At 48.2% G+C, this 282464-nt stretch overlaps 9 protein-coding genes, 1 long non-coding RNA gene and 2 pseudogenes across 21 annotated transcripts; 7 read left to right on the top strand and 5 right to left on the bottom strand.

Moving 5' to 3' along the window:
* Positions 1 to 69802: 69802 nt before the first annotated feature.
* On the bottom strand, positions 69803 to 77609 carry MIS12 (MIS12 kinetochore complex component). 2 transcript variants are annotated; one of them, XM_020964750.2, is made up of 3 exons: positions 76250 to 76700; positions 75827 to 76078; positions 69803 to 75725 (listed from the first exon to the last, which is right to left on the bottom strand). In XM_020964750.2, the coding sequence occupies exons 1-3, from the start codon at positions 76448 to 76450 to the stop codon at positions 75051 to 75053; spliced, it is 1128 nt and encodes a 375-aa protein (XP_020820409.1). In that variant the 5' UTR covers positions 76451 to 76700; the 3' UTR covers positions 69803 to 75050. The 2 variants fall into 2 exon arrangements, with proteins under 2 accessions (XP_020820409.1, XP_020820411.1); XM_020964752.2 differs by lacking the exons at positions 75827 to 76078; positions 76250 to 76700 and adding an exon at positions 77481 to 77609.
* A 377-nt stretch (positions 77610 to 77986) lies between these two features.
* Positions 77987 to 85482, top strand: DERL2 (derlin 2). 2 transcript variants are annotated; one of them, XM_020964755.2, is made up of 7 exons: positions 78001 to 78135; positions 78280 to 78345; positions 79507 to 79580; positions 81336 to 81429; positions 81998 to 82193; positions 82382 to 82472; positions 84976 to 85482. In XM_020964755.2, exons 1-7 carry the CDS (start codon positions 78043 to 78045, stop codon positions 85079 to 85081), a joined length of 720 nt encoding a protein of 239 aa, XP_020820414.1. In that variant the 5' UTR covers positions 78001 to 78042; the 3' UTR covers positions 85082 to 85482. The 2 variants fall into 2 exon arrangements, with proteins under 2 accessions (XP_078003478.1, XP_020820414.1); XM_078147352.1 differs by lacking the exons at positions 79507 to 79580; positions 81336 to 81429; positions 81998 to 82193; positions 84976 to 85482 and having other exon boundaries at positions 77987 to 78135; positions 82382 to 82467.
* LOC144454789 (uncharacterized) lies at positions 85233 to 99940 on the top strand (annotated as a pseudogene). The gene is made up of 4 exons (XR_013483334.1): positions 85233 to 85943; positions 90356 to 90453; positions 98081 to 98198; positions 99194 to 99940. The product of XR_013483334.1 is annotated as an uncharacterized LOC144454789 (transcript).
* Positions 99941 to 105803: 5863 nt separating this feature from the next.
* Positions 105804 to 114855, top strand: DHX33 (DEAH-box helicase 33). Of its 3 annotated transcripts, none has more exons than XM_078147351.1 (12): positions 105804 to 106065; positions 108547 to 108707; positions 109020 to 109247; positions 109332 to 109502; positions 110043 to 110228; positions 110677 to 110788; positions 111940 to 112099; positions 112251 to 112339; positions 112432 to 112562; positions 112638 to 112865; positions 113309 to 113408; positions 113575 to 113661. In XM_078147351.1, the coding sequence occupies exons 1-12, from the start codon at positions 105858 to 105860 to the stop codon at positions 113604 to 113606; spliced, it is 1806 nt and encodes a 601-aa protein (XP_078003477.1). In that variant the 5' UTR covers positions 105804 to 105857; the 3' UTR covers positions 113607 to 113661. The 3 variants fall into 3 exon arrangements, with proteins under 3 accessions (XP_078003477.1, XP_020820361.1, XP_020820360.1); XM_020964702.2 differs by lacking the exon at positions 113309 to 113408 and adding an exon at positions 114323 to 114855 and having other exon boundaries at positions 105805 to 106065; positions 112662 to 112865; XM_020964701.2 differs by lacking the exon at positions 113309 to 113408 and adding an exon at positions 114323 to 114855 and having other exon boundaries at positions 105806 to 106065.
* On the bottom strand, positions 110765 to 119218 carry LOC144454790 (uncharacterized). The gene is made up of 2 exons (XR_013483335.1): positions 118391 to 119218; positions 110765 to 115290 (listed from the first exon to the last, which is right to left on the bottom strand). It is a non-coding gene; the product is annotated as an uncharacterized LOC144454790 (long non-coding RNA).
* A 105-nt stretch (positions 119219 to 119323) lies between these two features.
* On the top strand, positions 119324 to 125762 carry C1QBP (complement C1q binding protein). The gene is made up of 6 exons (XM_020964703.2): positions 119324 to 119644; positions 123002 to 123152; positions 123673 to 123763; positions 124257 to 124352; positions 124679 to 124801; positions 125428 to 125762. Exons 1-6 carry the CDS (start codon positions 119416 to 119418, stop codon positions 125575 to 125577), a joined length of 840 nt encoding a protein of 279 aa, XP_020820362.1. The 5' UTR covers positions 119324 to 119415; the 3' UTR covers positions 125578 to 125762.
* On the bottom strand, positions 125671 to 136556 carry RPAIN (RPA interacting protein). 5 transcript variants are annotated; one of them, XM_020964706.2, is made up of 7 exons: positions 136374 to 136556; positions 133039 to 133209; positions 132701 to 132761; positions 127136 to 127247; positions 126969 to 127032; positions 126548 to 126688; positions 125671 to 125907 (listed from the first exon to the last, which is right to left on the bottom strand). In XM_020964706.2, exons 1-7 carry the CDS (start codon positions 136455 to 136457, stop codon positions 125878 to 125880), a joined length of 663 nt encoding a protein of 220 aa, XP_020820365.1. In that variant the 5' UTR covers positions 136458 to 136556; the 3' UTR covers positions 125671 to 125877. The 5 variants fall into 5 exon arrangements, with proteins under 5 accessions (XP_020820365.1, XP_020820363.1, XP_020820364.1 ...); XM_020964704.2 differs by lacking the exon at positions 136374 to 136556 and adding an exon at positions 136099 to 136255; XM_020964705.2 differs by lacking the exon at positions 136374 to 136556 and adding an exon at positions 136135 to 136254.
* Positions 136557 to 136956: 400 nt separating this feature from the next.
* NUP88 (nucleoporin 88) lies at positions 136957 to 160461 on the top strand. The gene is given in 18 exon segments (XM_020964700.2): positions 136957 to 137386; positions 140239 to 140408; positions 140952 to 141077; positions 145073 to 145159; positions 150636 to 150812; positions 154763 to 154949; positions 155622 to 155775; positions 157761 to 157801; positions 157803 to 157860; positions 158023 to 158113; positions 158300 to 158401; positions 158523 to 158681; positions 159141 to 159266; positions 159466 to 159531; positions 159628 to 159708; positions 159803 to 159929; positions 160024 to 160142; positions 160263 to 160461. Coding segments are annotated over 18 exon segments (2265 nt in total). The 5' UTR covers positions 136957 to 137056; the 3' UTR covers positions 160327 to 160461.
* A 77-nt stretch (positions 160462 to 160538) lies between these two features.
* On the bottom strand, positions 160539 to 221699 carry RABEP1 (rabaptin, RAB GTPase binding effector protein 1). 3 transcript variants are annotated; one of them, XM_020964697.2, is made up of 18 exons: positions 221514 to 221696; positions 194268 to 194396; positions 187684 to 187887; positions 182348 to 182508; positions 180057 to 180176; positions 173424 to 173559; positions 171807 to 171985; positions 171153 to 171278; positions 170136 to 170603; positions 168836 to 168940; positions 166978 to 167094; positions 166595 to 166693; positions 164766 to 164906; positions 164382 to 164571; positions 164116 to 164171; positions 163738 to 163836; positions 162738 to 162854; positions 160539 to 161939 (listed from the first exon to the last, which is right to left on the bottom strand). In XM_020964697.2, the coding sequence occupies exons 1-18, from the start codon at positions 221554 to 221556 to the stop codon at positions 161838 to 161840; spliced, it is 2592 nt and encodes an 863-aa protein (XP_020820356.1). In that variant the 5' UTR covers positions 221557 to 221696; the 3' UTR covers positions 160539 to 161837. The 3 variants fall into 3 exon arrangements, with proteins under 3 accessions (XP_020820356.1, XP_020820357.1, XP_020820358.1); XM_020964698.2 differs by having other exon boundaries at positions 164382 to 164466; XM_020964699.1 differs by lacking the exons at positions 160539 to 161939; positions 162738 to 162854; positions 163738 to 163836; ... (1 more) ...; positions 164382 to 164571; positions 164766 to 164906 and adding an exon at positions 164913 to 165896 and having other exon boundaries at positions 221514 to 221699.
* Positions 221700 to 225289: 3590 nt separating this feature from the next.
* On the top strand, positions 225290 to 227091 carry LOC110193107 (carnitine O-palmitoyltransferase 2, mitochondrial pseudogene; annotated as a pseudogene).
* Positions 227092 to 244882: 17791 nt separating this feature from the next.
* LOC110193163 (uncharacterized) lies at positions 244883 to 258334 on the bottom strand. The gene is made up of 5 exons (XM_020964799.2): positions 257430 to 258334; positions 256487 to 256576; positions 254152 to 254278; positions 252733 to 252825; positions 244883 to 248807 (listed from the first exon to the last, which is right to left on the bottom strand). Exons 2-5 carry the CDS (start codon positions 256520 to 256522, stop codon positions 247000 to 247002), a joined length of 2064 nt encoding a protein of 687 aa, XP_020820458.1. The 5' UTR covers positions 256523 to 256576; positions 257430 to 258334; the 3' UTR covers positions 244883 to 246999.
* A 3758-nt stretch (positions 258335 to 262092) lies between these two features.
* LOC110193127 (uncharacterized) lies at positions 262093 to 279149 on the top strand. Its single transcript, XM_078147633.1, has 4 exons — positions 262093 to 263777; positions 268602 to 268730; positions 269253 to 269348; positions 276197 to 279149. Exons 1-4 carry the CDS (start codon positions 263681 to 263683, stop codon positions 278611 to 278613), a joined length of 2739 nt encoding a protein of 912 aa, XP_078003759.1. The 5' UTR covers positions 262093 to 263680; the 3' UTR covers positions 278614 to 279149.
* The last annotated feature ends 3315 nt before the right edge of the window (positions 279150 to 282464 follow it).

Here is a 282464-nt window from a genome sequence, read left to right as displayed (position 1 = left end):
AGGGCAGGACCTCCTCACCTCACACCTGGACTGTTGCAACAGCTGTTCAGGGGAGGGGGTCTGCCTGCTTCAAGCCTCTCCACACTCCAGTTCATCCTCCATTCAGCCACCAATGTGATTCTCCTAAGGCACAAGTTGGACCATGTCACTTTCTCCCCCTATTCAATAAACTCCAGTGGCTTCCCATTACTTCCAGGATCAAATATAAATACTCTGGCATTCAAAGCCCTTTATAACCACACACACACACACACCCCTTTTCGGTCTTCTTACATCTTACTGTCCAATACATTGGCCTCCTGACCATTCCTTAAACAGGACACTCCATCTCCCAGCTCCAGGCATTTTCACCAGCTATCCCCCATACCTGGAGCGTTCTTCCTCATCTCCACTTCTTAGCTTCCCTGGCTTCCTTCAAGTCCCAGCTAAAATCCCGCCTTCTCCTTTCCCCACCCCGCTTAGTTCTCGCACCCTCCTTCACTTGATGACTTCCAATTCACCTTGTCTAGAGCTTGTTCGCACAGAATTGTTTGCACGTATTAGATCATGAGCTTCTCAAGGGCAGGGACTATCTTCAACCTTTCTTTGTATCCCCACTGTTTAACACAATGTCTGGCAAATAGTAGGCACTTAATAAATGTTTATTGACTGACCAAACAACTAACTGGATGTTATACAAACTTGACCCAAGGAAAAGGTGAGAAAGCATCTCCTTCCCCTTCCATACAGAGGTGGAAGAAGAGGACGTGGAACGCTGTCTGTAATGTCAGACTTCTGTTGGATGTGTTGACTGGCTTGGCTGAACTGCTTTTTTCTCTTCTTTTTTATTCTTTATAAGGAATGGCTTTTGCAGTGGCAGGAGGGAGAGCTATTGGGGAAAGCAGGGGATGTAAAAACAAAAGGTATTCATAAAAAAATTCAAAGAGACCAGTGGATCAGGGTAGAGACACGAAATCTAAAACCTCCATTTCAAGAGAGAGCTCAGCTCCAAACTTCTCATTTCTCACCTGGCTGTACCACTCTGGGACATCCTCTTCTCCACCATGCCCTCCTTCATCAGTACCTTCCCTCCCTTTCCTTTTGTGTCTTCCCCTATTAGATTGCAAGCTCCTTGAGGGCATGGATTGTCTTCTTTTTGACTTTGTACCTCCAGCATGTAGCATGGTGCCTGGAACATAGGAGGCACTTAATAAATGTTTATTAATATTGGCTAAATTGGTGTTTAGTCCAAAGGAACATTCTTGGTGATGCTGAGTCAGGGAGAGGATGAAGGGAACTTTGGCCAGCAGCCCTGATTTTGGACCCCTCACCCCAGCCCTCTGAGAATTAAGGAGGGGAGAAAGAACTCTGGGATGTTTGGCAGCCCTGAAGGCCTGAAGATCAGTCATCCCAAAGAAACATGGTCTCTTTACTGGCCCTTCATATAAGCTGGGGTGTGACTCTGGGCCCTAGTCATTCAATAAGCAAACACATTAACTGTGCTCATTTGAGCTTCTCTGGTGAATTTTTTTTTTTTGGCTAGGCAATGGGGTTAAGTGACTTGCCCAGAGTCACACAGCTAGTAAGTGTTATGTGTCTGAGGCCAGATTTGAACTCAGGTCTTCCTGAATCCAGGGCCGGTGCTCTATTCTCTGGTGAATTTTTAGGCATTCAGGGAGTTTCTGGAAATTCTGTTTTATTTCTTCAGAAGGGTTCATGGCTGCTAGGATGATAAATTCTGAAGGGCTCTGGCTCTGAGGATAGCTCTGGTTCCCTACCAGCCAAGATGGGGATGACCAAGCACCCTCCCCATGAGCTGAGGCCAGAGGCTAATTGGGCTTATTCCCTCTATTTGCTATGAAGGAAAGCTGTGAAGGGAGGAGAGAGGAAGAGACCAATCATGCTCACTGACATTCACCCAGCCCCTTAGGAACACCAGGGCCTTGACAAAAAGGAATTCACCTGGTCCTCACAGCACACCTGGGAGGACGGTGCATCTATTTATAACACTTTACAGAGGGAGCAGTGAATGCTCAGAAAAGTCTACAGAATTTAGATCAGGAGAGAACCTTAGGAACAAACTTTATAGATGAGGAAACAGGCTCAAAGCAGCAGCTTGCTTGTGGTTGTGAACCTCAGTAGAGGAGGAGCCAGGACAGAACTCAGTCATCCTCAGTCCTGCTGCCAGGCTCTTTCCCCTATGTCCTACCCAAGAGATGGTGGCTCAGTGGAAAGAGCATGGCCCTAGAATCACTGAGGATCCAGAGCTGAAGGGGACCTACATGTAAGCAAATGCATTAACTGCATTTGTGCTCACATGAACTCCTTCCCCCTTGTGTACCTGATCCAGCACTTGGCACAGGGCTTAATAAATGCTCATTGACTTGACCTTGGAGTCCAAACTCCTCATTGTACAGATAAAGAAGCCAAGGCCCAGGTTGCTGTGACAGAGCTGATATCCACGCCTTAGCTCTGCTCTTTCCACTAGGAGTCAGGAGACCTGTATGCTAAGACCTCACAGGCTGGACTGAAGGTCACTGAATGAAGTCCCTTCTTCCTCTTTAATCCTCTTGTTCTGTGACTCTGGGCTCAGTCTGTCTCCAACACAGGAGGGAATCTTAAAACACTCTTTCCTTCCATTCTCAGATGCATCTATAATTGCCTCCATGGGGCGCACCCTCCAGAGTCTGGCTCAGAGTCTGTCCGCATCCTTTTCTCTGGTAGGAGTCTGGTCCCATATCCCTGTAAGCCTTCTCCCTCAGTGTTCCAGGATCTCTCTCCAACTCACCTAACATGAGGACGCTCCCAGCAGGAACCCCAACTTTGGCCAGGCTACCTCTTTCCCTGCCCTGCAGCTCTCTGATACATCCTCTACTCCACTTGCCCCCCAACTTCTCATTGGTGATACAACCCCTCCTGGGCTCATCCACCCTCCATTGCACTTGTATGGCCCTCAGTATGCAGATACTGGCAGGGCCATGACTCAGTCATGAGGCAACATCCCCAGAAGAACATAGCGGGAAGATGCATCTTTGTTTTGGAGGGAAGCTTGGATTTTGGAAGAACTGGTCCAGCCCCAACTTCTCCTAATCAGCTTTGGGCCCCGATTATTGTCCATGTTCAGTGTCTTCCCAAGCTTTCCATACTTACAGATGGGCCAGGTCTTGGAGCCATCTACTCAGAAGACCCTTTATCCAATGCCCCCACTTTACAGATGAATATACTCAGCATTAAATAATCTGCTTAAAGTCACAAAGGGTGGCAGAGCCAGGGATCACACCTTGCAAGATTTGGCTTTTTAAAGTCATCATCAGCCAATCAGCATCCCCCGCCCAAGCCTTCCGATCAAGGAACTGATGAGTTATTTCATTTTTTTTTCCAGTTACATGTAAGAACAATTTTTAACATTCATTTTTTTTTAAAGTTTTGAGTTCCAAATTCTATCCCTCCCTCCCCCCTCCCTGAAATGGCAAGCAATTTGATATTGATTTTACATGTGCAGTCAGGCAAAACATTTTTCCATATTAGTCATGTTGTAAAAAAAAATACAGACAACAAATGAAAGAAAAGTTTTAAAAGTCTGCTTTGATCTGCATTCAGACTTCATCAGTTCTTTCTCCAGAGGTAGAGAGCATTTTTCATTATGAGCCCTTTGAGATTGTCTCAGATCATTGTATTGCTAAGAATAGCTAAATCACAGTTGATCATCATGTGGTATTGTTACTGTGTACACTGTTCTCCTGGTTCTGGTCACTCAGCATCAGTTCAGGTAAGTCTTCCTGGGTTTTTCTAAAACCACCCTGCTCATCATTTTTTATAGCACAATAATATTCCATCACAATCATATACCATAACTTGTTCAGCCATTCCCCAACTGATAAGCATATCCTTAATTTCCAATTCTTTGCCACCAGAAAAGAGTTGCTATAAATATTTTTGTACACATAGGGCTTTTTCCTTTTTGTTTTTTATCTCTTTGGGATATAGACCTAGTAGTGATATTGCTGGGTCAAAGGGTCTGCATAGTTCTAAAGCTCTTTGAGCATAGGACCTGGTGAGTTATAATCAGTCCTGAGGAATAACTACGTTTGGGGCAATTTTTATCTCTGTCTGATGAGCAGAGTCTTTGTATTGAAGAAGGGATGCCAGGACAGCTGAGCTGTGGGGGACCTTCTGCCTTCTGGCTTCTTCGGCTCCCACTTCAGAGAAGAATCTCTTGGAAGGAGGGAGAATTCCTGAGCCAGGGAAGAAAGCAATGTGGTGTTCAGAGTCTGTTGTTCCAGGCCAGTTTTCCCACTGCGTCTCTGTTCCCTGTGCTGTATGTGCCTAGGTAGTTTTGTGTTTGGGCCATCTGGGACCAGTATGAGGTCCTGAGTGGAGAGAACACAGAGTGGGGTGGGGAGGAGGTGTCATGATGACACTCACAAGGTCAGGAACAGCAACATCCTTGACCACCACATGTCTGAGCCCTCTCCTTTTTCCAGTCCTGCCTGTGTCAGAGGACGTGGGATCTGGATAGATTCTTTCTCCTCCTCTTCTCTTCTGTCTCTCTGTGACTCCCTCCCCTTCATCTTCCTTATCTGTTTCCAGGCTTGGTGTGATTCCAAATGCTGGCTATTACAGAACATCTGAACTCTTCAACAGGAATGCTGCTGGTGTCCCAGAACTTCCTGACTTCCCAAAGGTTACACACACACACACACACACACACACACACACACACACACATGCTCACACATACCCATATACATGCACACAGACACAGACACATTCACAGACATACAGATACACACACGCACCCTTTACCTCCCCAGGCCAAGCCTGACCCAAGATCCAGTTCAAAGTTGGAAGGAAAGAAGCGGGTTAACTTCTCTGGTGTAGAGGCAGGAACTTTCTTTGAGATCCCTATTGAAACAGGAACTGGTCAGTCCATCTTGTGATGGTACTGGCATCTCTGCTGTTCTGGCACACTGCTCAGAAAACAAAGTCCCCATTGGCACTGAGCAGTGCCACACTTGGTGCACCAAGACCGTGCCCATGGGCATGGCAGAAACACGAGGAAATCCTCCCTGTTATATGAGGCCATGACAACTGTACTCATTAGCAAACAGACAGACAGTTCTGGGGCTGCTTGGGGGGAGGAAAGTAATTACACAGATTTGTGGAAGACAAAACATCTATTGATGAACGGAATGGTGGCACATGGAGAATGGCTTTGGACTTGGACAGAATGTGGAATCAGAACGACAGCCTGGACCAGTCGGGTGTAAATCATTGGTTATTAGCCTTTCCTCCTTCCTCCCTCCTGCCCTCCTGCCAGCCCAGGCCCTTAATTACTGCCAGCCAGCCCAGGACAGGAAGAAAAGAAACAACCAATATTTCTACATAAATAAGAAGAAATTGCATATCCAATACTTCTTAATGTGATTAACAACAGTTCCAAGGAAGACTCCTTCAAAGTAGCCATTAAGAAGAATATTAGCAGGCCATTGAAGATGAGATTTTCATCTCACCCACCTGGCTACAAATTCAGAAGGTACACCTTGTGGGGGAAGTAAAATTCTGCATTCAGATAATGAGCAAGTCACATCAATAAGAGCTGGCAATTACAGGTCCCACCAGGCCTGGGAACAAAGGCACCTCCTAGTGATGGCTGCCACCCCCTCCAAGCAGCTGGCAGCCAACCCATGACTCCTGGCCCGAAGCCTGAAGGGCAGAGAGTGACTTGCTCAGGGGCTCTGGGGAAGGGAGAGGAGGGGAGGAACTGCTGAGACACATGGAGGTGCCTTGGAGGCAGAGAACACTCTCAGACCCGACTCTGGATCAGTTACTCCCTACTGTACCAATGTGCTCAGAGACCTGTCTCTGGTGGCCAGAGGCTCAGTGCTCATGAGCTACTGCTCATGAAGTCCCCAGCATCTCGGCTCACACGTCCAAGTCACTTAGAGCTTTTCAATGCTGGTGCATGTGGATGTCATCCTTTTACAGGTGAGGAAACAGGCTCCAAGAGGAGAAATGACCTGCCACACAAATGATGTGTCCCAGCCAGAACCTTGACCCTGAGTTATGGCCCCATATCCAGATCTCTCTCTCTCTCCCCCTCTCTCTCTCTCCATCTCTCTCTCTGTCTCTCTAAATGCTTGTTGACTTGACAAGACTGATGTCTAACTACCAATGAAGACTGACTCCTAACTGGGGATGCAGACTGACCTGTGACCCTTAGCTACTGAATGGCCCCCAATCTGGACACAGACTAAATACCCTAAAGCTCTCTACAGAGTGACCCAGAGCCATGGCTCAATGATGTGAGACCCACAGGGAGGATGGTAGATGGTAACCAGTAGTCTTCCTGGAATGTAACCATGTCATATGAATCTGAGACCCTGGGACTTACCACGTGGGTCTAATCTGCATGTTCATGGGTTATTAAGCAAATGTAGGCTTAGTCAGAGACTGCATATTCATGAATGTATGAAGGAATGAGAAAGCACTTATTAGGCACTTATGGTATGCTAAGGACTACGGATACAAAGACTTTAACAAAGCTTGTACTGTCCTCAAGGAGCTTACCTTTTAATGGGAAAACAATAGCACTGATTGGGGAGTAAGAACCAGGGACATAAAAGTAGAAAAAAGGAGGAAGAAGGGCAGGGGAAGATGGGTCAGGCATCTGGAAAGATGGCCCAGGTGGGTGATGAGATGGCCCGGGTGGGCATCGAGATGGCAGGTGAAGTTAAAACATGGTTCTTTCCTGTGCCAGGTCCTATGTGGGAAAGAGAGATAAATGAGACATTGTCTTTGCCTGCAGCAGCTGTGGTGCTGCTGGGGAGAGTAGATATAACCAACCAGTGAAAGCTGGATCTGCAATGAACGGTAGGTATTGGGATGGTGAGGGGCAAAAGCCGTCAATGGCTTAGGGACAGAGAGGAGTGGCCAGAGAAAGCTTCCTGAGGAGGGGGCATCCGACTGGGGCCTCAAAGGGCAGGCAGGAACAGGAGAGGAGAGGCAGAGGAGCCTGCTTCTGCCTGGGATGAGTTCCTGGTTCCTGGGAAGGTGCTGAGGGTGCCTCTGGTCCTGGCAGACAAGGACCTCTTGCCTCTTGGTGTTCTGCTCCCTGTGAGGCCCATCTTTAACACAGGCTGCCCTTGGGAGAGGGAGGTGAGATTTCTGTACCCCTAGGTACTCAGCCTGGGCCTCCAACAGAGAGAGGAGGGGAGGCACATGCTGAGATCATGGCCCCAGTTTTAGCCCATCTCAAAGCACACCTACAGAGACAAGGCAGACCCCACCCCCACCCACAGGTGCCTGTATTTATGTGCAGGTCCCTATATAGACGGAGCACAGATGTCTCTAGTTCTCCTTGTCCTCAAAGGCCCTGGGGCTCCTGGGCTCTCTGAAGAACTGCTGGCTTTCCTCTTTCCAGGCTGGCCCTCTCTTCCAGGGTGCTGGGCTTTAGGGTTCAGGGTCTGAGCAGCACCCAGGGCTCCAAGAAAGGCCCTAGAAGGCCATTTCATTAAGGCAGTGCAGAATTGCTGGGGACTCTCTTGGGGAGGAAGTCTGTCCCACAGGACCAGGCCTTGGAAATGTTCCTTCTACCCCACACAGCCTGTGCCCTTGTGCCCCTCCAACATTTCTCATCCCTGGAGACCTTCCCTCCTCATACCAACCTCTATGCTTCTGACCCATCTAATGACTAGCTCTCACTCCTGAAGGTCAGGTTTGGGCAGCTCAGTCCCAGATTCCAATACCTTTTGCCCCCTGCAACTCAGCCAGATGGGTTCCAGGCAAGTTAACCCTAACCCCCTGGTTCCTCTCATGCCTCTCACACAGCTACAGTTAGGGCCAGTAGGCTATGTCCTCACCCACACCAGAAGAGCCTTTGGCTAAATTATTTGGAAGAATGCTTGAAGCTAAGAACTTAGCCCCATCTATAAAGGTCAACCCTTTGGCTGATTTACACACCAGCACCTCTGAAAATTACTCCCACCATTTCTGAGTGCAAAAGGAAGCATTTCTCTCTAGTCAGTTATGGGAATACCTGGAGCATGCTCTCCCTCAGTGATTTCCAGGCATTCTGTTTTTATTGCCCAATATTGTGTGGTGAGATAGAGCCCCCATGGCCACACAGACCCAGAGGAGTCCCTTCCCAGGCCTTGTGGATTTCCCCAGTCCTCCTCTCCCTGAGCTCTCTCGTCTGAAAGGAGGCATAAGGAGCAGGCACCTGCTCCCACTGCTGCTTGGCTCCCTTGGGGGGCCTTGGTGCTCAGAGTCCCCCCCCCCGGGGGCCCCAAAGCAGCAGCCTCAGGGCTTTCTCTCTTCTCCTCCTACCTGCCAAGACACCTAGGACATGGCAGTTCTTTTCAGGCCAAGTGCCCCTGGGATGTGTGTGACCCACAGACTGCTCCTGGTCTCTCACTGCAGGCTCTCACAATGGGAGCTCAAGAAGGGGAGTAAATCCCCCCATGTCTGGGGCCTCTAAGTGGCTGAGTAATGGCTCTATCAGTGATCATCTAGAGGGCTGAGGCTACAATGCACAAATCAGCAGCAGGGATGGCTGCCACCCCACTCTCCCCATCCATCTTTGTCAGCAGAGATGCCAGATTCCATTTATTAAGGGCTGGACAGGAACTCCCAGTGAGGCAGGATGGGAAACCTCTCCAGTACCTGGATTAGCCACTCTCCATGAAGTCCCTTTCCTCTTAGGACCAGGAGGCCTTTGTCTCCCTAAAAGGTAGGCATGTCTTTTAACACTTCCAGGAAAAGGGCAGGGTCATCTGTGTTCATTAAGTCATTCTTTTGACCTTGTGGGGACTGGTGATGGCCCCAGGAGCCAGGCTGCACAGTGAGCACCTTGAGGATGTCTCCCTCTGGGACAGAAGTACAGGCAAGCCTGGCTGGCTCCAGGTGGTCAAAGCTTGCAGCAGTCTGGGCTTCCTGCTCAGTGCACTGCAAGTGTTACCAATTAGGGAGTAATTGGTTAGCACAAGGCTAATGAGGCCGGGCTGATGGCCCTAATCCAGGAATAGCCACGGAGATTCCCAGAGCAGAAATGAACTCTCTTGATGACCAGGCAGACCAAGGCAGACTCAAGCCCAGACTCAAGCCCAGCCCCACCCCCACTCCCACCCCCACTCTCACCCTCACCCCTCACCCTCACCCTCACCCTGGCTGCCTTGTGTGGGGTACCTGCAGCACTGGGTGAAAGTGTGGAGGGTCCATCATAGACCATTTCACTGCTAGAACACAAGAAAGGGAACTGGAAACTCATCCTACTGACAAGCCTTTAGGACAGTGGTGAAGAGGACCCATGGATGCCTCTCATTAATCTCTTTGGAAGACTCATTCCATTACTGAAAAATCCATGTGCAGCCATTAAGATGGTAGAAGCAATTATTATATTAATAGGCCATGGTGAGCATACATGCCATAAATATTCATCCTCTCAGAGGTGCTGATGGGGAGAAATGCAGATTTTCCACCAAAATGCTGTCTCTCAATAACTGCCTGTTAGCTGGGCCCTTTGGGGAAGAAGCTGGTGAGGGGAAACAGCACTGGTCTTGGAAGCAAAAGGCCAGGTTTTAACCCTGCCCTGACCCAGTCGAATCTGTCCCAAGCCCCTGGGATGTGGCCTCAGTTATACAACTATTGATCCAAGGGAAGCTAGCATCCAGGCAGGACAGTGACATTGTCTTGTGGAAAGGAGTAAGTGTTTGCTTTGCTCAGCAGCTAGAGATGTCAATGACAGAGGCTTCGGAAGCAATCATGGGTCATCAAAGTACAGCTGGGATCAAGAAGAATTTTTTAATGTGAATTTGATAACTGTCTGGGTTAGTACATCCTTGGGCTCAAGTTATGGGATTTGGAGTATGATGTACATAGGAGAGAGGTACAGAGGAAGATGGCATTCACAGGAACAAAGGCCAACCAGTAGCCCCCTTGTGAATGAGAACTGACATTGCTTTTGGGACACAGAGCAGCCAGCCAGCCAATGAGAGGCCCTGTGTCACCTAAGCCATCATTGAACCTTCTTCCTCCTATTAGCAGGATCCACATCCTTGTCCCAAGCCCACATCTGACTTAGGGCTAGAAAGTCATGACTATCTTTTTTGGCAACCAGGACTCTTAGTCCTCCATGAAATAAAGTGCTTTGGAAATAGATTTGACTAGGTCAGAGTGCACAGGGACACATCCCCTTGTTACCAGCAGGATGGCTGCTCTTCAGCCTGAGAACTTTCACAGTCTGTAAGAGGCTTTCTTCTGGGGAGCTCATTCTGGAGGAGTAGAGCAAGAGGTGTCTGTGATGCTAAATTAGAGACAAACTCACCAACTGTCTACACTGTATTTCCTGGAATATGGCCTCTCTCACACAAAGAACCTTGGGTTGAGTTCAAAGTACTGTGGGTTCACATGCCTTATTACAAGGATTCAGAAGCGGTCATCAACCAGAAGCCCCTTCTCCAGTGAAGTTGTGAGCCCTAGATCAGCAGCTTCCTTACACTGTATAGAACCCAAGATCACTGATTACTGTGGGCAAGGCAGCCTCTCCAAAAAAAACCCAACAACCATGAATGCACAGCAGCATCAGGCCTGAACACAAGTCCTCATTAACCCCCTCCCTTTGGAGCAAAAGGTGTCTTAACTCCCCAGGGACTAAATGGGAAAATATTAACTGGGTTTTCTCATATAAAGTTTGTCAATAAGAAGCTCCCATGAGGTGGAAAGCTCAGTCAACCCCATGAGCAGGCTAAGGATTCTTATCATAATCTTAGATGGTGCAATCCTTCCTAGGGTGGCCTCATAGAGGGTAGGCTTTAGGAGGAGAGGCAGGAGCAGAAGGAAGCTGCTGAGTGAGAAACAGGGACTTGCAAGCAAGACAGATGACTACATTATTAAGGGTGGGAGATGCATGAGCCCCAGAAGAGTGACAGGCATCTGCCACAGTGGTATCTCTGGTGCTAGGTCAGGACTGCTGTGCTCCACAATAAGAAGCAAACACAAGCAAACAAAAGCCTGAAACACTGTTCTGAAAAGTAGGACAGGAGACAAAGAGATGTGGACTAGAGGAAAGGATTCTTGCAATGATTCCGGAAGGACAAACCTTTCAGGAGAGTTATTCTAGGGGCACTTACAGTGTAGTACCTGGGACAGCTCCTCTTAAACTGGGAATCTCTCGTGTTCAAAGTACCCTGTGTCCTCATCCCTTCTAAGCTATACCCCATGAGCCCTGTGGATATGCTTATGTTTATAACTCAGCCAGGTTCAACAAAACAAAGGCATCTAATAAAATAGCATTTTAAGAAAATGAGTAACAAAAAATTTCCCCCATAAATGTGGGGCACACTATCCTGCAAAGACAAAAATAATCACTAGGAAAAATAGGCGCCTAGGGAATATGCATGGAAGGGCACACATAGGTAACATGTGGCTTGTATGCAGAAATGAAGGGCACCCAGGAGCACATACCTGCAAGGCACCTTCATAAAGGGACAACTCTGTGGGGCCATCAATATTTTCTGGTCAGACTGCTCCCTGTTGGGCCCCATCTCCTGCCACCTAATCTTCCTTTCTAGGCATCATCTCTCTTCTCCTCCCTGCTGCCCTGTCTGCTGGTTTCTGACACCTAAGATGAGGTCCCATGAGAGGAGGAGTGAGCCTGATGCCTAGAAATTAGGAACACAACTTCAACTCTAACCCTCCTCCCTCCTTCGAGGTCTTATGGTCTCAAGAAATAGACTTTGGTCATTGGCCTTTTCATCCATTCTTTTCCCTTCTAGATAAAAGGAGTGGGATCTCTCATCTTGGTGGGGAGAGCAAGTGATACCCAAGGAGCAAAAGCAAAGAGTGACCTTTGAGACTCCTGCCCAGTGGAAGGACTTATCCCAGTGGTCATGCCTCATCTGGACATGAACTTGATGGGACCAATACTGTGGAGGAACTGAGCTATGTTTTGAGCCTGCCTCTCCAGAGACCAAGGTAGTATAGAGGAGAGAGTGGACTGAGGGTATCAGGGAAAATGTTTCCACTTTGTTCTTGCTATATCTTTTGGATAAATGTCCCTTAGTGGTTAAATGGAACTCAGATGCTAACAAAGGTCTCCTAAATATGGGGGTGAGCATAGCTGATGGGGACTCAAGCCAGTGGCAGCAGAGAAGATTCACCTCAATCCCTCAGAGTTAACCTGAGGGACCCTGAGGAGCAATGTAGCTCAGGTGGGGATAGTGAACACAGAACAATTCATGATATATGAATAGTATAATACATACTACATTGATCTAATTAATCAAGAAGCCTCCATGGCAAAATGGATAGAGAAATGCCATTGGTGCCAATAAGGTCTGGATTTATGCCTTAGCTCTGACACATGCTAACTGTGTGACCGTAGGCACTTAGCATCTCACTGTCCCTAGGCAACACTACAAACCTCTCAGGAGCCAAGTGTCACCTTTTACCATGTTCCCTGATGGACCAGCGAAGGATGGATACATCCCAATCCACTCAGGAAGAGGATATGGCAGATGTGTGTGTGTGTGGGGGGGGGGATTCTGGGAAGCCTGATCCCATTCACAATACAGGAGGGAGCCAGGAAATGGAAAGAACTTTGGTTTGGGGGCCCAGAGATCTGGGTTCTAGTCTCTTGCTAACAAGCTGTGTAACCCCTGGGTGTTTGCACATCAAAAAATAGATGGTTTCCTGGGAAAACATTCATTTCCAGCGTTCTTCATTTTTCTTGTGAAAGAAATCATTGGCAATTCCTATTTCACATAAAATCAATATTTGATTGAAAATAATGTTTGCTTTGAAATAATGAAATGTCCTCACAGAGCCCTAGAAATGTTCTGGCCTGAGGTAAGGAGAAGCTCATCTCCATGTTTCATTCCAGGGAAATGTTCCATAATAATGGAAAGCAATCATGTCACAGGTGGATGAGAACTGAGCATTGGTGTTTCCTGATGAGACAAAAGATAGAATTGATCGATTGGAGGCATCACACTTATGGCCTCTTAGGATATGCGCTGCCTCCATTGGCCTCAGAGCTCAATGAGACAATGCCGTTGTTTTTCCTGAGGAGTCAGTGATGGTAAAATAGCTTTCTACACTTTTCTCTTTCATGGAGGACTAATTTATGGAGACATGTTGTTTGTTATTTATTCCACATACCCTGAAGGAGACATTCAGCCCTTTCTCTCCTATTGTATCCTTCTGCACCAGACTGACCACAGTCTCCACATTGACATGGAAGGACCTTCAATGAGGAGACTTCTTGGAGCAATAGGGGTTTGAGAACTGACCAGCGTTCTGAGGTCTGTGTTGAGTGTGAGAATCATTTCCTCAATGCCCTGAGAACAATTTGGGCCATTGCAATCTCTGAGCCAAAAAAGGAGCCTGAGTTTTGCCATGAAGCTTTAAAAGATACAGCATGTAAGAGGGCAGGAAGGAATGGGGAGGCAGCACCCTACCCCCTCCCTAGCCTTAATGACCCAACCTGGTCACACCGGCAGCACAGAGCAATGAGGGATAGAATTCTGCTAACAGGGGGCACTAGAGACAGCCTGGGAGATCCCATTGACCCTTTCCAGTGTGAACATTGATGCCTCAGAAACGGGCAAATACATCAAATCAGGGCTTGACTTGGTGCTTTGGTGATTCTCTAGTTCTTTAAAAGTAATGGAGAACATCACACCTATCGGATTGGCCAACATGACAAAACAGGAAAATGATAAATGTTGGAGAAGATGTGAGAAAATTGGAACACTAATGCATTGTTGGTGGAGTTGTGAAATGACCCAACCATTTTGGAGAGCAATTTGGAACTATGCCCAAAGGGCTATAAAAAATGTGCATGCCCTTTGACTCAGTCATACCACATCTAGGACTATTCCAAAGAGATCATACAAAATGGGGAAAGGACCCACACATACAAAAATATTTATAGGAGCTCTTTTTGTGGTGGCAAAGAATTGGAAATTGAGGGGATATCCATCAACTGGGGAATGACTGAACAAGTTGTGATACATGAATGTAATGGAATACTATTGTGCTATAAGAAATGATGAGCAGGCTGACTTCAGAAAAACCTGGAAAGACTTATATGAACTAATGCAGAGTGAAATAAGCAGAACCAGGAGAACATTGTACACAATAACAGCCACATTGTGCGATGACTGACTTTGACAGACTTAGTTCTTCTCAGAAATGCAAGGATCTAAAATATCTCCAAAAGTCTAATGATGGAAAATGCTATCCACATCCAGAGAAAGAACTATGGAGTTGGAATGCAGATGGAAGCAGATTATTTGCTCTCCTTTTCTTTTGTTGTTTTGTTTCTCCTTTCTCATGGTTCCTCCTATTAGTTCTAATTCTTCTTTATAACATGACTAATGTGAAAATATGTTTAATATGGATGTAGAGCCTATATCAGATTGCACAACATCTTGGGGAAGGGGTAGTAGAGAGAGTAGGGCAGGGAAGGAAATTTAGAACTAAAAATCTTATGGAAGTGAATGTTGAAAACTATAAATTAATTATTTTTAAAAAGTGGTGAAGAAAATGTTAATGATGTAGATTGAGCTGAAACCTGTGTCTTTTTCTTTAGAGAACCATTTATTTACCAGCAGACAGAGAAGCTGAAGGGAGAGTGGACTCTCAGTGGAGAGGAAGAAACCCTTAGGGCAAAGTGGGGAAGAAAGCCGGTGTCCCTGTGGTGCTGCCCTTACACTCTGTGATCTGAGGACTCAGCTTCCTCCTCTGTAAGATGGGCTCCTACAGGTGGGTCCTTTTAACCCTCTGCTACTCTGCTGGGTTCTGTCCCACGCCATGTCCCACCTCCCCTGAGGCTGGAGTGGGGCTAAAGGCTTCCCACCTCTGATGTCAGAGGCAAGAAGTTGATGATTCATCAGGAAACTGGAAGATTCAGATATAGCCAATTCCAGAGAAGGCTTAGGGCTGGAGTCCCAGAAGAAAGGAGGGAGATAAGGCTTGTTTAGAACAAAAAAGCCTGTTTCTAAGAAAGGCTTGGCCCACAAAACCAGAATTTTTTGAATGACCACAGACTTTGTGATAATTTCTGACTGGTACCAATAAATAGCTAGATGGAGAAATGGACAATGTTGGACTTGAAGCCAAGAAGACTTGAGTCGAAATTCTGCCTGAGACACTTATTGGCTATGTGAGCCTAGACAAGTCATTTACCCTTTCTCTGTCTCAGTTTCCTCATCTGTAAAATGAGTCACATACCTACAAGGGTTGTGGTGAGGGCCAAAGAAGATAAAGTGAGTAAAGCCCTTTGCTCTGTGTGTGCCAGCTGGTTCAGGGCTGGCCTTCACTTGGAGACATCCCCTCACCACAGGAAGAAGTGGAGCACAGAAATGAAGGTGTTTGAATCAAACAGTTCTCCCTCATCAGCCATTTTCCTTTTTTTCTTTTCAGTGCTGAAGTCAGATTTCTTGGTGGAGAAGACAGAAGCAAACCCTCCTTTCCCTTCCTTATCCTCATCTTTCCTGCAGTACCATGTTGGCCTTAGAGCCAAAGAGCCTTGGTTCAAATTTCACATCTGATGCTCTTTGCCAGTGTGACCTTGAGTGAACTGATGAAGATTCCCTGGCCTCAGGGAAGGTCCATCTCTAAAATGAGGGGCTTGGCCTCTGAAACCCACTCTTCCACTTCTGGTTCTGTGAACTCTGACACTTCTTAGGGGACCACCCCAGCCTTCTGCCTCTATCCCCTGTTACCTTACCTGCCTTTCTTTCCATCTCTGTGAGATCTGAGCCAGTCGATGAGCACTTATGTATCCACAGGATTGTCTTTGACTACACCACACCTTCTTCCTCCTCTTCCTCCTTTTCTCCTTTTCTTCCTTCTCCCCCTTTTCTTTTTCCTCCCCCTTTTCCTCTTCCTGTCCCTTTCACCTCTACTCCTCTTCCTTCTCCCTCCCTTTTCCCCTTCCTCCTCTTCTTCTTCCCCCTCCATGGAATAGTTTCCTTCAAATCTTCAGAATTTCATACTTTAATTCTTGCCCTCCCTCCTAGGCTCACTTTCTGTGTAGTGTTTAGATGATGTGGAAACCTGTGAGAGGCCCAGAGAAGGTGGGATTTAACAGTGAGGAGAAATTTCCAGACCCCATTCCTCCCCAAACTCATCAGCATGCTGCCTGGTGCTTTGGGGTCCCCACCAACATGCCCCCAAATCCTGTTTTTAACTTCCCTCTTACACTGGGTAATTATTTATCTGTGGTAGTTTAACTAATGAGGATGTGGTCCGAGATTTCAAGTAGAATCACTTTGGTTGACCAGCAATAGGTTTGAGGGCTTCTGTGTTATTCCCTCCACACACCATGAGGCTGAAGCTTTCCTCATTTTGAGTGATCTGGTCTCACTGCCTGCGGGCTAGTTGAAGTCAGTAGATCCATGGGGCCACTCAGGACTCCAGAAGGTCTTTGAGGCCCCTAGCTTCTGCTCCTCTTCTGTTCCCTTGTTTCCTTCTTTCAAGAGATTCTCTCCCGTTTTCAGCTGGTGCCCCTGGATCAGAAGGCAGGGAGGCTCACCCAGCTGGGCTTGATCCCACACTGCCCCACACAGAGAGGTCTGCTCTTTTAAAGACCAGGTCAAGTTTATCCAGTCAAAGGAAGCCTGTTGGGGGGGACTTTGACCAGAAGTTGTCTGGTGACAGATAATAATAACTCATGCTTATGAAGAGCTTTGGGGAGGTACCACTACTCCCTGTGACAAGGGAGGGATGCTTGGCTAGGCATCATTAAGTACTTTATTAAAGTAAACAAGAGGAAGGAAAGATGATTCCAATCCATATTTGAACAAGAATTCCAATCTCTATGATGGCCCTGCTGAGTGACCATCCTGGATGGTTCTGCTGGAAGACCTCCAAGCAGGGGGAGCCCCCACCTCCCAAAGACTTCCCTTCCACCTTGAGACAGCTCTAATTATTGAGGCTGTCCCCGATGTCAAACCATGGACCCTTTGACATGTCTTCCTCTGGTTCCTAGTTCTGCCCTCTGGGACCAAGCGGAACAAAGCTGACCCCTCAATTCCTCACGGCCCTTCCAATGTCAGAAGACTGCTCCACTTCATCCTAGTCTCCTCTTCTGCAGCTCGATCTCCCCAGTTCCTTTGTCCAGTCCTCACATGACACACACCCACCATATTCTTCAGGTTATCAAAGCCCTTCTTAATATGGGGTTGAGTGAATGGACCACAGACGAACACAGCATTCTACATGTGGTCTGACTAGGGCACAGTACAGTGGCATTCTCACCTCTTTATTCCTACATGTGATGCTGCTTTTCTTCATGCAGCCAGGGATAGCACCAGCTGTGGGGGGCTGTCACATCATGCTGATGACTCGTGTTAAACTTTGGATCTGCTCCAGGTCTTTTGAGAACAACCTTGATCTAACCCTGAGCCTCTCTGAGCTTGAACTTGTGAAGCTAAATTTCTGAACCCAAGGAGAATACTTTAAATTGACCCTTACAGAATTCCATCCTGTTAGATTCAGCCCAATGCTCTAGCCTGTCATGATCCTTTGGGACTTTGTTATCTAGTGTGTCAGTCAACAAGAATTGATTAAGTACTTACTGTGTGCCAGGAACTGGGCTAAGTGCTGGAGATACAAAAAAAAAAAAGGCAAAAGTCATTCCTTACCCTCAAGAACCTCACAATGAAATGACACATGCAATAACATTCAATAAATCTATACAAATGGTATATGGAGACAGGATAAACTGGAGATAATCATAGAGGGAAGGCACCAGCATTAAGATCAGGGAAGGCTTCCTGGAGGAGGTGGAGTTTTAGCTGGGACTTGAAGGTAGCCAGGGAAGCCACTTGGTAGAAATGAGAAGGGAGAGCATTCCAGGTGTGTGGAGAGGGGAAGAGAGCTGGGGAAAATGCCTGGGGATGCCAAGAGATGGAGGGTCCTGTTTGATTGTCATTGGCTCAAGGAGTCCATGTTTGGGAGGAAGGTGTAAAAAGCCTGTAAAGGGAGAAGGAGTAGAGCATTTTGGATTTAGTCCTGAAAGTGACAAGAAGCCACTGGAATTTATTGAGTGGGGGGCAGGGGAGGTGAGCGGACCTGTGCTTTAGGCAGATTATTTTGGTGGCTGAATGGAGGATGAATTGGAGCGAGGAGAGACTTGGGATAGGCAGACCCCTCCCCCCCAGGGTGTTAGATACCCATCCCAGCTTTGTGGAATCTTCAGATTTTCTAAGCATGGCATCCATGACTTTATCTAAGTCATGTAGACACATGTTGAACAGGGCAGAGTCAAGCATGGGTCCCAGGGAAGTTCCCTTGGAAGCTTTCTAACAAGTTAATAATGGATCCATTATAATGACATTCTTTGAGTCTGGCCATCCTAACAGTTCTGAATGAGTCTCACTGCATCCTCCTCCAATCCACGCCTCTCCATCTTTTCCACAAGAATAGTATGAAACTTTATCAGTGCTTTGCTAAAATCTAGATGAGAATTGCGAGAAGTTGAGGGTATGTTGGCACCTGGAGGAGCCCAGCACTAAGATTTAGGTCGATTGCACAAGGCATTGTGCCCACAGGATCTGGGGTGCTGTGCCCCTCCCTGCCCTCTGCCCAGGGGTGAGCTGGGCTCAGGCCCATGAGGGGTCTGCCTCTGCTCCAAGGGATCAAGCTCTTTTTTCACACTCCTGGTAGCCCAGGACATGATTTCACTAATGCTAGAGCTTCCCTCCACAGAGGAACGTCCCCCTCAGTCTACCCTTCCAAGCTTGTCATGAGCCAAGATGAAGCTAATGTAAGCTCAGATGGCTTTGAGAGAGACCACATGGGCTCCTCTGCTCTGGTCAGAACCTCTGGAAGAATGTGGTCATTTCCGGGTACCATAGTTTAGGAAAACATTTGTAAGGGAGGAGATTTGCCTCAAACAATCAATCCAGCAACAGACAGGATTAGGTTTTTTAAATGTGTCAACAAGACTGTCAATATCCTGCATCCCTGGCATCAGATATAAATTCCTCTTTAATTTGGTCAAGAGGGGCTTACTAAACAAGCTAATGATGCCCTCAGGGGTTTCAAACAATGGAAGAAGTTTCATCTGTTTCTCAGTTTAGTAAGAGGCCAGCTGAGAAGAAGCAACCTCCAAGCTCAGGAGGACCTTGAGGAGGCAGACCTTTGGTTTTCTAACTGGGAGTGTGTGTGTGTGTGTGTGTGTGTGTGTGTGTGTGTGTGTGTGTGTGTGTGTGTGTGTACCCTCGTGCTTGCATGTGTAAGAGGGTGGGGGGGAGGGGAGACAGGAGATGGGAATGAGCCCGGAGGGACTATTACACTCCTTTCCTCATTGACCATGTCATCAGAGACGCTGGACCAGTAGAGGCCAGTGCCAAAAACAGGGGCTGAGGGAGTTACCCCAAGGATATTATGGATAGATGTGGCGTACAGACCACCCAAGGAGGGAGGCAGCTTTCTGTACAGCAGAGAAGTGCAGGCATAAGAGAGTAGAGCACAATGGACCTGTGTGTCCTGATGGAAAAGGGCACCCAGGCTTGGAGGGGGGGTGGGGAAAGAGAAGGATGCTCCTATTTCACCTTCATCAAGCCCTTTTCTAGAAGCTCACTGATGTCCCACTAACTTCCCTTGTTGGGAAGCTCACCAGTGGGTTCATAATCATGGAACCAGAACCTCCAGCCCCAGAACCCTGACGCACACTAACAAAACAGCACTCCGCCACTATGTGGTGTGCCCTTCTCTGGGGTCCTTTTAGAGTCTCCTATCTGTATAGAGCCTGGAGAAAAGTGTGTGCTTTTTCTCTTTTGTTTTAGAATGTAACTGGACAGCTTGTGTTGGGATGTGTTTCCCCTCTTGCTTGTTTGAATGCTTATGGGGTGATATCTGTTGTCACTGCCCCATGCATTCAAGATGACCCCTCCTCCATCCCGCCCGACTTCAGTTCACCCAGAGTACCTGCTAAAAATAGATAAATGCTCTTTTTTTTTCTTTCTTGACTTTTAAGCAGCGCTAGAATGCTTGTCTTACCGTGAAGTCTTTATGGACTGCATATGATACCATCAGACTTGCCTGCTGGCCTAGGAACTCTGAGTAATCAACCTCTTTGGGGTTTTTCTGAGTATGTGGCTTTTAAGTTAACCTCCTGGTGAGGAAGGGATTGAGAACTGCATTTGATTACCCCAGTGCGTTGGTAGTGATCTTTTGGGGTAATTTCAGGGACCCTGTGATTAAAGGGATGTAGAGGAAATTTATGTCTGGATTTCTGGTGGGATTGTTTTATGTGAAAAAGGGATCCCTGGAGACATATTGATTTGGTCTGTTTGGAAAATGTAAGCCAGATAATCTATTATTTGATAAACCCAAAAACCCCAGCTTCTGGGATAAGAACCCACTCTTTGAAAAAAACCTGCTGGGAAAACTGGAAAAGAGTATGGCAGAAACTAGGCATAGACCCAAATCTCACACCATATACCAAAATAAAGTCAAAATGGGTTCAGGACTTAGATATAAAGGCTGATACCATAAGTAAACTGGGAGAACAAGGAATAGTTTACCTATCAGATCTATGGAGAACAGAAGAATTCATGACCAAACAGGAGATAGAGAATATTATGAAAAGCAAAATGGATAATTTTGATTACATTAAATTGAAAAGCTTTTGCACAAACAAAGCCAATGCAACTAAGATTAGAAGGAAGGTAGAAAATTGGGAAAGAATTTTTACAACCAGTGTCTCTGATAAAGGCCTCATTTCTAAAATATATAGAGAATTAAGACAAATTTATAAGAAAGCAAGCCATTCCCCAATTGATAAATGGTCAAAGGATATGAACAGACAGTTCTCAGATGAAGAAATTAAAGCCATCTATAGTCATATGAAAAAATGCTCTAAATCGTTATTGATTAGAGAAATGCAAATCAAAACAACTCTGAGGTACCACATCACACCTATCAGATTGGCCAACATGACAAAACAGGAAAATGATAAATGTTGGAGAAGATGTGGGAAAATTGGAACACTAATACATTGTTGGTGGAGTTGTGAAATGATCCAACCATTTTGGAGAGCAATTTGGAACTATGCCCAAAGGGCTACAAAAATGTGCATACCCTTTGATCCAGCAATAGCACTTCTAGGGCTATATCCCAAAGAGATCAACAAATGGGAAAAGGACCCACATGTACAAAAATATTATAGCAGCTCTTTTTGTGGTCAAAGAATTGGAAATTGAGGATGCCCATCAATTGGGGAATGGCTGAGCGAGTTGTGGTATATGAATGTAATGGAATACTATTGTGCTATAAGAAATGATGAACAGGCTGACTTCAGAAAAACCTGGAAAGACTTATATGGTCTGATGCTGAGTGAAGTGAGCAGAACCAAGAGGACTTTATACACAATAACAGCCATGTTATGCAATGACTAAGATTGTTAAACTGAACCCTTCTCAGCATTTCGAGGATCTAAGACATCTCCAGAGGCCTTGGGATGGAAAATGCTGTCCACATCCAAAGGAAGAACTATGGAAGTCGAATCACTATCACTTATTTTTACCTTCTGTTGAGTTTTGTTTCATCTTTCTGATGGTTCCTCCTATTGGTTTTAATTTTTACTTACAACTTCACTAATGTGAAAATATGTTTAATGGGTATGTAAATGTAAAGCCTATATCAGATTGTGTGCCATCTTGGGGAGGGTGGGGGGAAGGAAGAGGGAGAAAAATTTTCAACTCAAAAGCACATGGAAGTGATTGTTGATAAATCAAAATAAATTAATTTTAAAAAATGTAAGCCAGAGAAGTTTGGTCCAGACCTTGAATAGGGTGGCCCTATGTGTTAATGGTTTTCATGAAGGAGTTTCCTGAATGAACTTGGCTTCTCATCTGAGGGTGAGGAGTTGACTTCCAGGTAACCTCATATATAATCCCTGTGGGAAAAGTCCCAGATTCTGGGAACTCTAAGGCACCAGGATTTCCCATTAAACCCTCTGAGGGGGGTAGTAGCAGCCCCTTTAGGGAACTGAATGTTCCAGTGTGTGTGAGAGGTACAAAAACCATCCCAGAAGGGGTTTCACAACATTGTTCAGTTGAAGATGATCTGTAGGAGGGTGAAAAAAGAGCCTTGAGTCCATGTCACACAGCCTGAAAAAGAGGAGGTGGGTGGGGGGACTGAGAGCTGTCTGTGAAAGAAAGATCAGACTCAGAACAAAGATCAATGGGTAGAAACTACACCGAGATAAATGTAGATTTCATTAGGTACTAAGGGGAGGCAGCTAGTTGGCTCAGTGCATAAATCCTGCAGTCGGGAAGACCTGAGTTCAAATCTGGCCTCACACACTTATTAGCCGTGTGACCTTGGGCAAGTCACTTCACCTGTTTGCCTTAATCCACTGGAGAAGGAAACAGCAAACCACTCCAGGATCTTTGACAAGGACATGAACACCATGATTAACAGGATCATGAAGAGTCAGGCACTACTGAATTGCAACAGGGTATTAAGGAAAATTTGTTACTAATTAGAACTATCCCAGAGTGGCCTGGGCTGCCTCAGGAGGTAGCAGGGTCCTGATCACTCTGCCCACTTGCCAGGTATGTGACAGATTCAGAGAAGCTCGTTCAGACACCGGTGATGAGATACGACATCTGAGGCAGCTTCCAGCTCTTGTGAAGAACCAAAGCCCCACCCTTGATTGGAGCCTGTGTTCTGGTTGAGAAGACAGATCCAGACACTCCAAGTGGCTGATAAAGGATTAAAGAGGTAGGCATCCACAAGCCCAAATTAACATTGCCTGGAAAATGTGAAACACCAAGAAGAAAACTGGGGGAAATGGCACATGGTGGCACAATGCCCAGAGTGCCAAACCTGGCAACAAGAAGACCTGAGTTCAAATCCTGCCTCAGATACCTCACAGCTGTGTGACCCTTGACAAGTCATTTAACTTCTATCAACCTCAATTCCTTCATTTGTAAAATGGGGATAATTATAGTATTTATCTCCTAGGGTTATTGTGATGATAAAATGAGATAATATTTGTAAAAATCTTAAGGGGCCACAGACACCAGCTATTATTATTATCATTAATAGTGATGATGTCAAAATTCGGTCAGTTCTTTGGTTATTTCCAAATGCCCAGGCACTGAGTACGATGTTAGAAAAATCAATGGATATTTGACTAAATGGTCCCATCTTCACCCAGACCAGATAGACATGACCCTAAACTCTGCAATCACCCTGGAGTCTCTCCAGGTGATGTGAGCTTTGTCTTGATAGGATGATGGCTTTTTGTGGAGACTTTTAATGGTTTGTTTCCAGCAGCTGCAGACAACCAAGTCTTTCATGGGGAGAGTGGGCCTCAGCCTCCCCTCCCCAGCATCATTCTGAGAAAGAAGACATGTCTCCTTATGGCAGACAGACATGCAATATTGAAATAGCTCCCCTAATCTTTATGCGATCGTCTTCCCTGTGATAGAAATATTGCCTCTTGTAGAGTATTTATCGTCTAGTTCTTTCCAAAGTATTGACTTTATGTAACAGTTAGATATATATCAAACCCTTTACAGACTTCATAAACTCCTCTGGTCAGTCCTCCGTTGTAAACACAATGAGATTTATCTTGCTGCAAAGCCCTTTTTCCTTGAAAATTTCTACTTCCAAAGATCAAAAGATAAGAAAGGCAGCATCTATCATCTTAGAAATATTATTCCATGTCTGCTGGGTATTAGTCAGAAACTAGCAGTGTTTAAAGGGCTGGGCTAGAATGAATGGCAGATTCTCCAGCTGCCAAGGCTGGAGTGGAGGAGACAGGCTTGTTTGTTGTTTTTAAGCCTCATCCTTTCTCAGAATCTCAACTTCTCCCTTCAAAGTGAATCATAAGAACTGCCTTCTGGGAGCCTGGAGCAGATCTCATTTTAATCCAAAGCAGAACAGTCTCAAGACTCAAATAAAAGGGTCTTTTGTGCCTCTAAGATCACCATTTACTATAATTTGGATTAGGAATTAGGGTGTGCCCAGTACATGTACTTTCCTCATGGAAATGCTGGTGAATGAAGGGGGTGACCAGAACTGGTCTGCCAGGGAGGAAGGTGGGGTGTGACTGATGCCAGTTAAACACTATCAGAAAGCTGGTCACTCTTCTCTCTCTTCCTCTTCAGAATGTCCCCATCAGAGACATTGGCCAGGTCACAGACAAGGTGAAGAAGTGTATATCATCTGAACAGGCAGTTCTCAGATGAAGAAATTAAAGCCATCTATAGTCATATGAGAAAATGCTCCAAATCACTATTGATCAGAGAAAAGTAAATCAAAACAACTCTGAGGAAAATTGGAACACTAATGCATTGTTGGTGGAGTTGTGAAATGACTCAACCACTTTGGAGAGCAATTTGGAACTATGCCCAAAGGGCTACAAAAATGTGCATACCCTCTGACCCAGCAATAGCACTTCTAGGGCTGTATCCCAAAGAGATCATACAAATGGGAAAAGGACCCACATGTACAAAAATATTTATAGCAGCTCTTTTTGTGCTGTCAAAGAATTGGAAATTGAAGGAATGTCCATCAATTGGGGAATGGCTGAACAAGTTGTGGTATATGAATGAAATGGAATACTATTGTGCTATAAGAAATGATGAGCAGGCAGACTTCAGAAAAACCTGGAAAGACTTGTATGGACTGATGCCGAGTGAAGTGAGAAGAACCAGGAGAACGCTGTACACAGTAACAGCCATGTTGTGCGATGACTAATTTTGATAGACTTAGCTCTTCTCAGCAATGCAAGGATCTAAGACATCTCCAAAAGTCTCATGATGGAAAATGCTGTCCACATCCAAAGAAAGAACTATGGAGTTTGAATGCAGATTGGAGCATTCTATTTGCTCTTTTTTTTCCTTCTGTTTTGTTTTGTTTCCTCTTTCTTGTGATTCCTTCTATTGGTTCTAATTCTTCCTTACAACATGACTAATGTGAGAATATGCTTAATAGGAATGTATATGTAGAGCCCATATCAGATTATGCACTGTCTTGGGGGAGGAGGGGGAGAAAAATTCAAAACTCAAAAGCTTATGGAAATGATTATTGATAAATCAAAATAAATTAATAATAAGAAGAAGAAATTAAAAAAAAGAAATGTATATCATTCTTAGTCTAAAAGGATAAGGTAGTATCTGTAGAGTCTGTAGAGGGAAGAAGGGGGAAGGCACTACCAGACTGAAGGATTCACACACAGAGCCTCCTGGAGCCCTCAGGTTCTGTGGCCAGAGCTGTCCAGCTATCTGAGGGCTTCTTGGGACCATTCTGCCTGAGAAGCTGCTTTCAGATTGGGCTACCTTACTCTCCATGTTCTGTAGCAGGGAGGACCTGCCCTGGACAAAGTGGTGGGGGGGCGAGGGGGGAGACAAGGGGAAGCTAGATGGCCTGGGAGCTCAGGTCACAGCTTCTGACACTCTTATTTCTGCTCACATTTTGCCAGGGTCAGGCCAGAGCCCCATCCGAGGACCCTGATATTCAGACTGCTGTGTTCTGGGGAGCTTATGAAACCTTAGCAAGTCATCACCAGGATAATGTCCTCCCATTCAGGGTGGATGGGGAGCCTCTGATGTCCTAATGCCTCATGAAGGACCCTCAGCTCCCTGTAGACCCTCCCCCACTTTCCATAAACTTCCTCTTCCCCTCAATGATCCCCTCTCACAGGGGTCTTGGGTTAGGGCAGTCTGTGGCCAGCCTGGGACTGGGGTTATAGGTTAGTTGAAGAGAAGCTAGGGCCCCCAGGGCCAGGGGATAAGGTGCATGGTCCTGAGGAGCAGTGGCCTCATCTGAAATCATGCCCCACATGGAGCAGACTGGGCCTGGAAAGCTCACTCATTTGCCTAAAGGCAGCTCTGACAGCCAGTGGTTTCCTCATCAGGAAAGGGAAGAGAGCCACACAGCTTGTTATGACACTACTCTTGAAACATCAGTGGTCACTAATTAGCAACCTGGTGGTCTAATAGGGCAAGTTGAAATGCCTAGGTTTGGAATAACTCTGCCATTGGGTATGTAGCTGTGAAACCTGTTACTGGGGAAGATGTCCCAGATAGAGAGAGAAGAGTCTTGCACATTGGGCTGGGAAGTGGCTGAGATCCCAGTCTCATGATAGGAAAGGTCCCTGCATACAGTAGATTAATAAATGCCTATTGGATTGAATTAGAGCCTTAGAATTATGCCAATATAATTTTCAATGATATCTAGTCAGTCAGTGGATAAACATTTATTAAGCACCTACTATGTGCCAGGCACTGTGCTAAGAAGTGAGGATACAAACAAAAGCAAAAGGCAGTCCTTGTGCTCACAGAGTTTGGGGGATGTCATGTTCAGGACTTATTGCCTCATAGTCCCAAATGCTGCCACTCCAGAGATCACCTCTCGACCAAGGACTCTCAGTCACTCCATCAATCACCTGATAGGTAGGAGTCATCTAACTCTGGAGGCACCTTGACCATATTTAGCTGCAAGTTCTCACACTAGGGGCTCTTCATGAGCCACTGAATCAACCATTCACATTGACACAGAGATATGCATTAAAGACCGCACTAGCAAGCACTGCCACTTACAGATCACATCAGTCCTACATACATGTCTCACACTCCACACACAAAATAAGCTTCCAACATTCAGTTTCCAAAATTTTCTAATTCTTTCACCTGCGGACCAGCCAGCTTCTTCCAAGAATACTAGGATCAGGGAACAATCATAAGTCTCCCTTGGGGTCATGGTTGGAGGATCCCTCACACCTGGAGAATCTGCAAGCCTCATCTCTGCCTGCAGCTATGCCCTCTCAATTCTCACAAACATTTGTGCTCCCTCCCAATGAGGGTTGTTGTGATGAAAGGGCTTTTAAAAGCTATTTGAAGTGCCAAATAAATGAGTTACTAATGTTATTACTTAATTGTACATTCCTTTTCTCAGGAAGTACAATACGAACATGCTAGCCATCTATCAGGAGCAAAAAAAAAAAGCGATCATGAGCCCTCAACTATCCTTATTTTATTGTTTATGCCTGTAAATTGATTGATTTTTCCTGTAAGTATTTAGATGCTATGACATAGCATTAGTTGTGCATAGATTGTGTTGATATCAATTCATTATATATGGGATATTAAGCATGTTGTAGTTCCCCTGTTTATCCCTTTGAATGAATTTTGCTTTTTATTATTGCTTTGTCTGAGATAACAATTGCTACTCTTTTTTTAGTTCACCTGCATTGTATCTTTTACTCCAGCCATTTATTTTTACTCTTTCTGGATCTTTTTTGTTCAAGAGCATTTCCATATTGTTTGCTTTTGATTTCTAATCCAGTCTGCAACTTTCCTCTATTTTATGGGTGAGTCCATCCCATTCATGTCTACAGTTATGATTGTTCATTGCATATTTCCCTCCATCCTATCCTCCTATATATTTTTTCTCTCTTTGCTTCCCTCACTTCACAAATAGAAGGTGGTGAGAAAGGAGTGTACTTTCTATATTTGATGCAATCTGCTTCTGTTCTACTGTTCTCTTTCCCTCACTAAGTCCTTGATTATAGGTAGGTACCCTTACCCTTTCTTTCTTTTGCACTCTGATTCCATAAAGTCAAGATTGCAGGTAGACCAATGGTTCTTAAATTATCTGTCCTTGACTTCTTGGCCAGCTAAATTTTTTTTGGATAGGAGATGCCTTCTATTTTCATCTACTTTTTCATTCTTTTGATCTGTTCTAGTATTTCTTATTTATTTCTGGTCCAATCTAACATTCAAGGAGGCTGTTACTTGAGTGAGGTTTTGTACTTCTTATGCTAAGCTGTTTCTCATCCTTCTTGCTCTCTCCTTCAAAACTTGCATTCCATTTGTACTATAATTTTTTAAAACTCTTACTTCAATTCTTCCAGGAATTCCAGTAGAGTTGGTAGCCAATTAGCAATTTTCTTTACTCTGCTTGTAGATGATGTAGATGTTCTGGTCTTCTGGGTTGCTGTCTTGGGCATCCCTGTATCCATAGCATTTTTCCAGCCTTACTTCCTTAACTGAGACTTTATGCACAGAATGGTGGGATATTCTTTAGCCCTGATCTTTGAGAATTTTAGGTAATAAATAATATCTTCCTTCCTTCCTTCCTTCCTTCCTTCCTTCCTTCCTTCCTTCCTTCCTTCCTTCCTTCCTTCCTTTCTCTCTCTCCTGCCCAGGTTTGAAATACCACAGTCATTCTTCTGCTTAATCCCACTGTTGATTAAGGCAAAAGCTTTGATTTGCTCTTTTTCCAATTTGGATCAGTTCACTCCTCCTTAGACATCCTGGTAACCCATAGTCACTCTCACTTTTAGGGATTCATCATAGTGGTGCCAAGCTTAGTGATGGCACCCAATCAGCTTTGGCCCTACTGTAGCTCAGAACTCCTGAGCTCAAGAGATCCATAGCCTCAGCCTCCCCCAGTAGCAGGGATTATTGATGTGTACCACTGCACTTGGTAGCATTCTTTCAAGGACCTCAGGAGAGGCTCTAGTCAGTGCACCATGCTGCTGTAGTCTGTATAGGGTCATCCGATCCAAAGCATACCCAGACTGTTGTTCTCCTTGTCTGACCTTTGCAAGCTCCTGAAATTTTGTTCAAGGTCACAGAGTACTGTAGATGTAGGCTCCAGGTGTCTGGGACTAGACACTAATCCAGGCTCTTATCTCCCTGCCCTGTATATAGCTGCCGTCTCCAGACGTCTTTTGTTTGCACCTGGTCCCCAAATTGGAAGGCTTCTCTTAGCCTTGGATTTTCTATTTAGGCCTCTTCTCTAGCGTTCACAGACATTCAGCTCTGTATGGACCTGGGCTTGCAAAAATGCATTTCCTGCAGTTTCTCCTTCCATCTATCACTCATTACTTAGCCTGATGCTCTTTTTTTCATCCTTGCTAGAAAAGTTGTGAGAGAGCTAGGCTGTACTGCTCCCATCCATTCCATCTTTTTTAAAATAATATTTATTTTCCCCCAATTACATGTAAAAACAACTTTTAATATTCACTGGGGTTTTCTAGAGTTTGAGTTATAATTTCTATAACTCCTTTCTTTCTTCCCCTCCCTCTTCCCTGAGATGGTAAGCAATCTGATATAGGCTATACATGTGCAATCATGTAAAACATTTCCAAATTAGTTATTTTGTGGGAGAAAACTCAAACAAAAAAGAAAGAAAATAAATATAGTAGGCTTTTGTCTGTATTCAGACAGTATCAGTTCTTTCTTTGGAAGTGGATAGCATTTTTCATTGTGAGTCCTTTGGGATTATCTTGAATCATTGTATTGCTGAAAATAGCTAAGTCATTCACAGTTGATCATCACGCAATATTGCTGTTACTGTGTATAGTGTTCTCCTGGTTCTGCTCACTTCATTTTGCACCAGTTTGTGTAAGTGTTTCCAGGTTTTTCTGAAGTTATCCTGCCCATCATTTCTTATAGCACAATAGTGCTATAAGAATACCACAATCATATACCACAACTTGTTCAGCCATTCTCCAATTGATGGGCATCCCTCCAATTTCCAATTCTTAGCCACCACAAAAAGAACTGCTATAAGTATTTCTGTACAAATATTTTGTACAATTTTTATCTTTTGGAATATAGACCTAGCAGTGATACTGTTGTATCAAAGGGTATGTACAATGTTAGAGCCCTTTGGGCATAGTTCCAAATCATTCTCTAAAATAGTTGCATCAGTTCACAATGCCACCAATAATGCATTAGTGTCCCAGTTTTCCCATATCCCCTCCCACAGTTATCATTTTCCTTTTCTGTCACATTAGCCAATTTTATAGTTGTGAGGTGGTATCTCAAAGTTGTTTTAATTTGCATTTCTATAATTGATAGTGATCATGACCCCATATGGGGTTGTGACCCACAGTTTAAGAAGTGCTGAAGGAGAAGAATAAAAAAACAAATTCTGGGTTTCTTGTTTCTCATTTCTCCCTGTCACGTTCATTAATGGGATGGCATAATTAAACCATGTATTCTCCAATCAAAGAAAGCCAAGTAGATACAATGGAAACATATTTGTAGTGGGGGGGGGGAGGCATCAATAACAAAGTTGGTAGTTTGTAAAATCATCCTACTGGGCCAAGGCTCAGGTATAGGAAGATGGTCTTCCCATGCTATAGTTATAAATGTAAATCTAAATCCATGGTATTAGGGACCACGTTGTAGTGGGCTTCTCCTGAAGTATCATTCAAAGAAATTGATTATTTAAATGTGATAGCAGGCTAAGCTGGCTAGGGCTAGGGAGTGGGTCCTCACTAGCAGGCTGATGCCTATAATAAATTGTTTTCCCACTTCTTTGTATCACTTTGGTCTTTCCCTAGTACATAAAAGTGGGGTAATCCTAATGAAAAGCTGAGGGACCTTAGCAAGAGGTCCTACTCTTTCTTAGACTCTGTCTGCTTCATATGGGCCAGGCTGTCATGGGATGCTTCTAGCTGTGTTCTTGAAAACCACTGGAAGACACAGGCTTTTAAGAAGTCTGTAATCGATGCTCAGCCATCCATGTAAGCCTAATAGAACAAACCAGAGTGATGTTAGGATTGTTACCATTTTCAAGTGCATGTTTCATGACATAAAAGTACTTTTTTTCCTGGTGTATTAATATTCAAAATAAAATCATAACTTTTGATTTAAAATGAAAAAAAAAAGAAGTTCTGAAGGGGTCATGAGTGGGAAAAGTTCGAGAAGCCCTGAGTTAGAGCATTTTTTTTATATGACTATAAATAGCTTTGATTTCTTTATTTGAAAACTGCCTGTTAATATCCTTTGACCACTTACCAATTGGAGAATGATGTGACTCAGTTCTCTACATATTTGTGAAACCACTTATTCTGTCTTGAGGAAATTCCCTGCCTTCAATAGCAAAACATGAGTTCTGTCCTATGTTGCCAGATATATGGAAGGACTACATTGAGCCACCCATGGTCTCTCACCCGGTTCCCTTGTACTCAATGGCAAAATCTAAGTGCCTTTTAAATATGGAGAGACATCAGCAGAGAATCGTCTCCAGAGGATGTTTCTTCAGCTCCTTCCAGTCCTGGGGTATGGTTGGTATGGCTTTGGCACCAGATCAGCTTGACTCGGTTGGCTGGTTGAAAGAGACAGAAGAAGAAGGCACATGGTACTAAAGTTGAAAAAGAGTAGAATAGAGAAGTGTGAAGTGACTGACTGTGAGATACTAGATCACCACTACTGGTCATGCCTTCTCTGGCCTCAGCCTGTGAACACTGAGGGTCCTCTCTCCCCCACTTCTCTCATGGAATTCTGGCAGCTTTCTCAGACATAGCCCTCTCCTTGTAGGAAAGCTCCTACCATGAGGCTTTGCCCTTCCACAATGCAAACACATGAACTGGGGAAATACTGTCCAGTGAATGTACTCAAGACAGTCACCAAAGATCCTTGCATGGTACTTTGAGTCCTATGCTATTATCTGGTCATGAGGGATTGGGATAACCCTCCCCTTCTACTGGGAAGGGAGATGGGAAATTTATTGGGAGCCACTCAACTTTAGGCTGACACCTCTGAAGTTCTGAAGTGTCCAGAGGAAGAAGAAGGAGCAAGATTCTAGTTACAACCTTCTGTTCCTATGAGGCTGAGAAGAGACATCATGGTTTGCTGAGGGACACAGGTATTGTGGCAGATTATGTATTTCCTTGATTTCTCAATACTTGCCATTTTAAAGAAGTTCTTGTGCTTTACACAAGTTTTTGTGGTACAAAATCCAAGTACAAGTGATCTGAAGGCTGTAAAGCACCTTGAATCCAAGAATCAAGGCAATGGAGAGATTGCCTGTGACCCTCAAGAAGTTATTACACAAATAAGCACTTTGTAGACCATCTACATCTCAAACCTCTTACTGCATGTTCATGGAAAGGAAGTAAGTCCATCCATGTGTCCGTAAGCTATGACATGGATGTTGCCCTATTTATTGAGTGCTTCTTAGAAGTGGATTTCCCCTCCTCCCCTACCCTCTTCTTGGCCCTTCTCTGTGTCTTTTCTGCCATTTTTAAGGGCTTGGCCACCCTGTCACAATACCGGCCTTTTCTCTATCCTTCCTCCATTCTGGGCAAGCCCTCCCACATCTCCATCTCACAATACATTATTATGCATCAATTCTGGGGTGGCCACCTCTTTGGGGGCTCTTAAACCATAGCTGAAATAGCATCCTGGCCAGGGTGACATCTCAATTGAGGATGTGGCTGATATCTGACTCTAGGGTGGAGCTACTGAGACTGGGAATGAATCCAACATCTATGTTTGGTGTGATATATGTGTAACAGGGTGTATGAGTATTCAAAGAGGACTAGCATCTCTGGTGTTAGGGCATGCCAAATACTTTTTAAGGATGTTCACACACCTTTGGTGTCCACCTTCACCCAACTCTCCTCTGTGGCTCTAACAAGCTGTAGCATACACAGCGGCCACACCCTGGTAAACCATTTTGGCAGATGGGCTAAACCAGGTTGAGGGTAACTCAGGGGTCTCAAACCTGCCAGTGAATTCGGGGGATGTCTAGACCAAGCATGTGAAGACCTCCCCCCTCAGAATGAGCAGACAAGAACAATTTGTTCCAATGATCATGAAGGTAGCAGAAGCAAGCACTGTGGAGCACTTAGAGCTTGGTCACACATCAAGGTCATCCACTGCATCCTGGTCCATCACCAGCCATCTTGACTTCTGTCTTGCCACTGGACTGTGTTGACTCTGGAAGAGAGAGTGAGGCCAATAACTCTGTGCAGCTCTACCTCACTAAAATCCAGTTCATCCATGATCAGGAAAGGCTTCTTGTAGAAAGGGAGACTTTCACTGGTATTTGAAGGAAGCCAAGAAAGCCTTAGGAGGTGAAGATGATGAGGGAAAGTAATCCCTCAGTTGTGGAGGACAGCCAGTAAAAATGTGTGGAGGTGTGTGTATGTATGTGTGTGTGCCCACTTGTATACATCTCCATCCTGCCTCCTCTTTGGGCTTGGCCTCTTGGTGGCTTCCTCTCATTTTGAGAGTGGATCAGTGTGGTTCCCTTTTTGTGAATTCATTCAACAATGTCATGTTATTTCCTGAATCCAGGACTCACTTCCATGCTCAGTGGCTGGTGATCACAGAGACTACAGTCCCTAGAAAATGGGAATTTCCAGAGAACCAAGGCTGGTGGAGACATGACTAAAGGCAGGGGAGGTCAGACTGGAGCACCTTGATTTGTGTCCAGGAAATGGCCTGGGGGATTGGGTTTTGCTCAGTCCTCTGATGTCATTAGCATAGAAAACTCCCAGGGTACAAATGCTTCCACTGATGCAAACTGGCAACTCTTCTGAAAAATCTTGTCATGGAGAGCTGTCTGAGGCACTGAGAAGTGACTTGTCTGTGGACACACAGCCAAAACATCACAGAGATTGGATTTGAACTCAGGTGTTTCTGGCTTTCTATGACAAAGATGTCATCCAGAATGTGTATGGTTAGAAAAAGCAGGCAGGGGCCATTAGACAAGAACATAATTCTCTCCAGGGACTCCCTCTGGATGTAAGGAGAGTGAGAAGGTGTTGCTATCTGCACCCTAGGAAGAGGGCTCCCCATGGGTGAAAAAGCCTGAAGGGGTGAGGGATAGAAGAAGCCTCTTGGAGCTGTGTGGGGTTGCTGGGATGACCATGGTTGGGCAAGGAAGTGTCCCAGCATCTTTTCATGGTAGTAACATTCAGGTGGGATGAAGGCCATTCATCCTCAACACCATACAAGCTGTCCAATGGACCTATGGCCTGGGGAAATTTTGAGGAGGGGAGGGCATGCCTAGATCCTAAAGCTCAGCAAGGTATAGCTAACATTTTTTGTCTCTACTTTAATTCTGGCCCAGTGAATGCAGAGCCTTCTGACAACAGCCTGGTACACCAACAATGACTGACACTTCACATGATGAGGCTTTAACAGGGATGCTGGGAAAGTTTTCTCTTAATAAGAGCTGACCTGCTCTGTTCTTTGTTCCAGGTTGCCACTGTGTTCAGGGTGACCAGCACCTGTACAGACCACTCTCCAGTGTCTTGTTACTTTCCTGCCCAAGCCCATCCCAGCCCTCTACCCAGGCAGTGTCCCAGCTCTGTCCCTAAGGCCCCACAGTTGGTGACAGTGACAGACACTGAGGTCATGAGTAGGCTGAGATTGGCAGTATAGTTGGAGTCAGGGGTTGTCTCTAGCCTTAGTTGGGGTGTCATGTGCCAGGACTAAGGCTCAGTCTATGGCTATGGTAGAGGGCAGTCTAATCCCAGGATGAGGGGGTTAAGGGTCTGAAGAGATAGTCTATCCCCAGCATGAGGGATAGCTTTGTGAGTGGGAAGACAAACTATGGTCAAGGCCCCAGGGTGGAGGGGGAGAGGGTCAGTACATAAGGGAAGAGGGGATATAGAACAGTCCTCAGAAGCTTTTTCTTCCTTCTTCAAGGCTTAGCTCGGGTACTGCTTTCTTTGTGAAGCCTCCACTAATCTTCCTGTCCCCACTCCTCAATTTCCCTTGTATAATACTTAACTGTTTCCATGTTCTGATTCTTCACCAGAATATAAACTCTCAGTGAGTCAAGATTGTCTCACTCATAACATACCATTCCAATAAGATCTGTTTAAGCCTAAAAGCATTATATCTGCTCATAGAGGTCTATATGGTTCCCTCTTATTCCATGCTTTATTTTAGATGAAAAGTTGTAAGTTCAGTCATTATAGGTTTGAGCCCCAAGTTGGGAAAATTCTTAACACTTAAGCAGATGTTGGGCTCTCTGCCCAATTTTACATTGATGTCTATCTCTAGTTAACCTCTGAACTCTTGGCAGCTGAGGGCAGATTCCGTTTGCTGGAAACGTTCAAGTGATAAGACAACAGTCTACGATTGTGTCTGCAAATGGAGAGGCCCTAGGAGGGCGAGTTGGGGAAAGAGCCAATCTTTTTCAAAATTTTCCCCAAATGGGGTCCTCCGCTCTGAGATGCCTCTGGAGCCAATGACCCTCCTCCATATCTCCCTTCTCTGCCATAGTTCAGTCCCAACTTCCCTCCTCAGGAGTGGCTGGAATGCTGCACTTGTTCCAACCTCCAGAATGGATGTGGTTCTACCCAGTTTGGTAATTTATAGAAGACCCCTAGGACAGGGCCAAATTTTCTCAGCCTCCTCAGTCACTCCAGTTTGAAGAACTGACTTTTCCACACTTGGTGTAAGTGAGATGAATTAATTAAGCATCTTATCATTTACTTTGGGGGGAGGGTTGGGTAAATCAATGTCCCACCCATACATACTCACTGTAGCACAATAGGCTCTTGCTAAACCCTAGTTACTAAGTGGAAACAGAAGTAAAAAGAACCTTGGCAGGAACGGATGCTAGCTAGGTCTTAGAGTTCATGATGGATGGAATCCATCCTAGAGCAATTAGGGTTACTTAGGCTTTAGTGCTCTAGACTTGGAGAGGGAAGGTTTCAAAGATCTAAGAGAAACATCCCATGGCTTAAGCTTAACAAAGGAAGTCAGTTCAGGAATGGATAGAACATGTTCAAGGGTGAGATTCTGAAGGGGAAAAATAGATGTCAATGAGGAATGATGATGATGATGATGATGATGATGATGATGATGATGATGGTGATGATGGTGGTGGGGATGATGATAATAATAGCACTGCACTAAATGCTTTACAATTATTATCACAACAACCCTGAGAGATAGGTCCTATTATGATCCCTATTTTACAGATGAGGAAACTGAGGCAGACAGAGGTAACAGATCATCCAGGTAGGAAATGTCCAAGGCTGGATTTGAATTCAGGTCTTCCTGACTCCAGGTCCAACACTGTATCCACTGCACCATCTAGCTGCCACAAGGAGAAGAGAAAGAACTCTCTAAAGAGACTGTGTAGTTGAAAAATGCCGTATCACAGTGGCAGAAAGACAGATCTACAAAGTTGGAAAGGACCTCAGGGGCCATATAGTCTCAACTATACCAGAAACAATAATTTCCTCTATGATTTCCCCTCCCCCCAACTCAGTTAAAAAACAAACAATTGCCTTAGGCCTAGCCAAAAAAATTGCAAGGGAGAAACATTAGAACCATTCCCAGTAGAGACCTTACTTCAAACTCAAATTAAGTCATTGGTAACCACGTTTTCAGTCTGCCCATTCACCCAGTTCTAAAGGTCATGTTCCTATTGCCTAGCCCACTTTTCTCCATCTTAGGGACACATCAATTGCTCTGTCTTCACAGTTTTCATCTGTTTTAGCAGTTTAGGGAGCTTGTAAAAAAAAAAAAAGGAAATAAGGTCAGTTTGGTGTGACTGCTCTTGATGAAGCCCAGCTGGCTCCTGGTGATCACTGTTCCCTTTTCAAGATATCTTCTGGCCTCTCTTTTGTGTGACAGAATCTGGCAAGGGATCTAAGTCAGACTCCTGATAGTTGGCAAACTCTGTTCTCTTCCTTACTTTGGACATCAGGGCAGTGTTTGCCTTTTTACAGTCTTGTGGAACCTCTCTTGTCTTCTACTACATTTTACAAACCACTCTCAGCAATCACATCTCCTCTGCCTCCATCCTTCTTTCAGCCTTCAAGAATGTATTTCATCTGGGTCATGTGACTTGAACTCATCCAGATCAGGTAGGAGCTCATAATTTTCTTAGGAAGTTAAGCAATGCTTTGTCTACAGAAAGAGGAGAGAAGCAGGAAAATGTTTGATATGAGTGGTAGGTAGGGTTCTACTTGAGACCCTCTCGTTGACATTGGCATATTAGTGTTATGTTATGGGTTTGTTGGGTTTTTGCCAATAATTGATCAAAGGCAGCTAAACTCATGGCATTTCATGAGAGAAGTTGAGAAACCCAAGATGGATAGATGAAGAAATAGAAAGAGATAGATAGATGGAGATAGATAATAGAGATAGATGATAGATGGAGATAGAGACAGATGGCAATAGATAGATTATAAATAGATGATGGAGATAGATGGAGATAGATGATAAAGGAGATAGATGGAGATAGATGATAAAGATGAAGGAAGAAGGGAAGGAGGAAGAGAGGGAGGGAGAGAGGACCAAAGTGTTTGGGGAAACTCCGTGACAAAGCCCAGCACAACAGTGGGGCATTTGTCCTAGTAAACAATTACCATGGCAGAGGAGGGTGGATCTTGCTTCCAGCAAGCATAGAGGGCAAGGGGAATCCTGAATGGCTGGACCAAGAATGCCTTATGTTTGTGTTTCTGCCAGGGATAAGCAGTAGCATTGGGTTCGCAAAGTGTCTCCTTTCTGGAGGAGGTGGAAGGCCTAGGGAATATGCTCTGCTCTCCAGCTTGTCAGTAATAATGAATGCTCCCTGGCATAAGGAGAAAACAGAAAAAAAGGGGGATGTGAGAGGCAGAGGGGAAGCTCAGTCTGGGAACAGGATTGGAGAATGGAGGGATGTGGGGCAGATAAGGAAGGGAAGAAAGACAGATGAGCATGGGGAGGTGGGGAGAGACATGAGACTCTTGCTGGGGTGACTGGGCAGAGGGCTCTGGACCAATTCAAGCTAAAGCAGCTTCTTCTGCTCCAGGGAAGGATAATGTGGCTCTGCTGCTGGACCCAGGTCAGAGATCAGACATGAAGGGCCAGAGGAAGAACAGCCCACCCCTGGGGGCTGTATCCCTAGTGCCTAGCTCAGTGCTTGCTGCAGAGTAGGTGCCTGATGAGTGTTTGCTCATGGCTTGGGTGGGGACATCTTACTAAGGACCAAGGAGACAGTTATTTGTTAGCCTGATACAATGAGATGCCCCTGCCATCTTCCTGGCACATGGTTTCAGGACATACCAGAGAGTTACCTGAGAATTATCAGATCTGATAACCACTCACCAATTCTGATGATTTCTATGTTGACAAGCAGCCCTGCCTGCAGGAGTCTGGAGAGAATTGTTGAAGACAATGATGACATCTTGGCCAAGAACCAGGAGACCTCAGGGGCACAGGTGGTGTTTTCTTCTCTGTGGCCAATATAAGGCAAGGACTTCAGAAGGCAAAGATGCCTTTTGGAAGTGAATGGCTGGCTGGGGAAATTTTATTTGAGAAAGGAATTTAATTTTCTGGACCACAACTTGAAATATAGGGATGATGGGCTCAAAGCCAGATTTGAAGTGCACTTAACAAGAGCCACTAAAATGTATTTGCCTGGAGTCTTGTAAATCTGATGATGAGGGCTTTAAAAGGAAAGGAGTGGAACAGAGAATGCTACTTGTACTGATCTGCCTACCCTGCACCATGAAGGGTGATGAATACAGTGGGGTACAAAGAGTTGAGAGGACCGTCTTCTCTCTAGCCCTGGACTCTGCTGTTCTTGAGAGGCAGCCTAGTTAGATACCTTTGATTTGAGGAGAAGCTAAACTACAAAACCTAGATTCTTTTTAGAGAAGCCAGAACTTCTGAAGTACTGGCAATGGAAAATGTGGCCTCTGCTTCCATTTCTGGGCAGGCCACTTCCTCTTTTGTGCCTCAGTTTCCTCATCTGTACAATCTGAGAGGCTCCAAGATCCAGATGTTCTGACTCTAGTTCTGTTTGAATCTGAAGTCAGATCTGCTTCCTCCTTGATTTAAATGGGGTCCAGGCCAGGACTTGTCCTGAGCATGTGGGAAATGCATCCTGTATCTCACCCCCACTCCCAGACTCATTGCTTCTAATCACAGCAAGAATGGATCAAGTCTGAGACTATCTGCAGGTCCTTTCGCTAAGCTCTCATCACTAGAAGTAAGATGAGCTTTTGCTCTTTCAGATCCAACATTTGGATGTTTAACATGAAAACCATTAATGGTGCCAAAGACAGAAACCTAGACTGAGCAAGAGACCAACAGAATAGGGGCAGATAGATGGCACAGTGAATAGAGCAATGGCCCTGAAGTCAGGAGGACCTGAGTTCAAATCTGGCCTCAGACCAAACACTTGACATTGGCTGTGTGACCCTGGGCAAGTCACTTCACCCTAACTGCCTAACCAAAAAGCAAAAACAGAAACAAGAGACCAACAGAATAGAATGACCAGACTGTTTGTGCCCCTCTCCACAGTGGGCACTGGCTGGCGTTGCCCAAGGAGCCCTGCACCAGCCAGACCTGGACTTGTGTTTGTGAAGGAATGTGTTATCTACTCCTAAACCATCCCATCTTCCTAGAACTGACATGTTCCAGGGGAGCACCCCCACCTTCAGACACTTCCAAGATGTCCCAGTGGTGAGCTGGCTCATGCCCATCTCTCGCCCTTTGCCTTATTACTACTACTCAGCCTCACTTTGAGCAGGGAGTCCTGGGTCTCTCCCTGTGTATGAAAGCTAAACTTTTCAAAAAAAAGTGGTTTATGTTCACCAACTTTGCTGCAGAAGCAGATTGGTCGGAGGAGTTATTTATTGCTATTTGCAATGAGAGACTATGTTTCTGATTCCTCCCAGCACATGTCTCCAGAGGAAATTAGATACAGCACCTCCTTTTAAGCTGGGCCAGGAAACAATGTTCTATAAATACTTAACAAGTTGTCTGGGGAGATTACAAATATTGGCTCGTCCTTCCCAATGTCATGCTGGTTATTGAAGGTGCCGCAAAGAGTCAGGCGACTTTATTTTCTTCCTGCTCCGAGATGCTTCAGCTGTTTCTAGGCCAAGGAAAGGGACCACCCCCACTTCTCTGGGGGAGGGTGCTGCCAGGGACAGGGACTCAGCAGAGCTGGGCTGTAGGGCTTGGGGGACAAGGGCTTTGGTCACCAAATTCTCACTGGACCTTAATTCTGTCCCACAGGCCGTGGCCTGGCTGGCTGTTCCATGATGGACTCGAATTCTCACTCAGACTCCACTCCAGCAGTGGGGACAGGGACACTGTGCCATCTGTCCTCTCAGTGAGGTCCCCTTGTGAAAGGGCAGGATAGCCTGGGCTATCAGTCAAGGACCAGGGTCCAGGGTCAGTCTGCAGCCTGGGAACAAATAGCATGGACAACACTGCTGTTCTCGGCTTCATCAGCACCACCCTCTAACCACTGAGCAGACTGGCTTCAGGTGATATTGATACAAGCAAATGCGAGGCTCAGAAATCTGTCCCAGGAGGGCTAGCCCCCCAGTGCTGGCAGCGAGACCTCCTTTCACTGGACCAGAGGGAGTTGTCCCCAAATGCCAAGGTCTGGCACCCAAAGAAGTGAGTCCACTGTCCTTCCTAAGGAATGAAGATCTTCACTGGTTGTTTCTGGGCTAAGTGAGTCCCAGGATTGGCTCTCAGGGCTGTTAGGGACCTTTTGGACTTGGCATGAGCATTCTAGATAAAACCTGTGGCTACCCCAGGGAGCTGAAAACCATGGCCAACCCTGCTGTTCAGGCAGGCTCAGGGTCCCCAGTGGGGAGGAAAACCAGGAGGGCTTAGAGAGGATGCCTGGCTAGGCTCACCCAAGAGCAGCCCTGAGGACATGACCAGAGGAACTCCCAGGAACTCTGTGACCTCTGAGAGGGAGGGGGCATTTCTGCCTTGTTCCTGCCAGTGGATCCAGCACAGGGCTGAGGACACAGGGGCCACACTGGAGACCACACCCCACTTCCTGAATTGTCTCACGTCCATTTCCCAGGGCAGTCTTCAACATTAAACTGCAACGTGAAGCGTTCAGGAGGACAAGCACCTCTGGTGTGAGGGCTGCCCATCCTCCACTTTTGGTGTCCACCTGGCACCCAACTCTCACCTGTGGTCCCAAGAAGCTGGAGCATAAGCAGCAGCCACAGCCCAGAAAACCATCTTGGCAGATGGGCTAAACCAGGCTGAGCAGAACCGAGGAGGCTCAAACTCTTCAATGAGTTATGGTGGTGTCCATCCCAAGCATGTGAAGACCTCCCCCAGCAGAATGAGTGGATGAGAACAACTTCTTCCAATGGCTGTGAAGGCAGCTGAAGCAGGTACTATGGCGTGCTCAGACCTTGGTCAGATATGAGAGGCACTAAGGTCACCCTGGGCCATCGACGGCCATCCTGGCTCTTGTCCTGACACTGGACTTGGATGACTCTGGAAGAGAGAGTGAGGCTGCCGACTTTGTGCACCTTGACCTCATTTAAATCCAGTTCACAAATGAATCAAGACATGACCTCATGATGTCATTGGTCCTCTTTGAAAATGAAGGACACAAACCAGCAAGGAGGTGGAATTACCATACAGAAGCTCTGGAGGCCAGAACACAGGGGAGACCCCTAAGGACAGCTCTATGGGTCTGAGGCTGGGAAGGTGTGGGACAGGGAGCTTACCTGAATTTGGGGGTTGAGGTGGGTGTCTGGGGCAGGCTGAGGCCCAGAGAAGGGGTGCAAAGACCCTGAGAAACCCAACTCATAAAGTCAATGGATGCTGTGGCCTCTATGGCACCGTCTCAGGGGCCTGGGCTGAACTGGCATGGGTGAGGGTGTGGCTCCCTGTGGGGCACTTGTACTCAGCCTGGCGGGTTTGGGCTCTGTGCTCATCAATCACTCTCCTTAGCAGCTCTCGGCTGTACTGCCCAAGTCACCTGAATCATCCATTGCTCACCACCCTCCTCCTAATGTGTCAGGTTATTTTTAGCTGTAATTAGAATCCTTACATACAATGTCACCGAATCCATTTTTGCTAACTGATGTGCAAGCAGGTTTTTATTAAATCGACTATAAAACCTCCTTAATTCGGGGTGTTTGGAGTGTTCAAGGAGACAGCAGCGCTAATCCCGACACCCACTGACAGCTCGTCAATGAAGAGAGCAGAAGCAGCACAAGCTCTGTCCATCCCTCACCTTCCGCCAGCACTAAATTACAGCATTAATAGGCTTTTAGACGAGGCTGACACATGGTTACTGTGGAAAAGACAATTAAGTGTAGAAACCCACTTTTCTCACCACATTTAATTTCAACTGGATGCTTTGAGACTCCATCAATCTCCTCCTGACTTCTCTCGCCCTTTCCCCGCAGATATTAGTTATTAACAGAAGCACCCAGCAGGTTTCTGGTCTAGTGATCTCCCATCTCCAGCCCCCCCACCCAGGTCCTTCTTTTGGACACACTCTGCTTCCTTGCTCTCACCTTCAAAGTCCCCCGGGGTGCAGGTGGGGGGAATGTTGGAGCCAAGAGGGACGTAGGGATCACATCCTCCCACCCCTCACACTTGGCAGGTATGGCACCTGAGGCCTAGCGTCCTTGACTCCCCAGCTAGGGCCCCCTCTCCTCCTCCCCCAGGCTGGCACAGGATTCTGGGGTCCTGGTCACTGCAGCCAGGGTGAGCCTGGGCTTCCCTCCAGTGGCCAGCTCTGACCCAAAACCTCTGTTTCCTCATGCAGCCAGCCAGTGAACCCCTTTGTCCAAAAGAAGGTTTTCTGCATCACCCCCCCACACTTCTCCCACTAAGGCCAGAGCAAACAGAATACGGTCCAGCCCCAGCAAGGGTGTCTTATATTCCCTGGGACTTTCTGTTTCAAAGCTGTGACCTCACAGGCCATTCATCTCTTTTTCTGTGCTCACCAGGTCTGAAAGGTTGGTCTTGACAGTGATATCTGTGAGGTTCCCATCTACTGCACCCAGAGCTTATTGACTCCATGAAAACACCAAATGCAGCTCACCCCTATCTCCACAAATGTGGGTGACAATCCCCCAAGAGCCCATGTGAGTACTCAGGGTAATGAATCCATTCATGAGGGATTGGACGGCTTTCTTTCATGCCACAAAAGTGCAGATGACAAAAAGGAGCCCAGAAACAAATGCAGAAAACACATAAAGGCCTAATGAGAGCCTAAAACAATCACAGAGCTCTCCTCCCTCTCTGGTGGGTAGCACTTACCCCCTCTCCCGTTTTTCTACAAAGGCTTTTCTATAAACATACAGACATATGCACACACATGCACATGTAGGCACATACAGATAGCCACACATGCACACACATGCAAGCACACACAAGCACATGCACACGCATGTACATGTGGGCACATACAGAACCCACACATACATGTGTAGGCACATGCAGAACCCCCACGTGCAAGCACACACAGGCACATACACATGTGCGCACATGTAGGTACATACAGAACCCACATATGCAAGCACAGACACATGCACACGCACATACACATGTTCAAGCACACAAAGACATGTGCACACACATGAATGTGTGGACACATACAGAACCCACACATGCAAACACACACGGGCACATGTACACATGTGCACTGTAGGCACATATAGAACTCACACATACAAGCACACACAGGCACATGCACACATGTGTACATGTGGCCACATACAGAACCCACACATGCAAGCATAGACACGTGCATGTGCATGTACGCATGTGCAAGCACTCCGATGCACATGCACACATATGCATGTATGGGCACATAAGAACCCACGTGTGCAAGCACAGACACATGCACACACATGTACACATGTGCAAATGCACAAAGGCACGTGCACATAATGCACTGTAGGCACATACAGACACCCACATGGGCAAGCACAGACACACGCACACACGTACCCATGTACGCATGTGCACACACAGACACACACTCAGTATCACTGTGTGCTTTCCCCCAGGATGAAACACATCCACCTGGGGCTGCTAGATATGCATTGTCTTTCCATGTGAGGCCCTTTCCCAGCCCCAGGGCTTCCCCTCCACAGAAGAGAGGAGCTGCTGGGCAGTAACTGAGACTGAAGGATGAGCCCCCAGAGAGGATGGGGTGAAGGGCGCATGTCGAGGGGCTGCCCTCGGTATGCAGAAGGGTCACTTTTCATCAGAGACTGAGGAAAGGAGAAGGTAGAGTGGGATGGTGTCCAGGTGACATGAGAGGACGGGTAATGGCCTGGGTACCAGCCTCCCCCACACACCCACACCCACTTTACAAGGATGAGATGGGCAAGGTCTGGCTGGGCAGCTGCTGTCCTGAAGAAGATGAGGCTCTGGCATCCAAACAAGGCAGTGGCCTCTTGGGCTGCATCAAGACAAGGGCTGAGCTCCCAGGAACAGGGGGCAATGTCCCACTGTCCTCGTCCCACTTCCAACCACAATGGAGTATCACACTCAGTTCTGAAAACTGTCATTCAAGGGCAGAGGGTGACCGGACTAAGGACCTGGAGAAGAGAAGGCCAGGGGAGTCTGGGCTTCTGCATCCAGCTATCTGAAGGGCCGTCAAAGAACTGGGAGGGAGCGGGGAAGGTGCCGAGAAGCCAATTTGCACTGGATGGCAGCAGCCCTCTGGCTGCTCCAGCCTGGGGAACAGGAGTGAGTAGCGAATCAGGGGTCATTGCAAGAACAACAAAAGCCACCCAGGACAGCAGAGGGGGAAGCCCAGCTTCATTTTGTGTCTCTGTAGACCCGGCACACAGAGGGCCTGGCATGAAACTCATGCTCATCGAACGCAGCTGGGTTGAATTCATTCAAGGAGAAATTGTGCAGGTTTGCAGAGAATGCGTTTAGTGGATGCTTGTGCCAGTAGCCAATGATTCAGCTTTGACCCGTGGCAGAGGAGAGGCACGGTGCTGTGCCCTCACAGATGTGGGCACTCACTCCAGTGGTTCTGATTGCAGCCCAGCCATGTCTTCCCACCCCATAAGTCCTTGAAGGAGGCCCACTCAGCATGCAAAGACCCTTTCTCTCCCAGGCCCGCCCTCTCCCCTCCCTCCAGCTCTGCGTCCTACCTTCCAATCAAATATCTCTCTGATGATGTCCTTCACTACATGCCCACCCACATACATCTTCCCTTTGGCCTGACTTCAGTCTTCAGTCTTCAGTCTTCAGTCAGGACGCACCATGGTAAGAGCTGTGAGGCAGCACAGGTGGGTTGTGAGCCCTGGGTTCAAGTGCTGCCGACGACACTTCCTGGCTGTGTGGCCATGGGTAGGCAAGTCCTTTCATCTACCTGAGCCTCAGTGCTTGCCTCTGACAGCACCTACCTCCCGAGCTTGGGATGAAGCTCAAACAATGTATGTAAAATGCTTTGTGTGCTCTGATGCTACGAGGACACCAGTTGTTATCGTTAAAGGTGCTGCCCGATTTGCCAAGTGCAATCCAGCCGGTCTTCTCTCTCCTGTTCGATTCTGGGCCCAGCCCCTTGGACACCCACAGTGTCTGTCCCAGATCCACACTGGCAGGCCAGCTCTAAGGGCTGTCCCTCCAGTGACAGGTCAAAGTCTGGCCTTCCTCATCCACTTGGTATTTCCTGTGTGAATGGTCGTACCAGACTCTTTGGAGTGGTTATGGTCCAGCACTTAGCGCAGCGCCTGGCACACAGTAGGCACTTAACAAATGTTTATTGAATTGCATTGAACTGAATTATGGCTCTCACTTAGAAGGCTTTACAGCATTCTGGGGTGTGATGGGATCAGCGCCATGTCATCCAAAACATCTGCTCCACCCCTGGGAGGAGCAGACCCAAGCGGATGCCCCCTCTCCAGGACCAACCTTCAGGCACAGGACCACAGCTCTCAAGTCCGAGTCACTTCTTCCCCAAGCCAGTCATCCACACGCTGCTTCCTCTCTTCTGGCCACTCCAGCTGATCAGAGTCTTTCCAAAGCTGTAGCCACAGCGTAGCACAGCAGGACTGGCTTCTCACTGCTCCTGGACTTTTGTCTCCTACAGAGCCTGGGGGCCAACGAGGTCCTAAGGAAGGCTTTTTCAGATGAGCTGTGGTGTGGGCGTGCCATGCCCCTTTAATTGGATGGGCATCATGGAGTTTGCCAAGAATTTTTCCAGTGTTGGTGTATAAACTGCAATTTTGTAGAGGTGGGGAGAGCAAATGCTTGTCTTGAGCATTGTAATGTGAGATGAGCCATGAGCCATGAAGGGGGGGTTCCTTGTTGTCTTTGGACACTCACCATCAGTCCCCCTCTGCCAATGCCCCCAATGCAGAGAGCCCACAGCCCTCATCCTTCTGCTGCCCCCTTCCCCCCTTCCTTCCTATTGACTTTGGCCTCCATTTGGGGTGCTAAGGTCATGAGAGCAGCGATTCATTCCTACCGCTCGCCTGTCCGCTCCTCGGCCAATGGACAAAGCTCTCACGTTTATAGCACCAAGGGGTAGGTTAGGATTTGAGGTCAGCCCAACCAATGTGAGCTTTTGACTTTGTCCGCTCCCTGTCTGGCCAGGGTGGATGTCCTGACTGCAGCTGGCTGATGGAGAGGGGGACATTACATTATTATTTGTTACTCAGCCTCTGTCCTCAAAAACAGGGAATTGGGGAGAACAAAGCAACCTTTGGGAGAACAGAGACGAAGGAATGAGGAGGAGGAAGAAGAAGAAAGTCTGAACAACGATCAGAGGAGAGGGCACATTGGGCACAAGGAGCGCAGAGGGCAGAGGGCGGGAGAATGGACCCAGGAAGGTCAGAGGGAGAAGGGAGAGGTGGGAGCAGCTCCTGTGGCCTTGAGAAGGGGACATCAGGAGAAGGACAAGAGGGAGATGAGAGGGAAGAGTCACCACAACAGATGGAACATTGGGCCTGAAGTCAGGAAGACTTGAGTTCAGATCTGGCCTCTGACACTAAACAGGTGTGTGACCCTGGGCAAATCTCTTTGCTCCTCTGTGCCTCTGTTTCCTCATCTGTAAACTTGGAGATAATCATAGTACCTGCCTCGCAGGGGTGTTGCGAGGGTCAGATGAGATGTAGAGTGCCTGGCATACACTAGGTGCTGTATAAATGCTTGATTCCTTGCTTCCATGGTGCCCTCCTGGGGCAGCCCTGGAGGACTGGGCTCCTTCCCCTACCCATCCTTCTCATCCATGCCTGGCCTCCCCTGGTTTTCCCTGGCTCCTTTCCTAAGGAGGAGAGGGGTCGAGTTGGGCTAGGCTGGGAGATGCCCAGGCTGCCCAGAGATGGCAGGACCCTCACCATCCTCTTCCTCTCAGCCTGTGAAATGCCACCCTCTCTGAACAAGGCTACATTAAAATACAGCAGAAGATGCACAGGCAGAAGAAACTTGCCATTAAAACATAAACATTGTTGCTGAGAAGGGGAGCTGGTATGAAGCTCCCAGCCTCTCTGCCTTCCATGGGCTCCGGATCCAATTTGGCGGGACGCCTCGGTGGAATTGCCCCGTTAATTGATCACGGTGTGCCTGTCTGTTATTTAAACTTTCCATAAAACTCAGATTCATGGGAGGTGTAATCCTCCCAGGCAGAATGAATATTCCCATTGCTCATGTCAGGTACAGAAAGGAAATGTTCTCACGGGCTCCCGTATTCAATCCTCAAGCTCAAAGTTAATCATGAAAAATGCAGTGATTCTGTAATTACTAAGAGGTCATATTTCTCTGCCTGCCCTATTTTTCACCCCAAATCTCTGCCCTTGTCTGAAACCACAAAGAATCAGGTGTGCATTGGGGGGTGGGGCTGAAGGAAGGGCATCTCTCCAGCTCTGAGGGAGGCTGGAACCCAAGGGCCTTGGAGTCCATGTCCCTGAGAGCTGGTTGAGAACCAGGGGGTGTTTAGCCTGGATAAGAGAAGATTCTAGAGGGATATGAGAGCTAACTTGAGTTTCTGAGGGACTCTCCCATGCAGGGGGGATTCAGTCTCTTCTGTTTGGCCCCAGAGAAGCTGCAAAGGCTCAGGCTCAGGCTCAATGCTGCCCTAGCTTCTGGAGGGAGAGAGCTCCCTGCTGCAGGAGGCCTTCTGCTAGAGGCTAGATGACCCCCTGCTGGGCACACTACCCCCAACCCCAATTCCAATGCTGGCTCAATGCTGGGGCCCTCTGTCCAGCCCTCCCAGGCAGGGGCCTTCGGGGGGGGGGGCAGGTTGTCTAAGAGACCCAGGGTGCCTGACTGCATCCGGCCTCCAGCATTCAGACTTCTTTAGAACTCAGTTTCTTCATCCTCAAAATGAAGGATTGAATGAGGTGGTCTCCAAAGGCTCCTTCTGTCCCGAGACCCATATTCCTGCCACCCTCTTACCAGACTGGCCCTTGAAGGCTGAGAGGGGCCTGTGCTTCCCAACAGCCCGCTGGGAGGAGAGAGTGCCAGCGGAAGCCAGGAGGCCGAGGACCCAAGGAGATTGGCATCACCCTGAGGAAGGGGCTCAGAGGCCCTTCCGACTCTAGAGCCGTGATCACATGACATTGCTGGGAGGCTAGACCCAATGATACAACAACAAAGATAACTCAGGGACACTGGATAGGGCACGGCACCTGGAATCTGGAAGACACGGATTCAAATCCTACCTCAGACATTTACTAGCGTGTGACCCTGGGCAAGTCACTTCACTCTGTCTGCCTCAGTCTCCTCATATGTAAAATGGAGGTAATAATAGCATCTACCTCACAAGGTCATTGTAGAGATCAAATTAAATTATTGCTCATTACCAGCTTGTTTAGGGCATTCTAAGGTTTGCACAGCGCTTCACAGATATGGCCCCATGAGACCCCGATAACAGTGACTAAGGTCTGAATGGTGGAGGAAGAAAATAGGAGCTTTCACCCCCCAAAAAACCTCTGGGGGGTCGCCTTGTCCCAGCCTCTCACCAGGACTGGGTATTTCCGGGCTTCCCTTTAAATGCTTGAAAATCTTACTCAGTCACCTTCTTTTATGAATTAATGGTCCTCATCTGCAGCCTCTCGCTCAGCAGTACCCCTGGATTCTTTGTGTCACGGCAGTGCTGGTCTCTGCATTGGGAGACCTCCTAGCTGTGTGATGGACTCAGTTTCCTCATCTAGCAAATGGGTATGCTAATCTCTGTAGCACCTACCTCCCAGGATTGTTGGGAAGAAATCACTTTTTCACTGAGGTATAAGTGTGGCCTCTGTTCAGAGGTCTGGAGGAGACCAGGCATGGGTAGGGAGTTTATCAACTCATCAGGTAGCCAGAGCAGACAGAGACTATAGCAGCCTCCCAATCTCGGCTGTGAGCTCAGGGGGAAGACAGGATATGCCACAGACATGAGATAGAGGGAAGCTGGAGGTCTCCTCTCCTGCATCCCTCAGGGACATCCAGGTTCAGCCAGCTGAAGGGACCATAGTCTCAAAGGCAGTTTATTCCAGACTCTCCCTCTCTGTATTCATTATTGGAGGATGATCCCACGGTCACGGTGCCAACATCTCTCCTCCCCTCTCCCCATGATGTTCACTCCATTCACCTTTATGATTCAATGCAGATCCAGTCCCCAAGTGGTTTTCTTTCCTTCCTCAATGAGTCCACTATGAGAATCCCAGGCCTCCTCGCCCCACAAGCCCTGGCCTCGTGCTCAGAGACTCCCTAGCTCCCAGGCCATCTACCACTTTAGCTCATGACCTCCTTCAGCCACTCTCCAAGATGACCACATTCAAGGTCTCACCATGTTTAGTTCTACCTCCATGATCCAGAATTCTAAAATTCTGCTGACTGCAATCTCTTCCTTCACCTCTCCCCATGCTTCAATCCTCATAAGCTCATTCTTCATCCTCACCAGTCCCCCCTCAATCCCTCTCCTCCTAGGGCATCACTCCTGCTCCAGCCTCCCTCTTCTTCCTCACTTGGAAACCTTCACCCCATAGTTAACCATCCTGACTCTACCCATCTTCCTCTCCTGAACTCCATGCCCCTTGGTCGTAATGCCACCCATGCCTGGCCAGACCACATTTCTGGGTGCCCATTACCAGTTTCCTCCTCTACGCCAACAGATGCCAACAAATATCACTGGAAGAACTTATGCAACTCAACTTGATGGAATTTACTATAAATCTACGTTCTGAGCAGGCCCTCACTGCTGACCAGCAAGCCTCTTATTCCTTCTTGATCGACTTTCCATCTTTCTCCTCCCAGGTGCTGTTCCAAGCCTTCTCCCCTCTCCTCCAGTCTCCCACACCACCCTTCCCTTCTCCCCTCCCTCTCAGCAGAGGACGTCCCCTCCTCCTTTACCAAGAATGTGGAGATCACTCTTCTCCCTTTCTCTACATCTCAAAACCTCTTGACACCACCTCCCATTCTCTGGTCTCTGATGAAGAGATGCCCTTCTCCTTGCCAAGGAAAACTCTCCTGGCTCTCCAATCCATCTCCTTCCATCTACTCAAGGAGCATGATCATTCATCATTCTCTCCTCTCAATCTTTAATCTCCTCTTATCTGAAGGATTTTTCATTGACATCTACAAACATGTCAAATTCTCCCCTCTCACTAGGCCCTGTCGTCTTTCCAAGCTACCATCCCACCTCTCTTTTCCCTTCCTCAAACCCCTAGAAAAATCTGTCTGCCATCATTGCCATCCCCTCACTTATTCCTCAACTCTCTGCAGTCCAGCTTCTGGCCTCATGACTCCACTGAAGCTGTTCTCTTCAAAGTTGCCAAATCCAGTGGTGTTTTTTTCACTCCTCATTCTCCTAGATAATTCTTCTGCTTTTGGCACTGCTGACCACTCTCTCCTCCCGGATACCCTCCTCTCTCCTGGTTCTCCTCCTACCTGTCTGACCGCTCCTTCTCCTGGATCTTCATCCATATTAGGCCCTCTAACTGACCCTCTCTTCTTTTCTGTCTCCACAGTCTTAATAATAATAAGCAATAGTGATAATAATGATAATTCCATAATTATATGGAATTTTAATGTTTGAAAAATGCTCATTTGATCACTTGGTGACCTTATCAATTCCTGTGGGGTCTGTTAGCAGATCCATGCAAACCTGCTCTCTAGACATTTCCAGTTCTCCTCAGAACTTTGGCCCTGTGTCAATGAACACTCTGGTGCATATCTTCAGCCATCTTTTCGGTTTCCTCTTTAAAGCCTTCACAGCCTGGCTCCAGCTTAGCTTTCCAGACTTGTCACTCATTATTCCTTCCTCCTTGTCTGTTGTCTTGTTCACTCTACAATTCTGCCAAACTGGTCCTCATACGTGCCTTTGCACAGACTGTCCCCTGCCTGGAATGTGCACTCTTCATGACTATCAACAAGCATTTATTGAGCACCTTGTGATACAGTGCCAGGCACTGTATCAAGCACGGGGGATCCAAAGGGAGGTAAAAGTATAGTCCCTGGGGCAGCTAGGTGGTACAGTGGATAGAGCACTGGCCTTGGATTCTGGAGGACCTGAGTTCAAATCCAGCCTCAGATACATAACACTCACTAGCTGTGTGACCCTGGGCAAGTCACTTAACTCCATTGCCTAGACAAAAACAAACCAAAAAAAAAGTATAGTCCCTGCTCTCAGGGATCTCCCAGGCAACTCACCTCGACCTCTTGGAATCCCTCCTTGTCTTCAAAGCTCAGGCGAAATACCTCCTTTTACAGGAAGCCTTTCCTGATGCCCTGCCCAGCTGTCAGTGCCCCCATCCCCCCATTATCTTGGATTTATTTTGTACGTGTGCATCCTCGCATCCCTAGCACCAAGAACAGCACCTAGCACACAGTAGGTGCTGCATAAATGCTTGATGAATGATGAACTAATTGATCCTTAACTCTTTCTTCTACCCAACTCCCCAAATCCAATTAGTTGGTCCTACCGCTACAGCACCCCTGACATCTGTCTCCTATCCTCTTTGTTTACACGTGCTTTACCTGGGTTCAGACCCTTGTCCTCTCTTGCTTTGACTATTGCAATAATCTCTGACATGGTCTTCCTGACTCCTGCTCCTCTCCTCTATCCCCTCCAATCCCTCCTTCACACAGGTGACAAATTAATATTCCCCAAACACAAATCTTATGTCACTAGTCAGTTCAAGAATCTTCAGTGTCTCCCTAACATACAAACCCTGCAAGTTCAATTTAAACATCAAAAATAGGGACACAAATGCGCTGTTAGTGGAGTTGTGAACTGGTCTAACCATTCTGGAGAGCAATTTGGAATGATGCCCTTTGACCCTGCAATACCACCGCTATGAAAAGAACCTAAATGTAAAAAAAAAATGTTTACAGCAGCTCTTTTTTTTGGGGGGAGGGCAAAGAATTGGATATTGAAGGGATGCCCATCAATTGGGGAAGGGCTAAACAAGTTGTGGTATATGATTGTGATGGAATACTGTTGTGCTATAAGAAATGACAAAGAAGATGCTTTCAGAAACACCTGGAAATATTTACATGAATTGATGCAAAGTAAAATGAGCAGAACCAGAACACTATTCACAGTAACAGCGATATTGTACAATGACCAACTGTGAATGACTTAGCTAGTCTAATCACAACAACCATCCAAGACAATTCCAAAGGAACTATGATGAAACATGCTCTCTACCTCCAGAGAGAAAACCAATGAATTTTGAGTGCAGTTTGAAGCAGACTTTTTTCACTTTATTTTCCTTGCTTTTTTTCAATACGGCTAACATGGAAATGTGTTTTACAGGATTGCACACGTATAACATGATACCATGTTGCTTACATTCTCAGTGGGTGAGGGAGGGGTTGGGGGAGGGACAGAATTTGGAGCTCATTTTTTAAAAAATAGATGTTAAAAATAAATAATTAATTTTAAAAAAAGAAAGAAAGAAAGCCCTTTACAACCCTAACCCTGACCCAGTCTGGCTCTCGCTACCTTTCCAATCCTCTTTATACAGTCTCTGTTGCAATCACATTGGCTTGCTTGCCCTTCCCCATATTTGACATCTCTTTTGTCTAAGTGGTTCCTAGGCCTCCAATGCCCTTCCTCCTCCCCCTTCAAAGATCAGCATCTCTTCCAGGAAGCCTTTGCTGACCCTGCAGTGGTTACCATCACTCCTTCTCGATGACACTCTGTCTTACACAATAGGCTACAGGCGCCTTTAGTTTCTACCTGGGAAAGGCAGTTTTCTCAGCGTTGGGAATCACAAGGGGCTTTCTCTGCCTGAAGAGCCACACAGTGACTGGCACATGGTAGACCTTCAATCAAATAAACACTTGTGGACTGATCTAAGCAGATACTGACTTTTAAGGGCTCCATCCCAGGGAGTTATCTGGCATGTTAAGTTTGTAGAGTTTAAATGATTTGCCTAGGGCCACAGAAGGTAAACAGCAAGCTCAGGTGCAGGTTGGGAACTGAGGTATCACTGACTCTAAACCCCTGCATTCAATCAGTTATGCCAGGCTGCCTTGCCTGTAGTAGGAGCTTAATAAATAGATGTCGAAATGTACCACACTGCATTTTAGCTGAATCGAATGGAACTGGATCACCGGTCTGGGCTGGGCTCAATGCCAGCACCCTCTGGTGGCCCTCTGAGCTCTGAAGCCTGTGATTCTGTGCACTGGATTGATGTGAGGGCAGGGACAGCTCCATTGGCCCAGCCCCTGGAACATGAGGCACTTCATATTAAAGCCCCAAGCTCATGGCTCCTCCATCTCAGAGCTAGGGGAGCACCAGCCTCTGTAGGACCCATCTCCCAGGTGCTGGGGGGCTGGGTGGACAGAATGCTGTGAGGTCAGTCCAGGAGGGGTGGGAAGCTCTCTGCAACCAAATTCCAATGATGATTGCGAGGGAGGAAGGGGCTAATGTGGCTATGGAAGGTTGGCAGGCTGGTGGAGCGGAGGCACTGTGCACAATGCCACTTAGAAGCGTAGCTTCCCAAAGGCCCCAGGGGAGAGACCACCACCTACTGCAGCAAAGTGTTAATACCTTGTTAACACTCACCATCTGTTACTTTGGCTGTGCCACCTCAATGTCCATGATGACATCCTGAGGTCGGGAAATCAGCTGGTCAGCAGCTTACAAAAATACAAATCAAGCTGGGCTCAGGGACTCTCAGTGGCCAAGACCCCTGCACAACAGTGGGCAGCTCGTCCTGGCAGACAGACTGATTCAAGTGGCTGCCATGAGGATCTTGCTTCCTGCAAGGGGAATCCTGAGGACATGCTACGTTTGTGCTTCTGCTGGTGACAAGGAGCAGCCATGGGTGTCCAGTGTGCCTCCCTCCTGGAGAAGAAGGGAAGGAAAAAGCAGTCCCTGATCTCAAGGGGTTCACAGCCTCACGGGAGACACAACCTCAACACCACCATGTACAAACAAGAGGCAGATGTGTGGGAGGTCGTCAGCACAGGGAAGGGGCTGGCAGTGCTTAAGGTGAAGAAACCAGAGACCTAGGGACACAGACAGTGCTTCCAGACTGAAATCAAGGGCTCCACAGGCAAAAGGGCATCTGGGAGATGTGGAGGATGAAATATCGGCAGGGGCTTAAGGCCAGGGATGAAGTGCATGTAAGTGTGCTAAGTGCACCTGCCTGGAGTCGTGTAAATCACATAAAGAAGATTGAACTAAAAGGGGGAGGAGGCAAGGGACTGAGAAGACTTCTTCCATTGCTCAGCAGCTGAGCCAGATGCCTTGGAGATTATCAAGGACAAGACTGGGAGAACAGAGAGATAGGAAGTCACGGTCCAACCCTCTGCTGCCCATCCACAAAGTGTCCACGGTGGGTCAGGAGAGCTAGAGATAAGGTGGGATGGGTTCCATGGCTGGGCAGTGGCTCTGGAAGGGTGAGCCCTGTACAAACAAATCATTAGAGTGAGGGCTGCCAGCACCTAGGAAGTGTGGGATCTATGTTTGAGTCACAGATGCTGCTCAGCCGGCACATGGCCTCTGAGGACCTGGGCCCAGCCCTCTTCAAGGGAGATGAGGAAGAATGTTGCCTTTGTAGGGACTGGGAGGAGGGCAGTGACCTGACACATGCCTCTTCCCTCACCCATCTTCAGGAGGGTTTGGGCTAGAATCCCATCTATCTACCTTCCCCCAACTACTTAGAGTACAGAGATTCATAATAAAGACACTTTCCTGGATCACTTGCAAGGGGAGGGTAACCCTTAGCTTATACTTACCTGTGTAACCTCCCTCCCACCAAGTAATGGTTACACAAAAGACTCCCAAACCATGGCAGAGAATCAGGACACAGTCAGCCGAGGGAGAGAGGCGCCATGGTGGGTACCGTTGGACTTGGAGTCAGAAAGAAAGACACAATTTTAAGTCCTGTCTTGGCAAATCATGCAATCACTCTCAGCCTCAGTTTCCTCCTCTGTAAAAAGGGAGTAGCACTTCACAGGGTCATTGTGCAGACCAAAGGAAATGAACACAGTACAGCAAGCTATGTGCCTTAAAAGTGATATATAAATGCTCGTGACGATGAGTCTTTATCCGGCAACAAACAAGTGGAGAAGTCAGAGATGAGAAGAGACTCAAGATAGTGGGCTCTTGATCTGGTTGCAAAATAAGGCCTCAGTTCAAAGCAGGAGAGAAAGTGATCTCACCAAGGAGATGTCTGTGCTGTGAGCATCACAGTTGGGAGCTGCAGCGGTCAAGGGACATGCTCGGGGCACACACATACACACACACACACATACAAGCACACATGCACACACACGTGAGCACACACACTACAAGACCAAGCCAGGATTCCTTTTTTTTCCTGTTCTATTAATTTATTTATTTTTAGTTTTCAACATTCACTTCCACAAGATTTTGAGTTCCAATTTTTCTCCCCATCTTGTTCCTACCCCCACCCCAAGATGGCATGCATTCTGAATACCCTTTCCCCCTAATCTGCCCTCTCTTCTGTCTCCCCCACCCCTTTTCTTATCCCCTTCCCCTTCTATTTTCTTGTAGGGCAAGTTAGACTTCGATACCCCACTGCCTGCATATCTTATTTCCCAGTTGCACGTGAAAACAATTTTTTAACATTTGTTTTTAAAATTTGGGGTTCCAAATTTTCTCCCTTCCTCCCTCCCCACCCACCCTCACAGAGAAGGCAAACAACTCAATATAGGTCATACACATGTAGTCATGAAAAACACTTCCATAGTAGTCATGTTGTGAAAAACTAACTATATTTCCCTTCATCCTATCCTGCCCCCCATTTATTCTATTCTCTCTTTTGACCCTATCCCTCCTTAGAAATGTTTGCTTCTGGCAGAGCCAAGATGGCAGAGTTAAAGCAGTGACTTGCTTGAGCTCTCCCCCAAACCCCTCCAAATACCTGTAAAAAATGGTTCTAAACAAATTCTAGAGCAGCAGAACCCACAAAAAGAGTGAAACAAATTTCCCAGTCCAAGACAACCTGAATGGGTGATTGGAAAGGTCTATTGCGTGAGGCTGGGAAAGGAACTCAATTCAGCATGGGTGTGCAGGCTTCTGCGAACCCGGAGCAGGCCTCAGAGGACTGAATCACAGGCAGCTGTGGCAGTTTCCAGACTTCTCAACCCATGAACTCCAAAGACAACTTAGAAGGTCAGTAGGAAAAGTCTGTGTCTGCAGTGAGAGAGAAACGCAGGGTCCCAGCCCCAGTCCCCGAGCACGGCTCTGGGGCTGATCAGAGGGAGATTGCAGGGATCTCTTTGCTGGGGCATGATTCTCTTACTTTGACCATGCTTAGATCTGGGTCACAGTTCTGGGTGGCGGTTTGGGGGCAAGGAGGAGCGCTGACATGGTGGAGCTTGTAGTGGGTGTGAAGAAGGAATCCTCCTCACAGTTTCAAGACAGAAAAGAGTCCTTGTGGTCACTCATAGACCAGAGCACAGTCCAGGAAAGGAGTAAACACCTCACCCTTAATCATAGCACCTTGGAAGAACTGAAAATTTACAGGTCCCTAGAAGCATTTCTGAAAACAGATGCACAAAACCCCTGAAGCTTGGGACAGTATATTCTCCATACTGGAAGCAGACCCCCATCTTAACAAAGAGTTTATAACTCAAGTAATTGGCTGGAATCATGAGCAAGCAGCGCAAAAAGAGTCAGACCATGGAATCTTACTTTGGTGACAAAGAAGATCAAAACATACAACCAGAAGAAGACAAGAAAGCAAGTAAGAGAAGTGGAGGAAAAACTGAGAGTGATGCAAGAAAATCATGACAAACAAGTCAACAGCTTGCTAAAGGAGACCCCCAAAAAACTACTGAAGAAAATAACATCTTAAAAAATAGCCTAACCCAAATGGCAAAAGAAGTCCAAAAAGCCAATGAGGAGAAGAATGCCTTAAAAAACAAAATTGGCCAAATGGAAAAGGAATTCCAAAAGCTTACTGAAGAAAATACTTCCTTAAAAAAATTAGAAATGTTTGCTTCTGATTGCTCCCTCCCCTAATCTGCCCTCCCCTCTATCATCCCCCTGCTCTCTTATCCCATTCCTCCCTATTTTCATGTAGGGTAAGATAGACTTCCATACCCAATTGAGTGTGTATGTTATTCCCTCCTTAAGCCAAATCTGCTGAGAATAAGATTCAATCATTCCCTCTCACATTCCCCCATTTCCCCTCCACTGTAAAAGCCTTTTCTGTTTTATGTGAGATAATTTACCCCATTCTACCTCTCCCTTTCTCCTTCTCCCAGTATAATTCTCTCTCACCCCTTAATTTTTTTCTCCAGATATCACCCCTTCATCTTCAACTCCCCCTGTACCATCCATCCATCCATCCATCCATCCATCCATCCATCCATCCATCCATTCATCCATCCAACCATCTATCTATCTATCTATCTATCTATCTATCTATCTATCTATCTATCTATCTATCTATCTATCTATCTATCCATCTATCTATCTATCTATCTATCTATCTATCCATCTAACTATCTATACATATAATTTTTCCCTCCAACTACCCTAATACTGACAAAGGTCTCATGAGTTACAAATATCATCTTTCTACGCAGGAATGTAAACAGTTCAACCTTAATAAGTCCCTTATGATTCTCTTTCCTGTTTATCTCTTCATGCTTCTCTTGAGTTTTGTATTTGAAAGTCAAATTTTCTATTCATCTCTGGTCTTTTCATCAAGAATGCTTGAAAGTCCTCTATTTCAATGAATATACATTTTCCCCCTGAAGGATTATACTCAGTTTTGCTAGGTAGATGATTCTTAGCTATGTAATACTATCTCCTTTGACCTCCAGAATATCATATTCCAAGCCCTCCAATCCTTTAATGTAGAAGCTATTAAATCCTGTGTTATCCTAATTGTGTTTCCACAATACTTGAATTGTTTCTTTCTGGCTACTTGCAATATTTTCTCCATGACCTGGGAACTCTGGAATTTGCCTACAATACTGCTAGCTTTCCTTTGGGGATCTCTTTCAGGAGATGATCGGTGGAGTCTTTCAATTTCTATTTTGCCCTCTGGTTCTAAAATGTCAGGGCAGTTTTCCTTTATAATTTCTTGAAAGATGATGTCTAAGCTCTTTATTTGATCATGGCTTTCAGATAGTCCAATAATTTTTAAATTATCTCTTCTGGATCTATTTTCTGGGTCAGTTGTTTTTCCAATGAGATATTTCACATTGTCTTCTCTTTTTTCATTCTTTTGGTTTTGTTTTACAATGTCTTGATTTCTCATATACTCACTAGCTTCCCATTACTCCATTCTAAATTTTAGGGAAGTATTTTTTTCAGTGAGCTTTTGGGCTTCCTTTTCCATTTGGCCAATTCTGCTTTTTAAGGCATTCTTCTTCTCGTTGCCTTTTTGGATCTCTTTTGCCATTTGGGTTAGGCTATTTTTTAAGGTATTATTTTCTTCAGTATTTTTTGGGTGTCCTTTAGCAAGCTGTTGACTTGTTTTTCATGATTTTCTTGCATCACTCTCATTTCTCTTCCCAGTTTTTCCTCTACTTCTCTTCCTTGCTTCTCAAAATCCCTTTTGAGCTCTTCCATGGCCTGGGACCAATATATATTTTTCATACTCAAATTTCATATTTTTCTTGGAGGCTTTGGATGTAGGAGCTTTGACTTCGTTGTCTCCTGGTTGTATGTTTTGATCTTCTTAGTCACCAAAGAAAAATTCTATGGTCTGACTTTTTTCACACAGTTTGCACATGATCCCAGCCAATTACTTGAGTCATAAATTCTTTAAGGTAGGGGTCTGCTTCCAGCGTGGAGAATGTACTGTCCCAGCCTTCAGGGGTTTTGCATAGCTGTTTTCAGAGATACTTCTAGGGACCTGTAAAATTTCAGTTCTTCCAAGGTGCTATGATTAAGGATGAGGTGTTTACTCCTTTCCTGGCCTGTGCTCTGGCCTATGAGTGACCACAGGTGCTCTTTTCTGCCTTGGAACTCCACTGCTACTACAAGCTCCACCATACCAGTGCTCCTCCTCACCCCAGGACCACCACCCAGAACTGCGACCCAGATCCAGGGCTTTGCCAGGACTGGGGCTGGGACCAAGCCCCTCCCTCACCCTGGTCTGACAGATTTTCCTACTGACCTTCTAAGCTATCTTCGGCATTTGTGGGTTAAGAAGTCTGGAAACCACCACAGCTGCCTGTGATTCAGTCCTGTGAGGCCTGCTGCAGGTTCGCTGAGGCCTGTTTTGCCCACACACCCACACTGAACTGCATTCCTCTCCCAGCCCAGTGCAACAGATCTTTCTGATCAACCATCCAGGTTGTCTTGGGCTGGAACTATGTTTCACTCTTTTTGTGAGTTCTGCTGCTTTAGAATTTAAGAGCCATTTTTTACAGGTATTTGGAGGGGTTTGGGGGAGAGCTCAAGCAAGTCACTGCTTTTACTCTGCCATCTTGGTTCTTCCTTCCCAAGCCAGGATTCCAAAGGGTCAACAGACAGGCATTCCAGGCTGAATGACCATGCCTCCCAGGCCTTCCTTCAGTAAGCATCAGGGGCATCGGTCCCTGCCCTCTCTACCCTCGCTGGGCTGCTCTCTGCCAGGCACCTCTCCCTCCCTACTTTCCAGACCAGAGGCTCATAGCCTCACTCATACTTGGCTGTGAAAGGCTGTGGGTGACCTATAGCTCCCCAGAAGAGCTTCAGGAGGCCAGGAATGAGCCAAAGGAATGAGAGTCTAATAGTGGAATCCTGAGAAGAGTGTTCCACAGGAACCCCCTGCACCCCACTCCCATATGGGTGGTCACATATGGACTATTGTTTTATTCTATTGTAGAGTACACACAACCAGGTCTAGTTCAGCTCTTCTGGTACACGTGGGTCGTTTTAGAAGGCTGGATTGGTATCGTGAGGCCTGGAGGCCTTCATAAAGCTTGGGAGCAGGCACCATGTCAGGAACAGACAGGGAGTCTGTCTTGTGGGACTCAGGTAGGGGAAGCTGGTGAGGTAAGCCCATACGTTGGAGGCCAGGAGGCCGAGCACCGGTATCTGACCAGCCTGGAGGCTGCTCTAGGTCATGGGATAAAGGCCTGGATGGTAAGCTCATCAAATCTGCAGATGGACAAAACTGTGAGAGGTAGCTAAAATGCGTGCACACACACACACACACACACACACACATGTGCACACATGTACACACATGCACATGCATGCACCCACATTTTGGTCATGGGAAGATTGCCCACCCAGTGCTGGCTGAGGAGTGGGGAGCAGAGGCTCTCCTTGGGGTCTGAGGATTGGACCCAGAGCCTCTTGTCTAGGATGAGAATGATGGGGACGGAGAATGGAGGGAGATGGCTGAGGATGGAAGTACTCTGAAGGGAGCACCGGGCCACCTGGGAAAGAGTCTAGAGATGGGGCTCCCTCAGCTCCCGGCTCTGGGATCTTGGGGATATTATTTTTCTCAGATTCATCAGCCACACCTGAACATGGATCCCCTCACAAACATCCCTCCCAAGTGGTCGCTCGCCCCATGGATGTACTAGAGACATCCAGGGAAGGACTCTGAGGATCCCTGTGAGACACTCCCTAGCTTACCAGGGCCCTTCATAAACGGTGATGCCCAGATCTGCACACAAGACCCCAGGGGAGATCTGACCAGGACCATCCCCTCCCTGTGCCTGGACACTTGTTCATCTCTCTTACTGCAGCCCAAGATCATGTTAGCATTCTTGGTGCTACATCATATTGCCGACACCCATGGAGCTCCCCAAGACCACGACCTGCCTCCCTCTGTAAAGACCTTTTCCATCATCATACATTCCAAAGAGGCTGGCTTTCCTCTCAGTCTTCTGGAGGTGGGGTCGGGGCTCAAAAAGCTCTTCCTTTCCTCACTCTCACAGGTTCTTCCCTGTTGTCGAAGGAGGGGACGGAGAGAGACATGATGGGAGGTGGGCAGTGGGGCTCCTTTGGCTCTGGGGGCTCCTTCCTTCCTCTCCCTCTTCTTCCTTTGGGCTTTATTGCCTTGAGACTATCCAAAAATAATTGAGAAAGACCATCTTAGACTATGAATGGGTCCCTGATCAAGGAGGGGGCATTAATTAATCCTAACCCTAATTACAAAGGGCAACACAGTGACCACAAGCCCAAGATGAGTCCTGAGAGTGACTCCAAATTCCACCGAGAAAAGCCAGGCCAAAGTTGGCCTTGTCCAGGGCAGGGGTAGAACTCCCATTGGTCAGACTTCATCTAGAGTGCTGTGGTCAATTACAGGTGCCATGTTAGGAAAGACCCCACTGACTAGAGACCATCCATAGGAGGGTGACCATAATGGGGATGCGCCGATGACCGCGACAGATGGGGATCAGCTGAAGGGGGTTGGGCATTTAGCCTGTTGAAGAGAAGACTCAGGGAGGGCATGCACATTGTCTTCAAGTGTCTGACGGGCTAAGCCCTGGAAGGGGGGCTCCCCTGCATCTGCCTGGCCCCAGTGGAAGGAGCGAGTTGAGGCTGGAAGTCTCCTGGTGAGATGCAGAAAGCTACCTGCAAGTGGCTTGGGCCGCTTTGGGAGCTGGCGGCTCCCTCCCTTGGGGGACTCAGACGGAGGCTGAGACCCCTTGTTGGAGAGAGGAGTCTGTATCGGGGGATGACTGTTCCAGAGATATCCAAGGTCCCCTCCAGCTTGGAGATTCTGTGCTTTCTGTGCAGCCCCAGCACAGGGGTCCTCCAACCAGTAGGGAGAGAGCACCCCCATCTGGGGACCAGACGCAATGGCAGCTGCTTCTTGCCAGCCAGTTTTGTAGGCGAGGGACAAAAAGATGAAGATTTCTCCAAGGAACTTGGTAATGGGGAAGAGAAAAGTCTGCTCACAAGGTTCGGGGCAGGAAGCGGGGGTAGGGGACAAGAAGGAGGCCTCAGATGCACGACTTGTTTAGAAGGAGGGTCATCGACACAAAGCTCTTGCGTGGGGTATCTTGGAAGCATGTGCACTCATCCCAGGCTAGGCACTCACAGTACCCGGGGCACCTGGTCCCTGGTACATGCACAGGGCCACAGAATGTGGAAATGTGGCTAGCCTTCCTTGCTGGGACCTTCTGGTCAGTACTTGAGAGCGTCCTGGTGTTGGAGGATGGTGATGCTGGTTCCAAGACCCCCATCAGACCATGGGATGGTCGCCTGGGAAGACGGGTTTTGTGGCAGAGACAGACATAGAGGGGCAGGTAGTGAAGCTTCCTGGAGTCACCATCAGGAAGCAGGCTGGATGCCTGGGCATGCAGCACTGTCTCTGCCCCTGCTGTCCTCTGCTCCTCCGCTGGAGGAAGAGGAGGAGGAGGGAGAGGAGGGAAAAGGAAGGCAAAGAAGAGAGGAGGATAATGGAGGCTTGCAAAATGCTAATTTCTCACAAAACTGCTATGAGGGAGATGGTACCAGGAGCATTGGCCTCATTTCACAGAGGAGGAAGCTGCAGCCCTGTGAGGTCTCTCATGTCCCCAGTGCCTGAATGAGGGCCAGGGCTTTGCCCAGCCGGCACCTATCTCCAGCCCTTCCCTGGTACTGGTGGTGAGGCCTCCCAAATGACATTCAGCAGGGCCTTCTTCTCTGGTCATTCTCCACCATCTGGTCATCCACGGCCTCACTGCGGACTACAGTTCTTTAACATGATGACAGAACCCCAGGCTCTGAGAGGCCTCAAGGCATTTGCATTCTACTGGGGAATAATACAAGAAATGCATAACTAGGGCAGCTAGGTGGCACAGTGGATAGAGCACCTGCCCCGAAGTCAGGAGGACCTGAGTTCAAATCTGGCCTCAGACCAAATACTTGACACTTACTAGCTGTGTGATCCTAGGCAAGTCACTTAACCCCAATTGCCTAAAAAAAGAAATGCATAACTGGGAGAGAATGAGAGCTAAAAGAAAGAGCCACCTATGGAAGGAAACAGAGGAGAAAGGTTCAGAGAGGGTGAAGGAGAGTCAGGGCAGAGCCTGGTCCCTGCCCTCCCCTCTGCCTCTTCCTCTCCCCACCCCCAGCCCAGGGAAAGTTGGTGCTTTTTACCTCCTGGAGAAGGCCATCCAATGCAAAGAAGTGGGAATGTTAGGGTTAACAAGTAAGATGAGGGGGCTACATCTGGGGGTCCCATGACTGGTGGAGTGGTGGCTGCCTGGGGCTTTGAGGCAGCTTCCTCCAGAACACCGCACCCACTTTGTACAAGACCAGGCTGACTTTTCCTCACTAGCAACCTTGGCCATGGAACCCAAGCCCCAAAATGAGGGAGGGAAGAGGAGGATGGGCTCTCAGACACCACTTCTTGTGCACTCAGCAAGCCCTTACTTCACCTTGTAGCTCCTGAGCCTCAGTAGCTGTATGTCCTCATTAGTCATTAGGGTAAAGAAAATTTAAAAAGGATTAATTACCTGTCACACCAGTAATGAGCCTTTCTGAGCTTAAATGGTCTTCAGAAGACAGGTCTGCCCTCAAAACCTTCTAGTTCGGTAAAACCTGCCAAGGATTGAGCTCTGCTGGTCTGGGTCAGCTCCCTGCCATGATGAGGTGTGGTTCCAAAGTACTTTGGTGGAGGGTCCCCCGAGTGGAAGGGGACATTCCTGCTGCACAGTTGTGGCCAAGCCTCCCTGTGAGTGGAATAGTCGGGATTCAAATGAGGTCTTTCAACTTTCAACTTTCAATCCAGCACCCCACTGGCCAACCTACTGCTAATGTGAGTGCTCAGAAGATATTGGCCTGATAACCTGTAGAGGGAAAGCAATGGATGAAAAATTGTCCAAACTGTGCTGTGCAGACAGATGGCCAGTCTATTGAGACAACACATGAGGACAGGCCAGCAGCAGGGCACGAGAGCAGTCTAGCTTAAATTTAGGAAACAGCCCTGACTTCCAAGGATTCCAACCCATACACACAGAAAATTATGTTCTCTTGGCAATGTTGCCTGGCTATAGAAGCATTCAAGTTGCCAGCAACCCAATAGACAGGCACAAGGAGGTAGCCCTCTATTCAACCAATGAGCCATGTACAAGAAATGTGTGATCAGAAAACAAGGTGGGACCATCACATCCCAGGAGCAAAGGACAACAGATGGATGACCTTCCCCACTCTGTGGGTAGAGATTCTCTGGAGAATCTGAGGAAGAAACCAGAGCCAAGATATAGATGGGTGATGGTCTACACTGATGGAGGGAATACCAAATCCACTCTAGGGAAGGGCCAAGGCATGGACACAGACCAGAGCTTTCCTAACATCCTTGTGGAGACTTCAATCCTCAGATGGATCTGTGACAGCAACACATCCATGCCTTTGTGACTTTTCTGAGAACATGGTGTCTTAGAAGATAAAGGAGTCAATACATCTTACGAAAATCCAACAAAACTGTCCAAACAAAGGGAGAATACTGGCAAAGGCTCTATGCACTCAGGGCAAAGGTGGGTACAGGGAAAACCAGGGTGGAAATAGGAATGAAAGGTTATAAAAAGATAAAATATAAGTAACAAAATACAAAACACCAGGTCCCTTGAGAAGCCTCAAACTTTCCCACCCAGATGACATTGGACATGACGAAGACCCAGTGGCATCCCAAACCCTGAACCGGACTCTAAGCCAACGGGACACAAACGACAAGCTGCAGAGGAGTGCTTCCTGGGCCGAGGTGCGGGGGCACCTGCACTGGAGAAAAGAGAAAGAGAAGATGGCAGGAGACATCATCCAGCTCTAGCCCGATACATTCAAACAAGCAATGGTGAGAACTGGGCAAAGGAAAGGACACCGACTTCAAATCACAGACTCGGAGCTGGTGGTGAAATCAGGGGCGTCTTGTCCATTGAGCACCTGAGCAAGAATCCCTTCTCCGGCATGGCCCATAAGTGGCTGCCTACCCTCTGTTTGACAGCCTCCAGGGAAGGAGAAGCCCACCATCGCACTTTGGAAGCTTTTCCTGACCCAGAGCCTCCAGCTCCACCAGGGAGCCACGAGGGGGCGCCCGAGTGCAGAGAGCGCTGGGCCTGGAGTCGGGAAGACCCGAGTACAAATCCAGCCTCCGAGACTACTAATCAGCTGAGGGGCACCGGGCATGGCCCTTCACCTTTGCCTGACTCAGTTTCTTCAACCATAAAATGAAGACCAAAAGCAGCCACTGCCTTCTAGGGCTGTTGTGAGGACACAATGAGGCCACATTTGTGAAAAGCGCTCAGTGCACTGAAGGCGTTTAGCAAATGTTCCCTCCTCTCCTTCCTTTCTGCAGAGTTCATCCACTGCTCCCAGCTCTGCCCTCTGGGACCAAACAGCAGGTCCAACCTTCTCCCACAAGGCAATTCTTCAAACGCAGCCACTGTTTTCCCACTCTTCGCTGGGGATGGCTCCTCTGCCTTCTCTGAGCCAGTCTTCGGAGGTCGTGGATTCAAGGCCCTTCCCTCTCCTGGGCGACCTCCTCTGGACACTCCAGCTCGTCAGCACCCTTCTTCCACAGAACAACCAGGCTACCACCACTTCCTAGACAAGTTTAAAGGAAATACAGCAACAGAGAAGCACAGACACCTGGTGAGCTCAAAGAGTTCCAAAGTCACCCAGCCACGAAGCCCTGGCCTCCTTGCCCAGGCAGAGGCCCCGACAGAAGCCAGCTCATTGGAGGAGCTGTCTCACTCTGCTCTCAGACTCTTTGAGAGTGGCAATGACAGAGCAGAAATGGCGAGAGTTGGGAAAGAAGAATGAGGATTACTGAGGAAGAGAGGACACAACAGACCCCAAGCTGTGCTCATGCCCATGCACTAGGACAGGCAGCTGGGCTGCACGTGCATAGCCTTGAGAGTGCTGGTCAGCACTCTGTGCCCTTGCTGGGGGTCCACCAAGTGCCCGATTCTGAGAAATCAGCGTGGAACCCAGCCTAGGAGAAGCCGTGAGGCAGGACAGGCAGTAATGGTCAGTCAATAAACATTTATTGAGCACCTACTGAATGACAGGCCCAGTGTTACAAAAAGAGCCAAAAGACAGTCCCTGCCTCCCAGGAGCTCACAACCTAATGTGGAGACAAGAAGCAAATAACCGTGTATGAGCAAGCTACATACAGGATAAATAGGAAATAAAAAAGAGAGCGAAGGCACAGAATTCAGAGGGCTTGCTGGGGAAGGTTTCCTGTAGAAGATGGATGGAATTGTAGTTGGGAATTGAAAGAGGCCAGGGAGGTCTTGTATGAGGAACAGCCAGGAGGACATCAAAGAGCATGTGGGAGAAGTCAGGTGTGAGAAGACTCAAAAGGGAGGAGAGGGCTTTGAATGCCAAGCACAGGACTGTGTACTTGCCCCCAGAGGCAGTAGGGAGCTGCTGGAGTTTACTGATGGGGGAGGAGGGAGGAAATGACTGCATCTGTGCTTGGGGGCTGAATGGAGAACAGACTGGAACCCTAGGGCAGGCAGACCCCCCAGCAGCTGTAGCCACGGCTGGGCCTGTGGTGAGGAGGGCTAGGGTCGGGGCTGAGGTAGGGGAATTCCAGCCCTAGCCCTAATTCCGAGGAGAGAAGGTTGCAGAGAGATGTTGCCAAGGTGGGATCAACAGGCCTTGGCAGTAGTGTGGGTATGGAGAGTGACAAGTGGACCTGAGAATCATTAGCACAGATGGCCACTGGAGCTAGGAGCTGATGAGCTCCTCTGGAGGGAGAAGCCACTGAAGGGGGCCTGTTGTCCAGACATGCAGGGGGAAGTGCAGGCCACGGACCTGGGCATCGGTGAACAGTCCTTGTAGCTGACGTGGAGGTCGGCAGCGAGCTCGATTGCAACTGGGGAATCCCAAAGTGCCCCCGACACTTAGCACCGTTTTGTTGGTGGTGGTGCTGTTGGTTCATTTCAGTTGTGTCTGACTCCATGACCCATCTAGGGTTTTCTTCGCAGAGATACTGGAGCGGTTTACCATCTCCAGCTCAGTTGACAGATGAGGAAACTGAGGCAAACAGGGTGAAGTGACTTGCCCAGGGTCACCCAGCTAGTAAGTGTCTGAGACCAGATTTGAACTCGGGAACATAGATGATTCTTCCTAACTCTAGGCCCAGCGCTCTGTGCACGAAGGCGCCCCCTACTGCACTATTACCTGGTAGTTAGGAATATTTATGAAGGTGGGAGTTGGTATAAAATAGTGCACGCCCCAAAAGTCAGTTAGTCTTTATCAAGCACCTACTATGTGGCATATTCTCCCACTCATCCCCAGTCCAGGAGAAAATGGCCACACGTTTAGAGAACTCATGTGGCAAAGGAGCCATGGGAGGCCCTTCTCTGCCCTTCTGGAGGTACTCAGACAGTTTCCAGGAGGTGTAACTAAGCTTCCATACAGGGCTCTTTGCTGTGGCTGGAAGCTACCTTGCCTCAGTCTACCTAGTTTGTTATCGATGCAGATATTGGGTTTCTGCTAGGACTAGGGTGTCGATGGGATATCTCAAATTCTACAACCCACAAGATTCCCCAAGTCCTTCTCTGGTCATGTGGGAAGAGAAGGAGACCAAGGCTGAGGCTGAGCCCAGGGCTCTCCTCCTCCTCCTGCCCCAAATAAGTGATTCCTTCTCTTTTTTTTGGGGGGGGGTAGGGGTTAGGCAATAGGGTTAAGTGACTAAGTGATTCCTTCTCAAGAGAGATTTCATCTGCATTTGTTCAGTTAATTCAGTCTGGGACCCTTGTTGTCTTAGGAACTCTCCAACCAAGGACTGCTCTCCATATAATGGTCAAGGCTAGAAATGTCCACACTCGGGGTCCCCAATTTATGCCCTGGGTCTAGAAAATGAAACAGAAAAAAGGAAGAAAGCAGCCAGGGCTGTGAGGTCCAGACCTGCAGGGCCCCATGGCCATGTGCTTTGTCTAGGAGTCTGCGAGCTCAGGCTAGCTCCCAGTAGCAGAGGTGAGACCATAGCATGCTGTGCTCTACCCTCATAAGATCTGACATGGAGCACCATGTTCAGTTTAAGGTCATTGATCAGCAGGAGAAGGTCCAGAAGAGGAAAACCAGGAGAGGAAAAAGTTGTTTTATGTTCCTGGGGTGGGAGTGGGGGAAGAAGAAATACACACACACACACAGAGTATGCCATGAGTAAGAGAACTGACCTATGTCACTTTGCCCTCTAGAGCTTAGAGAAGACTGGGCATTGTGTCAAGGCTCTACAAGAGCTCTTTCAGCCTTGGCTTGAAGACCCACTGGGATGGGAGCTCACTTCTTAAATCTCACCAACACGGTTGGAAATTCCCAGCCTCCACAGATCCTGTTCAGCTCTGTACCTTCCCCAGCCTGCATAGAAATAGCCCCAAACAGTAAACTAAAGAAGAGAGGGGTTAGGGATGATCTTAGGGTGTCTCAGTGTGAGAGGCTCCACAACATCTGGGATGGTGTCCTCAGCCTTTGTTCAATGACACTAGTCCTGTAACAGGAGTCCCCCTCCCCCAAATGTAGTCCAACTCTAAGTTAATAAGGAATTTAGCTGTAAAGAAATGCCTCCTTTGCATACAGACCCTTGCTCCTTGATGTGACACCACATCAGGACACTAGAGTCCATCATTCCCTTGCCCAGAACCAGAAGGGAGAGATCAGCAGGGACCACAGCGCCTGGGACCCAGCAGAACAAAGCTGGTCCCTCCACCAGCCTGACCACCCTCCTCTGGACGCTCTCTGCTTGATCATTTTATTATTGTATTTCTGATGTGCCTTTCAGAACCACAGCTCAGAAGATGTGTGACCAGGCAGAGGACAGGGGCACAGGCACCTCCCTCCTCCTGGATCCAGCACTCTCTCTCCAAAGGCGCATCAGTGTTCTCAGCTGCTACATCACAAGGCTGACTGTAATGGGACCTGTAGTCCACGAACACCCTCTATCTTGTTCAGACAAACAGATGTCTGGCCATGCCAAATCCTATGAAGTTGATTTTTAAAATCCAAATGTACGATTTCCCACATATCTCTATGAATTTCATCTTTTCTGATTCCTCACATTGTGCAAACCCATCCTTTCCTGAGTAGTGACTGTTCATCCCTGCTCCAACCACAACCTGCCCGCTGCAGATCCCTCTTCTGACCTTAGGATGTCAAGCCAACAAAGAGGACCTAACCCTCACCCTAAGTATGTAACCTGTTTTCCTGGAGCCCTGGCACAGTCCAGGGGATGTGGTGAAGCTTCCCCTTCACTGAGATGCTCATGTAGGTTTGGTGGCCATAGAGCACAGGCATGAACACTAAGAAGACCCCATCTCTCAGAAACCAGGTAGAATTCCAAGTTTTCTGGCCCCACACACTGGGAAGTGGCCCAGGAGGAAAACCAATGACTCAAATCTTGTCTAGTATTCTGTCTAAATGATAGAAAACTGGCTGTAGACAGGCGCTTGTACCTAACTGACCTGTCCTCAGAAGCTGCATGTTCAGAGCCTGGGGATGAGCACTATGCAGAGGGAAAAAGGTAAACGGTAATTTTAGGAAGGTCCTCCCTGTGTCCTTCTGAAAGAGAGTGTCCCATACGATTCCACAGGAAACAGCAATGAACCATCCCAGGAAGCCCAGTGCTTCCCTCCACCAAGAGCACCGACCACCATCTGCCACAGGCATGGTTGTTACCACACACGTCTGAATGGGACAAGAGGGAGGGAAAGTCAGGAAGTGAGCTCTGGCCTGAAAAAGCAGGTGAGGGTGTGGACCGACTTAGCTTCGTCAAGAGTGGTCAAATGCACTCTGCCATGTCTGCTCCTTGGCACTTTCTTTGTGCACCAAGCCTCAAATGCTCTCCACCTCAGCCTCTAAGAATCCCTGGCTTCCTTCCAGACTTGGTTCAAGCACCACCTTCAACAGGAGGCCTTTGCCTGGCTCCCTGATCTCTGGGGCCTTCCCCTCCAAGGTCACCCTTTTACTCTGTATGTACCTTGAACATGTTGATTTATGTACATCTTTTCTCCTTAATTAGAATGTAAGTGCCTCCTTTTAAAACAATTTTATTTTTAGATCTATATTTTCTCCCTCCTGCTCCCTCACCACCACTGAGAAAAACAAAACTCTTGTTACAGTGTTTGACAAATTTCCCACATTGTTCATGTCTACAAAAAGTCTCAATCTGCATTCCTTCAGTGTTCTGTCCAGAGGTGGGATGTTTCATATTGAGTCCTTTGGAAATGGGGCTGGTCATTGTGTTGATTGGATTCCAAGTTGGTTATCTGTCTTTACAATGCTGCTGTTGTATAAATTGGTCTCCTGGTTCTCCTCACTTCACTCAGCATCAGTTCATATAAGTCTTCCCAGGTTTTTCTAAAACCACCCTGCTCGTCATTTCTTACAATAGTACTCCATCACAGTCATATACCATAGTTTGCTCAGCCAAATCCCAAAGAATTTCCAATTCTTTGCCACCACAAAAAGAGCTGCTATAAATATCCTTATACATAGAAGTCCTTTTCTTTGATCTTTTGGGGGACAGACCTAGTAGCAGTAATGCACCTCTAAAGAACTTTAGGAGTGTAGTTCCAAATCATTTTCCAGAATGGCTGGACCAGTCCATGGCTCTGCCAGTGGCGCACTCGTGTCTTGTTTCCCACAGACTGTCCACCATGTCATTTTTCCTTTTTGTCCATTTTGCCAATATAACGGGCATGAAGTAGAACCTCACACTTGTTTAATTTGCATTTCTCTAATTACTGCTAATTTAAGAACATTTTTTAATATGGCTATTGATAGCTTGGATTGTTTCTGAAAACTGCCTTTGACCTTTTATCAATTAGCAAGTGATTCTTATTCTTACAAATTTCAATCTTTTTTCTACATATCTTAGAAATGAGATCTTTCCTGTTGCCAGTATTTTCCCATTTACCTGCTTCTCTTCTAATTTTAGCAGTATTGGCTTTGGATGGGCAAAAACTGATTCTATCCTACGACTCTCTCTACATCTTATGTGGTGGTGAACTCTTCCCCCCCCAATAGACCCGACAGGTAATTTTTCCTGTGCCCCTCCAATTTGTCTGTAATGTCATCTTCTGTCCAAGTCATGAACCATTTGTGGCCTATTTTGGGTTACACTGTGATTTGTTCTACCAGACAGCTTTCCGGTTTTCCATCAAGTAGGGAATTCATGCCCCAGCAGCTGAGATCTTTGAGTTTATCAGACACTATGCTACTAAAATTGCTGTTGGTGGGTGCCTAATGTGTGCCACTGACTGATCCACTTCTTCCCCAGTCCCAAATTGCTTTGACGATTCCAGCTTTACAGTACAGTGGCAGCCCCCTTCCTTCTTTCCTTCCCATTCTTTTTCATCATCTCCCTTGACAAGAATTTCATTATTTTTATGTGGTAGTTTAATTGGTATAGCACTGAACAAGCCAATTTATGCAGTATGTCATTTTTACTCTATTGGCTCAGCCTACCACAGTTATTTCTCCAATAGTTTTGGCATCTTTATTAGACTAGTTTTTGTCATTGTGTTCATTTAGTTCCTGTGCATGTCTTAGCAGGTAGACTCGGGTATTTTATTCACACAACTCTAGGAAATAGATGCTATTATTATCCCCATTTTAGAGATAAGGAGACTGAGGAAAACAGGTTAAATGTCTTACCCAGGGTCAAACTGCTACTAAGTGTCTGAGGCTGGATTGGAACTCAGTTCTTCCCAATTCCAAGCAGGCACTCTACTCACTGAACCCCCTAACTGCCTCTAGTAGCAAACATGCACATGGAGCACTCCCCATGTTACCTCATTTGATCCTGTGAGGTAGGGCTATGATCATCCCCATTTTATGGATGAGGAAAACTGAGAATGCTCGTTAATCTAAAGGCTCTGTGCAGCAAGGCCAGAAGAGAGGGAGTGAGAAGAGGAAACAGAAACACCAATTCATTTATTAAACACCTGTGTTGACAGCACTGGACCTGATCCTGGAGACAGAGCAGCACCTTGCCCATTCCCCCTAGCCAGCACTCAAACTTAAGGGTTAGGAGTCTCCAGCGCAGGGCTGACTCCCCTCTTCTAGACCTGCTGCTGCTGAGCCCCTGGAGGCGAGTCTCCCATTGACAAGCAGTGAGCCAGGCTCAATGAGGTTTTAGAAAAAGGATTTACAGTCTGTGAAGAGAATGGGCACCATAACATATCCCCAGAGGGGCATACATGAAGTCAACTCAGTGGTGAAAGGGTGCTTTCTCTCTCCAGCACGCTCCATTCCCCCTGGTCCTACAAGCACCCTCCTGAAGACACAGGGCTAAGCCACCCCTTTCCCTATCCTGCTTCTACTGAATGAAGCACTGTCTCCACAATACTTAGAAGCCAAAACTTCTCTGCTGCATCAGGGCCTTTGGTTTGCCATTAACTGCCCAAATTTTGTGCCTTTGTGTATAGTCGCTAGCACCCATGAGCTTTACTATTGCTCCTTTCTTGGATCTTGTTTCCTGTCAATTCTGGGTGTTTCAGGAGCTAGTCTTCCCTTTCTGTGAGTAGGACATTCACAGCAGTCTTCTTTCTGATGACCACCCCAACCCCCTCATCCTTCCTAATTTAAAGTCTTTCTCATTAAATGTGCAAAACGTGAGAGCTATCCCAACACACCAGCAAACCCGTTTTTAAGTTGGTGTACTCTGTCTCTAGCCAGGAATCTGTCATTCAGAAATCCAAATCCCATTCTAAGACATCATCTCCTTAGCTAGCTGTTCACTTCTTCAATTAATTATTGGACAACAGTGACGCCACAACCAACATTTCATAATCATTGGCAACACTCTGGAGGCTCCTCCTGGAAATGTTAGCAATCACCAGAAATAGGCAGCTGTGATGCTTTTGTGTCTTGGGAGATTCCATTATGTCCTGGGTACTTATCTCAAGAGGACAACAGGGCTCTCTAGTCCTGTTAGCAGGTCAGCCAGAGGCTGCACCTGTGTCCTTCAGCAGAGAATGACCACCCACCACTCTCCTTCCTCTGCTATTTACCAAACGAGCTCCTATCTGATGGCTCTAGGAGCCATGCAGGATAAGCAGCTGCCTTCTCCTCAGAACCTCTAGCCCCTCCAGTCCTTCTCCTTCTCTTTCTTTTCTTGGTACCTCTTGTCCATTCTCCATCATCCTGGCAAGGGTGAAATCCTCCTCCTCCTGTACCTCAGAGCCCTTTCTCTCCCCTGGAAGCCTACATCTCGTCTCTATTCTCTCTCTTCTCCCCAACAAGCCGGAGTGTGGACAGGCATCCTTTGAGGCCCTTGCCTTCTCCAGGAGGGAGATCAGCTTATACTTGGAACACGGGTAATTCAGTCTGAGCTACGGCAGAACTGCCAACACCAAAGAGCTTCCCCTAATGCCCAGCCTTGTTTCTCAAACCCTCCTGGCCCCGAGCACGTCAGCAAAACCCCTCCCCCCCAATTCCTTTGCTTTGTCTCAACTCCTTCTATGACTCCAGCTGTCTCTTCTTACTTACCTCACCAAAGAACTCCCTCAATTTCTCCTCCTCAAACTCCACCTCTAGCGGCTTCACTAGTGATTCACTAATGTTCCCCATTACTTCCCTACAGTCACGCTGGTCTTCTCCCTCCATGGCCACCCATTTCCCAGCCTTTGCCTCATCAATGGAAGGCGCTCTCCTCATCTCTGCCAAGGCCTATGAGACTTAGCTCAAACACTGCTTTCCCAGCTCTGAGATGCTCCCACCAAAATCCTCTTGCACATATTGTGTGTGTGTGTGTGTGTGTGTGTGTGTGTGTGTGTGTGTGTGTCTTCATGCTTCAAGGCCCTAAGTGTATGTCATGGAACACAGCCAGCTTGAAACACTCCAAGGGGGCTGTTCTGTGGTAACCTCAATCAATGTTTCCCCCAGTGCCTCACCTAGAGCCAGTTATGAAGCCAGTTTGGTTCTCAGATGCACGAAATCTTGCCTTTCCCTTCCCTTCTCTTCCCTTTCCAGCAAATACCTTATAGGGTTATAAACAGCTCATAGGACTTGCAGGCAGATGAGACCTTCTGCCTCACAAACAGGCGGGGGCTCCACAGCACTTCTTTTATCAGCGCACATTTTAAAAGGGGGGGTTTTAGTATTTATTTCCCAAAGGTTTGATGATTTCACTCCATTTGGCATGCTTTGTTAGGATTGCTTATTATAAGCATCCCTAGCTCAATGGTAATATTTCCACTTCAACGTTACAGAAAATGTCACGCATCTTACAAGTCCCATTCACCGCAACCCCTTGAACAACAAACTATTTAGAAATGAACAAAAATCAGGACAATGTGTCATGAGACCTTCCACCCTCCTTCCCATTGCTCAGCCCTCACTTACAAATCGTGCATCTCATTTGTTTGTTTCTCTGCCCTTTGCTTCTGTAGTCTTCTTCAGCCTAACTAGCAGGATTGCTATCTCTTGACTTGTTTTGTGGTATGGTCTAAGCGAAGTACTTATTTACTTAAAAAGCATAATGCTAAATGGGAAAGAAAAAAAAAGCCAGTGGGTAAGCACAGACAGAAGTGTCTTCTTAAGGCAGAGACACTGGTTATTCACACAAACCCAAGATGTCTACCGCCAGACAAGGTCAACAATCCAGTCCAATCTAGTGCTTTAGGTCAGACCAAAGAGCCCTCCCTTTGAGTAAATGGGACTTTGGTCAATTTTTTTTTTTAAAACTAAACTGACCCGCAAATCCAGGGTAGCTGACCTGGGCCTCAGCACAGTTCTGGTTCAGAAGGAGTGATTACTGACCAGTCTAGGTATCTGATACAAAGCAGGGCTGTCCTCAGACTGGACCTTCTTTCCCTTCTCTGGCCCCAAAGATCAAAGTGTGAGTTTGCCCTAGAGGCCAGTGAGAACCAGCACTTTCAGAAGCTCCCATGCACGCACACAGCGCTGACTTGTTTGCTTCTTGCTGACCAGCCGCCTGGGAACCCTTCCAATAGTCTGGCCTCTTCCACTGGTAAAGATCCATTTCAGGCAGGTTTCATAGCAAAAAAACAAAAACAACCAGATGCAGTTTTTGCAAATGTCTGTACCTGTATAAAAGAAGGCTCTCCTTCCCATGTGCTCAGTGGTCCTGACTTGTAGAATGATACTCTGCCTGAAAGGGGGACACATCCCCACTGTGATATCACTGGGGGGTGGGCGTGTCCAACACGGGCCTGGTGCCCTGGTCTTCTGGAGGAACCACTTCTCGCAGGCAGAGCCAAAGCCCCCATGTCCCCCTCCCCCCTTCCCTGCCCGATCCGTTCCTTCTCAAGCTGCTACTGTGTCGTCAGCTTCTTGCTTTTCTGCGTCACATCCTGTGTGATGCTGCGCAGACGGCCCGAGTGCTGGATCAGGAAGGCCATCATCTCCCCGAGGCCGAGGGGCCCGTGAGCATCTCCGAGCCCATCAAACCAGTGCAGAGTCTTTTTCAGCCGGGCCTGTGTCACTTTCTGGACCTCGAGCTCCGCCAGAAGAGCGTGCTTGGCCCCGAGTTCCGCTTTGTACCGAAGCCGCAGCTGCTCTACTTCCTGCTGGAGAAGGTGGAAGTCCTCTCGGCCCTGAGGGTATTTCTCATGACTCCTGTCTTCGGGGAGGAGGATATTCGGGGGGATGTTCAGCACCAGCTGTAGCAGCACCTGCTCCATCTTGACAAAGAGGCGGTTAAAGCGCTCCCTCATGAAGCGGAGGAAGGTCTCGGTACTGCCGCGGATCTGAACGGCGCTCAGGGTGCTGCCAGGAAGGCTGCTGGCCTTCTTCAAGATGACCTTTTCCACGGCCACCATCACCTCGAACAAGTAGTCCTGGAAGGCGATGTAGATCCTGAGCATGCACGTCTGGGGCGTGAACCCAAAAAACTGGGTCTCATACAGCAGCGGGTTGATGGACATCTCGGCTAGAGCAGAGGCCTTCCCCCCAGGAGGTGCTGACCATCGACCAACGGATCTACTGACCTAGGGAAAAGACAAACAAAGAGACATGGGCACAAAACGGCATCACACAGAGGAGAGCAGACTGGAGCCAAAGCCTAATTCTGAGACTGCATATGTGGTACCTGGAGGCACCTCAGGCCGGGTGGCCACCACGAACCCTTACTGGTGCATGTGGTGTCCGGGTGGGACAGGGGCACCCCGGGCAGGGTCTGAAGAGTCTCAAAGCACCTTTGTCCAGGACCAGAGCTCTTTATGTTGCACGTTCTCCACCAGCCTTGCCTCAGCTTCCCGTCCCTTACATCACCCATCTCCATCGGCTGTGGAGTCAGGGCTCCTTGGCCCCCGATGCCCTCAGCCAAAATGCCCCAGCGGGTCTGAGAACAAAGGTCAGGTGCCCTTCAGTGGCACTCCAGGGGTCCATGGAATTGACTCGAAAGAAACCCTGGGCATCACTGCCTGAGCAAGCGAGGCCCCGACAAGCGCAGGTCTGCTGACCCCCCCGCCCCAAGGGAAGGGTCAGCCATTCACCCGGCCCTCAGACCTACTGGATGCTGCTGCTGATTCCCCTCATGATCCGCCTTAGCTGGGAGGGTTTCAGGAGACTTTGCCAAAGACCCTGTCAAAGTCTGGCTCAGCAGCATCCCCGATCTATCTGTGCAGAAAAAGTCCTGAGACTGGCCTGGGAATGAACAGCCACGGAAGAGAGGAGAGAAAGGAAGGGGAAGGGGCCGCTCAGCTGTGGCCATTCTGGTTTTTTTCTTTAATTTATTTCTTTGGTGATGCAATCTGGGTTAAGTGACTTGCCCAGGATCACATAGCTAGTAAATGTGAAGTGTCTGAGGCCAGATTTGGACTCAGGTCCTCCTGACTCCTAGGCTGGAGCTCTATCCACTGCACCACCTAGTTTCCCCCAGGCCATTCTGTTTTTACATGACACACCGCATCATGACTGTATCATTCTTTGGGGCCTCTCAAGCCCCCAAGGCTCCTCAACCACTCCCCCATCACCCACCCACCTACAGTGAGCCGGAGGCTCCAAAAGACCCCCCCAGCCCCCCCTCCCCAAGGTGATGGGTGGCTTCAATAGAAGCCCTCAACCTTCCCCCCAAACCATAGTGAGCCTGGGGCTCCAAAAGTTCCCCCCAGTCCCCCTACCCCCCCGCCCAAGGTGATGGGGGCTCCAACAGGACCCCCCCAGCCCCTCAACCTTCCCCCCCCCATCACCCACCCCTACACAGTGAGTTCGGATATCAAAACCTCCCAGCCCAAGGTGAAGTGTAGGCTCCAACAGATGCCCTCAAACTCCTCCTATCGCCCACCCATGCACACTAAGCCCAGGGGTCCAAAAGACCCCCTCCCCGCCCAAGGTAATGGGGGCTCCAACAGACCCCCCCATCGCCCACCCACAGTGACCAGAGCCCCCCCCCGGCCGCCCGTCTGGAGTGGGAGAAGGGGGTCCTTCTAAAAACCAAGCCCGCCCACCCCCTACTGCCTCCCCCTCCCCTCCGTTCCGAGCCAGTCCAGCCCCCTTCCACGGCAGCAACGCTGGATCTGGCCTCAGTTTCCTCAGCTGTCACTGGGAGGTGGAGGGGAAAGAGAAGTGACTGCCTCAGGGGAGGCATAGCAGCTGACTCCAAGTCCCAGGGGGCTGTGCGCGCCGCCTGGTGCATCCTGGGAACGCAGCCCGGGCGCCCCAGCCCCTACCCGGGCCCCCCAGCCCCCGCTACCCCGGTCCCTCTGCTGCCCCGGGACGGCGCCTGCACCCTCCGAACATACTATGACAGCTCGAGCGCAGCCACGCCGACTCAGCTGCCGTCCACATCCGGATCCGCTCTGAACGGGGAGCCCGCGAGTTCGCGCCCGCAGCCACCTTCAAACTTCAGGCAACTATTACCCCTGCGCGTTCTGCCCCGCCCCTGTATCCGCCCCCTCGAGATTGGCGTCCAATGAACGAGAGCCATTCCTGACGGATGTTTGGTTTCGCTAATGAGAGCCAGGCGGGAGGAGAACGATCTGCTGGTTGGCTGAGGTTGTGTTCCAGTTGGGCCATGCTGATTGGTGACTCCCGGGGGTCGAGGCGGGACGGCGAGCAGGGACGGGCATTGATTGGCCCATCCTTGAGGCACTCGGCCTGGACCGCAGGCGCTCGGGGGGTGGCATTCTGGGGTTGGGAGGGACGTGCTGCTCGTCGGAGACTTCCCATTGGCGGCGTTCGTGGGCCCGCAGCCCGGAAAGAGGCTCACCGTGTCCCTCCCCCCGGCGGCGGAAGCGGAAGCAGCAGCGGCGGCGGCGGCGGCGGCAGCGCCGCGGGCGCGCGGGGCGGGGCGGGGCGGGGAAGATGGCGTACCAGAGCCTGAGGCTGGAGTACCTGCAGATCCCGCCCGTGAGCCGCGCATACACCACGGCTTGCGTGCTCACCACGGCCGCCGTGGTGAGGGGGAGGCCTGGCGGAGGGCGGGGCGGGGCCGGGGCCTGGAAGGGGAGGCCGGGCGGGGGCCGCTGCGGGGCCTGACTCCGGAGGCGGCAGAGGGTTGGGGGGAGCGTGCCTGACCGGCTGTCTCTTCTTCCCCTCTAGCAATTGGAGCTGATCACGCCCTTCCAGCTCTACTTCAACCCAGAGCTCATCTTCCGGCACTTCCAGGTGAGCGAGGGAGGGAGCACGGTTGCCATGGTTTCGTTCTGGCTGACCTGCACTTGTTAGGCGCCTGCTGTGGGCTCCTACACTTATTAAGCGCCCGCTGCCCCGGATCTCCTTCCTCTCCCGTCCCAGGCAGCCCCTGCCTCTGAATGCGTCCTCCCCGGGCCCGCGTCCTAGCCCTGTATGTGGAGCTGCCCTTTCCTCTGGGTGGGTGTTAAAGGGAAAAAAGCCTTTTGGATTCAGTCTGGGTCAGCCCTCGGAGGGCCAAAGGTATACTTTGTTACTTTCCGTGTTGTGTTGTGTTACATTGTATCACATTGCGGTCCATCCGGAGGGGTCAGAGATCCCCATCTGATGCATAGGTCGGGCCGACTAGGTACAAAGGGATCCTCCAGGTTAGCGTCTAGATCTGGGCTCTTAACTTTTTACCCTCCTCAAAAGCATGTTTCTGCAGGTGCAAAGTAAAATACATGGGGCACCACCGAAAGAATGTTAAAATGCAGTTATCAAACTACAAGTTTTTAGGTTGCCAGTATTGTTGAAATGTCCTCAATGAAAAAAAATGCTCTCTGTATAAAATGCTGCAGATCACAGAACAGGTAGGCTCCCTCAGAGGCCCTGGATGTGAGATCTTAGCAGCTGCAAAGTCTCCAAATGAACAGCTGAACCAAGTTTGTGTGACTTTCTCGAAACCAAGAGTCTGTGGCATGTTGATGAGTTTTCCTCCCTCCCTGCTGCCCACCTGCCGAGCAAGTGTGGTCTGTAGGGGGCAGGCTGAGTGTTTAATTTCTACTTGTGGCGATCATTTTTCCCTTTATGGTTCGAAGGATCAGGTAAATTGTGAAAATGTTTCCCTGCTTTTTCACAGTTACACTCAAGGGGCAGCTAGGTGGCGACCAGCCCTGAAGCAGGAGGACCTGAATTCAAATTCGGCCTCAGACACATAATACTTCTTAGCTGTGTGACTCTGGGCAAGTCACTTAACCCCAATTGCCTCACTAAAAACAAACAAACACACACACACAGTTACCCTTAGAAAAGGCAAGTAGACATGATCTGAAATACAGTTGAAAAGTCCCAACTGTAGAGTTTCCCCTCTGGCTCGTTACTGAAACACTTCTGATAGTTGTATCTGAGTTAATTCAGCTTTTTTTCATTTTACAGATATGGAGATTAATCACCAATTTCTTGTTCTTTGGACCAGTTGGATTCAATTTTTTGTTTAATATGATTTTCTTGTATCCTTTGTCAAATACATGACTGCCAAGGACTGTCAGAAATCCCACATTTTGGCCGTTATTTTGCTGTTTTAACTTTTGCTTATGGCACTGTGTCAGTAAACATTGATTAAGCATCTACTGTGTGCCAGGCACTGTGCTAAGCACTGGGGATACAAAAAGAAGCTCAAACAAATATGTACAAACAAGCCATAGAAGGATAAAGAGAAAATAATTATCAGAGGGAAGGCTCTGGAATTCAGGGCTTGGGGAAGAATTCCTGTAAAAGACAAAGGAAGCCAGGAAGGACAGTAGTGGGGGGGGGGACCTCCACAGAGAAGGCCCAGGGCTGAGAGATGGAGACTCTTGGTTGTGGGCTGGACCTGGAGGCTGGGGGGCAGGGGGTGGAATAAGGTGTCAGAAGCCTGGAAAGGGAGAAGGAGCCAGGTAGGAAGAGCTTTGAATGCCAAACAACGTTTTGAATTTGCGCCTAGAGGCAGTAGGGAGCCAGTGGAGTTTGTGGAGTAGGGGTGATAGGAATGGGGGATGGGCTGGGGGAGGCAACTAGGGGCAGACCCCCATCAGTGATCAGCGTGCGAGGTGATGAGGGCCTGCAGGGTGGGGCCTTATCTGAGAGATGTTGTAGGCGGCCTATTGAGGCATGGGTTAAGATACTGGAGGCCTGAGTTCAGATCTGAAAAATGCTCACTGTCTCTGTGACTGTGGGCAAGTCACCCTCTCAGCCTTGGATTTCTCATCTGTAAAATGGAGAGAATAGCTGTGTCTTTCTCCAGGGTGCTGTGAGGGTCAAGTGAGGTAGTATTTGTAAGAAGCATTTGGTCCAGTGCCTGGGATACAGTGGGTGCTCAATAGATGCTTGTTCTCTTGCCCCCCCATTACGTCACAGGGTGACTATGATGTGTGTAAAGTGCTTTTAGCCAAACAAGCAGGATGGGTAAAGAGAGACTGGGGGCTGGAGACACAAAATGACCTTGTCTTTTGAGAAGAATTAGTGACTGTCATGAAGAGCTGTAGGCTGGAACTCAGCTCAAAGCAGAGTGTCTCGTTCTTGACTTGATGGCAAATCCTTCAGAAGAAGGGCCAATTCTGCTCTGTGTCTGATTGTCAGCAGCAAGGATGGACATGAAGAGACGCCCCCCCATCCCACACCCTGTCTTGGAGGAGGTGATGGAGAGGGGTTGGGGGGATCATAGAGCTAGGTCTCGGGGAGGGCAGCCTCTGCTCCCCCAGCCCAGGGAAGCTCCAGAACCGTACCTCAGGAGGAACCAAGCAGGGAGGAGACATTGGCCTATCTACCCCTTGGGCTGGAAGGTCAGCAGGAGGCATAGAGAAAGCCAGGCCGGAGCAGACAACGAGGAGTGAAAACAAGGCAGGCCTGGAGAAGCAGCAGGAAGGCCTGAGGGCTTGGTTTTCTTCAGTGGGCTCGGGTCACAGCTGTGTTCCGGGAGTGGGTGAGGGGCTGGAAAAGCTCCTTAGGCTTTTCCTACCAGAGGAGGTGACCTTGGGGTTAGATAGGACAGGACAGTGGCTGCCCGGCCTAGGCAAGGCAAGACGCCAGGAATCCCTAGGCCAGCCTGTGCCAGGGGCCGGGGATCAAGACCAGGACAGAACGGAGCCACCCTCCCTGCTTGGGTCCTGTGCTCCCGGGCACATCCAAGGACCTAGGAAAGGAGCTGTGTGCCTGAGTGATGGGATGTGTGCCTCGTGGCTGTGTGTGCTGTTGGGCCATTTTCTTTTTCCTGACTCCACCTTCAGATACCGCTACTGCCGAATGCTTGAAGAAGGCTCTTTCCGAGGCCGGACAGCAGACTTTGTATTCATGTTCCTTTTTGGGGGACTCTTAATGACTGTATCCTTCAGCAGCTGGATGGCCCCTGAGAAGTTGTAAAGACCCTCCTCTCTGCAGCCAGTGCCGGCCGCTGCAGGCTTCTCACCCCGTTAGGCCTCCCTGCGATTTCTGGGACCCCCTGCTTAGGTGGCGTAAGTGGGCCTCTCCTCTGGCCCGTTGCTATGAATCCCCCTCATGGTTACTCATGTTAATGATTCAAGTTATTAATCTAGGCTCCTTTAGCTCTGAGTGATTATAAAGCGCCCGTGGGTCTGCCCAGAGGACCAGCCAGTGGGGCGAAAGTACCAGACCAGTGTGGAAAGAAGTGCACTTGGGGATCTGTGCATCACAGGGGAGAGAAGGTCCCCTCGAGATGCCCTCCCTCCCATTGGGGACTGGAATCTGGCGCTGTGGCCTTGAAAACGGGAGTGCAAGGGGAGGGAGGACTCAACCAGACCCTCATTGCGCCCCAGGATGACCCCAGGGCTCCCCAGAGTGGTGGCTGTGCCCCGGATTCTCCCTGCCCACCTCCTTTCCCTCTAGACCATGGGCGACGTCTTTGCTGGTTTTCCTTGACCCCTGCCGCCAGCTTTTTGGTCTGTTCGTGAGCTTAGTTTTCTTGGGGCAGGCCTTCACTATCATGCTTGTCTATGTGTGGAGCCGAAGGAATCCGTACGTCCGCATGAACTTCTTTGGCCTTCTCAACTTCCAGGCCCCCTTTCTGCCCTGGGTCCTCATGGGGTTTTCCTTGTTACTGGGCAACTCCATCATTGTGGACCTCCTGGGTAAGGGATCCCTGTTGCTCTCTCCTCTTCCTGTCCTCTTCTAGAGGCGTTTAGTCCACCGCGCCTGCCTACCACAGGGCCGCAGTGCAGAGCTTTCCTTTGTGGTCTGCTAGTGGCCTGCCCATGGGGGCAGCCCAGGCCCCATCTTTTCTCTTCACTCCCATTCTTTGTCTTATGGTTGTTTCTAGGAATTGCAGTTGGACATATATATTTTTTCTTGGAAGATGTATTTCCCAATCAGCCAGGGGGAGCGAGAATTCTGAAAACACCTACTATTTTGTGAGTATTCTCTCATTCTGAATTGTGGGGGTTTCATGGACAGTGTCACATGAATCATCCCCATTTAGACAACATCAGATGACCAGAGAAGGGGGCTGTTCGTGACAGAGTATGTGGGGATGTGACATCCTGATGTCCCAAGCTCTGTTGGTTTGGTACAGGAGCCAAGGCCTCCCTCCAAGACACCCTGGCTAGGAGAAGTCATTGGACTTCTTATTTTCGAGAGGGAGGCTTCTTACTGGGATTTCCCTGAGCTCCACAGAGACTGAAGTGAATGTCATTGATGGTGGTGAGAAGCGGGGATGGGCCCTGGGGAAAGCCCCTGAGGTTTCCTGACCGGTCCTGACAGGGAGGGGCCCAGACCCTGACATTGGGAGATGAGAAACGGGAGGAAGGAAAACCAGGAACCATCCAGTGGGGGAGGGGGGAACGACGCCTGATTGTGGTGGACTCTAAATCATCTCTCAGGGATGTCATAAGCTGCCACTGTGTTCTGGGGACCGAAGTGATCTCTGCTCACAAGGAGTGTGCACTCTAAAGAGAGTCTGTTTGTAAATGTAACCCTCCTCAATATAAAGTAAAAAAATTAAAATGAAGGCAAAGCAGTTTGGGACAGAAGTGCACAGGCAGCAGCGGAAATCAGGGAAGGGTCTGTGAAGACTGTCCTTAGGCTTGTGGGACTTGCAGGTGGGTGGCGGAGCATTGGGTGTGAGGAGCTATGTCCCAGACCTGGAGAGGTGGGTCGGGCCTGTGAAAGCCAGACAGAGGAGTTTTCATTTTATCTAGATGCCTCAAATGAGATAATACTTGTGAAAGTGCTCACACAGTGCCTGGCCCATAGTAGGCACCCTCTCTTTCCCTTAGACCTCGAGTGTTGGGAGGGCCTGGAGTAGGGAGACTGAGGCAGGGACACCAGTTAGGAAGGAGGCTGTGGCCTTCATCTAGGTGAGAAATCGTGAGGCCCTGAATTAGGATGTTTGATGTGTGAGCGAGGAGATGAGGGTGACACTGAGCACCGTTGTAAATTGGGGTGTCCCCCCCCACAGTGTATGCCTTCGTCCATTATGTTCAAAAGGTCAGAGAGAAGGGGAGAGGCTCGGCAGAACCAGAGAAGGGTCAGAAGGGAAGCTTGAGGCTGGAACAGGCCAGGGAGCTGAGCTTGGCTTCCTGGGGAAATGCCATCTGTGGAGAGTGACCCCCGAGAGCCATGTGGTTACGCCAGGGTTGGTGGAGGTCGGGGCAGAGCTGTCACTGAGGGTGCTCAGCAGTGGCCCAGAAGGAGGCTTTGGTGCACATGCCCTCTGATGTTTTCACCAGTGGCTTGGGATGGCCTAGATCTGAAGATAAAGCTGGGAGGAAGACAGCCAATGAGTGGCACGAGAGAGAAGGTCCAAGGTGTTTTGACGGGCTAGAACTTAAAATCACATCTAACAAAATGAAATTTAATTAGGGAGAAACGTAGTCTTAAATGTGATTTCCAAAAACATCTGTATAACTCCCAAGTATAAGGTGGGGGGAGGGGGAAGGTCAGAGAGTGTGTGGCTAACCAAAAGCTTTTTTGGAAAAGTCCCAATGGTTTTAGAGGCTGTGGCTCCTGAGTCAGCCGTGGAATTGTGGCATTAGCCGTCTTAACATATTGGCATAATATAGGTAATTATACCCATGTGTGTGACAGAGACGTGGGCATAGTTTCCAGGAGGATGGAGGTGATGGTCCACATAGCTGACCTCGGCCTTCCTCAGGCCTCAGTCAGTCCTGCGTGACCAGTTTAGGAAGGATGTTGCTGAACTAGCCAGTGTCCAAGGTGGCTGGCCAGAATGGGGAAAGGCTCAGGTTTATGCCAGGCGCCGAGGATAAAAAGGACAAGTCTCTGCCCCGGGGGAGTGATAACGTGTACATCTGGGTACCACTGCGTGTGCCCATGAAAATGTTTGAGGAGTTGAGTGCACATTTAGGTACTTGAAAGCGTTCTTCTTACTGACCTTGGAGGGCAGAGCCAGGGGCAGTGGTCAAGGTTGGATGTCAAGAAAATCTTGCATACAGTGAGGTCTGCCCCAGAGTGGGCTGGGTCTCCCCTCCTCAGTGGGCAAGTGTGTGGTGCAGGGGGTCATTTGGGGCCGCGGTGGCTGGTCGGACAGAAACCCCACAGTTCTGTCCACAGGGACATCAGGGCCTAAAGTCTGCTCAAAGCTGTCCAGGTGTGATAATTAGCTTTGCTGGATTTTGGAGGGGTTGGGGTGAGGAATGTTGTCTGGTGGGTCTGTTTGATGCATTTGTATAGGTTAAGTACTTGTTTTATCTGTACATTCAAAGGAAAAAAGAGTTGGCCTTAGCTTTGAAAAGAACGTTTGCTTGATTAGGATCCAAGGTAAAAATGCCACTTAGTGCCAAGCAGTTCCTATAGCTTTGTGCCAGTCCAGCCCCTCAGAACTGCCCCTCAGGTTCCCCAAGACTAAAGGGTTCAAGTGCTGGGGGATAGATTATTTCTGTCATTTGTTTTTAGGAAGGCAATTTTTGATACACCAGATGACGATCCTAATTACAACCCCTTACCTGAAGAGCGACCAGGAGGCTTCGCGTGGGGCGAAGGCCAGCGCCTCGGAGGCTAGGAGGGCAGTGCCCAGTGCGAAATCCACTGGGAAGGAAGGACTCCAAGGAGATCTCCTCTGGGACGCTTTTACTCTTTGGTTCCAAAGTGTGGACACACTTGCCAGCTTTCCAGTTTTTAAATCCAGAAGCACTTTATGCAATGGTACATCCATGGTAAATCCCAGAGACCTCTCCAGCAGCCTGCCCGTGTTTCTTCACTTGACCATTACTTACACTGGTACTGAAGGTGCAACCTCCTGGAGCCAGAAACACGGAAGAGACGCTTGCTGCCAGCTCTGTACCGAGGATATGCTCACCTGTGAGAGAAAGTGTAAAGCAGAACTCTCTCCCCCTCCCTTCTTTGGTACATGGACGGCTCAGAGAGGACAAAATAAAACTCAGTTCATTCTCTCTCACTGGACTGAAGCCTTTGTGTGTGGTCTTTTAAAGTGGATTGTGTGTTCTGTTGTGGACCGTCCAGAACACACAGCCGGCCAGCCTGGGGGCTGCTGCCCAGTGGAGAGCGCGGGCTTAGTTGTGGGGGGAGGACAGGGGGCCGGTGTGAGGCTTCAGGACAGGCCACCATGGAAACCTGATGGTGTGTCCCTGCCTCCCCTGACACTGCCCTGGCCGGGGTCACCAGGCATCACTCACTGGCCTTTTCTTGCCCCTCAGCCTTCTTGACGGCGCTGGCTAGCCTCTGCTCTCCTCCTGGACGCTCTCTTCTCCCTGGGTGTTGGTGCCTCTGGCCTCTCCTGGTTCTCCTCCCTGCCTGCTCCTTCTTTGTCTCCTTTGTGGGATCTGCATTCATCCACGGTCTACGTCCTATGTATGAGTGCGCTTCTAAGGACTCCCTTCTCTTCTCATTCAGTTCTTTTCTTGGTAAGTTCACCTCTCGGAAGACTGTCCCATCTCGGTACCCCCTTCATCTCACTCCTGAGCCGTTTTGCATTTCCCTCTGGATGTCTAAAATGGGGCTCCTTCACTTTCCTCCAGATCTCACCCTGCCTCCATGTCGTCACCTCCACCAGGAGGCTGCATCTCCCATTCACCCCCAGCCCCAACTGGTGCAGACCCCGGTCCATCTTGCCTGGTCAGGCTCCAGGCTGATTACATAGTAAACTGGTCAAACACCTTTGTCCCTGCGCGTTTTGGAACCCCTTGCCCTGAAAGGCCTTTCTTCCATTTGGGGGCAGGCCCAGGCTGGGCATGCTTCTGGCTCTTCCTCTCCCCACCATGCCGATCCCCTCCTCCACTTCAGCTCCCGTTACAGCGTAAGCCAGAGGGCAGGGAGCCCAGGAGAGGCTCTGAGCAATGCTTGTCACCTTCCTGGGTTCCTGAACCACGCCCCCCCCCCCCCCCGCCCCAAGAGACATTCCTGAATTACTTTACAGCTCTTTTCTTTTCCCTTGTCTTGGCACATGTTGCCCTGAGGAGAGGGCAGGCTCCTCCCAGGCAGGGACCTTGTTTGCCCTGTAGCCCCCCTGGCACAGAGCCAGGCACTCAGGCTGCTGTGGTTGTTGATGTGAAAGTGGGACTTTGGCTTGTCACCCTTTTTATCCTTTTCAAGAAAGCCTAGGAGAGAATTAATTATGGTTACCTACACAAGGAACAATAAATGACATTTTTCTAAATACCTGGAAAATAAACTGACCCAAGACGCCCCAGAGGGATCAAGGGTCGCCCATCTTGAACCAGTAGGCTTCATTCCTCACTGTTCTGGGATACCGACCTTGTGGGGTCAGCGATCAGTTATCAGTCAGCCTGAATTGTTTCTGTGGGCCGCAGATGCCTTACACGCTCTGCTTATTAGTTAGAAATTGGACAGAGGCTTGAAATGTGTGGATTTGACGCGAAGTTGTCGGAATATTAACTCCCCCTTTCTGAGCTGGACTGGATTGGGACCTGGGAGTGTGTCCTTGGAGGAGTGGAGTTGTTGGGAGAGGGTGAGCTAAGGGCCAGTCTCTCAGAGCATTCCTTCTGCAGAAAGCCACTTCTCCAGGTGCACTGGCGGAGTTGCTTCTGAGACTCGGATCTTCACCCCTCTAGCTACACAAAGTCAAGGGGGTTTCCAGGCTTTATTGAAATGATGCCTTCCTTACTGCCCTGATGGATGGATGAAATCCGTGCTGAATACGCTGGTTGTTGAGGAACGCTATCCCTGTTGTTCAGCCTATATGGGTGGGGTGTGGTTTCTCGTTCCCCTGCCGACCTCAGGATAGGCCTCAATTTGTCCAGGGCCCAGAACCGACCATGGAACTCCTCGCTGGGGCCGACCAGAGGCGCCATAATGGTCCTGACCCCCCCTTTCAGGATTCGAAGGTTCAGTCTAGGCCGACTTGCTGACTTTGTGCTTCACTGGCTACATCTTCCCCATCTGATGCTGGTGAAGCTGATTTTTAAAATCCAAATTGAGGAGTTCATGTTTTGTCCATATTAAATAGCATTTTGCAAGATTTTGTCCAAAGGCTTTCCCTCCACAGCCTTGTGGGTTTGCTCAGTGTGCCATCTCTGCCCATCTGAGTCACTGATTCATTCATTCAGAACAGGCCCCTGGGCGGATCCCAGTGGCTCTCGCCTAGAGACTGTAGCTGGAGGCTGACATTGGCCCTTGGTGAATCTACTTGTTTGTGAAAGTAGCTGCCAAGTTCTGTGTCATCCGTGAGGGCAGGAAGTCAAGGAGGAGCCACGCATCGGCTCCGAAACTGGCCTTTTAAGAGAGAAATGGAGAGCCTTGCCAGCCGGTAATGTGAATTCAGCCCAGCCCATTCACAAAGTGGGTCTTCAGTACCCATTCTTAGGTGCTGCGGCCAGTGCTGGTTCTGACTGAGCTCAACAACCTTGCTCCTCTGCTTTCTCTGCTGTCCCCTGCCCTTAAAAAAAGCCTTTGTTCTTAACTTGCAGTGAGAGACCCAGCTTGTTCTGGCCTCAAACCTGAGGAGCGGCCAGGGCCCAAATGCCAGACCCCCGATTTACTCCCTGGGTGACCTTGGGCAAGGCAGCTCAGCTCACTTCTCCTACGATGGGGATCCCGCATCCTTGGGTCCTTGGGGTGCTGTGGCTTTTGGGTACGGCAGGGGCGTTTCCTCACTGAGACCCCCCCCAGCCTCAGACAGATAGCTTGGACTTCTCTGTTGGAATCCGCACACTTACGTTCTCACCTCAGGAGCCATGGGGTCTTAACTTTGCTTTCCCTGAATTGTCAGGGGACCTAGTGAGCTCAAGCCCTTTGTGATGTAGTCCCCTAGAGAACTGTCTCCCCCACCCTCCCTGCTTTGGTTTGTGGAATTCCACAAAAGGGCCCATCATCTTTATCGATTTCAGCCAGTAGGGTACACCTTTCCGTTGCCAGGCCCTCTCTCTTCACTTGGTCTCCTGTAGCAGTCTCCTAATGGGGGGTGGATCTTCCTGCCTCCTTCCAGTCTCTCCCTTTCCCATTTCAGCCTCTCCACAACTGCCAGTGGCTTTTCTAAAGCATGGGACTGACCACCCTTTCCCCTGAATCTCCAAAGGCTGCGTCCCTTCTCCTGCAGGAGCTCCCACCTGCTTTTCCAGGCAGCCCGTGGCACCATCCCTCATATACACATCCCGGGCACAGGCCTGCAGGATCCCCCAGGTCCTACTTGGGTGATTTTCTAGAGACCTTGTGTTTGGCTTGTAGGAGACAGAGAATGTAAGCTTCTTGAGGACAGGGATTCATCTGCATTCTGCCTCTGTATGCCCGAGGCTCAGCACATGCCATGTACTTGATAAATATTTGAATTGAATTGAAAAAATCACCCCAGGCCCATTTGCTCAGAAGCTCTGAATCCTAAAACGCAGCATCCCCTCTCCCTTCTCCCTTCAGGAGGGCATTTTCGTGAGGTGTCCTGCTTCATGGCCATCATTACATCTGTGACCCACCTCAGGGGTTCCTTACTTTAGCAAGTGTTTAATCCCCGGCCTCCTTAGCAGGATTTGTCTTTGCCATGGGCCCCCGAAAACGGACACTGACGGGATTCTGGTCCCTTTGCATTGTGAGTAGCCACAGTCTAAGACGGCAGTGAGCAACCAGGCTGCCCTGGGATGCTCCAGCCTTGTGCCCCAACCTTTCCCTGGGCAGGTCTTCTCTCCTGGCAGGGTTCTGTCGTCGCACCAGCTTCAGCATGCCCCAGCTGGGCTTTGGGTTGTTTCAGAAGGACGTTCTCTCAGAGTCACCCTGGGCAGGCTTGTCTTTCTGACAAGCTCTGTCTCTGCCCTTTTATGCTTCCACATCTTCAGGTCTTCATTCTTTTTGGAAAGGGAGCTCTCAGCAAGGAGGCTGAGGTGAAGCAGCAGGCTGTTGACCTCATGCATCCATAATGTTCTCAGGCAGAATGCCGCCCCACCCTCTCTGCCTTGTCTCTGCCACATGCCACAGAAATAACCATCTCTTTGGATCTCTCTGGTTTGCCCAAACACACCGCCCTTCCCCTTGCTCTCCAAGGTGTGAAACGTTCTCCAGCGCCCCTTCACATGGATGATGGCTTCACTTATGTCCCTGTGTTGAGCATGCCACTGTTGGTTCAGAATCCTTTGGAAACTCCTTGTTGCCCAGCAGATGAAAAGCGTGTCCCAGAATGCTTGGCTCAGAATTGGTCTACACATCTAGTTGCCACAGAGCAGCATTTCCCAGGCTGGTGTCTGTCTGACAGGTGACCAGTATTTAGACTTTGTTTAAAGACTTGCAGCCTACTACCAGGAAGGGAAGGAAGAAGGAATTTTACAATTATTTTCTCATGGTAATTCACAGGAAGGAAGGAAGATAGGAAGGAAGGGAGGGAGGGAGGAAGGAGGTAGAAAGGAAAGGAAGGAATTTTACAGATTATGTCATGGTAATTCACAGGAAAGAAGGGAGAGAGGAAGGCAGGAATTTTACAAATTATGGTAATTCACAGGAAGGGAGGAATTTTATGGTAAAGGAAGGAATTTACAGTTATTATCTCCTGATAACTCAGAGGTAGTCTAAACAAAACTGAAATTCACTTCCAAATATACCTTCTGCATCCCCTACTTCGTTTAATAAAGATTAAGCAAAAAAACAGTCCAGCTAAAGCAGCGGGCGCGCTGATCGAGTGTGTAGCATTTCCCACTCTTGCCCCCATTCTTCAGACCAGTGAGGGAGGCAGGAGTGGCCGGGCTTGCTGGGCAGACTCAGTTCTGAACAGTATGTCTCTACTCTTGGGTCACCTGCTTCTGCTTACTTGATGCTGCTTCATGGATTCCTAGAAGTCTTCCCAGGTTTCTCTGAGTCCCTCCTGTGTTGTTTCTTGCAGCATAATGCTATCCCATAGCCTTTACGTTCCACTGTTTGGTTACTGATCCCCAGGGGATGGGGACCTGCTCTGTTTCCAGCTCTTTGCTCCCACAAAAGGTATGGTAATAAATGTTTTGGGGTTTTTTTTGGGGGGGAACTTCTTTTTTCTGTCTGTGGTCATTTGGGGTTTGTGCCTAGCAGTGGGATCTCTGTGTCACTTCATGGGCCCTTTAGTCACTCCCACAAGAGACAGGCCAATTCCTGTCCCTCCCAGGACTGAGGATTCCCTTGTGTTGTCTTTGCGCATTTGCAGGGGGGAGGTGAAAACCGAACTGGTTTTCATTTTGCCATTCTTCTGTTAGTGATGTGAAGCGTTCCTTCATGTGGCTGTCAGGAGTTTGTAATTTTTACTTTGAAATTGTTGGTAACTTTTAACCACTGATTTTTTGGAGAAACTCTCGTGAGCTTGTATTTGGGTGGTGCTTCTCCAGATTGGTGAGAAGACCTTTATCAAAGGTGTCCGACACAAAGATCCTTCTCAGTCCCCTCCGCTCTCTCCAGCTTGCTTGGTTGACTCAGTCCTTGCCAGGTTCGGTTTTATGTAACAGAATTGGTTCGTCTCTTCTGCCCTCCCCATCCCATGTTCGGTTTAGAGCCCTGTCCTCTAATTGTGATAATCATGATAATTGTGAAAGGCAGCTTCCTCCACCGGCTACCGTTTTTAAAGAGACGCCGCCTTAGACGCGTGGACCTTGGCTTGGTTTGGGTGTGTAAGATCCTGTCCGAGCGGTGTTTGCTTTTGTCAGAGCGCTTTCCCAGCAATGCATTTTCCAGGTCTTGCTGATACATAGCACCTCTCCAGCCTCCCCTTTTTTCCACTCACACGGTCCTGTCCTCATAGCTCCTCTGTCCAGTATTTAAGACCCCTCACAATCTGACTGCAGCCTGTCTTTCCAGGGTGTCTGTGCCTGGTTATTTCCAGCCTGGCGGACCCACCTCCAACTCCCTGGCCCCGCCCATTTCATCTGCCCCTCCCCTTCTTACCTTTGCCTTGGCTTCTGTGCAAGACTCCCTCCCCTGCCAGGAGCCATTTCTACTTCCTCTGGCCCCTGGCATGGATTTGTATTTAGTTGGAACACAGTTTGTGCTAACTTACTTGTGAGCATGTAGCTCCCCTCTCCTGCTTCTCACGCCAACAGAATGTAAGCTTGTGGAGCAGGGAACTGGTGGTTTCATTTTGTATTTGGCCTATCACAGTGCTCAATAAATGCTTGTCTAAATCCTGAATTGAATCATGAGTTGTAGACAACTCATATCCTCTGTGTGCCAGACACTTTGTTGTTTCATGACTCCCCACCCACCAGGTGCCAGAGAATGTGATGTCCCATGGCTGGCATCTTCTGTGTACTCTACAGTGGGGTGCCCTTTCTGGGGCGCTCATCTTTTGGGTGCCCCGGAACATGGGCCTCCATGACATCCATCCCTTACATGCCTACATGGTGGTGCCTCCAGACTCCCATTCTTCAGAGGTCACAGATGGCAGTGTTCCATGTTTCCCATCGTCTCTGTGCCCCAGACTGTGGTCTCCATGACTCTCATTGTCAGTGTGCCCCTGACTATGGTCCTCCCCAATACCCACAGACCAGTCCTCCAAGACTCCTTATCTTCTGTGTGCCCCAGAGTGGGGTGCCGCATGACTCCCATTGCAATGTGTTCCAGACTCATGGAAATAAAACATGGCACAAAGAATGTTCCTATTTAAAATATTCAGGTTGTCTGGGGTCATTCAAGGAACTTCTCTATTTCCCACAGAGTTTCTTGCCCAGTCTTTTACCTTTTAATTCTTGTCCCAGCTCGTTGTCCAAGATCTGTAAAATGAACTAGTTCTTTTAATATTTGATAATCGTATCTCAATGTAATTGATCCGATGTATTTTATTTTATGCACTTAAAAATGATTCCGAGAAGAGGTCCATAGGCATCCCCTGCCTGAGGGGTCCATGAAACCAAAAAGAGGAGGCACCCCTCGTGCATAGGCTGTCTAGTTCACTGTGCTTGTGCATCTAGACAACAGGCATTCTTCGCCCCCTTGGTTTTCCTGTGGGGGCAAGGAGGAGGCCCAGCAGGTGCATCTGGGCCCCTGCTCTGCACGGGGTCTCCTTCCTGACAGTGGGAAGTGCCTTCGGTGGCCATTGGGCTCCGCACTTTCTACCCTTCTGTCTATTTGTAATGAAGGTCACGAGAAAGTTTTCTTCCTCTCTTTCAAGAAGACCAACAGAAGAGAGACAGTGAGTGGCCTTGGGAGGATCTTGTTCCCAGTTCACTGTGTTTCTGTAATACAGGTTCTCCAGAATCCTAAATCAGTGGGTCATGTGACATTAGATGTAGGAGGCTGTGGAACACAGCTCGTGAAAGTCCTTCATGTGTCCTGTGTGTGTGTGCGCGTTGATGATTCTCGCAAACATTTTATACCCATGGGAGATTTAGACATTTAGGGTTAGTCTTTTTTTTTTTTTTAATATTCTCTCACTTGCTTTTAATTTGGGGGGAAGCAGTAACATTTAATGTTGGTCTTGGCACATAAGCTGCAATTAATTTTCTGGTGGTCTTTTTGCAAAGACTTAACTAGAGCACTCTGGTATGAGAGGACCAAATGTCCCCTGAAATGAAGACTCTCGTGGCCTTTGGGTCGACAACCCCTATCAGATTCCAGTGCCATAGAACATGCCCAGGAATGCTTCTGCCCAGACCCCGTTAGCCTCTCCTGACCAGGGAAACGTGTGAGCCCTGGTGACCATTCTCTTTCCAGAACGCAGCCAGCCTTAAGGTAAAGTGTTCAATAGGAGGGCCACGCCTCCAGTCCCAAAACATAGGGTATTGGCCATGAGAAGGGGCATCCTAGAAGCCCGAGAGCCTGGGCTAAGGGCATTCTTAATCATTGTCTTATTGGAGTGCTCAAAGAGTAGTCTTCATGGCTGTGCTGGTGAGAGGGAGGGGGACAGTCAGTGGGGCACCAGGCCAGCCCTTCCCAGCCTCCAGACCCAGCCTGTCGAGCACACCCTGCTTTGGTGGACTGCTCTCCACTGAGTTGGGCCCTGGGGTGTGTGTGGTTCCTTCTCTCTGGAAGGGCATGGAAGCCCTCCATGCCTGGAACACTCTCTCTTCTTCATCTCCACTCCGCTTCCCTCAAGTCCCAGCTAAAACCCCACCTTCGTGGCCCCTCTCAGCACTGGTGCTTTCTTCCAGTCTGTCCTGTCAGTGGTTTGGGTGTTGTCTCTGCCATCAGATCGAGGCTCCTTGGGGACAGGGGCTGTTTCTTTGTTCCCCTGGCACATCACAGGCTCTTGACAAATGCTGGTTGGTGGACCGCTGCCTCGGGCCCCCTGGTTTTGGACTGTTGTCTCAGCTGAGCAGAGCTTGATGAGAGCGGTGGCTTTGGAACAGGACATCTGAGCACCCCTCTCCCCAACTCGGCCCCGTCCTCCCACCACCATGCTCCACTCCTAGCTCTCTCTGTCCACAAGACCCAGCACTTAACCTTCTTTCTCTCACATGGTTCAGTTCTCAGGGTCAGAAGGGTGAGCCCAACTGGGCTCCCTGATCACACTTCCTGGATCCTCTTCACTGGAGGTGGATCCCCTGGGCTTCCTATGGGATTGCCGGTGACCGGGCCATGGCAGCAGTGAAGGGACAGAGGTCCTAATGCCCTTACAGAAGTGCTCAGTGTGGGGGAGGAGGGCACACACCACCCCTCACCTGATCTGGCTGGCCTTAGGACCAGAATTTCAGTTTGGTGTGCCATCACAGAATTTCAGCAGCCCCTTATCCAGCCCATGCCTGAAAGGAGTCCTCACTGTCTCATGGTGGGTGGTTGGCCAGCTTCTGCCTGAAGAATCCCAGTGAGGGGGAAACCCCCACCCCCGAAGCAAGGATTTCACTTTAGGGAAGTTTTCCCTACGCTTGGCATGAACTGATGCTCTTGATTCTGCCTTCTGGGGCCAAAAGCATGAATCTAGTATCTCTGCCATACGATTGCCCATCAGGTGCTTGAGGACAGCTACTGTGACCCAGGAGCACAGTCCTCCTGTGACACAGACTGCAGGCCATGACCCTCCCAGCTGTCCTGCTCTGGACACTACAGAACTGACTGAGGTCTGATGAGGGCCAAGTAGGGTGGGCGCCTCACCTGCCTATTCCTGGAAGCCCTGCCCCAGCTGATGCAACCCAAGATCCTATTGGCTTTCTTGGCAGCCACATCATGTGGAGCTTCTAGTCCCCGATCCCCCCCATCCAATTGCTTTCTCATCCCCACTGAACATCATCGTAGTACACTCAGCCTGATGGTCTTGCCTAGGAAGATATTTTTAGATTCTGACTCTTTCATCCAGTGCATTAGCTCCCCCTCCCAGCTTCCTCCTTCTGGTTTTGTGTATAGCAGGAGATGTCAAGATGGATAAGATTCCATGCCCCTCCGGCTTTGCGCCCTCATTGGTCACTAGACCAGGATGTGCCAGCTAAGCTAACTTGCCTCTGCCAGGAGCTACATAGAACCAAAGCCCACTCTGTGCCAGAGGACCCTGGTAGGGGGCCTTCCAGGACCCATGGCCATACCACAAGGAGGTGTTGGAGGAAGGGGCTAAGTGGAAGATTGGTAAAAATCACAACAGTGACAGACATAACCCCTTGCCTGGTATTTTTATCCCTGATGGACAGATGAGAAACCAAGTGGGATTTGGTCCTGGGTCCAGCATTCTCTCCTCTATTCTGTACTCTCTCTCCCAGGGCACCCCAGAGACCAGAACAGCTCTTAACTGGGATAGAAGCCCAGGAGGCATGGTATCATTTGGATTCTTTTTCTATCTGCCACCAGAGTGAAGGCAGGGCTACAGAAATGTTCCCTGGGGCAGCTAGGTGGCACAACAGATAGAGCACTGGCCCTGGACTCAGGAGGACCTGAGTTCAAATGCGGCCTCAGATACTTGACATTTGCTAGCTGTGTGACCCCGGACAAGTCACTTAACCCCATTGCCTAGTCAAAAAAAAGAAGGAAAAAAAAGAAGTGTTCCCTGGAGAACCTCAGCCAGGTTCTGGCATTTTGGAGTCACCAGCCCAACTACCATCTGTGCAACCTTGAGGGAGTCTCTGACCCTCTCTGGGCCTGTTTGTTTATCTGCAAAATTCCACTGATGCTCCTTGCGACCCTGCCAGCTTGGAATCCCGTAAGAAATTGCTGCTGCCTGGTCTTCCTCCCTCCCTCTCAAGTTACACACAGTTGGCAATTCTCTAGGGGAACCATGTCCCCTTGGGGGAACACAGACCTGAAGGGTGAGCCCCCAGAATCCCATGGGAAAGCCCTTCTCTTCCCTACCTTGCATCCCAACCCCCGCCCCCCCCACATACCTCTTGGTTCCTCATCTTTCACTGTTTCCTTTGGTTTCTGTCCGTCTGGGACAAATTCCCCAGTTTGGGACACAAGGCTCCTGCTAATGCAGCCACAGGTGTCAGCTCATCCCAACAGCTTCCTGGCCCCCTTCCACCACCCTCAGCTGGGGCCTCACAGACTTTAGCCTGTTCCATGAGCTCTCCGCGTATGTGCAGCCTCCTTTAGGATCTGTCTGTGGACACCAGTGCAGTCCAGGAGGCTTGCCTCTTCCTCCTCCCTACGTGGCCATATTCTTATTTATTTATTTATTTTGAGTTATCAACAATCACTTCCGTAAGCTTTTGAGTTTTAAATTTTTCTCTCTCCCTCCCTCCCCAAGATGGCACACAATCTAATATAGGCTCTACATATACATACCCATTAAACATATTTTCACATTAGTCATGTTGTAAGGAAAAATTAGAACCAATAGGAGGAACCACAAGAAAGAGGAAACAAAACAAAACAGAAGGGAAAAAAAAGTAGATAGTCTGCTTCGACCTGCATTCAAACTCCATAGTTCTTTCTTTGGATGTGGATAGCATTTTCCATCATAAGGACTTTGGAGATGTCTTAGATCCTTGTATCGCTGAAGAGTTAAGCCCATCAAAGTTAGTCATCACACAACATGGCTGTTAACTGTGTACAGCGTTCTCCTGGTTCTTCTCACTTCACTCAGCATCAGTCCATACAAGTCTTTCCAGGTTTTTCTGAAGTCTGCCTGCTCATCATTTCTTATAGCACAATAGTATTCCATTACATTCATACACCACAACTTGTTCAGCCATTCCCCAACTGATGGGCATCCCCATAATTTCCAATTCCTGGCCACCACAAAAAGAGCTGCTATAAATATTTCTGTACATGTGGGTCCTTTCCCCATTTTTATGATTTCTTTGAGATACAGCACTAGAAGTGCTATTACTGAGTCAAAGGGTATGCACATTCCAAAGTGCTCTCCAAAATGGTTGGATCACTTCACAACTCCATCAACAATGCGTTAGTGTTCCAATTTTCCCACATCTTCTCCAACATTTACCATTTTCCTGTTTTGTCATGTTGGCCAATCTAACAGGTGTGATGTCTCACCTCTCAGTAGCGATTTAGAGCATTTTTTCATATGACTACAGATGGCTTTAATTTCTTCATCTGAAAACTGCCTGTTCATATCCTTTGACCATTTATCAATTGGGGAATGACTTGTATTCTTATAAATTTGACTAAGTTCTCTATATATTTTAGAAATGAGGATGTGGCCATATTTTCCTTGTGCTACCATCCATCCTTCTCAGGTTAATTCTCTAGCAAGCATGAAATTCCAAAGTTGGGGTTCCAAAGGAGATTGGGGCTCTTTCCAGCTGTGCCAGCCTCCCAAGTGGTCAGCCTGGCTCCCCACCCTTCTGCAGATCCAAGCCTAGCTATAGAGGATCTATGCTGAGTTCTCACCTCTGCCTGTTACGTATCTCTCTGTTTATCTTCTGAAACACATTTTGGTGTATGTGCTGCCAGAAATTCAGTCTTCCTCTCCACCCCAGACCCTACCCTTGTATTTGTGGGCATGCACACACCTAGTAATGTCCCCATAAAAACTGCCTGACATCCCATGATCAGGACCTTCAATGCCACCTCAGCTGCACACAGGCAGGCATGGTCACACCCTTAGAGCTAGCCATCACTTGTAAGTGTTCTATCTTCATGACCCAAAGCTTGGACATCTCCCACTCTGTTCATCCTCTCATCCTTCTATCTCTCCCTCTGCCTCATTCTTCTGCGCCCTGGCCAGATCCTTCCCTGTTCTCCCAGTTCATTACTTCTGCCTGCCTCACTTCCTCTCTTCACAACCTTGGCCTTCCATTAGATGCCATCTTTGGTGACTTGGCCCTCTGGGATCCACTAGAAAAAGGCACACCACTGCACTGGCTGAATCCACTACCACTTCATGCTGCCTGTTCTGGGCCTTGTGGCTGGGGGGCAAAGCCTTAATTCTCCCTTGACCAATATTGCCAACTCCCACCTTCTCAACAAACCACAGGTCAGTGGCTGGGCTTCTGTGGACAGCCACACCTCTCTACACAGTCACTGTTCTGTCCTGATTCCTGTCTCTGAGGAAGAGACGACCTTTGTCTCAACCCAGGCCAAGGACTCACCTGGTCAACTCCTGGAAATGATCTGCAACATTCTCTGTCTTCTCTTCTTCATTGTCCACTCCCTCATAAACCCTTAAGGCTCAAACCCCATTCCTTGGCTGGAAATGGTCTCTGTGGTTCCCAGTGACGTTTTAGCAGCTGAATCTGATGGCCTTTTTCTGATGACCTTTCTGCAGCTTCTCCTATTGCTATGGGAATGAACAGCCCATTCAGAATATGGTGTTTGAGAACCACGGCTTAGAACTCGAACAATGACAGGCACTAGCCAGGGATGGAATGCACCCAACAAAACAGGTAAGAATGTTTGTCTTGCATCATTCAGATCTAATCAAAAGGGACAGGAGCTGAAAAGATGGGAAAGGAAAAACCTGAGCAAAGACCCACCCATTGAGGTCCTGTAGAGAGTGGGAACAGTGCCAGAAAAGGAACTGTTGAAATAGTCAGAATTTCACAGGTCTCCAAAAGCCCTTTATACACAAATACCCAAAGTTTAGGCCCTAACACAACGGAGTGAATTTGACCTCGTAGGCATGTATCGCAGAGTTGGAATATGACTAACCAGATAATTAAAAGTGATGGCAAAAAGCCTGTGGTGGCAGGGGAAAAGACATTCTCATTGTATTTTTAAAAGGTTTACTCAAGTGAAGGAAGCCAGGAATCAGAGAGGGGAGGCCTGGTGGAGACCATTTGGGTGAAGATCAATCATAGTAGAAATGGAAGCAATTTTGCCCCACAAACCACTTGGACAGAAAGAGGAAATAGATAAACAGTTCTGTAAATATCATAATCCGGGCACAGAGGCAGGAGAGGGGAGTGATGGAGTACTTCAATTATCCAGTAAATAAATATTAAGCACCTACTGTGTGCCAGGCACTGTGCTAAGCACCAGGGATACAAAAAGAGGCACTGTTCTCAAGGATCACACCATCTAATGGGGGAGAAAACAAGCAAATGAAAATGTACAAACAAGCCACATACCAGATAAATAGGAAATAATGAAGAGAGGGAAGGCACCGAATTCAGAGGGGTTGGAGACTTGCTGTTGGAGATGGGATTTTAGCTGCGGCTTAAAGGAAGTCAGGGAAGTCAGCAGTCAGACAGAAGGAGGGAGAGTGTTCCAGGACGGGGACGGCCAGAGACAATGCCCAGAGCTGAGAGGTAGAACAGACAGGAGGCCAGGGTCACTGGATGTTGGGGAGTCAGACGTAAGAAAACTGGAGAGGGGGCAGGGCTAGGAGGGTTAGGAAGGGCTCCAAAAGCAAAACAGCATTTGCTATTTGCTTCTGCAGGCCATAGGGAGCCATTGGTGTTTACTGAGCTCCAGCCAATGTGCCAGGGCTCGCTCTCTCTCTGCCAAAAGCCGAGCATCCAATAACTGACGTGGCATAAGGATAACTTCATCCCCTAAGAGGTGAAGAAGCAGACGCTGGCAGCAGAAACACTTTACAGGGTCTGCACCCTGCTGCCCCTTTGTGGATAACGATGGCGTTCTCCCTGATGAAATTAGAAGGGCCACTGGCCATTGCTGGACAAATATTCCTCTCTCGTTGGCCTTTTAAAGCCAATGCTTCCAGCCCAAGAGAGGATTTGAGTCAGGCAGCATCCTCTTTTTTTTTTTTTCCCTGGAGTGTGACTCCTGCTCCTCTCCCAAAGGACAACAGTGGGGGAACAGCTTTGTCTTCTCCCTGCTGACCATTAGCCGCTGCATCTTACAGAGGATTTGCTCACCCAGTATCTGCAGTGAGCATAGAGACATGGCAAGTAGGAAACCAAACCGCACCTGCCATGTATGGACTGAAGAGAGAAAGAGCCTAGGCATGATCCCAGCCAAAGGAGCCATTCAGCAGACATGCTGGCCCCAGGAGGGGAGAGGAGGCAGCAGGTCACCACCTTGTGATAACATGAAGTGAGCTGCACTGGCCCCAGGTGTTCTCCACATGTGTGCCTCAGTCCATATATATCTGACTTTTGTGCCCACTCTTCCCACTGATACTGTAGTTCTTACTATGTCATTTTAGTAAATGCCTTTGTTTGGAGCTAATGGTCTCCACTGGCTGACTATTCTAAGTAAGCTCATGGGTTGGGGCTCGTGAGTTTTAGTTTGAGAAGTCTGGATGCTTGGTGTGCCTTTGAATCTGAGCAGTCACCCCATCCTCACCCCACTCTCCAACCTGCAACCTTGTGAGGGCCAGTCTGAGGAGGTTGCCTCTGAGGGAGGTGCCGTTCACTGAAAGGCCCAAAAGAAGCCCATCTGAACACCCAAAAGTGTCATGGCTGCTTTGCCTCACCAGACATCACAGCTATCCATGGTATCCTCTTTGGATGCATCTGAAGAGTTGCCAAAATTAGCCAAGCAGACAGGAACAGTTCATGCCTCCCACAAAGGGAGGCCGGAGGAGTCAGACAGAGGCATGGGGGGAGGGGCAGGAGACCACTTCCCCTGCACTCTGTACTCACCATCAGAGGCCCTTAGGGCCCATGATCTCAAAGCACACACAGAACGAGGCCCAACCAAACATGTTGCAGGGAGGAGGCTGAAGGTCAAGCTAGAAGGATGTCCACTCCCCAGGGCTGCCCTGGCCAGACCTGCTATGAGCCTCCAGGTGGCCACTGAGCTCCATCTGCCCATTCTAAGAAAGAGGAAGCCAAGGAAAAGGTCAAAGCGCAGGTGGGTTTACCCAGAGCTGCAGCTGGCATAGCCGTGGGTTCAATAGTGGATCCAGTCAAACTGGCAGAAATCATGGGCTTTATGAAATGGCTCCTAGGCGGCGGCCTGTCATCATGTTTCTTCTACTTGGAAGTTTATTCCTTAACCATACAAAAGAAACGAGTTTTATTTTTTGATCTGGACCTTTATAAGTTTTACAGTAATTGTCAATTAACCAGTCAATCAACAAGCATTTAGTAAGTACTTACTGTGTACCATGCATTGTGCTAAGTTAGAGACATAATACAAAAAAGGAAGATGACTCCTGCCCTCAGGGAGTTTACAGTCTAGCCAGGGGAGAAGCCAATCAGAGGAGTCCCAGCATGGGAGGTTTGGGAGTTCATAGTTCCTGCAATCCTCCAGGCAGGTGGGAGTGATGTATGAAGCGAAGGGCTAGAGATGGACCTGGTCCTCAGGTCACCAGGGAAGACAGGCTTGAGAGAAGACTTCAGGGAGAAGTGGGGGACATCAGCCATGTCCAGAGGCACAGAGGGTCAAGAACAGAGGCCAGATCCAAAATGGAGAGGGAGCTGGGGAAGAAGCCAAGGCAGTTGCCGGTTTAGGACCATGATCCGGCAGGCTCCGTGCGGGCGGGGAGGAATGCTGGGCATGGCGAGAGGAGCCCCCTGAGACTCCAGCTGGAGGCGGGAGTGGAGAATGGTCCCCCCCATCTGGATGGGAGCTTCTCAGGGGCAAGTTTGCCTTCCTCTTTGTATGACAGAGATGACTAGCTTGTGCGTCACGGCCACCACGAGCACCTTCCAGATAGCATCTCAGCTGATCCTCAGGAAAACCCTGGGAGGTAGGAGATGCAATGATCCCCTTTTACAGGTGAGAAGACCAAGGGGCAGCGAGGTGGCACAGTGGATAGAGCACCGGCCCTGGATTCCAGAGGACCTGAGTTCAAATGCAGCCTCAGACACATAACACTTACTAGCTGTGTGATCCTGGGCAAGTCACTTAACCCTATTGCCTAACCCCTCCCCCCCAAAAAAAATACAGGTGAGAAGAGCAAGGCAAATAAAGGCTAAGTTTCACAACCACTGAGTGTCTGAGGTAAGATTTGAACTCAGGTCTTCTAGGCCCAGCACTCTTTCTACCATGATTCCTCCTGTTTGCTGATTGATTGGTTAACTGGCTTGGTCCTAGGCAAGGTCCTGGACACAGTGGCCAAAGCGATTTTCCTAAGGTGAAGATCTGATGCTGTTATTCATTCCCTTTCTTAAAAAAAAAAAAAAAAAGAAAGAAAGAAAGAAAAAAGAAAAAAACCCAAAGTTCTAGTGACAACTTCTGGGATTAAATCTGACCTCCACTGTTTGGTATTTGAAGGTGGGAGCTGGGTGGTGCAGTAGCTAGAGCCCCAGGCTGTGAGTCAGGAAGACCGGGTTCTAATCTGGCCTTACTCATTCACTAGCTATGTGACCCCGGGCAAGTCACTTGGCAAGGGTCGGAGCTAGGTGGCTCACTGGATGATAGAGTGCTGGGCCTGAAGTCAGGAAGACCCGAGTTCAAATCCAACATCAGACACTTACTGGTTGTGACCCTGGACAAGCCTGGCCCTGTTTGCAAGCAGCTAGGTGTCTCACTGGATGGAGTGCTGGACCTGGAGTCGGGAAGACTCATCTTCCCAAGTTCCAATCTGGCCTCAGACACTTCCTAGCTGTGTGATCCTGGGCAAGTCACTTCACCCTGTTTGCCTCAGTTTCTTCATCTGTAAATTGAGCTGGAGAAGGCAATGGCCAACCGCTGCAGTGCCTCTGCCAAGAAAACCCCAGGTAGGGTCACAGAGAATCCGACACAATTGAATCATGATTGTAAGGTGTTTAGCACAGGGCCTGGCACATAGTGAGCACCACATAAACACACATCACCTCCCTTCCGGCTCTCCAGGCTCCATCTCCCACCTTCTGCTCTGGCACTGGCTCCCCAGCCACCTTCTCCAGGCCTCCCCAGCAGGTGACCTGCCCTCTACTTTGCCTTGACCTCCGCTGGACCTCCTTGGGTGCTCGGAGCACACTCCACAGTGACTGTCCCACTGCCCTCCCACGGCTCTGTGGGGGTCTTTTTAGTGCTCTGGCTCTTGCCCCGATTATGGGCATGTGGTCAGTCTGGTCAGTTAGTGTTTAAAAATGACACTCAGTAAGACAGCACAGTAAGAAAACTTGGTTCAAACTGTGCTCTCCAAAGGCCATGACAGTGCATCCTCCTGGCACCTACGGAACCCTGGGGAGTGGCGGCTCAGGAGGCCAAGCGGTCATCTCAGCTCCCAGGTGATGGAATTCCTTCCCGTCAGCTCAGACAAGCTTCTTCGCTGGGCTCCCAGTGGAGAAGTGAGCCCTTACCCAGTATGCCCTTGGCTCCCCCGGGCAGATGTGACCATTAGCGGACAGGACAGGGGCTCTCTGGCCCCCCACCTTCCTCCAACCTCCGGCCACACAGAGGACCCTTCACACTTAGTCTGAATCGGACTGATTGACATTTGTTTTCCCCTCCTTAAGGTATCGGCGTTTCATGACTCAGTGGGCCTGACTTACACAACCAACACCCTACGCTTCCATACTGTAGCCCTCATTAGATCAGAAGCTCCTTGAGGGAGGGCAGCTTGTGTTCCCCGCATGTGGCCTGGTGGCTGGCACCTCACCAGCGATGAATAAGGGCTCGTGGATTAAGGGGCCGGTTCTGGTCCTAGGTTGGCCTCCGAGGCCTTGGGGAAGGTCACTCGAGGGCAGTGGGTCCCACTGGCAGTCCCCAAGCTGTGCCTGGGTAACTATGTGCCTGTGCACAGGGGTGCAGGCTGATCTCTGCCTGGACGCTCCCTGTGCCCACAGAACTTCTGAATCCTCCCTGCCGCCGTGGGGGCACACCCTGGGAGCTGGGGTGATGGAGGCTCCGGCTCCAGGTCCATCCAGCCACGGCTCTGGAAGTCTTTCTTCACCTCCCCCATCCTCCCCCAAAACAGGTTGAACCTACCCATCCAAGGACTCCCTGTGGGCGCTGGGGAAGAACACAAACAGCTGACCATCCCTCCCAGCTCCTGACAGCTGAACTCTGTCCCGTCTCCCCAGACATGCAGGGCTGCCTGACTCCCTGGTACATCTCCACCCAAGGACAATTACAAGCTCTCTGGGTGAATGCCAGGCCGCCGTGGCCCAAACTCACTTCTTTGCCCACACCTCACCCAGCCCCAGAAGGTGAGGGCGGGGTGGGAATGCCCTCATCGCCATCCCCCCTCCTCCCTCCCTCAGTGACCTCTCCTCCTTGGAGGTTCATGGAGCTCATGCTGATGGCTCGTGGTTACTGCCCTCCTTCCCTCCTCAGTGAATTCAGTGCTGGGCTCACAGTCTTTCTCTCCACCTGGGGGCCCTCCCTGAAGCACTTCCTGTGAGCTCCCGCTCCAGCCCGCTCAGCCACCCCCAGACCTCAGCCACCCCCAGACCGTCATACCCTCTGTCTTGACTTTACCCACAGAGGCATCATGAGATTGCTTTATCTGATCACAATCTTTCCCTTCTCCCTCTGCCTTACAACCCCAAACCCTGTCCTTTGTCCTCACTGTGACCAGCAATCCCTCAATAGCATTTACATAGCACCTACTATTGGGTCGACACAGTTCTGGGGGATTCGTGATGAAACATGTCAGTGTGGACCGAGACATTTTCTCTTTTGTGGCCATGGCTGGTGTGCTTGACTATACTTGTCTCTAATGGTTTTTGGTTTTCTTGTTCCGTGGGGTGGTGGGGAGGGAGGGAAGAGAAAATTCAGACCTGAAAATAAAACATCCTGTGGTAACCCTGGTTCCTTCCCAGCTTTCCCTGCTTCTTACACCCCTCATGTACCCCCCCATCAGTGACACCGGCAGCTTCTCTGCCTGGAAGTATCTCCCTCCCTCAAGTCCCAGCTAAAATCTCTTTTTCAGGAAGCTGGCTATTCCGTGGTTTCAGTGATCATCTCTAGGAAGGGGGTTCTGAACTCTGTTTACCCAGCCCTGACCTCTGTCTTGACCTCCAGCTGCCTGTCAGTTGTCTACCTGAAAACTCGGTGTGCCCAAACCCTGGCTGCCCCAACTTCCATATCACCAAGGTTTCATTTTGGACTCTTCAGTCTCGCACCTCCCCCATATTCCTCTCCGCTTACATAGTTGAGACCTTGGTTCAGACCCTCACCATCTCGTGCCTGGAATAGCTGCTGGGGAAGGGGGGGAGTCTTCCTGCCTCAGGTCTGCCCCCCCCAACCCATCCTCCATTCAGCCACCAAAGTGAGCTTCTTAAAGGTCTGTCCAACCAAGTCACCTCCCCACCTGCTCCCCATCACCTCCAGGATCAAATCCAGAGCCCTCTGCTTGACAGTCAAAGCCTTTCCTACCCTAACTCCTCCTCCTAGCCCGCTCCCCACATGTGTCTTACAATCCCTCCATGCTCCCCTTCCCCAGACCTTCTGAAATTACCTCCAACCAATCCTGTATATAGCAGTTATCTGCATGTTTTCTCTCCCATTGGGCTGAGCCCTCCTTGACAGCAGAGGCTTTTTTTTTTCCTGTGGGGGGGATGGGGAGGAGCCGCAGCTAGGTGGTGCAGTGGATAGGGGACGGGGCCTGGAGTCAGGAGGACCCAAGTTCAAACCTAACCTCAGACACTTATAGCTAGGTGACCCTGGGCAAGTCACTTTACCTGTTTGCCTCGGTTTCCTCATCTATAAATTGGGAGCATAATAGCATCTACCTCCCTGGGCTGTAAAGAGCCTGGCACACAATAGGTGCTTAATGTTTGCGGAAGTTTTATCTCTCTCACATAAAAGAATGAAGACCAGGGTCTGGCAGGCTGGAGAACCCAAGACCCCCAGGGTAGAGCCTTGGGGGGGGCACTTGAGTCCCAGAGGGGATGCACGTGGTCCTGGGGGCGGGGCTACCCACTCTGGAATGGTCCTATGCTATGGCACCTTAAGCCGCCGTGCTCCCCCAACGGCTCCGCATTCGGCCCCTCGCGCCCTACCCACCCGTGACCGACCACGACGCATGGTCTCTTTGGCTATAGCCAGATTTGAGAGGTGGGGCTGGCCGCTGTGACTGCCGGAACTACAAACCCCAGGAACCCTCGCGCCCCTCCTTCCGCGCGCAGCTGGCGCACCTTGAATTCGCTGCCCGGTTGTGTGGCCCTCCCCCCCCGCCCCGCCTCTCCGGGCCCTCGTGCACAGGCGCGTTAGCCCTTCGTGCGCAGGCGCGCTAGGTCCCCGCGTGCTGCTGCCCCGCGATGCCGGAGGATCGCGGCCCTCCTCCGGCCAAGCGCTTCCGGGCCGGGCCCGGGATCCCCGGGAGCCGCGGCGCTATGCTGCCCGGGGGCCACCGGCCGCCACTGGGAGCCGAGGCCTTGGAGCATCAGCGCCGGAGTCTGCCCATCTTCACGGCGCGCGGGCCGCTCCTGGCCCGCCTGCGGAGCATCGAGTGCGCCGTGCTCATTGGTGAGGCCGCGGGGCAAGAGGAGCGCCCCCTACTGGCGGGAGGGTGAAGAGCGGCATACACTGGGGCCGGGGAAGCAAGCAGGCGGAGGGAAGGGGAGGTGCGCATGCGCGAGTGTAGAGTCTGGGCGTTGTTGCTTGAGGCAGGGAGTTTCCGGTGCGCATGCTCACTTAGATCTCTGAAGCCTGAATGGGCCTTCTGTGCCTTCGAATGCCAATCTGAGTATTTTGTATTATTTCTTGGAGGCCATAGGGAACCACTGGAGTTTATTGAGTCTGTGTGTGTGGAGGGGGGTGGGGGAAATACCTTTGGTGGTTAAATAGAGGATGGACTGGAGGGGAGAGAAACTTGAGGCAGAAGGGACCCCCCCCCCCAGCAGCTACTGCTGTAGTCTAGGCTTGAGGAGAGCAGGGTCTGCACCAGAGTCGGGGCAGGGCCCAGGCAGAGAAAGGCTGATGGTACAGAGGTGAAACTGAACAGAGATTTTCTTGTGAAATCACAAGAAATGTTGCCTAGGTGAAATAGACAGATGCAGCAGCCTTGGCACCAGATTGGATCTGGGGGGTGAGAGAGTGAGGAGTCCAGGATGATTGCCGGGTTGTGAGCCTAAGGTCCTGGGAGGAAAGAAAATGAGTTCTGCTTGGGACATCCAGCTGGAGATGTGGGGCTGGCAGTGTAGAGGAGAGAAATCTGGGTTCGATATAGAGGTTTGGGAGTCGTCAGCATAGAGGTGGTAGTTAAACCTGTGGGAGCTGATGAGCGAATCTGTACAATTAATAGCGTTTGTATGGTTTTCAAAGCAATTTACATGCGTCTTCTTATTTAATCCTCACTAAAACCCTGGGAAATAGGTGTTGTGACTACAGATGAGGAAACTGAGACCACACAAGGTTGTGTGATCAGGGTTACCAGGACCAAGGGCCTTACTCTAGGCCCAGAATTCCATCTACTGGGCCTCCAAGCTGCCTCAGAGTATAGAGAAAAGAGGGTCCAGCCGAGAACCCTGGGGAATACTCACTGTTAGAGGGTGTGCTATAGAGGATGAGCCAGCAAAAGAGATGCCATCCACAAAACCCCAGAGAGATGAGAGCGTCCAGTAGAGGGTGGTCAGCTGTGGCTGAGGCAGCAGATAGGACGAGAAAGATGAAGCCTGAGGAAAAGCCGGTGAAGAGGCTCTTACTGACTTTGAGTGGCAGCCAGATTGCAAAGGACTCACCAGTGAGTGAGAGAAGGGGAAGGGGAGACAAGTTTAGATTGCTTTTTCTAGGGGTTTGGCTGAGAAAAGGAAGGAAGAAGGGGATATAGGAGGGGTTGATAGCCGGGTCTAGTGGGGTTGTTTTAAGGCTGGTAGACACTTGGGCTCATTTGTAGTCAGCAGAGAAGGAGTCCATTGCCAAGAATAGATTGAAAACTAGGGGGATGATGTGTATGGTTTCAGGGGCTACAGGCCAGGGTGTGAGGACCTTCTTTATTAGGGAATGGAACAAAGTCGGCAGAAATGTTGGCTCCATGGTAGGGGAGGCTCAGACCAGTGTGAGGAGAGTGATGGGATGGGCAAGTGAGTCATTCTGGTGTGATGGAAAGAGGGGCATGGGAGGATCTTCAGAGGCTTCGCCTTGGGCATTCATCCCTTTTACCTCTCTCCTGTGAGGGTTGAAGGAAACTAGGGATGCTGAGAGGCTGAGGGAAGGAGATGGGACAAGTTGGCCAGCGTGGCTGACTGCAGTCTGAGTTTTTGGTCAGTCATGTCCGACTTCTCGAGACCTCATTTGGGCCTTTCTTGGGAAAGATACTGCAGTGCTTTGCCATTTCTTTCTCTAGCTCATTTTACAGATGAGGCTACTGAGGCAAACAGGGTTAAGTGACTTGCCCAGGGTCGCACAGCTAATAAGTATCTGAGGCTGGATTTGAACTCAAGAAGATGAGTCTTCCTAACTCCAGGCCTGGCGCTCTATCCACTGCGCCACCTAGCTACCCAGCATGAGTAGAAGCAAGTAAAGTATAAGATGTCTGGAAAGGTAGAAAGAGAGCAGGCCACGGAGGGATTTAAAAGCCAACAGAGGAGCTTGTGTTTGACCCTGGAGGTCCTAGGGGACCACTAGAGTTTGTCCACTGGCTTCAGCTGAAGTGCTTAGGGAAGCTCGTTTCTTCCCTGGTACATTTGAGATACAAGTGCACTCTTTCAAAACTCAGTCATCTCCATGTGTAAGATGTGTATTCAGTGTCCAGAAGACCCTTGGGTTTCAGTGTTTCCTCCGAAGGTCACTGTGCTTCTTTGTGGCTTCAGAGACCCTTGGATCATACCTCTGCAGCCCCTGAGCTGGAGGACCAATGCCCTGGCCAGCGCTTGGCCGAATCCGGCCTGGTCTTGGCTTTCTGTGGGGCACCTCACCCTAACTCTGGTGTCCCCAGATTCTGGGAACGGGCAGGGGTCAGTGAAACTCTTCATGAAAGGCATTCTCTGTCCTGTTCTCATTACCCAGGGGAGACCGGCTCAGGGAAGACAACACAGATTCCGCAGTATGTTTACGAGGCAGGCCTGGGCCGCCCAGGTGTCATCGCCGTGACGCAGCCTCGCCGAGTTGCTGCCATCTCCCTGGCTGCCAGAGTCTCGGATGAAAAGAGATCGGAACTGGGCAAGCTGGTGGGTAGTTAGCCTGGAGCAGCATCCTGAAATAGGTTTCTCTTTTTCAGATGGTTCTGGACTCTAGCTAGGTCATGGTGCTCTGACCACCTTTCTGGCTAAATGACTGAGGAAGTATGGTTTTCAGGGCTGGAAGCTTTGAAGTTATAGATGAACTGGACCAGCCCTTCCTGTTACAGACGAGGAAACTGAGGCCTGCACTAATCCCCCCTCCGCCCCCCCAATCAGCACAGCAGAGCTGGAAGTCAGAATCCATGGCTTCCCCAGAGACAGTCCTGCCTGTTCTTGGCTCAGCCTCCCTCCATCTTGCAGGTGGGCTACACTGTCCGCTTTGATGACGTCACTTCTGAGGACACCAGAATCCTGTTTCTCACGGATGGGATGCTGCTCCGGGAAGCCATGTCTGATGCTCTGCTGCGAAAGTATAGCTTTGTCATTTTGGATGAGGCTCACGAGCGAACCATCCACACGGATGTGCTCTTGGGTGTGGTGAAAGCCGCCCAGCGCCGGCGAAAGGAGCTGAGGAAGCCTCCGCTCAGAGTGAGTCTGGCGGTGGCTGGGTGGGGCCCTGCCCCCCCGGCCGCGCTCCCTCCCTCCCTGCCCTGAGCTGGGCTGTCTCCCTAGGTCCTCGTCATGTCGGCCACCATGGACGTGGACCTCTTTTCCCGGTACTTCAACGGCGCCCCCGTCCTCTATGTGGAGGGTCGGCAGCACCCCATTCAGGTTTACTACACCAAACAGCCACAGAGTGATTACCTCCACGCCGCACTGGTGTCCATCTTCCAGATTCACCAGGTGCGCTTCCCTGGGGAGCAGAGGAGGCCACTGGGAGCCCAGCAAGGCTGGATCTTGGCTGTGGGACCCTGAGGGGATGGGCGAGGACAGTGAATGTGAGTTCAGGATGTGCAACCTTCGGTGACCTGGCAGAGAAAGACACCCCTGCCTGACCTGGTGGAATGTTCTCTCCTCCGGGGATGGAGCGCCTATGAAAACTTTGTACACCCCCGTGCTCCATCCTCACACCTTAACCCTAAATGCCCAAATTTCTCTGGGAGATTCACAACAGTGGCAGGGGGCCATGGGCGTGGGCCCAGTCAGGTGCAGGTGGCCCAGCTCTCACCCTGCTGATGATCCAGGGGGAGCAGGAACTCTGTGCTCCCTCCCCCACCCCCTGCCCTGGGGCTGTCCCAGGAAGCCTTCCCCAGCACCCCTGACCCTGTGGTTATCAGGCTGTCAGGTGATTCTCCTCTCCTAGACTGGAAGCTTCTTGAGGGCAGGGCTGTGCTCTGATCAGGGTGCTCCAGGTGCCTAATCAGAGGCTCTGCCCCCATGCAGGAAGCGCCTTCTTCTCAGGACATCCTGGTGTTCCTCACGGGGCAGGAGGAGATCGAGGCCCTTTGCAAGGCCTGCCGAGACATTGCCCGGCACCTGCCTGAGGGCTGCCCACCGCTGCTGGTGCTGCCACTATACGCCTCCCTTCCCAGCTCCCAGCAGCTCAGGGTCTTCCGAGGGGCCCCCAAGGTCAGTCCAGCAGAAAGCATCTGCTCTCCCTCCCCAGTAGGCACTGTGTGTGCCTCAGTGTTAGTTCCCGTGACCGGAAGCCAGACCCTGAAGTGTGTCCTGACTGCTTCTGTTGAAAGGCGCCAAGGGGAAGCTAGAGGCTTGCCTTAGTTTGTCCTATCCAGGGACCCCAGAATCAGGGGAGTCATCAGAGGGGTCATGAGGCCTGACAGTTCAGTCGCTTCTCTCCTCCCCCTTGACTTTCTACGGCTGTTTCACCAAGCAATCCTGGCCCCAGAATGGCGGCTATAACTCAGAGAAGGTGCCCGGAGAGCCCCCCCCCCGCTTGCCACCCACCTGCCTTAGTGCCTTAGATCTGTTCAGGGAAAGACCAGGCCAGTGCACACGAATGTCTACATATGTTCTGGCCATCACTTATGGGGCTTTGGGACTCTTCTTCACCATCCAGGGTTCTCGCAAAGTGATCATTTCAACCAACATTGCAGAAACCTCCATTACCATCACGGGCATAAAGCATGTGATTGACACAGGCATGGTCAAGGCCAAGAGGTTTAATCCTGGTGAGCGTCTGGCAAGGTGGGAGGTGGGGTTGGGTGGGGAACCGCAGGTCTCACTTTTCCTAAGCAAGGAAAGATGGAGGACAAGAGACACAGACACAAATGTGCACACACACGCGTGCATATATAGACCACACACGTACATACACACAGACACATACATACTTGCACACCCACACGCATACACAGACGCACACACACACACGCACATGCGTGCACATGGGGGAGAGACACCCACCAAGAAGAGAGATAGAGCATGGGGAAGACGTGGGATCTCCCCAGGGAAAGCTTGGGGTGTCATCATGGTTGTCCAGACCGTGTGGGTGTCTGGAGACCGTTTGTGTGGTGAACGAGAGAAGTGTTTGCCAGGCTTGTTCCCCTGCCTGTGCCTTTGGCTCTGCGGCCTGGACCCCTGCAGCTTCCCTGGGGTCAGCAGCCCGGGGCTTCTCACTGCCCTTTCCACTCTGGTCCCCAAACTTGGCTTGTGCTCAGGCCCTCTGGCTCCCAGAATCTCAGACTTGGGAGGCTGGAAGGGGCCTCTCCTGAGGCGGCCCCCTGGACTTGGGGACACTCTCTGGACATTTGCCCCAAGGACCCCTCGTTTCCACTTTCTTCCCTCGCTGCCAAGCAGGGCAAGGGAAACCCTGATTGCTCTGTGGACTAGCCCCTCAGAGCCTTAAGGACGCCTCTCTCTTTCCCCAGCATGCACACTCCTATGCTTGCGTACACCCTCTCTTCCCCAGTCTTCCCCTTATCTTTTTTTTTTTTTGTGAGGCAGTTGGGGTTAAGTGACTTGCCCAGGGTCACACAGCTGGTGAGTGTTATGTGTCTGAGGCTGGATTTGAACTCAGGTCCTCCTGACTCCAGGGCTGGTGCTCTATCCACTGCGCCACCTAGCTGCCCCTCCTCCAGTCTTCTCCAGGCTAGCTCCTTCAGACACGGGTTCAGGTCCCTTCCTCAGCCTCGTGGTCCTCCTCCAGCTTTTCCCCCGTAGCTTCCCAGCGTCCTTCCTCACCACGGTGTGGTCAGAGGAGAACAGCATGGTGGGGCCGGCGCCTCCCTGGCTCCCCCTCAGGGGCTCAAGGCCCACCCGGGGCCAGCCAGAGCCAGACTCCATTTGGGGATTTTGACCACACTGGTTTCATTCTTCCCAGAGAGTGGCCTTGAGGTGTTGGCTGTCCAGCGGGTGTCAAAGACCCAGGCATGGCAACGGACGGGGCGGGCTGGCCGCGAGGACAGTGGAGCTTGTTACCGCCTTTACACGGAGGATGAGTTTGAGAAATTCGATAAGATGACCATCCCAGAGATCCAGAGGTGTGAAGGGTCCCCCACCCCTTCCATGGGCCTTTTTCTTGGCTTGGGATGGGATTTCTGGCCTCCTGCTCTTGGTGCCCCTTTCCTGTGCATTGATTGAGTCAGAGAGAGGTCACTGACAGACCCCTTGCCCGGCCTGGGCTCTTCCTAGGTGTAACCTGGCCAGTGTCATCCTACAACTCTTGGCCTTGCGTGTGCCGAATGTCCTCACTTTTGATTTCATGTCTAAGCCATCCCCAGGTGAGTGGGGGCCCCTTGTGGGAGGGCCGTGGGCCAGAGAGGGGCCGTTCTGGGGAGACCTTGGGCTCCTCTCTGGGCTCTGTACCCCACAGATCATCTCCAGGCAGCCCTGGAGCAGCTGGAGTTGCTGGGGGCCCTCCAGCGGAAGAAGGATGAGCCACTGGCACTGACCCCGACTGGAAGGAAGATGGCAGCCTTCCCCTTGGAGCCCAAGTTTGCCAAAGTAAATCCACGCCATTACCGTCAATCTTCTTTCCTGAGCCCCTGGCCCCATGGGGGCCCGCAACCCGGCTTTCAGCGGCTCCCTGTTTTTCCTTTACAGACCATCCTTCTCTCCCCCAAATTCCACTGCACGGAAGAGATACTGACCATTGTTTCCCTGCTGTCTGTGGACAGCGTCCTGTACAACCCTCCCTCCCGGCGGGATGAGGTGCAGTGCGTCAGAAAGAAGTTTGTCTCCAGCGAGGGGGACCACCTGACCCTGCTCAACGTGTACCGAGCCTTCAGAAACGTTGGCGGGAACAAGGTAGGCAGAGACCCCTGCACCCTCGGCGGCGGCGTGGCCTCCAGAAACACCAACGCCTGTGTCGGGGAGGCTTCAGCCAGACGCTGACCACATGGTGCCCCACACCATGCAGCCCAGGTCCAATCCTTACGCCTTTGTCCTTTTCCAGCCCGATTCCCCGGGTCAACTTTGTGACTGAAAACAAACCAGCCACTGTGCCATGGCAGGGTATACAGTGCTCTGCCCTGGTAGTCCCCCACCTCTCTGCCATGAAGGAGGAGGAGGGTTGTGTTTCATTCTCTTTTTACATCGGTCACAGCTTGAGCCCCCCCCCACATGCACGTACACACACACACACACACACACACACACACACACACACACACACACACACACACACACACACACACACACACACACACACACCCCCACCCTCTCTCACACTCACTCTCTCACATTCCCAGGCCAGCCTCTGTGCTAAGGCCGGTCACTGTGATGAGACAATAGTGCACGCTGTTTGCAGAACTGGAGCCCTGGCGTCGGTCCTGGCCTCCTTGGGCCCAGGTAAGGACATGATACTGCGTTCTTATGGTCCTTGCCAGGGGAAGGGTTCTGAGGTGGGGACCGCCTCAGAGTATCCAGAGAGCCAGAGCAGGCTGCCGTCGGCCCCACCTCGAGTGGAATCTGCTTCTGGGAAGCTAAGGGCTGTGCGCCTTTCTCTCATCCCTAGGAATGGTGCAGAGAGAATTTTGTCAACAGTAAGAACATGATGCTGGTGGCGGAAGTCCGAGCCCAGCTCCGGGACATCTGTATCAAGGTAAAGTGGGGCCTTTCTTGAGCATGTGAGGCTGCAGCTGTCGAGTGCACCGGTGGCCCCGGGCCCCGCCCTCTGGTGGCTGGGCGAGCGCAGCTGCCCTCCTCCCCGCACCAGGAACTCCGTCAGGGTGGACGCCAGGCGTTCCCGAGCCCCGCCGCGGAGTGGTCGTTTGTTTGGTTCATTTTGTACCCATTGACCAGAACCTTCCTCCAAGGTCGGTCCCATGTTCCTTCTCTGCCCGTTTGCTCCTAGGGCCAGAGGGACTTGGTGTAGTTTGACTGTCGTGGTCTTGAGGGGATCAGGGTAAGCCGTGAGCTGGCAACTCCTTGGGCACCCCCAGCCAGGCCATCCCTCTTGTTTGGGGGCAGCTGTGGCACTCCTCCTGAGGCCATGGCAAACCCCGTGTCCCGCTTCATCGGGCCAGACCTCCTGGGGGGGGGGCGTGTCTCCTGTTAACAGCACGATGGGCCGCTCACTCCCTGGGATCGTGCCCTGCTCTCTAACAGATCATTTGGATGAGAGATGCTGGCCTGAGGAGGAAGCGGCCCTAAGCTTCCCCTCTGTGCACCAGCCAGTGGGAGCCCAGGCTTCTGGCCAGAACCTCGGCCTGTCAGGGACAATTGCAGGAGCGAGTCCTCTTTCCCCTTGTCTTTCTGGACAGATGTCGCTGCCAATCGAGTCTTCACGGGCAGACACGGGGAACATTCGCCGATGCCTGGCACACGGCCTTTTCATGACCACGGCCGAGCTTCAGCCCGACGGGACCTACGTCACTGTGGACACCCGCCAGCCAGTGTCCATCCACCCGTCCTCTGTCCTGTTCCACTGCAAACCAGCCTGTGTCACCTACAACGAGCTGCTGTCCACCAACAGGTGTTACATGAGGGACCTCTGCGTGGTAGATCCGGACTGGCTCTATGATGCGGCCCCTGACTACTTCCGCAGGAAGATGCGGGCTGCCCAGAGCTGAGCCTGGTAGCTGGGCCGACGGTCGGCTAGCAGCTTAGACCGGGGGGTGGACAGGGCAGGTCAGAGCTCAGTGCCTGGCACGTGCTGGCTTTGGAAGCTGCAGCCGAGGTTTGAGCCGTGCTCATTGCTGGCTGGTGGGCAGGAATCTGCCATGGTTGGCTCAGGTTTTTATCCATATGCAGTTTTTCAATGAAAAATGCAATAAATTTACTTTTGTAAAATTTTTAGGAAGGAGATGCTGCCGGCTGTGTACAGGTGTGGGGAGAGGAGGGGAGGAGAGAGAGGCCTTGGGGGCCGCTCCCTGCCAGGAGCCGTGGAGCTTGACAGAACTCTTGTGATCTGGCTCTGCCCTTTTCCAGTGACTGCAGCTGCTGGTGCTGGTGGTCACTGCGATGACGGTGATAGCTGGCAAAGTGTCTAGCCACCTTCTCTCATTTGAGCCTTCCAACAACTCTGGGTGCAAACCTGGCAGAGGGTGCTTCATGCCGAGTGTCCTGGGCAGGGAGCAGAAGGGCTGGGTGGTAGGGGCGGGGTGGCTCATGCTCCTAGGTCTAAGGTCATCTGTGTAATAATCATCTTTGTTAGCCATAGCGGGGTGGCAGCTTGGAAAGTGTTGCACTGTGAGTGACGAAGTGCTGAGTCTGGAACCTGCCTCGGCCCCTGTAAAAGTCACATCAACTCTGTTAGCCTCAGTGTCCACACCATAAAAATGGGCATGATAACTGCATCTAGCCCAGGGCTCTTTGCCCAGCAGGTCTCTGAATACACAGAGCATTGCTTGAGCGTGTCTGCCCTGTGCTAAGCCCTGGGAGTACAAATGCAGGTCAAGACAACCCCTGCCTTTGAGGGACTTCCATTCTAATGGGGAAGACAGCACATGAATGTAAACTGAAAAGGGGGAAGAGGAGAGGAGGTCTGTGTGCTCCTGGGCCAACTCAGGGCTACAGTGAAGATGGTGGTTGTAATCACTTCCTCACATGGAGGGTCCCAGAAGCCTAACTGAATCCTCATACCAGGGGCTTCTCTGCCCTGCCTCAGCCACAGGTAGACGTCATCCCTGGGAGCTTACCTCACCCACAAATGTGCCACCTCCCCTGTCAGACCATAATCTGCTGGCTGGTTTCCTCTGTCACCCGTGACCTCCAGAATGTTAGCCCTCTCAGGCCCCTCTGTGTCTTCTGCTCAGCGTGACCCCTTGGTGACCCCAGTCCATCTCTTCTCGAATCCCTGGCTCCATCATTATATTCCTGACTATGCCCAGCCAAGCCTTAGCCTTACTCCCGACATAGGTCACCTTTGCTCGTCCACTTGCGCTGCTGAATGACAATGGAGAAAATTATGCAGCTGTTCTGTCACTACACATTTGTGGCCACTTCGTGCGGGCCCTCGCTGCTTCCAGGCAATCCTTTTACCCCTCTCTAATTAGCTCACCACCCCACTCCAGTGAGGTTCCTCAAACCTCCCCTGGCTCCCTCTCCTGTCCCCCTCTCAGCTGAAGCCATTCACCATGAGCTCCCCTTTCTCCCCTATTCCTCATTTTCCCATCACCTCCTGTGTCTCAGGATGAAGCATCCTCACTCCCTACCAAAGCCAAAATCTGCACAAGTGATCCCCTTCCATGGTGTCCCAGCAGATCGCCCTCTCTGTCAGCCACACTTTCACTTACCTTCCATCTCTCCCTCCGCTGGCTCCTCCCCCGTGCTAATCAAACCCTCTCAGATCCTTCCATCCCTTTAACTATCTTCCTATGTCTCTTCTGCCTTTTGTGGCTAAACTCTTAGAAAAAAGCATCTACAAAAATGCCTTTCTTTTCTTCAGCCTTCAGGCCTTATCATTCCACCCAAACTGCTGTCTCCAGAGTTACTGCTGACCTCCTAATCGCCAAATCTAATGGCCTCTTCTGGCCCCCGCTATCTTCTGGATTCTCTAGGCTATCTAGCACTGCCCTGTCCTGGTTCTGCCTGTCTGACCACACCTCCTCAGGCCCCTTTGGTTATTCGTGTCACAGTCTGCTGCTTCTTGGGCATCCCTCAGGGCTCTGTCCTGGGCCCTTGCTTCCTCTCCCTCTCTATGCTACCTCACTGGGTGACCTCAGGAGCACCCAGTGAATGACTGTCTTTGTGCTGATGTTTCTTCATCTCCCAGTCCTGCCCCAGCCTCTGTGCTGACCTCCAATCTCACATCTCCAGCTGCCTCCTGGATATCTTGAAGCAGACATCCCGCACACGTCTTCATCTCAGCATGTCCAAAAGTGAGCTCATCTTCCACCACCCCCCCTTTTTTTTAAGGCAATTGGGGTTAAGTGACTTGCCCAGGGTCATACAGCTAGTAAGTCTCGTGTTCGGTCTCAGGTCCTCCTGACTTCAGGGCTGGTGTTGTATCCACTGTGCTGCCTAGCTGCCCTTCTCCCCACTTTCTAACTTCCCTATTATTTCTGAGGGTCTAACATGGAACTACAATCTGGGTGTCACACTCAGCTCTTCACTCTCTCTTGCAACATGTAAATCAGTGTTCGGGTAGGTAACTTCCACCTTGATAACATCTCTAGGATATGCCCCCCTCCCCAACACTGGTTCTACCCTGGTGCAGGTCCTCATCACCTCATACCTGGACTGTCGAAGAAGCCAGTTGCGGGGGGGGGGTGTCTTTGGGCTTCAAATGTCTCCCTACTCCGGTCCATCCTCCCCTCAGCCATTAAAGTGGTTTTCTGAAAGCTAAGTGCAAGTTTGACTGTGTTCTCACCACCCCCCCACACACACATTCACACCTCTCCCCCTTCAATAGTCTCCAGGGGCTCCCTAGCACTTCTAGGATTGAACTCAAAATCCTTTTTGGTGTTCACTCCTACCTTTCCAGTCTCCTTATACCTTATTCCCCAATTCTTTTGGATCCAGAGACCCCAGCTTCCTGGATGTTACATAAACAAAACCTCCATTTCTCAGGCATTTTCTTTGGCTGCTCCCCACCCCCATGCCTGGAATGCTCTTCCTCCTCTGCTCTGTCTCCTGCCTTCCTTCAAGTCCCAGCTAGAATCCATTTTTCTATACGAAGCCTTTCTGGGCTAAATGCCTTTCCTCTGTTGATTATCTTCAAATCATCACAAGTATGTATTATATGGTGTGTGTTGGTGTATGTGAAAATCAGGGTAGCTAAGTGGCACAGTGGATAGAGGTATCTGGCGTCAGATGCTAGCTATGTGACCCTGGACAAGTTACTTAACCCTGTTTGCCTCAGTTTGCTCATCTGTAAGATGAGCTGGAGAAGGAAATGGCAGACCTCTCCAGTATCTTTGCCAAGAAAATCTCAAACGGAGTAACAGAGTCAGCCACAACTGAACAACAAATGTATATGTGTGTGTGTGTGTGTATACGTATCCAACTCCCCATGTATTTATCTTTATATTTCTTACTTGTACAGAGTTATTTTTATACGATGAGCTCCTTAGGAGCTTCTTGTTCAGTCGTGTCCCGACTCTTCCATAGACAGAATTTCTCCTCTCACCCCACTCCTCGGCAATCGGGGTTAAGTGACTTGCCCAGGGTCACACAGCTACTAAGTATCAAATGTCTGAGGCACATTTGAACTCAAGTTCCCCTGACTCCAGGGCCAGTGCTCTATCCACTGCGCCACCTAGCTGCAGCATTTCTTTTTAAAATTCAATTTTGTTTTCACTTTCAAATTCTCTCCCTCCCACGTCCCTTCTCTTGCCCATTGAGAAAGCAAACAGAAAAAAAGCAAACAGGAAAAAAAAGTTACTAACGCGTAATGTCAAGCAAACCAAAGTCTTCGCTGGCTACATCTAAAAACATTGTGTCCATTTACACGGAGCCCAGCATCAGTGTCTCTGGTGGAGATACTCCTGGTTTCCTCCTGAGGTCTATGGAATTGTGACAGGCTCGATGGTGAGAATTTTCAGGGTCCTTGCTAGCTACTCAGCCCAGAGAAAGCAGGTACACCGCCGTTCATTTGACCAGAGTGGGACACGTCAGATCCGTGGAGGATGGACGTGTAAGTTTCACAGTTGACGAGATGACACTAATCTTTATCTGATCTCTCCTCCCGAGGTACATGATTCCAAGCAGGCTGGATACAATATAACCTCTGCCCGAGGTAGTTTGGATACAAAGTAACCTAGGCTACGCGCGCAGGCCCCTCCCTTTCTCCCGGCGCAGAAGACGCCGTCTGGGCACATAGGATACAAAGTAACCTTAGCCTGAAGCACAGACAATTCGGTCACGTGCAGGTTGGATACAATGTAACCTGGGCGCTCGCGGTCAGCTGCAGAGCACAGGATGAGGAGGGCTGGGGAGGAAACTGGCCTGAAATGGAGCCCGGCCTCCTTCAGGGGAGGGTCGGAGGGTCGGAGAAAAGAGCAGTGAAAAGAGTGAAGTTAAATAGGGCAGCAGAAAACGGGCGGGGAAAGGGCACCCTGCGCGTGCGTGGTACTGGGGCGGCTGTGCCCGGGGAATACTCTGCCTGAAGCCACTCTTGGGGAATTCCGGGTAATCCTCGCTCTAGAGCAGGAAGTGACTTCAGCGGTGGCGTCCAATCATCTCCAATCAGCCAATCATCGCGTCCTTGAACACCTTCACTGGGGCAGGCGCAGAAGGGACGCTGTCACTGCCTCCCGGCAAGGGGCGCTGTGCCGCTCCGATGTGGCGCAGAACTTCCGGGGCGGGGTGACCTTGTGCCCTTCCGGCCTGGGCACTTCCCGGCGTGTTCTGCGCTCTCAGCTGTCCTTCCGGTCGCCGTGGTTGCTTCCAGACCCCTCCGCGTGTCTCGGTCATGGCCCCGCTGCTGCTTCCCCTGCTGCTGCGCCCCGTGGCCCGGGCCCTGCGCCCCGCCGCCCTCCCGACGCTCCGCCCCGCCGTGGCCACCGCCACCCGCGCCTTCGGAAGCCTCCTGGGAGGAGGAATCGCCAGCGGGTCGGGACCCGCGCGTCCCCGCCTCCTACAGCCGCCTCGGAGCGCGCCCGGCCTGTGCTCGTGCACATGCGGGGGGCTCCACACCGAGGGTGAGTGCGCGCGGTTGGGACCCGGGGAGGGGTTCCCACGCCGACCTCGCGGGGTGCGCACGTGGCCCCGCACCCCTCAAAGGCGGTCAGGTCGCGTCTGGGGCGCTGATTATGCAGACTGGGAGGGGCTGGGTTTGAAACTGGGGCTCCTCCTCCCCTTGACGGAGAGACCGGTGCGCGGCGCTGACCGTGAGAGTCGTGGTCGTGGGTACGGAGGGAGCAAGCCCCACGTGGCTCTGACCCTAACCCCCAGACCTGTTCTCAGGAGGAACTCTTGCTGTGGGGGTCCCCGCAGCTTCCTCGCCTTCCCACTGCCCGGCCATCCTGGCTCTGTCTCTCGCCCCCTCCCCCGTCTCCTCCCTCTCCTCTGGACTTCACTAATTCTGTGGTTTCTTACTAATCACACCAGACTGTCTGATCTAAAGCAAATCAATGACCATTAGAGCCAGGACTATCCATAGTGCACTGGGGCATCTGGCACTAGCGCTTTCCTCAGCGAGCAGCCTTTGGAATTGGCGCCCCGAGAGTCTACCCACGTGATGGTAGCTCCCATAGACTCTGGACACTGCTACTGCCTTGAACCTCTTTCTTAAATTAACTTGAAGAGAAATGTTGAGGAAAAACCCCTTCATTGGTGGAGAGTGGGTTGGTGACCACATTTCCCTAGTGAATACTAGGATCCTATACATTGTTAAGTTCTTATTTGTTTTTGTTTTTATTGTTACATCGTTAAGTTGTTTAGTCAATGACCAGATAATATTTCTGTGGAGAGGCAGCAGAAGCTGATAGAATCAGAGATTCTAATTGATTAATGTGAGATTTTGGCATCGGTAGTTGATGGGTAGTCAGAGAGGGAAGGGGAAAGGAAGAAACATTTATTACATGCCTACTATGTGCCAGGCATTGTGCACTTTACAAATATCTCATTATTGAGCCCCTCCACAACCTTGGGAGGTAAGGGGCTATTCCCCATATTACAGTTAGGGAAACTATACAGGCAGCGGGCAGTGAAGGGACTTACCCAGGGTCACCTAGCAAGTAAGTGTCTGAGGCTGGATTTGAAGACAGGTCTTCCTGGCTCCAGGCCCAATGGGCTATGGGGTAAGAAGTCCTCCTGGGGCAGCTGCCAGGAGGCACTGGGGCTGAAGCCCCACCGTCCCACTTCCTGGGACCTCAGTTGGCAGTAAATGACAACATGCAGCAACATATGCATCTTTACCAGAGACTTGGGGGGGGGTGGAGGGGTTGTGTCTCTTTTTTCTTTAAAGAACTTGTTTTTTTTCTTTTTGGTGAGACAATCCCGGGTTAAGTGACTTGCCCAGAGTCACACAGCTAGTAAGTGTCAAGGGTCTGAGGCTGGATTTGAACTCAGGTCCTCCTGACTTCAAGGCTGGAGCTCTATCCACTGGCCCACCTAGCACCCCTTTAAAGAACTTGAAGTGACTTAGATGTTTGGGTGGGGGGTGGGAAGGGCCAGAGTTAGCCACCCTGACCCCTGTCACGACTCTGTCCTCCCTCCCACGGTGGCCTTTTCTCCTGCCACCACCCCTCCGCCTGCCCCCCACTTATGGCTGCTGTGGTCTGTATCTTGGGCCACAACAGTCAGGCACAGGAAGGCTTAAGTTAGTACATTCCTTTCTAGTCTTCTCTTGTCCTGGCTGAACCTACCTGGTGCCTCTAACTAGCTGCTCACCTTAGGAAGGGCCTTGGTGAGCTGAAGTGTCTTGCGGAGGGCAGTCATGGCAGTGAAGGACACACACTGATGGCTGAAGGAATTGGGGTCCTTTAACTGGAAGAAATGGGCAGGGCCAGGAGCAGCCATGTGAGGAAGTGACAAAGGAGGAGTGCCTTAAAGTGGGCAGTCTTAAAGCAGAAGCTGGATCAGTGACCTTCCTCTCTTGCCACCTTCTAGGACATGTAATACCCTTCCCCCCTCACCCTGGGCGGGGCTGGGGGAGCTGCAGGGTGAAGGATGAGGGAACTAGCAGCACCATTGCAGGTTGGCATCTCATCCTTAACCTAGCAGAGGTGAAATGACTCGTCCACAGTAATTAGGTCTTGTCTCCCTGGACCTTGCCTCTTATTGAGACACTGGGACATCTGACCCAAAATTGCTCAAGAAAACAAATAGGCCAGGTTCTTCTTAGATGTGCCTGTTCAGGTAGTGTGCGCAGCTATCCAGTAGTGGATAAATCCTTAACACAAACTACTCAGGAAAGATGGACAAATTCACTGTGAACGTTGGAAAGTGGTCTAGCAGATGCCTAGGGTAGACTGCCGTCTCAGAGCAGATTTTACCACATTGTTGACATGAAAAATGCCACCTGTGAGCCAAATCAGAGGGGGGTGAATGGAAGGTTACGTATTTCACCACTGTGGAGATAGAGGATAACTTGGCAATCTCACATAGAAAAAAATGTAAATGATTTCCCCAGTACAGGTAGCAAGATTCAGAAGAAAAGAGAGATTCAGAACAATATCATTACACTTGACATTTCCAGTAAAAAACTTCCATTTTCCCCCACACTGATTCTGTCATTTGGCGCCCATTAAACCCGGCATCCAGAGAAGCAAATCATTTTCACCTGCAACATGAATTGCCAGACTATTAGCTTGTGACTCCCCCTCTTAGCCTGCACTGGACTCCAGATTTTGGTCCATTTCCCTTCCACCCCTGCTTTGGGGTCCATCCTGAGGTCTGCTGTGCTCTGCAGGCTCAGGCTATCTCGGCGGCTCAGCGCCTTCTGGATTTGCACCTAGCTTCCAATGCCTCCCCCTCAAGGGGCTGATTCCCGAGTCTTCCTGCCCACCATCGCTATATGATAAATGCCCTATGTTTGTGTCAGTCTGGTTCCCTCATTTGATCGAGTCCAGGGACTGTTACATTTTCATCTTGGCACTAAATGGGCATTTAGTCAGGAGGAAACAGGCCCTGCCCTTGGGGAGCTTCCTTCTTCTTGGGAAGGGACCGTGCCGGGACTCAGGAGCTGGGCTCAGTCAGGAAGGACTCCTGCAGAGGCACTGAGGGCACCTGTTCCTTGTCTGTCATTTATTCCTGGCTAGCCTTGACTCCAGATTCATGTTCACAGCTGTTGGGGAGAGGGAACTGAGGCCCTGCCCATACCTCCCACCCCCTGTGTTAGAGAGGTAGATGGGGGAGGCAGCCAGGAGGTATGTGGCCATACTGGCATCATGATGGTCTCAGGCCTCCCCACCCAACTCAACCTTGAAGTCCATGAGAAAAGTGAGAGTTTTAGTCGAGGCTGGCCGTGCCAAGGGTCTCTGCATCTGTCTTTAACACGAACCCATGATAAGAGTTTAAACGATGGCATTCCCGTATCTCCATTTTTATTTCAGGGGACAAGGCCTTTGCCAAATTCCTGACAGATGAAATTAAAGAGGAGAGGAAAATCCAGAAACACAAATCCCTCCCCAAGATGTCTGGGGATTGGGAACTGGGTGTGCAAGGGACAGAAGCCAAGTTAGTCCGGAGATTAGCTGGCGAGAGGTGAGTCTGGCCTGGACTGGGAGGGACTGTTGGTATGCCCCGGGCACTCACTGCTGGTCCTATGACCACAGACTGAGAGCTGGAAAAGGGGACCTTAGCGGACATCAGATGGTAGGTAGAACTTGTGTGTCATCACTAAATCCCACACTCCTGAGTCACTGGAACAGCCCTATACAATGGTCCTTTCAGGTGGGTGTTTGAGGGGAGTTGGGGAGAAAGGTGTCCAAAGAGGGACCACCCCTAAAACATGCTGTCCCTCCTGATGGTGGTAGGGAAAGGGCCAAGCTTGAGAAACTAGCCATGGAAGGATGATGGTGGCGGGGGGGGGGGGAATAGGCCCCTGAAACGCAGCAGCGCTGCTTTGGGCTTCTACTTCCATCCCTTACAAAAACCATGTTGTTGGGTCACGGGACACGAACTCCCTTGGCCTGGAGAGGCTGCTGGTGTGCCCTGTGGGGAAGGGGCGGAGGAGGGGATCGCAACAGATACGGGACCCACTTGATTTCTTTTTCTGCTTCAGGATTACAGTCACATTCAATATTAACAACAGTATCCCACCGACATTTGATGACGAACCACCAGAGGGACAGAAAGCCCATGAACAGCAAGAGGTGAGCTCAGCCTGGGGCTTCAGCGCCCCCTTCCAAGAGTACATTTGGGCACTGAGCACATGAGGGTATGGGAGCCTTTCACACCCCAGCTTGTCAGGGTCCACCAGGTTAATTCAGTTGTGGTGGATACTGTGTGCAGATCCTCCTGAAACAGATCAATGCAGGGTAATTGAGGCAAGAGAGGGCCCCATTCCAGCATGAGCCACATTCCCAGGGTCCACAGTGTGGGCAGGAGATGGAGCACTAAGTCTGAGAAACCGCGACAGCCAAGAAGGGAATGTGTAAGAAAGGGGGTCATGTTGGCAAGCAGATTGGAATGCCATTTTGGAAGGTACCAGGTGTCAGAGGACAGGGTCATATTTGGTCCTGGAAGTAATTGGCAGGTGCTGAAGAGAAGCCATTGACAGGGAGTGACCCTATCAGGCCTTGGTGGGGAGGGAGCTGGGCCCTGGGCCAATAGAACCCTGGCTAACTGACTTCTCCTCGGGTCCAGCCTGAACTTACATCAACCCCAAACTTCGTGGTGGAGGTTGTGAAGGACGATACCAAGAAGGCCCTTGTGTTGGACTGCCACTATCCAGAGGACGAGGTAGAACCGGGGGTGGGGGGGATGGTTTCCCGTGGGGCAGGGCCTGCTCCCTCCATCTCCTTGTGGCCTCTGTGGGGAGGGGCAAGGCAAGGTTGGGTGGGAAATGCTGAGGTCAGTCCCTGAGTCACTTGGCTAGGGTAAACCAGCAGCAAGGTGGTGGTCCTGGCAGTGTCACCCCCGTTTCATAGTTGGGAAGGTGAGGCTCAGAGAGACCAATTAATTGGCTTCTCAAGCCTAGGCCTCATGACTCCAAACAAGGAACTCTTTCCACAGCCCCAGGCCCTTGGCTAGCACCCAGCCCCCATTCTTTTCTGAAAACTTTTTAGGTTGGACAGGAGGAAGAGGATGAGAGTGACATTTTCTCCATCCGGGAAGTTAGCTTTCAGCCCACCAGCGAATCTGACTGGAAGGATACAAACTACACACTCAACACGGATTCCCTGGACTGGGTAGGTACGGGGGATCTTAGCCAGAGTGGGGTGCTTTGGCCATGTCCCCTCCCCCACTCACTAAGAGCTTAGACAAGTGCCCCACTGTCACAGCCTTCCTGTTCTGGGGACTTGTATTCTAGGGCCTAGAATGTCCTTCTGTTAGCTCTGAGCCCCCAGGCAGAGAGAACGGTGGCCGAGCACCTCTGAGGATGCCTAAAGCCCCACTGTAGTAGCAAAGGCCTAGGGTTAGAGCGCTAGGAACAAGAACCTTAAAGGGAGGTCTCGTGGGCCCAGAGGGCCAGCTTTCCCCTCTGCAGGCCTGGTGGCCCTCATCAGGAGGCTTCACCTCTTCCTGGCTTGTCTCCCCCTATCCTCCCTGAAAACAGGACTTGGTCTCTGCACTTCAAGTTTGAGACACCTCCGTGCCTAGTTTGGGGTTTGCCTCTGAGTTCCTTATTCTTTTATCTGGTGACGTAGGGGGGGAACCAGCTGAAGGTAAGAATGACCTGGACAAAAATCAAGGGTCAGTGTCTGCAGGGTTGGGCTCTACCTCCTTGGAGGTGTGGCCAGGCACTTTGCCCAGCCTATACAGAAGAACCCAGTTGGCCCAGAGGAGCAGGCCACCAAGACCTGTCTTGTTCCAGGCCCTGTATGACCACTTGATGGACTTCCTGGCTGACCGAGGGGTGGACAACACATTTGCAGATGAACTGATCGAGCTCAGCACAGCCTTAGAACACCAGGAGTACATCAGCTTTCTGGAAGATCTGAAAGGGTTTGTCAAGTGTCAGTAGGGGAGGCCTGACGCTGCGAGACCCTGCCCTTCAAAGAGAAGTTATGTAGAAGCTATCATGAAGAAAGCGCGGTAGAATGCTGTCAGACGTAGATCATGTTCCCTAACCCTTTTATTTCCTTGCTCCATGTGCATTTTTGTACACCACCACAGAATGATGAGAAATAAAACACTTGGGCCCCTCCAGCGTCCAATGTCAGTCCTGGCTCCCCTCAGTCCCCTCCCCATACCCAGGAATAAATAGAATTATCCATAGAAACATGACCCCTCGCTCCACGAGGAGGACATCCTCCAGAGGCCATCAGAGAAGAACCATCCAAGTGTCGCACACCTGTACACAGAAGAGAACAATCTGTAACTATGGAGGGCCACAGCAGGACCAGGTGGGGGGCGGTGGCAGGGAGACACCAGGAAGGGGGCAGGGGGGGGATGCTAACCCTGTGTGGCCGGCAGGCTCACTGCCTTGTCCTGAGCAGCCTTTCTGACTAGGGCTTCTCCTCTCAGGCCTCTAATAATGAGGAGGGGCAGCTCACTACTTCACCAGGCAGCCCAGCACACCAGCGCCTGTCCTCACCAGGAGTCTTTAAGCATGTAGGCTGACCCTTTTGAGGTCAGGTGGTCAAAGGGATCCTTATGTGTGGGTTGGCCTGAAGGCCTCTGACATGGTGATGCTCCCCACCCCTCCCATACACAGGCTGTTCTCTTAGATACTGACTCACTCTAAGCTGGCGGTCCACTGACAACTCTAGCTCTTCTCCCAGGAACTGCCCTGGCCTTGTCTCCCTTCTTAGTTACATGTGCAGATTTTATGGTTTCCCTTTCTGCCTGCTAAAAGGCAATCAGCTTCCTGGCATCTGATGATGAAGGATTCAGGGTCAAAGGGCAATGCAGTACATCAGACAGAAGCAGCCCCACCGAGCCTCCCTCAGGAGCCAGAAGGCTCCAGTGCGCTGAATGTGCGCTAAGCCTACCACACAGCTCAGGAGAAGACTGGCATTTTCTTCTGTTCCGCTGGTGACAGAAAACTCAGGCCTGTGGGCACAGAACTCACTGTGTCTGTTCACACTTTCCTCTAAGAGGGCCCGGAAGATCTGTTCTGTCAGCTCTGGAGCCTGAGGGGGAACATGGTGAAGGAAAGTAATACCCCCACCCCCACCCCCGTGGTTCTCCTGGAGGCCCCTCCCTCTGAGTGGACGGCCCCTTTTAGGACCACAGCCCTGCTCCAGACACCTGTGCTCTTCCCCTTCCTATTTGTCTTCCTGCTTTAGAACACAATCCTAGAAGGCAGGGGCTCTTCAGTGCTCCACACACAGTCAGCACTTAATGCGCGCTGCCTCACTATAAACAGGCAATTGTACAATGTCTAAGGGACAGCAAGAGGGGACAACTCACCTGAGACGAGAGACGGAGGCCACACTGACACAGGACTGTGCCTCTTACCACAGTCAGGTTGTACCTAAAAGCAGACCCATTCTCAGAAGCCAGCTAGAAAAACCACCTTTGGTTTGAAATCTCAATGGCCCCAACTCAAAGCTGCCCCCAAAGACTGAAGCTCTTACCTTGAACACACTGGACAGATGAGCCCATCTGTCTGCAGCCCCTCCAACAGCGCCCAGAGGCACCTGTCGTCAAACCACAAACTCCTTTCATATTCCTCAATGAAGGCTTGTTCTGGAAGGGAAAGGAAAGCTATGTCACTCAGGGCAAAACCAACATTCTCTTCCCCTGGCACAGAAAAATGGCAATGAGGAAACCTCCAAGTGTCCAGGGACAGGAGGAACACAACTGGGAAACCTCATCCCACAGCCAGGCTGCGTGTGCTACAGAAAAAAGCAATTAGACGCAATGCTGGTAGGGCTGTGGAAAATCAGACACGTTCAGTCATCGTGCAAAGATAATCTGGCAGCATGGAGGACTCTATAAAAAGAAGCGCCCTCTTGGACCCAGTAACCCCATGGTTGGGAAATGCCTGGAGAGTCCTCTAAAGCTCAGTCATATTTCCATAGCAACATTATATGGGACTGCAAAACAAACTAAATGCCCCCAGTAAGCGGGGGTGGGGGGCGGGGGGCCGTGTTAGATTAAAATATGCTACGTTCACATAACAGACTACTGTAATGTAATTAAGACCTACAAGTAATCTGGAAAAAATGTTTAAAAGGGGAGAAGGCAAAACCAGAAGAATAAAATAGATACAAAACAAAGGCCATTTAAAAGGAAAAGTAAGTTATGAGAGGACAAAGAATCCTGACAGAGACTTGAGAGGGAGGGACTGAGACGAGATTTTGTAGACTGAAATTTAAAAACACATTCAATGAGCTGTATTAATGGTCAATATTAAATCTATTTTCTTTTAAGTTCTCTGACAGGCAGGCACTGAAGCCACCTAGTTCTTAGTGTGGGACCCCAGCTCTACTCCTAGGTCATAAAGAGCATGGTAATGAAGTGTTCCTATAATATTTTACTGGTTGGAAAAGCCAAAGGCAGTATTTTCCCTGACCAGCCTTACCAAAAATCTCGCTTTTCTGTATCTGGATTCTTAAGGGAATGGCTATTTCCATGGTAAAGAGCAGTGATCAAGCACTTACCATATACCAGGCCCTGTGCTAAGCCACAGGAATATAAAAACAAAACAAAGTCCTCAAGGAACTGGCCTCATAGATGACAAAAGGGCAGCAAATATCTTCCCTGGATGGAAAAAAAGTTTTTTAAAAACCTCTCCGTAAATCTCAGTTTTTATAATGATTTTGTGTCCCTGTGGGCATCAATTCAGACACAGCTTGTCTGGTCACTGACTGGCAACGAAAGCAAACTGAAAGATGAAAAAGGCTCCTGACCCAACGAGCAGGGCCTGGGTCAGATGAGGCCAGGAACCTTGGCTGGCAAACACTCGCTTTCCTTGCCAGACAGAGAGTCTCGCGCACTCGTGATTTGTGGTATTCCAGAACAGATGAACAGTTAGAAACAGTCCGACTTCACAAAAGAGCCCCATGAGGTTGGGGTGAGACCCAACAAAATCATCTCGTCCTGTGGGCATTTGGGGACCAAACAGGGAGCATGACAACTAGAGACATGAAGTGGAACACTGTTGGCTGTTTCTAGGACAGTTCTATCAGTGAGGAAATCAGGAGGTAGCAACAGCAGGTGAACAGATAAAGTTTGGGACAATGCCTGACTCTAACCCAAAGGATAAAAGAGCAATCCATCCCGAGGCAGCCATTTACGATTTACATGGTTTCTCAAAGGAGGGAAGATTCTAAAGGAATGAATATGACCATGGCCCATCCCGAGAGACAAGCCAAGCCAAGCAGCAGCACAGCACGCAGAGGTCTGTTTGGCATCTCAACCATACCGGCTACCTTGGGGAGGGAAAAGTCATGGCAAGCTTCTTCCGGTTCTATATTTCAGACTAGAGGGACCATTTGCATTGGTGGAAGGGATTGTTTCCTGTACCAATGACATAAGCTTCAGTCAAAAATAAATGACCATAATATTGCCAAAGATGACCAAGCCAACATCAGCACCCCTAGGCCCAAGTACTTGTTCTCACCTCTATCCAGACTTTAGAGGCTTCATGTACAGAGGCATCTCAGGTATGTTTGATGAAAACGAGAAAGGAGCCCTCAGCCCTTCAGAGGTGATTGTCCCCAGAAGTGAGAGTAACTGCCAGTCCAGACCCAAGTGTGATCCATGATTCCACAGAAATGCCAGATGCGGTGGAGCAATCTCAGCTGTAAGGAACGATTTCCAACAAGGTTCCAGCCCAGAAATGGCAAGATCATGCTCCCGTGCTCCCATGAATCCAAAAGATGAAACCACGGAACAGCGACAGAAGCAGGGGAGACATCAGAGAGGGAAGTGAGTGCTCCCCCGGTGCGTGTGCCCACTGTCACAATGTCCTGTCCAAATACAGAGATATCCCTTTGCAGACCATCATGGTGAGCAAACTGAACTCAAGCTACCAACAATGTACATGCTTCCAAAGACCGGGATGAAGCTAGCATGCCACACAGGAAACACCACATGCCCAAATAAGGTTGTGCCACTGAACCAGCCACTGTCTGGTGAGCCCAGTGATACTTAAATGACAGATGGCTACAGCTAGTGACCTAGCCCAGAACTGAGCAGGAGAATGGGCTAGATTGCTTCTGGCAAACTAAACAGAATAGAAACTCACTGAAAACCCTTATTGGGATATGGTGCTAGATGAGGGGCAAGCATTTAATTCCTAGGCTCCCAATCCCTCCCCCCTGCCCCTGCAAAAAAAAAAAATCTCTTGTACCACACAGTCAAACCACGTCCAGAAAAGGGTGCCTTCCAACATCCTGATCACTGATCCTCTGGAAGGAATCTTGCCTGGCTGCTGCATTCATCAGAATTCTGAGGCTTTCCAGTTTGGTTGTTCTGGTTCTGCTCACTTCACTTGGCATCACGTCACAGAGATCTCTGGGGGTTTCTCTGACGCCATCGCCTTCATCACTTTTTGCAGCCTGTTAAGGCTCCGTTCAGTTCACCTACAGGAATCTATTCAGCCATTTGCCACTATGATCACCCCCTTAGCTCCCAGTCTGGTGCCACCACAAAAAGAGCTGCCATACACATTGTACATGTGGATCCTTTTCTTCTTGCTTCTATATCTTTGTGGTATAGGATGGTTCCATAGGGGGTGCCCAGCTGAGTGACTTCTGGCTGTAGTTCTCAGCGTCTCCAGGATGGCTAGGCCAGGCCACAGCTCCATCAACACTTCATGAACAAATTCTTCCAGCCTCTGCCATTCTCCTTGAGTGATCTGGAGCATTTCTTCATATGGCTCTTTTGAAGTTTGAATTTCTTCTCTCAAGAATGGCTTGTTCCTACCCTTTGACAATTTATCAGTTAGGGACTATGAGGAGTGCCACCTTGTGAAGCAGCAGAGGGTTAGCAAGGCCAACCCGTGGGTGCTCAAGGACGAAAATGCGGGACGAGAAAAGAAAGAAAACAGAAAGGAAAAGATGGAGAAAGCCCTGCTTCCCCCACCCAGGGCTGCTAGACCCTACCTAATCTTGTCTGCCTAGATGCTCCTGCAGAGGAGACAGGAGGGGCACCCAAGAGAACAAAGGCAGGAAAACATCTTGGGGTCTCAGAGCAGATTCTTGTGGGGGGATCTGCACAAGTGTGAAGGTGAGCTTTGAGATGCCTGGACACAAGGTATCTGGAAGAGAGGAAGATGCCGGAGCATGGAAAAGGTGCCAATGGTGTCACCTAGAGTCAACTAACCCAAGGCACTGGTCAGGAGGCTTCAGCAAGTGCCAGACCACAATGGACAACGTCTGCGACTCACAATGACTTCCCTGGGCTTGTTCAATGGCTCTTCTCCCAAGGTGCTCCCACCCACACGTCAAGATCATTCAAGACTCTTTGGAAGAGGAAACAATGGAAATACCCGTTCATCCCCCCACCCAATAATAAGGCACAAAAATGAGGAGGTGGACTCTCCTCAAAGGTGCTCGTCACCATCTGGCTCAAGGAGGGATGGCTTCCCAGGGGGCAAGGGACACTTGTTTGCTGATGACACTGGGGGTGTTGCATGAAGCCCAAGGCATTACAGAGCCTCCTGGAAGACATCTGGCATCACTTGAAGGAGTTCAGATTTTCCATCCACACAAGGAACACCAAATGGATGAAGAATACCATGTGGGAGCCACATGGGTGTGTGTGTGTGAGTGTGTGTGTAGATATTCAACCTGCATTTGAATGGACATCCTACTGTTAACCCATCATATGTATTTCTGGGACCCAGAACAAGGGGACCACAAGCTGGGCAGGGCTAAAAAGGAGGCAGAGAGCAGACTAGACCACACTGAGACACTGCCAACCTCCTTTATGGACCACAGCTTTTCCTATAGCAAAGACCCATGCAAATATTTTACTGCTGCTGCTGTCCCCAGGCCGAGAATGAAAGATGAGCATCATAGAGAGGGGCAAAGGGCACAATCAAGCTGTAATAGCACAAGGAACTCTGAAGGACAGGACCACAAGAGCTTATGGGGCCGTGGGAGGACAGGATGGCCAGTACTCCTGGCGCCCAGGCCTCTGTGTGGGAAGGCATGGAGGAATAACACAGCAGGGGCACACACAGATGGCTTAGGGAGAGGCCCCAGACCCACGCTTTGAGACCCTAAAACCCTGCCATGAGAGCAACAGAGCCCCCCAGTGGCCCTGAGCCAGCCTGGACAGAAAATACATACTCGGTACCAGGCACTCAGAGTATAAATACACCGAGGGTAACAGTCCTTCCTCCTCTCAAAGTGGGAGCCACATGGGTGTGTGTGTGAGTGTGTGTGTATGTACTGATCCGTACCACTCCCCCCACACACACACTCATGGACATAGTACAGGGAGATTCAGATGAATACAAGACAGTTATAAAGAGAGGGAGAGAGCCAGGGAGGGGCACGTAGTCAGCCTGAGGGCTGTGGAGGGGAGTCTAGAACACATTCACACCAGCAAAAGTAGCAATCCATGTGTATAAAGACCTAAGGCTTGCGAAACACTGGGTGTGTGCATTCTTATCAACACTGACATAGGACACCATTGGATCCTCACCAGACTTCAACTCCCCTTTTATGGACTAGGACACCGAAGGGACTTGCCCACAGTTCCCCAGCTACCATGTGTGGGGCAGGATTAGAACTCAAGCCTCCCTGGCTCTAGGTCCAGTGGTCTGGCCCACCTCATCATGTGGGAGAGTGGCAGAAAGTCTGCTCTGCTCTCAGATGCCATGGTTACATGGAAGACACCCTGGCCCACGCTTTTTCTTTCAAAGCTCTCTCAGGTCAGCACCATCTGGAGCACACTGGTATGGAGTGGCTTCTCGCCCCAGGCCCAGTCTCCTCACCTGTAGTCCACGCTTACCGCTCTCCCACAGGCCAGCCCTGGAACAGATCCTCGGGCATTCCCCCAAGCTCAGAGAGGGGAGGGATCTGCCCAAGACTGGCCAGCCACGTCTGCCCTAGGATGCAGGCCTCCTGATGCCTAGGCTAGTGAACACTGAGACAAGGGGGAGGTGCCAGCACATGGGGCAGGTTTGTGGCCAAATTGCCGCAAGGGAGCTGGAGCATCCAAGGCCCACATTCCAGAATCACCTTGACTCATCAGCTCCTGCTGGATGTCCTCCAGGACAGCAAGTTCCTCAGGGTCCTCCACCTACAAGGGAGAGGAAGCATGTGGGTTTGTATTCTTCTCCTCCAAAGGATCCCAAGCTGTGGCCCAGCGTAGCCATGACCCCTCGAGGGAGCGGGCAGGAGGGACCTCAGGACCGCCCTTTCATAGCGCCCTGGTGCACCAGCCTTTTCCCCACTAATGCTAAAGAAATAAGGGGCTCCCAGACCTCCTGGTCTCTGTCCCAAGAGTTGTCCAAATACTGAAAAGGATGGAGGATAGTCCCTCGTACCCCTCACTCACCACCTGTGGGCAGACAGACCTGTGCAAAAGTCCTGCTGCACCTCTGGGCCAAGCTCTCGTGGGTGGACTGCAAGGTCAGCCACTCTGCCTCCATCACCTCCTGGGCCATGAGGCCTCGGGGAGCTACTCCCACTCGGCGATACTTGTCCAGGAGCCGGGCCCTGCTGTTTTTCATTCTCTGAAAGCATCCCTGGGAGGAGAAAGATAAGTGAGTGCAAAATACAAAAATATGAGCAACACAAAGTAGAGGCCAGACAAATGATGCCCCAGGCCCTTCCCTGCACGAGAACCCCTGAGAGCTTAGGACCAAGCTGCAGGGTAATTGTGGGGAAAGGGGGTGGGGGGAGAATGGCCTGACTTTAGGGTGGAGAAGAAGCAAGCCTCACTTACATGAGAGGACGCACAGGGCCTCCATCCAACATTTCTGTCCTTCATGAAATAATATTTCTTTTTTTTAATTATTAATTTATTTTGATTTATCAACAATCACTTCCATAAGCTTTTGAGTTTTAATTTATTCTCCCCCTCTCTCACCATCTCCCTGATATAGGCTCTACATATACATTCCTATTAAACATATTTTCACATTAGTAATGTTGTAAGGAAGAACTAGAACCAACAGGAGGAATCACCAGAAAGAGGAAACAACAAAACAGAAGAAAAAAAAATAGCAAATAGTACGCTTTGATCTGCATTCAAACTCCATAGTTCTTTCTTTGGATGTGGACAGCATTTTCCATCATGAGACTTTTGGAGATGTCTTAGATCCTTGCATTGCTGAGAACTAAGTCTATCAACATTAGTCACTGCACAATGTGGCTGTTACTGTGTACAACGTTCTCCTGGTTCTGCTCACTTCACTCAGCATCAGTCCATACAGGTCTTTCCAGGTTTTTTTGAGGTCTGCCTGCTCATCATTTCTTATAGCACAATAGTATTGCATTATATTCATATACCACAACTTGTTCAGCCATTCCCCAATTGATGGGCATCCCTTCCACTTCCAATTCTTTCCCACCACAAAAAGAGCTGCTATAAATATTTTTGTACATGTGGGTCCTTTTCCCATTTGTTTGATCTCTTTGGGATATAGCCCTAGAAGTGCTATTGCTGGGTCAAAGGGTATGCACATTTTTATAGCCCTTTGGGCATAGTTCCAAATTCCTCTTCAGAGTGGTTGGATCATTTCACAACTCCACCAACAATGCGTTAGTGTTCCAATTTTCCCACATCTTCTCTGACATTCATCATATTCCTCTTCTGTCATGTTGGCCAATCTGAGAGGTGTGATGTGGTACCTCAGAGTTGTTTTGATTTGCATTTCTCTAATCAATAGTGAATGAGAGCATTTTTTCATACAACAATAGATGGCTTTAATTTCTTCATCTGACAACTTCCTGTTCATATCCTTTGACTATTTATCAATTGGAGAATGACTTGTATTCTTATAAATTTGACTTAATTCTCTATATAAATGAGGCCCTTATGAGAGATACTAGTTGCAAAAATTCTTTCCCAATTTTCTACTTTCCTTCTAATCATGGTTGCATTGGCTTTTGTTTGTGAAAAAAAACTTTCCAATTTAATGTAATCAAGTCATCCATTTTGCTTTTCGTAAATGTTCTCTATCTCCTGTTTGGTCATGAATTCTTCTGTTCTCCATAGATCTAATAGGTAAACTATTCCTTGTCCTCCCAGTTTACTTATGGTATCAGCCTTTATATCTAACTCATGAACCCATTTTGGCTTTATTTTGGTATACGGTGTGAGATTTAGATCTATGCCTAGTTGCTGTCATACTCTTTTCCAGTTTTCCCAGCAGTTTTTGTCAAAGAGTGGGTCTTATCCCAGAAGCTGGGGTCTTTGATTTTATCAAATAGTAGATTACTATAATCACTGACTACTATGTCTTGCATACTTAACCCATTCCACCCATCCACCACTCTATTTCTTAGCCAGTACCAAGCAGTTTTGATGATTGCTGCTTTGTAATACAATTTATAATACAATGGCTAGGCCGCCTTCCCCTCAACTTCTTTTCATTAGTTCTATTCTGGACCTTTTGTTATTCCAGATGAATCCTGTTATTATTTTTTCTAACGTTATCAAATAATTTTTTGGTAGTTTGATTGGTATGGCACTGAATAAGTAAATTAGCTTAGGTAGAATTGTCATTTTTATTATATTAGCTCAGCCTACCCAAGAGCAACTGATGTTTTTCCAATTATTTAGATATGACTTTATTTGTGTGAAAAGTGTTTTGTAATTGTATTCATATAGTTCCTGGGTTTGTTTCCATAGGTAGACTCCTAAATATTTCATAATGTCTACAGTAATTTTAAATGGAATTTCTCTTGCTATCTTTTGCTGTTAGGCTTCATTGGTAATATATAGAAATGTCGATGATTTATGTGGGTTTATTTTACAGCCTGCAACTTTGCTAAAGTTGTTTATTATTTCAAGTAGTTTTTTACTTGATTCTCTAGGATTCCCTAAATATATCTCATATCATCTGCAAAGAGTGATAGTTTTGTTTATTCTTTGCCTATGAAATAACATTTCTAAGAGTGAGTGAGGCACAGGAAAAAAAAAATGGAGCCAGAGACAGAAAATGGCTAGGAGGAGCAGCTCAAACCAGGGACTTTAAAAGTGTAATCTCATGGAGTTTACAGAGAGAATAAAGATAGAATCTTTAGAAAATTAGGAAATAAAATTCAGAATAGATTTAGATTAGAAGGGAAGAGAAATGATGACAAGGAAGCAAAGGAAAACTAGAAATGAGGTTTTTTGCTTAAGAGGGCAGAGAAAGAGACTGCCCCAAGAGAGTGGATAAGTAGAAAACTAAACTCATTTAGTTAACAATTTAATTACATCCAAAGAAATAAGGCAAAGGGCAGGCAAAAAAGCAACAGGGAAGGGGGATAAGCTCTGAGCACAGACAAGCATCCAAGTCGGACAACCAAAACTAACGGTCGATGTCAACAACCCTGAAAGGGGGGGGAAAAGGAATGCAAACGAAATACATGAAGAGAAGGGCTACTGCCTGGGTAGTCTAGTCTACCACCTACCCACTACCCACGGTTAGTCTGGAAGAGGAGCCAAGCTTGGGCCTCACAAGTATTCCGGGCCAGTTCGAATAGCAGCGTTCCCAACTATTTTCCCAAAGGCTTAGACCCGAGGGCAGCGCCACCAACAATGCACACATGCATCAGGCGGCGAGAGGCGGTGCCCAGGAGAGTGGGCAGGATGGGGCGGGGCCTAGAGGCTAGGCCAAGGTAGGGTCGGCGGCAGGAGGAGGGGCGCCCGCGGGGCATGACGGGAGGGGCGATGCTCCCCGAACTAGACCGCGCTCACCTGCCGGTACGTCTCCTTCCAGGTCGGGCCCCCAGGGCGCTTGTGAAGTGCGCGTCGTCCCTGCCCCGCCGCTGCCTCCTCCATAACATCCGAGAGAGGCCCGGCTCCCGTGCGAGGCCGCTACTTCCGCCCCCACCGCACTGCATACTGGGTCACGGACTGCGCATGCGCGAGTGCTTCCGGCGCATCTTGGGAACGGTAGTCCGCAACCTTCTGGCTCTCTTAGGCCCTTCTCCTTCGGATTCCCGTCGGGAGAGCCACTGAGGCCCGGCAACATCGAGAGGACCCGATGAAAAAGATCTGGGGGCCTTTTAGCAGGCTTTGCCCACCCTGGCTTCAGTTTGCCTATGGGTATAAAGGATCTTTTGGACCTAGAAGTGGAGCGGCCTCAATAAAGTGACAACCCTGATCCTGAAGGGGCCAGCCCCAGGCACCACGCCGTCTATCGTGACGCCAACAGGTCAGAGTTCACAGCCCCAGCGGCAGATTCAGCCCGTGACCACCGCCCTTGGCAACCTCGGGTTCGGATTGGGCAGAATAATGGAGGTCACTGATTGGTCGGAGAGGAAGGGGCGCCGATTGGACAGGCACGCGAACGGGTGTTCATGGGCTGGAGCGGAGGCTGACGGCCATTGATTGGACAGCAGAGGGGGACGGCACCCAGGCGAGCGGCGCGGGGAAAGATGGCGGCGGCCGAGGAGGCCGGCGGCGACGGCGAGCAGTGGCGATTGTGGCTGCCCCAACACGTTGTGTTCGTGCGGCTACGCGAGGGCCTCCGGGCCCTCAGCTCTCCTGCGCCGGGCACCGAGCACCCCAGCCCGCCCACCCTCACCCGGAACCTTCTTTTTGGGCTCGGCGCCGAGCTCTTCCTGTGGGACGGGACGGCCGGCGCTTTCTTGGCAGTGCGCCTGCGCGGCCCAGGCTCCGCCCCTGGCGACGGGAGCGGGGGTGGTGCGAGCGAAAGCGACTGTGGAGGTGGCGGCGGCGAGGGCCCCACCCTAAGTCGCTATCAGGTAACGGCGGTGCCGGACTGCGCCTGCGCGGGGGCACGGCGGGCTGGGCTAGTTACTAGGCGATAGTGGGAACGGGGCTGTTACTAGGGCTGGAGAGCGGGGGTTCGGGGAGTGCCTGATGAATGAAAAGCCTTTATTGGAGCCATTCTTTTTAAGTGTTGTTCAATCGAGTTCGACTCACCTCTCCCCATTTGGAGTTTTCTTGGCAAAGATATTCGAGCGGTTTGCCATTGCCTTCTCCGGCTCATTTTACAGATGAGGAAACTGAGGCAAAGAGAGTGAATTAAGTGATTTGCCCAGGGTCCCCGTGTCTGAAGTCTGATTTGAACTCAGGTCTTCCTACCTCCGGGCCCAGTGTTCTATACACTGCACCATTCTTTAATATACAGGCAAATAAAAGTTGATGTCCAGGAAACCACCCTGAGGGCCCCTGGTCTGGACCAGCGCTTATCTAGTGCCTCTTGTGTACCAGACCTGACCCAGCCCCAAGACCAAGGTCAAGTGGTGAGGGTTGGGGGCTGTTTCCTGGCCTTGAAGGCGTCTTAGAGTACGTTGACATGCTCCATCCAGGGACAAGGGTCGAGTGGATGAGATGGTGGTTCAGGGTTCCCGAGCTGGGGTGATGGGGAGGGGCATGAAGTGAAACATTCCTGAGGCATCTTGAAATCGCGATTGGGCTTCTGGGTGGAAGTTCCTCTAGTGCTTAGCTTATAAATGCTTTTTGAGTGACTGACTTTTGGTTCTAGTCTCTGGCTAGAGTAATGGAATGAAGACCCTTCATTAAGGTCCCTGCCAGCTCTAAAGCTGTGACCCTCTGTTTCTTCAGGTCCGTTGGAGTTGTAGAAAGTTCCTTGAACTTTGAAGAGGTTAACGGAGGGGCAGGTCCATTAATCGGGCAGGATTTAGACCCAGATCTTCTGGACTCCAGCCACTCTTCTTTACTATGTCATTGCCTTTAAACATTTCATTAGCTCCACACCTATCAGATTGGCTAAGATGACTTAAAAGGAAAATGCAATTGCTGGAAGAGATGTGAAAATATAGGGACACTAATGCACTGTTGGTGGAGTTGTGTGGTGATCCAGCCATTCTAGTGAACAGTTGGGACCTACCTCTGAAGGGCTTATAAAACTGTGCATACCCTTTGACCCAGCAATACTGCTGCTAGGTATTGCTGTATCTAAAGAGATCAAAGAAAAGGACAAAGGTCCATAGGTACAAAAATATTTATAGCAGCTCTTTTTTGTGGTGCTGAAAGAATTGGAAACTGGCGGGGGTGGCTGAATAAGTTGGGGTATACGATTGTGATGGAATACTCTTGTGTTGTAAGAAATAACAAAATGGGGTAGTTTTAGAAAACCTGGAAGAAAGACTTATATGAACTGATGCAGAGTGAGGTGAGCAGAACCAGAGCATTGTACGCAGTAAAAGCAATGTTGTATGATTCTTAATACAATGATCCAAAAAAATTCCGAAAGACTCAGGATGAAATATACTATCTGCTTTGTGAAGGGGCTCCCTGAGCTTGCTTTCTTGAGTTGCCCTGTTTTCCAGAGATGAAATTCCCCTAAACTAACAGCAGTGAGTTATGAGCTACTGAACTCTATAAAATTTTCGATGATCTTGAAAGCTGAGTCAGTTATAAGCCTGGTTCTGGCCAGTGTAGCCCAGAGTGATAACCTGTTTGTGTAGCTGGGACCCTTTCAGATAAGCGGAACGTTCTCCCTCCATCCCCCTCCCCTACTGCTCCCTTCCTCCTCCCACACCATTCCTATTTGGGAGGGGATTGTCCTCCAGTCTTCTCATGAGACCTTCCCTTTTTGTTGTACCTATATTTGTTCCAGGCTCTGTCTATAGGGCGGGGTTCTTGGCATAAGAAGTTCACATATGTGTGTCCTGTCTCTTGTAATATATCAAGTTACTATCCTGTTTTGTGGAGTTGTCAGAAAGAACTGATGGAATCTGAATGTAGATTGAAGCATCATTTTTTTACTTTATTTTTCTTGCTTTTTTGCAACATGGCAAATATGGAAATGTTTTGCATGATTTCACATGTATAATTGATGTCACATTTCTTGCCTTCACAATGGAAGGGAGGGGAGAGAATTTGGAACTCAGGTGTTTTTTTTAAGTGAATGCTAAAAATAAATAAAATGTAAAAAAAAAACCCTAAAAACCATTGCCAGAGGGTGTTTGATTTAAAGCATTGGAGGCCACCTTCTGTCCCCCACTCTATCAGAGATCGTGAGGCACAGAGGAGGTGAAGAGTTTTGGCCACAGGGTCACAAGGTGGAATCGACTCTAGTCCTTCCTGAGGCTCATCTTTGCACGGTCATAATGGCCATAGTGTTTGTTTTGTGGATTTTCTTCCTAAATCATATTTCTTTCCCTCACTTAGATGAATCAAAATCCGATGCAAATGCCCAGTTAATTATAGACTTGACTCCTGTGTCTAATTGAAGAGAAGCCTTCTTGCCTGCTGGCCTGCCACAGGAAGCTTGCTCTCTTCCCGCCATGACCAGGAGTTGAGGAGAAGATGAGAGAAGGCAGGTGGGGGCTGCAAGGGAAGAGGGAGAGCACAGAGAACAGAGAACCCTGGCCTGGCTGGGCCTGCAGGAGGGGATTTGCCATTGGTGTCCTGCATGGGCAAGAGGCACTAACTTCATTGCCTTCTGTTGACTGATAAATGGGAGAAAGGGACGTCCTTTGCAAATGGTTAAAACCAGAGATTTTATTATGTTAGCTTCACAGCATTCCAGTTATCTAGGGCAGTATTGTGTGGACTTTTTCCCCTTTCCAAATAACTAACATTTTTCCTGTCAACATTAAATCCAACTTTCTTTAATTTCCAGAGATTGCTTTGTATAAATCCTCCCCTGTTTGAAGTCTACCAAGTCCTATTGAGCCCGACTCACCATCATGTGGCACTTATTGGCACCAGGGGACTCACTGTCTTAGAGCTTCCGAAACGATGGGGGAAGAATTCTGAATTTGAAGGCGGGAAATCAACAGTGAACTGTAGGTAAGTTGGATCTGCCTCAGGCCTTGGTCTGGGTGTGTGCATACATGTGTGGTGAGGCAGGGGCTATTTTGTTTATTGTGGGAAAAGTTCTTGCTTGTGTTTTTGACAGAATTGGTGATTTAATCACAGCAAATATCTTGTCTTTGGAGACCCATCAAAAGCAGAATTATCTGGCCCGTTACTTTAGGGTTTGATTTTCCCCCTTAACAGTGGTGAACAGATTGAGGTCATTTGCCCCAGAAAAGGAATCTGTACCCAAAAAGTTGACAAACCCTGGGCTCATTGTAGAATTAAGAGGTTGAAAGGCAGCTAGATGGTGCAGTGGATAGAGCACTGGCCCTGAAGTCAGGAGGACCTGAATTCAAATCTGGCCTCAGACCAGATACTTGACACTCACTAGCTGTGTGACCCTGGGCAAGTCACTTAACCCCAATTGCCTAAAAAAAAAAAAGTTAAGAAGTTGTAGTGATCCAGTGTTTGGAATCCAAGTCTGTTAAGAGCACCAAGAAAAAATGAAAGTCATTGATGCTTCCTGTCTTGTAGCACGACTCCTATTGCCGAGAGGTTCTTCAACAGCTCCCCCTCCCTGATCCTGAAGCACGCTGCCTGGTACCCAAGTGAAGTGCTAGACCCCCATGTAGTAATGCTGACATCAGACAACGTGATACGGTAGGGATCGGTCCTGCCGAAAGATGCTGCTGTTGGGCTCTCCTCAGGACCCAGCTATAGAGGGAAGGGAGGGGAAGGGATCAGTGGAAAGGGGGCATGATAAAATCCATTGTCTGAGCCCTCCCAGGAAACTGGGAGATGAGAAGGGGGTTGGTTGTGTCCATTTAGTTTCCGCCAGTCCTTCCCTCTCACCAAACCATGAAATGATATACCTTGTTGTTGCCTTTGGACACAAGATAAGGCCGACCAATTCCTCTCTTTGCCTCTCCAAGGCTTACATATGAGCTGTCCTTCCCCTAACCCTCACCCTCACCCTACTTTGTTTCTGGGTTTCACTGGTAGTGAGAGAGTCAACATTGTGAAGTTGGATTCCTCCTTCAGTGTGAGCCCTCATAGAACTGGCTGAATGGTCAGACTTGAAGGACATGCATGGTCTCATGTTCCTCTGGAAGGAGATTGGAAGTTGTTGAATATGTGGAGCAGTGCCTGGGATCCAGCCCTGGATGGTCCATCCAAAGCTGGGAGGGTGAACCCTTCAGAGACTGGGTGGTGGGCCAGGATCTCACCTGTAGAGTAGCTAGAACTGGGCTTACAGATGGCCTTAAAATTGTCCCTGCCCTGCAGAAGTAGAAGAGCATAAGCTACTTGTGAATTTTGGGCCATGGAATTCAAAATTTTTTCCAGCCTGGTAAAATCTTCAGGAGCTCATGTTTGACTAGCAGATCCTTTGCGAGCCAGCATCATCTGCAGGCCACAAGGAGGCTTGGAGAAAGGCTTTGTGGGAGTTGAAGGTCATTGGCATCTCCAGGTCTTTGTTAGAGGAATTAATGTGTAGCCAAACTTTATTTCTATCAACTTTCCTTGTATTTACGTTCACCCAAAGTTTTAACTTGTTTTCCAGTGTGAGAGAGCTCTCTTCCTACCTTGGAATCATCTGCAAGTCATAAAAGCATTCTATCCATCCCTTTACCCAAATCATTGGTAAAAATGTTAAGATAACACAGCACTGAGCATAGAGCCCTGGAGCGCTCCACTGGAGACTTCCTTCCAAATTGACGTTGTGCTGTTATTTCTTTGGAGACTGCACTCTCCGTAGTAGTCAGTGATCTCTTAGTCACCAAATCCAATGGGCTTTTCTCAGTCCTCATTCTCCTTGACCTCTCTGTAGCCTTGGATGCTGTCATTGGCCACTCTTTCTCCTCCTGGATATTCTCTTCTCTAGGTCTTCAGGACACTCTCTCCTGTTCTCATCCTCCTTCTCTGTCTCCTTTACTGGATCTTCTTCCACATCATGCCTTTCAGCCCTCTTCTCCTTCTATCCTACCTCACTAGATGATCTCACCAGCTCCCATAGATTTAATCGCCGTATTTATGCTGATGATTTTCAAGTCGTGTTTTCTGCCCCAGACTCTCTGCTGACCTCCAATCACATTTCCATCTGCCTCTCAGACATATCAAACTGGATATCCAGTAGACATCTTTACCTCAACATGTCCAAAATGGAACTCATCCACATTCCCCCATAAATCTTCTCCCCTCCTGCTTTCCAGGGAACTCCCCATCCTTACAGCCCTCCAGGCTTACAACCCTAGGAATCATCCTGTATTCCTTTCTCTCACCTTCTCCCTCTCATATCCAATATGGTGCCAAGGCCTGTCGATTTCACCTCTGCAGCATCTCTGGTCCATTTTACTTCTTCACCATCTCTGGTCAATTTCACCCCCCCCCCCCTTTGCAGCATCTCTTGTCCATTTCACTTCTGCAGCATCTCTTAAGCACCTCTGGTCCATTTCAACTCCACCCCCACCTCCCCTGCACCTTGGGGTGTCAGCCTCCCTTTACTCTATTGACTACCTATCTCCTCCAGGATCAAATACAGAATCCTCTGTTTGGTTTTCAGAGGCCTTCGTAACCTGGCCCTTTCCTCTCTTTCCAATCTTCTTATACTTTACTCCTTAACACACACTCTTTGATCTGGTGGCACTGGCCTTCTGGCTCTTTTTCCTACATTACACTCCATCTCTCTCATTGGCTTTCCCCATGCCTGGAATTGTTCCTTATCTCTGCTACCTGGATTCCTTAAAGTCTTGGCTACAATCCCACTTTCTACAAACAGACATAGATAGAAAGGGACAGTCAGCTTAGGTCCAGAAGTATCTTAAACTTGGCATGCCCCAAAGGGAACTCAGCTTTCCCCCACATCCTCCCTCCTCCCTGCCTTCCCTGTTACTGTTGAGGGCCCTGCTCTGCTCCCACTCCTCCAGGCTCACAACTGTCATGTCATCCTCAAGCTTCCTTCCCTATCTGTTGTCAGACTTTGTTATTTCTTCCTTTGTGCTATCGACATTTTCTTCACTCAAACTGCCACCTTCTGAGGTCAGTCCTTTATCACCTCGAGCATTGTAGGAACCGTCTAATGATTCTCCCTCCCTCCAGTCTCTCCTCTCTTCTCTCCATCCTCTATTCATTTGCCAAAATGATTTTCCTTAGGGCTAGAGTCATTATGATCTTATCATCTCCCACACTTCACTAGAGATGGAGGGGTGGGAGTCTAAGGAAGGCCATGATCACCCATGGACGTGAGAAACCATGATTAAGCTTGGGAGGGTTGAAATACGCAGGACCAGGGCAGCACAAGGACTCAAGGATGATGAGAACTTCAGCATAAAGAACAGACTGGACCTTGAGTGTTCAGTGGTGATTGAGCTTGGCTTAGGAGGAGGGATCCTCCCCTGCTTTGCCAAGGTGGATGATTACGGGCAAGGAACGTTGTATGCCCTAAACTGTATGCCTTTTCTTTCTTTTTATTCTTTGTTACAAAGTTTGATGGGGGAGGGGAAAATATATTTGGAACTGAAGGTAGTGAAAAAAAATAGAAGATATCAATAGAATTTTTGTAAAATTAAGTTTTACTGTGAAAGTTTTTAAAGTTTTTTTTATTTTATTAATTTATTTTGATTTATCAACAATCACTTCCATATGCTTTTGAGTTGAAAATTTTTCTCTCCCCCTTCCTCCCCCCACCCTCCCCAAGACGGCACACAATCTGATATAGGCTTTACATTTACATTCCTATTAAACATATTTTCACATTAGTGAAGTTATAAGTAAAAATTAAAACCAATAGGAGGAACCATCAGAAAGATGAAACAAAATTCAACCAGAGGTAAAAATAAGTGATAGCAATTCGACTTCCATAGTTCTTTCTTTGGATGTGGACAGCATTTTCCATCCCGAGGCCTCTGGAGATGTTTTAGATCCTTGTAATGCTGAGAAAGGTTCAGTTTAACAATATTAGTCATCACATAACGTGGCTGTTGTTGTGTACAGAGTCCTCTTGGTTCTGCTCACTTCACTCAGCATCAGACCATATAAGTCTTTCCAGGTTTTTCTGAAGTCAGCCTGTTCATCATTTCTTATAGCACAATAGTATTCCATTACATTCATATACCACAACTTGTTCAGCCATTCCCCAATTGATGGGCATCCTCTCCATTTCCAATTCTTTGCCACCACAAAAAGAGCTGCTCTGAATATTTTTGTACATGTGGGTCCTTTTCCCATTTGTTTGATCTCTTTGGGATACAAGGAGGCTGATTTTGAACAGTGGGAGAGGTAAGGATTTCAAATTTTTTTAAACAGCTTGGGCAGGCCTGAGCCTGTTTTTAGGGGGTAGAGGAGACCATAGGAAAGGAGGTGAAATGGATGGAGAGAAGGGACCTTTAGGAGCCAGTCCTTTGGGGATCGTGTTGTTTGTCCAAAATCCAGGTCCTCAAAGTGTGGCGAGTGGCCCTGCCAGTGAAGGGCACAGAAGGGAAGCTCCTCCCCCCTCCTCCTCCCAGTCTTTCCAGCCCTTCCTGCACTAGACCAGCCCCAAGGGTTGGTACTAGGACCAGGGCTGGACAGAAGACTAGGGAGGAGGCGAGAGTGGAGGATGTTGGGAGATGGTGAGTGCGGAGGATCTCATGTTATCATGTCACATGCTTGTGTTCCAGGATCTATTGTCTTCGGGAGCCCCAGATCCCAGTGAAGGTGATCCCCCTTTCTGATGCCGAGGAGGAAAGTTTGATCCTCAACAAAGGGTGAGTCTGAGGGCTGGGGCAGGGTGTCTATTAGGGCACCATCCATGAATGCCACATCATGAGGCCTCTGGGGCAGGGCCAAGGAAAGGAGCTAATCGGCTGCCCGCCCAGGCTGATCCTTATCTTGTGGCCCCACAGGTATGACATCTGACTGGAGTGTGGCAGGCTCATATCACGCTTCCCCCCCAACACACACACTGGACAGCTAGTGATCTGGGGCTGTCTAGAGCAGGGGTGAGGAGCCTGCGGCCTCTAGGTCCTCAAGTGTGGCCCTCTGACTGAACCCCAACTTCACTGAACAAATCCCCCTCATAAAAGGGTTTGTTCTGTCAAACGTGGACTCTCCGTGGGTTTCCTACGCCTAGTCTGGGGGCTCAGGGTCAAGCGACAAATACTTGAGGAGTTACTGACTGAGCTTCCCTGGCTGCAGGGAGAGCTGGGCAGCCCTTCTGAGCTTGTGGGGCATTGGAATGCTTTAGGGGCCTCCCACACCATCCTTTAAGAGACCATCTCTGAGTCGCTGTGGCCAGGCTGGTGGCGATGGTCTCTGCACAGAGATGTCTGTCGCTGGCCCCATCCTGGGAGCTTTCCCAGCGTGGCTGGCCTGCACAGCCTAATCTTGGCTGACCACTGTCCGGTCTGAGTGGACGTTTGTGGTTGGAATTTTCAAGCAGGGTGTGAGATCAAATGAGATAATGCTTGTGAAAAGAACACTCAGCACGTGGTGCCTGGCACATCCCTTCCCCCTTCTTCGAGACTCTGAGAGCGGCACCTTAGAGTCTGTCTCAGCTCTGCCCCCATTTTACAGAGGAGGAAGCTGAGGCCTAGGTTCTCTGACTCCCCCTCTCCCTCCCTCTCCATTTGCCTGCCTGGCTCCCTTTTTCTTGAATCCGTGCAGACCCCAGCCTCTCACTTAGGATTGGGGGACCTTGATGGATCCCGGAGTGGTGGAAGCAGACCAGTGCTTTTGGCTTTGTTTGGCTAAGGTTCGTCTGCAGTTGTCTGGCATTGGCAGGTTTTTCTTTGATCAGTTTTCGTTTTGATGTGGATGGTTATAACACTTAGATAAAAAACGCCAGCCTCAAGACGTCTGCCCTTGAAAAGTGAGGCGGGATCCTAGCACGGCGGGGGAAGACGGGGGAAGTGTGGCAAGAGCAGCTGACTCCTTGCTCCACACCTTCTTGGGAACTGCTCGACCTGTGTTAGGTATTTGGGGATGTCTTTATATATCTCATTAAGTGATTGTAATACAGTGACTGTCCTGAGGCCACATCTAGGTCCTTGAGTGCAGAACAAACCCTTTTATTAAGGGGCTTTGTTCTGTGACATTTGGAGTCAGTCAGAGGGCCACACCTGAGGACCTAGAGGGCCACATGTGGCTTCGGGGCTACAGATTCCTCATGCCTGACTGTGGCTCTGAGCAGCAGAATCATGTCAGCAGCCCCTCCTCAGCCCTCTGCCATCTGGCTTCCGTCCTCAGGACACTGCTTCATGATTTCTTGGCTGTTTTCCAACGTTTTGTCAGCCTTCACAGTCTGACTCATACTGTTCTGTCTCTGCATGGCCAGCTCCTGTGAACTTCACTCAGCCTTCCCCCTTGCCCTTTCTGTGACATTTGGCTGTGGCCCGTGCCCTCCTGGCGTGATTTTCCTTAAGCACAGCCCGGCTGTGTCACTGCAGCACTCAGTTGTGGCTCTGCCTAGTGCCTAGCACATGGCTGAATGACAGCAAGTTCATGCTGTCTTCAGGATAAAATATAAATTCGTGTTGGACTTCGTTTTGTTCATCCATTGTTGCCTTTCTTGCCCACTGTCGTCCAGCTGAACTGGCCTTGTCTCTGTTCTTTCATGCTTCTCCCACATCTTTGTCTTTGCATTGGTTGTCCCCCGTGCCTGGCTCTCCTTCCCTAATATGGGAAGGTCTTTCTCCTGGCTGCTTGCAGAATTGGTTTGTCATTGGAGATATTTAATCTAACGACTGTTTTCGAGTTTGCCGTCTGCATGAAAGGTTTTAGTCTGAAGTTGAGGCGTAGGTTTTTCCCTTTGTGGTGCATTTTCTGTATTCAGTGTCACTGGTTTATCTGTTCTTCAGGAAGTTGTCTCATCCTCCGGGTCAGGCCATGGCTTTGGCTTGTGTAGAGATCTCTTCCAAATTTTGTTTTGTTTTGTTTTGGTTTTTTGTTTGTTTTTAGGCAGTGGGGTTAAGTGACTTGCCCAGGGTCACACAGCTAGTGTTATGTGTGAGGCCGGATTTGAACTCAGGTCCTCCTGAATCCAGGGCCGGTGCTCTATCCACTGCGCCACCTCGCTGCACCTGAGATCTCTTCCAAATTTGTTTTCAGAATCTCTTAGTCTCTCATTTCTTTCTTTCTTTATTTTTTTTTAGTTTTAGTTTTCAACATTCACTTCCATAAGATTTTGAGTTATGAATTTTCTCCCCCTCTTTCTCCCCCCTCCCCAAGATGGCGTGCAATCTGATATAGCCTCTACTTATTTGTTCGCATTAAGCATATTTTCATATTAGTCATGATGTGAAGAAGAATTAGAACTAATGGGAGGAACCACAAGAAAGAAGAAACAAAACAGTGAAAGAAAAGGAGAGCAAATAGTCTGCTTCCATCTGCATTCAGAGTCCATGGTTCTTTCTCTGGGTGTGGACAGCAGTTTCTATTGTGAATCTTTTGGAGTTGAGAAGAGCTGAGTCTGTCAAAGTTAGTCATTGCGCTATGTGGCTCTTGCTATGTGCAGTGTTCTCCTGGTTCTGCTCATTTCACGCAGCATCAGTTCATGTAAGTCTTTCCAGGTTTCCCTGAAGTCTGCCTGCTCATCTCTTTTTTTTTTTAAACATGTATTGATTTCCTTGTTCTTAGTTTTCAACATTCACTTCCACAAGATTTGGAGTTCCACATTTTCTCCCCATCTCGCCCTTCCTCCCACCCAAAAATGGTGAGCATTCTGAATACCCCTTCCCCTAATCTGCCCTCCCTTCTATCTCTCCCCTCCCTATTTTCCTGTAGGGCAGGATAGATTTCTATACCCCATTGCCTGTATATCTTATTTTCTAGTTGCATGTAAAAACAGTTTTTAACATTTGTTTTTTAAAACTTTGGGTTCCAAATTTTCTCCCTTCCTCCCTCCCACCCACCGTCATTGAAAAGGCAAGCAACTCAATATGGGTTATACATGTGTAGTCATGTAAAACATTTGCATAGTAGTCATGTTGTGAAAAACCAGCTCTATTTCCTTTTATCCTATCCCGCCCCCCCCCGTTTGTTCCATTCTCTCTTTTGACCCTGACCCTCCTCAGAAGTGTTTGCTTCTGATTACTCTCTCCCCTCTCCTACTGCCCTCCCTTCTATCATTCTCTCACTCTCTTATCCCCTTCCCCACTATTTTTCTGTAGGGTAAGATGGATTTCCATACCCAATTGGGTGTGTATGTTATTCCCTCCTTAAGCCAGATCTGATGAGAATAAGATTCATTCATTCCATCTTACTTTCCCCTATTTCCCCTCCACTGTAAAAGCTTTTTCTTGCCTGTGTTATGTGAAAAAAATTTACCCCATTCTACCTCTCCCTTTCTCCTTCTCCTGGTATAATCCTCTCACCTCTTAATTTTATTTTTTAGATATCACCCCTTCATCTTCAACTCACCGTGTGCCCTCTATCTATCTATATGTATGTATAATTTTTTTCCTTCCAACTACCCTAATACTGACAAAGATGTTATGAGTTAACAAATACTATCTTTCCATGTAGGACTGTAAACAGTTCAACTTTAATAAGTCCCTTATGATTTCTCTTTTCTGTTTACCTTTTCATGAAAGTCAAATTTTCTATTCAGCTCTGGTCTTTTCATCAAGAATGCTTGAAAGTCCTCTACTTCACTGAATTTCCATTTTTTTCCTCTGAAGGATTATACTCAGTTTTGCGGGGTAGGTGATTCTTGGTTGTAGTTGTATCTCCTTTGACCTCCGGAATATCATATTCCAAGCCCTCTAGTCCTTTAATGTAGAAGCTGCTAAATCTTGTGTTATCCTGATTGTGTCTCCACAATACTTGAATTGTTTCTTTCTGGCTGCTTGCAATATTTTTTCCTTGACCTGGGATTTCTGGAATTTAGCTACAGTATTCCTAGGAGTTTTCCTTTGGGGATCTCTTTCAGGAGGTGGTCGGTGGATTCTTTCAATTTCTATTTTACCCTCTGGTTCTAGAATATCAGGGCAGTTTTTCTTGTACGATGATGTCTAGGCTCTTTTTTTGATCGTGGCTTTCAGATAGCCTAATAATTTTTAAATTATCCCTTCTGGATCTATTTTCCAGGTCTTTTGTTTTTCTAGTGAGATATTTTGCATTGCCTTCTGGTTTTTCATTCTTTTGGTTTTGTTTTACAATGTCTTGATTCCTCATGAAGTCACAGGGTTCTGTGTTTCTCATGTCATTTCCTCTGCCCTGTAGTCATTGTTAAAATTGTAATTGGTGTGTTCACTCTGAGGGTTGGGCTTTGGCTTCATCCTTCCTTCTCTGTTCTTGCAGCTTGTACTCTGGGTTTCTATTGAATTTTCTTCCTCTAGAAATGTGTTGTGTTTCAGACTTTTTTTCCCTTATGTTTAATCAATCAACATTTCATAAATGCCTATTGTGTGCTGTGCACAAGACAGTCTCTGCCCCCAATGTGCTTCCAGTACAGTGGGAGAGATAGTAGACAAACAGATATATACTGATGGATAACTAGGAGATGATTAACAGAGAAAAGGCATTGGAATTAAGGAGGGCTGCAGTAGGCTTCCTGCAGGCGGGAAGACTTTCACTTAAAGGTCAGAGTGGAGCCAGGCCTGAGGGATAGCGGGAGAGGATGCCCAGAGTTTTGTGGCTCCCCTCCTCCTTTTGGGGGTGGGTCCCTCCTTGAGTGTTTTGTTGGTGGCTCCAGCGGGGTTCCAGTCCCCTTTCCTTTAGGTCCCTCACCCCGGCGCTTTCCCTTCTCTAGCAGAGCTGAAATGTTATCAAGGAGTGTGTGGCCACTCTCTCATTGGACTGTTCCAATAGCCTTAGAACTGATTTCCTTCTGCTTTCTTCACCCTCCAGGTCACTCCCCTCCTCAGTAAACCCCAGTGGCTCCCTGCTGCCCTTCATGAGTTGACCCCAACCTTTCCTTCCCCCCATTGTCGAGTCTGGCCAAACTGGCTTTTAGCTAGCTATTCTGCGTTGCTCACCTCTGCCTTTACACAGAGCTTCTCTCCATGGTCTCCACCCCAGAAAAAAAGAGCCCACCCTTATTTTGTTTGTGCCCTGCCTTCTGCTTAGATTGTCTGCTCCCCAAGGGCAGGGGCCATTCCATCTTTGTGCCCGGTACCTAGCAAGCACCGCGTCTGGCAGTCTTTTGAGTCCAACGGCACCAGCCATAGGGACTCATCGGCCGACTGGTGTCAGGCGTGACTCCTCTGAGACACACTCTCTCTTATTTGGTCTGCTTTGTAGGAGGGCGTACACGGCATCCCTTGGAGAGACGGCCGTCGCGTTTGATTTTGGGCCTCTGACAACAGTGCCCAAAAACATCTTTGGGCAGCGAAGCCAAGAAGAGGTGCTGGCCTACCCCCTGTACATCCTGTATGAGAATGGGGAGACCTTCCTTACGTATGTGAGTCTGATGCAAAGGTGAGCCATGCTGGCCTCCCACATGGGACATAGGGGGCCTGGTTAACCAGTGACCCTTATCTGAAAAGATGGAGGTGAGGTAGTCACAAGGTCCAGGTGAGCCTTTGCCCTGGGGCTCCCTCGAGGAGGGGCACAGATTTCAGGAATGAGGAGCCATGTGGGGTTTATGGCTTAGGAAAGACATTGAAATTCTGGAGAGCACCCAGAGGAGGCAGCCAGGATGGGGAGGGGCTGGATGGGTGTGAGAAACTGGACGACAGAGGTTAAGGGACCAGTCGTCCAGGGTTTGAAGCCCTGCCCAGCCACAGAACGTCTAGACAGGAGCAGGGGGGACATCAGGAGCCCTTCCACACCAAAGAGCTGGCCCAGAGTGGAAGGAAAGAGCTGCCTGGGCTGCAGGCTGGGTGTCTGCTCGCCCAGTATCTTGGCACTCCAATCCCACTACCCCGAGGCTGCTCCCACCTCCCAAATTCTGGAGGCCTCTGTGGCTGCCTGTTCTCACAGAGGTAAACTCCAAGCGTGGAGGGGCAGGCGTGCCTGGCGGAGGACATGCGGCTCTGTGGGTACTGGGGAGCCAGTGAGGGCTCTGGAGCGCTCAGTCCTCAACTCTGGCGGGGCAGTGCTCATAGAAAACAGCGTAAAAGTCAAAGACATGGGTGTTGATACACTAAAGTTATGGGAAACAGGGAGTTAAGTTCCCATGACTGCTGGAAATACACTTTTCTGCTCCAATTCTTTGTGTCCTACATGAATTCTGACATCATGCACTTTCCCTTACACAGTAACCATGCAATAACTATTCATCTGGTGCTGGGGAGGGGCGGGGCGTCAGAAGAACCCAGGTAGAAGGGGGAAGGGGCACCTGGCATCTCTAGTCTCCCACCTCTGGGTGATGCAGCGGGGGCACCCCCTACTCAGCTGCAAACTTCATGGCTTTTCCTCCTTTATCTCCCCCATCTCCCATTGGAGAGGCACCTCGAGCCCTTCCTGGGGCGGGTTCACAAACACTTCTACCACTACTTTCCTCCTTTTGTGGATCGTTTCCCTACTGTGCATGTGGCCGCCAGCTGAGAGTGACAATGAGGTCACAAGTAAAATGACAAGTGCAGGAAGGTACGCACATTGAAGATTGATTCATTGGATGAAAAGGGAATCCTAGTCCCGCCAGCCCCACCCGGAAGATCCCAGTCCAGTCCTTCCGGGTTGTGGACACGGCTCCTCTGGACGGAATGTGTGCTCTTTGAGGGCAGGGTTTTGGCCCCCTGCCTGGCACGCATAGGTATTTGTTCAGGCCTTGCTCATTGGTTGACTGAGAGGGAAGGTCCTGGGAGCAGGGAAGTAGATGGTGAACTTCTTGGTGGAAAGGAGACGTTGTAACGGAGGAAAAAGCTGCTGGATGGTGGCCTCAGCAAACTGTGCACTCTCAATGTGACGGCTGTAAGAAATGACAATTCACTGTTGGTGGAGTTGTGAACTGATCCGACCCCTTCTGGAGAACAGCTTGGAACCATGCCCATGTGCATACCCTTTGACGCAGCAATACCCCTGCTAGGTCTGTATCCCAAAGAGATCAAAGGAAAAGGATCCACAGGTACAGAAATATTTACAGCCACTCTTTTTGTAGTGGCCAAGAATTGGAAATTGAGGGGATGCCCATCAGTTGAGGAATGGCTGAACAAGTGGTATGTGAATGTAATGGAATACTATTGTGCTATAAGAAATGATGAGCAGGCAGACCTCAGAAAAACCTGGAAAGACTTGTATGGTCTGATGCAGGGTGAAGTGAGCAGAACCAGGGGAATGTTGTACACAGTAACAGCCACGTTGTGCGATGATCACCTAGGAATGACTTGGCTCATCTCAGCAATGCAATGATCTAAGACAATCCCAGAGGAGTCATGATGAAGGTGACATTCACCTCCAAAGAAAGAACTGACATTGACTGAAGACAGACTGAAGCAGGCTGCTTTTCACTTTCTCTCTTCCATTTTTTTCTTTTATTAGAGTCTTCTTGTACAGAATGACAAACAGAAATGTTTTACATAATTGCACCTGTATAACCTATATTTTATTGCTTATCCTCTCAGGGCAGGGGAGGGATAGAATTTGGAACTCAAAACTTTAAGTAAAAATGTGAAAAAAAAATGGGAGAAAAAAATAGAAATAGCCAATTAAGATAATGGGGGGGGGGCGCGTTATAGAAGGGAATTCTGAGTAATGTAATGGCCGGTTTTGTCCTCGGAGAAGAGAGGATGAGAGGTGTGCTAACCTCGACCCTAAAGATGCACACAATCCGGTCACTTACGGCCGCTAGGGGGCATCACACCACACAGTGCTAGGCCTACAGACAGGAAGCTATTTTTATGGTTTTTCAGTAGTTGAATTCTCTGGAACCCATTTTGGGGTTTTCTTGGTAGAGATCCTGGAGTGTTTTGCCATTTCCTTCTCCAGGGTTCTCCTTTTACAGAGGAAACGGAGGCAAACAGGGTGAAGTGACTTCCCTAGGCTCACAGAGCTAGGAAGTGCCTAAGGCCAGATTTGAACTCAGATCCTCATGACGCCAGGACCTATGCTGTATCCACTGCACCACCGAGCTGCCCAGGAAGAGCCAGGCTCGAATCCCGCATCAGACACTAGCTGTGTGACTCTGGGCAGGTCACTTCAGTGATGCCTGCCTCAGTTTCCTCATTTATGGCGACAACGACTACCTCCTAAGGCGGTTGTGAGGATCAGATGAGATTATATCGGTAAAGTGCTTAGCACAACGCTTTCCGTGTAGTCAGTGCTTAACAAATGCACCTTATTGTATTTAAAAAGATTGGGGTGTACACGTTTCCGGGGAGGATGAGCCCCTTTGGGGTGAGGGCTGTTCATCCACGGCTGGTGTGGCTCCGAGAAGCTGTAGCATACGCTGCGGCCACACCCCCGTAAACCATCTCAGCAGCCGGGCCCAACCAGGCTGACGCTAACCGAGGGGCCTCCGAGCCGGGAGTGAAGACTTCCCCATCTGGGAGGGGCGGATCCCAGGGCTGCGAAGGCGGCTGAAGCACACGCTGTGGAGCTTAGAGCTGGGTCCGACATGGAACACACCACGGTCACCCGGGGCATCCTGGGCTGTTGACGGGCAGTCTGACTCGTCCTGCCTCTGCACTTTGATGACTCTGGGAGAGAGCAAGGGCGACACCTCCCTGCGGTTCAGGACGTGATCCCGCGATGTCACTGGCCATCTTCAAAAACGAAGGACAGACAACAATTAACTAGTATTTTGTTAAAGGCTCATTTGCTCTGTTGGCTGGTTTGGGGTTCAGCGTTTTTTCCTTTATTACAAGGGACGACTCATGGGGTAGAATAAAGGAAAGACATCCAGGAAGGGCTGGGATCCCCAACAGAAACACTCAGAGTGAATTAGAGACCATGAGATTTCTGAGGAGACCGGAAGGGAGAAGTGGTGCCTGAGGCCCAGTGCCCCCAGCTTCAGGGGCGAGGATGACCCCCCTAGGGTCCAGTGGCAAGCCTCCAGTGTCCTCATTTATAAGGGAGGGTGCATTGGATGGTGGCTGACTCAGTTCAGACCTTTATGAAGCACCTACTGTGTGTGCCAGGCGCCGTGCCCTGGTGCATTCACCAAGGAGGGCTTTCTTGGACACAGGCACGGTAAGGGCCGGGGTCGGTCAGGCCATCACAAACTTGGGAGATGGCATCCAGATAGAATGGAAGAACAGAGAAATCAGGCTTGAAAGGCAGGTGGGCACTAGGTTGCAAAAGGTCTTACGGGTTGTTTTTGCCCTGGAGAAGATGGGGAGTCCCTGGTTTGCATTAGAGCAGGGCCCTGAGGCCTGACTCAGTTTCCTCATGGTGAACCCAAGGCCCCTGAAATTCTTTCCAGCGGGGGAGGCAGTCCCCACAGTCCAGCCTTGACCACCCATGGGTCCACTTTTTTGTTTTCCCAGTGTTGGAACCCTGGGAAAGCTCTTGGGGCCCCTGCCCATGCACCCGGCTGCGGAGGACAACTATGGCTATGACGCCTGTGCCATCCTCTGCCTGCCCTGCGTGCCCAACATCCTCGTCATTGCCACCGAGTCAGGGATGCTATACCACTGTGTGGTGCTGGAAGGGGAGGAGGAGGATGAGCAGCACGTAAGCACCCCCACATGGGTGCCCTCGGGGCGGGCGGTGGTGAGCACGGGAGGGAAGATGTGTTTCCACAGCACCTACTATGTGCAGGCATGGCAGCCAGGGCACCTCTGTGCTCTGGCTGGGCCAGATGACGTTTGTAGGGTCATAGAGGGGCTGGTGGCATGGCCAGAGTGGATCCAGAGAAGGCCCAAGGACCCAAGACTGCACTCTGGGAGTCGGCACCCTGCCTTTCACCAGCGTTTAAAGTGGTGGTCCTCTGGACCAGAGGTGGGGAACCTGCGGCCGAGGCCACTCGTGCCCTTCTGGGTCCTTGGGTGCAGCCCTTTGAGTCCAAGTTCTACAGAACAAATCCTTTTCGAAAGTTTGGATCCAGTGGAAGGGCCACATTTGAGGACCTAGAGGGCTACATGTGGCCTCAAAGCCCCAGGTTCCCCACCCTGCTCCGGACCCTAAGAGACGGAGCAGGATGAGGCAGTGATGAGGGAACTGGGGTCACAGCTTAGAGCCACGAGAGGGTTTCAGACCCAGGGAGTCTGCAAGGACGGGAAGGTCACGGGCAGGGGAGGGGGAGACCTGCCAACAGCTTGGGCCCCCAAGCATTCCCATGCTGTGGGTCCTCCTCCAGGGAGGCCACATGGCCCCGTAACTCAAGGCCTGCACGCCTTTCTGCAGTCAGAGAAGTCGTGGGATTCCCGGGCCGACCTCATCCCTTCTCTCTACGTGTTCGAGTGTGTGGAGCTGGAGCTCGCTCTCAGACTGGCCTCTGGAGAAGAGGACGATGACCCCTTCGAGTCGGATTTCTCTTGTCCCATTAAGCTGCACCAAGGTGAGGAAGGGGCTGCCTTCCTCTGGGATTGTCCTGGGAGATGCTAGGAGGTGGGGCAGGGCGCTCCTCCACTTCCTCCTTCTCACTTGGCTTATCCTCCCCCCCGCAACCCCCCACCCCACCCCCACACACACAGGGGAGGAGGGAGGGAAGCCGAGTTAGAGTTCTCCAAGGGCTTTAAATGCCAGATTGAGAGTTTTGTACTGGATGCTGGAGGCAACAGGAGACCACTTACTGAATAGGGATGGGGGAAAGGACAGGATCAGACTCATACTTCAGGAAAATCACTTTGGCAACTGAATGGAGGATGGGCTGGAGTCGGGGGAGAGGTTTGAGGCAGACCCTTCAGTGGCTACTACAGTGGTCCTGGCATGTGGTGAGGAGGGCCTGCACCATGGTGGGTGGGGGCGGGGCAGAGGAGAGGAGGTGAAATGGATGAGAGATGAGGAAGAGCTGAAATTGACAGGCCTAGGCACCATATTGGCGGGGGGGGGGGGGGGGCGGAGATCTCCAGGACGGCTCCCAGCTTAGGAGCCCAAGGGTCTGGGAGGAGGGCACTGCCCTCTATAGTAATAGGGAAGGTGGTGGGGGAGGGGAGGGTTTCAGGGGGAAGGTCCTATTTTGGAGTTACTGAGTTTCAGATGTCTGCTGGACATCCTGTCTCAGATGTCTGAAAGGTGGTCGGAAGTGTGAGATTGGAGGACAGCAGAGAGGCTGGGGCAGATTTGAGAACCATCAGCACAGAGATGGTCACCAAGTGAAGGCATCTAGAGGGAGAAGAGCAGGGGGCCCAGGACAGAGCCTGAGGGACACCCATGGTTGGAGGGTGTGGGCTGGAGGAGGAGCGGTCAGAGAGCCGAGGGAATAGAAACAGGTGTTTCTGCAATTCCTGTGCCAGGCACTTGACAGATAGCTCTCTGCCAAGAAAGTGCTAAGACTAAGAGTGGCCGTTATCATCAGGTGTAGCTGAGAGGCAAAGAAGGGTGTGGATCCCTGGAGGAGTCTTAGTGGGTGCAGTGAGGGGGTAGTGTGGAGCCGCAAAATGTAGGCGACTTCTCCAGGAGTTTGAGACAAATAGGATGGCAGCTTGCAGGTATGAGTAAGGGATTTGTAAGGATGGGGAGATGTGGGTGTGTTTATGAGGCAGTAAAAAGGGAGAAATTGGAGGCAGAAACTGGGAGGACAGGAGTGTGGAATGATGCTAGTTTTGTTGTTTTGGAGGGGGGGGCCCTAGGCAGTGGGGTTAACTGACTTGCCCAGGGTCACACAATTAGTAAGTGTCAGGTGTCTGAGGCCAGATTTGAACTTGGGTCCTCCCGACTCCAGGGCTGGTGCTCTATCCACTGTGCCACCTAGCTGCCCCGGAATGATGCCTGTTTTGAGATGAGAAGAGCCCACTTTTGTGGATTGGGGGAAGGGATATGGTATGTGTGGGCAGTGCTGGAGGGAGCTGGTCTGGGGGACGCAGGAGCATCGCCTCAAAGAAATTGGGCAATACGTGTGTCATTGATCTGGCCTACGTGGTCATGTGGTTTCTTGAGCTCTGTTCAGCAGCTCACAGTGAGGAGTGACCCAGGGCTAGGTTTGGCCACATGTGGGAACACCATGCAGCTAGGACAGGTTAGAGGGGAGTGAAAGCAGAGCAGAGGCTGGGGGGGCTGGGGGCACCCCCAGGGTTTTCTCTTAATCCTCCATCTCTAATTGCATTTCTGATTCTGTGTCCAGCCCAGTGAGGATTTGAGAGTAGAATGACAGGAGATTTTCATTGAAATCAGGGATTGGTTTGGAGTGAGCTGAGGAGGACAGGAAAAGGATTAACCTGGCACGAATCCTTGTGAAGGGGACAGGGAGAGAAGGTGCCCCTGATCTGGCCAGGGCAGAGTTGGGAAGGGGTGAATGAGAAGGCTGAGCATGGCCCCTGTGGGCACGGTGACCTTAGCCTTTGGGCTTTCCGCCTCAGGGCGTCCTTCAACTCTCCACTGCAGATCCCAAATGTCCCTCCCGATATCATTGCACCCACGAGGCTGGGTGTCCATAGTGTGGGGCTGACTTGGATCCACAAACTTCACAGATTTCTTGGGTCGGGTGAGTTCCGTCATTGAAACCCCTCCAGGGGTGTTTGTGTATTATGGGGTGGGGTCAGCATGGTCCACGGAGTGCCCTGTCTTGTGGAGGAGACATGGGGACGCGGCTGGCCATGGTGAGTCCTTGAGGACAGGTCCGTGGATGTTGCTTTTCTCTTGGTAGATGAGGAAGATAAAGACAGCTTGCAAGAACTCGCTGCTGAACAGAAGTGCTTCGTAGAGCACATCCTCTGTACGAAGCCCCTGCCCTGCAGGTAAGGACGGACCGGCTTCCCTGATTTCCTGGCCTCCTTCTGGGGGAAGGCACCTCGTACTCGGGCTAGGGTCACCTGATGGACAGGGTGGTCTGGCTGTGCATTAGGTAACCTGCGCGCCCCCCACCCCCACCCCGTGAGCCTGAGCCCTTTTGTCTGTAATGCAATCGAGAGCTGTTTCCCCAGGCGGCCGGCTCCCATCCGAGGGTTCTGGATCGTGTCTGATGTTTTGGGGCCCACGATGGTGTGTGTCACCAACACTTACGAGTGCCTCACCAGGCCTCTGCTGTAAGTATTTCCCTGGGGCTGCTCGCTGGGGGGAGGGAGGCTCCGTTCTGTGCCGTCCACACCAACCAGCATCTCTGTTCTTGTTCTCGTCTGCTTGTATTTGTGGTGTGAACCGTGGCAGAAGTACAGTCCACCCCACATCTCCTCCTCTGCTGTGTGCCCGTGAGGACGTCGGCGTGGCACAGTCTCCCCTGCGCATCCTGGCAGAAACCCAGGACTCCTTTGAGAAACACATCCGGAGCACCCTGCAACGCAGCACGGCCAATCCTGTGTTTCTGAAGTATGGCGGGAGGCGGGTCATGGCTGACCACGGGTGTCCATGCTGACGTGAGGCCAGCGGAGCTTAGGGGTTCCCCAGCAGCAGTTCTCAGGCGTGCGGAGTGCCCCTGGTGGTGCCACAGTGGATAAGGAATTGGATGGACCCTGGAGTCAGGAAGACCCAAGTTCAGATCCAGCCTCAGATCAGCCTGTTCCTCATCTGTGAATGGGGCTAGTAATAGCTCCCACCTGCCAAGGCTGTTTGAGCATCAGATGAGATTCTGCCTGTAAAGCACTTAACAGCACCATACCTAGCTCATAGTAGGTGCTTAATAAATGTTTCTTCTTAGAAAATGGGCATCAGTGTTTGTCCCTAATTGAGTAGAAGTAAGCCTCAAATGAGATCGTGTTTGTAAGGCAGACTGTTGGGGGTGGGGAGGCGTGCCTAAGGCTGGCCCTCTCTCCCTCCGTTTCCCCCAAGGTCCTCTGACAAGGACGTAGCACCCCCCCCTGAAGAATGCCTCCAGCTGCTCAGCCGGGCCACACAGGTGTTCCGAGACGAGTACATCCTGAAGCAGGACCTGGCCAGAGAGGAGATCCAGCGGAGGTGAGGCTTGGCCATGCAGTGAGCCCGTGGCCAAGCCCATGTGACCTTTTTGTGATTTTTGTTTGTTTATTTTGGCTGGGCAGTGGGGTTAAGTGACTCGCTCAGGGTCACACAGCTAGTAAGTGTCAAGTGTCTGAGGCCAGATTTGAACTGGGTCCTCCTACGCACCTAGCTGCCCCCCTTTCTTTTGTTCTTAAAGGGTGAAGTTGTTATGTGGCCAGAAGAAGAAGCAGCTTGAAGACCTTGACTACTGCCGAGAGGAGAGGTGAGTCCTGGGGGAGCCGAGGGGGGCCCAGCACCCGAGGTGGGGGGGGGCCGGTGGCGTGTGCCCAGCATGGCGCTCTCCCCCATCTCTCCTCAGGAAGAGCCTCCGGGAGATGGCCGAGCGCTTGGCGGACAAGTACGAGGAGGCCAAGGAGCGCCAGGAAGATCTCATGAACAGGTGCGGGGGCAGTGCCAGGCTTGGGGGAGGGGGAGGGCTGGCGGCCAGGGAAGCCCTCAGCCCAAGGCAAGCTGCCACTTCTTTCCTGGGGAAGGATGAAGCAGCTGCTGCGCCGCTTCCACTCCCAGCTGCCCGTCCTCTCTGACAGCGAGCGGGAGATGAAGAAGGAGCTGCAGCAGATCCCAGACCAGCTGCGGCACCTGGGCAATGCCATCAAGCAGGTGAGGCACGGGCGAGGGGGGGTGGTGGGCTGGACAGGGTGGCGGGGCCCAGACAGTGTGTGCATGGCCTTTCTATCTGCCCCCCTGTGCCCAGGTCACTATGAAGAAGGACTACCAGCAGAGAAAGATGGAGAGGGGGACAAGTCCTCAGAAGCCCACCATTACTCTCAGCGCCTACCAGCGCAAGTGCATCCGGACCGTTCTGAAGGAAGAGTGAGTGAAGCAGCCCCCCTCCCCTAACCCCTCTCCCCCTCCCCTCCTCCCCCATCCTGGGGCATCCCCCCCCCCTTGTGGGGGAGCAGGGAGAGAAAGCCTCGTGGTCTGGCTTTTTAGGGGTGAGCACATCCGGGAGATGGTGAAGCAAATTAACGACATCCGGAATCACGTGAACTTCTGACCCTGACCTCCAAGGCCAAAGCGAACAGCAAATAACACCCGACTGGGGAGGACCTCTGGGAGTGAGCCTTTGTCTGGTTTCTGCCCACTCGATTTTATAAAGGACAAATACCAAATAAACACTTTTTATAAGGAAGGAATGGCTGGGCAGGGGTTGGCTTCTGGGCTGGCAGGGGCGCGCTTCCTGCACAGACACAGTGACCCACACAGTCCCACTGGGCAGCAGCTTGTTTTTAATGTGAACACGCTTAAGGACACACCTTCAGTACAGTTAACAATGGTTACAGTTGATTGATAGCCACAGTCGCACAAGACACCAACAGCGTGCTTTTCTTTCTGTCTGGGGAGCAGGATGAGGGGTTAAGAAAGCTAGGCGTCAGAGCACAGGCCTGGCCCCCAATGCGGGGGGGAGGTGGCCAGAGCTAGGCTGCCCTGGGGAAGGGGATGCACCTGCCACGCCCAAGGAAAGGGAGCAGCTTTCTCTGGGGTGCCTTCTAGCTCATGGCCAGCTCACAAGGAGAGGGAGCTAGGAGGCCTTCAGGAGGTGGGGGATTTTACTCTTCAAAATACTTTAAATAAAGCCAGTTCCAAAGAGGGAGGGGCTGGCAGAAGATCCCATGTGTTTCAACAGTCAGAAAGGAGTTGTATTCGCCAGGCCTGCTGCACATGGCAGCTCCTGTGGGACTCCGAGGGAAGCAGGGCACAATGCTGGAGATCATGGCCCTTGCTGGCATGATAAGCTTGTGCAGGGGCCCCTCCTCCCACCAATTAATGCAGGTGATTCCATAAAGCTACCAAAAAGAAAGCCTTCCAGCAATTATTAACGGCTGGCTGTTTTCCCCAGCCAGTCACCAAATAGCAGGAAGAGGACTCCGATGGAGGCCACAAGTCTTCCAAATAGAGTCCTACCAAGGGGGGCACTTGCCAATGACTGCCGTGGGCAGTTTGTGGAAAAGGGCTTCCTGGTCATGTGTTTGTGCTTTTCTCAAATCCACTTGGGGTTTCCATTTCCACACTCACCTAAGCAGTTTCGCTTAAGGAGGTTTTGGTGGAGTCTTAGCCCTCTCAGCAAGACAAAACAGCATAAACTGGGTTTGGAAATACAGTCACTACCCAATGACCTGCTCATAAATTCATATTTTAATATAAAATATTCATACAGCAGACCTACCCTGTCTCCTAGCTGAATACTGTCATGGACTAGCCCTATTCCAACAGAAAACACAGGGTGCTGTTTATTCTCCCACCTTCTTGTGAACATCATTAGGAATTCCAGAAGCCACTGGGCCACTTGGGGGGAAATGTTCCGTAAGTCTCCGTGAGCCAGGGCCTCCTGAAAGGAGGCTGGAGGCCCTGTGAAGACGTCCTCTCCTGCCCAGCTGGCCCAACAAAGTCTTTCCTCCTTCCCTGTTCTCTTCAGCTTCTTCCGTTAAGAGTTAAATAATAATTAACGTTGCTATAAAGATGAGTTAAAAACCCCAACTGCAGTCTGAGAGTCCCAGGGTCGGGCTGTCATGTCTCTGGAAGCTGGTTAATGTCCGTCAGTTTTGTGTCGTTCAGAATGGCCCGGATTCTCTCCAAGGAGTCTGCCTGCCGGATCCGCTCTAGCTGGACCTGCCAGGAGACCAGTGGGGATGTCTGTCAGTGGTGGAGGGCAGGGAGTTACTTCTAAGTACTGGCCACACTCAACAGCATTCACTAAGGGATGTGTGTATCCCAGGGAGACATGTCTATTCCCTGCCCTCAGGGGAGCCAAAGTGTGCACATACATACGAAGACATGATACACACAGAACGAATAAGGGGGTTGGGGGGTGAGGGAGCAGAAAGAGCTGGGTCTAGAACAGAGGACTGACCCAGGCCAGTCTGCACTTGAGGACAATCACTTGGGCTGGCAGACCTCTCCCCGCAGGGGTATGGCCCTAGCTCCCATATGAGGTGGTGAGGCCTGTGCTAGGGAAGTGGAGAGAAATGGAAGTACCCACTTCTTGCTCTCTGCTCACCCCACTCTGCTAACCTCCTGGGCTCCGTTATGATCGCTAATCTCTCTGCCCTCATTGTTACGTGACCTGTGTCTACCTGGCATGTTGCATCCACGGTACAGTGAACCCCAACCCACTCTCCTCTCCCCATACCCTGCCAAATCTTGCATATTTCACATCAACCTCCTGAAGTTTAGGCCCTCCTCCCCCCTTGCCTAGGGGTAGGCTCATGTCTCTCCAGGCCCACTCCCACACCAGGCCACTTCCAGCTTCGTCTTTCCTTCCCTCCCCCCCAAGCTGAACCCCCAAGCCCTTCCCAGGAGAACAGCAGGACCTCTGCCCCCACCCCCTCAATCCCTGGCACATAGCAAATGCTCAGAACAGGTCTGGGGCCTGCACACAGGTAGGTACTTGCTCAATAAATGCCTTACCTGCAGCGTCTGGGACAGTTTGACAAAGTCTCTCTGCACCTGTTCGCTGACGTCCAGTTCTGTCTGCAGACGCTGAGCTTTGTTCCTCTCCTCAAACATCAGCTGCTCCACATTTGTCTGGAAAAGATGTGGAGTCAGATGGGGCTCTTGGCCAAGGGCCTGGGACTCCTGCGTCCCTGGGGGAACACAGCTAACTGAGGAGGGCTGGAGGAAGCAGATGTGGCCACAGGATGAGAAGGTCACACAGGAAAACCCATCAGCGGTGGTGAAGCTGGCTTCCAGCCTTGGCTGTCTTCAAGCCTTATGCCCTCATCTGTAAAATGGGCCTGCTATGTGGCCATGGAGATGGTGGGGCCTGCCTGGATCTCCCAACCACAGAAGGGAGCAGTGCAGAGAAAGCCGGGCAGGGAGTCAGTAAGACCCAGGTTCAAGTCCTGTCTCTGATCCAGATTGGTTGTGGGACCCTGGACAAGCCTCACCACCCCCACTGCTCCCGGGCAGCTCTGAACCCCAACGTGGCACACCCACACTGGAGGAGCACGTTTCCCCCTTGTGAATTTCCCTAACAAGGCACATCAGCTCTGGGTCTGCCCTAGCCCTGTTCCTATAATCACCCACGCAATAATTAGGCTGAGAGCCATTGGGCAGTTTAGGATTTACAAAGCAAGTTGTCTCATTTGATGATGATGAGCTGATGAGGAAGGTAGAACAGTTTTAAGGAAGAAAAACAGCATGATTAACAGACCTGCCCATGACCTATGGCCAAAGGTAGGCGGGGAGGTCGGGCCAAGCTTTCCAAGGCCACCGGGTGGTGCAACCATCAGCCCATCTCAGAGAGGAGGAAACTGAGCAGGCAGCAGGTGAGAGCCATTTCTGCACTGTCTGCTGCCCTAAAGCCATCCTCTAGTGACCGAGACTATGGCTGGATTCATGTCTGAAGCACCAATTAACTAATTAAAAAGATGAATTAAGGGGATCCCCCAAATGTCCCCCTGGCCACCTTGGCCACAGTCTCTCTCTTCAGCTGCTCCCCCAAGTTCATCTCCGTCTCCCGAAGGCTTGCAAGCTGCTCCGTTCTCTCTCTTAAGGTGGACTCCAGCTGTGGGGTGGGGCAAAGGAAGAGGCATCAGGAAGAATGTGCTAGACCCCCCCAGGGCAGCCACAGAGGTGGGGAACCAAGGGGATCCACCCCCCTCATCCCTGGAAAGGGTCATGAAGAGAAACCAAAGATTGGCAACAAAGAGGTGGTCCTTGAGGCTTGGAAGAAGGGCCAGCCGGCCACAGGCACTCCCCACAAGCTGCAAACTCCTTGTGGGGGCCTTAGTTCTAAGTGGATCATTGGGAGAGCTCCACCCCCACACCCCAACGAAGCACCCACCTGCTCCTTGTCTGCCTTGGTCCTCTCCAACTCCACTTTCAGGCTAGAGATGGAAGCTGGAAGGGGAATTAAGCTCACATGTATGTGCTTGTGGGTTAATAACAGGGGCAAGTGGACTCCTCCAGAAAAATCTCCCCTAACGTCCAAGGGTACCCCTAAATGCGCCTCCTGGCCCAGGCCTGCCCACCAGGCTGACCACAATCCCAGGCTCTTCCCTCCGCCCCACCCCACCCCACCCCCAAGCTCTTCCCTCCTCCCCCCTTTACCGATTTCCTCCTTGCAGGTCTCGATCTCCAGCTGCAGAGTCTCCTCCAGGTTTTCCTTTAAACATTGCTCAGCTTGTATTTGTTCCTTTAAAAAGAGGATTTCTGCCTTCAGTTTCTCCTCCACGTGGTCGGCGGCTGTCCTCACACTGACCATGTTCTCCCGGTACTTCAGCACCAGCTCCCTCAGGTCCTGCATTCACAGTCAGTCCATAGTCAGTCCCCAGGGAGGTCCTAAGCACTTACTATGTGCCCGGCACCAAGCTCTGGGGATTCTGCCAGGCATGCAGGAACTTGGCGCCCGGCCCCTGGGCAGCGCTGCCACCGGGATCTCAGGCAGGACTCCCCAGCATCCACCCCTCCGCTGCCTGTGGCCTTCCCAGTTACCTCTGCCGACTCTGGGAGGACAAAATCCTCGGCCTGCTGTAAGGCCAGGTGGAGGCCATGCTTCCCCTGCAGACTTTCATTCTCCTTCTGCAGCCTGGCCAGCTCCTCAGACACCTGCTCCCGTGACTGCATGAGCACGCCCTCAAACAGAAAGAAGGCTCCTTGGGGGGGGGGTGGGAGCCACTCACTCTGGCCCACAAAGGCAAAGATCGGACAGCACATCCCCCCACGCCTAGCCACAGACATGTGGCTGGGCACCCTCCGTCATGGAGGGGTGTGGATGCCCCGGGGCCCAGCCCTCTCACCCTTTCCTTTCCTAGCTGAGAGAAGGGGTCGGGGGTGGGGGCAGGAAAGCAGCCTTCACCTATCAAAAAGCCGACCTCAAACATGCCTAGTCAGACGGGGCACCCCTAGGAAAGGGGACCCTCAGTCTGTGAAAAGGTCTGCCCTGGTGGGGTGAAAGCAGCTTTCCTCCCAAACCTCTCTGGCATCCCACAAGCTCTTTTCCCTCCTCCCTGAATAGTTTCTCCTTTCCCTCCTCCCTGAATAGTTTCTCCTTTCCCATTCAGAATTTAATTCTCCAGGTTTTCGAAGCCCCTTCCCTCTTCTCAGCTGCTGGATCCAGCTGAACCCTCTGCAATCTGCTCTGCCTGCAGAGATCTGTCTGTCCCCTCGGACACCATGTCCACTCAGCCTAGCCTAGGTGGACACCGTTCACTCCTCTTTGTGTCTCCCGGGGTCCTCCTCTTTCCCATCTGCAGCGGTACCTTCCTTAAGGCCTCCCTGCCTTCCTGCCTCCATCTAGGGCTCTGAGCCTGGGGCTTTATTCCCTCAGTGTCTCTTATGTATCTCACCAGGTGCCCACCCTTCTTCTCACTGTGGGGCCTTGCCATTCACCAAAAGGAAAGTGGAGAGGGAGTGAACAGTGGCTGACCAAGAAGGGGGAGGTCTGAGGGTGGCATCTGGTCTTCTGGTCCCAGGAAAGTGGGGAGGGAGACAGGAATCCTAGAGGCCAAAACCCCAAAGCCCAAGGCCTAGACAGCAGCTAATGCGCCCCCAAAAGATGAAACTGACTGTGCTGAGCACAGGTCTGGCAACAGTCTGCCCAGGAGCCAGTAAACTGATGCAAATCTGGGAAAACAAAAAAGAGCAAAGACCTTCCACCGGATCTGTTTAAGCAAATTCCTGGTGCCCAGAAATGGGAAGTGGAGGAAGGAAAGTAGATCTGCTTACAATGGTTACACGTTAAAATTCATCACTAAAGGTCAGGAAGGCAAGGGAGGGAATGAGCATTTATGCAGCACCTGCTGAGTGCTAGCTCTGATCTTCACAGGACCCTGAGGAAACTGAGGTAGTAGAAGTGAAGTGAGTTAACCAGTCACCCAGCTATTCAGGGTCTGAGGCCAGATCTGAACTCGGGTCTTCCTGATTCCATGCCCAGCCCAACCATGGTCCACACTTGACTTCCTGGCCAAGAGGAGAGAGTGGACAGGCAGTGGGCAGTGGGAGAGGACAGGGAGAATGGGAGATTTTGTTCTTTAAACCAGCACAAGAAGGACAGGCCCCCACCCCCTTGTCCCACACTAAACACCTCGCTCTGGAGGAGATGTGGTGCACATGAAGGGAACCAGCAGGTCGGGGCTCTGGGGCCCAAACACAGCAGGGACAGCCTTTTGGAGAGAAGGATGATCCCCAGGGCTGAGCGAGGCCTCTGCCTTGTGCTCCCACAACCCTACTGGAGTGCCGACAGGGGAGGCAGGTTGGGTCAGGAATCTCTTCAGGGGCACGGGGCGCCTCTCAGACGCCAGACGCCAAAAAGCACAACTTACCATCTGCTCCTGTGCGCTCCTCCGGGCCTGCGAGAATGCTTGCTGAAGTTCACCCAGTGCAAGCTCCGACTCATGGGTTCTGATCGCCAGGGCCGAGATCTGTGGTGGAGCAAAGACAAGTCCGTGACCTTGCTGGCCCTTCTCCCACAGCTGGACTCCAGTCCACCCATCGACCGCATGTCTAGCTGCCCCACCCCCTAGGACAACACCCTTTGGGAAAACAGAGCAGAGCAGGGGGCGGCCTCCAGTGGCAGATGCTTTGTGGACACGACTCCCAGGACCAGCCGGTGATCAAGGCTGACCTCCCTTCCTGTGAGCGCAGGTCCAGGCTCAAGGAACACCCCCTCCCACTCCACCCTGGTCTCTCGTGGGGGTGCGCCCACCTGATGCCCAGACTCCTCTGAGCTCTGCCTCATCAGCTCCTCCAGCTGCTGTTTGTCCTTTGCTGTCTTCTCCAGCTGGTCATTGGCTTGCCTGAGCATGACCTGGAGCTTCTTCACCTGCAGTGGCATCAACCGAAAAGCTCCAACACATGGGACAACAGCCCAGCCCCGTCCTAGGCGTGCTCTGAGACCACAGAGACCTGTGTGAACTAAGCTGATGCCTGAAGCATGACATGTCACGATCTTAACAGGCATGGACTAAACTCATTAATCTGGGCTCTGCTAATTCAGAGTTAAGAAGAATGGTGGCCATAAAGCCTTCAGGCCTGCAGAGCTCATCACAAATACCTCATCCTCACAACCACCCTGAGAGCTAAGGGCTGTTATTATCCCCATTATACAGAGGAAGAAGCTGAGGCAGACAAAGGTGAGCACACAGCTCTCACAGGCCTTCCTGAGCTCTACTGGACCCCCAGGGCAGCAGGGACAAAGTCCTTGCTTGGTGTGGGGTGAGAGATAACCAGACTGGTCTGGATGACCTAATTCCTGCCCGGTCCCAATCTGTGATTCCCTCCCACTTTTGACAGTGGCTCTGGAGCTTCAGAATTCGAGAGGCTACTTCCTAAAGGCCCTGTGCCATCCCAATCACATTGTGGGACCACCGTTCGAGGGCCTTCCCAAGGCCCTGGTACCCCACCCAACTCCTGGGAAAGGCCGTCTACACTCACACCCCCCCCACTTGCTCTCCTCTGGATCTGTTCTCCCCAAAGTGGCCACACTCGAAGGTCCCTGCTCAGTCGCTGTCCTTTTCGGCTTCTCTGCCATGTCTGACGCTCTCCTTGCTGAATCTATCGTCTCTCTGCTCTGGGCTCTCCCTTCTCCTCCCCACTGATTGGACTGCTCCTTCTCAGTCCCTCCCACACCTATGGGTGTCCCCGTGCACCCAGGAAGCTCCTTCTTGGTCTCATCACTGCTCTCTGTCCCTGGGATTGGAGGCAGAGCCATGAACGCCAGTCTCCACTGAGGAGAGGGCTCAACTCTCACCTCATGGTTCTTGTGACTCCTCACCCATGCCCCCTGATCCCCCCCTCACTTTTCAGGTTCCTTTTCTGTGTCATCTTCCCTTCTTACACTGTGGGCAAGGAAAGTCTTTTCTATTCTTAATTCATTGTGAATGGCACAGTGCCTAGAGCACATAGTAGCTCCTTAATACTTCATGACTACTGGCTGAAAAACGGAGGCTAAGAACAAGTAGTTCACCCCCAGCATTCCCCCAGCAGAGAAAGTGCATTGGGACCTGAACGGCAGCAGCCTCCAAGTCCTTCCTTCCACAGCTGAGGCCCTGAGAGAGGGAGGGACTTCTCCAAGGCCACCAAGGGCCTATGTGAGCGTGGGGGACTGTGACTATGTGGGTCAGCCGGACTCCAAGAGTCCAGGGCAGGCTCCAAAGCCTTAGTTTCAAAGCCCAGCTCTCCCACTGGTCTAAGTGCCCTAAGCCTCCATTTCCTTCTCTAGGAAGTGAGGATGATCACACTTGCTGCAGCAGCAAACCTCAGGTGTCCCTCCCACACCTAATGACTTCAGTCCAAGAAGGCAGATATCTCTTGGGAGCAGAGGCTGGGTCTCCAAGCCCTGCCAGGCAGAGTAATTCAGCAGCCTCCTCTGCCCCTTCAGGCCAGAACCTCCCCAGCTCCTGTGCTTGCTACCCAAGCTAGTCATGGTAGCCAAAGATTCAGCTGATGATAGTGAGGCCAAGAGTGGATAAAATGGCTGGCATCATATGGCCAGGTGGCATTCTTTAATTATCAGCACGAATTGAAGGAAAGGGCCCCACCTTGGCTGGTCCAGAGGTGCTCACCTGGTCTCGGGTCTCCGCCTCCTGGGTCTGGATGCCCTGCAGCTGCTTTTCATAGTTGGAGCACATGTCACATCTCCGGCCAAGCTTGTTCCCAGCATTCTGCACCTAAGGACCACAACCGCCATGTCAAAGGCAGAGGAGAGTCTTCCATGGGAAGGGGCCTGCCCAGAGCCAACACCCTCCTGGGAGAGGAGTCTTCTCTTCAGGTCCCCTTAGGAGGCTCACCACCAGCAAATTATGAGACAGGAAATGCTACAAAAAAATGTTCACAAAGCTGACAGAGGAAAACAGCCATGACCTGACCATCGGGGCGGGGAGGGGGAACACCATGAAAACACTCCACAAATGCACAAACGATAGTAACACCTCTTACAAATACAAAACCAGAAGCCTTCCCCATACATTCATCATGTCATGAGTCACCAGAACCTAAGCTTCCCCATAGCCCCAAAGGAGGGGAGGCAAGCATTCTCCTCCATGGGAACAGGAAGCTCCAAAGAGCCTTCACCTCTGGCCCCCAGCTGGCTGGGCTCCCCCCTGCACTGTAACAGTGACCTTAAAAAATCCTGCAACGTCACTTTCCCCTGAGCTGTGCAGTGGCTGAATTTCAAATCGTTTTGGAAGGAAGAATTGCAAATGGGCTGTGACCCTCTGAGCTGCCTCTAGCTGTCCTCAAGAAATGACATCCCTTCCTGTCCCATGCATCCTGAGAGGCCACCGTCCCCTCTCAATCCCACATGTGTACATACATGCACATGCACACATATATGAATCTGAGCACACATGTATGTACACACACACACACATACTCCAGACCTAGAGGAGTCTGACCTTGGGAGGGCACGCGCACACACACGCGCACACACACACGAATCTGAGCATACACATGTACACACACTTTCTAAACCCTAGAGGCTGACCTAGGGAAGGAGTATGTGTGCACGCGCACACACACACACACACACACCTCCAAACCCTGAAGGAGGCTGACCTAAGGAAGGCCACTTGTACAACACTTTAAAACAGAACTTGGCCATCCTACTTTAACAGCTGGTTCTTTCCCCCCTGAGGTGCAAAACTTCCTTCTCAGTTTTAGGCGGAGAAGTAGAGCCTGTGCTGGGATAAACCAGTTCTCCTCTCAGAGAATCTTCAGAAAACTCCCGGTTAGCACGAGCCCAAAGTAACAGATACTCGGGCCGGCCGCACTGGCAAAGGGCTTCCACACAGCAGATCTAAGCAGCATGAGAAGTAAAAAGTGAATCAGGAAGTCACCTTCGAGAGCAAGAAAGAGACCACTCACCTCCTTCTGCAGGAGATTCCATTCAGTCTCACTGACGAGGCGGTAGCCGCTCGGAGACACATATGCACTCTCCACCCCCTGTGTAACGCTGGAGAGGAGCGAAGCGGTCTCTTCCTGTTCAGGAGTCATGGCCTTAATGGCCTTTTCCTGATCTTTGGTCAACATAAACCCACTCGGCATCTGCAGGGATCCCAGAGAAGCTGTATCAAAGTTCTCAGACACTGAATCTGCTCCCACCAGCGGTCCAAAATCAGATTCATCGAGGTTCCCGGCAGACTTTGCTTTGTTGTTATACCCCAAAGTTTTGGACTGTAGTGATCCCGAGGTTCCCAGGCTGTCTGTGGACTGCGCCCTCCGAAGTCCTTCTTTAAACACGTCACCATCCTGTTTGCTGAAGGGATCGCCTGATGGCAGCAGCAAGTCAGCATCTAATGAATGGACTGAGCCATGTGTGCTATCTAAATGTTCCTGAAGATTCAAAAGAAAACAAAAAGGAATGAAGACACACTCTTGAGCCATACAAGTCCTGGTCCCTTCTTTCCCTAAGGAAACATGAACGTGCGTTAAAAGCATCATGCATTTTCCCTTCATAATAATCCTAGGAGGTCAGTGGGTGGAGATATGAGAAGGCTCCAAGCCCAGGCCTCCTTCCTCTGGGCCTGTGCCTGGGGCTGCTCCGCCATGATGAGTGAGTGCATCAACTGGGGAAAGCCCAACACAGGAAGAAATCAGGCTGCAGAAAAGGACCAATCAGAGTCAGAGCTGACAGGGCTTCCCACTAGGAGTAACTTCCTATGGCCTCTAGTACACGAGGTTTCAACACGGGCAACAAAGAAGGAAGCACATTTTGTGGCCTATTAAATGGTGTTTGAGCATTGCTGTAAAACAACTAGGTGAGACAAGTGCCAATCCCCAAGAACGGAGCTCGGGCTCTGGAGGCCTCAGACGAGGGGGCAGAGGCGACCTCACTGCAGTGACTGGCAAAGCCTGGCTCGCCTGAGGAGGCCGGGACTTTACCTCCTCAGAGGGAGGGAACGGCTCGTCCTGCGTCAGAGCAAAGACCACAGGAACCTTGACCTCCTCTTCGGCATCCATCTTCTCTGGCTCTTTCCTCTTGTTGACTCTTTCCTGCTCATCTTCCTCCTGAAACCAACAAGACCCCACAGAGTGACCAGTGCACCCCCTGTGAGGCCTCACAAAGCATCTACTGTGCGCCACAGAGACTGAGTAGCTGAGACTCTTCTTAACTGCTGGACCCCGGCCTGTCCTTGGCCAGCCAGCGGCCCTCCCTCGTGAGCCTTGTTCTCTCCATCCACTGCTTGGCCAAGCGTCCGTCCCTGAGGCTGGGCCCTCCCAGCAGCCTCCAAGGGCTCTGTCTGCCCAGCAGGAGTGGGCTGGGCTCCAGTGAACCTATCTCACCCCACACACCCCAAGATGTTCCAGTTGAGGGAATGGTGAGCTCCTCTCACTGCTAATGCTCAGAGGGCACTTCAAGGCTTGTGAAGCGCTTTGCACATGTGGTTTTGTAGGTGCTAGGATTATCCCCATGTTACAGAGGTGGAAACTGAGGCAAGCAGCAGTCCAGGGACTTGCTGGGTCGGGCAGGATCCGCATCTAGGGCTCTACAACCCCCCGGTCCGGCTGTCCCCTCCCCTCTCCCCCGGGCCGCACCTGGTCTCTCTTCTTGCGCTCTTCCACTTGTCTCAGCTGCTCCGAAGTGAGCACCACCTCCAGACGCTGCATGTCTCTCATAAGCAGCCGCTGGGACTCCAGGAACTGGTCATTGGCCCTCTGCCAGGTGTGTTTGAGCTGGTTGTGCTGCTGCCGCTCCTGCTCCAGGAGGTGGCAAACTGGGGAAGCAAAGGCCAAGTATGAGCCTTGGAGAGCTGGGACTCCTGTGCCCAGGGGCCCAGAGCTTGATTCCCGCCCCCCGCCCCGACCTCCACCTGTGGGGCCGGCCTCCGAGTGCTGGGCTCCAGGGCAGACACATGGCTAACGGGGCAGAAGGCCGAGGCTCTGCTGATCCGAGGGGCTGGTCAGGACACTGTTACACACGCACACACACATGCATACACATACTTCACAAACATACTCACACATCTGTCACGTGCACATATAGCCTCACACATACATACTCATACACGCATACCCTCACACACATACTCTTGCACATACATAGCTTCACACACACATACACACATTCTCAGACACACTCACACACATGCATATACACATGTGCTCACATACAAGCCCAGAGCAAAATATAAGGCAGACTATAACAGGGGCAAACAGGAGAGATCTGGAACTACCTTCACCTACCCCCCAGAGCTGGGCCTTGAAGGAAGAGAAAGATGTTCCCAGAGATTAGGAAGGCAGCAGGAGACCCACTAAGACTAGAAAATCCCACAACGTTGAGACTGAACAAGGAAGACACCCATGAGGACCGGTTTATGGGCTGCTCCACCCCCCCTCACCCTGTGGGTCCCCACAAGGAAGACACTTGGGAGTGAACTGAGCAAAGGACCCTCCTTAACGCGATCCCACTGGGCTCAGAGACTAGCGGCAATCAGGCCTCTTGGCCTGTCCTCCACCAGGATGCCCAGGAGTCCTTGACAGACGCGATGACACAAGAAACTTTGTTCCATGACCCCAGAGAAGCAGCCCCAAGCAGGGCCTACAAGGGGAAGGGGATTCTCTGCAGGCGAGGCCCTGACCATCCCAGAAGGGGAAAGCCTAGAGAGGCCTTGCGGACGGCAGCCGCAATGAGCCAGAAGGGACAGGAAGGCAGGGGAAGCAGCCTAACCCTAACCCTAATCCTAAATGCACGCCCAGCCCCTCCCTCCTGACAGACCTTTCCCCTGCTGACAAATTCAGCCCAAAGACAGCCCCAGGCCCCAGCTGAGAGAACAGCAGGGTCACCCACCATTTCTACCCACAGACCACCCTGAGGAATCTTCCCTTTGACTCAATTACCAATGAATGTCTGTCTGCACAGCATTTTGGACTAAGTGGTCAAAGACCCAGAAACTGCCACTGAGCCAAGCTGTCACTCACTGCAGGAATTGGGCCCCAGAGCAGCTGGGGGCATTCCTGGCCTAGCTCCAGAAATCACGGTTGACCTTGAGAAGCGAGCGTGCAGGATGGCAGGGGGGCAGGCACCCCACCCCATTCTAGGGTCAGCAGGGGAGCAAGTCACCAGGAGACAAGGGAGATGCCACAGTAACAAGCTGGACATGTGAAAGGTGCCCTCTCTGAGCAGGATTTGAACACAGCCCAGCCCATCCTTACCTTCATGCAGCTCTTTCCGAAGCTTCTCTGCATCTTCTTGTAAGACAGACTTCTGGGTATTCAAGACAGCCACGTACATCTCAAGATCGGTCCTACAAGACTTCTCTGCTTCCAAATAGTGATTCAGCTCTCTCACCTGAAAGAAAGGCCCAGCTCTGTATGCTCACAGTGCGCCCTGTAAGGACTCGGACTCGAGGCCTGCCCATGACTTGGATCACAAACTACTGGAGGACAATGGCTTCAATAATAACCCCATCGAAAGACTAAGTTTCTGCTAAACAGCTCCCCATGCTGAAAACATCACTGGGAAACACATAAGACCCAACTAGCCAGCTGGCATCTTCACTGGCATGGCGTGAAGGTCATCAGTTCATCTAAGAAGACTCCCACATCCCAGGCCCTCCCAATCACTCCATTTATGACCCGACCCTTTCATCCAGAGTGTTCGGGACCCACTTAGATATCATCTCAACCACACATCCTTCTCTTCCTGGCATATTTTGGCACCTGCCACTCAGGAATGTTCTATTCCTTCAGCCAGGCCCTCCCTAATGGACTCCCTCTCCCACACCCCACATGGGCTGTGCCAGGCCTTCAACTTCTGACTTTTCATCCCCACCCCTCCATCTCAGCAGAGGCACTCAGCAACTACTTTGCCCCCCAAACAGAGGCTGTTCCCATGCACTCCCCAACCCTCAAAGCCTCAAACCCTATCCCAGACACCTGGGAAAGCCATTTCAGTTCTATGTGTCACAGACTCACAAAGATGACCAAAAGGAGTAAAATACGTGCTGTTGGCGGGGCTGTGGGCAAAGAGGTGCAATGATGCAGTGCTGGTGGAGTTGTGGACTGCTCTGGCCATTCTGGAAATCACTCTGGAACCATTACCAGATTACCAAACTATGCCTACCCCATGACCTAGTGGTACCACTACAAAGCCTATACCTCCTATCAAGAAAGAGGAAAAGCATCTCTAGGTACAAAAACACTCAAGCCCAAATCACTGGCACCTATGCCCAAGGCCCACCCCAGCCCACCTAGATCACCTAATTAGCCTACTAGAAAATCCTTTCACTGTTGCCCCAGGCCCACCCCAGACTACTTACCACTCCTTAATCCCATCCAGATCCTTCACTGTCTCACCCCCCGTTAAGTGGCAGGCTCAGTAGGAACCCTACCCACTCCTACCCCTTCACTGGAAAGTTTGAGTGTGTGAATTCATTCCAGGCACATGCTGCCCTGTACTGTACCCTGACATTTCGTGGTTCCCAGCAATCCCAAACTGCATCAAAACCATGAGTCCCAGAGGTTTGAAGATGAAAACACATGACCTGCTGCTGATAAGAAGAATGAGACCAAAATGCAGAGATGGCCAAGCTGGGAACTTGTTTTGCTAGACCATGCGGCTGTGGATAGAAGACTTCTTTTCTGGCTCACAGTGGGGTGGGTAGGGAATAGTGGAAGGCACAGATTCGTTTTTTAAAACACTTGTTAATTTAAATATTAAGATGAAGGGAGTAAGAAAGGGGAGGGGGAAGAGAGGAAGGAAGGACATATAAATGATAATCCTCCTCGCCAGGACCACACCCCACCTCTTTGTGCTCTTGCTCACAGTGTCCTACCTAGAATCCAGTCTCTTTGCTCTGCCATCTTTACTCACCCCGGCCTCATGGAGGCTCCATTCATTAAAAGCCCTTCAAGCTCCCCTATGTCCTGTCCTCCCAGTCACAACCCTAACTGCCTCCTACAAAAAGCCACCCATTCCCATGTCCTTCTCTGCCGCCCTTGCTGGTTCATTTTCCAACCCCTTGCAATAAGGTTTGCAGATTCCCATCCCCCCCATGCCTCCTCCAAAGCAGCTCTCCCCCTCTTACCTGCCCCCCACAGCCTTTTCTCAGGGCTCACCCTTGTCACCCACCAGTCACTGCCAGAGGATCAGGGGAAGCTGATGGAGAAAGGGCTTAAACGATTCGGCTGCCATCACCCTGTGGGCCAGACAGGCTCTTTCTCCCTCAGACAACCAGCCAGACCCTTCAAAAGCTTAGGCTCCAGACAGACTATTTCCCAGTGTTCTGGCTCGGCCACTGGCTCGCTACAAAATCACCAACTTAAGTGCGGTGAGGCACCCCGGGCCCACTCCAATAACCCCTAATCTTTGTAAAGCCCACCCTGCCCATGAAGCTTCAGGGATTCCCTAGGAGAACCCTGGACTCTCTCATCTCATCATTCAAAGTCCTGACTTTCCAAGCTTACAGTCTCTCACGTGCACGCTCACACTCATCTCTCAGAGGCTCCCCAGAGACGTCCATCACCCACCCTGGAGACCTTGAGACAGGCAGCAAACTCCAACAGGAATGGGAATGCAGTGTACTACTGCCTGGCCCTTCTACTAGCCACTCCGCTCCCTGAGAATTCCCAGTCTCCTGTATCTTTACTAGGATGAATGCCCCAGGGCAGGGATGGGATATTTCTAGGACTTCCCGCCCATGGAGTCCTCTTCCCTGACAAAGTCACTGACCACACATTATCAGTTAACATTTTTTTGGTTAAGTCTTAAGGATTTTCTACACATACAACCAGGTTTTAGCTACTCCAATACAAAGGATTTTTTTCATCTCTTCCTCTCTTTTAGAAAAATCTGAAACAAAAATCTACTACAGTGAGTGAATGAAGGAAAGTCTTTAATTACACTTCTCATGAGAGAAGCGGGCACAACGCACTTTAGTAGCACAAGGGCACTGGTTCAGTGGTAGAATCAACTTTTAAACCATCAGTAAGATCCATACTCCACCCTCAGGACTCCCGTTGGTCTAGTTCATCTGAGTTACAGCCTTCCTGGACAGCCCATCGCATGTTCATCCATGTTCTGTTAACTCTGCCTACTCCGTGGGTCCCATGTTCAAAAATGGCAGCTATCTCTGCCCTTGGGGTGTGTCAGTTCATATTCAATAAGCTTATCAAGCAAGCTGTGGAGAAAAGCCTTTGCCAGGTGGAGGCCCTGTCCTTGAACCTGGCTGCTTGCAACTGGTTTAGCCTCTAGAGCTCTTTCTTAAGAACTAGTTGTTTACAGAAAAGTTGGGAGCACTTTCTGATTGGTTGAGGGACTACCCACGAGATCTTGGAATTTCTTATCCTGCTGTGGAAGCCCAGCCCCCTGAAATCTTTCTTACACTCTCGCTGGGGCAAAGGGGAAGGGGCCAGTCCTGCTCTCTCTTTCTCATAGGCTCCCCTCCTCCTTTACTGCTTAGGGATGGGAATTCTGCGCTCCTTGTCTTAGAAATGAGGGTTGTTGGGTTTTTTTAAAAAAACCTCATTAAGAAAAAATGCCATTTCCCAATTCTGGCAATTTTCAATATTGTTTTAAGTAATACAGAGGCTGTATTTTCATCTCTTGAGAAAACCATGTAGATTTACTGTGGCTACAATTAAACTTTTCCTAATCCCTTTGTTGGCTCAGGAAGCCCTGTCCTTGTACTTGATTGGCTGATCCATTTCCCACCTACCTTGGGGCAGCCCTTTCTACTCCTTTCCCCACAGCAGCCCACCCTGGGGTCCCTCCTCCTCTGATGAAGTTCTTGAAACAAGTCCCCTTGCCCCTCATCTGGACTGTCTCATCTTCATGATCTATGCCTCACTCTCCCATTTGTCCTATATGTCTCCTTTGGACACGGTTGTCTGCAGGCTGTCTCCCTCATCAGGACTGTCAGTGGCCTTTCTCTGTGCCCCAGCACTTAACACAGTCACTTAATAATGTGGTCACTTAATAATGCAGTCACTTAATAAATGTGGATAGAAATGCCCTCTGCCACACCTCTGACGAGTGGTCATCCCCCTCCCACTCCCACCCCCTGGAAGTCAGACTCTCAGCGAGGGGGAGGGGAGCCCATCTCCTGCTTCCAGAGGCAGCTGATCCCAGATTTTCTGACCTCCAACCCAGATCCACCCTTTCCTTGGGGCCAAGGAGAACAAGGGTAGACCAGGCCTGACCCTAGCCCTGTTCTGTGGGGCTGCCTTCAGGGGGCAGGGACCTTTCTCTCTTCTCTTGTTGGGCTCCAGCCCAAGATGGGTGAGAGAGCAGGTGTCCAGGAGATAGCGAGTGGCTGAAGGCAGCGTTGCCAGCCCAGCTATCCCAAGAGCTGGAGAGGGCAGGGACTGTCTTTTCTTGGCATGGTGACTGGTACTTAATGTTTACTGACCAACAACCTCCTTCTCCAGAGCCTCCTGGGCTCTCTTGGACTGACTTTAGTCCTTGGTAACTGTGGGGTCACCCTAGGCTTCAAGTCATTTCCCCCAGGGCTAAGAAGTGGAGGGGGGAGCCTCCCAGGCCTCAGGAATTCAGGCCCGGGCTAGGGGCTAGGTGTTTTAAAAGTATTATCTCATTTAATGTTCCAGGGGCTGACACTATGCCCAGAGTACTTAGAAGGGTTAGTGAACTAAACTAGGACTTAAAGTCCTAGTTTAAAGTTTAAAACTACCTAGTTAAAGTTTAAAACTACCAAAGACAGGCGTGGGGAGGGACCCACCGAGCAAGGGGATGTGTGGAGGTTTCAGTTTGGCAGCTCAGTGAGAAAGGGAGGGAGCAGGGGCAGGGAGCCTGAAGTGGGAGGGTCTGGCCAGAGGACAATGGAGGGAAGAGTCACCATATGAAGGGGCTTGGCCATGGCCTGGCCGTGTGGGCAAGGACCAGGGGCTCCTGGTTTACACAAAAGAAACAGGGGAGGGTGTGGGGGGAAAGAATGAGTCGGACAGTCTGACAGGCTAGGACTCGGGGCTACAGGAGAGATCTGGGAGTCCTCAGCACAGCAGAGACCATGAAGCCCCCAGGAACCGAGGTTACCTAAAGAGGGTAGAGACCAAGGCTCCAGGACCCAGCAAAGGAGCAGGACAGAACAACTGGCCAGGGAGGGAGAGAACTCAGAGAGAGCAAAAGCCCCTGGTGAAGAGAGGCCACATCCGCCCTCCACCCCTGTAGTATATAGTGTGCTCTTAGCTCCCAAGGCTTTATTTTTCAGTGTTCCCAGTGCAAATCTGTCCCTTGTGGTCTCAATACAATTGTCCCCAACCAAGCTGTTAAACTGCTCAGCCTGACAGTCCCCAACACTATTCCTTCCAGGGGCCCTCCCTGCCCTGCCCTGCTGGGCCTCCCTCGCCTCGGCTCTGCAAACTGGATTCTGGATGGTCTCTTCCAGCCTTCTCACCAGGCCTAGCCTTGTTCATATTCTAAGTGCTAACCCAACCCTTTTTGATTCAGTCGTTCACCAATTCATTCTCATGTACTCTATTCCAGTGTGCTGCCCTTTTCTTGGGGGCGCTGCAGTGGATAGAGCACCAGGCCTGGAGTCAGGAAGGCCAGAGTTCAACTCCAGACTCAAGACACTCACTGGCTGTGTCCCCAGGCAAGTCACTTCACCCTGTTTGCTTTAATCCACTGGAGAAGGAAATGGCAAAGCATGCCAGAATCTCTGCCAAGAAAACTTCATGTACAGAATTGCTTGCTATAGTCCATGGGAAGAAAACCCTTTTCTTATTCACCTTTTTAACAAATTCTGCTGCAGAGGGGGTTGAATTTCCCTACAAAGACCAAATTTCTCCTTGCCTGCCTTGAAGGTCTTTCTTTATGATGGTTACCTAATTCCATCGTTTATGATTCCTCCAGGTCAGCTATTTCCAGGCACCAGCCCACCCTCCATTCTGAGGCCAAAAGGGGTTTTCCTAAAGCACAGATCGGATCCTGCCCCCGTCCTCCCCTACCCTCCCCATAAGCTCCAGTAGCAAACTGCTACTTCATTGCTCCTTTTCTAACCTTCTCACACCCTCCTCCCCGACATGGCCTCCGGCTCTTCCACAAACAAGACATTACATCTCTAGGGTGACCCACCAAGCCTGGAACACTCTCCTCCCTCACATCTTCCTCCTGGCTTTCCTGGCTAGGGAAAAGTCCCATCAAGAAGCCCACCTTCTATAGGAAGCCTGGATGGAGGGCTAGGCCCAAGGTCAGAAAGACCAGGGTTCAAATCCAGCCTCGGATACATCCTAATTGTGTGACCCAGGGAAAGTCACTTGACCTGTCTGTGCTTCAGTCTCCTGATCTGCAAAATGAGGATAATAATAGCATCTCCCTCCAGGGCTGTGATGAGAATCAGATGAGATAAAATTTGTAAAGCACACAGCACATTGCCTGGCACACAGTAAGAGCCAGATAAAGGACAGCTAGTATTATTATCATTATTATTCTAGCACCTTCGCCTACTGCTGATGTCCATTTCATCCCACCTCAGGTGTGCCTGTACCTAAGCTGTTTCCAGTACTGCTGTCTCCCCTATTAAGGATGACTTCTGCCTCTCTTTGTATCTCCAGTGCTTAGCACAGTACCAGGTGCACAGTAGGCACTCAATACCCACCAGTTTGTCTCCTACTCTGTCACAGACGTATTTTCTGAAATAAATAAGCCTGCCCTCCCACCATATCTGAGCCCATCAACCATGCCTGGGCTTCTGGGAGGTTAAGAACCCTCATGCCATCTATTTTTAAGGCTTTCTAAAAGACTTAATGATATAGAAGCGCGCATCCAAAGATCAAGCTCCGTTTCATGTCCCTGACTCGCCTCACAGGCCCAACGGACAAAGCGCCCACCTTGGAGGCTTCCAGTTCCTTAATCTTCTCCTCGGCCTCGCTCAGTTTATCCTTCAGGGCCGCTATCTCTTTCTCCATCGGCATCACCACAGAACGCAGTTTTTCCGCATCCTCTTGGGCCTGAGGTGAACAGAAGGGTAGTGCAAGTTCTACTCAGTGTTTTAGCTGTTACTGAAGACTTAGAATCCCACATTAAAACCTCGTCAGAAGAGCCCCCATGAACAAATGCGCCACACAGCAGACACCTTTTCTCAAAAGGAAATGACTAATTTCTGAAATGTTACCATGTGATCGATCATTTGATTTCGAATCCATAGAGTAACTTTAAAAGGACTTTCTACTCCAAGGCATCCCACAGAAGGTCCCCAGAAGAGCCTTAAATAGAAATCTAGATTCTGTCTGTACAAACCCTTCATCCATCTGGGTTAGTACCTTCCCAGGCCCAGTGTATTATAAACTCCGAGGTTGATGACTGGGTAATTTTGGAATGTCCAAGCACAGAATCAAGTAGTAAGAACTTCATGAATGGCTGAATTGAAAGACAAGGCTGGCACATTTAATTAAGTAGGAAACATCCCATCACTTATTACTAGAACCCTGGGAATATAAAATGCTATTTCACACAAGGCTCTCCAGGTGTATAAAACTTGGAACTAATGAAATTCCTGACAGGGAAGGGGGGAGAAGGAATGACCACAGGAATGACAGCGGTTGCCACCCGTATCTCTTCTCCTCCCAGACAAACCAAGATCACCCTGTTAGTCTCCAGCTCCAGGCAGGAAGGCAGAAACACGATATACACATATCTTGGGATGCTTTGGAGGCACCAAAAAACACTGGCCAGCACAACATCCCACTTTCATTCCTGCACATCCACACTTCCCTGTCATCACACCAAGGCACAAAGAGAAACTTTATTCCCCCAACTACTTCCATTTAAAATTTAGGGAAATGGGAGTGGAGCCAGCAGAATGCATCTTTTTACCATGTATAAAGAACTGTATGTAGGGGTAGCATTTCTGTCAGATAAACATGTACCCATCAATGTAGTAAAAACAATCATGATTTATTTCTTCGAGTGAGAAAGAAAAGAGACATTCTTGGCTCAGTATCTTCAAAAATGAAAATAGAAAATTACGTGATTTTCTTGTCTCTAAAAGGCCTCCCAGGTAACATTGTTGTTTTTTGCTAGTTTTGTTTTTTATATCACTGTCAATTTCCCCTCCCAGAGAGCAGTCCCATAGAACAAATAGTATTCATTAAGACATAACAAGACAAAGGAGAAGGAAAGAATCTGCATAAGCGATAGATACTTTGGAAAAGCCTGAGAGGGCATGCCATGGTGTCACACTGGTGGGCCGCCCACCTGCGCCAAGGGCTGGCTTGGGAGGGTCCAGCTCCATGTCTCCTTCTCAGCCAAGCTCCAGGTTGGTGTGGCTCCCCACCATTGACTTTGTCGCAGTCTCCTCATTTCTGCCCCGCCCCACCCCAGCTACCCTGCTGGGCTCAGACGCCAGGCTCATCATCTTGGAGACCTTCTCAGTTCCCTCTGACTGGGGGGCTGGACCTGGGTCCCCTCTTCTTGCCCCACCTTCCACTGGCCATGAACTTCACTTCAGGCCATGAACTTTTAAATGATCACACTTATCCCCGGCACAAAATTCACCCACAGTCATACAGCAAACTGCTACTTGGGGGCTCCTTGAGGCAAGAAGCTCAACACCCCCCTCTTTCCAGTGATAACAGCCCCCTTCATACCTTCAGTGCTCCCCCACTGGGGTGACCATGGCTCTCTAGGAGAAGACTGAGTTCATGTGCTCTGCAGGGGCCCCCTCCCAGGACCCTGTCCCTCTAGTGCCTCTCCCCGCTGGCCTTCGCACCTCTTTGGGGCACGCCTCCCCCAACCCGATCCTGAGGGAGATCTCGCCTGATAATGACCCACAGAGGGTCAAACACAGCTGCCCCACAGTGTAAGGGATCCTGGGAAACATCCCAGGAACCAGCAGTCTCACCTTCTCTGGCCCTTTTATTCAAATGGGTGGTTGTCAAGGGGCAGTTGGCCAGCTAGCTGGATGGCTTCTCACAACTTAATCTACAGATGAGGAGTTAGGACTTTGGGAAAAAAAATAACAGGAGGCAAATGGGGAGAAGGGACAGGCATGTGCTAACCACCTGCTCTCCTATGATTGGGGGTGACCTCCAAGAAGGCCAGAGACAGCACCATTTCTGCTACAGACGGTGGACAGCGCCCCAACCCCACCTCCACCAACACACACAGGACAGACGAGTACCTTTTTCATCTCATTCTCCAGATTCTCCTCCTCCTGCTCTTCAGACAGCCTCCTGCGTAAATCAGCAATCTCCCTCTCTGCAGCTTCTCTGTACTGCGCCCACTGCGTACGCTCCTGCTCCAGCCTATGGTGAAACTGGTGCTCATAGTCACGGACTGTCTCTACAAAATGTCACATGAGAGACAGAAAGGGGCAGTGGGGACAGAGACAGAGAGAAAGAGGGAGGGGAAGGGGGAGGGGGGAGAGAGAGAGAGAGAGAGAGGAGGGAGGGAGAGAGAGAGAGGAAGGAAAGGGAGGGAGGAAGGGAGGGGGAGAGAGAGGAGAAAGAAAGAGATAAAGGAGAGAAGGGGAGAGAGGGGGAGAGAGAGAGGGGGGGAGAGAGAGAGAGAGAGAGAGAGAGAGAGAGAGAGAGAGAGAGAGAGAGAGAGAGAGAGAGAGGAACTCTTCTAAGCATTTTGTCCAGCAACACCAGCATACAGATTGACCTTTAAAGAGCAGATGCCCAGGTTCTAGGCCATATTCACTGAGAGAGGGAAGAGGATTATGGTATGACCAAGATCACCTACAGAATCACTTGAGGGTGGATGCATATTTTTGGCCCGTTTACAAACCACTGCACCCTAAAATAAACTCACATCTCTAGAAAGTCTCAATAAAGTGTCATCTCCTTTTGACACAATTTTTAAACGTTGTAAATAAAGGTCCTAAGTAAATAAAGCAAACTTCACAAAACTACCATTTCCACCTTATCCAATAAACATAATCATTGAGAAGGATCAAAGATCTCAATCAGAAAACAAAAGAAAATAATTTTTCTCACAAAAGTGTCATAATTTTCTCACCAAAAACACCCCAACTGTGAAGCTGATGATAGAAACCTTCTCCTCCCGGTCTCTCCAGCCCACCCTTTCAGGCTCAGTCCACCCAGGGGTGTTGCACCAGCTCCCCACCTGTCCCTTCTCTCGGCCTCTTCAGATCACCTCATGTTGACTTGGGTACTGGACTTTTCCTCCTCAGACCACACAGCCCCTCCCAGGACCTCCCAGACGCACCCCAGACTTTCCCCGAGCCACTCATACTTGGTACTTTAATCTCCCCCCACTCCTTCCAGCTTTCTTTTATGGGTAGTCAGACATTCAGCTCCTTGAGGGTAGGGAGGGGTACATGGTATGGGCTGCACAACTGACCCCATGCCATCCCCTCCCCATCACCCCCACTCTCTGTTACCTTCATTCTCTCCCTATCTCCTTGCAGCTCCCCATGTCTCTTTTCTCCATCCCTAAAAAACCCTGTTGATCCTTCTGTCCCTCCTGTCATCCACTCTTTCCTGCCCCTTGTGGCCCAAGTCCTCAACGAGGCCTCTGCCACAGATGCCTCCCTTCACTTTCTTCTGGCATTCTGCAGTCTGGCTTCCGACCTGATCCTTCTACTCAAACTGTTCTCTTCACAGTTACCAATGCTCTGTGGCCAAATCCAACAGCTTCTTCTCTCTGACCTCCTCTCCTCTCTGACACTCTTGTCTCTTGGTTTGCAAGGACCCATAACTCCTGGTTCTCCTCCTCTCTCCTCCTTCTCTGTCTCTTTTGTTCCATCAGCTCCCGTCCTGGGCTCTCTTCTCTTCTCCCTCTGGCCCAACTTCAGTGGGTGATCTCGTCAGCTCACTGACTACATTTACTTATCTCACCCCAACCTCTCTGCTGACCTAAAGTCTCTCATTGCCACCTGCCTGTTATCTCTCTCCAAAGGGATTTTCTGCAAACATCTTGACTCGATGTGTCCAAAGCAGAACTCATTCTCTTCCTCCCCCATCACTGTCACGGGCACACTGCCTAGGGCACACATGCTCTGATGAGTCCCTCTAGGTCAGGAAGGCAAGGAGCTGAGCTGAGCTGAGCCCTTCAGGTGAGGGGTCACCCTGGACTCCACACTCTCTCTCACACACCACCCTCCAGATCTCATCTGGTACTCCTCTGCTCCATCTGTTCCTCTCCTGTGACACTGCCCCTACCACCATCCTTGCCCACGTGTGGTCCTCCCCTGGAAGGGAATCTCTGAGGACAGACGGCTGGCATTTAGTATTTGTTGGACCTTGGGGTGATGGACACTTCCTCCCAAGAGGGATTTGTGCTGCTGTTAGGCACATGGACAAAGGCATGGAAACAGGCAGCCTGAAGATTCAAGGATCAGAGCACATGGTACCCCCCCCAGGCTGTTTTGGGCCTGTCTATATTCAATATTCACTTTGGCGCCACTGCTGGCACCCAGAAGGTACGTCCCTGCTGCTGCACCCTGGGTGCCTCTGGACCATCCGCAGAAATGCCTGAAGACAGCACTTCTAGGACTGGTCTCCCTGTCAAGCACACTCCAATTCTGCCCGAGTCCTCTGAAACGAGGGGTCTGTAGACCTGTCTTGAGTCACATAGGTCACAACAAGCAGAAGAGACCAAAGGGTCCTTGGATTCCACCCTAACCCCTAAATGTGCTTCCTCTTTGAAACCAAAAGCAATTCCAAGAAACCAAAACACCCAACAGGATGGGTTTGGCTTCCCTCTTTCCTGGGAAACCACAGAATGCTCGCTCTCACAGACAGCGGGGAGGGGCATGGTGTCTCTACTGGTGCAGACCAGTAGAGGGTCTTGGAGGGACGGCTGCCTCCTTGACTCTGTGAGGCCACAGATGAGGGTGCTCAGCTCAGCTGCTCACCAGAACAACCTCTGGAGCCTTCCTGACCTAGAGGGACTCGACAGAGTGTGTGTGCCCCAGGCAGAGACGCTGGGAACCAAGGTCCTCTCCCCAACATGGGAAGAGTCCAGCATGAGGAGGCTGAATTTTAGACATGGAAAAAAGAATGTTCAGAATGTCTGGCACACAGTAGGCCCTACATAAATGTTACTATTTTTACTGTTGTCAGCCATAATTTGTTCAACCATTCCCCAGTGTAAAGACATTCTCTGACTTTCCAGTTCTTGCTACTCAAGAAAGAGCGGCCCTAAACACTGCCGGTGCCTGAGGGTCCTTTCCCTCTTTCCTAGGCGTAGTCTTCGTAGTGGCGTTGCTAGGTCAAAGAAGGCAGGGCTTAATAACTTTGGGACAGCGTTCCCAGCTGCTTTCCAGACCATCTGAAGCGCTCCACCATTGCAGTATTCCCGTACCAATTTTCCCACCCCTCCTCCAACACTGTCATCTCTGCTAGTCTAATAGGGGTAAGGTGAAACTTCAGTATTTCTCTGATAAGCAGTGATTTGGAGCATTTTTTTCATGATTGTGGATAGCATGCATTTCTTCCTTTGAAACTACTTGTTCATGTACATACCCTTTGATCCAACAATAGCACCTCCAGGGCTATATCCCAAAGAGATCAAACAAATGGGAAAAGGACCCACATGTACAAAAATATTCAGAGCAGCTCTTTTTGTGGTGGCAAAGAATTGGAAATGGAGAGGATGCCCATCAGTTGGGGAATGGCTGAACAAGTTGTGGTATGTGAATGTAATGGAATACTATTATGCTATAAGAAATGATGAGCAGGCTGACTTCAGAAACACCTGGAAAGACTTATATGGTCTGATGCTGAGTGAAGTGAGCAGAACCAAGAGGACTTTGTACACGATAACAGCCACATTACATGATGACTAAGATTGTTAAACTTCTCAGCATTACAAGGATCTAAAACATCTCCAGAGGCCTTGGGATGGAAAATGCTGTCCACATCCAAAGAAAGAACTATGGAAGTCGAATCGCTATCACTTATTTTTACCTTCTGTTGAGTTTTGTTTCATCTTTCTGATGGTTCCTCCTATTGGTTTTAATTTTTACTTACAACTTCACTAATGTGAAAATATGCTTAATGGGAATGTAAATGTAAAGCCTATATCAGATTGTGCACGGTCTTGGGGAGGGTGGAGGGGAGGAAGGGGGAGAAAAATTTTCAACTCAAAAGCATATGGAAGTGATTGTTGATAAATCAAAATAAAAGAAAACTACTTGTTCATATCTTTTTAATATCAGTTAGCAAATAATTCTTATTCTTCCAAATTTGAAACAGTTCCCTATAAATCTCTTAGAAATAAGACCTTTATCAGGTCTCATGATGAAAAATGCTATCCACACCCAAAGAAAGAACAATGAAGTTTGAATGCAGATCAAAGCATACTATTTGCTATTTTTTTTTCTTCTGTTGTGTTTTGTTTTCTCTTTCTGGTGGTTCCTATTGGTTCTAATTCTTCCTTACAACATCACTACTGTGAAAATATGTTTAACAGGATATGTATAGCCTATATCAGACTGTGTACCGTCTTGAGGAAGGAGGGGGGAGAAAAATTTAAAACTCAAAAGCTTATGGAAGTGATTGTTGATAAATCAAAATAAATTAATAAAAAAAATTTTTTAAAAAAAAAAGGAAGAAGACTTTCATCAAATAAACTTGCTGCAAATTTTCTTTTCCCAGTTACTGGCTTCCCTTCTGATTTTAGCTACATTGGTTTTATTTCTGCAAAAACTTCTAAATTTTATCTGATCAAAAGCGTTCACTTTATCATCTCTGATCCTTTCAGCCCCTATTTGGTCATGGAGTTTTCCCCACCAGAGAACTGACAGGTGATTTCCAAGTTCCTCACCCTTTACATCGTATGTCCATTTGGACTTTATCTTCGCATAAAGTGTAAGTTACTGGTTTACTCCTAGTTTCTGCCAGACTGCTTTCCAGTTTTCCTGGCTGTTTTTGTCACACACCGAGTGAGTCCTTATCCCAGCAGCTGGAGTTTTTGGCTATATCCATCACCGGGCTACTGGGTTCACCTGTTCCCCTGAGCGACGTCTATTCCAAACCCTAAATGCCAAATGGTTTTGGGGGTCACTGCTTTGTCTAGTCCGAGATCTGGTGCTGCTGAGTCTCTTTCCCCTTCCTTCTTTTTCATGATTTCTCTTGAGACTCTTGACCTTTTGCTCCTCCACAGGAGATTGGTTACTTTTTCTAGAACCCTCTGGGGGACAGATTGGCATGACACTGAATAAGAAGATTGGTTTAGGCAGTAGCATCATTTTTATTCTATTAACCTGGCCTACTCAGAAGCAACTAAGATTCTCCAATCATTCCGTCTGCCTTCATTTTTGTCAAGAGTGCTTGGCACTAGGAGTCGCCATGGTTAAGATGTTCTGCAATGTCCTCAAAGCCGGGATCAGATTGCACATACCAAAGATGGCCCCTTCTCCTCTACCTGGATGCCACTACAAGTCTCCTTTGGAGCTGCGAGGCTGCCCCTTCCCCCATCAGACCAAATGTCAGCAGCACCACCCCCTCCTCAGCCAGGCCACAGCAATGCCCCTTCCTCGCATACCTTTCATGACAGCCTGCAGGGAGGCGACCTCTTCTTGCCACTGCCTCTTCACCTCATCGATGGCTTCCTGTTTGGTGTTCTCGGACACTGTGGCGACGGCCTTGATGTTCTCCATCTCGGCCTGGGCTTCCCACAGCTGTGTCCGGAGGTGCCCCAGGTCGTCTTGGGCTGCCTGCAGGACGGCATTCTGCCTTTTCAAGTCCTCTGAAGAGAGGAAAGACTCTGTTAGAGCGGGCAGATGAGCACATGAGTGTGCGTGAGCTGCTCTGCAGGGTGTCTTATCCTAGAGGGTCCATGCAAGGATGGACCCAGGCCCCATGGTGGAATGTGGGGGCTCCTCTCAGATAGCATTCTGCCAAGACACGGGTGTTTCTTTCATCCCAACTTGCTGCGGAGCTGCGTGAGCCCTCATAGCCTCTCTGGGTCCAGATGGGGTTCTGTGTTGTCACATACGCTCATGTACACTCACTCACTCCCAGCTGACATAAATTGTTTGCGTCTCAAACTGGACTCCCTGTGTGTCTTTGGAAATCAAGACAGGCACCAGCTGGCCTGTGCCAGGCTGGGACCTGTATAGATAAGTAGCCCATCCTATCTTCATGGTCTAGTGGTTCCCAAGGGAAAAGAAGTCGGCTTTTGCCACCACCTTGCCTCTCCCCTTCAGGAGGGTTTTTGTCCTTGTCCCCCTCCTATGCTATGCCCCTCTAGGTGGAGATTTCTGGTCTCTTCCCCTTCTTTTGTCCTGCTGTTATAAATGTACAAACTTCTGCATGGATTCTGAACTCTTTGGGTTCCACATGCATGTTCGTTTCTCATGTAATAAACCTAGTTTTCGTACAAGTTTTGTGAAGTTGTGATTGCCTTCTGACACTTACCTGTTCTTTGTTTGGTCATTCCCCACCAAAGATCTGAAAGTTAATTTCTCCTTTGCTCCTCCAATGTGCTTATGACATCACTTTTTGTGTCTAAATCCTTGTCCACTTGGACCTTATCTTAGCATATAGCGCGAGACGTTGGCCCGTACATGATTTCTGCCAGACTGCTTTGCAATTTTACCAGCAGAGAGTGAGGTCTGACCCCAGGAGCTGGTGTCTGGGTTTAACGAGCACGAGGCTACAAGGTTCATTTGCTTCCATATGTAATAAGCTTCAATCTGTCCCACTGACTCATACGGCTCCTGAATAGGTCTTGGTAGATAAGACTTCCAAATGTTTTACAGCTTCTGTAGTGATTTTGAATCAATTCTCTCTATATAGCTCTTCCTGCTGGTTTTCTTGTTAACATACAGGAGTGTTGTTGATTTGGGGGAAACTTTGTTTCCCCTTTATTACCTATGCTCATTGCCTCAATTCCTTTCTTACGTTATTGACAGCGCTGGTATTTCTGGTTTATTTCAAACAGCAGTAACAGAAGTAAACCATTAGGCTGTGAGCTCCTTGAGAGCAGGGACTATCTTTAGACAATTAGGGAGCAGAGAAGATAGAGTGCTGGAATGGAGTCAGAAAACTCGAGTTCAATCCAGCCTCAGACATGTAATAACTATGTGACCTAGGCAAGGTTACTTAACCTGTTTGCCTCAGTTTCCTCATCTGTAAAATAAAGATAATAACAGCACCCACCTCCCAGGGTTGTTGTATCAAACGAGATAATAACAATAAAGTGTTTTGCTTAGAGCCTGGCATATAAATGCTATACAAATGTTCCCTGTTCTTATTACTTATTATTATCATAATTTTGCCTCTTTTTGTATCCCTGGCACTTAGCACAGTGCCTGGCATGCACTGAGTGCTTAATAAATATTTGATTTACTGGCTGAATAGTAGTGGTGATAATGGGCACCCTTGATTTACCCAATCTGATTTGAAAGGCCTTCACAACTTCTTTCCAGTACATTGAACATTTGCTCTTGGATTAGATTATTTACCAAATTAAGAAAAAGTCCATGCATTCCTATGTCTTCTAGTGTTTAAAGTGAAATAAGCATTGGATTTTGTCAAATACTTTTTCAGCATCTACTGATATAATCATAGGGTGTTTTATACACACACACACACACACACACACACACGGGTGTATGTGCATGAATATACACATATATGTGTTTGTATACACATGTATGTATATCGACATTCTTATTAATATGATTTATTATGTTTACAATCTTCTTTATTTTGAACCAACTCTGCATTTCTGGTACAGATACAACTTTGTCAAAGTGTGTAACCTTTCTAGTATATAGCTGTAGGTGATTTGATGACATTTTACTTAAAATTTTTTCATCAATATTCATTAGCAATATTGATTATTGTCTCCCTTTCTCTGCTTTATCTGTGTTTTAGATATCAAGACCATGTTTGTATCAGACAGAGGTTTGAAGGGTGCCTTATTTTCCTATTATTATAACAGTTTATATAATATTGGAAGTAATTTTTTTTGTGTGTGTGTGATAGGTTTCACTTATAAACCCAAATAATGATTTTTTTCTTCAAAAGTTCATTTGTGGCTTATTCAATTGCTTTCTGATACTTGGTTATTCAACTAGTCTATTTCTTTTTTTTTTTCCGCTAATCTGAGTACATCATATTTTTAAAGAATTACTCTAGTTTCTCTAGATTATCAGTTTTGTTAGCATATAAATGGACAAAATACTTTCTGATTATTTCCTCTACTTCCCCTTCAACTGTTGTGAATTCTTTTTCATGTTCACAGAAAAAATTTGGTTTTCTTCTCTTTTTAAAATCAGATTAACTACTTAACTATTTTATGTTTTAAAAAAAAACCCTAGAACCTAATTTTATGAATTCAATAGTTCCTTTGCTTTCAATTTTACTAATCTCTCTTTTAATTTTCATAGTTTCTACCCTGTAGTTCAGTTGGAAATTTTTTATTGCCATTCGAGTTTTTTCATCGCGTGCCCAATTTACTGATTTGTTCTTTTTCTCTTGTTGATGAAAATGTTTAAAAATATAAATTTTTTTCCTTTTCTTTTTTTTTTTTGGTGAGGCATTTGGGGCTAAGTGACTCGCCCAGGGTCACACAGCTAGTAAGTGTTATGTGTCTGAGGCCGCATTTGAACTCAGGTCCTCCTGACTCCACGGCTGGTGCTCTATCCACTGCGCCACCTAGCTGCCCCTAAAAATGTAAATTTTCTAAAGAGAACTGCTTAAAATGTATCTCAAGTTTTGGTATGTTGTCTGATTGTCATTTTCTTTTGTGAAATTTTCCATTATTTATATAATTTGTTCTTTGATCCATTTCTTCTACAGTATTTAGTCTCCAATTACTTTTTAATTCTTCAAATGCCCCTCACTGAATATATTTGTATTGCTCTGTGATCAATAAATGATGTGTTCAGTATTTCTGTTTTTCCTACATTTTTTTCTGGTGAGGTCTTTATGCCCCACTACATGGTCAATTTTCATCAAGCTGTGTTTCAACCATGGTAAAGCCAAAACATATGTAAATTACTTTCTATTTGCATTCAAAAATTGCCAAAGATCTAGCATCTCTAATCTTTCATAAATTCTGTTTATCTTTTGGTTAGATATGTCTAGGTCTGGAAAGAATAGATTAAAGTGACTCACTATGATGATGGTTTTGCCATCTATTTCTCCCACCAATTGGATTAACTTTTCCTTTAAGTATGTAGATTCTATGTATTAGGTTCATATACATTAAATATTGAAAGTGATTGGTTATCTCTGATTTCTTCAGGCATAATAATCTTTTTTATCTTGTCTCTAACTTTGCTCCAGCCTCTCATTTTAATTCAAAGTCAGGGGTGCGGAACCTGTGGCCTTGAGGCCACATGTTCTGTAAAATTTGGATTCAGTCAAAAAGCCACACTTGAGGATCTAGACGGCCATAGTGGCCTCAAGGCTGCAGGTTCCCCACCCCTGCTCTAAGTGCATCTTTGTGTTTCAAGTGTGTTTCTTAAAAACAACATATTGTTGAATGCAGCTTTCTAATGTAAGAGTATGCAAACAAAAATGGAGAAAAGAGGCGGGGGCTGGAGTCCGGCCATCTGACAACTCCGTGCCCTCCTCCATCCTATGAGTGTCTTCACCTCCCTCCATCCTGGTCCTTCCCTGCTTCTCCCTCTTCACCAAGAGGAAGAAAAGGAAGTTGAAATCATCCTGAGGCTTGCATCCTCCCCTTCCTGTGGCCCTGCCCCCATCCAAAGCTATTTCTGTTCACTCCTTTTACTCCCCCTTGACATTCCTCTCTTGACCACTGGAGTCTCTTCTGCTTATGGCCATCCCTTTAGCTATGGAAGAATGGATGAATAAAGAAAGCCCTGAGGATTCAGAGAGAAAAGATGGCTGGTCTCTGCTCTCGAGGGGTTCACAGTCTAATGGGGGAGACCCCATGACAGGAAGGTTTCAGGTCCCTGGGTCCTTGGAGTGCAGTGGCAAAGCAGGCACTTCTGCATCTTAGTCTCCAATGGCATTTCTACAGATCAAATCCTTTCAGTGTCTGATGTGGAACCAGTACCCTGGGGACTAGAGTTCTATTTTCTGGGTCTTCAGTAGCTATGGCAAATTTAGGAACAGGAATTACTTCCCCGGATGATGGCTGTGAGAACTGGTGTTTTGGGGGGGCAATATTATCCCCAAAGCTCTTAGGCTCAGGGTCCTGAGCTGTCCATCAGGATCTGAGGGGAGACGGGGGTGTTTTGACTTGCCTGGAACAAACCAGGGAAACCACGAGGCAGAAAGGAGGAAGTACCTTCCAGGCATGGAGGAAGCGCCTTCCAGGCATGGGGGATGCTTGGCACTCGAATGCAGGGTACACAGGAGACAGGGAGGAGGCAGAAGTAAAGGCAAACAGAAGTGAAGTGACTTGCTCAGGGTCACACAGATAGTGTCTGAGATGAGATTTGAACTCAGGTCTTCCTGAGTGCTACAGGTACTGCAGCTCCCCCTTGCTGTGGATGGATAGATCGATTAAATATGGGCTTTTTGAGGATGGAGGAGACAAGGGTCTGTTTGCAGGCAGGAGACAAGGAGAGATTGAAGATAAGTACAAGAGCGAGGATGACAGAGGGGCATCTGCCAGAGAAGATAGGATGAAAGGAGAGGGGAGGGAATGGGATCACTGCAGCAGATGGAGGAATCAGTGAGGTCACAGAACTGGGATGCCATAGGATGGCAGACTGTGCTCAGATAGGGGAAGAGGCACACCTGTGGGCAAGGTCAAACTCTAGTGTGTGACCACCCCCACCCCCACCCCCAGTGTGGCTGAAGGCCAGAGAAAGTGTACATTGTAGGGAGACGCAAAGAGGCTGAGAGGTGTTTGGATATTCAATCCCTCCAGCATAAAGACAGGAGTTGAGGAAGAGTGGAAGAGGATCTGCATGGAGAAAGTAGAGAAAGAATGACCCCGGGGTCTGTATATTGCAGCCCCATAATTTGTACTGGTTAGGAACTTTTAACAGAGTCGACTTCTGAGGAGGAAAAGCTCCCGAAGAAGACTTTGAAGGCGAGCTGGGGCTCTCGGATATTCTGACTCTCCTTCCTGGGCCAGTGTGATGGGGTGTGTGAGTGAAGGTGCCCTGGAGGGGAGAAAAAAGCTGAGGATGCACTGGGACCAGAGAGGGCATCAGGTCTCAGTGAGGCTGAGAGATGGAAAGCTTGCAAGAGGAGAGCCAGGATGAAGGGGAGACTGGGAATGCTGGAGGGAGAAGCGGCCAGGGTCAGGTGGAAGGAGAAGGGCTGAGAGAAAAGGAAAAAGGAGCAGGAGGCAGCTTTCTCCCAAAAGGCTACTGACGATTACAGAGATGAGGAGAGAAAACAGAAGAACCCATGAGGGTAACAGTAGGTGGCAGAGAGGGAGAGAACTCCAGAGTATCCTAGGGTGTTCCCCAGAGAGCCTGGCCAGAGCTGGGAGGCCAGAGAGGTGTGGTGGGGACATATGCCCTCCCTTTGGGCTGCAGCCAAGCCTGGCTCTGAGTCTGGCTCTGGGCCAGCCAGGTGCAGAGCAGGTGGTCTTACTCTCCTCCTCCTCCTCTGGGGTGACTGGTGAAGCGGGGAAAGGGGAGGTTTAGAGGAAGGTACAGGAAGACATGAACTCATGCCAAGAATCAGAAAAATATTCACAATAGCTACCAAGTTAGGCACCAAAGAAGAGGAAAGAAACTACCCCTTCCCCTTCCACTGCAGACGTGGGGGGCTATGGAAGTGGAACCAAGCACACACTGTCAGACTTCACAACACTTGGCAGCACATTGGTTAGTTTGGGTGAAGTGAGTTTTTTTTCTCTTTCATTTTTACTTTTTTGGGCTGGGGAGGGGGAAGGGCTATGCTGAGAAATGAAGGTGATGTAAAAACAAATGATATCAATAAAAATGTATTTCAAGCACAAAATGCCAAAGTGCTGGAAATTGTGGAAAGCGGTCACTTCCAAAGGCGCCCTACTGTGGGTGTGATGGGGATGGGGCAAAGAGGGAGCAAGAGGCCCCATTTCTCATCTCCTGGTTCCCTCCCCCTGCTTTGGGGCTCCGAGGCACAGACACTGACAGCCAGGGGTGTCCAGCAGGCCACCTTGGAGGAGCTGCCCAGGAACTGCAGATCTGGGGGACTCACCTTCTTTGGCCAAATACAGCTCTTTAAATTTGGCTCTCTTTTGATTAAATTCTTGCTCCAGCTGCTGCTTTGTGCGTAAAAACTCTGCGTTGACTTTTTCCAGCTCTGCCACCCGTTGCTGGAGAGAAACTGAAAGAAAAAAAGCCCAACAGAGTCTCACTGCTTTAAAAGAACCTCACCTTGTCCACACGCCAAGCAAAGTCCACACCATTTCCAGCCAGGATCAAGCATTCCTGAGGCCCCCACGGATCCAGACCCCATCCAGAGAAGTCTGATGGGAAGCCAAGCCTTTTCCCACAAAGGCATCTTGTATACAAGTACGAGCTCCTGAGGGAGCTTTCATTTTGCCCAAACTGGACGAGATTCTTGGGCTCTCAACTCAATGTGGGAAGTTGTTCTCCTTGACTCTGCATATTTGGCACAAGGGTTTTGTGTGTCTTCTTGTTGGGGGATGGGGGGAGGACCAGAAGAGAAAGAAATGATTGTGCATTGAAAACAATTAATTTAAAAACCACAAACCCTTGGCTCCACCACCCCATAAGCCATCTCACCAATATCACTTACTCCTGCTTCTTATTCTTGGGTCAGATCAAAATCTCAATCTGTTCCCTCCTCCACAACACAGCAGGACATATCAATTACTAGTCTGATCTAATCTACTTTGCTACCAAGACTACTTAATGTTCCACTCTCATTAAAAACAACCACCACCACCTCTTTTCCTTCATTTCAGGTTCTTGAAAAACACCTGTTTCATTCAGTTATCTAAATAGGGTAGGATGCAGGGCCTCATTCATTAAATGTGGCCCACTCCAGCAGACTTGACAGTTCAGCCCTGCTCCTGTCATCCCTTCCCCATCTCTGGGGGCAGGACCTTGAGGGCATTACCATCAATTTTCTCCACTGGCCAGACCACACAGCACACTGATGGGCACTCAGGGTACTACATGCATGTGAGCAAGCTCTGGATCTCACGTCTGCAATACGGGGGGCAGCCAAGACCCCTCTAGTGCTAAGAGTAAGGACAAGGAAAACCTCACAGAACCTTGGAAACAGAAATGAGTATTCTGTTAAGGTCCCAGGCCCTTCTGTCTTGTCCAGCAGAGTGCACCCACCTTTAAGCACCTACTCCCTATCGCTGGTTTCAAACCAAGTCTCAAACCATCCACCAGATACTACCTTCCCCTCCAGCTCTCGCATCTCTCAGGGTCAAGCTCACAGCCTCCACTTCTTCTCCTCTCCCTCACTCCTTGATCTTTTGCAGTCTGGTTTCCTACTGTCATCACTCCCCTGGAACTGCTCTCTCCAGAATGAGCGATGGGAGATCTCACCATCATTCCACAGGCCTGCTCTTTTACTGGATGCTCTCTCCTCTCCGGATTTTCATGACATTACCCCTCCTTCTAGGTCTCCGTTATCAGCTCACAATCCATACTGCGCACTCTAATTGTGGGTGTTCCCCAACGTTCTGTGCTAGGCCTTCTTCTACATTCTCTCTCTTAGTAACCTCATCAGCTCCTATACTTTAGGAGCCGCTAGGTGGTGCAGTGGACAGTAGGTGATGGCCTGGAGTCAGGAAGACATAAATTCAAATCTGGCCTCCAACATTTACTAGCTGTGTGACCCTGGGCAAGTCATATCACCTGTTTCCCTCAGTTTCCTCATCTGTAAAATGGGGATAATAATAGCACCTACTTCCCAAGGCTGTGAAGACCAAAAGAAATAATGATTGCCCCCTCCCCCCCCAACCAGCGCCTGGCACGTAGTAAGTGCTATTATCATCATTACTGTTATTTTACTACTCTCTTTATGCAGATGACTCCCTGATTTCTCAATGCTGCCCAAGTTTCTTCTCTGGGCTTCTTCACTTCTGCATCACCAGCAGCCTACTGGATACTCCAATTGGATGTACTCTTTTTCTCCCTAACCTTCTCCTCTTCCAGACTTCCTTATTTCTGTCAAAAGTACCACCACCCTTCTAACCTCCAGGCTGGTCACCTGGCCCATCCTGAACTCATCAGTCTCCTCCATCCCACGTCTTGCCATTTCTCCCTTCACAGGACCTCTCCTCCAACACAGCGAGTGGCACCTGACCTCAGCAGAGACCACACTCAATCAACTCCAGGGGTGCCATGGACCTCTTTTCAGAATTAAAATATATAACATTACAAAGGAAACCAATTATACTGAAGTACAGTTATCTTTTTTTTTTTTTAAGTTCATGGACCCCAGGTTAAAAATCCTGCTACAGGATCCAACAGAAACCTCTTTGCTAAGCCTGATGTGTCCTGGGTCCCCGCCTGTCTTCCCAGCCTCACTGGCCATTGCTTCTCTCCCATTCTCTGGCACCCAGCCCAAGTGGCCTGCCCTCTGCTCCCCACAGGCATCACTCCATCTCCCATCCCTGCACCCACTATGCTTGTTTGTACACAACACCCACCATGCTTGGAATTCAGGCCTTCCTCACCGACATCTGAGAAAGTCCCAACCCAGCTCAGACTCTCAAGCAGTCATGCCCTCCCTCTCCAACTGTGTTGTATTTAACTACCTTGTATATAAATTTATATATTTATGTTGTATTTATTTTTTAATCTCTACTTGTTATCTTTCCCATTAGAATGTGAACAGAGCTAGTTTCATTCTTTGTCTTTCTATCCTCATTGCCTAGCACATAGTAGGTACTTTCTGAACACAGTGATTAGGGCCACTATTGGGTCAGAGCTTTCGCTTGGTTGGTTGAATGTTTGACAACCTTATGAGAACAGAATTCATGGAACATAGTCAGTGATGGCCAATGAGTTGCAGCCTCTCTGCTCCCAAAGTGCTCCGGACAAACACAACCATTTCTCTGAACTGATACTTTCACCATCCAAATTCCGGAGTGTTAACAAAATGAGGCAGCTTCCCAAGTGGACACCCTTGACTGTGTCAGATAATAACCAAAAGGCAGGCAGCTAATAAGCAATGTTGCTCCTCCTGCATCTATTCCGCTCCCCACTCAGTCTTTTTCTCTCTCTCCTGCCAAAAACTCACGAAGGCAAAAGCAACAACCATTCTGGGCCCTTTCATCTGAGAAAAGTTAATGCTGTGGAGGCAAATTTAAAAATCTCCTCTTCAGGGAACAACATACACACTCAAGTGGGTATGGAAATCTATCTTACCCTACAGGAAAATAGGGGGGAAGGGGACAAGAGAGCGGGAGTGGGGGGGAGGGCAGAGTGGAGGAGGGGTAATCAGAAGCAAACACTTCTGAGGAGGGACAGGGCCAAAAGACAGAATAGAACAAACAGGGGGCAGGAGAGGATGAAGGGATATTCATTTAGTTTTTCACAACATGACTACTATGGAAGTGTTTTGCATGACTACACATGTATAACCTGTATCAAGTTACTTGCCATCTTAATGAGGGTGGGTGGGAAGGGAGGGAGGGAGAAAATTTGGAACCTAAAGTTTTAAAAACAAATGTTAAAAATTGTTTTCACATGCAACTGGGAAATAAGATATACAGGCAATGGGGTACAGAAATCTATACTGTCCTACAGGAAAATAGAAAGGGAAGGGGATAAGAGAAGTGGGGGGAGAAGATAGAAGGGAGGGCAGATTAGGGGAAGGGGTATTCAGAATGCTCACCATCTTGGGGTGGGAGAAGGGATGAGTGGGGAGAAAATTTGGAACTCAAAATCTTGTGGAAGTGAATGTTGAAAACTAAAAATAAATTAATAGGAAAAAAAATCTCCTTTTCTAGCTTCTCTAGAAATATTAAGAAATAATATTTCTCTCTAAAGCTCTTTCCAGAGTCCTGGGGACAGACAGCCTTTGGACTAGTGGTAGGGATAGCTCCGGACACAAAGGCTTTTCATGAGCTGAAACTTCACCAAGAACACAACTAAGGCCCTGTGGAAGGGCCTCTAGTTCATCAAGGGATTAGAATTGGGTCTATTCAGCAGAATTCCCCTCTTCCATTCTATGGGAGTCACGATTCTAGGTACAGATCTCTGAGAAGTATCCTTGGATAGGAATGGGAGGCTACTAACTGCTTACTCAACAAAGCCTGGAATGTTCGTGGAGATTGCAATTTTAAGATATCCTGGGCAGTCATGTCAGAAGGCACCGGAGAAAACTGTGTCAGTTTGGACATTTCTCTCTCCAAGCTGGAAATGTGAATATAGAGTAATGTCACATTAAATAAAACTGTTTCTGGCTAACTGGTGGCTAAATGTAGAATATAGTCCTAGTACCAATACTCTTTCTTCGACAACATAAAATGGTTTTTTCTAACATTCTCCCTCACATGGAGTCAGTGGCAGCCAACATATCCCCTGTGCTCCATTGTGTCAGGTGACTGGCCCACATCCCAGTCTACCCACAGTGAAGCACGCTTACTAGTCATACTTTGTGACAGGAACAGTAAACATTTTATCCTAAAAAGTTTGGCTTTTGCCACCCTCCTCACCCCCAATCCCCTAGGAACATCCAGGGACGGACCTTTATGAGGGACTAACTCACTCTGTTCTTCAGTCAATAAGCACTTATTAAGCACCTACTATGTACCAAGCCCCAGGGATACAAAGAAAGGCAAAAGACAGTGTGGCCTTAGAGAAGTGAGTGTGCTTGATCATGGCCTTCCAACAGTCTGGCATCGCAATCATCATGATCAATGGAGATCGGGGATTCCTTCGAGCTGTGGGTCTTTAGAAACCACCTAGCCCGACTCACGCCAGAACAAGACTGACCCTGTCCTTTGTCTGTGCTGGCCATTTGCTTTCCTTACACCAGCCAAATGTTGCCTTGTTGCAGGGTCTACCCATCACATACTGGCAACCCTGCTCTCTCTCTCTCTAGAGCCACGCAGAAGACAAGTCCGATGCCCCACCCCAAGCCCCGCCATTCCCACAAGGGAAGACAGCTCTCATGGCCCTTCTCTGTCCTCCTAGCCAGGAAAACCATCTCGAGTTGCTTCAGCAGCCTTCCTAGGGCACATTCTCCCTGTGCCACTTGGACACTCTCTTCAGTACGTGTTGGCACCACCTATGTCTTTCTTAAATCATGGTGCCCATGAGCAAACATGGAGCACCAGATGTGGCCTGACCAGCAGGGAACACACAAGAATGAAGACCTCCCTACTCTGGACACTTGGGCCTCCCTTAACACAGCCTAAGGTGGCACTGGCTTTGCTGTCACGTTGCACTATTTATTATTAGTAGTGATAACAACAATATTAGAGAGAGAGCAAGAGAGAGAGAGAGAGAGAGAGAGAGAGAGAGAGAGAGAGAGAGAGAGTGAGTGTAAAACTTTAAGCCTATCTCATCATTTGATCCTCATAACCCTGGAAGACAGATGCTATTTTTATCCTCATTTTTACAGATAAGGAAACTGAGGCTGAGAGGGGTTCAGTGACTGGCCCAGGGTCACACAGCTAGTTAGAATCAGAAGCCAGCGGACCCAGAGTCCATTCAATTTACCAAAAATTAATTAAGCCTCAGCGAGGTACAAAGCACTGCACAAAGCCCTGCCAAGTGCCAGGGAAAGGGAAAAATAAAACCCCAAATGGCCTTGCCCTCAGGAAGCTCATTTCTGCTGGGGACGCACTTTCCATCAGTAACTGCTGGGCTTTTACTCCACAAAACACCATCTGGGGACGCCCGGCTTGCCTCCACTTCCCACCTCCTCTGATGAGCTCCTCTAGCGCAGGGACCTTTCTCATTTGCATCCCAGCACAGAGGAGGCACAGACTCAATGCTGACCACACTGAATTAAACAGAGAGCAGGATTGGGTGCGGCGTTCTCTTTGGTCATGAGTGCCCCTGTGTAGCCACAGAGATCTCTTCAGAAGATTGCCCCATTTCTACTGGAAAGGCACTATTATGAAAGTACAATGAAAAGGGCCGCATTTATGGTTAAGAGAAACCTGTTTTCAAATCTCCTTTCAAAGCCTTGAGAGCTATGCAACCCTGGCCAGGCCAGCCTGCCTGTCACACGGGGCTGCGATGCCCCAGGTTCCCATGGCTCTGTGCCTTCTGGTGGCCGGGGGGGGAGGGGAGGGGGGAGAAAGGGGGCCAAGATCCAAAGAGATCATTCTTGTTAAGCCTCTGGCACCTCTAGAGTTTGAATCCCTTCGAGAAAGCCTGACTAGCAATGCTTAGCTAGACTTTCTTTGAACTTTTTTCAAACTATTTTCTTTAGTTGAGAGGACCAAAATTCCTTTCCCTGGATTTTTACAAACATGGTTCACAATATGGTATTTATCCTGTGCCCGCTAGGTGGCGCCAGACTGCACAGGGCCCGGGCCTGAAGTCAGAAAGCCTCATTTTCCCAAATTCAAATCTGACCTCAGACACTTACCAGCTATGTGACCCTGGACAAGTCACTTAACCTCTCTTTGCCTCTGTTTCCTCATCTGTAAAATGAGAACCCTGGAGAAGGAAATGGCAAACCACTCTGGTGTCTCTGCCAAGAGAAACCCACGTGGGGTCACAAAGAGTCAGACTGGACTTAAAAATGACTGAACAAGAACAAGACTAGCTAAGGCCAGCCTAGTGGTTCAGACTAGGGAAGCACTCAGGGACCAAAAAATGCTACAGCATGCCTTTTGGCTGTCCATTAATTTTAGTCACGTCCAACTCTCTGTGAGCCCAGTTAGGGCTTTCTTGGCAGAGACACCTGGAGTGGTTGGCCATTTCCTCCTACAGCTCATTTTACAGATAAGGAAACTGAGGCAAAGAGAGGTTAAGTGACTCGCCCAGGGTCACAGAGCCACATGTGAACTCCAGTCTTCCTGACTCCAGGCTGGGCACTCTCTATCCACTGTGCCACAGAGCTGCCCCAAAGGATACCAGTCTTAATAAATTCCCCTAAGGCACTCCTCCCCAGGCAAGAAGGTGAGCCACAGGGACGAGGAAGCCCAGCCAGCCACTCAAGTCACAGTCTCCACTAAGTCCAAAGGGCGGTGTCTCTGTGCGCCCCCCCCCTCGTCTGCATCTAGCAAATAGCCACCAGCTGCCCATCACTTCACTTTGTGGGTCACAATCAAGCCCAGTACGCATCTTGGGAGCTGTTGACTCAGACCTGCACTTTCCTAATTACTGGGTTTTGTCTATATTCTCGTGAGAATCACCATGTAGCTTCCTCCACTGCTGCTTAAAAACTGACCTCTGTGTTTTACATCCTCTATTTCTCACCATATTCCCACCTCCTCCCAGTAAGCCCTTCCTTAAGATAAGGAACAAGGGAAGGGAAGACAGCAGTTCCTCAGCCACATAAGGGTAAGGAGGCTTCTCCTACACAACCTCAGAGGCCCTTCCGTGGCCCTTCTCACGGCCTGCACAAAAGTGATTCTGCAGATGTTCCCCCCCACCCAACCCCATTTCACTACCGATACTTTTCGGTACGTGTCCTCTTTTTCGTTTCTTCCATTCATGTTTCTTGCAGTAATGTCACCCGTTCATCTAGGTCGATCTCTTTAGCCATTCCACAATCAATGCACATCAGCTTTGCACATCTTTGCAGCTACAAAAAATGCTCTCAATATTCTGAGGCGGTTTCTTTCCATCACTCGGCCAGTCTCAGATTCAGAGGCCAGTGGTGGGATCTGTGGGTCAGCAGGTAATCCTTCTCCTTACTGCTATTCTAGGTCTTACCTCCTCTTGTCCTTCATGGTTTAATGCTTTCATCTAGTTACTTTTCTCCTTTCCTCTCAAGTTTTTAGTTTAAATTCTTCCTATACAATTGGCCTCCACGGCCTTCACAAGTTGCCCTTCCTTCGTTCAATACATCATCAGCCAATGTCCAGAAACCGAGTTAACAAGCATGACAACAAGAATAGTTGGCATTTATATTGTACCTTAAGATATGCAAAGCTCCCTAGGATTGTGAGGTAGGGGCTATTACCAGACAAGGAAACTAAGGCCAAAGAAGGTTAACTAGCCCAGGGTCACACAACCTACTCAATGGATTTTTGGACTCCATTCCCCTCAGTCTATCCACTGAGTCACTGCTGATCATTTGTTTGGCCATTTCTCAATTACTGGGCATTGCCTTCCACTTCCAGTTTTGCCACCACAAAAGCCACTCTGAATAGTTTTGTTCATGTGGAATTTTCCTCTTTCTTCAATTTCCTTGGAGTGCAGGCCTAATTGTGGCATCGCTAGGTCAGTTTTGTGACTTGTGGGACACAGACCCAAACGAGGCAGCACTGTAGACAAGAAGCCTATATTCATGTAAGGAAAGGCAGCAACCAAGCGAGGGCAGCGTGCTGGAGAGCGTCTGGGCAAAGACCGATGGTGAGAGAACAGAACAGAAAGGAGGAGGAGATAGAGAGCTGGGGAAGCAGACCACAGAGGCCCAAGAGAGCAGCAAGAGAGGACTTCACTAGCCAGACATCTGCTCAGGCTTTCTCTCTGCCAAGCACAGGGCAACTCATTGGGTTTGGTGTGTCTTAATGAGAATTTCATCCTTCAAAAGGGGATCCTATTCTCCATCTGTTTCTCACCAACCAGGAGAAACTGGTTTCTGGAGTAGTGAGAGAAATTATTATTTTGCTATTATATTAATAACCAAATAGTAAATTAGGATCCAGGCTTTTCTCCTTTTATTTCTCCATTTAGAGTCTAGCCCCCATAAAAAAAAATCCATCTCCAGAGGCAGCTAGGTGGAGGACCTGCGTTCAGATTCAGCCTCAGACACTTGACACTTACTAGCTGTGTGACCCTGGGCAAATCACTTAACCCCATTGCCTAGCAAAAAACAAAAACGACCCCTTCCAAATAAAAAAAAAAATCAATCTCTAAAGGACATAGCCTATTGATGAGACGGTTGGGCCCGACTCCACCCAACTAGGAGACCTTACTTCCGTTTAGAGTGTAAACAGAATCCAGCCTAGGCACAGACCTTGGCCCTCCTCTATAAGAATCTGAAGGTGACTCAGCTCATGAATGAGAAAACCAACCAGAGTGGACTGCCTAGAGATGGATTCCCTGTCCAGATTGCTGGAGATGGCTGAGGCTCACGATGTTCTCTGCAGGAGGAGCCAAAGACTTCCAGCCTGCCTCCTCATTTAATGTCTACCAATCAGGGTTGATTTTCACTTGTTAGGGACATTCCCTTGCAAAAAATATTTAGGGCTTTCAGGCTCTCTGTGTTTTTTGTTTTTGTTTTTCCGAGAGAAACCACTGACCATCAATTTATTATTAGCTAGTCTAATTAATACATTGATTATTAATTGCCCAGAAATTCTGTCTCTTGGGTTATTCATTCATCACAGTAAGGAGGACAGGAACCCTAGGGAGGAGTGATCCCTCCCTACATCCTGAAGTTTGTGGTAGAAGAGGAGAAGAAATTGAATGTAGTCTGATATGCACTTAGGTTTGGGGACAGCAGATTTCAAAGGGATCAGAGAGGATCCTAAGAACTAAAATGGTTCAGAGGAAGCCAGCCCAGGAGCAATGAAAGACACTCAAGAAGGGAATCCTGAAGAAACAAAGGAAAACAGTTCCAATGAGGAGGAAAAATGAGATGTCTGATGAGACCAACATGCACACACAGGCAACTCCTTGCCCTGCCCACCCCCCCCCCACCCCCCAGGATTTTTTAAAAGAAATAAACAAAAGATGGAAGCCAGGCCAGTTAAAAGAAGACAAACGAACCTAAGGGTATGACAAGATCTTGTAAAAGCATGGTCAGTGGTGCTAAAGCTCAGAATGAGGGGATGCTGGCATGGGAGGCCAAGGACCACAAAAAGGGCCCCTCTCCCTTACCCCAGGGAAAACAGAGGACTTCAGGCGTAGGGGGCCGGCCTGGACAAAGGCAGAGTGGGGAGCCAGAAGAACCAGAAGGCCAGTCGTGCTGCACACAGAGCACAGGAGGGGGCATCGTGTGGAATTAGCCTGGAAAGAAAGGCTGGAGTTAGAGCCAAAAGGGCCTTAAAGGCCCCAGGAGTCCATATTTTATCCTGGAGGCAAAAGGAAGCCACGAAGAGAAATTCCTAGACAGGGGCATGACATGGTCAGCACACATGTAGGGGTGTCCATCTGGGGGAGATGGAGGGGAACAGACAAAAACACTAGGAGGCAGAAGAGGGAAGAAACACGCTTTGGTTTAAGGATAAAACCATTTTTCGTCTTTCACACTGAGGCCAATGATCTATCGGATGAAACAACAGGACAATCAGTGACCTAGGGATGCAGGCAAGAGAGCAAAATCCAAGGCTCACCATCCTGTGGACTTTACACAAACACACACAAAGCCATGCTCAGAAAATAAGCCACTGCACAATCGGCCCTGCCCGGGACGCCCCTCTGGAGAGCAGAGAAAAAGTGTAAGGTTAGGCCCCAGTGTCAAAGAGCTTCCCAAATAGCCAGGGGACACATCCAGGAAACCACTGTGGAACAACCAGGTTCTTAAGGCTGAACAGCTGACGGAGCTGGCAGAGCTGGGCCTGGCCAGCCCCTGAGAGGGGCAGCAGCTCTCCAGTTGTTCAAAGAGCTCGAGTCTAAAATCCCAACACGGACGTTCCTGAGCATTTAAGGTCTGGGGCTGCCAGAGCTCCCTCTTCCTACCTGTCCTTCTCCCTTCTCACTCTCCTGGCTGCACCAGCTAACCTGGGGAGCATCCCAGGGGCGTGTCCCAGACAGTGTCCCCCATGCATGGGCCCTCTTCTCTTCTCCTTCTGTACCAGGGTCCATGGACTTGTCTTATTTCTCTATTTTTTGGGGGGTGGGTTAGGAAATTGGGGTTAAGTGACTTGCCCAGAGTCACACAACTAGTAAGTGTTATGTGTCTGAGGCCAGATTTGAACTCAGGTCTTCCTGACTCCAGGGCTGGTGCTCTATCCACTGTGCCACCTAGCTGCCCCCTTATTTCTCTATTTTGATCAGTGTTTCTATAGAATTTGTTTCCTTTGTAACCTTACGTATTTTGTTTTTATGCATTTAAAAACTTTGTTCTGAGGTGTTCAGAGGTTTCATCAGACTGACAAAGGGGCCCAAGATACAAATACAGTCAAGGACCTCTGTTCCACACTCTTTCAGCTCCCAGGATCGTGACAATGCAGATAAGCTCAAACACCCCTCGAACTAGCTGCCTACTGGACATCTCCACCTGGATGTGGGCAGCTCAAACTCACTGTGTCCCTTAGAAGTCCCGGAAGGTTCCTTGAGAGTAAGGGTCATCTTTGTACCCCCAGAGCTTAGCATCTGCCTGGCCCACAAGAAACGCTTAAACAAGACTGACTAGCTGTGCCTGCAGCAGGGCTTCTTCCATCCTACCAACCCATAGCCACTCTACTAGCCAAGCTGCTGTTTCTACCTTGAAAAATGTCGCCTACCTTGGCGACATTTCTTACATATGCCTCCTTCTCTCTGCTGACACTGCCCCCACCCTGATACAGACCTTCCTCACTGCAAGACTGGACTACTGGAATGGCTGCTGGAGGGCAAAGTCTCTCACCACTCCAGTCCATCTTCTATTCAGCCACTGCTAAAAAGGAGGTCCAAGCATGTCACTACTCAGCAAACTCTACTGCCTCCCTGTCACCTCTAGGATAAAAGAGAAAATCCTGCCCCTTCCTACCTTTCCAGTCTTCTCACCTTACTCCCTCCATGTACTCTCTGAGCCTCCTGGCTGTTCCTGGAACAACACCCTCCCATCTCCCAACTCTGGGCATTTGCCCTAGCTGTCCCCCAGACCCAGAAAACTCTTCTTCCTCCTCTCTGGCTCTGGGCTTCCCCAGCTTCCTCTAAGTCCCTGTTAGAATCTTGCCTTCTCCAGGAAGCCTCACCCCGTCCCCCTAAATTTGCTAGCCTTCTCTGATTATCTCCACTTTATCCTGTCTATGGCCTATCTGAACCTATTTGTTTACATATTGTTTCTACGAGTTCTTTGGGAGCAGAGACTGCCTTCTGCCCTTTTTGGTGTTCCCCAGGGCTTAGAAGAGTGCCTAGCACAAATATTGACTATTAAAATATTGACTGACTGACTGCCAAAGTGACTTTCCTAAACATAAGTCTGGCCCTGGCATACCCCTCTCCATCCTCCAACCTTAGTGGCTCCCTATTACCTCCAGGATCAAACAAAGCCTCTGCTGGCACCTGGAACCTAACCTACCTTTCAGAGTCTTCCATTCTATTCCCACCCCCACCCTCCAGCCTTCTTGCTGGGATCTGCACATGACACTACCCTCAGACCTTGTCCCCCAGCCTGGGATGCCATCTTGCCTTATTCTTACCTCTTACCTTTCCCTGTCCTACTTCAAGACTCACCTGGACGCCCAGCTTTCCCCAAAGGGCCTTCATTCCAGAACCTCCACTACTGCCTGGCCTTCCCTGGGATAATCCTGTGTCTTCTGTAGATGCCTGGCACGTACCAAGTTACTTGATGACGGCATCCCTCATTGGAATGTAGGTTCCTTAAGAGTAAGGATCATCTCTGTACCCTCCAGAGCTTAGCACCTTCTGGCCCACAAGAAACACTTACCAAACAAGACTGACTAATGGATCCCAAGTACCAAAGGCAGTGATATTCCAAAGCAAGGGGCAGCCCCTGACAAAACAAGCATTTACTGAGCACCAGCTGTCAAGAATGGAGAAGGGGAAGCTAGACACCTCACTGATCAGCATCGAGGCACAGAGGGAGTGTGGGCCTTCATTCACTCCTCGGGCACCCTCAGCTCCTATTGTTTCACACTCCCGATCTCTTACAGGAGCTTCTATAAGGAAGTTTCTCTTCTTTTTGACATTCTGGTTAATGAATAAAACCCTAGATGGCATGTTCCTCGATTTAAAATTTGTTTCTAATGAAGAAAGATTAATTTTTCTCTCCGATTGATTTTTCTCTCCCTCCTACATCCCCCCATCAATAAAATAAAGAAGTAACCCAAACCCCTGTAACAAACACGCACGGGCTAGGGAAACACATTTTGGCACTGGCCCTGTCCCCAAAGCGCGCCTCATTCTGCACCCCAAGTCACTTGCTTATCAAACTGTGCCGCTGTTCAGTTGTTCCAGTTGTGTGCCACTCTTTGTGATGGCATTTGGGATTTTCTTGGCAAGGATAATAGAATGGTTTGCCATTTCCTTCTCCAGCTCATTGTACAGGAAACTGAGGCAGACAGGGTTAAGTTAAACTGAGGCACACTTGCCCAGGGTCACACATCTAGTATGTGTCTGATGCTGGATTTGAACCCAGGAAGATGAGTCTTCCTGACGCCAGGCCCAGCGCTCTACCCACTGTGCCGCCCAGCGCTCTACCCACTGTGCCACCCAGCTGCCTGTTTATCAGATTTACAGATGATACAAAGCTAGGAGGAATGACTAATGTATCAGAAGACAAAAGAGTCCCAATATATTGAAACAACTGAGTAAAAACAAACCAGATAAAATTTAAACTCAGATAAATGTGTTTGGTTTCTTGACAGCAGAGCACGTGAAAAGGAGACTTCCAAGAAGATGGCAGACAGACAGATAAGGGTACTCGGCATCTCAGGATCCTCTGCAGCGATCAGTCAGTCAATCATTGTTTAATAAGCACCTACTATGTGCCAGGTACTGTGCTAAGTGCTGGGGATATAGAAAAAGGCAAAAGACAATGCCTGCCCTCAAGGGGCTCCCAATCCAATGGAAAACGACAAACAAATATGTACAAACAATTTATGTCCAGGATAACATTGAGAAGAAAGGCACTAAAAGGAAATCCCAGGGTTAGGAAAGGCTTCTTACAGAAGGTGAGATTTTAATTAGGACTTGAAGGAAGCCAAGGAAGGCAAGAGGCAGAGATGAGGACGGAGAGCAAGGGAGGCATGAGGGGCAGCCAGAGAACATACCAGAGAGCCGAGAGATGGAACAAGGAGTCCAGCGTCACGGCCTGAAGAGGGTTAGGTGTAAGAAGACTAAAGAGGTAAGAGGGGGCTAGCATTTGAAAAGTTCCCAAGGCCAAACTGAGCATTCAGAATTTGTTTCTGGAGGCAACAGGGAACCACAGCAGGGAGTGACATGATCAGACCTTCACCTGAGGAAAACAGAGAATGGACTGGGGAGCCGTGAGGCAGACAGGACCCCAAGTACTACACCCCCACCCCCCAGGCTACTGTAGTAGTCCAGGTGTGAGGCAATGAGGATGTGCACCAGAGTAGGGGCAGTGTCAGAAGAGAGAATGGGCTTACAGAAGCTTCAGTAAGGACAGAAATGACCAGCCTTGGCACCAGCTTGGATCTGGGGGGTACAGGGGGAAGTGGTAGTGAGGAGTCCAGGAGGACTCCCAGGTTGGGAGCCTGAGGGTCTGGGAGGCTGGAGCTGCTGGAAGCAACAGGGAACCACAGGAGTTTATTGAGTTGGGGGGAGGGGGTTTGTGACATGGTCAGATCTGCACTTTAGGAAATCACTTTAGTGGCTGAATGGAGGATAGACTGGAATAAGGGAGACTTGAGCCAGTCAGATCTACCAGTAGCAAATCCAACTGTCCAGGTGATGAGGGCCCTTTGGGGGGGGGGGTAGAAGGGTCAGATAAGAGAAGGGAACATATAGGAGAGGTGTTAGAAATAGACAGAATATGAGAGGGAAAGAGAAGGAGAAATCCAGAGTGACTCCTCGGCTGAGAGCCTGAAGGACTAGGAGGATGGAACATGGAAAAGACGGAGCCAAAAAAGAACCAAGCCAGACCTGGTTCCCGAAAAACCCAAGGCTCAAGGACTTAGAACGGATCCCACAAGAGGGAAGACTGCACAGCTTGAATTGTAATTGGATGGACTGTATTCCTGGATCCCTCCAAGGGCCCTTACTGCCAGCCAAAGTTGTGGACTTCAAGACCCAGAAGCTAAGCTAAGAAAACTTTCCAGACCCATTCACCTCAAGGCTCATCAATCCAGGTCTCACAGCCTAGCAAGTGTGATCTAAAGAGGGCCTGAACACAAAGCAGATGCTAAGCTTCTTCTCTTTGGCTGAGGGCACTCAGACACTCAGAGGGCATGGAACTCAGGCCCTCTGCCAGAACCTGGTAAAAACTCCATGATTCTACCCTGTGGCCCTGGCCTGTCTCACTGCTTTAGAGGAAAATACTAGACCTCAGAGACCAAGTGAAAACACAGTCTCAGGTGCCAGATGAAGATCTGAAGGCAGTAGGAAACAAATCAGGGGGCCCAAATTCCAGTGGACAAGTATCCCATCCCTAGGACATGGCCAGGTAGCTTCCCAGCCTGAAGATCTCAGTCAGGATCACAATGAAAATCTAGATGAGCACTACTTTCAAATTTCTTTGGGTTTTATTTTGTTTTGTGCTGACATTACAGATGCAGTTGAAATAAAACCTTTTGCCCTGGATATACCAAAACCTGTAGCAGCAAAGAACTAGAGGCAAAATAGATGCCAATCCATTGGGGAAAAGGATAAATACAAGCAAATTATATTCCCCTTCCAGCTCTGATGCCAGCTTTCTGACTTCAAAACCACACTTCAGCTGCTTTCTCACTCTGGAGCTTCCCTCAGCTCCTGGGCCCTCCTCCTCTTGGAGCATCCAGCGATTCCCTGGTCTTTTCCACTACAATGCCCCTGCCAGGCCCACCCTCTTCTGCCACTGGTGAGTTCCTTCAGGAGCCTCCATGTTGTGGAAGGGCCCAGGCTGGGCAACCTTCATTCTCCTCCTGGCTCTGATTACTTGAAAACCACGCTCACACCAAGTACCTCCATTCCAACCCCTCCACCGGCCTTTCGTTCTCTAGATGGCACCACAGCGGATAATTGGGCCTGGAGTCAAGAAGGCCTGAGTTCAAATCCAGTATCAAAAACATACTGGTTTTGTGACTCAGGTAAGTCATAAACGGTGTATAAGAAAAGGATTTGAATTTCTGGGTCACATGTTAAAATACAGGATTTTTATAAAAATATAAATTGCCCTGATTAACAGAAGAAAAAATACAATACTTAAATAATCCTATCTTTAAAAAAGAAATTGAAGCCATAAATGAGCTCCCTAAGGAAAAAAAAAAAACCTGGTCCCTATGGATTTACAAGTGAATCTATCAAACATTTAGAGAACAATTAATCCAATGTTATATAAACTATTTGGAAAAACAGGTAAAGGAGCCCTACCAAATATCTTCTATGACACAAATATAGTTTTTTGGGGTTTTTTTGGTGAGGCAATGGGGATTAAGTAACTTGCCCAGGGTCACACAGCTAGTAACTGTTGAGTGTCTGAGCTTGGATTTGAACTCAGGTCCTCCTGACTTCAAGTTCAGAGCTACAAATATAGTTTTGATACCTAAACCAGGGAGAGCCAAAATGAAGGAAAAAAACCTACAGACCAATTTCCCTAATGAATATTGATGCAAAATTTAAAAAAAAAAACACTAACAAGATTACAATAATGTATCACAAAGATTATACACTGTGACCTGGTACAATTCATACCAGGAGTGTAGGACTGGTTCAATATTAGGAAAACTATAAGCATAAGTGAGCATATCAATCACAAAAACAACAAAAATCCCATGATTATATCAACAGATGCAAAAAAAAGCTTTTGACAAAATACAAACAACAGAAAGCACAGGACTAAATGGAGCTTTTTTAAAAAATAAGTGTTATCTACCTGAAGCCAATGACACACATTATTTGTATTTGAAAAACCAGAAGCTTTTCCAATAACATCAGGGGTGGAACAAGGATATCCATTATCATCACTATTATTCAATATCATATCGTATTAGAGATGTGCACTAAGGCAACAAGACAAGAACAAGAAATTGAGGGATTAGCATGGGTTATGAGGTGACTAACCCTAAGCTGCAGACGGGGATGACGAGCTGAGAGCTCCAGAGAGTCAACTAAAAAAATAGTCTGAACAATTGACAACTTTGGCAAAGTTGTAGGATGTAAAATAAATCCACCTAAATCATCAGCATTTTTCTATATTGCCAACAAAAACCAGAAGGAAGAGACAGAAAGAGAAATGCCATTTTATATAACTGCAGACAATATTAAATACTTGGGAGTCTACCTGCCAAGATACAGCCGGGAACTATATGAACCCAGTTATAAAACACTCTTCACACAAATAAAGACAGATCTAAATAACTGGAGAAATGGTAACTGCTCCTGGGCAGACAAAGCTAATATAATTAAAAGGACAACGAATGCTACCTAAATTAATTTACCTATCTAGTGCCATACCAATCAGCCCACCAAAATTACTTTATAGAGCTAGAAAAAAAAATAACAAAATTCACCTGGTGAAATCAAAGGTCAAGACTATCAAAGGAATCATGCTTTTTTTCTTAAATGTGAAGGAAGGGGGCCAAGCAGGAGCTGATCTCAAACTATATTACAAAGTAATAATCATCAAAATGATCTGGTACTGGCTAAGAAGGTCCATCAGTGGAACAAATCAAGGTTAGGGTTAAACATACAGAAGCAAATGATCATAGAAACCTCGTGTTTAATTAACCCAAAGGGCACAGATTTGGGAGCAAGAACTCACTATCTGACAAAAACTTCTGGGAAGACTGGAAAGTAAAACTAGGCACAGACCAACACCTCACACCGTATACCTAGAAAAGTCAAAATGGATAACAGGGTGTATCATAAGTAAATTAAGGGAGCATGGAAACTTTTATCTGTCAAATCTATAGATAAGTACAGCGTTTATGACCAAGCAAGTGTTAGACAGGTTCACAAGAGGTAAAATACATAATTTTGATTACATAAAAGTTTCTGCATAAATAAAACTGATGCAGCCAAAATTAGAAAAGGGGGGGGGGGGATTCTGCAGCAAGTTTTTCTGATAAAGGCCTCATTTCTCAAATATATGGGAAACGGAGCCAAACTTATAAAAAAAAATAGGCACCACTCCCCATTGATAAATGGTCAAAGGATATGAACAGGCAATTTTCAGAGGAAGAAATCAAAGCTATCAATTGTTATACAAAAATTGCTCTAAATCACTAATAATTAGAAAAATGCAAATTAAAATAACTCTGAGGTACCAGTCATAGCCATCAGACTGAAAGTGAAAATGACAAATGCTGGAGGGGATATGTTAGTGAAACTATGAGCTAGTGAGAACAATATGAAAGTATGCCCAGAGGGCTATAAAACTGTGGATTCCCTTCAACCCAGCAACATTTCATTCCATCTATACACCAGAGAGCAGAGGAAAAGAACCCACATATTCAAAAGTATTTCTAACAGCTTCTTTTGTGTCCTATTTCTAGTTTAAAAAGACTACAAATGGACAGGATGCCCATCAGTTGGGGAATAGCTGAACAAGTTATGGTATGTGAATGTGTGGGGATACTATTGTGCTCTAAGAAATGACAGAGGAAATGGTTTCAGAAAAACCGGGGAAGATTGTACGAACTGAAACAAAGTAAAAAGAGCAGAACCAAGAGGAACAATCCACAGTGTAACAGCAACACTGGAAGGAAAACCGACTGTGAAAACTTAGAACTCTGATCAATACAATGCTCTGCCTCAGCTCCAAGCGACTCATGACATAAAATGCTATCCACTTCCAGATACAGAACTGTGGGGCTCGGCATGCAGATTCAAGCATAATTTTTTCCTTTATTTGTCTTTTTGCACAAATTGTTGTATAACTGGTATCATATTTCTTGCTTTCTCAATGGGTGGGGGGAGGGAGAGAGGGAGAGAAAGTGGAACTAAATTTTTTTTAGTTAAACAAACAACAACCAAAAAAAAGAAAAAAAACCCATAAGCATGACAGATTCCTGTCCATGAATGGAGTGCTCCTAATAAGGGCTGGTAAGAATGGATCTACTTTTGTGGTACAAGAATGTCATGAAATATTACTACCCCATAACAATCGATGAATCCATTAACTTAAGAGAAACATGCAAAAGCTTAAATGAACTGAAAGAGAACAGAATAAGCAGATCCAGAAAAGTGATATACACAAAAACAAAATGATTGGAAAGAACAAGAAAGAAAGAAAAAATGTGAATGCTATCATGACCAAGAAGCTCGGCCCCAGAGAACTGAGAAATTGCTCCTCCCTTCCCTCTTTTCAGAAAGAGCAGCAAGGGCTAACTAGGCGAATGGAATAAGTATATACTATGAAACACAGTTGCTTTATTGGCTTTGCTGAATTAATTAATAAAAATTGTATTTAAAAAAAGAATGAATATGCCTCAAATCCAAGCAAAAGGGCTTTGAACAGAAAAATAAGATGGGGGGGGGAACTGTCTACTCTAATCAAAGAAGACACCACATAGAGTGGATAAATAAAGAATAGCAGTAAAGACACTCAAATTTAAAAGCTATAAAAGCCAAGAAAAGAGCCAGCAATAAACAGCAAAGCCTCAGATGTCTACAAGAAAATTCACAAAAAAAAAATGGGTAAGGGTTAAGGGTTCAGATTAGACTTTGACTCTAATCCTAACAACTTCCTATCTTGTCTTCATGATAACTTCACCTTTCAAGAGTTGGGAGAACCAGTCAATGAGAGAAACACCTGTCAGGTTCTGATTCTTACCAAAGAAACTAATTGTGGAAACAGTCAGAATCTCACAGAGAAGCAACTACTCCACCTCAGGATTTGTAATAGAGGATAAAGCTCTGGGCATAATCAGACACACATCCCAATTCGGGAAGAATAAATTTCAGAGTTCAGAGAAACCTTAAGGAGGGTGCCATGAACTAATTATCTAATTGGGCCTGAGAGGGACAGGAAGCTGTCATGGAAGCAAAAAATGGGGGTCTCAAATTTATAGGCAAATGGAATTAAGTAATGAATAAGCCTTAGCTAGTCACAATAATATTAAAAAGAACAGTAGCATTACTATAACAAACTAATAATAATATTAACACTAATAATAGGTTTGAGAAGCTCTGTACATACATTATCTCACTGGAACCTCAAGACCCTCGAGGTACGGGTGCGTATTACCCCCATTTTACACCTGAGGAAGTTGAGACCCACAGAGATTAAATAACTGGCCCAGGGTCACAGAGCTCATCAGAGTGTGAGAAAGGGTTCGAACTCATGTCTTCCTGACTCCAAGTCCCACCAAGCTGCCACGGAGAAAGCAAAAGCTTTACGAGATCTCTCTAGCTTACGATCTGCTAACAAATGTGGACACACTCCACAAGAGATCAGAAGATCCTCACTGCTTTATGGGACAAGATAAAAGGAGCCCCGTTCTCACAAGATAACTACTGTAGGAATTTCTGTGACCTGGAATATCCTCACCTCATCCTGGAAGCCCATAAAGCTGGATGGTTCTATTAGGATCTAACATCACAAACTGTCGTGCTATCTTGTTTTCTCTTTCCATTTAAAAAAATACAGTCCATTCTTCATTTAGCCTTTAATCCACACTCTGCAGTTCGAAGTCCTCGCTGGAACTTCCTGGATTTCCAACCAGAGGGCCAAAGACTAGAGGGATTAATTGCTAATATAAAAGTGACAAGCCTACCTAAATAAGCCTACATCATCAACAGCACGACAAACTTTATAGACAAAATTAAAACACAATCCATCTGGAACAGACAAAGGTAGAGAATCTCGAGGGAAACAACAACAAAAAATCATAGAGGAACTATCTCCTCATGCCAGAGACCAAACTATGCTGCAAAGCAGTCATCATCAAAACAATTTGGGCCTGGCTAAAGAAAGGACAGAAGACCCAGAAATGACTGAACACAGCACTGGAGCCAAACAAAGCCCAGGCAGAGAGCAGCATCTTGTTCTGGCGACCATAATAAGCTACACCTAGATGCATGATGTGGCTGTAATAAACCCCATCATAGACAAATTAGAGAATGGAAGAAATGGCTTCTCCCCATCATACACAGGAAAAGATTCCTGATCAAAGAAGGGCTGAGGGAGGATCACACTGAGGTGTGGCAAGGCAGCTCCAAGGGCCCAAAGGAGCTGAGGTCACGAGGAAAGGGAAGGGATACCAAAAGGGTTCTCGAAAACCTCCACTGGGGACAAAGCAGAGGCTCCAGGAAGGGAGAGACCTGCTTCTGGAGTGGACAGCAGCTGACCACCTCACTGTGCTTCTGTGACCTTTGGACTGTAAAGGTCAGAACCCAAATGACTAATAAGGATTCGATATCCAAGATAAGAGAAAGGCAGTGAGAGGACTTAGCTGCCTTGGATGAGGCCCAGGTGAACTTTATGCCAAAGTCCTAAGAGGCCTGGGGAGCCACCTGGGCTTCTCAGCAAATCTTGGGTGTGGTCTGTTAAGTCACCTGCCACATGCCTTCAAGGGAATTTCTCTTCCCTCAGGATACTGAGAGAACATAGGACCAGGATCTCTAGGGAAAGGCTGATACTGTCCAAACCCTAAATGCTGGAAGAAAGCAGAATCTGCAACCAAATGAACCAGGGATCAGATACTAGACTCCCCTCCAAAGTTTGGCAGACAGCTATTCTATCAGTCACTGGGGAAATCTCATAGGAATCATTTGCCTATGCTTTGGCAAAGCACTGGACAGAGCTGCTCAGGCTACTTCCGTTCTGAGCCTAGAAGGTGGTTTCCAACAGAGTGATCTGGAATCCACCTGTATTTGATCTGATTTGAATGAAGGCGCAGGGTTAAACTGGCAGATGCCACAACCAAGTGGGACAGCTCATCCACAAAAACTCAAAGGGCCAAGGGTCCCTCCCCTGGATGATGGCTGCAAGGGACAAGCTGAAAGCAGAGCTGGAGACTGGGGGCTGGGAGGTTCTTGGGCTAACCTGCCCATCAAAGGCTTGCTATTGATGTGTTCCTTCTGTGGGGGCCAAACTCGCAGTACGACTGGTGGTCTCCTGGATACCTATTCCCAGGCTCTTGGGCTCTAGGTACTAAGCTGTCTTTACCACAAAGCTTAACATCCTATGACTCTTAGCCACATAACATCAGGAGAAGTTTGGGGTCACTAGAAAACGATACTTTCCCAAAGGCAATCCAGAGAGAGCGTGTGTGTGTGGTCTGACTGCCTTTGGTAACTGCAGAGTTCATCACATGCAGGTGTGCACCTACATACAAATGGACAATCCCCACAGATTATCCATCTAACTGCAGACCAAAACCAAAACTATAGGCATCTCTTCATCCACTTGGTTTTTCCTTTCAGATGGTTAGGCCCAACTACTTAGAACACTTTCCTCACCCAGGAAGCGCTGGACACTTATCAGCTTGGTGCATCCAGCACAATAGGATCTGCCTTGACTTGGACAACGGGCTAGATTTGAGGGGCAGGAACAAATCTCACTGGTGCACTTCCACCTCCCAGTTTTACACCACACAGATTAATAATGATCAGAGCACTGAATGAGGTTCTCTCTCTATGTATATACAAAATCTGATGGAAATATCTCTACCTCCTGGCTCTCCTTAAGCTAAAAATCTTTTAGAAGAAGCCTTTCCCAATCAATCATAATTCTAGTGCATGTTCTCTGTTAGTTATTTACTATTTCTCCTGGACATACTTGTTTGTTTTCTCCCTCATTAGACTGTAAGCTCCTCAAGGCAGCTTAAATATCTCCCATGTTTAGTCAGTCAGTTGATCAACAAGCATTTACTAAGTGCCTATTATATGCCAGGCACTGTGCTAGGAGCAAAAAGAGGCAAAAGACAGTTCTTGCCCTCAAGCAGCTTACAATCTAATGGGGAAGACAACAAGCAAATAAATACCAAGTTGTAAGTAATTAAGAGAGGGAAGGTAATGGAATTGAGAGGAGTTGGGAAAGGCTTCCTCTACAGGATGGGATTTTAGTTAGCCCTTAAAAGAAGTCAGGGAAGGCAGAAGTCAGAGATGAGGGAGAATGTTGCAGGCCTGGAGTCCACAGATAGAGAGTCGTGCTTGTGGCCAGAAGGCCGGGGTCACTGGATCAAAGCGCATGGGTGCTAGGGAATAAGGAAGGTATGAGGGGGCTAGATCTGGACTCCAAAGAGGGCATTTCATATTTGATCCAGGAGGCAATACAGAGTCTACTGAGTAGAGGGTGACATGGTCAGACCCGCGCTTTTGAAATAGAGGGTGGACTGGGATGGGAAGAGACTGGAGGCAGGCAGATCCCCCAGAAGCTACTGCAATGGTACAGATGTGAGAAGAGGGTCTGCACCAGGGAGCAGGCAGGGTCCAAAGAGAGGCTGCAGAGGTGATACTGGCTGGTCTTGGCAACAAGGGATACCAAGGATAACTCCCAGATTTCAAGCCTGGGGGAGTGGGAAGATGGTGTTGGTCAACAGGGACACTGGGGCAGAAAAGGTAGATTTGAGAATCAGCATAGAGATGTCATTAAATTCAAGGGTTCTCATGAGATCACCAAATGAGATAGTATAGAGAGGAAGGAGAAAGGCCCAGAACAGAAACCTGTGGGCACGACCTGGATAAGGATCCTGCAAAGGAGACAGAGAAGGTGAAGTATGGATAGGTAGGAGGAAAACCCAGAGAAAGTGGTGTCCTGAAAACCTAGAGAGAAGAAAGTGTCAAGGAGGAGAGGGTGATCAACAGTGTCAAAGGTTGCAGGGAAGTCAAGAAGAATGAGGATTGAGAAAAGGCCATGGGATTTGCCAATTAAGAGATCTTTGGAGACAGCAGTTTTCGTGGAGTAAGGTCAGAAGCTAGATTGTAAGGGCTTAAGAACAGAGAAAGAAAATCTGGCCTCAGACACTTACTGGTTGTGTGGCCCTGGGCAAGTCATTTAACCCCAAGGAGCTGGAGAAGGAGGCAGATATTTCCAATAATCTTTGCAGAGAAGACCCAATAGGATCATGAAAAGTTGAACACAACTGAAAAACAACTGAACAACAAAGAAAAAAAGGCAGAGGCACCAATTGTAATTGACTTTTTGAGGAGCTGACCCATAAAGGGCAGAAGAGACTTAGGATGACTATTGCAGGGATGGAAGGACCAAGTGAGGGGGTTTTTATAGGATGGGGGAGACTCAAGACTGTTTACGGGCAGTAGAGAGGGGGATGTGAAAGCAATCCAACAAACCAAATGCTTTTTAGAGCCTACAAATAAGAAAATCCCGGGACCTGCATTTTCTCTGTCCTTCAGTGAAAATTGTGGTGATCCGCTACGGGACATCCCCTGAGAGGAGAAAGACTGTTGTTTCCTTTCTAACTCCCCCCAGAGGGAGGCTGCCACTGCAAGAGTTGACAGTAAAGATGGATGGGAAAGTCAGCATCTAGAGTTTAGTGGCTGAGGTTTTTCTGGCCACCTTTTCCCCCGTTAGTAAGGCCTGAGACATTTTTCCAAAACCCTGTTATCTTTCATTATTCTCCAATTGTGGCTTCAGCACCAGACCTCCTCTTTGTAACACTTGATCTGAAGCTGCTTTTTCCAGCATTGTTTTCTCCCTAAAAGTATCCAAAGGACCATGATGGTAAAGTCCAAATGTAGCCAGTGGCCTTAAGGATGAAAAGCTGTGCGGCACAGCCTGGACCTGAGCTGTGTGACCCCGGACAAGTCACTGAACCATTAAATGCCTCAGTTTCCTCATCTGTATACTGAGAGGACCTATCTCCCAGGGTTGTCTGAAGATCACATGAGATCACAGGCGTAAAGCACTTTATGAATATCAAAGTGCTCTACAAATGTGCACTATCATCATTGGTAGTAATATGCTACAAATCAGCATAAGGTGTTTCACGTCTTAGTGCAGATTTAAACTATCAACGCTTCAAGCTGCACTAAGACACTTGACATGCCCTGTTTACGTGTGTCTATGTATACATGGGCTTTTGCAGCCACAAACAGGTGTCCGCATACATGTGTGTAGACACATGCACACACACACACCCACATGTATGTACACGTACACATGTACATAGATTGGCTGATGTTCCCGTCTTTCCAGTTCCAGCCTTCAATGGCCTCAGTGCATCTTTGCTTAGCTGGGTCTCTCACTAGCTTTCTCTAGACTGGTTTTCTGCCTAACTTCTCTTACTGAATCCAGAAACACTGCTCATGTTCTTTCACCAGCCTTCTCCACAGCGCTTTACGATGGCATTTCTACTTGAAAGGAGCTCATAGGTTCTCCTCTGAGGCAAATAAATGAATTGATAGAGTTGGATTTCTCCTGTGTCCAAAGGCAACAAGAAATATAATTCCTGGGACACCCAGTTATCTTTCATTTCAGTGTTTGTGATAAGACCACCATGAAAATAACTGCAACTTGGTCACTAACATCACCTGCTGATGACACAGAGGCATAGAAACTCTCCAAAGAGTTGAAGAAGACCCTAACCCAAATTAAATCCATGCATACAATGCACTGGTGAGAATGGCTGAGAACTGCAAGTGTGTGTGTGTTTTAGAAAGAAAATGTGGCTAAGAAATAATGAATAAGAAAAGCCAAAGATTTATAAACAACCAAAAAAGTCTCCCTCTCTTCTAGAAAAGAATCAGAAAGCCCCAAGTAATATCGCAAAAGAAGAAACTGATTATATTTGAGTAGCCAGGAAATGAGTCCTGATAGGAGAGTCAATGGGCTGTGACAGTCAAACCACTTGTTTGAACAAAAATCAAAATTATCATAAAAGTGAAAAAAAAAGTGATGAAGTGCAATTAAAACACTTCTGGCCTGGCCTATTAAGTTACTACTGCCGGAAAATAGGATACGGACAGAAGAAAGGACAACCGCACCAATTATGATAATTCCATACACAAGTTTGACTCACGTGACTAAGCCTGCACAATGAAGAGACAAGAAGGGCTTAAAAAAAAAAAGCAGTTTAGCCACAATCACTTGATGTATTTGCCAATCTGAGAGCTGTGCAGCCAAGGGTGCAGGCTAAAGTTATATGAAAGGACAACCCTATCTACAAATAGCAACAGATGAATGGTCAGTGAAAGGACAACTAAGGAGCTATTAGGCTAGAGGGTAAGTAAAAATTTGAAAAAAATTGAAAACAATACTGGACCGATACTTGATCCCTGGGAGCCTCAGTTTCCTCATCTGTAAAATGAGGAAGGTGGACTACATGAGATCAGAGGTTCCCTCCAGTTACAAAGCTATGCTGTAATACTCTAAATATAGACACGAATATAGAAATGAATGGAAGGGGATACAGACCAAGCTGTTAGGAATATACTAAACACAGAATCTCATTTAAGTGTAAAGAGTTATAAATTTCTATGTAACTGGACTTTTGGATCTCCGAATGCAGCTGCATAATAAATTTTAAGACTAGATTTAAAAACAACGAACAACCCTCCCACCCTGAGACCTTTAACCTCACCCAAGCCGCCCAGGGTCCCCCAGGACAACTGCCTCAAAAGGCACTGAAGGAGGACGGCCAAGCCTTGCCAAGCTCGCCTTCAGCGACGTCAAGTCCTGGTGGACCCAGGAGATGCCTCTTCGTCTGCCCCCCACCCCCTTCTCCAGGATGGGAGGTGACAGCTGCTCCCCCCTCCCAGGAGAAGGAGAAGCCAAAGCGAGCCAACGCCTCCCCAGGGGGCCCGGCCTGCAGCTCTGATAACATTGTTTCCAGTTCCAGAGGCTGGAACAAAGTGACATTTACACAACAAGGCACCCAGTGGGCACAGCCCCACCAAAGGGAGCCAGGGAGCACAGCCACCCTGTTTCTACAGAGGGGGAAAACCCGGCCTGCGTGGGACTCGAACCCACATCTTCCGTCCTCCATGCAGGAACGAACACACACACGCGCGCGCGCGCGCACACACACACACACACACACACACACACACACACACACACACACACACGCTAAAGGCATCGGGTGACTCGGCTCCCCTCCTCTATACCAAGATCCAATTACTCTAAGGATGCAGATTACAGCCCCTGGCCAGTCTTCCTACAAGCCCCAAGCACTTGAGCTGCTCCTGGGCACCCCGCTGGGCCCCGCACTTGGAGGGCTGGGGCAATCTGGGAAGGCTTCCCAGAGGGGGCGGGAGATGAGAACAGGTGGTTTCCAGGGGGAGGGGGGACGCAGCCTCAGGCTGCCCATCCCGCGCTAGGAACGACTCGCAGGACGCCTGGGAGCCACAGCACGTCCTGCAGCGGCCGAGCGAGGAAAGGGGCAGCTCCGGGGGCCGCGCGGGCGGCTTTGAAGGCGGCAAGGTCACACAGGCCAGGGAGCGGGAAAGGCCGAGCGGCTCGGCCTCACCCCCCCTTCCTCCCGCCGCTCCCCTCCTCGGGCAGGGCCTTGAACGCCGCCCGCACAGAGGGAATCCCGGGGCCCCGCCCCGCCCCGCCTCCGGCTCCGGCTCGAGCTCGGGCCCGGCTCGGGCCTCCCTCCGTCCCTCCCGGCCCGGCCGCCGCCGCCTCCGGTCTCACCATCGGAAGCGGCCTCTCCTCCTCCAGGACCCGGCTGCGCCATGAGCGGCCCAAGCGGACAGCAGGGCCGGGGCCGGGACAGGCGCGGCCTCAGCAGGCGCCGGGGCCGCCGGGGGAACCGTGGGGCCAGGCCGCCGGCCGCCGCCGCCTCCTCATCCTGACAGCCGCCGGGGCGCGCTTTGCGCAGGCGCCGCCGCCGGAGCACGTGACCCAGCCCCGCTGGGGCGAGGAGGGGGCCGGGAGAAGGGAGGGGAGGGACGAGCGCTCGAGAGGCGGGGAGAGAGGAGAGCAACAGCTGGGAGAGGCAGAGCGGGAGGAGAGGGCGGGACTATGCGGGAGGGGGCGGGGACTAGACGAAAAGAGGCAGGGATAGAGAAGAGCGACAGCTGGGAGAGGCAAAGTGGGCGGAGAAGGGGCGGGGATAGAAGAGAACTGGGGAGGCAGGGCGGGAGGAGGCAGTACGGGGCTAAACGAGAGGGGGCAAGAATAGAGAACTACAATAGTCAATAAACATTTATTAAATGTCTATTACGTGCCAGGCAGTGCGCTGAGCGCCGGGGAGACAATAAGAGGCAAAAGACAGCCCCTGCTCTCAATGCGCTTACAATCTAATGGGGGAAACAGCTTGCAAAAATGTACAAAGCCTAGGAGATAATGGACAGAGGAAAGACACCGGAATTAAGAAGGGGGCGGGGAAGGCTCCCTATAGAAGCGGGGGCTGCTGCTGGGACTTGAAGAAAGTCAGGTATGTAAGGGTGAGGAGATGAGGAGGGAGAGCTTTCTAGGCCTGGGGAACGGAGAGAAGGAGAACAGCCAGGAAGCTGAGGACACTGGATCGGGGAGTACGTGGGGGATGGAAGGTGTAAAAAGACCAAAAAGGTAGGAGCGGGCAGGGTATGAACCACAGCTGGGAGAGGGAGTGAAAGCGGAGACGGGGATGGAGGAGAGGGACAAATGAGAGGCGGAGACCTGGAGAAGAGGAGGAGCTAGAGTGAAGAGACCGCTAGGAGAAGGCAAACTGGGGTAGAAAGAGCGGGGCTACGGGAATGGGGCGGGGATAGAGGAGAGCGACCCCCGCCCCAGAAAGGGGACTAGCCGACCGGGCTAGATGTAGAGAAAAGGTGGGGATAGAGAAGGAGCGGGGCGTGCCAGGAGAGGGGCGGGGCGGGTCAGGGGCGGGGCTATTGGAGAGGCTGGGCTAAGAGCGGGATGGAGGCGGGGCTGGTGGGGAGAGAAGGAGGGGGAGGAGCCTCGTCTCCCTCCAGACGTCTCCCGGGCGACCCCCAGGAAGCTCCCTTTCCTTTTCCAGCGGCAACTCAGCTGGACCTCATCATTCCATCACCTCTGGAACTCTCCCCATGGAGGACGGCCATCGATAAGCGAGCCTCCCTCCCTTTGCTTTCCGATTTCCAAGAGGTTTAGAGTGGTATTCATTGTGTCAGATACTTTTTAAGTCTAGGAGTTAAATGTTCCTCGTGGGGTCTGGAGGTGTTCAGGACAAAAATCATGTGATCAGGTAGGTTGGACCCACCTCGTGGGTGCCCATACCTCGGCCACCTATTTCCTTCAGACCCTGCCGGAGGCAGCCCAGGACCCTGAACCCGAGAGTCTTGGAAATGGGGGTGCCCCCGAGCCCCCAGACCTGCTTCCACCCACCACTAAGATGAGAAATCCAAGGATCCGCCTTGCTCATCAGAGCCCTTAGCCCAGTGCCTGGCATAGATCAGGTGCTTCATAAATGGTTTTCCCATTCATCCCGAGGACTGTCACCCACCTCCACGACTGCCTGTCTCACCTCCTTCTCAACACTCACAGTCATTCTCTGGGGAGGCAGCCGTGCCAACCAAATGGCAAGCCAGCCTGGCAGAAGCATTGAGACGCCCTAAGAAAGGGCCAAGAGGCAGCGTGTGCCAAGCAAGTGAAACCATGGCCACCCAGACCACCTTCTCCTCTGCAAACACTGGGGAGAGTGACGTGTCCAGTCCAGTATCCGGGAAATCAACCCCTGCGAGTTAGTGCAGGGCTACAGCCACAGCTACTGAAGACCTAGAAAGGGAAGGTCTTCCCACCAAAGTCCTCGGTGCTGTCACAGCTCAACATCAGAAACTTTTATTAAATACTTTTCACTGATATCTTTTGTTTTCGTCATCATCATAGTTTCCTCAAGTATGCATTACCCCTCCCTTGCCCAGAGAGCTACCCCATAAAACAAAATATTTGAGACCTCGCCCCCCAAAAGGAAGGGTAAAGAAGAGGGGGGAGGGGAGCCCAACCAGCCAATGCATTGAAACAGTCCAAATCACGTGCAATGTGTAACACTCGTGGACCTCCCACCTCCACCGGGGTGGGTTGGGAGCATCCTCTCCTAGTTCTTCTTTCAAGATGTGCTTGTTCTTTATAATTTTGTAACATTGAATTTCTTTCCTTTTTAATATTATATATATATATAGTTTCATGAAATATTTCTCAATAATTTGTAAACAAATTTTAACTTTTTTTTTAGTTCTGTATTCCATTCTTCCCTCCTGCCCTTTGCTCTCCTTGAGAAGACAAGTGATTTGATATGGATTACATACGTGAAGTCATGCAAAACATATCTCCACATTAGCCAGCAACATTAATTTTTATTGAGTGGCTTATCAAATTCTCATTTCCTTCTGCATACTGTGTACCTAATCTGTCCACTGATCAATCTCACAATTTCTTAATCAATATCAAATGGTTTTGATGATTATTGCTTTGTTTGAGATCTAGCAGCACCAGGCATACTGGTCACCTACTCTGGATTCTTCCTGCCTGCAGGGAACAAAGACATCATTGCTTCCTGCTTCTGCCTAAATCCTGACCCAGCCTTCCTGCCTGAGAACAGAGAAATATCCCATCAGGTCTCCACCCCAGCATTGCTCCCCAGCCTGAGCTGCCCACCCTCTAAAAGGACTCTACCTCCAAGCTTAATCCCTAAGTGCTATTAATAACCTACCTGAACTAATTTATCAGTGATTAACAAATTCCCATGTGATTATATCTTCATCATCCCAGTGATTCTGAACCCCTGCACTGTGTCATTATTCAAACCCTGTTCTCCTTCCCCCACTGCCTCATTCCCATTCTTTCTAATACAACCGCCCTCACTACCAGTGTCTCATACTAGTACCCCCTAAGGTCATAGTGCTCTGCAATGTTGGCTCCACCAGTAATAAACTTGTTTTCACCTCAAATCTTTTCCTTTCCCACTCCTTCCATCTTCTGGCTCTCACTGAGAGCCTAACCCTTCTAGATGACACAGCTTCCTTGACCACACTTTCCAGCACCAGCAGCACTTTCGCTCATTCCCTTGACTTATAGTCAAGGTAGGGAAAAGGAAGAGAATAAACATTTCTATAGTACCTACTATGTGCCAGGTACCATGCTAAGTGCTTTACAAAATGTTATATCAGGGGGCAGCTAGGTGGTGCAGTGGATAGAGCACCGGCCTTGGATTCAGGAGGATCTGAGTTCAAATCCAGCCTCAGACACATAACTCTTACTAGCTGTGTGACCCTGGGCAAGTCACTTAACCCCGTTGCCTATCCTAAAAATAAAAAATATATATATTTTATCAGTTGATCCTCAAAGTTAAGAAGGAGGTGCTGGAGGCCTGGCTGTCCCCTGGTCTGGCCTGCTCTGTTTCATCCTCCCCCCTCAATTGGCCCTCACGGCCGCCCGTGAGCAGAAGCCTCAAGGTAGCCTCCACAGGAGGCAAGAGAGGCGGCAAAGACGTGGGCCTGGTGCCCAGCATGGTGCCCACCCTGCACTTCCAGGACAGCCTGCCCAGATTACCCATTCACAGACTTGAAGACTCTATCGCGAGATACCTGAGAGCACAGGAACCTCTGTCAACTGCAGATCAATTTAGAACAGCAGCATTTTCCCACAACTTTCAGGATGGCCTCGGCAGAGAGCTGCGCAACATGCTGATTTCTCAGGATCAGCACAGTCAGCACATTAGCTATATTTCAAATATATGGCATAAGTCTTACCTAGGCCGACGCAATCCACCTGCGTTTAACATGAACATAGGCTTGACTTTCCAACCAGACCCCAAAGCAGAGCATAACGACCAGCTCACACATGCCACCAACATGACCATCTCGATCACCCAGTTCCTGAGGGCTTTCAGAACTCATACACTAGAGCCTGAGGTGCTGTACCTCTGCCCAGAAAGGACCGACACCAAGCTCTTCAAGAAGTTCATCCACTGGATCCCCAAGTCATTTGTGTGCCAGGTGGCTGCCATGTTTAATGCCTACCCCATGGACATGTCCCAGAACTTCAGGCTCTTCAGTACAAGCCGGCTGCCCAAGTTTGTGTGGGATATACTTCTCACAGACAAGAGGGCCCAGCACCTGCTAGTGCTAAGGAATGGGAACTTTTATATCTTTAATATCCTACGAAGCAATGGGACCATGACCCAGACCTCAGAAATCCACACTAACCTCAAGTACATACTCTCTGATGAGAGCCCATGACAACTGAGAAAAGGGACATGTGGGCACAGCTGAGTCAATGGCAACCAAGAAGCCTTAAAGAAGGTGGAAATGGCCATCTTCAGTCTGTGCCTGGATGACCTGCTGATGTAGGATGCTGACCACTTCACTCGAATCATGCTGTATGGCAATGGGCATAACCGTTGATTTAATAAGTCCTTCGACCTGATCCTGATCAAAGACGGCTTGGCAGATATCAACTTTGAGCACTCGTGGGGTGATGTCATGACTGTCCTTTGATTCATGAAGGAGGTGTTTCAAGATAGCATGGGCCCCTGGAGGGCCCGTGGCCACCAATGCCTCCAGTGCCATGAAGAAGCTCCACTTCCACCTGAATAACTCCTTGAGGGTGGGCATTACAAATGCCAGAGCCAACTACAACTCGTCAGTGCAAACCTTCTCAGTCAAACTGGTGTGGTTTAAGAAGCAGGGCAAGTGTTTTCTGAAGCAGGAGGGTGTGAGCCCCAGAGCCATGATCCATCTCGTCTTTCAGATGGCATTCCTTGGGTTCTGTGGTCAGATGGTGTCCTCCTATGAGCTGTGCAGCACGGCTGCCTTCAGGCATGGCTGGACAGAGGTGATCCACTCCACCTCCATCCATACCGAGAAATGCTCCCTGGCTTTCCAGGAGCCCTCCAAGCACAGTGTGGCTTGAGCTCAAAGACACACTGTGCAAGTGCTCCACCTACCCTGTCCATCCCGGGGTCAAGGGTTTGACAGATACTTGCTTACTCTTTGGATCTTGGCCAACACCAAAAAGGATTATTTGCCTGATATCTTCTTAGACCCTGCCTACATCAGCTCAATTACAGCTTCATCTTCTCAAGGCATCTGTTCAACCCGATACTGAATTTCAGGGCTTCTATGCCCAAAGTGCCTGATGGCTTTGGGATCACTTACTTGATACAAGATGACTGCATCATCTTCGATATCACCTCTTGCTCTGATTACAACATCAGGACTTCATCCAGAGCCTCAAAACTATCCTGGAAAAGATTATAGTTGTTTTAAAAGGCAAGCCCTTTAGCACTTCCTGGCCTCCCACAGAATGAACCATGGGAGCTGATTGGATGAAAGAGAATTTACAGCCTTTCCCTAGGCCCACAATGACCAAAAACCTCAGTTAGGAGTTAGTGAAACCTTGTCTGCAACCCTCTGGCCATATATTCCAAGGCTTCTCCACCTTTCAGGAATAGATGTTTCACTGTATATGTGGTCATCTAAGAAAGGGTTCATATATCTGGGGTTGTTCCTCCTTATGCCTCCCAACTGTGACTTCTCTATTTGCCCATCTGTCTAGCTCAGTCATTTACCATCTGTTTCTATCCACCAGTCTATCATCTGTGTTCATCTATGTTAAACTATTAATATAACAATCTTATCATTTATCATCTGTCAATTATCTATATGGCCGTATCTATCAGCTACTAATTTATCACCTACCTGTCTATTAATTATCTATTTCTATATCTCTTTCTTTACATCTACCTACTTGTCATCTGTGTATGTATCTGTCCTTCAGTATCTCTCTATATCCATCTATATTATCTGTCTATTGAGATTTCTCCATTTTTTATCTACTTATATCTGCTCATACTTCCATCCATCCCTTTATCTATTACTCAACCATCTTTATAGCTATCTTTTTTCCTTTTCTGTAACTATATCTCTTTTCCTATCTATCTATCTATCTATCTATCTATCTATCTATCTATCTATCTATCTATCTATCCATCATCTTACAATAAAACTTGAATTTAGCTGGGATGCTTGGGTTAACCTTCAATACTTTTTTCATTCAACTCTTACTCAAAGGCTTTCTAAAACCTCTCAGCCCACTGGCTGTCCTGCAGAGCCCACTGAACAAAATTCCATCTCCCTCTAATGACAAAGACTTTCACAATACTCATTTGGGTGTGGACATTATGGAAACTGTCTCTTTGAACACAGTAGTGTAGCTGATAGTGTCCAGGATTGAGCTGAATGGAAAGAAAGCCCAGGACACATCTTAGTCATCCTGTCTTGTTTTTTTTTTTTTAAATCTCTGATGTCAGCTAAAAAAAGAGTAGGTGCTAGTATTATTCCTATTTTACATATGAGTAAACTGAGGCAGAGAGCACTTAAGTGACTTGTCCATGGTCACACAGCTAGGAAGTGTCTGAGACCAAATGTGAACTCAAGTCTTCCTCTTCAGGCTCAGGGTTCTATCCACTGTGGCACACACTGAAGCCTTTAGGTGGCAGGGAAGTTGTAATACTTCCTGCTCCCCATTGCTATGTCAAAGCTCACTTTCCACCACCATGACTCAGTAACCTCTCCACCTTTGAGGTTCACATAATCCATATTTACCATACAATCAAAATTCTTGTAGCTGAGGTCTATAGACCTCCACAACACTCTCCTTTCCTCAATGAGTTCACTCCCTCCCAGCTACTGCCTTCATTCTAGGGAACTTCCACATACACAGTGACACTTGCTCAAACTCTGGGCACTCACTGCAGCAAGGCTTGCTATCCCACTCATTTATAAACATTTTCATTTCCACCTCAAACCTCCCTTAGCCACCCTTACCAGTTAGTCAATCTGCCAGTCATAAACATTTATTATGTGCCTACTGTGTGCCAGGCACTATGCTGAGTTCTGGGGATACAAAGGAAGACAAAAGACTGTCTCTGTTTCCAAGTAGTTCACAGTCTAACGGGGGAGACGCCATGCAAACGACTCTTTACAAACAAGTTACATACAAGATAAATCAGAAATAATCAGTAGAGGGGAGACACTGGGATTAAGATAGATCAGGAAAAGCTTCCTCTACAAAGCAGAACTTTATCTGGAATTCGGAGGAAGCCAACCCTAACCCGAATTCTGAGGCATGGGGAACAGCCCAGGAAAATGCCTGGAATAGGTGGATGGAGGAACAGCTAAGAGGCTCTCTCAGCTGACAGCCTTCCCCATGAGAGCCACCTCTAATCCTCTCCTCCTCCTCATCTCACACCGCCCACATGCTTTCAGCCACTGCCTCTGCCTTCACCCCTGTCTCATATGAAGAGTGATCCTTTTCCTTGTCAAGGTGAACTCCTCTGAATTCACAAGTGATCCCATCCCAACAGACTGCCCTTCTCTCACTTATCTACGATCTCTCCGTGTCTACTGGCTGCTTCCTACAAGCACTTCTCATGATCCCAACATCTTCAGAAAACCTCCCATGGTTCCTCTATCCCTACTAGCTACGATGCCATATCTCTCCTCCCTTGTATGGCTAAACACCTTGAGAAGACTGTCTACAATATGAGCCCCAGGTTCCTGTCCTCCCACTATCCTCTGCAGTCCCTGTTCCAACCTCATCCTTCCACCTAAACTGCTCCTTCCCAAGTTACTAGTGATCCCCTCATTGCCAAACCCAATGGCCTTTTCTCATTGCTCATGCTTTTGGACGTCTCTTTAGCCTTTGATGTTCTTGACCACCCCCTTCCCATTGACTAAAAGGTAGAGTTCTCAAATTACATTAAACAGGTCCCAAATTTGATGGCAAATGAAAGGCTTTAAGGTTGACTTGCAGTGGGAGATAAGGAGGCTAACAAGTATGTGTTTTTATGTCTGTAGAGTGCAGGCAAGTCTTTGTCCTGTGTAGGATTGATTGTTGTTTGTAGATTCTTCTGTCTTGAAAGATTTCTGAGGGGAAAATGCAGCCAGCCAGGACGGTCAAACAGAAGCAGCCAAAGAGCTGAGCTCATGGGAAGGTGAATGACGGCTCATCCTTGAAGCGTTTCTCCAAGTTTTCTGTCATCTGATGTGAAATTCTCTGTCCCGGTGTGCAGGACCAACTCCCCTTTAGGCTTTCAGATGGTAACTGCTAAAAAACCACCCTGGATTTTGGAGGGTTGGAGATGAAGGCTGGAGATGAATCATTCTAAGATTGCAGGGAGACCTCCAGGGACTTTGGGAGGGGGAAGGTGTTCCAGGAACTCACCCTCTTCTCTTTGTCCTTGTGATAAGACACTTAGCAGGAGCTTAATGTATTATTTACACGGTGGAGTACCTTGTTTTAAGGAAAAAATAAGAATTCCATTTCGGGGGCAAAAAGCACTTAGATCACTCTTCTCCTGGAGACAGCTATTATTTTAGTGTAATGAAGGAAGATGGTTAGTTTGAAAGTAACCACAGAGTGAAGAAAAAAATATATGTTTTCTATATGTATGCTATATGTTTCCATTTTAATTATCTGAAACTTAAATAGTTGCTTCTTGTAACCCTTTCTTGACAATGAGAAGAGAAAAGCTTGTTTAAATCAGGGAGCAACTTTAAAATAAGGGAAATTTAATTAAAGAATGGAAAGAGGAGGTGACCAGGAACTAGGCTTGTCTTTTAGGAAAGCTGAAGTAGAACTTCAAAAGCTTTATGTAACAGAACTAACTGTTTAGGTAAATTAGAAGCAAGGTCACAAAAAAAAAATGGGAAGAAACAATGTATTTGTAATTTTTTAGGAACCACAAAGAGTAACAGTATTACAATTAATTGTGGTTGTGTAAAGTTTTATACTAAATTCCAAAGGAATAATTCTATGGGAGAAAGTTTCGCTGTTTAGATAGTTTGAGATATGATTAGGAAACACAGTACTTGGCCCCTGAAAGACCAGATCGTAATGCTCCTCTGAATCTCTCCCTATCATTTGATTGGGATTAAAACTGAAAAACCTCTGGGAAAGAGAGGATGGGGCTACATTATGAATGCAAAAGGAATTGATTTGGCACTTTGGGTGATTGAAAGAAAATAAATTAAAAAATTATGGAAAGGTGAAAATATTACCTTGAACATTTGAAAATAAGCTAATTGTTAACTCTGGGCTCTAAATTTTTAAAGTACAAGTGCCTAATAGACCTGGAAAATTGAGGTTTTGATTTTATGGTTGTAAATCCAGATTTGATTTGGTTGAAATTTGTCCTGTGACTGAATTATGATGTGGTAAAATGTGCAATCCTATTAATCATGGCATCAAATGCAAAAAAAAAAAATTCTTGAAAAATGCAGGGAAATCTGATTTACTTTCCGATCTTAGAAATGTATTAGTTGTGTGATCTTAAGCAAGTTATCTTATCTCTGTTTACCTCAGTTTCCTGATCTATAAAGAGGAAAACAATAATGGTATCCACCTCCCAGCATTGCTGTGAGGGTCAAATAATATAGTGATTATGAAGTGCTTAACACAGTGACCAGCACAAGGTAAGCACAATATAAAACTTAACTATTGTTATTATTGTTTCTTCAATTGGATGTAATTATTCCATATTTCATAACTCTATATCAGATATGATTAGTTCTGATCTTAGATGTGATTTACCTAATCCTAATTCCACCTCCTGGTTTCCTTCAAGTCCCAGATAAATGTGATTTTAGATGTGATTAGTATAAAATGCCACAGGTGATGAAATGAATGATTTTCTACGTAAGATAATTTGGAAATGTATTTGGCTGAACTGTCAACATCTGACTAGCAATAAGTCTTGCTTTATATTTTAAATGCATATTATATATGTTATCATTGTGTTTCTAAATATTTTTCTTGCATATTGTGAAATTTGAGAAACCATGTATCAGAAACGCTGTTAGACAAATAACTTTTTTTTAATCTAGCTTCTTTTAGACTGTGAATTGAGCTGTTAAAAGAATGTGATAAAAAAAAAAAGGGCAGCTAGGTGATGCAGTGGATATCTCTGGAGTCAGGAGGACCTGAGTTCAAATGTGACCTCAGACACTTGACACTTACTACCTATGTGACCCTGGGCAACTCACTTAACCCCAATTGCCTCACCAAAAAGTAAAAACAAAAACAAAAACAAAAGAATGTGATAAAAACAGAGATTTGGAAACTTAAATATTTAACGGGAAGCTAGGCAGCAAAGTGGATAGAGTGCTGGGCCTGGAGTCAGCAAGACTCACTCTCTAAGTTCAAATGTAACCCTTGCTACCTATGTGAGCCTGAGCAACTCACTTTACCCTGCTTGCCTCAGTTTTCTCATCTGTAAAATGAGCTAGAGGAGGAAATGGCAAGCCACTGTGACAAGGTTTGGAGTGGTGGAACCTTGAGAATGCCAGGGCAGAGTTAGCGGGAATGAATTCACACACCCAAATTGTCTTCCAGTCAAGTGGCAAAAGTTTTCTATAAAGCAGGCAAAGGTTCTTAGGGAACCTGCAAGCTAGTGAGGATGGTTCTGGGGCTTATATAGAAAAGGGATGAGGGAGAAGAATGACAAGAATGCTAAGAAGATCATCTAGGGATATATCAAGGGTCCAGGTGTCTTTGAGAGCAGGCACCTATACCCTATGGATGGGAAAATACAGGGAGTTCCCCACAGATAACTTTGTTGGCACCAGACACCGAGGGAGAAAAGACAGTTCTTGGTTAGCTGCCAGAGGCATGAATGTTGGGGATCTGGCGTGGGGGAAGTCTTGAACCAGGCACCACTGTATCCGTTCTGATAGCAGGGTCAGGCCTACAACAAGGGAAGTTTTTCTCACAGGGCAGGGTCCTACCGAGAGATAGGGAGGGTTCCAGAGCCATGATCTTAAGGCTGGGGCACACAAACAAGTACCCCATAAACTGCAGCATCTCTGCCAAGAAAACCCCAAATGGGGCCACAAAGAGTCAGGCATGACTGAACAACAAATATTTAATGGGGTATATTTTGTGTTTAAAAACAAACAGATAACAATAACAACAATAATTTGTTATGCATGACATTTGTCATGGCCTAAGGTAGGGACCTCTTGGCTCAGTTTCTTCATTGTGCTATTTCCTTTCTAAACAGGAAATTTCCTCTTATTCATCCTGGGCCTGGCTTTTGATACTCTATGACTAGTGAGGGGCTTTACTACATGATTGGCTGTCAGATATGACTCATGCCTGAGCTCAAACAAAACTAAGGGAGTTTTCCCTCCTGTTATGACACATGACATCATATGACTATATCCCTCCTTTTCCTTTTATAGCAAAGTTCTATAACCAGGACAGGTGAGTAGTAGAAGTTTTGTAAGTACAATACTAAATCTACTAATTAATAGATTGACACTGCAACATCTCTGAGTTACTGTAATAGGATGCAAGTATGAAAAATCTTACATTTTAATCTGTATTTGTCGTCAAATTATAATACAGAGATGATATCCTCCTAAAGAGGGAATTTGATTTAGGTAAAATAAGAAGATAAAGATAGAATGTAAACAATTTTCTAATTAAATGGAGTAATAAATTTTGAGAAAGCAGCAGGATTAGATTACTTTCTCTAAGAACAATGTATATACAGGTACAATTGACTTCCAAATGTATCTTGTATGAAAATTCAGGCTTTGGTTTTGTTTTAGTAATAAGTTCTTAAAATTGGATACGGATTTTACATATAACATAGTATTGACAATTGTAAAGAAAGTGAAATTATTTGTCCATTTTAAAGTATCTATCCGCTCATTTTAAAAGACAGAAGGGTTCATTTTACAAGTTAGACCCTCATGATTTTTTATTTTCTAGATTCTTATATCAGGTACAAGGTTTAGGTCAAGATAGAAACAGCAAGTGGTACATAAAAACTAATATTCTCTAAAGTCTCAAAGTGAATTATGTATTGCTAATTTGGCGTTCTTCGTTTAGCTTTGTTGTTAATAGGATCAGCTCCGTAAGACTTGAGCTGGTGTTATTTTAACCACATGAACTAGTTACTGGAAAACAAAATGTAGTAGGTTGTATTAAACTGTATTAAATCTTGTTACTGGAAGATTTTAGCAGAATTATCTAGGAATCTCTACAAGTGACTTGGAACCAGAGAAGCAGAGCCCCCTTCAGAGCTGCCCTGAGAATGAGGCCTATTCCAGAAGGTCCAAGAGAAGATATTTCCAGGGACCAGAAGACCACATGAGGCATCTGGGTTCCAAATCTGCTAGTGAAATGGACTCCAGGAGTAGGTTCCTAGGATACATGGAGGCTTGATGTTATTTACTGTTGATGGTCATCACTGAATAGCTTTGGCCTTTTCATGGTATTTATGTTTGCTGAGTTTTCTTAGTTATATTGGTGACATTTAAATCTCCCCTCTCAAAATTAATCCATTGTGGGCATTCTTAGTAGTTTGATCTGTAGCCCGATTTAGCTTACCTCTAGAGTCTATTTAACAAGGTTTGTATATCACCATCATTGGTTGTAGATTCTGTGTTAGCTGTTATACCAAGCTTTGCAAAAGGATACTTTGCAGTGGTCTTTTCTTGGTATGTAATTCTGATTCTGATTATATGAAAAACCTTATAGGTTTTACTTATAGATAAGTGATTCATGGGGAAGTGGGCTGGCCCCTCCCCCCATTAATCAAATGGGGGAATTGATGAGATCAAGTGAAGGCCAGTTACAACACGGAGTTGGTTTGGTGAAGAATCAAGAGACCAGTCAGATTCTATGGCATCTGATTCCATCTTATGCTGCCACATGTATTATTCTCTGTCCTGTTGTTTTTCCACAAGTCATTCATGGGAAATTAGATGATAGAAGTCATCTGTGGTTTCATGGATGGATACAATTAATCAGCACCTTCCAATTATGGAGAAAAGAAAGATCTCAAAACCCAACATGACCAAAACTCACTCTCCCCCTCCCTGCCAAATTGGAAAATCCATTATCTTTCCTCCAATAAGACATCAGATTGCCTAATCTTCTATTCTGGTTGATATCCTGTTAATTGTGTTGTTGTTGTTTTTTTTATCCTGATATCCTGATGATATTCTGTTAATTGTTTTAATGCATAAAAATCTGTCTCCTCCTGTATTTGGGGTCCAGTGCCAAGCTGAGCAACACATGCTCCCATGTGTTGGGCAGTTGGCATGCATTGCTTAACACATCAATATGCTTAGAAGCTTGAACCTTTGTTTCCTCAGTTATTAAAGATTTCACCCATCACAAGAGGACCTAGGGAAGAAGTAGCCAGCACCTACTGGAGAGAATGCTTGCCCTTGCACCCAGTGATCCTTCATGGAGAGAACTTTCTCGAGCTGATCTTTATCCTCCTCTAGGCTCTGGGTAGCAAGTTCAACGGGAGAGGAAAATGGGGACTTTGAAGCAGTAAGAGAACATAGGATTTGATCTATGGCCTTTCTTTCCACAGACCACAGACTTTCCCACCACCTTGTCTCTTGTGACTGCTTTCTTCCTCAGCCCCTTATCTGAACCAGGAGTGAGACCCCCACACCTATCCCCATCTCCACCCCAATCTAAATGGGCACTGTCAAGCTTAATGTACCCAAAGAAAGGGATGGGCTGAATGAAGCATTAGCCCTTTCCTCCCCTGAGGTCCTCATTGGCCCTTACTTGGGCAGATGAGAAGTGTCAGAGGTAGGCACTTGCCCTGTGTAAGGGCTTCATGATGTTACTGTAGGTAGTTTGCTTCTCGATGATTGATATATCTGCTTTTAAGAAGGACAGGCAAGTGAAAATCATGGTCCATGTGTCCTGGCGATAGGGGGGCCAGGGCTGTGGTTTGGAAAAGCTACTGAAGGTGCAGTCTCTCCAGGGGCTCTCTGAAGGGGGTCACCTAATGGTACTCTGAGGTGGAGCTACCAGTCCTCATGAGCGTGCCACCTCTGGCTGTCTGCCAATGTCCCTGAAGCCTTCTCAGCAGCTGTCTGGGTTCCAAAAGGCTTTGTCCAGGGTCTAAAGTATATAGACACTAACACACTAAGCTTCCTAAACACATCATGATTGAGCCTCCTCTTCATTTCCTTCCTTTCTTGGCAGGACCCAAAAGGAAATCACAGGCATACTCTAGCTTAGAGTTTTCCCCCCAACATAGCAAATGTAGCAGGAATAATTTGGTTTCTGTCACCTATTCCCACATCTGAGTGACTCAAATTTCTTTTCAATACTCAGATTTCTAAGCACTGAATGGTTAATTTGGCAGGAATAGAGAGTGAGTGAAGGGGAGCATAGTGAGGGTGTAAAGGTGAGGGCAGGACCAGACTTCAAGGGGCTGAGAATGCCAAACAGAAGGCTTTGTAGTTGGCTTAGAAGCCATAGAGGGCCGCTGGAGCTTTCTGTTCAGGGGACACAGGCCCAGGTCTGAGGGCCCAGAAGATCACAGAGGCAGCTATTGTAAACTGAGGAAAACCCACTTCCCAAATAGAGAGAAGTTCTGGTGGAGTCAGAACAGAATTATTTATTTTAAAAAAAGAAATTAGACATGCACTCTGGGGCAACTAGGTGATGGAGCCCACAGCCCCAGAGAGGCAGGGGCAGTTTATGCTTGAAAACCACAAAGGGGATATTCAAATACAGGTTAGGAGGAGGGTGGACAGACTTTCCCAGGAATGGGGGGCCACAGAAGCAGAATGTTTTGCAGCAACGTTGACCACCAGGCTGACTTAAGCCTGCTGGAGTAGCACAGCTTAGCACCAGCAAAGGCATCTGGGAGTGAACACATCTTTTGACTCCCTGCAAGCTCCTGATTGACTCCTTTCGGTCAGCAGGCTGACTCTGGGGCCACTACATCTGTACAGTAAGATAATTCATGGAAAACAGACCTGTTAGTCTCAAGAGTATTTTCCCATCCCCCTTTTGGTCAGGGTGGCCACGGGTCCCACCGCTGACCAAGAAGGCATGATGTGTTGAAACATAATTTTGTTACCCTTTGTGGTTTCCCTTTGCATAGACCCAGCAATATGAGAGGATGACGGCTTTTGCTAGGACTTGAAGGGGACCCCTGAAGGGGCTTTGGGTTTCTTCTCCTTCCTTAGCATTGAGGAAGGCAGAAAGGAGAGGAGAAAAAAGGTGAGGGGGGAGCCATGATGGAATTAGCAAGGTCCACAAAACAGAAAATGAAATGACAAAGCCCGAGGCAAATCAGGAATAAAAGAAAGCCCCAAACAAAGTGACCATTTGGTGGCTGGGGTGCCAGATACTCTGGAGTCATGGGGGAGCAGTCTCCTCGAGATGTTGTCTGCTTAAAGTGGACTTTGAGGCCCTTGCCAGGTTCAGTGGTCCACTTGGGGACTGGAGCCTTCTTCAGATGAGAGAAACATATCCAGGAGGCCATTCCCTCAAGTTTGCCAGCTGTGGGAATACTCAGAAGGCCATTAGATTGAGTAAGGCCAATTACTTAAAGAAAATATTATATGATTAGATAACCTGATTTCTAATTAGATGAACTTTCCAAATTGGGAGGGAGAGAGTGAACCAGGTGCAATTCGCTGAATTCAGTAAAGGAGGTGTCCCACTCCCCACATATCTATAAACAATCAAAGGAACATGGGAACAATAGCTTATTGATCAGTGTGGGGCTAGTTTTCAGATGAGACACATGGGCTGCTCACCCTATTGTTTTAATGGAATGAAGGAAGTTTGGAAGTAATCCCAGAGTGAAAGGGAAAAAAAAATTGGTATATGGTTTCCACTTTATACATGCTTCTCATTAACCCTTCCTTAATCATGAAATAAGAAAAGATTGTTTAAATCAGAGACCCTGTAATCAAAACTCGAAACAATAGTAAATTATAGTCACACAACGTCACCACAACTTAGGACTTGAATATCTTTCTTTCTCTCTTTACAGATAGGAAACCGAGGCAGACCGAGATAAGGTAACTTGCTCGAGATCACAAAGCTAATAAATTTCTGCAAGTGGAATGTAACTCAAGTTTCCCTGCATTTTTCCAGCATTTCCCCCCCCAGCACCTTTATTTGGGAACCTGATCTAAGATGAGAGAGGTTAACAGGGTCAGAGGGGGGAGGGTATCTGAACTGGTAGAGTCACAGGAGGTCTCAGATTTAAACAATCTTTTCTTTTTTTTTTCATGGTCAAGAAAGGGTTAACAAGAGTAGGCTATAAAGTGCAAACTGTATACCTATTTCCCCCCTTCACTCTGGGATTACTTCCAAACTAGCTGCCTTCCTTCATTACACTAAAACAACAGGGCTATCAATCTTCAGGGGGAAAATTATCTAAGATACCTTTAAAACCTTTATAGAATTTAATTCTTATTTTTTCCAGAAATTCTAAAGATTGGTACCCCTAAAACTCACAAAGATATTTCAGTTTATGTTGCTAAGTGAAAATGATTAATCTCCAAACTCCTTAATCACCAAACCTCCAAAATCTACTAAGATGTTTTTAGTAGTTCTACAGACTTTGACTACCTGACTTTATTTCTATAATTCCAATGTAGCTAAGGCTGGAATGACAGAAAAAAAGGTGTCTTGTAGGGTTCCCCCCCCCTTATAATCTAATCACTGCCTGCTGAAATCCTAAAGGGGGAGTTAGTTTTGCCTACTTGGACAATTGCTTTAAGTATGAAATTGCATTAATCTTTCCCAACATTCTAAACTCTTTGGATGAAGCCTTTTAGAAGTTTTTCTGGCCGGCTGCATTTTCCCTTTAAAAATTCTACATTTTACAAAGACACAAAAAATACTGACAAAACTATAAGACAGACATATAGGATATAAAGAAACAATTCCTTTAAGGGGGAGATGGGCAGAAGTCATCACTTAAAGCTGCCCAGCAAAGCCAAAAATCCATCTAATCAGAATAAGATTTTTCAATGACTAGTCTTAATTTCTGTAATTTGCAATAATGATGAGAGCCAAATTAGCTAAAACAAATTATTAGCTGAATCTACTACAGGTTTATGTCAGGTGTCACATAATTCAATTTAATGGGAATAAGTTGAAGATTGACCTCAGGCTCCTTACCTTTCTCATCCTCAGAGCAAAGGGATGAATCTTTTCCATGGAGGACTGGATAAATCTTTTCTGGGACAGGTGGCTTGGTCTGTCAAACATGCAAGTTTCTGATCCATTTTAATTGAGCTATACAATTCTGATTGTCCAGGAAAAGAGTTTGGACATCACTTTGGAGGGCACATTTTTAATTTTCTGCCTCTTCCCTTTTTTTTTTTTTTGGCTAGGCAATGGGGTTAAGTGACTTGCCCAAGGCCATACAGCTAGTACATATCAAGTGTGTGAGGCCAGATTTGAACTCATGTCCTCCTGACTCCAGGGCCGTGCTCTATCCACTGTGCCACCTACCTGCCCCTGCCTCTTTCTTTTTGTTTCAATTTGTATGATGTTTCTTTAACAGAGGCTAAATTACTTTCAGCTTCTTGCGTGGTGGTTCTAAGTAGCCATTTATAAAAAGAATCTCACTCAAGGTATTTGGTTTTCTTACCAGCTTCATCAAATCATTTCTTAATGTAATTAATTTTGTCCCAATAAAAAGTACCCCAGGTTGACCAACAATGGTGGATGTTGTCTTTCCCTAATTTCTGACAATTAAATACTTGTAGGTTTTTGGACCATGTTGCAGTGACATGTGACCCACAGCTGTCCCCATGGGAGAAACCAAGGAACCTAACCAAGAAAAACCTCCTTCTGTAAATATTGGATAGGATAGGCTAGTTGGGACAAAGGTATTCTAAAGAAACAGAAGTAACCTCCAATTCAGTGAGAGCTGAAAAGCTCAGCTAGGCAATGATCCTTGCTTCAAGCACAGGGCTAGGATCACTTGGGAACTCTCTAAATTTCCAGAGATAATGATTTTTCTTCCCCACCGTCCCTGGGGCTTATTAATTTCCTTCTCACTGCCTGAGGGGGTTTATAAATTTCCAGAGATGAGGATTTTTCTTTTATACTGCCCATGGGACTTATAGATTCCCCTTTTAAAAAAACTTGACCAGAAAGAGGGAGGAGTATTTGAGCAAGGAAGCAGAACTCACCAACCCAAAAAATTCTGGAGATGGGCGGGACACAAAGATCCTTTGCTGGTGGTACTTAGCCTTACCTTCAGAATAGGGTGAGGGGCCTACTCTATCCTTGTCAAATACCACTTCTGACAGCAAAATGTCAACTATGAAAAAACCCACCCCTCAAATATAGAGGAATTTTTGGTAATTTTGCCAGGAATGCAGGGATGGTTTAACATAAGGAAAACTATTAACATAATTGATTACATCGATAGCAAAAATTTTAAAAATCATATGATATATCAGCAGATGTAGAAAAAGCTTTTGAGGAAGTACTGCACTGATTTCTATTAAAAACACTTAAGTGGATTTTTCCTTAAATTGATAAAAAGAATTTACCTAAAACCATCAGCAAGCATTATTTGTAATGGAGATAAACTAGAAGCCTTCCCAGTAAGATCAGGTGTGAAACAAGGATGTCCACTGTCACCAACATTATTCAATATTGTATGGAAAATCCTAGCAATAGCAATAAAAGAAGAAAAAGAAATAGAAGGAATCAGAATAGGGAATGAAGTGATTGTAGGCAATATGATATACCTGGAAAATACCCAAGACTCAACTAAAAAGTTAGTTGAAACAATGAATACTTTTAGCAAAGTGGCAGGATATAAAGTAAAGCTCAGAGGGATTCTTACAGCTACTCAAGTCTGGTATGATCCATCTCCCTGAGGCAGCACCTCCCCATGATTCTGGGGGACCCAACTCTCCTGCCCCTCCTGCAGCTAGATCAGTCTCAGAGGAGAAGCAAAAGCTGAGCATCTCCCCTCTTTGGCCCTTTCTCCAAGTCACATTCATGTATTGGAGTGATGGGGAGAAAGGGAAGAGGGGGAATAGAATAAACACTCCTTCCATCCCCTCCATTCCAGGGGACACAAGAGCAGAAAAGAAACCACAGCCTCTCTCTCCTGCTTGCTGATGTCTCCCAAAAGCTACTCTCAAATTCAAATAGCCCACACTACCAAAAGTCCAGTCCTCCAGAGGCGAAAGGCAAATGTCAGCCCCTGAAGGAACCCAGGACCATGGACAGCACCAGGAGCAGCTAGACTCCTTTGCCATTGAGAGGGTGCCAGGGAGGTGGAGTGGGGGTGGGGGTGGAACTCCAGGGAAGTTGGGCAGGACCAGTCATTTCCATCATTCCCATCCAGGCCTCCAGGAGCCTTTGGAACTGAGCAGGACAGTTGTTCTGCACCAAATCTGCATTGGCTTCATTTCCACCGGTTCCTTTCTCCTGCTTCTCTCAGCCTCTGGAACTCTAGGCTGTCAGGCTCAAGATCTCAAGACAGAAGGCAAGGAAGTCATCACAGTAACAGAAACCCTTGGGGCTGCCATCCTGTTGGAGTTCCCAGCCCAGCCTGACCTGGAGGAGGTGAGACCCTGAGCCCCCACCCTCTTAAGGTCACTGCTCTGTCCTTCATACTCTGCTTGGTGATCTTTTTCCATCCCACATTTACCCTGGCTCTGCCTGGGCTGGCTCATTATCTTCTAAAGGGTCCCCTTGAATTCTTGCTCCTTGTTTCCCAGGGACCAAGTCTCCTTCTCCCAGACCTCAGAGGCCTGTGTCTCATTCTCTGTCCTACTCCAGGTTCTCTGGGGTGCCAGTCTAGGACCCCTGCTGGCATACCTCACAAAGATTCAATCAGCCAGCCAGTCAAGGACTGGGTCAAGATGTTGGATGAAGACATTCTTACATGCCAAAATGAAGTCATATTGAAGCTGGTGAGATGCTGGGAAGAAAGGACACACTCAGGTCCTGGGTCCAAGCCTCTCTGATTCCAGGACAATCTTTCCTCACATTCCTGATCTCCCATGTTCACCTAAAGCCCCAGACAAGCCCTCTTCCTTGTGTAACAGGGTCATGAAATGGCTCCTTCAACATCCTACAGGGGAACTGGAAGCATCCAGAAAATTTTGGTTCATATTCTGTATGATTCATCAAGGTGAACAAATCTAAGCCTGCTCCCACCTGTTACACCAAAACCCCACAGAAACCAACTCTTAAATCCCTCTCCACACATACCCACTTGGTCATCAAGAAACTCATGCCTGTCTTAGCCCCTTTTCCTCCTTCATCCTAAATCACAGACTTCATTCAGAGACAAATTCTCCTGGGCATTTGGGGGAATTAAAATCTAATTCCATATTAAAACCACCCCTTTCTCAGCATGGACCACTGATAAAGGGGGAGGGAAAGGGCCCTTTAAAAAATGACCCTAGAGGATGGGAGAGGGATCTCAGGCTGAGGAAAGAGAAATTTGTCTTAATTTAATAGAAAGAACAGAATTTGCAACTGACAGCCTGGTGAGCTTGACAGTGTTTTCTGTCAAAATTAAAAGACTGGTTACTGAATTCCTAGAAACAGAAGCAGTGACCTCAGAAAGCAAATAAGGTTTTGTTGAGGTCTGAGAGGTTCAGACCCCTCAAGGACCGGAGTATAGGACAGAGTTGTCTGGAATGAATTCACAGACTCAAGCATTCTTTGAGTCAAGGTGGCAAAGATTTATTGTTATGCTGTATAGCAAGCAGAGGTCCTTAAGGAATTCTGCCATGGTGGGCAGAGCTCCTTAGGGAACTTGCAATCTGATAGGAATGATGCTAAAACTTATATAGGAAAAGCAGTGGATTATGTGCCAGGTATGCTAACCTACAACTATGTGTGTTTTTGGTTTGTTACATCTGAAACAAGACAGTTTTGGGAGTTGATGTCTATGGTTTGACCTCTAGATTGTATTCAGTAACTGTGGGCATCAGTACTTGATAGTTCTGCTAGTACAAGATAGTCCTGTTTACACAAGGGAAATTCTACAGAGGTCAGCTTATTCTTGTAACAGGGAGAGACAGTTTGCCTCACTGGGCCCATTCATGAGTCACTGCCAGATAGAGGGTACTTGGGCTGGAGGGAAATTGTCAGGGATAGTGTTTCTGAGGCCAGGGAGAAAATTGGGGTTCAAGCACAGGCACCCAAGCACCCTATCAGTTTCATCAAGAACAGAGCGTGTTGGATCAATCTTATTTCCTTCTTGGACAGACTGGTAGAGATGTTGGCCTAGGTTTTAGCAAACTTTGATAGTCCTTCATGCTATTGTGGAAAAAGTGGAGAAATACAGGCTAGATCATTGGTTCTCGAAATGTGGTCTGGGAATCCCCATCTGCATTTTCTTCCCTCTCGGCAATTAGATTGTGAGCTCCTCGATGATAAGAATTGATTTTTACCTTTCTTTGTGTCCCCAGTACTTAGTGCCTGACACACAGTAGGTGCTTAATATTTATTGATTAACCCACTTTCAGAATGTCTGCAATGTCAAAACTATTTTCATAGAAAATACTAAGAGGTTTCAATTTCTAATATAGTGCATATTCAATACAAACAAAAGCTGTTTGGGCAGGGCAACTCATTAATTTTTAATTCTAAGATAAAAAACAAAGTTTGAGTTAGACCACACAACAATAAGATGGATTGGTAACTGGCTGAATGACTAGATCCAAAAACTCATCTTCTGTTGTTTAGTTAGTTAGTTAGTTAGTTGTGTCCAACTCTTTGTGACCCCATTTGGGGTTTTCTTGGTAAGGATACTGGAGTAGTTTGCCATTTCCTTCTCCAGCTCATTTTACAGATGAGAAAAGATAGAGATGAGGCAGATGGGGTCAAGTGATTTGCCAAGGGTCACACAGCTAGTGACCAAGGCCAGATATAAACTCAGGTCCTCCTGATTCTAGGGCTGGCACTCTACCTACTTCACACCTAGTTGCCTAAACACTAAGCATTGCTGGTTAATGTCAAGTTCAAAGGAGATCACCAGTGGAGTGTACCTCAGACATCTTTATCAAATTTTGCACATGACACATAACTGAGGTGATGGTTTTGGGGAAGAAATAGCTCACACATTGAATGACAGTCAGGATTCAGAAAAACCTTGAGAGGATTGGACATAGGATCAATGTCAGTAAGATATCATCCAATAGGGAGAAATATCAAGTCTCATACTTCCATAAAACACACCAGAAGCCTGCTTCCCTAGCACAAGATGGGAGACGCAGGGCTAGACTGACAAAGCTCTGGAGCATTGGGTGAATGGTAAGCACCACAAGCATCCCAGCTCCATGAGTGTGAGATAGCAGCCAGGAAACCTCAAGTGGCCTCAGGCACATTAAGGGTTACAGCATCCCTGATTTTCTCAGAGTTCATCATAAGTATGGTGCTCAATTCTGGTCACCATGTTTTAGGAAGATCATTAAGAAGCTGAACAGTGTGCACAAGGCAATTAAGGTGGTGCGGGAACTTGAATTCATGCCCTATGGGGAATCAGGCAGCTAGGCGGCACAGTAGTTAGAAAGCTGGGCCTGGAGTCAGGGAACCCTGAGTTCAAATCTGGCCTTAGACACTAGCAAGGTGACCTTGGGCAAGTCACTTAACCTGTTTGCCCCTGCTCCTCATCTGTAAAATGGGAATAGTGTCACCTACTTCCCAGAGTTTTGGAAGAGGGCCAAAGGAAAACTCCATGTAAAGTGCTTTGACAACTTACGCTAATAACAATATTCAGTATTGTTGTTGGTAGCCACAGGGCCCAAGGAGTTCAGCTATCCCTTTTCTCTGTCCTGTATTTGGCTTCTGACATTACTGGAGATGTGATTCCCTTATAGACCCTGCTTCTCTTCTTTACTGGCCTTTAGATTTTTCTTTCTTATTATATAATATGTTCAATGACCCTCTAATTATTACTATCAGCAAAGACATAAATGGCAACAACTTTTCACAAAAAGTCCAAGACGAAGTGGGACTTCCTGTGGATGAGGAGGTCCTCTGCATGCTTTCATTGGCGGACACTGCGCTTTTCAAATCAATACCCAGAACCCTCACTGCAGGACCTCTTGGACAATAGCCATCATCTCTCAGAAGAGTATATCCTAGCCACCTACATAGGAAAATCCCACATATTCACAGTGACTACTATCCAGATTATGAAACAGCCTACAATCTTCCCATTATTGGAGAGTGAATATGGCTAATTACCTTCCCCCACCAACAGAAGCCTCCTTTGTAACAAAGTAGTTAGGCAAAATAACTAACACATTGGCCACATCTGAAAATGCACACCATACTCTGCAACTTTATTAACCAAATGGAAGAGGCTCGCTTCTTCGCCAGTCCTTCGAAGCCACCAGGAATTTGGATGCCTTCCGGGGTTCTTTTCCTTTACATCACTGCAGTCATCATCAGCCTTTTTTTGTTGTTGTTGTTCTTTCATATCCCTTTCTCTAATCACCAAATTTCTCACATTCATAATTCCTCATGGGACAAAAACATTCAATTACATTAACACACCATCGTTTACTTAGCCCAACCAATGATATGTCCATGTTTTGGGGGTACCAAAAAATTTCTTTTATGAATATTTCATAATTGGCAGGTGTGGGGTGATACCACGTATGATAGGCTACATTTATTCTGGTCCCAAGTAGTTATCCATTTGTGTGTTTACAGCATTTGTCCAAGATAAATCTAGCTATATGGTAATTAAATTAGCACTACTTTTTAGAAAAAGATGTGTGTGACCAATTGCCCTATGGCTCCATTCTCCAGAGCAAAACACTTCTCTCAGGATACAACTACTCTCTGGGCTCTCCTATGCTTAGAATGTAAGCAGTTTGAAGCCAGTCGTCTAACTCTAACCCTGCTTTTTTTTTTTTTTTGCTTTTTGGTGAGGCAATCAGGTTATGTGACTTGCCCAGGGCCACACAGCTACTGTCAAATGTCTGAGGCTGGATTTGAACTCAGGTCCTCCTGACTTCAAGGCTGGAGCTCTATCCACTGCACCACCTAGCTGTCCCACTGCTTGCTTTTTGTATTGATATTCACAGTACTTAGCATGTGTAAAGAATTTAATAAATGTTTTTTATTCATCTATTTATTGGGAAATGACAGTGGTTTTTGCCTAAATCCTCAATAAGATAAGTACATATATAAACACTCTAGAAAAGTGTAAGTGTTTAAGCTGATGTGATACAGCTGCAGGGGTTTTTGAAAACTCATGGATGTTTTTATAGGACAGGAAAAAAAAGTCTTTCTGAACCCACATGATTGCAAAAACCCTTTTTGTTTTTAAAGCAAATTACATTTTTTGAATAAAGGTGCAACTTCTGATTGAAGGTGTTTATCATGTTTATCTCTCCAGTATAAACTAATGTTTGAGTAGACTGTTTACCCCGGCAGAAGACCTATGGTTTATTTCATCCATACGGTTCTTCTGCAGTGTAGATTCTTTGATGCAGCATAAGCTGGCACTGAATTTTCCCACATGCGTTCCAATCAGAATCTCTTGAACAGAAATGCTCTGATGTAAAATTCTTCCTTCCATTAAGAGGTCTATGTTTATTTATTTATTTTTAGGCAATTGGGGTTAAGTGAGTTGCCCAGGGTCACACAGCTAGTAAGTGTCATGTGTTTGGTCTGAGGTCAGATTTGAACTCAGGTCCTCCTGACTTCCCGGCCGATGCTCTATCCACTGCGCCACCTAGCTGCCCCCTGTGTTTTTTATAATACAATTTCTCTAGTATGAATTCTGTGATGTCAAGTAAGCTCTGCATTCATAGGGAATACTGTCCCACATTCATTTATTCCTAAGTTTTCTCTCATAAATTCTCTGGGGCCAAGTAAACTGCTCTCCCAGGAAGGTCTTCCCATATTAATTATATTCAAAAATTTCTCTTCAAGATAAATTCTCTAACTTTGGGTCAGATACACACTGAGGCAGAAGGCCTTATCAAACCATTTAATGTAGAAGCTTTTTCTGATGTGAATACTCTGCTGTCAAGAAAGCTCTATACTTTGGAAGAAAGCCTTTTCACATTCATGCCGCTGGAATGGTTTCTATCCATCACATTTAAGACAAGGCAGCACAATTCAGTAGAAGAGTGCTGAACTTGGATCATGAGGCCTGAGTTCATATTCCTCCCCCGTGTGACCTTGGACAAATAATTTATCTCCCTGGCCCCAGTTTCTTTAATTATAAAATGAGGATTGGATTTGATGATCTCTAGGGTCCCTTTTAGTTCTACAACTATGAGCTTATATTTGGCCATATATGCACCCAGGAAGACCTTCTCACACTCATTAAAGATAATATTCCTATCAGGCATGAATATAATTATTAGGTAAAATGTTTGCTTTTTGCATTACCGGTCTTTCCAATTAATTATTCATAAAGTTCCTCTCCAATGTGAATTCTCTGATGCTGGGTAAGCTGTGTACTCAGGCGAAATGTCTTCCCACACTGATTACATTTATAAGGTTTCTCTCCGGTATGAATTCTCTGATGTTGGGTAAGCTGTGTGCTTAGGCGGAAGGCCTTCCCACACTGATTACATTTATAAGGTTTCTCTCCAGTATGAATTCTCTGATGGAGTGTAAGCTCTGTCTTCACACAGAAGGCCTTCCCACACTGATTGCATTTGTAAGGTTTGTCACCAGTATGGATTCTCTGATGTCGGCTACATTCTTTGCTCAGGCGGAAGGTCTTCCCACACTGATTACATTCATATGGTTTTTCTCCAGTATGAAGTCTCTGATGTCTAGTAAGCTCTGTTTTCACATGGAAGGCTTTCTGACATTCATTACATTCATAAGGTTTTTCTCCAGTATGAATTCTCTGATGTCTGGTAAGATCTGTCCTTACAAAGAAAGCCTTCCCACATTCATTACATTTATGAGGCTTTTCTCCACTATGAATTCTCTGGTGTTCCATAAGCTGTCTTCTGAGGCCAAAGGCTTTTCCACATTCACCACATTTATGAGGTTTCTCTCCAGTATGAATTCTCTGATGTTGTATGAGAGGTTCTCTCCGGCAGAAGGCCTTTCCACAGTCATTACATTCATAAGGTTTCTCTCCAGTATGAATTCTTTGATGGCGGGTACGGTCTTTGCTCAATCGGAAGGCCTTCCCACATTGATTACATTCATAAGGTTTTTCTCCAGTATGAACTCTCTGATGTCGAGTAAGCTCCGCCCTCACACGGAATGCCTTTCCACATTCATTACATTTGTAAGGCTTTTCCCCTGTATGAATTCTCTGATGTCTGGTAAGATCTGTTCTCACAGAGAAAGCCTTTCCACATTCATTACATTTATGAGGCTTCTCTCCAGTATGAATTCGTTGATGCTGAATAAGTGGATCTCTCAGGCGGAAGGCCTTTCCACATTCTTTACATTCATAAGGTTTTTCTCCTGTATGAATTCTCTGATGTAGAGTAAGATGTCCTCTCTGGCTGAAGGCCTTCCCACAGTCATTACATTTATGAGGCTTCTCTCCAGTATGAATTCTTTGATGTTGAAGAAGGGGTTCTTTCAGGCGGAAGGCCTTCCCACAGTCATTACATTCATAAGGTTTTTCTTCAGTGTGAATTCTCTGTTCGAGAAGTTTTATAGTTTGGGGGGAAGCCTCTCCAAACTCATTACATTTAGGGGTTTTCTCTTCAACATCAATTGACTGATAGGAATGAGTAAATGGACTGAGATCGATGGCTTTTTCATGTTCATTATACTCACTAGGTTTCTCTCCAGGACAGAGTCTATGATATTCAATAAAATCTAATTTAGAGTCAAAAGATTTCCCATATTCATTATACTGAGAAAATGTCTCCTTTGAGCAAATTCTATTACATTTCCTTGAGTCTGAAGACAGAATGAAGCTCCTTCTGTGGACGTTGTATCTGTAAAGATTCTTTTCTATAGATACTTCTTGTGGAAAAAGTTTTGGTTCTAGACTGAAGATTTGGTTGTATTTATTACATTCACTGATTATCATTTGTTTGAAACTTTTCTTTTGTTCCTGGGAATTTTTCTCCTCAATGCTCTTCTGTTCCCCTAACCTGATATCAAATTCCCAGGGTTCTTTCAAGCTGAAAACACAAAGACCAGAACTTGTGAGCCTGTTTGGTGATGAATGCTCCACAGAAATGTTCCACTTTGGAGTTGACTCCTTGCACTCAGGCCCAGTCTCCTCAGCTGAAAGAAAGAAAACAAAAACAGAGCCTTTACTCAACTGCCAAACAATCTGATATATCTCCCAGAAATAAGAACCATCAAACCTTAAACAGCAGAATAATAAAACCCTGTTTTTGGTCTTTTAGTTAACAAAAGAAAAAAAACCTTTCATGGTGAGATTCATGACCACCAGGTTGTGAAGGAGGTAAGAGAACACTGAGACTGAGAACAATTTAACGACTTAGATCTAAGGCCACAGCTAATTAGTAGCACACCGCCAGAATGTGAGTCTGCTCCCTTCCATCCTCATGGCCTTTTTGCCACGCTGTGCTGCTCTCCTTTGTCAGGGACAGCTCATGGTATCTGAAAATATTTAATTAGAAGCTGGAAGCTGTCAGTTAGGGAGTACCTCTTGAATTAACTAGGAACCTGACTGGATTGCTCTACAATTTCATTACAAATAAGATTCCGATTCTAAATCTTTTTTATGCTTAGAACAGAAAAAGAGAACCAATGAGATGATTCACACTATTTCTTTTCAACATATAATATGTACAGTAAAAAGGGAATTCAGTAAAGGACACATCAGGCTACAACTACAGGCTATTTTACGAGACATGGATTAAAGTGTAGCTTGGTTCTACTGCAAGGATAAAGCCTTATTATAGCATGGCACAGCACGCAGGAGTCAGTTCCAAAGCACCTTCCCTATGTATTAGGAGATCACCCCCTTCTTGTTGCAACACCTGATCTCCAGGCCAAGGGGAGAAGAGTAAGACCCTCCCCTGCCTGCCTTCCTCCTCCTGCTGCTGTGTCCTCTGAAGGATGGAGGTAAGGGGCCCGCAGAGTGACCTCCATCTTACTAGCACAAGGCAATGTCCACCTCCTGCTGCCAGTCTGCTCTCCTAACCTCAATGTGGAGAACCTTTGGGGCAAAGAGGAGCAACTTTCTCCCTGACCTCAGACCCTCCTCCTTCTGCTGCGTCAGGTGGGGCAGAGGGGAAAGACCTGCTTCTGCTACCGCTTCCTTCCTTGTCTCCAGCCTTCAGAAGGAACAAACAGCAGTGAAGGGGGTTTCCATCTTATGCTGCAGTCATCTCCTCTGAGAAGAGGGCTGCCTTCCACTCTCACACCTGGTCACACCCTCTGCATCCCAGAAATTCGGAACCCTTGTAGGTTGTCATCCAAACCCCGCCCCCCAATCCCCACTATCCAATTCCTTATTCCCAAGCCCCCTCAACTATCCCACCCACCTCTCACTCCAACCAAACATCATGTGCCACCTCTACTGTGCCTTCTGGAAAGCCTTTTTCATAGCAAGAGATGTCCCTTCATCCTAAGCCTCGTTCACTCCCACTCCTTCCATCTTCTGGCTATCACTGAAACTCGACTCCTTCCCTGATGACATAGCTTCCCTGGCCACCCTCCTGAGATTGGCCACACTTTCACTCACTCTCCTCAGCCTGATGGTCAAGGCACAGGAGTTGGCAGACTCTTGCTCCTCACTGCCACTTCCAGGTCCTCCTCCTCTCTTCCTCACTCAGCAAGCCCTCCTCCTTTGAGGTTCTGACATTTCAGCTGTCACTCAATCAAAATCCAGGTACCTATTGTTGTCAGATCCCCATGTCACTTCCCTTCCTTACTCAGTGAGGAAGCTACATGGTTCATGGCTTACTATTTTTCTTTCTTCCTACCAGGGTACTTTACCATGAGTACTGACTCTCTCTCAGTTCCTCACTCTACCCACTTCCCATAACTTACTCTTCCACCCTACCTCAACCACACAGAAAAATAGTTCAAAGATGGATTGTGCCATTAACCTCAGATGTACCACCTCCACACTTAAGAATTCCCAAATCCCCTTACGTGAACATAATCTACTGGTACCCCACTTCTTCCTCGGCCCTCCCTTATATAACCCTACTCTTCATTCTCACTGTGACCTCTAATCCCTTGACCCCTCAACTCTCTCCCAGGCCCTCTCCCCTGCACTAGCCACTCTTTCCTCTTTTCCCCATCTTGACCCCTTGGTGAACCAATTCAATTCTACACTGTCCTCTTAAATCCCTGGCCCCCTGATCATTTCACTGATTATACTCTGCCAAGTCTCTACCTTAGATCCCTTCCATACCCGCCATCTTTGCTCCTACACACCTGCTATTGAATGAAAGTGAATGAAACCATTCTGATGTGGTCCACTACAAAATGATGTTATACAACCTCACCTGGGCCCTCTCTGCTGCCAGGCAATTCTACCATACCCCCCTTATCAACTCCCTCTCCCACTCTCCACAGCAATTCTTCCAAACCTCATCCCTCCTCCAACCTTCCAGGGCTTTCCCTCCCCCCTGCTCTCAACTGAGAACCCTGCCTCAGATTTTACAGTAAAATCTAAGGCCACATGTTGAGGCAGCCTCACTGCTGACCAAGGCCAACTCCTCTCCCTCCACAATCGATCACAGTCCATCCCATCTCCTCCAACGGACTGTCCCTGTGCCATCCCCACTCTTTTGTTTCCTACCTCTCCCTGTCTACTGGCTCCTTCCCTACTGTCTGTAAACATGCCCTCATCTCCTCTATCCTCAAAAAACTTTCATCTGATCCATCCCCACTGTCATCTTAGGTCTCTCCTCTATCTCTGAACTCCTCAAAATGGCCATCAACAAGAGATGCCTGAATTTCCTCTCCTCTCACCCTCTTCTTAACCCCTTATAATCTGGCTTCTGACCTCAGTATTCCACCGAAACTGTCCTCTCAAAGTTACCAATGATGACTTAGTGTCCAAACCCAGTGACTCACTTCTCCTTCTCCTTAGCCTTGGACACTGCTGATCACTCTTTTCTCCTTCATACTCTCTTCCCTCCACGTTTTCAAGATGCCACTTTCTCCTGATTCTCCTCCTACCTCTCTGGCCATCCCTTCTCAGTAACCTGTGCCAGATCCCCCTCCAGACCAAGCCCTCTAACCACAGGTGTCCCCCAGGGCTCTGTCCTGGGCCCCCTCCTCTTCTCTCTTTATAACACTTCACCGGGTAATCTCCTTAGCTGCCATGGATTTAATTACCATCTCTATGCTAACAATTTTCAGATCTGTTTCCTGCCCCCTTCTCTCTACTGACCTCCAATCTTGGAATTCCAATTGCCTTTCAGACATTTTGAACTCCACACATTCAAAACAGAACTTGTTGTCTTTCCCCCTAAACCTTTCCCCACTCCTACTTTCCCTACTACTATGGAGGCAATGTCCTTCTCCTAAACCCCCAGGCTTGCCACCCAGAAGTCACTGTTGACACCACTCTCTCTCACCCCCCACCCCCCACATTCAATAGTGTGCCACGGCCTGTTGATTTCACCTTTGCAGCATCTCTCTCCTCTTCACCTCACACCTTGACTGTTGCAGTAGCTGGGGGGTCAGCCTGCCTCAAGACTCTCTCTACTCCAGTTCATCCTCCAGTCAGCCACAAAGTGATTGTCCTAAAGCACAGGTCTGACCACGTCACCCCCACTCAGTAAACTCCAGCGGCTCCCTATGACCTCCAGAAGCAAAATCAAAATGCTCTGTTTGGCCTTCCAAACCCTTCCTAACTTCACCCCCAACCCTTTTCTGTCTTCTTATACTTCTGACCCAAAGACCCTGGCCTCCTGGCTGTTCCATGAACAAGACCCTCCACCTCTGGGCTCTGGGCGTTTTCTCTGGCCATCTGCAATGCCTGGAATGTTCTCTCTCCTTCTCTCCTTAGCTTTTCTTCCAGCTCTCAATCAAAGATGCCGAGAGTAGCATCTTCTCCTCTGAGACTAGAGGCGCCTCTGGGCAGGGAGTCAGCAGGATACACTCCTGTGGAGGTGATGGTGAAGGGCCCCCTGGCACATACAGGCCTGGGTAGCTCCAATACTGTAAAGGAGCTTTCCCTTACTGACCAGGAGAGAGACTGTTCTCAAAGACTCACCTGGACAGACGCTTCCTGGGACTCTCCTGTCTGGCCTCCAAGGGGCTTCTTGTTCAAACTGGTGAATCACATCTGGCTTGGAAATGACAAGTCCTGCTCAAAGGATAAGAACCAGGGAAGAAGAAGGAATTTACTCTTTCTCCTAACTGAGGCAGGCCAGAAAAGAGAAATCAAACAGTGAGATGGTACTGGGGGAATCAGGCTTTTTGTGAACCCTAATCTTTTCTAAACTGGGCAAAAGAAGGTTGAAAATATATCTAAAGTGTGTAGAGATATGTATTCATCGAGAGGAACAGAAAGGGAAGGCATGAGATGTTACAGCCGTGCAGTCCACAGCCACCCATCAAATAAATCCCAACAATGGAGACTGATCACAAAAGGAGTAACCGAAAGGAAACACCAGTGATCTGGGCTGGGCTGGGCTGGGTGGGAGAGGAAGGCAAAGGCCACAGGTGAGACTACCGTAGACCTAACCTGCACATGATGACTTAACCTTGGCAATGTGCTTTGCATTGATCATCTTATTCTATTCTAGATTCCTCCCGGGTCTACCATCTTTTTCTTGGTAAAGAGGAGAAAGAAGAGAAAGAGAAGTTGTATCTGGGACTTGATGCTGGTTTGAAAAAAACGACTAAAATAATCAAAGTGAATGTAAATGGGATGCACTTACCTACAAAAGAGAAGAAAGCAAAAGGCACCAGTGAGGCAGACACTGTTAAAATGAGAGGCTGGAATAGAATCTATTAAGCCTCTGGTGGTAATCATCACAAACAGAAATAAGCAAGAAATCTACACTGTGCTTAAAGGCACTGTAGATAACGAAACACATATTTACACCAATTGCGGCAGAGGCTCCCTCTGCTTTTTTTCTGACTGTACCTAGGATCTCACTAGTCTACAGAGCTCCCAGTAAAGAACTTCTAGACAGTGAGGAGGTGCCACAATGTCCACAGCACTCGGCCCACAGTCAGGAAGATCTGAGTTCAGATCCAGCTCTGGGACCTTAGGCAAATGACTTCACTATGTCTGCCTCAGTTTCCTCATCTATAAAACAGGGATAATTATAGCTCCCCCTTCTCAAGGAGCCACTGGAGAGTACTGAGGAGGGATGAGACGCTGCCCCAGGCAGACGTGCCCCTCAAGAAAATCACTGTGGGGGCTGTGTGGGTGAGGGTCCAGAGTGAGAGCCCCCATCCATTTTGGAAAGCACAGATAGACCTCTCCCGACCCAGTTCCTTGGCTAACCTCCAGTCTTCCATCTCCAGCAGCCAATGTCTGAAACTGACCGCTTCCTTGTCCCCCCGAGCCCTCTCATCTTGCAGACCTCTCTATCCCTCTGGAAGGCCAGAAGAGGTCAAGGAACCACGTGAAGGTGGGGGGTGGGGGTGCCGAGCCTGAGGCCCGAGGGGCCGTTCTCACCCAGGTAAAGAAGGTTGCTATAGTTTTCCAGCATCACATCTCGGTATAGCTCCTTCTGAGAAGGGTCCAGGTAATGCCACTCCTCCCGAGTGAAGACCACAGCCACATCCTGGAAGGTCACTGGCCCCTAAAATACCAAATGAATTTTTTTGTGATGATCCAGGGACAAGCCCTCCAACGGCCCTGGGGGTAGAGGGGGAGAGGGAAGGGAGGGGAACACATCTCAGTATTCTGGCTTCACTGTGATCCAGGCAAATACGTACCAGAATCTTAGAGACTGAATCACGTCAGCAGCTACTGTGGAGGAAGCAGCATGTCATAGCAGCAAGGGGGCTGGATCTGAAGCCAGAGGATCTGGGTTCAAATCCTGCCTATTTGCTATTTATTGCCTGTGACCTTGGGCAGATCCCCTTTCTTCTCATCTGCAGCACGAGGTGTCAGACGTCATAGTTTCTAAGGCCTCTTCAGAGTTGCTGTGAAGGTCCTATGACTCATATCTGTCTTGGGTAAAGCTCTCTCCCACCAACGTTGTGAGACAGCTATTGTCAGGATGTGGTATCCCCATTGTACAGAGAGGAAAACTAAGGTTAGCAATGGCTAGCCGTCAAGCTTGTGGTCACACCATTGGATCTCTTCCCTTCGCTCCACGCTTCCTCTCACCGCACAGCTCAAGGTCACCCATTCACACCCTCTCTCCCCAGGAGTTCCACCAAGCCAGGACTGGGACTTAGCTTACATCCTGTCTTTAGATATGCCACATTAACTTCAACTGTCACACTCCAAAGAGGAATCTGTGGTGGGTGGGGAGGCTGACAGAGTCATGCTCCAGACCATGGCAGCGCCTCTTACATGAGACCCATGGCCACCCTCCAGACTTCAGCCCAAGGCAACAGCCAGACCTGAAAAAATGCATAAGAGTGGGCAGCTGTCTGTGGATCTCCTCCACGCGTATTTCTGTCTTGAACCATCAGTGTAAAAGGACCATTAGTATAGCCCAAAACCAAACAGAAGGGGAACAGAACATTGGTTCCCCTGGCCCTGAGTTTCTTTTAAGATTGCATGCAGGCCCATCTTTGCAATGTTGATGTTCTTCAGGGGATTGTGAACAGTAAGGCTTTGAACGCTGGAGCCTCCCCAGAGGGAGCAGAAGCATGTGATGGGTGTAAGCACTCCAGTGCAAAAGTGGATTTTCACAAGGAAGCCGGCTCCATAAAGCAATGTACGTTAGAAACAGACAATGAGAAGGCCACACACTGAGACAAAATGTGACGGATGCCCATGTCCTCCATAGCTTGAGGGATGGGCCCCTGTGGCCCAGCAGAAGCAGGCGTGGATCTGCACTTACCATTGGGACCCCAGACCCATGGGACTGCTCAGTATGGAGACGACAGTCCAAAGACTTGGGCCCAGGCTGCAGCCTTGCCTTCCCTTGGGCCAAGCTCATGTCACCCTGGATCTCATGGAAGGGCTCGGTGTGAACAGCCCCAGAGAATCCCTCGGGGAAGCATTTCTTCTTCAGAGTGGCCAGGGCCCAGCTTCCCTCCTTTAAAAAGTTCTCTTTTCTCTGCCTGGATCAAGAAGTCCTATGTGGCTGGACCCTGTACACGACACACTCCTTGCTGAAGGGGAGCCCACAAGGTCACATTTACCTCCATCTACCAGGGGACCAACCCCTGTTGGCCGATATTCCCAATGTGACTGACCTGACCCCAGGGCACTAGCACCCACAATCTATCTGAGTCCCCCCAGAGCTGGTGGGTCACAGAAACTCCCAGGTCTTTTTCAGACAGGGTGTCCCAAAAGTAGTAGGGTGGTAGTCAGCTATGGCAGCATGCTTTTGGGACACCCTGCATCAGGAAGTGGACTTTCTGCACCCAAGCATGAGACTTTACCTGGTATCTCTCACCCAACAAAACCTGGTGCCACTCTCTAGGCTACTGAGACCTCATTTACTTATTTGACCAGGCATTCAAAGCCCTCCTGATATTCTGGCTACCACACCTATTACTGGTAGGCCTGGTAAGGGAATGCCCTTCCCCCTTGCTGTAGAATGGTCCAAACTCCAAGTGGTTGTGAGCAAAGTGCTCCTGGGGATTCAAGTCCTGGTTCTGCTCCCTGTGATCAGGGCCTCAGTTTCCTGTGGCAAAAAATGCGTGAGCTGAATTCTCAGCCTTTTCCAGCTCTGAGTTCTCTGATGGGCCATGTGTGTGTGCATGTATATATGTGTGTGTGTGTGTGTGTGTGTGTGTGTGTGTGTGTGTAGTGGGGGGGTGATGAGGATGAGATATCAGAAAGACATGATGCTGATTTCAGGAGACAAGGACTTCCCACTCACCTCGGGGGTTCTGGCTGTCAGGAGCACTGGGCCCATTCCCACTTCCAGAGTTCACTTCTTGGGGAACAGCAGTACGTAGGTTAGGCAGAGCTGGGGAGGAAAAGCAAACCATGAGCAGGGCTGGTCCTACCTTGCAGCTCCCTGACACCTGGACTGGGACACTGCCCCCCAAGCCTCTTCCCCACTTAGTTAGCACCTAGTATGGACAAGCCCAGGACCAGATGCTGGGGCACAAAGACAAAAACAATCCCTGCCCTCGAGAAGCCAAGGTCTGCTAGAAAACACACTGATGGAACAGTTAGCACAGCGCGGCCTAAAGACCCCTGACCTGAGGTCCCCTGTCCAAATGGATCTACATCTATTGGTGGCCACTTAACCTCCCCCAGGGCCTCTGATGGGTGTGAGCTCCCAGGAAGTGCCTAAAACCATCTGTTATGATGATGTCCAAATACCATCAGGACAAGATCACTGTGAAACAAAAAACACTAACACTGGGGAATCGAGGAAGGGTCCTCAGAACTAGCCCTCGCGTAGATTGAGGTGTGGCGCTCAGGAGGACTCTGAAAGGCAGATCTGAAGAAAGCTCATTTTAAGCACCCGGAGCAGCCGGGCAAATGCACGGAGGCTGTAGCTGGGGACAGCTGGCACCAAAGCTTGGGGGGGATGGGGACTGCCTGACAGGGAATAACGTCTGATGGGGTTGGCAGGGTTAGGCAAGAGGTGGGTTGTGGAGGGCTTTGAACACAAGCTAAGAAATTTGTATTTTACACAGGCATTAAATTAGGGCCCAAACTAGGGTGATCCTATTGGGAGTGGAGAGAAAAGAGATGGATGAAGAATGTTAGGGAGATAAAATGTACAGATCTTAATAATAAAAATAGCTAACATTCACATAGCACTTACTCTGTGCCCGGCACTGTGCTAAGTGCTTTATGATTATTACCTCATTTGATGCTCACAGTAGATGTGCGAGGTAGGCTATTATTATCCCCATTTTACAAATAAGGACACTGAGGCAAACAGGAGTGAGGCCAGATTTGAACTCGGGTCTTCCTGACTGCGGGCCTGGAGATCTCTGCCACCTAGGTAGGACTTGGTAACAGGATCAGTCCAGGGGGTGGACACACAACCTCCAAAGGAGGAGGAAGGAAGAGAGGGGGAAGAAAGGGAAAGAGAGGGAGCGACGACGGAAAGGGACCCGCAGAGAAAGGGCATGAGAGGTGGCCAGGGAGGTAAGGAGATGCTGGAGGGAGGGAAGAGAAGTGAGGGATGGAGAAGAGGAGATGGAGGAGAGAACAGAAGCGAGGGATGAAGAGGAGGAGATGAAGGAGCGAAGAGAAGTGAGGGATGGAGAAGGGGAGACGGAAGAGGGAAGAGAAGCGAGGAATGGAGAAGGGGAGACAGAGGAGCGAAGAGAAATCAGAGATGAAGAAGAGACAAAGGAGGGAAAAGAATGGAGGGATGGAGAAGAGAAGACGGAGGACGGAAGAGAAGCGAGGGATGGAGAAGGGAAGATGGAGGAGGGAAGAGAAGCGAGGGATGGAGAAGGGGAGACGGAGGAGAGAAGAGAAGCGAGGGATGAAGAGGAGGAGATGAAGGAGGGAAGAGGAAAATGAAGGAACGAGATGCACCAAACGGGGGTCAAAGGTGGGGAGAAGGAAAAGGTCAGGCAAGGAAACCCGCGTGGGGGAAGGAGGGTCGTGGAAAGGGGTGGGGGGGCCGCGAGGAGGGGCGGGGGAGGAGCAAGCAGGGGAAGCCGCGGGGCAGGGGGCGCGAGGCAGGTAGGGGGCAGGGGGAAGGCGGGAAGGGTCCAGCTGACCGCAGGTGTAGAACCACCGCCCACGAGGCTGCGGAGGCGGAAGCGGACGTTACGTACCTCTTACTCTCCCCCGCTCTTGGGAGGTGCGTGCTGCTGTTTCCATGACAACCGGCCAGTAACGAAAGGAAACCGCTGTCCTGGAGCACAAGGCCTGCTGGGAAGCGTAGTCCAGAATCATGGGTACCGTCCCGTTCCTTCTCCGTAGTTAGCTACTGCTCCTGCTGGGGGAGTGGGTCCTCGGTCCTCGAGCTGTGCTCCAGGGATCACTTTCTGCCCCCTCCCCACAACCTACGGATGTCCTCTGCCCTCCAACTGCAGAGATGCTCTAGGTACCCAGGTGTGCCTTGACTTTGCATATTGACACCTGGCCCCTGCTGCGCACCCCCCCCCCCCGGACTCCTGACCTAGGGTTGCGGAAGGGGTTGCCTTCCAAGCTGGGCTTTAGGGATCCTGAAGGAGTCCTGCCCTGGGGACATCTTCTGGCCACCAAAGCTTAGGTGCACCCTGGCTCTAAGTATGGAGCATCAGCTGACCTCCTGGAAAAGTCCTTGGCACCCTGCTGAACTTCTCCCTCCCCGCTTCTCCTGGGATGCCTGCCTAATGTGTTCGAATCCCTAATGTGTTTGAATCCTTTCCTGATGCTTATTAACATTTTGTGGATGTTAGTGGGACACTTTGGCTGTCTAACTGTTATCACAGGCACCTGCCACCTTTTCCAATGGTATGTTTCCTCATCTATCAATATCTTCTCCTTTGTTTTTTGCAAGTGAGTCCACTTCTGAGAATATTCTGCAATGTATTGAAGGCCATCATATGCCCTTCCTTGAGAGGGTTACTCTCAATGTTGATTTTTCAGCAATTTTTTCATTTTATATTTCAGAGCTATACATCATCCATCAAAGAATACTGATGTTACTAAAGGGCTTTTTGATCATGGAATGGCTTGGGATGATTGAAATCACCCAAAATTATCTAAATGCCTTCCTTTTTCTACATCAGTTTTGGGCCTAAGTCTTGGTCTGTTTGCAGTGTCTGTTCAAGACAGATGTACTGATGGTTTAATTTGGTGGACCGTCAATCCAATCACTTAGTAGAGTCTGGATAACAGGCCTCCATCTTTTCCTTTTCTTCTTGTTGTAATAAGTTTCTGTCTTGTTCTGTGTTGTGGACCTCATCAAAAAGGTTCTGTGAGATTGTAGCATTTCATGGAACTGACATAACAGCATTTGCCTCTGTTAACAGAATTTTAAACCCAGGCCAGAGACAGGCATTCCAGGAAGCAATTAATTACTTTCAGAGTGAGGAATGCTCAACATGCTGGAGTATAGGCACAGGTTATATACATAATCACAGATGGGGAAGGTGGATTACAATACAATCATCTGCAGGGATTACAGGCCCACTTCGGAGGACAATGCAAGAATCTCAGGGTCCAGAGCATTTAGGGTTAGGGTTAGACACCCCTCCTCCCCCATCACTGAACCAGAGTTCCATGACAGGAGCAGGTTCTGCTTCACTTATTGTACACAAGTACTGTACAGTGCAATAATGCAGTGATTATGAGAGCGTTGTCAGGGGTTAGAGTGAGCATTTCAAGCTGCATTGTGAGTTACTGACTCCCAAGCCAGAAGAAGCAGCCCTGAGAAATTTAAATTATTCTAAAGAATATTCATTTCACATATCATATTAATAATATGAAAATCATAATTCCCTGCACACATCTGTGAATGAAAGAAGCTGTTATTACACACTTACTATATATGAAGAGGGGGCGCCATAGTGCACAGAGCACTGGGTCTGGAGTCAGGCACATGCATCTTCCTGAGTTGCAATCTGGCCTCAGACACTCACTAGCTGTGTGACCCTGGGCAATTCACTTCACCCTGTTTGCCTCAGTTTTCTCATCTGTAAGATGAGGGCAAACCATGCAAGTGTCTTTGCCAAGAAAACCCTAAATGGGGTCACAAAGAGTGGGACACACTTGAAATGACCCGACAACAATGTGCTAAGTGATGGGGGTACAAAAAGAAAAGGCAGTCTGCGCTAGAAAGGACCTCACATTCCAGTGGAAGAGACAACATAAATGGGAAGTTTCAGCTGTGAGTCAAATGGAAAGGTCTTGTGGTCCTTAGGGTCCAGATGCCTCTGCAATCTCATCTCTACTGATAAAATGATGCCAGTCAGGGATCTTATTTCTAAAACATATAGAGAAGTCAAATTTATAAGAATACAAGTCATCCCCCAATTGATAAATGGTCAAAGGATATGAACAGGCAGTTCTCAGAGGAAGAAATTAAAGCCATCTATAGTCATGTGAAAAAATGCTCAAAACAACTCTGTGGTACCACATCACACTCATCAGATTGGCCAGCATTGATGAGATTTAGAGGATTAAGGGTGCTGGGACCCCAATATCACAACACACAGATCCTGCCTGAAAGAATTTAACCCAAGCCTTCTTTCAGTCAAAGACAAGGTTTCTTAGAACATTATCATGTTGGGCAAACTCTTAAGGAGTCTGAACATTAGTGAGCTATTGGCTAGATTTTAAGAATCTAAGCATCTTAATGGAGACAAGATGGACCTTATATAGAGAAAGACTATGGGAGGGATCTAGGAGTGGCCAAATAGTCTATGAGATAATGGAACTCCAGGGACCTGGGCCACATGGCCAAGGGAGAATGGAGCCTAGCCAGCATTAAGGGTGAGAAGTGGCTGGGGGCCATAGGGAGGTCATTAAAGGTGGGAAGTGGGGGGAGGCATAGGGCATAAGACATGGAGGGCCAAGCTAGGTTAAGGGTAACAGAGATTGGGCTATAGCCTCAGGAGAATGCAGAGATCTGGCCATGTGGGAAAGTGCAGGGTTTTTCCTTTTTGGGGTCTAGCTTCCATCCTCATCAACATGACAAAACTGGAAAATGATAAATGTTGGAGAAGATATGGGAAAGTTGGAACACTAACGCATTGTTGGTGGAGTTGTGAAATGATCCAACTGTTTTGGAGAACAATTTGGAACTATGCCCAAAGGGCTATAGAAATGTGCATACTCTTTGACCCAGCAATAGCACTTCTGGGGCTGTATGTATTCCAAAGAGATGATAAAAACAGGAAAAGTACCCACATGTACAAAAATATTTATAGTAGCTCTTTCTGTGGTGGCCAAGAATTGGAAATTGAGGGAATGCCCATCCATTGGGGAATGGCTGAACAAGTTGTGGTATATGAATGTAATGGAATACTATTGTGCTATAAGAAATGATGAGCAGGCTGACTTCAGAAGAACCTGGAAAGACTTGTATGAACTGATGCAGACTGAAGTGAGCAGAACCAGGAGAATGCTGTACACAGTAACAGCCATGTTGTGCGATGACCAACATTGATAGACTTAGCTCTTCTCAGCAATGCAAGGATCTAAGACATCTCCAAAAGCCTAAAGATGGAAAATGCTATCCACATCCAAAGAAAGAATGTAGTCTGAATGCAGAGGGAAGCTTACCATTACAACAGCACTAAGGTGAAAATGTTTAATAGGAATATCTATGTATAGCCTATATCAGATTGCCAGCTGTCTTGGGGAGGGAGGGGGAGAAAAATTTTAAACTCAAAAGCTTATGGAAGTGACTGTTGATAAATTAAAATAAATTAATAAAAATTATGCCAGTCTGTGATGTTGATCCATTGGTCGGTGCCAGGGACTTTCCTTCCTGTGTTCAGTGGCAGCTGCAGGGCAGCATCTCCACAGGGGTTGATCTCAGGGTGATGGCTGCGGTACTGGGCTGGAAGCAATGCTATTCATTCCCAAGACTCTTGGGTTCCTGGTCCCGATCGTGCCCATCAGCATCATGGCAGACCTCACTACCTCTACACCTCGGCCTGCCTCCATTTCTCCGAGTCTCGTGAGCAGCCATCTGGGCTAGCCATTCTTCCTCTTTGCCCCATGACCAGCACGGCTTTTCTTCTAGCCACGTGGCTCCTGGTGTTTTTGGGAATTCCTTGCAAGGCACAGCGCATTTACAGCCCACAAGTCTCGGCACTGGCCTCGCGGGGCCTCCACCTTTAATTCCTCGTGAACTTAAAAAAGCCGGGTCTTTGCAGTCACTTTTCCATTGCTGCCCCCACATTGTCCATCGGGGAGCCGGCCGGGGGCAATCTTCCTCCACGCGGTCTTTCCCTTGGGACCGTCAGCCCCATCTCTGCTCCATCTGCCAGGCGCCCTGAGCGGTCTCGGGGTGGGGGTGGTTATCCCCTGTAGCGGCCTTGGTGGGGGGGCGTCCTCCCTGGGGTTCGCCCAGAAGCGCTCTGGGGCGTCGCCTCCGGCCTCCACCAGCAGGGGGCTCCGGCGCGCGCCTACGAGGTGCCGCGCTCCAGGAAGGCATTTCCGTTTCGTCCAGCGGCTGCCAACGACGATTTCCAGCCCGCTCGGCTGGTCCCCCAGGCGTGTGGTCACGGGACCTTGGAGGGTGCGCTGACGTCGTCGACTTCGGCTCCAGGGGCGGGCACTTCCGGAACCATCCGGCTCTCCCGGAGGCCTTGGTCTGTGCAGAGGTCAGCGCGGGGTCAGCGCGAGGGCAGCGCGAAAGCAACCTTCGGCGGCTACACCTAACGGTCACCTCGACACCCCCCCCCAACCCCCGCGGCGCCCGGCGCGCGCGTTCCCCTCCTCCTCGAGGTGCCCCGAGAGGGTGGGGGCGGGGACCGAGGATTCCCTCCCACACACACACACCTGAGCTGCCTTCCCTCAGACCCGGCCCCAAGGCTGCCCACCTCATCCTCTTCCTCCACTTTATCTCCCCGTAATCTTCACCCCTCCACCTTCTTCCTCTCCCATCCTTCTCATTCCCACCCTCTTCCTCTTCTTCTTCCTCTTCTCTCTTCTTCTTCCTCCTCTTCCTCCTCCCTTCCTCTCTCCTCCCTATAATTTTCATCCCCCACTCCTCCTGCTCTTGCCCTTTCTCTTCATTCCCTTACTCCTCTTGTGCTGTCCTTTTCTTCTTTGTGCCCCCCTCTTGGGCTCCATCTTCTTCCTCTTCCTCCTCCCCAGCCCCCCAGATTCTGAGCTCCTCTGGGGCAGGCACTGTTTCCTTTTCCTGTTTGGGCCCCAATGTCGTGGCCTCCTTAGCCCCTTATCATCCTCAGGAGGTGTTACTGGTCCGAGAGGGTCGAGGACTTGCCCAGGGTCACAAAGCCAGCCTGTGCCAAATGCCAGGCTTGACCCTTGGCCTCCCTGGCTCTGAAGCTGGCCCTCTGCTTTCTGCCCTCTTTGCCTCTCCCCCTGTCCTTAGCAGGCAGTGAATGAGTGGGTAGGGATGAGGGCCATGACTCTGTAGGTGTAGGTGTTCCAGACACCTGCAAGGCGGGCCATTCTTTCCCCTCTGATGGCTCCTCTTTCCTCCCCAGATCTGCCTTCTGAGCCCTCTGCCCTTTCTCAGGAGGCAGGAATGGCCCCTGTGCTCCTGACAGCCAGGACCCCCCCAGGTGAGTGGGAAATTGCTGTTTCCTGGAATGGCATCTCTGTTCATAGTGCCAGATAATCATCAGCTTGATGGATGACTGAGCCAGTTCTTACTCTGTGCCAGGCACTGGGCCAAGTACTTTTTACCCAAAGTCATGCAGCTAGAGGAGGATCGCTGCCTCCCTACGGGAGAGACTTCATAGGAATGCACCTCACTTCCCTGTCTTCTCCACCCAGCGTCCACTCATTCATTCATTCATTTGCCAAGGGGTCCGGGCCTGTATTCTCAGTGCCAGTGTGCTACCAGAAATGCCAAAGGCAGCCACAGAAAGAAAGCATGCTTTCCTTAGAAAACCTTGTGAGCCTTACAAGGAATGCTGCCCCATTTCTGCTGATGAAAAGGTACCGAGACACCAACAGGAAGTGTCACAAGCTGTGACGAGGAGACTGGTAGATGAGTCCAGCTTAGCAGGGCCTGAGAACTAAGGTCCAAGAGTCATCACTAGCCTTACACATCTGGCTTACAGACAGGCTGATTGTGTGTGACTTGAGTGGAAGGCCAAAGCCTCTGCTGCCGTAGGCCCCAGAGTGAGGGAGCAAGTGATAGCTTAGTCCTGAGGTTAGCTCACTTCCAGAGACATGCCACCCTTTAGGAGTGATGTTTTCTCGTCAAAGCAGCCATTTCTTGTTCCCAGAAAAAAAGGAAATGACTTGGAAGATGGAAAGCCAGTATTCAGGGAGCTTCCCAACATTCTTTCAGACCCAGGTTAAGATCATGCAGTTTCTTGATAGGCCTTGCAGAGAGAGACAGAGAGGAATAAGGTCTGTTCCTCAAATAGGACTGGCAGGCTCAAATGAGGCATAAAAGAGGGTAGTGTGTGCTGGCCCCTCTTGTGAAGGTCTAAATGGACAAGGATTCTGTGAGATCTTTTTATTTTATTTTGTTTAAAATTTATTTTTTAAAAAGTTTTTAAATTTGTTTTAAACTTAAGTACAAAATAAGAAAAGGAAAAAGAAACATTGCCATGTATACAGCAGAACCTAAGAGGATTTAAGATAAAGCAACAAATTTCCATTTCAAGAAAACCCACGTTAATAAATACTTCGCATTGTTTTCAAAGCTGTACAGCTTTTCTTTGCTTCCTTGTAGGTTTTGTTTTGTTCTCTGCTGTGCACTTTTTAGTGAATTACCCTGCCCCCCACCCCAGGCTACAATTAAGTGCAGATACACATATACCATATATAACACATGTACACTCATATTCGTATATGTAAGACTGTAGTATGCTTATTTCCACTTGTCGTCTGTTTCTCTGAGGGGGGGGATGGCATGTTCTTTCATAAGTCTAAGTCTTTCCATGTTTTTCTAAATCAAACAGCTCATCATTTCCTACACCACCACAATGTTCCAACCCAATCACATTCTCTCTGAAAGATTGTCTATGAAAGTTTTCCCCCCAATTTTCTGTATTTCTTTATACAAGAATATTTTAATTTAAAATAATCAAAAGAATCCATTTTACACTTCAACAGCGTTCTGTCCTTATAATATAGTTCAGGTCTGATAATTCTAAATCTACTTTCTTTACACTTTTTTTCCCCCCAGTTTCATTGAAGTTCCTGACCTTTTGTTCTTCCAAATGAACTTCATTATAATTTTTTTCTAACTTAGATAATTTTTTAGTAATTTAATTGGGATGGCATTACATAAATAGATTAGTTAGGTAAAATTTTTTAAAAAATTATATTAGCTTTACCTACCCATGAGCAATAAATATTACTTCAGTTATTTAGATCTAGCTTTATTTGTATAAAAAATGTTTGTTTATATTCATATGGTTCCAGTGCATGCCTCATTCTGTTTTGGCAAGTATACTCTCAGCTGTTTTATACTGTCTGGTTATTTTAAATGGTCTAAAACAATATTGAATAATATGGCTGATGCATAGTATAGTTTCCCTATTTTTCTCTTTTGAATAAATGTGTTTTAGATTTAACTTTGTCTGAAATCATGATTACTACCCCTGCTTTTTTTATATAATAAATTCTACCCCTGACCTTTATTTTATGTCAGTGTATATCTCTCATTTTTATAGCATTTCCTGAAAGCAACATATTGTTGAATTCAAACTTTTAATCTGCTATCGGTTTCCATTTCATGGGTAAATTCATCCCATTCACATTCAAAAGCATAATTACTTGTATATTTTCCTCCTTCCTGTTTCTCCTCACTATCCTTTTCACCCTATTCATCCCTTCTCACTCCTTTGCTTTATTTCTACCCACTACCTTGCCCTCTTATTCCTTAACCCTCCCAACCCTCCAAGAATCTCTTCCTTACCCCCTCCAATCTCTTTGCTCTTATTTCTTTCTAAATTTGGAAGACTTTTATACCCTTCTAGATATGTATGTTGTTCCCTCTTTAACCCATTCCTGAGGAGAGTAAGGTTTCAGCACTACCCATCCTCCCCCCACTAGCTTCTTTGTATCAGTTTTTCCTTGCATGCCTCATTCGTATGAGATAATTGCTCCTTTTTATCTCTCTCTGTACAATTTTATTTTTTTTAATAATCCCATAATACTTGGCCCAGCCCAAGCCTTTCTTTTAAACTACCCAAATAAAAATGACAGTCATAAAAGAACTGATAATATTTTCATATATAAGAAGTAAATGATTTAACCTTATTAAGACCATTACAGTTGGTCCTTAATATTTATTTTGTATTTCTCCTGGATGTTGTATATCAAATTTTCCCTTAAGTTCTGCTGTTCTTGTCACAAATACCTGAAAGTCTTTAAGTTTGTTAAATGTCATTTTTTTTTCATTCAGAATTGTATTTAACTTTGCTGGTTAAGTTACCCTTGGTTTGAACCTCAGCTCTTTTGCTGTATGAAATATAGTATTCCAAGACCTACAGTCCTTCAACATAGTAGCTGCTAAGTCTTGGGTAATCTTTTATTGTAGATTCATAATATTTAAATTGTTTTTTCTTGTTGCTTCCAATATTTTCTCCTTAACCTGGGAGCTTTGAATCTTGGCTATGATATTCCTGTAAGTTTTCCTTCTGAGATCTCTTTCAGGTGGTGATCAGTGGATTTTTTCTATTTCTACTTTGCCTTCTTTTTGTAGAATTTCAGGGCATTTTTCCTTGATAATTTCTTGTAATATTGTATCAGTATTCTTTTTTTTTAAATTATAATTTTCAGGCAGTCTGACTATTCTTTTATTATTTCTTCTCAATCTGTTCTCCAGATCAGTGGTTTTTCTGATGAGATGTTTAAAATTCTCTATTTTTTTCATTCTTTTGATTTTGTTTTATTATTTCTTCATCTCTTAGAACATCATTACCTTCCCTTTCCTCAATTCTGTTGTTTGTCTTTTGTCCAAGGAATTATTTTCTTCCTTAAATTTTTGGTTCTCTATTTCAAGTTGGTTGTTTTATTTTTATAATTTTTTTTTTGGTGAGGTAATTGGGGTTAAGTGACTTGCCCAGAGTCACACAGCTAGTTAAGTGCTATGTGTCTGAGGCCGGATTTCTCCTCCTGAGCCTAGGCGCTCAGCGATTATGATTGAAATTATGACTTTGCATCTAAAACAAAGTCTGTAACTAACCCTAGAGAGGAGGGAAGCATGATGTCATCTCCTAGGCTTGAAGCAAGCTGATTACTGGAACAGACACATGGAAGTCCAGAAAGACCTTGAGTGCATTCCACATGAGGAGCCATATGAATCCATGTATTTGAAGGAGGCACTAGAGGGAGGTACATGGGGTCTTCCTCACTGGGAGTCTTTACACAGAGGCTCTGTGAATGCTTCCCTGGGGGCTCCCTGTAGGAGTAGGGTTGGGCTGCATCAGGTGATTCTGCGATATTTGTGTGACCTCCAGTGATCAGTTCTCTGAACCTTGGTTGTCTCATCTGTAAAGCTAGGCAGTTGGACTAAGTGACCCATGATTCGGTGATTCTAACGCAGTGTGATGAGGTGCTGACGGCAGAGGGGAAGCATCATCAGGCAGAGTGCTGGCCTCTGAGTCCCCCCTTTGACCCTGGCCAAGGGATGCTGAGCACGTTCCCCTCCCCTCCCCCACTGCCAGCTTTCTAAGATGACAAGTTACAGACAAGGTTCAAACTGAAGAAATCAAAGGCAAATGATGCACACTTGTGCACTTGACCTATAGAGCAAGAGGGAGATTGGCAGAATAGAGGAAGCAGGGGCCTGGGAGTCAGAAGATGGGATTAAGCCTCAGCTCCGAGATGTACAGTCTTGTGCCTGGGGTGTTACACTCTGCGTTTCTCACCTGTGTAACAGGCTCCTTCCCCAGGGGATAGGAGCTGGCAGGTCTCAAAAGAAGAAATGCAAGGAATCGACAGATACATTGAAAAAAGCTCCTCTACCGCTACCGAAAAAAAAAAATGACAAGGGCCCTACTGATAGATTTGGCATTGCCACCCAGGAGCCTCAGGGGCAGCTGAGCAAGAGACACTGAGAAGCAGGGTGTGCTCCTGTGTAATTCAGCACCTCCTGAAGGAAACAGGCTCCAAGGCAAAGGGGCTCTTGTAGCTTCTAGGAAAAGGGAAGGCTTGTACTCCCTGCCCACATTGATGTGCCCAGGACCACGAACCACAGCTTCTCAGATGGTCCGACTCCCTCATCTCACCTGGGGCAGAGGCGGGCTGCGAGCTCAGGCCCTTGGACTCTTTCTGGCACACTGGGGTGTCTAACTCTGTTTTTTTACTTGGTGTGTTACCAACTTGGAACCCTCTGCAGTTTCTGCCAGCTGAGCTCCTCCTGAGCTCTGTCAGAGGAATGGTCTCTGGGTAAGTGGACATGCATTTGGTGTTTCAGGAATCAGTGACATTCAGGGATGTGGCTGTTGACTTCACCTGGGAGGAATGGGGGCAGCTGGACCCTTCCCAGAAGGAGCTCTATAGGGAGGTGATGCTGGAGAACTACGGGAACCTTGCCTGCCTGGGTGAGGAACAGTTCTTGAACTGTTACTGTCCAGTGTGCCTTGTGCCACTGGCCCCCTTCCCCCTACCCCCAAAGGTCTTTCCACAATCCAGCATGCACTTATAAAGCACCACCTCTGTGCCAGGCACTGGGGATGCAAAGAGAGGAAGACATAGGGGCTGCCTTCAAAGCTGACATTCTACAGGAGGTATTTGCATTTATAAACTGGGAAACTAAGAAGCTTGATAATGTTATCCCTGAGGCTTTCATTCCTCTAGTCTCTGTTTCCTCATGTCCAAGATTGTCCTCTAAAGTCCCAACGTGAACATGAACACGAAACAAGAAAAGAATCCTGCCTCTTAGAGGGCACGAGCCAAATTCTCCATAATTCCTAGGGACATAGTATAGAGCCTTCTTCCGTGGGCCTTGGTGGTAATCTGGATCTTCCAGGCAAGCCCACTTTTTCTTAGAGGGGCTGGGATGGATCTCACTTTTTTCAGAGGGGGCTCTCTGTCCCTAGCACTCTTCCATTTCCAATGAGCAGGACTTGCCGTTTCCAAGCCAGATGTGATCCTTCAGTTGGAACGAGGGGAAATACCTTGGATGTCTGAGAGAAAAGTTCCAGAAGGCATCTGTCCAGGTGAGTGAGTGACCTTCAGGCAGATTAGATTAGTCATTGCAAAAAACAATTCTTTGGGTCCTTAATGATAATAACGATAGTCAGCATTTATATGGTGTTTCAAGGCTTTCAAAGCACTTTACAGGTGTTATCTTATTCTGATCCTCACAACAATCCTGGGAGATACAGTTATATCCCCATGCTGGTGGTGGTTAAGTCACTTGCCTAGGGTTAGACAGTTAGTAAGTGTCTGAGGCTGGATTTGAATTTGGGTCTTCCTAACTCCCAGATCTAGTGTTCTCTACCTACTGTACCCCTTAGTGCAGGAGAAACTCTTAAAATATTGGACAGGGAGCCATCCTCAAATGTCCCTGGCCTGTGGAGAAGAGCTAAGGCTGTGTAGGAATAAGCTCTTTTAGGGAGTCTGTTCTTTTCCCAGGACAAATCTGGTTCCTTAACTCTTGACTCACGTGTCCCTTCAGCCAAAAAAAAAAAAAAATTGGGACCCATAGTAGGGAATAGAGCACAGGGTCATAGATTTAGATGAGGCCTGTGTAACCTGCAGCCCACAGACTGCATGCCAAAGGATTTCGGGCAGCTAGTGAAAAGTAGAAAGGAAAACATCTTTTCTTTGTAGAGGAAATCCTTTGGCATGCTGCAAGTGGCCCATAAGTAGCCCGCAGGCTGCATGTTGTGCAGGCCTGATTTAGATCATCCAGTCTAATGTTCACATGTTACAGATTAGGAAAGCCAAGGTTATACGGATGAATAGTAAGTGACAGAGCCAGGATTTAAATCCAGCCTTCCATCCCTTTCCTCATCTTATCTATACTCTGTGTCTGTCTGTCTCTTTCTTACCTGTGAAGTTATTACTGGCCATCCTCTGCTTCACCTCTCTTCATCATTTCTTCATTTAGACAGAGTTAGAATAAACTTCTCTCTTTGCATATCACCCTCCGAACTCTTGGTTCTGTCTTGGTGTTTAGTGATGTGCCACTTTGTCTTTCTTCTTAGTTGTGGGGCTTATGTAGAGTGGCGGGACTTCTCTCATCTCTTCCTTGGAGCCATGCTTGTTCTTTATAGTTGCAAACCATCGTCTTGGTCTCCTTTCATGGTGGCTCTTTATACTGTGCTTGTTGTGTCTGTTGTCTTCTGGGCTGTGCTTGGTTCATTATGCATCAGTTCATATAAACCTTTCTGTGCTTCTCTGCATCTGTCACATTGGTCATTTACAGTATAGTGATATTCCAGTGTATTCATTTACCACAGTTTATTTAGCTGTTCCCCCAGCTGTTCCCCCACCAGCGGGACTCTACATTGTTTCTAATTCATTGCTATCACAAAAAGTGCTACTGTAAATATTTTGTTGTATATGGGGATTTTATTCTTATTCATGGTTTCCTCCAGGTATAAACCTAGAAGTGGGATCTCTGGGTCCAACGGCGTGGACACTTTAGTCACTTCATTTGCATAATTCCTAATTGTTTTCCAAAATGATTGTACCATTTCATAGCTCCGCCAGCAATGCATGAGCCAGTCTTCCCACAAACCCTCCAGCATTGATGTCTCATCCTCAGGGTTGTTTTGATTTACACGGTTTTATTTTGCATTGTGGAGCATTTGTTCATGTGATTGTTAATAGTTTGTTGAACTGCTTCTTTACAGCCTTTGACCACTTATCTGGTGGGCAATAGCTTTTAGTTCCATATGTGTAAATATATATATATATGTATGTAGATATATATATATATATCTACATATATATACACATATTAATAAATATATATATGTATGAATAAAAGTAATTCCCCACTAATTGTTTATACATTTTTAGGCTTATCAGAGAAATTTGATACAAAGGTTTTTTTTCCAGTAGAACATTTCCCTTCTTACCATAAGTGCATAGTATTTCTGTAGATTTTAAGTTTCATGTAATCAAAGTTATGTATTTAATCTTTTGTGGTTGTAATCTCCATCCTGCTTCCGTATGTATTGTCTCCCTCATTAGAATGTGAGGTCTTTGAGATCAGAGACTTTTGTTTTTCTATTTGTATCTCCAGTGCTTATCATGTGCTTTATACATAGTAGGCATTTAATAAATACTTAATTTATTCATTCATTCCCTCCCTTACTCACTTGTCTCTATCCCTTGTTTGGTTAAGAATATATCTCCTACTCATAGCTTTGAAAGATATATGAAAATTATAAAAAAAATTTTTTAAATAGTATGATATTTAATCTTAAGATACACATTTAAAGTATATTGTGGAAAGTAGTGCAGGTCTAAGCCTTATTTCTGCCAGAATGCTTTTCAATTTTCCTAGCAGTTCTTATCAAATAAATTCATTTCTAAGTTTATATTTTCAGGTTTAAGAAACACAAATTTGTTGACTTCCATTGTTTCTAATTCTCCCTTCTCTAGTCTGTTCTGTTAGTCTACCTCTCAATTTTTTAACCAATACCAGGTAGATTTGATTACTGAGGTTTAATAATACTGAGTTCTAGAAGTGCTTCTTCCTTTATATCTACCTCTTTTCATTATTTCCATTGATATTCTAGTTCTTTTATTTTTTTCCACTGAGTTTTGTTATTTATTGAATTGTATAAAATATGCCTTTGATAATTTGATTGGTGTAACATTCAAATTATAAATGAACTTTGGTAGTATTGTCATTTTTATTATATTAGCATGGCCCAGTCATGTGCACTGAATATTCCTTCACCTATTTAAGTTGTGCTTTATTTCTTTAAGGATCACTTTGTAATGGGATGTATGCAAGTATTTTGGGTGTTTTGGTATATTGATTCCCAAAAGTTTTATGCATTTTGTTATTATTTACAATGGAATTTCTCTTTCTTTTATGGCCTCCTGGATTTTGTTATTGTATAGAAATGCTTTTGATTTTTATGGGTTTATTTTCTAGCTTTGAATGCTGCTGAAACCATTAAGTATCTCAGCATCTTTACCAATTTCCTAGGATTTTCTATGTAAACCATCAGCAAATAGTTTTATCTCCTCTTTGTGTATCTTTACACCTTTAAGTTCTTTCCCTTATGCTACTGAGACATTTCTAGAACTATATAAAATAATAGTTGAGAGAGTGGGCATCCTAGTTTTACTGCTGTATTTATTGGGAAAGTTTCTAGTGTATGGGGCAGTTAGGTGATGGAGTGGATAAAATGCCTGGCCTGATGTCAGGAAGATTACTCTTCCTAAGTTCAAATGTGGCCTCAGACACACACTAGCTGTGTGACCCTGGACAAGTCACTTAACCCTGTTTGCCTCAGTTTCCTCATCTGTAAAATGAGCTGGAGAAGGACATGGCAAACCACTCCAGCATCTTTGCCAAGAAAGCCCTAAATGGGGTCAACAAAGAGTTGGACATAGCTGAACAACAGCACCTTCTAGTGTATCTCCATTGTATATCATGCCTGCTTTTGGTTTTAGATATATACTTTTCATGACTTTTTTTTTTAATATCTTAATATTCTTTCAGATCACTCGCTTTTTTTTTTTCATAAGTATTATACTTTGTCAAAGACTTTTCCCACATCTGCTGAAATTATGTTGTTTTAGATGTTTTTTCTTTCTGATATGATTATGTTGTTTTCCTATGTTGAACCATCCTTGTAGTCTTGTATATATTCAAATTAGTCATAATGGATAGATTCTTAGATGAATTACTGACAGGATTTTAGTTAAAGTTGTTGGATTGATAATAATAATGCTGGTTTTTAGTTCTGTGCACTATTCTTCCTTAGTTTAATTTTATGTATATATTATATAGTATATATTTTGTGTCACAAAAAGAACCTGGTAGGGTGCTTTCTTTCTCAGTTTTTGAGAATAATTTGTATTGGTATTAATTGTTCTTTAAAAGGTTGATATAAGGGGCAGCTAGGTGGCACAGTGGGTAGAGCACCAGCCCTGAAGTCAGGAGTACCTGAGTTCAAATCTGGCCTCAGACACATAACACTCACTAGCTGTGTGACTCTGGGGAAGTCACTTAACCCCACTTGCCTCATTAAAAAAAAAAAAGGTTGATATAATTCTCCTAAAAATCCTTCAACACCAGAAGATTTTTTTTCTTTGGTATTTCCTTTGCAGCTAGTTCTATTTCCTTTTCTGAGATTGTATTATTTAAAACATCTATTGGTCTTATAGTTTGAGTATTTTATATTTTTGAAGGTATTCTTTTATTTTTTTCTTCCTTTCAATTTTGTTAGAATATACATAGTAAGTTTGAATTATTCTTTTTATTCTTGTTTCGTAGTGATTTTTACCTTGTTCATTTGCTATTTGGTTCATTTGATTTTCTGCACCCTTCTTTTTAATCAGATTATCTAAAGGTTTATCAATTTTATCTTTTCAAAGAGCTATCTTTTAGTTTTATTTATCATTTCTATAGTTTTGTGGGGGGGGGAAGGGGTTTCCAGTTTATCTTTTTCTCCTTTATTATTATCTATTCTTTAGTGTTTATTTTGAGTGTTATTTATTTGTTGGCTTAGTAATTTTTTTTAGTGTCTATTTAGGTAATTTGTTACCCCTTTCCTTAGTTTTAGAGTTTTCCTTAACTTCTTCCTTTTTCTTTGTTTCTCTAATTTAATTATCTAATTCTTCCCCCTTTTTGTTTTTATCTCTGTTAGTTTTAAAAGTTTTATTTTCTCCATCTTTTTTTAAAAAAGGATTCTCTTATTCCCTTCCCTTTTTGTTTATTCTGGACTTCTCTTCTTTGATTCACATTCCTCATACTTAATTTTTCCTTCTTTTGTCACTGGATTCTCCATGAAATTAAAGTTTCTAACATACCTATTTTGGGTTCTCGCTTGTAAACAGTTTCTGTTGTCTAAAAGATCCTGTCCCCAGCTCTCTTTTTCTATAGTGCATCACTCTTCCTGGAGGAAGTAGAGAGGATATGTATGGCCCTATTGTAGGAAGGGTGGTATGAGGAAGAGAAGGAAGGACTGGCAGGTAAAGCTAAGTGTCCTGGGCCTTTATCTTTTCGGAGCAGGAGAAAGAGAAGAGCTGTTATGTTTTTACACTGGCTGGGCCCCATTCTTCCTCCCTTCTGCCCCTTCTACCTCTCTTCAAGTCGCAGCTCAAGTGACACTTTTTGAACAAGGCCTTTCTTGATGCTCTCAGTTGCTAATGTCCACATTCTGAAATGATGTTGTATTAACTCTATTCATATTCATTATTTACTCCTATCCATACATGTGATTCTCCCCCTCTTCCCACCATCCCCATTTAAAGTCAAGAATTTGGTTTTTTCTCTTTGTAGTACCTGCACTGAGCCCATTGCTTGGTGAACTATAGTTATTTCATTGATTGCATCCCAAGAAGATGATCAAATCAAGAGGCAGTCTTTGAATTGAGCTTTGGTCTGGTTCCCTTAACTGAAGTGCCTTTGAGTAGTCTGTCCTAGGAAGGCCTTGTTCCTGTGTTTAATGGGACTATAATCTCAATAAAATCCTCTTTTTTAAAAAAAAAATAATTAATTATTTTTTTGGTGAGGCAATCAGGGTTAAGTGAGCTGCCCAGGGTCACACAGCTAGTAAGTGTCAAGTGTCTGAGGCCAGATTTGAACTCAGGTCCTCCTGACTCCAAGGCTGGAGCTTTATCCACTGTACCACTTAGCTGCCCCATTAAAATCCTCTTTTAATAAAGGAAGGAAAAGGAGAAAACCCATGAAAGATACTAGAATAAGGTTGGTCAGCAGTCTCAGATGTTTCAGAGACAATGATAACAGTAGAGATTGTTGGTTTCCATGGGATGAGAGGTTTTGTTGAGTGGGATTGGAATCCAGATTGCAAGGTTTGGAGGAGTAAGAAGTGTGAAAGTGGAGGCAATTAATGTAGATGTCTTTTTCTAGGAATTTTGTTGAGAAAGTAGGAGATGTGTAGGATAAGATCCTGAGGAAAAGAGAGGGTTGTAAATTTTTTTAAAGATAGCAGTGCTCTAGCCATATTAATAGACAAGAGGGTAGGGACCATTGGATGAATAGATTAAGATAGATTGAATATTAAAGACAGAGGAGTGGGGGGAAAGTTTGTCTTCTCATATATACATTTTTTGGATACAAGGTTCTTTGAAATTTGGCAACCTTCATTAAGTAACACTTTTTAAAAATTGTTTTGTGGTGGTGGTTCTTTTCATTTACATTGGTCATTGCCAGTATAATTGGCAATTTTAGTCATTGCCTCCTACTCTAACCCCAAATCTATGTGCATTTTATTGGTTTTATTTGCTTCACTCTATGTCAGTACGTGTTTTCATGCTTCTCTATTCATCATATCTGTCATTTCTTACAACACAGTAATTTTCCATTACATTTATGTTCTAGAGTTTTGTTTAGCCATTTCCTCCTCTTCATCCTCCTCTTTCTCTTCTTCTGTCCCCTCTTCCCTTCCTTTGAGCACAAGCTAATCTCTTGGTCAAAGGATATAGGTATTTCAGCCACTTTATTTGTACTATTTTAAACTGCTTTCCAGAATCACCTTCCTCCTTTTGTAGAAGAGAGAACTGGCACATGAAGTTAAATGAGTTTTCCAGGGTCACATAGCTAGTGAGCACCTAACCCAGGAGTCTTCTTCACTCCTTTTTGAGACCTCTATGCAGTTGGCCATCTAGCTGCTTCTTTTGTCATTTAGAATATTTAATAACTTCCCTACATCACAAGATCGTTGGGAAGATCAATCTGAAAGGTTTTCATCAGCTAGAAATGACTGACTGTACAGCCAGGTGGTGGTAGTATTGTTTGTTTTGCTCTTAAATATTTGACAATATTTCTTTTTGGTGCAGACAAAAGACAGGCCTAAGTAAATAGCAGATGGATACAGGGGATATTTACATTTTTTATTTCTTCCAGATTGGGAGGCTAGGCCTGAAGTCAAGGCATCAACTCCAAATCAGGGAATTTCTATGGAATCATCATCCCATAAAAGATCAGTAAGGAATGATTTCTATGTCTCCTACTTGAGAAAAGTCTGGAAATGTGAGGCTAGCTTAGAGATGCAGAAGAATAATAAAGAGGCACATTCTGGTAATGTCAGAATTACTAAAAGAAAAACTCACAATAAATTGAGAGGCCTTGAATGTAGTAAGTATGGAAGAAATCTCCATGTGGAGCCAGCCCTTTTTTCACAACAGAAAGTGTCTTTGAGAGAGAATCTTTGTGCATATGATGCACAGAAAAAGAACTTCATTCCATGCCCAGACATAAATAAATGTAACAGAATCTGTTCAAAGAAAATATTTCCAAAGTGTAATAAAAGTGAGAAATCTTTGAGCTCTAAATTAGAATACATTAAATATGATAGACTATGCCCTGGAGAGAATCTATGTGAATGCAGAGAAAGCAGGAAAGACTTCATCTACAAACCCAGCTCACCCATGAATTCCCATCAAATAACAGATACTGGAAAGAAACCCTGTAAATGCAATGAGCATGAGAATGCTTTTTCCCAGAATCCACAACTTATTGAATATAAAGGAACTCTCAGTGAAGAGAGATTCCATGAACACAGTAAATGTGGAAAGCCTTCTAAGGACGATTCATCTGTTACTTCCTATGAGCACATTCATACAGAGGAGAAAACTTATGAATATAATGAATGTGGGAAGATCTTCTATCAGAGTGCACATCTTATTCACCATCAGACAGCTGATAGTAGAGAGAAACCTTATAAATGCCATGACTGTGAAAAAACCTTCTGCCAGATCACAGAACTAAACTGCCACCAGAGAATTCATACTGGAGGGAAACTTTACGAGTGTAATGAATTTGAGAAGGCTATCCACTTGAGTTCACAATTTTCACAACCTCAGAGGTTGCATTCTGGAGAGAAGCCTTATGAATGTAATGTATGTGGGAAGACCTTTCTTGCGATTGGGAAGCTTACTCGGCATCAGAAAATTCATACTGGAGAGAAACCTTTTAAATGTAATGAATGTGGGAAGGCTTTCCGCCTGAGGGCTGAGATTACTCGGCATCAGACCATTCATACCGGTGAGAAACCTTATGAATGTAATGTATGTGGGAAGACTTTTCGCCAGAGTGTGCACCTGATTGGACATCAGATGATTCATACTGGTGAGAAACCTTATGAATGCAATGTATGTGGGAAGACTTTTCGCCAGAGTGTGCACCTGATTGGACATCAGATGATCCATACTGGAGAGAAACCTTATGAATGTAATGAATGTGGGAAAGGCTTCCGCCTGAGTGTGCACTTGATTGGACATCAGATGATTCATACTGGAGAGAAACCTTATGAATGTAATGTGTGTGGGAAGGCCTTTCGTCAGAGTGTGCACCTTATTGGACATCAGATGATTCACACTGGAGAGAAACCATATGAATGTAATGAATGTGGGAAGGCCTTCCGGCTGAGGGCAGAAGTCACTCGACATCAGACAGTTCACACTGGAGAGAAGCCTTATGAGTGTAATGAATGTGGGAAGGCCTTTCGTCTGAGAGCAGAGCTTACTCGGCACAAGACAGTTCATACTGGAGAGAAACCTTATGAATGTAACGAATGTGGGAAAGCCTTCCTTCTGAGTTCCCAGTTTACTCAGCATCAGAGGATTCATACTGGAGAGAAACCTTATGAATGTAATGATTGTGGGAAGGCCTTCCGTCTGAGTGCCCAGCTTGCCCGGCATCAGAGAATTCATACAGGAGAAAAACCTTATAAATGTAATGAATGTGGGAAGGCCTTCCACGTGAGTGGAAAGCTTACCCAACATCAGAGAATTCATACAGGAGAGAAACCTTATGAATGTCATCAATGTAGAAAGGTTTTCCGCCTCAGTGCACATCTGATTCGCCATCAGACAATTCACACTGGAGAGAAACCTTACGAATGTAAAGACTGTGGGAAGGCCTTTTACCATAGTACAGAGCTTACTCTACATCAGAGAATTCATACTGGAGAAAAACCATTTAAGTGTGATGAATGTGGGAAGGCCTTTCGCCAAAGTGTGCACCTTGCTGGACACCAGATGATTCATACAGGTGAGAAACCTTATGAGTGTAATGAATGTGGGAAGGCCTTTCGCCTAAGGGCAGAAGTTACCAGACATCAGACAGTTCATACTGGAGAGAAGCCTTATGCATGCAGTGAATGTGGAAAGGCCTTCCGTCTGAGGGCAGGACTCACTCGACACCAGATGATCCATACTGGAGAGAAACCTTATAAATGTAATGAATGTGGGAAGGCCTTCCGTCTGAGCTCCCAGTTTACTCAGCATCAGAGGATTCATAGTGGAGGGAAACCTTATTAATGTACTGAGTGTGAGCAGTCCCTTGGTCAGAGAGCAGACCTTAGATAACGAAGTAATTTTATACAGGATTAAAAAATTTATACTGGAAAGATAAACATTATTAATATAATCAATGTAGAGAGCCCTTCAGAGAACCCAAGTTGTTACATCTTAAGAGAATTCATAATGGCTAGAAACGTGGTTGTGAGAAGTTATTTTGCTCTAGCCTAGAACTAAATTGACAACAGAGAATTCATACTGGAAAATATGGTTATCACAAATACAGGAAGGTACTCAACTACCGCTTATTCTTTGTTTCCCATTGCGGAATGCTGGAGAGAAACCTCAGGAATGTAATGCTATTGGGAAGGATTTTGGTGAGAAAAGAAATCTTAAATTTGTGTCAATCCATATTAAAGTGAAACTAATGTGTAAGGTGCTAAATACCTCAGTAAAACATGTATGTTTAAATGCCAGTAACCCTAACCTTCTGACTCCCCTCCCCTCACCTATTTAGAAGGCAAAAAAGAAATAATATACTCAGTTATACATAGGAAGCTGTGCTGAGCATATTTCTACTTTATCCCTGTTATAAGGTAGGGGAGAAGGGAGAGGGAGAACCAGGACAAGACAGACAAAAGATTTCTTGCTTCTCTTCTAATTTTGGCCACATTGCATGTGCCAAGTGCAAAAACTCTTAAATTTCATAGAATCAAAATGATTTTTTACCTCCCGTGATCCTGTCTCTTGCTTGGTCCTCAGCTTTTCCCTTATTCGTAGATCGGACAGGTACATTTTTCAAATTCCTTTCATTGGCTTATGCTGCTCTGGAGGGTGGGGAAGAATGAATGGCATTTCACATTGGAGTCATCTAAGCAATCTTCACAAAGGCATTCCACCCACCCTCTCCCCCTCTCCCCAAACCTTCGCATTCTCCTAGCTCCTATCCCTTGCCTCCTGAGGTTTGGCTCCCAGAAAGGTGAAATGGTGGCCTGTTCTCACGCGGTATGCCGAGATAAGGTTAAAATAGGTACCTGAATTAGACATAAAGGGTAATGCCATAAAGAAGTCAGGTCTACGGAGGAAGAATGCGTAAACACAGAAGAGATAGAAAGCATTAAGCAAAGTCAAATGGATCATTTTGATTCCATAACATTTCCACGGGAACCGTTTGCCGTGAAGGTCTCCGAGACGGCAAGGAAGGCCAGAGGGAGGCTGGGAGTGCGGGTATTGGGTTGGGCAGTGGCGATTGGGCAGCAGGAGGGGTGTTCGGCCCCTCCCCTTGGCTCTTCCTGTCTGGCCATGTCCCACCTTTGCACTCGCCCTTCTTGAGTCCTCTGCTGCTGCACCCTCGAGTGTTGTATACAGCCCGCACCTCCCCACCTCACCCCCCGGCCTCCGCTGTCCCGCCAGATGCTTCCCCATGCCCCGCCTCTGCCGGCTCCCCTCCTGGGCCCGTCCCCGCGGCGCCCCTGGACTTTACCCTCTTGCATATCTAACTCCTAGTCGGCCAACTCGTGGTAGCGGCAGGCGGGGCGGGGGGAGGGGACGGCGCCAAGGGTTCTCAAGTCATGGGGTCGTCGCAGCAGAGATTGGTCGATGCGGTTGGGGTGCAGGGTTCAAGCCTGGGGATGCCACGTATTCGTGGTAAAAGGATTTTATGTAATCCTCTACGCCTTCCGGTCCCAAACACCCTGAATGAAATAATAAAGAAATTAAATGTAGCCCTCGTCCCTTGTCCCGTCCTGGGTGAGAGGGGCGGCGGGACAAGGCGGCCTCACTCCCCTTCTCGGCATCCCTCCCCCCACCCCCCCGCTCCGGCCCTTCACCGCGGCAGCCGTGGCCTCCCCACTCGCAACCCCGGCCGCGGGCCAAACAGCAGTGAGAGCCAGTGGGGGGAGATCGGCGCCAGGGGGTTCCAAGTCGTGGGGTTCGCTTGGCGGGGGTTGGTCCAAGCGGTCAGGGTCCGGGGTTCGGCAGGTGCCTGGAACCCAAGGGGTAGCGGTGGCGACACTGGACGCCTCTGGATCCCTTCCCGTGGATGGACCCAGCTCACTTAGAACTCTGTGGGTCCCCGAACTCACTGGTACCACTTAGAGGTGGGCCGGGGAAAGAAAGGTTTGGGTTTTTTTTTTTTAATTACTATGCTTCCATCTGCATTTAGTCCCCAGGAGGTTTTTCTCTGGAGGGGCCATTCTTCCCTTCCCTCCGGACCAACCAGAGAGGAGAATGTGCTCCCCCAAGTGCCGTGCAAGCCTGTCTATTAGTAGGTGACCAGCGAATAAATCCGAGGGACCTTGAAAGAAGCCTGTGGTTATCCTCAGCGAGCCCCAAGCCGAGGAACTCACAGCTAGCCATGTCCCCCGACGCGGTTTTGCCTCTGGGGACCCTGCCATTCCTGGGAGATTGGGGTACAGCTACCCGTCTACCAGGGGGGCGAAGCTCTACTGCTCTTTCGCCTTTCCCTTTCTCTACTAGTCTCTTGACGGGGCTTCTGTCTCTCAGCTCACTGGCTATCCTGAAATCATCCAGCCCAATACACCCATTTCTCGGAAGAGGCCATTGTCTGGATATCTGCCTGGTAATACAACCAACTAACCCGAAGGCAGTGCTCTCTCCTTATTGGAGGAGCTAGCCTAGGTGGTAGGGCAGTCATGCAGGTGGATACCTCCTTATCCACAAGGCCGAGACGTCCCGTCTTTAATTTGTGGGGCCGGGGGCGGGGGGGAGGGGGAGAAGAAAAAGGGAGGCGGAGGAAGCAGAGGGGTCGCCATTTCTTCACCAGGTATTGATTTGTGTGGCCACCTTGGTGTCTAGACTGCCCGGGGGGTGGGAGGGAGGTAGAGAGGGCTGAAGCCCCCTGCCCCATTTGGGAGATCTCTAGTTCCAAAGCTTGCTTTCTCCCCGGCCCCACCTCCAGCCTCAACTAAAACCTCAAGGGTTTTAATGCCCTCGCCCCCTCCCTCGGCCCCCAAGCTAGTGGTCTTTCCAAGTTGGCCCGCCCCCCTCCCCCAAGTCCAATGCAAGTCTCTCCCCCCTTTGGTCTGATTATTGGTGATTGTCATGATTCAGAAGAATGACTCAGAGGTGTGGCAACCCAGGAAAAGGAATGCTTCTTTTCCTTCAAAGGGAGCTCCATCCCCGACCCCCCCCCATCCCGCCGTCTAAAGAAAGACGCTCCCCTCATTCTCCTTTTCATTTTTTGTTTTAAAAATTACAAAAGTCAACTTTATTTTTTAATCGATTGTATAATTTTCACTGGTGATATTTGTATAAATCCATCAATAACCATTTTAGTTTTAATAAACTTTATAAAATTTTTATATATAACATACATTAATGCAACATATAACAAACTTTATATAATATTTATAAATTTAGCCTTTAATAAACAAAGCAGTTGAAACCCAAGATAAATGGATTATGATCTCAGTCAGGTCAACAGCACATTATGGCGGCTGATAAGTCCTGGGTACCACTTTTTTTTTTTTAATTTTAGGTAATTGGGGTTGAGTGACTTGCCCAAGGACACAGCTAGTAAGTATCAAGTGTTTGGTCTAAGGCCGTATTGGAACCCAGTCCTCCTGACTTCAGGGCCAGTGCTCTATTCACTGCACCACCTAACTGCCCCCTGAGCACCACATTTTTTGAAAGACAACTGACAAGCTAGAGAACAAGCAGACAGAGGTGACTGGTCTGCTGAACGCGTGCTTTCAGATTATGCCGTGAGAAAGTTGGTTAAAGGATTCTGGCATGTTTTGTCGGGGAGACCTGATGGCTGTTTTTAAGTATCCAAAGGGGTGTCAGTGGAAGAGTTATTAGACTTGTTTTGCTTGACTGGAGACTGGACTAGGAAGTAACGTTCATGATAG

This window comes from Phascolarctos cinereus, unplaced genomic scaffold, assembly GCF_003287225.1.
Source record: "Phascolarctos cinereus isolate Bilbo 61053 unplaced genomic scaffold, phaCin_HiC Scaffold_7;HRSCAF=346, whole genome shotgun sequence".
Lineage (NCBI taxonomy): Eukaryota > Metazoa > Chordata > Mammalia > Diprotodontia > Phascolarctidae > Phascolarctos > Phascolarctos cinereus.
This window is presented reverse-complemented; position numbering and strand designations above follow the sequence as displayed.

What these genes read in the sequence shown, in the direction of transcription:
- MIS12 (XM_020964750.2), bottom strand. Translation starts at nt 76,450, where the DNA reads ATGGCCACAGCTGAGCGGCCCCTTCCCCTTCCTTTCTCTCCTCTCTTC. An exon ending in GGAATCAGCAGCAGCATCCA is followed by an intron (nt 76,079 to 76,249) that starts GTAGGTCTGAGG and finishes CTTTGTTCTCAG; the next exon opens with ACCCGCTGGGGCATTTTGGC. An exon ending in CCGGCCTGAGGTGCCTCCAG is followed by an intron (nt 75,726 to 75,826) that starts GTACCACATATG and finishes TCTTTTCCCTAG; the next exon opens with GTCAGTAGATCCGTTGGTCG.
- DERL2 (XM_020964755.2), top strand. Translation starts at nt 78,043, where the DNA reads ATGGCGTACCAGAGCCTGAGGCTGGAGTACCTGCAGATCCCGCCCGTG. An exon ending in TTGTTTAATATGATTTTCTT is followed by an intron (nt 79,581 to 81,335) that starts GTATCCTTTGTC and finishes CTCCACCTTCAG; the next exon opens with ATACCGCTACTGCCGAATGC. An exon ending in CATCATTGTGGACCTCCTGG is followed by an intron (nt 82,194 to 82,381) that starts GTAAGGGATCCC and finishes GGTTGTTTCTAG; the next exon opens with GAATTGCAGTTGGACATATA.
- DHX33 (XM_020964701.2), top strand. Translation starts at nt 105,858, where the DNA reads ATGCCGGAGGATCGCGGCCCTCCTCCGGCCAAGCGCTTCCGGGCCGGG. An exon ending in CCATCTTCCAGATTCACCAG is followed by an intron (nt 109,503 to 110,042) that starts GTGCGCTTCCCT and finishes GCCCCCATGCAG; the next exon opens with GAAGCGCCTTCTTCTCAGGA. An exon ending in GGCCAAGAGGTTTAATCCTG is followed by an intron (nt 110,789 to 111,939) that starts GTGAGCGTCTGG and finishes CATTCTTCCCAG; the next exon opens with AGAGTGGCCTTGAGGTGTTG.
- C1QBP (XM_020964703.2), top strand. Translation starts at nt 119,416, where the DNA reads ATGGCCCCGCTGCTGCTTCCCCTGCTGCTGCGCCCCGTGGCCCGGGCC. An exon ending in AAGCCCATGAACAGCAAGAG is followed by an intron (nt 123,764 to 124,256) that starts GTGAGCTCAGCC and finishes CCTCGGGTCCAG; the next exon opens with CCTGAACTTACATCAACCCC. An exon ending in GCCACTATCCAGAGGACGAG is followed by an intron (nt 124,353 to 124,678) that starts GTAGAACCGGGG and finishes AAAACTTTTTAG; the next exon opens with GTTGGACAGGAGGAAGAGGA.
- RPAIN (XM_020964704.2), bottom strand. Translation starts at nt 136,224, where the DNA reads ATGTGTGCATTGTTGGTGGCGCTGCCCTCGGGTCTAAGCCTTTGGGAA. An exon ending in GCAGCAGGACTTTTGCACAG is followed by an intron (nt 132,762 to 133,038) that starts GTCTGTCTGCCC and finishes TCTCCCTTGTAG; the next exon opens with GTGGAGGACCCTGAGGAACT. An exon ending in GCAGGAGCTGATGAGTCAAG is followed by an intron (nt 127,248 to 132,700) that starts GTGATTCTGGAA and finishes TTTCCCTTCCAG; the next exon opens with AACAAGCCTTCATTGAGGAA.
- RABEP1 (XM_020964697.2), bottom strand. Translation starts at nt 221,556, where the DNA reads ATGGCGCAGCCGGGTCCTGGAGGAGGAGAGGCCGCTTCCGATG. An exon ending in CAGAGGAGTCTGGGCATCAG is followed by an intron (nt 166,694 to 166,977) that starts GTGGGCGCACCC and finishes GCTCCACCACAG; the next exon opens with ATCTCGGCCCTGGCGATCAG. An exon ending in AGAGAGAGACTGTGGCCAAG is followed by an intron (nt 162,855 to 163,737) that starts GTGGCCAGGGGG and finishes CATCTTTTCCAG; the next exon opens with ACAAATGTGGAGCAGCTGAT.
- LOC110193163 (XM_020964799.2), bottom strand. Translation starts at nt 256,522, where the DNA reads ATGGGCCCAGTGCTCCTGACAGCCAGAACCCCCGAG. An exon ending in TGACAGCCAGAACCCCCGAG is followed by an intron (nt 254,279 to 256,486) that starts GTGAGTGGGAAG and finishes TTGGTATTTTAG; the next exon opens with GGGCCAGTGACCTTCCAGGA. An exon ending in CCCAGGAAGCGTCTGTCCAG is followed by an intron (nt 248,808 to 252,732) that starts GTGAGTCTTTGA and finishes TCTTTCTTTCAG; the next exon opens with CTGAGGAGACTGGGCCTGAG.
- LOC110193127 (XM_078147633.1), top strand. Translation starts at nt 263,681, where the DNA reads ATGGCTCCTCTTTCCTCCCCAGATCTGCCTTCTGAGCCCTCTGCCCTT. An exon ending in CCTGACAGCCAGGACCCCCC is followed by an intron (nt 263,778 to 268,601) that starts CAGGTGAGTGGG and finishes ATTTGGTGTTTC; the next exon opens with AGGAATCAGTGACATTCAGG. An exon ending in TCCAGAAGGCATCTGTCCAG is followed by an intron (nt 269,349 to 276,196) that starts GTGAGTGAGTGA and finishes TATTTCTTCCAG; the next exon opens with ATTGGGAGGCTAGGCCTGAA.